At 43.5% G+C, this 226,246-nt stretch overlaps 2 protein-coding genes across 11 annotated transcripts; one reads left to right on the top strand and one right to left on the bottom strand.

The window, feature by feature from the left end:
• Window positions 1–1,083: 1,083 nt before the first annotated feature.
• On the top strand, window positions 1,084–44,993 carry ATP1B3 (ATPase Na+/K+ transporting subunit beta 3). 2 transcript variants are annotated; one of them, XM_040974720.1, is made up of 7 exons: window positions 1,086–1,293; window positions 24,805–24,933; window positions 28,585–28,692; window positions 33,958–34,145; window positions 36,261–36,311; window positions 40,357–40,443; window positions 44,333–44,993. In XM_040974720.1, exons 1-7 carry the CDS (start codon window positions 1,185–1,187, stop codon window positions 44,501–44,503), a joined length of 843 nt encoding a protein of 280 aa, XP_040830654.1. In that variant the 5' UTR covers window positions 1,086–1,184; the 3' UTR covers window positions 44,504–44,993. The 2 variants fall into 2 exon arrangements, with proteins under 2 accessions (XP_040830655.1, XP_040830654.1); XM_040974721.1 differs by lacking the exon at window positions 28,585–28,692 and having other exon boundaries at window positions 1,084–1,293.
• A 38,551-nt stretch (window positions 44,994–83,544) lies between these two features.
• Window positions 83,545–204,924, bottom strand: TFDP2 (transcription factor Dp-2). Of its 9 annotated transcripts, none has more exons than XM_040974724.1 (12): window positions 204,907–204,924; window positions 184,766–184,832; window positions 118,393–118,496; window positions 111,573–111,694; window positions 109,430–109,477; window positions 100,853–101,015; window positions 99,029–99,175; window positions 96,393–96,461; window positions 95,043–95,194; window positions 92,585–92,751; window positions 88,809–88,914; window positions 83,545–88,644 (listed from the first exon to the last, which is right to left on the bottom strand). In XM_040974724.1, exons 1-12 carry the CDS (start codon window positions 204,907–204,909, stop codon window positions 88,461–88,463), a joined length of 1,332 nt encoding a protein of 443 aa, XP_040830658.1. In that variant the 5' UTR covers window positions 204,910–204,924; the 3' UTR covers window positions 83,545–88,460. The 9 variants fall into 9 exon arrangements, with proteins under 9 accessions (XP_040830658.1, XP_040830657.1, XP_040830656.1 ...); XM_040974723.1 differs by lacking the exon at window positions 204,907–204,924 and adding an exon at window positions 196,595–196,693 and having other exon boundaries at window positions 99,029–99,172; XM_040974722.1 differs by lacking the exon at window positions 204,907–204,924 and adding an exon at window positions 196,595–196,675.
• Between the last annotated feature and the right edge of the window lie 21,322 nt (window positions 204,925–226,246).

Raw genomic sequence — 226,246 nt, forward strand, 5'->3', positions numbered from 1 at the left:
TCATTCATAACTTTTGCTTATTAGCACAACTGAGGCGGCCCTCCATTTCTCTCTTCATACCAACTCCTCAGCAAGTGTCTCTGCAGGGTGGGCACCAGCCCCAGCGCTGCGCTCGCCAGCTGCACCTCTGGCGGGGCACCTGTCCGCTGCACCCCCGGCTCCGCCTGCCTGCCTGCCCTCCCGCCCCGAAAACATCCCGGTAGCCACACCAAGCCCAGTGCAGGCTTCCTAGAGACTCGGGGCATCCAAGACCAAGCGCGGGTGGGTCTCTGGGTGACAGGAACTTCAACAAAAGAGTGAGTTCTGTGCAGTTCAAGGGGGAAAAATTCAGACTGCGCTCTATTTAGCTCATTTTGGCCTTTTTAGGACGAAGTGCCCGGGGCTCGAGATTCCCGGGGCTCGAGATTCCCGGCTCCATCCTCCCACGAGGTGAGGCCGATTCTTGGAGTAGCAGCAGCAGCGTGCGGTGCACAGATCCCGGCCCCTCACGAGGTCGCATCGCAGCGTCTCTCAGCAACGTCACAGAGCCACAGAACGCCCGGGCACGGCCTGGAAAAGCGGTTCAGAATGCGGCGGTCAGTCCTCTCCGCGGTGAGGACGGCTCGGCCTGAGCGGGTTTCTCCCCCAGAACAGTTAGTCGGCCCCCGCGCCGCGGCCGCCAGCATCTCCTAGAGAGAGCCTGCCCGTGCGGCAGCGCCCCGGGCCCGCGCCCGCAGCCCGGTCCTCCCCCGGAGGAACCCCGCAGGCCAGGGCCTCCCGCATTGCGCGGACCCTTATAAATATCACTGTGACTGAGTCCTTGAGACTTTTTTTTTTTTCAACGTTGCCCCTCCACCAAACTCCCCGCTTCCTCCGGCCGGGGCCGGGAGCGCCCAGGCTCCTCCGAGCCGGGCCGGGCCGGGCCGGGCCGGGGGCGGGGCATCCTCGGCGCCTCCGGCCGTTCCTCGGCTTCGGATTGGCTGCGGCGCGCGGCGACGTCAGGCTCCCGCGGCCCAAGTGGCCGCCCGGCCCGGCGCGGCGCAGTCGGCCCGGCTGCTCCCGCGTAACGAGGAGGTGTCCGTGACCGTCCCGCCCTCTGCCGCCGCCGTCGCCGGGCTGCGCCGCTCGTGCCGGGACGCGCCTCCGCGCTCCTCGCCGCCTCTTCCCGCGCGGCCGTCGCTCGCCTCGCCGTCCGCGCACACACCATGACGAAGAAAGAGAAGAAGTCCTTCAACCAGAGCCTGGCTGAGTGGAAGCGCTTCATCTACAACCCGACCTCCGGAGAGTTCCTGGGGCGCACCGCCAAGAGCTGGGGTGAGCGGGCGGCGGTTGGGTGGGAGAGGGCCGGCGGGAGGAGCCGGGGGTCCCGGCAGCCGCCGCCGCCGCCCATGTTGAGGCAGGGCGCGGGTGGGCGGCGGAGCGCGCGGTTCCATTCATTTCTCACTTGGGCCAGCCAGCGGACGGAGGGGGCCGCCGTCGGCCCCCCGCAGGCACCGGCTCCTCGGACGGCCCCCGGCCGGGCCGCACCGCAGCACCCCGCGCGGGCTCCTTCCTCCCGGAGCGGGGCGCACGTGCTCCCCGCGGCCTCCGGCTTCCAGCGACTCCGGAAGCCGGGGGGGGGACTCCCTTGGCCAGCCCTGAAACCCCCGGCGTGGGCGACCCGAGTGTCCCCGGGGCCTCCTTTTGTAGCGAAGCGCGCCGGCCCCCGAAGAGGCCGCCGCGGAGGCGCCCGGCACGCCCGGCGCGCCGAGCGGGTGGCTGCAGGGGAAGCCAGCCCTCCTTGCCCCACGCCTGGGGAGAGGAAATTTCCACTCCCGCCGCTATCTTGTGACTTCGTCCACGCTGCCGCCCCGACGCGTCGGGGCAATGCTCGGGCCAGGGCTGAGCGTGTGAGTAGGCTGCGTCGGACGCGTCGCGGTGAATTCATCACAGAAAGTACATTGTACTCAGAGGCACTTGACTGTGGACGGCGGAGAGGCCCTTAAAAACCTTGGTTCCTCCCGCTGACTCGGTCGCAGAGCTTTTCTTCCTGACACATTGGCCACTTGGGGAAGGAGGGGAGGAGTAAATCCTGTCCAAGCAGAACACGGGTGGCTTCCTGTGCCTTTCGGAACATGTGAGTGATGGTTGCGGGGGTCTGGTAGCAGCTTTTCTGTGCTGGCGCTCTTTGTTGTAAAAGACATATTTAAACCTCCCACCAGCCTAGTGCTTCCCTAGGGGGCCTTGGCAGCTCGGAAAAAAAATAACGTATTCGCGTGTAAACAGACTGCTGCCCTCTCTCCTCCCTTTTTTTGAATCTTTTGAGAAAGCTGTTCGTGGGTCCTCGCAGACCTTTTCTTCCGATTGAGAATCAAGTTTAAGAATTGAGAAAGAGAAGTAGGGAGAGAAAGGCAGCAGGGATTCAGAAAAAAAAAAAAAAATGTTGCTCCTGACCGAGTTGGGTTCTTTTCCACCGGTGTTAGGGGCTCCTGTCAGGGAGCTGCGAGGTGGACTGGCGGATTTGGGAGCCCAGCCTCCACTTCAGAGATGAGAAAAATGAGACCCACCCGAGGTTGTGATTTTTGCCTTGTGCAAAATTACATATTCCATAGAGCCAAGAAGAGAACCCGGTTCTTTAATCCTAGTCCAGCGGTTGTATTATTTTACAGATGCCTTGCCTAACTGCATAGTAATCACTCTGGGGTTTTTGTTGTTTTCAAATTGCTGGCTTTTTTTGGGAACCCGCCCGGTTGAGTTGAATGGCAGGAATAATGATAAACGGTGGCAGTGCTTCCTTGTGTATTTCTGGAGTGTACTTTTGTGTGCGTGTGTGTGTGTGTGTGTGTGTGTGTGTGTGTGTGTGTGTGAGAGAGAGAGAGAGAGAGAGAGAGAGAGAGAGAAGACTTATGTGTTTGGGAGAGGCGTTCCTTTTAAAGGCTTTTTCTGCTTTCCAGTTCTGAGTTGCTTTGCTTTGTGTGAGAATGGCATTTTTTGCTATCCACCTTTGTATTATGTGGCCTTGGGGTAGTGATTTTATTAGGTATGTGCATTTCATTGATAACCTTGACGCAAACTGTCCTGAAGCATAGGGCAAAGGGTAAGGGCAAGGAAGAGCAGTGCAAGTCAGGTTGTGATAAGAAGTGTCATTCTTATCAGTGAGTAGTAGATCTCTGTTGTAATAGCAGTAGCCAGGGCATGATAACATAAATGAGAATTCCATGATCCCATCCCAGCATGGGTGTATCCCTTTAACAAGGAGATGTGTGGGAATGGTGAGGGGAAGCTGTGTATCTGGAGTATGGTGGGTTCTGCCTAGACCACAAAACAAGATGAGTGTGGAGAGCCTGTGGGGGTGTGGTTGCCAGGAGATGCTTTCTGCTGATGCCCATAAGGCAGTGCGGGGCTCTGCCCGCAGCCACTCACTTCTCATGCTAGTCTCTGAAGTGCATCACACAGTGTGTCACTACAATGAATGTGAATATATTGTGGGCATCTTAAGGTGAAGACAGATCTGCTGTCTCATAATTTTCGTTAATGAACTTTTTTTTTTTCACCGCACAGCGTACAGTAAATATGCTATGGGGTTTTTGTTGCTGTATATACTATCTCTCCCACCTTTTGTTCCTTTCACCCTTGAAAGTACATTTTTGTGAATTTGTTTCCTTAGTGTATGTTTGTACAGGTGGAATTTTTAGGTCATTCATTCTAAATTTGAAAGTGTGTTGACAGGTGCCTTCCTGGAAGTTTCTGTCAACTTACACTCCCACTAACAGTATAGAGTGGTATTTCATATCATCAAAGCTATTCTTTTACCTATATTATTTAAAATTATTTTAATTGTTGATAATTTTTTCACACTAAAAACCCATCTGTTGTATGTGCAGATCAATTTTTTTGTTAATTATCCTTTCACCTTTTTTGTCTCAAGTGTAGCTGGTGGGTTAAGAGGTTGTATCATTAAAATGCTTCAAACAATTTTTATTCTTCCACACATTGATTCACCCCTCAGATGTCCTCAGCAGCCAGGAATTAGCCAGACTGAATAAAGCTGCTGAAACTCAGTGCAGGTCTTTCCACCTGGATGACCAGGGGCCCAAACACTTGCGCTATATCCTACTACATCCGAAGTTTTGCATGAACAAGAATCTAGACTGGGGAGCAGAGCCGGGATGCAAACCCAAGCACTTTGACATGGGATACAACCTTCCTAAGTCATGTTTGGACCACTGTCAGATGCTTATCATGAATCAGTTAGTATGCTTGTCTCATTTTGATCTGAGATTCCTTTCCAAGAGCATTAGCTACATGAGAAAACACACTGTTTACAGATCCGTTACATTTTATATGAAGTTGAAAGATTGGGTGTGTATCTGGTCCTACTTAAAATAGCTGTATATACAGATGTGAGTACCTGCTTCATTACAATATCTAGCAATTTCAACACACTGACACATCAGTCCTGTCATTTGGCTTTCAAAAGTACCTTTTAAAGCAGACTAGGGGAGTGGTTGGTGGAGGTGAGTCTAGAGCTGGTTTCTCAAGCTCCATAGTAGGTACCTATCAGGAGTAAGTAGTTGCCATTTATGAAAGCACAGGACAAAGAAAATAATGCTAGTTGCTGGTCATGCAGATACTAACAAAGTGCATTCAGTACAATTGGAGTCAAAACTGCATAGTAAAAGAGGCCTAATAAACTGTAAGTAGTGGACCATCTGTTGTAATTACCTTAAATGATATAACAGGAGGATGTCTGTGTGCTCTATTAGGTTTATTTTATCAGAAGAAAGGTACTGTCTTATGAAGCGTATGTGTTTTTTAGGTACAGATTCCTTCATGTAAAAATTCTAAACTGTGGCTCCTAGAAATGGTTGACAGTGGCTAATCTAGCCCTCATTTCCTTGATGGAATAATTGAACCTACAGATCCTTTGATTTTCTTGTATTCACTGAGTTACTTGGATCATCAGACTGAAAGACCAGGCCTGTGGTCTTTGCTTTGGAGTCCATTACTTTCATTAAGGTTATCTGTCAATAAATGCTTTACATTAACATCTGCTTAAAATTAGAGTTACTATGATTTCTAGGCAAAGCCAGGATTCTGGACCAAAGCTATTAGCGTCTACATTGTGCTCAAGTGCCTTTCCTTTTATGATAGGCCCATGAAGTGCCATTGTCCCAGTCACCTGCTCCAGTTTTGGCTCAGGCCTCAGTGGAGGCTGTGCCCTGGAGATCAGGCTCCTTCCATCCCATCTTGGGTGTCTGTGTAGGGGAGAAGACAGGAATATTTATAAAATGTGCACCATTGGAAAAGTAAGCTGATTCGGTGTACTTTGTGTGCAGGCTGAAAATGCAGCTAAGTGGTGGATGTGGCATCAGCAGAGCCCAGTTCATACCCAGCAGAAGAGGGAGAACACTTCCTGTACCGCCCAGGAAGTAGCCCTGGTGTGGAAGGGAGGAAACACATGAGTTAAAGTGTTGTGACAAGCATCGTTGAGGTAGTGGTAGTATATGCTTTTGTGTTTGTTTGTTTCTTTCTTTAAAATTGACTTTACATTTACATCTATGGAATTAAACTAGTTATAGTGAAAGATTTTTTCAAATATAGCCTCCTGGGACCCCTGTTGGGAGTCCAGGTAAAGCTGCCACCTTCTATGTGACACTCCATTTTGATACCACTTTAAGTCCAGGGTATTTCGCTTATGATCCAGCACCCTGGTAATGTACCTGTGAAAGCAGCAAAAAATGGCCACCCTTCTACTTGCAGCTTTTTGGGGAGTGAACCAACAGATGGAAGAACGCTCTCCCTCTCTAATTCTGCCTTTCAATTGAATAATCATTAAAAAAAGGAAAAAACTACTAACTTTTCCATGATTTTGCATCATGTTTGAATAAAGACCATTTAACACTGATTTTGTAATGAAAACTAGACTGTAAATTGGAAAGATAAATTCATTCTTTCCTAATTATACATTCATGCTATTGAAGTTAAGTCACCTATGATCTTTAACCACTTCAGGATAGCCACTGCTAACAGTTTTCTATATGTAGATAAAATTTTAAAATATGAAGTTGTAAGGTAAGCGGATTCCTGACTTTATCATGTACCTTTTATAGAGAATCACTTTTTTCCTGTGCCTTCTTTTCAGAGATTGAAGTGGCCCTGTGTCTGTCCATACTTCCTGCTTACATTTAGGTATTTTGTTGCCTTTAGTTGCTATCGCATTTGGGACTCCCAAAGCTGCCTATCTGGTCATGGACTTCTTCATGTTATTGTAAGCAAGTGCTTCTCAGAAATCTCTGATCAAGTGTTTCATGTGTACCTCTACATGTAATCCACATTGTTCTTCAGGACCTTTATACACAACCACTTTGTCACTTGTCTGCCTTACCTCTTTCTTGTCAACTCTTCATTCCGTGTAGTTCTTTCCTACCCCTTCTGAGCCTCTCTTCCTGTTACTGCCACCTTGTCCTGGTGACTGAAGTGTCAGTTGTGATAGTTTGATATCTGGAAAACATTTTTGAACTACATGTGGCCTTAAGATTGGGTCAAGGTGGGCCTGGCATTATGACTCATTGGCTAAATCCACACCTTGTATGCACTGGGAATAAAATCTTAAAATTATAAAATAAAAATAATGGGATGCTGGTTTGAGTCTTGGCCGCTCACCTCTGAGTGCCCTGATAATGTGCCTGGGAAAGATGCTTCTGGTCCTTGGTTCCTGCCACCCACATGGGAGACCCTGACCATGCTCCTGGCTTCAACCCATCTCTGGCTGTTACAGCCATTTGGTAAGTGACTAAGCAAATAGAAGCTGTCTTTCTCCCTCTTGGTCTCTCCTTCTCTATAATTTGTTATTGTATGACTTTATATTATCATTGTTTCCCATGCACTAGATTTATAGACCTCTTGCTCATGTCTTAATCATGTTCAGTTTTGTAACATCTGTCTTGACATGTAGGTGGAATATAGTGAAAAGCTGAGTGAATGACCAGGATTGGGTGTTCACATATAGTTAGTCCTTAGCAGTATATTTTATGTTTCACAGTTTTTATGGTATTAGTGTTTTATGGTAGAATAATCGCTCCCCCAATATTAGCATTCTTCTTCCCCCACATTTTTTTTCTTTTTATCAAAAGAAGCTTTGTGGTTATTCTACTACTGTTCAACTGAGTCTGACATACTGACTTATACATTCAGTAAGAATAAAAGAACAGGGCCTGGCATGGTAGCCTTGTGGCTTAAGTCCTCAGCTTGTGTGCGCTGGGATCCCATATAGGCTCTAGTTCTAATCCCGGCTGCTCCACTTCCCATCCACCTCCCTTTCTGTGGCCTGGGAAAGCAGTTGAGGACAGTTCAAAGCCTTGGGTCCTCACTCGTGTGGGAGATGGGGAAGACACTCTGGGTGCCTGGCTTTGGATCGGCGCCGTTGCAGCTAGTTGGAGAGTGAATCAACAGATGAAAGATATTCCTCTACTGTATATCTGACTATCCATAAAAGTAAATAAATCTTTTTTTAAAAAAAGGTAAAAGAACAAAGGGTATTAGCCATGTCTCTTGCTCTTTGTTTTATTGCTTTTTTTAACTTCTATTGCTGTTGATGAGAAACTTGTCAAGTTTTTTGGTTTTGTTTTTTAATATTTGATAGTAAAGGGTGCCTAAGTCTCCCATCCACTGGTTCACTGCCCAAGCCAAAGCCATGAGGCCAAGCCCAGTCCGAATCTTAACCAGGCGGGTAGATGGCAGTTAATTATTTGGGCCTCTTAGATGTGCATTAGCAGGATGCTGGAAGTGGATCTGGGAGTTAAAAGCTCAGGCATTGGAGCTGAGTGCTGCAGCAGCTTGGGCCACCATCTGCAGTGCAGTACTGCATCCCATATGGATGCTTGTTTGAGTCCCAGCTGCTAATAGCCTACCATACATTTGTTTCAAGTTTGTTCCTGGGTCATTTATGGACCCGGTTCTTGCTTAAACTTCCTCTTACTGTTCTGTTGGTGCCATGGTAAAGTGTGACTTTGGAACTGACCTTCTTCCAAGGCATGAGGTGTTTTTCTTAAAGTGGTCTTCTGTGTACTCCTCCCATCTCTGTTCCTTGCTTGTTGTCTGTTCTTTCATGTGTTTCCTAAACTTGTATTGCCAGGTGCTGTCTCTGTTCTTGCATTCTCTTCATCCTCCTTATAGTCTTACAAAACAGGCGCAGAGACCGTTCACAGAGATTGTTGATTGACATCTCTCAGATTACTGTTTATTTCCAGTTGCTTCCTGTATGTCTTACCAACCTAAGAAGAGGAGTCTTACGTATCTTTACTACATATACGCTCCACTGAAGTTCTATCTTGCTCTAGTATGAGGAAACTTTGAAAAGTTCATGGGAAAGTGGAATTAAAATTTTTTTAAATATATGCATTCTTACTATCCAGTTTTGAGGACTCCCTATATTTTCAGTTTTTAAAAATAACTTGGAACATCTTTTAAGAGATTATTTTGTCTGGAATTCATTTATTATTGGAAAGGCATATTTACAAAGAAAATGAGAAAAGATTTTCCATCTACTGGTTCACTCCTTAAGTGACCACAATGATCAAGGCTGAGCTTATTGAAGCTGGGAGCCAGGAGCTTCTTCTGGGTTTCCCCAAATGGGTTTAGGGTCCCAGGGTATTTGGCCATCCTCAGCTGCTTTCCCAACTCAAAACAGTCGGATCGAAGTGGAGCAACCAGGGCAAGAATGGCACCCATAGGGCATGCTTATGTTGCAGGTCAGTTTCCTACTTTAAAAAAAAATTTTTTTGTTGTTTTATTTGAAAGTCAGAGTTAGGAGAGAGATCTTTCATCCTCTGGTTCACTCCCTAGGGACTGAAGCCAGGAGCTTTGGGTAGCTGAGTCCAAACATGTAAGTCTTCGCTGGTTTTCCCAGGCATACCAGTAGAGAGCTGGAAGGGAAATGGAGCAGCTTGGATACAGACTGGTGCCCACGTGGGATGCCAGCCTCCACGTGGGCAGTGGCTTCCCCACCATGCCACATCGCAAATGTTGAATGACATCCTTGGAATCTGTGAGCTATACCTCATCCTACAACTAGGGTCAGTTTGCACACTGGTTCCTTTCCCCTTCTGTTAAAAGCATTTGTCGGAGGATACCTAGAATGCTTGTTCTTGCTCTCAGATTCGTAATCCTAGTGAGGTATTTCCAATTCCACGATCTCTAGTGTTCCTAAGCAACCCTGTGTTCTCAGGGTCTGATAGTGGCTTTCTATGTAAACTCTGTGATTAAAAAATTAGGAATCAGACGAAGATCTTTCATAATTTTTTCAGTGTTCCAAATTCAAATGAACCCCAGGCTTTCCAACTTTTATATCTGCTAATTTTTTTCTTAAAGTGTGCTGTTGTCTTGAAAAGAAGGTGGTTTCTTAACTCCAGAAAGATTCAGGAAATCAGCTGCACTGTTGACCTTGCCATCAAATTTTAAGCTGTATATTTGATCATGTTATTCCCTATGCTCCAAAACTGTGTTTGGATCCCCACTGCTTTCAGAAAGCAGGTCTCCAACCTTGTAACCTGTCATTCTCCATCTTCCTCCCTCCCTGTCATATACTTGTTATTGTAGCGGAATCAGCCTATCTGACACTCCATTGTTCTGCAGTGCAGCCATATTACCTCCCACATGTCCTTATTCTGGTCAAGTTCTTACCTATTTCGAAGAACCTTTGGAATGCCAGCTCTGACAAAAGCTACATCTGATTTGCTTAGGTAGGAACTTTGTATCCTGGATTATAAGCGTTGAGATAGATCATTTACATCTGCATTTTGTATTTCTATGGCTTCTAGCACATAGTAAGCACTGAGCTTTTCTTTTTTCTCTTAATGAGCAAATTGCCATTAATAAGTTTCAGCTTCTGATTCACCTGGAGCTTGAGGCATAGGTTGAGAATATTGTGTGTTAATTTTTTTTTTAAGATTTATTTATTTTTATTGGAAAGGCAGATTACACAGAGAGGAGGAGAGACAGAAAGGAAAATCTTCCGTCCGATGGTTCACTCCCCAAGTGGCTGCAATGGCTGGAGCTGAGCCAATCCTAAGCCAGGAGCCAGGAGCTTCTTCGGGTCTCCTACACAGGTGCAGGGTACCAGAGCTTTGGGCCGTCCTTTACTGCTTTCCCAAGTCACAAGCAGGGAGCTGGATGGGAAGCGGGGCTACGGGGATTAGAACCAGCCCCCTTATGGGATCCTGGTGTGTTCAAGGTGAGGACTTCAACTGCTATGCTATCACGCCGGGCCATGTGTTAATTGGTATAGCTCTTATAATTATGGAAGTCCTGTTTGTGGAAATAATTGCACAGTGCGGGCCCAGCGGTGTGGCCTAGCGGCTGGAGTCCTCGCCTTGAGCGCCCAGGGATCCCACGTGGGTACCGATTCTGATCCCGGCAGCTCCGCTTCCCATCCAGATCCCTGCTGTGGCCTGGGAGAGCACTCGAGGACGGCCCAGGGCTTTGGGACCCTGCACCCGCATGGGAGACCTGAAAGAGGTTTCTGGTTCCCGGCTTCGGATCAGCACAGCACCATTGCACTCGCTTGGGGAGTGAATCATCGGACGGAAGATCTTTCTCTCTGTCTCTCCTCCTCTCTGTATATCTGACTCTGTAATAAAATAAATAAATCTTAAAAAAAAAATAATTGCACAGTGCATAAAGGTGTAATTCTGTCCTTTAACTCTCAGTAACTCTGTTCAACTAAGTTTCTTATTGGATTTGTGGATGTCACATGGGCACTCCATGGTCAAAGTAAGCCTTTGGGCATGTTTAGGTTCTTTGTTTCATTTTAGCCATACACTGACAATACAGGCAGGTGGAGGGCTTAGGATATAAACTTAATTCTAGTTCTACATCTCCACTGACAGCTTACTTAAAATTTCTTGGTTTTATTTTCCTCTATGAAAGAGGACAAAAATACATTAAGTAGCTTCAAATGTCACACAGAAATGAAAGAAGAAAACTGTTTACACATAAAATGCTTTAAAATAGGGTGCAGAAACTGTAAAGGAGCTGGCAATAAATATTTTGGACTTTGCAGGCCACAGAGGGACTGTTTCAACTACTTAATTCCACTATTGAAACTGTCCATAGGCAACATAAACAAATGGTCATGGTTAGTGTTTTATTCATCCACACACCACACACGTAGCAGGCAGCAGCTGTGTTCTACTTAGATCACTGTTTCTGAACTTGTGGAGTTTGGGCTTCTGGCTTTGTTCTTTTCATCTAGCAGAAGTGATACCATAGCTTGAGTTTTTAAAATACAAATTATATAATCAGTCATCTTTGAATTATTCCGGAGTAATCATCATTAGCTGTGTACTAATTTTTAAAATGGGTGGCATAGATCTACTTTGGGTAAAGGTCTGACAGTTTATTAAAAAAGCAAATAACCCACCCTATAAGCCAGCAGTTCTACTCCTAGGTGTTTATACAAGAGAAGTGAAAACATATGTCCACAAAAAAAACTGGTACAAAAATGTTCATAGTAGCCCTACTTGTAATAGTTCCAAACTAGAAATAGCCCAGGTTTCCATTAGCTTAAGAATGGGTAAACAAAGTGGTGTAGTTACACAGTAAAATACTATTCAGTGGTAAAAAGAACAATATGGGTGTGGATGTAAGTGGATGTATGGATATGTATCCATAGTTCATTTTGTATATCCAAAGTATGGATCTACAAAGCAATTAAGCTGAATTGGGAAAAAAAGCTTTGCAAAGATAGTACTACAAAAAAATAAACAACTATATGATTTCATTTACATGAAATTCTAAAATAAGCAGTGCTGATCTATGCTGGAACAAAGCTTAGAATGATGTAATAAACCTGCAGGCCCTCACACAAAAGCTGGGTGAGAAGGAGTATAGGGGAACTTTTTTGACGGTAATGTTCATTATCTTGAGGCCAGCACTATGGTGTCGTAAGCCAAGCTTCCACTTGTGGTGGGTGCTGGTTCCGGAGCTGTCTGCTCCACTTCTTATCCCAGCTCTGCTTATCCGGTGAAAGCAGTGGGGGATAGCCCAAAACCTTGGACCTTTGCACCTGTGTGGGAGACCTAGAAGAGCTCGGCTTCTGGCTTCAGACTGGCTTAGTTCCAGCTGTTGCATTCATTTCTCTCTGTGTCTCTTCCTTCTCTTTGTAACTGCCTCTCAAATTTAAAAAAAAAATTTAAAGCAATAAAGTATTTAAAAATTTTTTTGGGTTGGGCCTATTGTGGTAGTGCAGCGGCTAAATCCTTGCCTTGTACTCCTGGGATCCCACATGGGCGCCGATTTGTATCCTGGCTGCTTTCACTTCCGTTCTCGCTCCCTGCTTGTGGCTTGGGAAAACAGGAGTATAGCCCAAACACATGGTGTATTTAACTGTATATAAATTTTTACTCTTAGTCTCAGTGTGTATGAACTGTAATAGCATCCACAACTTGAAATACATCCCAAAAATGAGATAAATATAGCAAAATATTAAATGTAATATTAAGTGGCTTCTGGATGTCCATGAGTATGTTTCATTCAACTTATTGTGTTTATAAATTTTAATTGAATATTGAGGAAAATTAGGAATATATTCATGTTTCTCTTCAACAGTTTCATCATTCCAACAAATGCTTTATCTTTTCCCATTGTCTTTTCAGTGCATTTGTATAAATGTTATCTATATAGAAATACATTTCAAATATGCAAGGATATATAACAGTTCATGCATATCATAAAAAGCGTATATTAAATTTTTTGTACAAAAATCAATTTATTATTCCATTTTTCACAATCCTTTTGAAGTGGCCTCATGTAAGAATAAATAGATTTATCTTTTTCCCAGAACCTGCTTTATTCCATTCACTATGTCTTAGTTTGTGTCCATCTCAGCATATATGGATGTGCTTCATTGTTTTTGAATCGTAGTGTGGAAAGGTTTATCTTTGGATGTTTATATTGTGTCTGGTTTTTCTCAAGAACTGCTGAGATGCGTATGTGCAGCTGTTTCTCTAGGATAAACTGAGAAGTGGAATTAACAGTTTGTAAAGTATTCTGATTTTTATTAATGGATTATCCTCCCAAAATGCTTTCCCAATTTATATTTTCACCAATAGGGATAAGGGAGAGCTGTTCCTTCAATGTTTTGAGCACGGAATTTTAACATTCTTTAATTTTTTCCTCCCAGTTTGATGTGATATCTGTGTATCTGGTTGGTTGAATTTGTTATTTTTCTAGTAACTGCAGCTGAGCAAGTTTTATGTTTTTTCAATTTCCATTTCTTTGAATGCCTGCCATCTTTTGTTTATTCTTTTGTATTATTGTTTTACTGGTAACAATCCATATGTAGCACATTTTGAATGTTAAATCTTTAATATGCTTATAAATATTCTTCATCTCTTGCTCATGTTTTTCCTTTTGTCTCTCTTTTTTCTAATTGCAAAGTCTAATATACAGAGAGGAGGAGAGACAGAGGAAGATCTTTGATCCACTGGTTCACTCCCCAAGAAGCTGCAACAGCTGGAGCTGAAACAATCTGGAGCTAGGAGCCAGGAGCTCTTCCGGGTCTCCCACACGGGTGCAATGCCCTAGGGCTTTGGGCCGTCCTTGACTTCTTTCCCAGGCCAAAAGCAGGGAACTAGATGGGAAGTGGAGTGGCAGGAATTAGAACCAGTGCCCGTATGGGGTCCTGGAGCATGCAAGACAAGGACTTTAGCCACTAGGCTACCACACCAGACCCTGCTCTTATCTCTTAAATCTTATTTTTTAAATCGTGAAGACTTTAGATTAACATCCTAAATTTGTAAAGGCTTTTCCTTATTGATTTAAATTGTCAAATTTGTTACATCAAAAATTCCATTTGATAATACATCCTTTCTGGAGTATTGTGTTTTATGACTCTGTATGCCTATTTCTGTCATTGCACTATGTTATGTAGGTTCTAAATGTTGATTAAACCTCTGTGACCTTTTCTGTCTATCTAATACCTAAGTAGATACCTAATTAGCTACCTAATTTCTGTCTATCTAATTAGGTATCTTAGTAGTTCTAGCCTTATAAAAAGTTATTTAAATGATATTTGGTGGTGGGTCTCAGGACAGAGCATCTCATGCCTGGATCCCAGATGCCAGCCACCATGTGCACATGGTGAGCTGTCCCTGGGCCTGCCTGGGCTCCAGGGGCTGCTCCCTTGGGGTGAGTACACCCGGAGGGAAGTCTCCATGACTGGGCAGGTCTGGGGCCCACCCAGCACCCTCATTGGGCGGTGAATGGGATTGGGGAGGAGCGCGGCCTTGGGCCTGGGAGTTTAAACCACTTGAGCAAGAACCTTGGAGCATGCCTACATGCAGGACCTGGGGAGGGTGGGAAATTGGGTGGGCCTTCTCCCTTAATATACCCCCTTTTAACATGAAGGAAACAGTTTGGAAATGATAGTCTTACCCACTTTCCTATAGCCCTTGTACCTTTTTATCCCAATTAACTATGTAAAGATTGTCAAAAATATAATTGATCTTTTAGTTTGTAATATTTCTCTTACTTTGGAGAAATGCGATGTTTCAGTTTTAGCCCTTGATGTCTAACACCAGCATGTTTTTCTGCCTTAAGTAAGCTGCTTTATCTTTTTAGAATTTTAAAGACGTTTTATTTTTGATTGTCTGAAAATTGGCCTGTTTATGTCTAGATATATAAAGGGTGTTTCCCAGTATCTTTCAGATTTTCAGATATAGAGGCAAGCTTTGTTGTTTGAGTGTGTCTCCACATTATCTGTAGAATACCTAGTGAATCTGTTGATACTTCATTCTGTCCCCAGTGTCTCAACAATTTTCCATATGTTCACCTTGACTTTTTGCCCACTTCTGTAGAAAACTTTGGCTTGGCTTATTTATTAATTATTATTATTATATTGGAATGTCAGATATACAATGAAGAATAGAGACAGAGAGGAAGATCTTCTGTCCGATGAGTCACTCCCCAAGTGGCCGCAATGGCCAGAGCTGTGCCAATCTAAAGCCAGTAGCCTCTTCCAGGTCTCCCACATGAGTGCAGGGTCCCAAGGCATTGGGCCGTCCTCAGCAATTTCCCAGGCCACAAGCAAGGAGCTGGATGGGAAGCGGGGCCACTGGGAGTCAGAACTGTATGGGATCTCGTTTTAACCGCTAGGCTACCTGCCACACCATGCCCCACTTGGTATGGCAAATTGTCCAGGTTAGCCCATCAGCTGCTACATTTTTTATTTTCAAGCAACTTTTATGAGATTATTGCTGTATAAGAAATCACACATATTTATAATATACTTGAGTTTTGTCATCAACTCAACATTTAGAATATATGTCTATGGTTTCTCTCCTTTCAAGAGACGTCCCATGTCCCAGGGGTTTTCTGCCTTTCTACTTACTTGTTCACTTTGCAAATAAAGCTTCTACTCTATCCCCACCCCCCCAAAGGAATATATATCTACTGTACTCATGAAACTTGTACTCTAATCAAGATGATTATATTCATCACCTTCAGAATTTCCTCTTGACTGTTGATGATACATCCCCGGACTGTTGGCAAAAGCAGCTTTTTGACACTTTCGGTAATTTGTAATTGCAAAGATTTTAAGTGCAGAAAATCATTTAATACATAATCTCTTTGGGAGTGGGGAACAGGTGACTTTTCCACTTAGTGTAACTATTTTGAGATTCATCCGTGTTACTGTGTTTCCATAGTTATTTTTTGTTGTTGCCCAATAGTATTCCATTGTGTAATAGACTGACTGTGTTTATTTTAGTTCATCTGCTGGGACATTTATATTGTTCTGTGTTACTTAATGATTACTAATCAAACATGTGGCCATTCATGTAGCCTGCCCTGTGTGAACATGTACTTTGATTTTTCTTGGGTGAATAACTTAAGAGTGGGTAGACTAGATCCTGTGGTTGTTGTGTATATTGCTAACTTTCCCCCCAAAATATTCCCATTTCACCAAAAATGGTTTTTGACATTTGCAGCAGCAGCTGTGAGAATTTCATTTGTTCCATCTAAGCACCATCGCCTGGTGTGGTCAGTCATTAAGCCTAACAGTGTCCCGGGGAGTGTTGGTATAGCTCACTGTGGCATTGATTCTACATTCCCTGGGGACCAGTGTTGGGCATCTTTTTGTAAGCTTGTTCTGCGTTCCTCAGATGTATTTTACTGTAAGAGTGTTTGTATGTTTTCAAATATTATCTTCCAGTCCTGTGCTTTGACTTACTTACCACGTGCCTGAGTTCAGTTCTGCTGATGTTTCACTGATGTACTGTGAGTTTTGGTTTAATTTTGTATTCTGAAATCTGAGTTTTAAAAGTTATCCTTTTCTTCTCTATTTTAATTATGCCTGTTTCTCCTTGTTCTGTAAGCTGCTATCAATTTTTCAGGTATTTTTTGTTTGATCTCAGATGTTTGGTAATAACTAGTGCTGTGTTTCTCCTGGTTGTGTTTATACTCTGTTGTCATGGCACTCAGGGAGTTAGGCAGCACATTTAACCACAAGCTGGTTTGGATATGAAAGTGTTCTTCTCTCACATTTCCTCTAGCATATCACAGACCGCCTATTTCTTCATCTTAAGGATCCTGATCTCACTTGATCCTGATGCTCCTGTTGCTAATTATTTGACCCTGGTGGCACTGTGTATCAGAGGGAGAGGCAGAGTTGTGTTCCCTGGAGGGAAAGAAGGTGCCTTATTCATGCATACGTATGTATCACCTGGAGTGACACAGTGCTTGAATGATGTGTTTCTCAGACAATGGAAAAGACAACACAGCTTAGGACTTTGGGGAGAACAGAGCATATAAGGAACACATGGAAAGTTAATGGTCTACGTATTTTACTGTTGAATTCATCTTAGTTGTTTAGTCCTGTTAAGCCTTTTTATATTACCAGCAGTTCAGTTGGAGGGATACCTGAAGAAACTTCACTTGAGGTGACCCCAGACCTGATTCTTGTGTGTGCATGCCAATACAGGGTCTGGAACAGTCCATCACCCCAGTCAGCTTTGGCACTTGCTGGTGGTTGCAATTGCTGGATCAGATCTGTTTCTGCCCAGCACACACTTGGCCCTCACACAAACCAGTGGGAGCTGCAACCTAGTCGGAGCGACCCACAATAACCCCCACCAGGTCTGCACCCTATCCTGCTTCCTATGCTTGCCAGTATGTACAGCAGGCTGGTCCAGTCTGTCCCACACATCCCATTTAGCTCTCATACATGTCAATGGGCACTGAAACCACCTAGTTCAACCCAACCAGTCCTGCTATTCCAGCCCACACACATGCTGGTGGGTGCCGTTCTGTCTAGCCACTGCTGCCCCAGTCATGGTTTTCATACTCTGCAATGAGAGTGGAAACCCAAGAGGGAGGTACACACTATTTCCCTACTGAGCCCACTCCCACTTCATGCACTCTCCAGGTGGTTCTGCAGTTTAACTTGACAGAATGTACCCCCTGTGCCAGCATCTGCCATCTGATGCGGCAAAGCCCAGCCAAACCTTACCCACTCTGATTTATGCTTGTACTGGTAGGAACAGTCAGCCCAGCCTGTCTTTTTCCTGATCTGGCTCACAGGTGTTGTATCCCTGTCCATTCTGGTCAGCCCCCATCCCAACTCATGCTCTTCAGTGGGAGTGGCTGTCCAGCAGGGTAGCCCTTCACATTCTTCCTACCAGCTTTGCCTCCTCCCTCCCTAGTTCTCATGTGTGCTGGTTTTGGGCACTGCAGCCCAGTCTGGCATGGCCCCCCTCGCCTCGGTATTTGCCAGTGGGTGCTGTAGCTTAGCCTGGCCTAGCCCAGCCCAATAGGCACCCAATCCCAGCCATACTGGTGTGTGTTGTGACGGAACCTGGTGTGAACCACATTCTGTTCTAGTGCTCAGATTCACCAGCAGGTGATATGAACTGGTTCAGCCTAGTTCGCCCCCAACCTATGCCTAATGTATATTGGGGGGTACCGTTCCCTGGCCTGGTCTGGGCTGCTCGCTATTCTGATTTTTGTGCTCATCTGCAGGGACTATGTCCCAACAGAGGAGTTTCCCAAGCTCCTCCATTAGAACCTCTTCCTATACCAGATCTTGCACATACTGGTGGGTCCATGGGCCAGCCCTACTTAGTCCACCTCCACCTCCTGTCCTGGCAGGAACAATGGCCTATCCTTACTGGCCTTCAACCCATTCCGGTTCTTACTGTTGGATGTTTCAGCCTAGCACGATTCATCCATAGCCAGACACATACATGGCTCAGTATGGGCAGAGACCTAGCCTAGTCTGTCCAACATCTACTCTGGTCCTCCAGAGCACCAAATGGTGCTGGAGTCTAGCCCGGCTCTGTGCGCTCAGCCCCAGTCCACACTTGTGCAGCCAAGGGACACTGCAGCCATATCCAGACCAGAACACAGCCCCCACTCTGGCTCCTGCACTCACCAAGGGAACCCCAGCCCAGCTAGGGTGCCTTCTTAGCTCCCCAACCAGGCCTGTTCCCAGCCATAGATTGCGCACATGCCAGTGATTGATTTGACCCAGCCCCTCACAGATTTTAGCCTTTGCCTTAGATGCTGTGGCCTAGCATCCCTGGCTCATGTAAACCTAGCTTGGCATGACCTGTGCTGCAGCCTGATTTCTGGTCTTGCCTGTGAGCTAACATTTGCTCGGCTTCTCAGTCCACCCCATTCCATAACCAACCCACGTATTAGCCAGCCATTGCAGCTACTTTGCCCAGCTTGCTCTACCCTCTTGCCTGGACCATGTGATCATCAATGACAGTTGTGACCCATTAGGGGAGTTTCCCAAGTTCCCCCATTCGACTCACTTCTAGACCCAGATCTCATACATGCCAGTGGGTGTTAGGCCAGTGCTCTGCATAGTCTGCCCTTCCATTTGGCCTTGTATAAGCTGGTGAATGTTGCAGCCCAGCCCACCCCACACCCTGTTTTAGGATGCACATTCGGATGCCGCTGCCTTGACCTGCCCAGACTGTTGCCGATTCCTTTACCTGCCATGAGTGATGGCAGGTTCCATGGTCACACCTAGCTCATCCCATCACCACCCCAACTCTTGAGCTAACCAGTGGGACTGATGTTTCCACAGGGTTTGGCCCACACATCCCCTACAGAATCTGCCCCCAGAAATGGTTCTCTCATGTGTTGGTTGGTGTCATGGCCCTACCTAATGTGAGCCATCCCCTGATCCAACATTCTGTTAGGTACTAGGATCTGGCCCTTTTAGACAAGCCCCCAGCCACAGCTTTCACATGGACTGGTATGTGGTGGTCAGCATTGTTCAGTGATAACAAGTTCTACACAGGACTCAAAAGTGAGCTGGTGCATCAATCTGACCCATACAGATATTCTGGTCTCTCTCCTCCAAACCACCAGGTCTCAGTACTCTCGCTTACCTTCAAGGAGAAGTTACCCTGCTTTTGGGAACCCTGAGGATTGATTCTTCATCCACATGTGCAGTGGTCTCAACATGGACATACCTAGGCAGCAGTTCCATACCTTCATGACCGCAGAGCTTGCCGCCCAGAGGCCAGTAGGCGGAGCCTGATGCCAAAAGGCTCACTGTCTGCCTGGGCTCAGCTCACCACATGGACGCAGGGGCTGTAACCACGGCCGCAAGTGTCCAACCTGGCCCAGGCACTCACAGCAGAAGTTCTGCTTACCCAGACTCTAAGGTCGCACTCCCTGGTCCCATCTCCTGCACGATGTTGGTGATTGGTGGAGCCTAGGCCCGTCATTTTCCCAAGAAATTCTCTCCCAGCGTACTCACCAGGAAGGCAGAAACCTCTTGAGCCCAGGCAGGCCCAGGCCCAGCTCACTGCATGGTCACGATGGCTGTAGCCATGGCCACAGCATTGGGTCCATCCCGGCCCCTGGTGCTCCCAGCAGAGGCAGTGGTTCTAAACTGCTCATACCAAGGCAGATGTGGCACACTAAACAAATTCCATATATACTACCCATGACTAATGCAACGTGTCCCCAGTTAGGTCCCCCTTGTTGGGATAACCCTTCAGCAAACTACACTCATATAACTGACATGCCATTTTACCGCTGGACAAGATCAGTGCAGGGCACTCCTGTTTTTTGTTTTTTGCTGTTGTTTCTCTTGGTCATAGAAAGGAGTTAGGTTTATAAAATTTCACTACCCCTGTTACGGTCTTTCACATTCGTAAGTGAACTAGGTTTTTGTTTTAGATACAGATCACGTACACCTTATCAGGTCATAGACTTAAATCCTCCCCAGTGCCCAGGAACCAGGTATTCAGTGTGAGTCTCCTACATCTTGGACAGGAGCCCAGCTTTTGGGCCCAGGATGCTGGAGTTGGGAAGAGAGAGCTAGAATTGGACCTGGATACCAGTATGGCATGCAGTCATCCTATCCATGTCTTAACCACCTTGTCAAATGTTTGCCCTTAGTTTTTAAAAATGGCTTTCACAAAAGAATCTCATTCAAGCAACAAAAACTCTACAGTGCTGGAAATAACTTATTTACCTGTTCCTGAGGGTCATTGGTACATGGTATCCAATTTTAGACAGGGATATGTGTGGGTTTTTTGTTTTTGTTTTTGTTTTTGTTTTTGTTGGAAAGACAGATTTACAGAGAGAAAACTCTTCTGTCTGCTGGTTGTGAAACTAAGATACAGGATCTTCTGGGCCTTTCATGTGGAAGCAAGGTCCCAAGGCTTTGGGCCATCCCCTACCGCTTTCCTAGACCACAAGCAGGGAGGTGGAGCAGCCGGGACATGAACTCATGCCCACATGGCACTTGCAAGGCAATTTAGCCACCAAGCCACACTAGGCCCTGTGTACATATTTTGTAAATGTCATGTTCGTGTAGTTTTTTCATTTTATAATAGTTACTTAGAAAGCAGATCAGGTTTCAGATTTTTAGTTGACTATATATTTCTTTACATTGAAACTGTAAATTTCAGTTACACTTTTTTCTTTGAAATTTGTGGCTGAAATTTTGCAAATGGTATCGTGATATCATTTTTAAGTTAAAACACTACTAAAGACCAGTGCAAGGTGTAGTAGACTAAACCATGCATGTAGCACTGGCATCCCATAGGTGCTGGTTCTAGTCCCAGCTGCTGCATGTCTGATCCAACTCTGCTTATCACTTGGCAAAGCGCAAAGTGACTCAAGCCCTGTGGCTCCTGCACCCACATGGAAGGCCTTGAATAAGCTCCAGGCTCCTGGCATCAAATCTCTCCTCCTTTCTCTCCTCACTTTGCAGTTCTGCCTTCCAAATAAAAATAAATTGATCTTTAATGCTCCCACTTTGGTATAGGAGTCAAGCAGTTGGGCCATTTTCTACTGCTTTCTCGGGCACATTAATTAACAGGGAGCTGGATCAAGAGTGGAATAGTGCGCCCAGTGTAGCTAAAGTCATCATCTTGCATGTGCCAGAATCCCATATGGGCACTGGTTGGTGTTACGGCGGCCCCACTTGCCATCCAGCTCCCTGCTTGTGGCCTGGGAAAGCAGTCAAGGATGGTCCAAAGCCTTGGGACCCTGCAGCCAAGTGCTAGACCCAAATGAGGCTCCTGGTTTCAGATGGGTTTGGCTCTGGCCATTGCAACCACTTCAGGAGTGAACCAGCAAATGAAGATCTTCCTCTCTGTCTCTCCTTCTCTCTGTGTATCTGACTTTCCAATAACATTATTTAAATCTTAAACAAAATAGCTAGGACTCAAACTGTTGAACATATGGGGTAGTGGTGTTGTAGGCAGCAGTTTTACTGCTAGACCAAAGTACCAGCCTCCCAAACATCTCCAGTGTAATAGTTATTGCATGAGTCTAAAAATACTGTGACCACTGTGTTAGCTTTGTGTTACTACAGTGAAATGAAGTGTCTAAGACAATCTACATATGGAAGAGAGACTCTTTTTTAACTCTACAATGGTGCAGCCCTGTTGGTTTGACAATTGGCGAGAGCACAGATGACAATGATAGAGCAGTGTGTGGAGATAGGGTCGTGTGACAAGGCAAAACCTAAGCTTCACCCCACCCCACCCCAGCCTTTATAACAGTCCTCTTATGAGAATTTACTTTGAAACGCATGTCCTTTTCCTCCCATCCCCCAGTGACCTAAGGGTCTCTCATATAGCCTACCTCCTAAACACTAGTTGGATTAAGTTTCCACTCTCAGTTCATTGATATATGATTTTGAAGTTTACAGTTCTGCATGAGTTCTGGACGCACATCAAATTCAAACCATAGCAGCTCCACCTGGCTGTTATGCTCTTTGTTTTGCAGTTTTTGCAAGTGAACTTTACTATCAAGTAGCCATGTGTAGAAAGTATAGAGCATGATCTACAATGTAAAGGATTTTATCCATTTAAGTTCCTTAAAATCTAGATTTGAAAGCAAGCTTTTCTGTATCTCATTGAAATTCTGTATCTCATTGAAGGTGGCCTATGGACTTGCCATGTGTTTCATTTTGGTTGTGGCAAATGGATTACTCCTTTGATACTGGTCTTCCCTTTCTTTTTCTGCAACAGGGTCACAGAATGTGATAGGGAAGTGATGCTGCCTGAAGGTGACATCCTGTCCTCCTCTCTTCCTTCTGTCCTCTCGCTCTCTGTCTGGGCCTCCTGGTAATTGGGGAGACAGGTGGAATGCTAATCTACATTGAAATGAAATTGTTCTAAGGGATTGTTGGTATGTGTGTGTGTGTGTGTGTGTGTGTGTTGGGGAGTGGGGTGACGGGAGGGGTCCTGGCCTGCAATGGACAAATAAGTTGTCTGGCTTTTGGCACAATGTGTTTTGCGGTCTGCTTGGTGTCTTTTGAAAATTAGAAGAAAATGAAGCCATTCACCACAGGGAAATACTGAATATATCCAGAAATATTATTCAGAACTCTAGGGGCACCCTGAAGTCAAATCCTTTTGGGGCAGCAGGATTCCATATATTCTAACTTAGGAACCCTTGCCCTAGTCCCTCCGCTTGAACTAGTCAAACACACACAAGTGGGTTATGAGGGCTAGAAAATAAAGTTGATGTGATTTTAGCTCTTTGAATTTAAGTATTATTTATTATTGCTTTATCTGGAGATTTAATATTCTTCGCTTTTAAGTGTAAATCAAGGTTTTAAAGCAATATATACGAATATTGTTTTTGTGTGAATAGTAATGCATTGTGAATATATACTATGTATTTATTCATTTACCAGTGGAGAAACAATTTATTTAAGATTAATTTTTTAATTTATTTTAAAGGTAGAGTGATAGAGCCCCTTCATCCTCTGCTTTGTTCTCCAGATGGCTGCAATAGCCAGGGTTGGTTCAGGCTGACACCAAGATCCAGAAGCTCCATCCAGGACTCGTGCATGGGTGGCAGGTGCCTAAATATTTTGGGCATCATCAGCTACTTTGCCAGGTGTATTGACAAGCGGAATGAGAGACAGAAGAGCTGAGATTCAAGCCAGCACTGTCCTCTAGGATGCTGGTATCTCAGGCCAGGATTTAACCTGCAATGCCATAACACCAGCCCTTGTGATGTTTTTGTGATGAACACTTCTGATATTAGAACTTTGAATATAGACATTTGAACAGAATGATTTACTTTAGATACTCCCAAAATAAATTTGTCCAGGATGGATATAACTTAGTGTTTCCGGATTGTGAAGGATGAGATCAGGCCCTTGATGCTGAACTGTGTGTGCCAGATCTTGCTTTGTGCTTAGCAGAGAGATACAAAGTTCCACTGAGTGATGGGCTTGTATCTGGTCTTGTTTGCTTTTCAGTTTTGCATGAGTCCTTGCACTGGATCAGTGTTTCCTAAACTTTATGGAGCACCAGTTTCATGATTGTGCCTTCTTAGCATATTTCTCATTATTACTTAATTTAACTCACTTTTATAATCATTTGTGCCAAAATGATTATTGTCTGAAATATGCGTTTAATGTGCCAACTCTTTTCTGTTGGCTTGTCAGTATTGGGAATTATGTCTCACCTGAAATCATCCTTTTTTTCTTTTTAGAGAACATCAAAATCATTTTGGGAAACACCTTGCTGCTGTGTGCTGATTTTTTTTTTTTTTTTTTTAAAGATTCACTTGCTTGAGAAGCCAGCATTCTAGCCCCCTGCTATAAGCCTGGGAAAAGCAACAGAGAATGATGGCCCAGGCACTTGGGCTCTTGCTACTCATGGAGAAACCTTGAAGAAGCTACTGGCTCCTGGCTCCATACTGGATGTTATAGCCATCTAGGGAATAAGCCAGTGGATGAGAGATTTCTCTGTCTCTGTAATACATCTTTGTTAAAAGATTAAATTAAATTAAATTAATTAATTAATTTGAAAGGAAAAGAGACAGAGATAGAAACATCTTCCATCCCATCCACTGGTTCACTCTGAAAATGGCCTCGGTGGCTAAGGCTGACCAGGCCAAAGCCAGGAGCCTAGAACTGCGTCTCTGTCTTCCACACGGATGGTGGGAGCTCAGTTGCTTGTTCCACCTACCGCTGCTTTCACAGGCTCATTAGCAGGGAGCTAGATGGGAATGGAGCAGCCAGGACTCAATCTGACGCTCAGATGTGGGATGCAGGCATCACTGGTAGCAGGTTAACCCACTGTGCTACCGTGCCATGTTCTTTCCTGGGGTTTTAGAGCTCTGATTGAACCAGAATATAAGCAGCAGAAGCTACTTTGAAGTACCAGAGGAAGGCTGGTCTTGGGGTGGACTTTGTGCTGAAAGACAACTTGCTTGGGCGAGTTGAAGAATCTTGAATATGGCGACATTTGGCTGTTTGCATGGCAAAGCTTGGGATCCTAGCCTTAAAATATTGACTTGGTTTGTTTATTCTGCTTAAACATCCCATACATTTTGTTTTTTTTACAGGTTTGATCTTGCTCTTCTACCTAGTTTTTTATGTGTTTCTGGCTGCACTCTTCACATTTACGATGTGGGTTATGCTTCAGACTCTGAATGACGAGGTCCCAAAATACCGTGATCAGATTCCTAGTCCAGGTAATTATGTTGTTGTTACAGCTTTTTTTTTTAATGATTCATATTATCTTAGCCATAAATTGTTTGCTAAAACAGGTGGAAGGTAAATGTTGGGTAATGTAAACATTTTGATTTTTGCTTAATATTTGCATATTGACTTAAAGACATTTTACTTTCAAAAAGCTGATAAATCGTGACTCCTTTGTCAGGAGTCCACAGAGAAGAATATTGAGAATTCTAGTGAAAGAAACCAAGTTTGATGGAATAATGAATGACTTTTATGAATGCTGTGTGTAAGTTTTGCTTTCTAAATTCTTATTTATTTAAAAGGGCAGGGGATGGATCTGGTGCAATAGCCTAGTGACTAAATCCTCTCCTTGCTTGCGCCAGGATCCCACATGGGTAGCAATTTGTGTCCTGGCTGATCCGCTTGCCATCCAGCTCTCTGCTTGTGGCCTGAGAAAACAGGATAATCCAAGGCCTTGGGACCCTGTACCTATGTAGGAGACCTGAAGGAAGCTCCTGGCTCTTGGCTCCTGGCTTCAGATCCGATCAGCTGTGCATGTTGAGCCACTTGGGAGTAGTCAGAGGATGGAAGATCTTTTTCTCTGTCTTTCCTTCTCTGTAAAACATCTGACTTTCCAATAAAAATAAAAAAGTCAAAGGAGAGAGAGAGACATTTGCCATTTTCCTGGTGCCAGCATTATTGCATAGCAGCTAAAGCTGGCACCAATGACACTGGCATCCCATAAAGGTGTCAGTTTGTATCCTGGCTGCTCCACTTCTAATCCAGCTCTCTGCTAGTAGGCTGAGAAAAGCAGCAGAAGCAAAGTGTTTGGACCCGTGTACTCAGATGAAACTCCTGGCACAACTCTGACAAGATCTTCTGTCTGTTGCCATGGTGGTTGAAGCCAGTAGCCACATGGCTGATCGAGGGCCCGTGTACTTGGGTAATCTGCTGCTTTTCAAGGTACATAAGCAGCAAACTGGATCAGGAGCAGATCAGCCAGGAATTGTATGGATAGAATGTTGGCATTCCATGGGACAAATTAATGTGGTACATGACAACACTGGCCCTGTTTTCATATTTGAGAGGTAAAGGAAAAGAGAGAAAACTCCCATCTGCTGATTTACTCTTGATGTCTACAACAGCTTAAGCCAAGTGCTTGGAACTCAATCCAGTCTCTGTTACAGGTGGTAGGGGCACAGTCACTTTAACCTTTACCACTACTACTGACACGTTTTAGAGGGAAAAACAGTGAGTAGAAGTGCAGTGTGTATAATCCCCCCAGATGGAAGCAGCTGCTAGAGATGCTGTACAAGGGAACATTCTGTTTAGGGAAGAGGGATCTGATAGCAGGCATCCAGCAGAGGGTCAGTTTCATTTTCTGTTTGCTCTGTTAAGTCTCTCAGTGTTACTCAAAATTTATTGCTTTATTCGAAATGTAGAGTGAAAGAGGGAGAGACAGAACTTCCCATCTGGTGACTTTCCAGATGCCCACAACAGTCAGAGCTATGCCACGCTGAAACCAGAGATTTCATCTAGACCATCATCTGCTGCCTCTAAGGTGCATTAGCAGGAAGCTCAATAGAAAACAGAGTAGCAGGAGATCAAACCAGCCCTCTGCTGTGGGCTGCAGGCGTCCCACGCAGGGACAAGACCCACCCCTAATAATTACGAGTTGTGTGACTTTGTTATGATTGAACACACTCTGGTGTATTTCAGAAATACTGAAATCTGTTTATTATTACATTACATTTATAAGCAGTAAAACCTACCCAACATTTTAAAATACATGGCTTTAAACTATTTTCTAAAATTATTTTTAAAAATAATAAAAATAAATAAAATTAGTAACTAGGTAGGGGACAGATGTTTGCTATAGTGGTTAAGATGCTCTCATCCCTTGTCACAGAACCTTGGTTTGATCCCTGGCTGCAGCTCCCTGTTATTGAGGTCCCTGAGAGGCAGCTCTTATGGCTCAAATAGTTGTATTGCTGAGACCCAGGTAGGAGACCTGAAATCCCAGTTCCCAACCTGGTGTCAGCACCCGTTCCCTCTCCCACCCATTGGCCATGTGGACATTTGAGCAATGAGTTGATACATGGCTTTATCTGTTTCCCTACCTGTTAAACAAATAAAGTTTGAAAATTGTTTACCAAAAATATGTTACAGTACTTAAAAGTGCTTCACATGTGCACCTGTGTGTATGTAATGCACAATAAATACATGTGGGAAATGTAAGTATTTTAAACTATAAAGCTGAATTAATAATCAAATATCTTTTCAACAAGAAAAACAAAGTTGGGAGCTTTTCCTTCTACAGAAATATGCTTGCACTTTTTACAAGTTCAATATTGTTAACTTGGCCTAAATAAATGTTTGTCAATTCTTGGTGTGGAATTAATTGTTGAATGTTATACTCCAAGTTCCTTAGTCATATTTTAATTACAAAGGTGACAGGTACTTTGATGTCCTAAAGATTTTCTTTACATATTAATAGTAACTAGCACAGTCTGGGGACAGGCATTTGACCTAGCAGTTGGGATGCCTGCATCCCATGCCAGAAAGTATATTTTGAGTGCCTGTCTCTGATACCTTTTTTAAAAATATATTTATTTTATTTATTTGCAAGGCTGGGACAGGGTTAGGCTGAGGTCAGGAGTCTGGGACTCCATCTGATTTCCCACATGGATGGCAGGAGCCTAAGTACTCAGAGCATTATCCACTGCTTTACCTGACACATTGGGAGTAGAGTAACCAGGACCTGACCCAGCACTGCAATATGAGATGCTAGTGTTCACAGTGGCTAGTTAACTTGCTATGCCACAAAGGTGGCTCACTTCCAGTTCCTGACTCCACCTTTCTGCTATTGTACAACCTAGAAGGTAGCAGTAATGACTTAAATGAGTGTCTGTTACCTTCATGAAAGACCTGCTGAGTTTCTTGCTGCTGACTGACTACAGGCTGGGGCCATTGAAGGCATATGCTAAGTGAACCAGCTGATGGGAGCGTGTTCTCTCTCAAATAAATAAGTAAAATAGTTATATGTCAAAAGAATTTTTAATGGGAAAACCTAAAAATATTGGATGAAGGAAAATGAAAGTAAATGGTCAGAGTAGGAACAGGTGTTAAGTGGCATGGTAGATAAGCCACTGCCTGTGATATTGGCATCCATTCTGGGTTCTGGCTCATCCCTCTGCTTCACTTCCTATCCTGCTTCTTACTGATGTGCCAGGGAAGGCAGTGAAAGATGGCTCTCAAGTCCTGGGATATAGGAGCCAAGAAGCCCCTGACTCCTAGCTTGTTCTGGCTGTTTGGAGAATGAAACAGCAAATGGAAAAGCTTTCTGTAAATCTGTTGCAAATAAATAAATCTTTAAAAATAAAAAAGAACCAGTTTTGTAAAGTTACATATTTTAAAGTAATAAACCTAAGAACTCACTTTAGCAAATTAGTTTCAGGGGAGATTTCAACTGATCACGTCTGAAATGAATTTGAAGATTTACTGTTTAATTTTTGATGTCTTCATAACAAGGTAGACGTGGGTAGTTATTGATACTTTGAGCATTCCTGTAAACGTTTTCCATATAATTTACTGACAACTGCTTTTTTAAGAAAGAAGGCAATTTGATATAGGTTGTTTCCTCTTTGTCTTTGATTTCATTATAGGACTTACAGTTTATCCAAAACCATTGAGTGCATTGGAGTACACATTCAGTGCGTCTGATCCAGAATCCTACAGAGAGTACGTTGAAGACCTTAAGAGTTTTCTAAAGCGTAAGTATATTTTCTTAGATAAAAGGTTTTAGTTAGCATGTGAACTCTAGTGCCAAATTCTGATATACTTTTTAGAATGGCATTCATAGCATCTGTTGTGCCTTTTTTATCTCCTCCTGTTGAACACAGACCACTGAGAGGATGTGCATCTACATTAGTATTTGTAGTAATTACATTATAGTAATTAGTCTGACTTAGAAATATTTGGGCCTAAGCCTAATTAGTAGTTGATTGATTTTTCTATTCTAATTCTACAGTAACTACACTAAGGGTTCACTGGACACAATATTTGTGTGTGCTTTCAAAAACAAACAAAAAAAAAGATTTATTGAAGAAAATAGGTGTTACGTAAAAAGTCATGCCTGTGTTTGTATACTAGTGTAGGAGACAGAATTTTATCATTTAAAAAATAGGTCTGTGTCTTATTTAAAATCTGTGAGTTGTTTTTCAGTTTTTAATCTTCAGTACCCACTCTATCCTGCTTTTTCCTATTTTGCTTGTTCTGCTCATTTGTGGAAATAATATTAACACTCACATGAGTAATCACTACAGGCCTGGCATGTTGCTTCTTTATCACCTCATCTTAGTCACATAACCATAATTCCTGCCAGAACTAGTAGGACTCCATTGCCAAAATCATTAAGACACTGCCGCCTGTCCATCAAACTTGCTCATTTAGCTTTTGTCATATATTATTCTACCCTGATACACTTAGAATTTACTGATTTTTTTTAAAAATTTACTTGTTTATTTGAAAGGCAGAGAGACAGGGATGGGAGCACGCTTCAAGCAGTTCCTTCCTTTCCCAAATGCCTGCAGTTGGGCCAGGCTAAAGTCAGGAGTTCCACTGGGTCTCCCAAAATGAGCATTAGCAGAAAGCTCAATTGGTAGTGGTTGGGAAAGATATACTCTGTTATATAATACAGGCATCCCAGGTGGTAACTTAACTTGCTGTACCACAGTGCTGACTCCAAATGGCCACCATGCCCTCAGCTGGGCCAGTCCAAAGCCAGGAGCCAGGAGCTTCTTCTAGGTCTGCCACATGTGTGCAGGGGCTCATGGACTTGAGCCATCTTTTGCCGCTTTCCAAGGCCATTAGCAAGGAAAGGGATAGGAAACACAGCAGCTGGGGTTTGAACTGGCACCCTTGTGTTAAGCTAGCACTGTAAGCAGTGGCTTTACCTGCTGTAGCACAGAGCCGGCCCCAATGTTTTTTGCTTTGTTTTTTTATTTGTTTTGAGGGCTGTTTTATGGCAAACACTTGTCTAGGTTTCAGCAATGAACAAAAGAATGATTCTGTCTGTGTGGAGCTTATGGTCTAGTGGTGTGTTAGATGATGATACATGCTCTGCAAGAGGGAGATAAAGGAGAGTTGGGGAGGGTTCCAGTTTTCAGCAGGATGTCTGCAAGCCCTCACTGAAAGGAAACCCTTGGGAAGAACCTGAAGGTAAAATGGGATCTAGGAAACACAGAGCTCAGGGGGCAGACAGCACATGGTCACTGAGGCTTATGTTTGTCGTGTTCAGTGTGGGTCAAGGAAGCAGACGTTGGGTGCTATGAGCCGAAGGAGAGATGCAGAAGATGAAGGGCAGAAAGTTAGAGCAGGCTCGATTGTGTCGATTCTAAGAGGCCTTTATCAAGTTCTCTGCCTTTTCTGTCAAGCAAGATGGGGTATTCTGTGGACCAGAACAGTTTTAGGAGGGGTGTGCAGAGAAATCTTAAATACCTTAGGAGTAACTAGTCTTTGTGTCCTATTTAGTAAGGTATATGTGAGTCCAAGCTGACTGTTTCCTCTCTTCTAAGCTTTTCCTACTGGTCTCTGTCTATCTGATCTAATTTTGGGAGGGGGAGGCTCCAGAGCGACCCTCATTGCAAGAGGGTGGGGAGCCAAAGTTGGAACCAAGTAAGGACAAGAGAAAGCTCCTCTCCCGATTCCCGAAGGAAGTTTACTGTTCTGTTTTTGAGGACCACTCAGGGCTCCTGGCTGTTTTTCTGATGACATTAGATCCTGTGAGGAAGGATCTGGACTTCTTCCATCCCATGTGGGAGATCTGATAGGTAATGGATGACCAGTTTTCGGCCTACGAGGGCACTCCAAGTCCCCGTGGTCTCCTTGGCAGTTGGGATATAGTCCTTGGTGCCCGTACTGATAGTCCTTGGTGAGGATCCGGGAGTCTCCAGGATTGGGATACAAGCCTCCTCCTGTCCTCTTCCTCCACTCTGTGGTACCCCCCTGCTCTGTGCATGTGACCTCCTATTAAGAGGCTGTCAGGGGCCCAGAGCCATGGCCTAGCGGCTAAAATCCTCACCTCGAACACACCGGGACCATATGGGCACCAGTTCTAATCCCGGCAGCTCCACTTCCCATCCAGCTCCCTGCTTGTGGCCTGGGAAAATAGTTGACGATGGCCTAAAGCCTTGGGACCCTGCACCTGCTTGGGAGACCAAGAAGAGGTTCCTGGTTCCCAGTTTCAGATCGGCGCAGCACCGGCCGCTGTGGTCACTTGAAGAGTGAATCGTCAGATGGAAGATCTTCCCCTCTGTCTCTCCTTCTCTCTGTATATTTGACCTGTAATAAAAAATAAATAAATCTTTAAAAAAAAAAAAAGAGGTTGTCAGGATCACTCTTGGATCCCACTGTATGTCTTTATGGTTTTTGCTAATGTCTAATGCAGATTCGAGTTTGCTTGTCTGAAAGTTACCTGTTAACGGTCTTGATAGGTTATACTTAACATCTTCCTCACACTCTGAGAAGTTGGAAGATTTTTCTGCTCTGCCGACACATTGCAGAATAACATAGGGTATTAAAAACATATCAGTCTTTTCAGTTTTTTGATTTACATTACAGGCAATCTGTCTCTCATTGATTGTTGCTTCATTGGTTACATCACTATATCTTATTGCATGTGATACAGGTTGTTTGATAGTATTACAATTTATAGTACTATTCAATAAGATAACTTCATGCTTTTAAGGTTTTTGGTTTGTTTTTAGTTGTGTTTTTTTTTCCTGTCTGTGAATATTATATCTTGTAATTATGGCTTTCATATCTAACCCTTTAACTGGCTGGCACTGTTCTCTCTTATTTGTAAACTGTCATTTGAGGTAGCCTCTTGAAGTTCTTTCCTGGAAGATTCCTTTCTAGAGTCTTACCATTGTGCTGATGACTGTGTAGCTTTCAGCTGGCGGCTTTTACCCTGGAGACCTCATTGCTTTCCGTGGTTGGAACCACTCTCTTGGCTCCTGCCTCCTTCTGTCCTTGATGGAATGCATTCTGAAGCAACTTTTGAAGGCATGAAATGTAGGCCTTGAATCTTTCCACTTCCAAGTTTTGCATAGAATTTTAATTTCTTTTATTTTTGCTGTTATGCAAGGTTTTGGGGGTTTTGTTTGTTTCAATTTTCTGTATCTCTTGAGTGTTCTAAAATTTTCTGTCTGGGTTTTAGTCTCTACTCTTTAGTTGGAATTTGACTAAATCTTTTGGGGATGGACCAAGTTTTTCAGTTTAGGGGGAATTATCTTCTATTACTATATTTTTTTTTCAGTTGAAATTTTTGGTTCTGTCTGTCTAGAACTATTGTTTTAGTTGGTTGTTGGACCTCTTGTTTTTCTTTTCTGTTTTTGCTTTCTTAAACTTTGTGAAAGATTTTCAACTTTGAGGGGTTTTTTTTTGTTTTAGGATTTATTTAAAAGATGGAGTAATGGAGTAAGTGGGAAAGACAGAGAGAAATCTGCAGCAGCTAGACTGGCTCGGACTGGAATCAGCAACCAGGAAATGCTCCAGTCTCCTGTGGTGCTTGGGTCCACCATGTGTTGCCTCCCAGGTGCATTACAGGAAGCTGGGTCAGGCAACGCTCGTTGATTCTTAGGAACTCCTTTTTCTTGTTTAAAATATAAAAATATTTTGTTCAAACTATCTCTGCTTTAGGGTGATTTCTTTTCTGGTTATTTTGTTTTTCTTATTTTAGGCTTTTCTGAGACGAATGAGATTCTTGGGTTAGTCTGGGAGTGGTAACCTTTCTTTCCATCATGCCTCATGGAGGGAGTCCATAGCACACCCTTTGACATCCCACTTTTTTTTTAATATATAATTTCTATTGTTTTTTGATACAATTTAGTTGGCAGTGGGCTCTCCCCTCCCTTCCCCTCTGTTCTCCTCTCTAGAATCGTAATGTGTGTCCATCGTGAATATTTCCAAGTCTATCGTGCTTCCACTGGAGTATCTCCCAGCCATGTAGAAGAATAACTTTTCACTGTAGGTTAATTCTTGTATCCTGGGACCCTAATATAGGTACAGTGATGATTATGGGTTGTACCAATAACAGTTATATGTGAACACTGACAGTCACAGGTGGTTATAAACAATCCACCTCTTGTGGATGACATCCCACTTCTTGCTCTTTGGAAGAATCCTGCAACCCTCAGACTGTGCAGTCTGGTGGCTGCCTCCATCTGGATGCTTCCTCCAGCTTACACATACATAACAAACCTCAGCTTTAGCTGTATACCATTCCCACTGAATGCAGGCTGTGCAGGCATCCTATGTCATTACGCTCCTTTTTCAACTTGCTTTCCCACTAGCCTCTGTGTCCCATAGGCAGCAGCAAAGCCTTTTTATGTGCTCGCCATTATATCTTTTTGGGTCATTCACACAGGAAGCATTCAGATGATATTGTGGGTTGGGCTGCTATTAAGAGATTTGATTTATAGTCCAGTTTGTACGGTTGTTGAAATGCCATAAACTAGAACACTAGCTAAATGTTAAAAGCTAAAGGAACATGGCCTGGCGTGGTAGCCTAGTGGTTAAAGTCCTTGCCTTGCCCTCTCCAGGATCCTATATGGGAGCTACTTCCAGTCCCAGTGGCCCCGCTTACCATCCAGCTCCCTGCTTGTGGCCTGGGAAAATAGTTGACGATGGCCCAAAACCTTGGGATCCTGCACCCGTGTGGGAAACCTGGAGGAGGCTCTGGGCTCCTGGCTTTGGATGGGTGCAGCATCAGCCATTGCACTCACTTGGGGAGTGAATCATTGGACGAAAGATCTTCCTCTATGTCTTCCTCCTCTCTGTATATCTGACTTTCCAATAAAAATAAATAAATCTTAAAAAGCTAAAGGAACAAATTTAAAATTCTTTTCCCCAAGTTGTAAAGTAATTGGCATTACTTGGTTTATCTTTGAAGAGCATTGTTCAGAGGATGATGTATGTTGGTGGTTGTGTTTAATATGTGTTTGGGCTGACCTCACACACACATGTTTCCTTTTTAGCATATACTTTAGAAGAACAGAAGAATCTCACGGACTGTCATGTTGGCGGAGTACTCTTTGAACAGAATGGTCCAACTTACACTGCTTGTCAGTTTCCTGTTTCCTTACTTGAAGCATGCAGTGGTCTGAATGACCCTTCCTTTGGTTATGCCCAAGGAAACCCTTGTATTCTTGTGAAAATGAACAGAGTACGTACATCTTTTGCTTCTGCTGCTGCTGCTTTTTTCTAATAGCTTGTTGAGCTGACAACTGTTAGATTATTTTGATTTGCGTTATTGTCTTATTAAATGTTTTATTGGATAGCTTAATGGTGATATTTATTGATATTTGGGGAAGAGTTAATAGAAAAAAGATTAGTTCCTGGATTAATCATGGATTGTGGAATCAAAGTAACTTTATACCTTTTGCATACATATATCTAGACTGATGTTTCAGGGGGCAAGTGTTTAATTTTTTCTGAATATTAGGAAAGCATAGTTTTGTAGTAAATTGTACATGTAGTTAAGTAGTGAAATACAAATAAAATCATGTTCTAGTGGGTTCAGTGGAATGTTGTGGTTCCAGCAAAATTGGCAGCATTTTGCTGCTTCTCAGAAAGTCTGGAGTTGTGTAGCTCTTAGCAAAGTGAGACTCATGTTCCATGTGACAGTAATAATGGACTAAGGTCATTTGCACAGTCCCTTTGGTAAAGGGACTCTTAACCCCTAGAATGTGCTGCACTCTCAGTGTGTAGTTGTGGATCTGTGCCACAAAGCAGTTTTCCTTGAAGAGTAAAGTCATTCCTGGTCACTGAAGTAGGGCAGTTTCTTAAACTGATGTATACCTCCTAAGATTATGCGTTGATATACAAAGGAGGCTTCAAAAAGCTCATAGTAAAATGACTAAAAGATATTTGATACCAGATATTCAAATCCATGCATATTTTTATAAGATCACTATCAGTAAGCTAACTGGTACTGTCACTAATAAAAATAAGGTTTGAATCTTTTGAAATTGGCGCTGCTAAATAAGCATTTTCTGGGTAGAGAATCAACTATGTCCGAATTGTCCGGAGTAAACAGTGGCCCAGCCTCTGCTTCTGTTTTTTTGGAAGGCTGGGAACAATGACAGTCTGCACCTTGTCCCATAGCAGCTGGAGCACTTCTAAAACACTGCCTGGTATGGGTCCAGAGCTCAGCAAATATCAGTGGGATTTAGACTTGATTCAGCAATTCAGAATGGAGCCAAAAGCAGTGTGAAACTATATAATCTAGTTTGTAAGATGAAATTTTACTTTGATGCCTTTGGTAGTCCCAACTTGCCAGAGGAATCCACAACATCTAGGTTGTTGAAAATCTCACAGGACCAACCTTGTAAGGTTTCCCTTCTCATGACAGTGCTTTCCAGTGACTAGATTCAGGCTGCACTTGCAGTTTGGCGTGTGACCGTACTGGCCTAGACAGCCTCGGTCATAAAGGGTGAATTGTGAGGTGTGTGTGCCTAGCCTAGCAGACAGTTGGATTCCAGCACAGTCCCAAAGTCACTCTACTGGTGAGGCTGGTTATTACCATCAGTATTGTTAGGTTGTAAGCACTATTTCTTTTTGGAAAGAGTATTTACATGTTAAAAACATGCAGCATGTAAACTGTATTATGAATTTGGAATGGCCAGAAAGTCCTCTCACAGAATAGATCAGGGGCAGGGAACATTGTTCCCATGGATGCCATGAAAGGGCCCTGAAGGTGACCACAGGTAGGACTCAAAGCTCGATAAGCCTATAGCGGGATAATTTTTAAGTTGATAATTCTGTGTGACCTGTGATGATGTTATAAATGTCCACGTGGACTTTGGTAGAAAACATGCCCTATTCCTGAAATAAATGAGTAATATCTGTTTACTGTATTCGTGAAAGTAGCCTCGTTACATGGGACTGGTTGGTGCTTTGAAAGTATAAGAACACAATTCTTCTTAGCATATTTCTTTTGTGTGGTGGGTAGCTGTGAAATATGGCAAGGCTGGGTAAGAGCCTTGTAACCGGGATTGTGACCATCATATTCATAAAGAGCAATTTATACCTCTACCATTTTTATGTAGTTTAAACTATTTGTTCATGTAAACAGGTTTAAGAATTTCTATTAGTACTTTAATAGTTTTTTAGTAATTATACTAAAAGTTCATTTTAATTCTCAAAAAAAAAAAAAAAGAAAGGGAGAGTAACAGAATTGGTGTTAACTTCAACCCTCTATCCCTTGTCCCTGGTAACAAAGTGGGAGTTCCTCAGTGCCTGTGGTATTTAAAGTAACCATTGTTGTTTTCCATCTTAGATCATTGGATTAAAGCCCCAAGGAACACCAAGGATAGAATGTATTCCAAAGGTTGGTATAATTTTTTTTTGTCATTTCATTAAAGCTTTCATGTTTCTTAAAAATCAAATGAGGTTGCCTGTTTTCTTTCTTTTTTTTTTTTTTCAACATCCTCACTAGTGCCATTCTTAGTCAAAAATCCCACCAGATATTTTTATTGGAAAGTCAGATTTATAGAGAGAAGAAGAGACAGAGGGAAAGCTCTTCCATGCACTGATTCACTCCTCAAGTGGCTGCAATGACCAGAGCTGAGCTGATCTGATGCCAGGAGATGCATCTGGGCCTCTCACAGGGGTGCAGAGTCCCAAGACTTTGGGCATCCTTTACTGCTTTCCCAGGCCACAAGCAGGGAGCTGGAAGGGAAGTGGAACAGCCAGGATACAAAATGTTGCACATATGGCATCCTGGTACATCAAAGGCCAAGGACTTTAGCCAGTAGGCTACTGTGCCATCCTACCTCTGCCCCAACTATCTTGAAAACAACCCATTCTGTTTCCTGTTGATCATCCAAAATATGTCTTCCCTTTGTCTTTACACATGTTGCCTTTTCATACTCAACTGCCATATTTCATCAATTTTTTTTTAGAGTTTATTTATCTGAAAGATATCAATTCCTAACATTGATTTTCGTGTTCTCATATCAGTAACACTAAAGTTAAGATTAATCTTATAATTGAAGGTGTGTTAATGCTGATGTGCATTTTTTTTCTTTAATAGTTCATGGAGATGATAATGTGGCAAGCTATCAGTGCCATCTGAGATTAATGAAATATGGTACTTTTTCCTTAAGGTAGAATCAGTCATTGTCTTTCTCCCCTGTGAAGGCCTACTTTACGATTATTTTCAAGTGCTGTGCAGTTTTCATATCATAACTTCTTTTGTTTTCTCTCCATGCTGCAAATGCAACTAAGACAAATATGTAAAAGATGGGTAAGAGTTCTGAGGAGTTTATCGTTGTGTTAAAAATTAACTCCAACTTATGACAGATGTGCATTACTTAAGATGTTGCATTAAAGTTACGTTTAGATTGAAACAGTGTTGAGTGGCAGTGTAATTCATAACCTCAAATGAACTTTTTTTGAGGGGCGGGGCAACTTCTTACACATTGGCTCATAGATTTGGTCATGTTTCAGAATGACGTGTGCCTACCAGGTGCCCAGTCCTCAAAAGTTTACTGTTGCCACTGATGCTGCAGGACCTATACTCTGAAAACGCCTGCTTTGTAAAACATCCTTAACTAATTTTTAAAGAATATATTTTCAGTGTTTAGAATGAACAGCCTGTAAGTTTATGATTTCTTGTGTTGAACTGTGACTATACACAATTCACTTTACTTAAGCTAGTCAGCTCAGTGGCAACCTTAGAACCAGAATATTAATTAAAAACACATGCCACCTTAAGTTAACAGATGGACAAATTCTGATAAGAATCTTGTGAACATATACCGTCAGCTCTTAAGACAAAGTGAGATTATGACCACGGGTACACGTAGAAGCAGCACGGTACAGTTCTTCATGATCTGGGACTTGATTGCAAATCTTCTTGGTAGAAATTGTTCCTGAGGAGTGAGGCTGTTTGTGCCAGGGTACCTGTACACAGCACACTCTTCCTTTGCAGGTGAGGTGGCTGCTTAAGGCTTAAAATGGTGGGACTAGGATGCCACAGTCACCAGAAAGGAGCATACTTGCACAGTCAGGCCAAAAGGACAAGGCCTTTATACTCATTCTCTCAGGGGAGCCTTGGGACTAGTATTAGCTCCAATTCTCTCTTTCATGAGGGTTCTAAATACATGTTTCTCTTTATATGATAGATTGTTTACTTCTAGGATAGTTGGGGAAATGTTCATGAAAATCTAGGTCCAATGCTTTGGGTTTCAGTTTGCTATCCTTGCTTTGAAGAAATGTGTGTAAGGTACATAAAATAATCCAAATAAGTAGAGTTGTTGAGTTATCTAGTTGTGATATTCTATTTGAATTTTGTAACACAAAATTACGTTTTACTCCTAGGCTAGCTATAAATGAGGAGCCAGGTATTACCCATGTTTTAGAGATGTGACCGTGTGGAACAGATGGAAGCATTTAAATTATTATTACACTATTGTCTGTGTCAAGTGGTCTTTTAGTTCTTTGGTTGACACATTCATCTTTATTGTGTGTGTGCTTTGTCTTACACTTGTTAAGTCTATCTGCTATAGTAGCAGAAAATATAAATATAAAAACATTAATGACAGGACATGTTTCTGAAATTTACACTGGAAATAACATTTGCTATTTTTCAGTGTGCATGCTTCATTTAAGAAAAACTAGAATTGAAAGAAAAAAAATACTACCCAGAGATGATCACAGATTAGCACAGCTTGTGTTTATGCGCAAGTTCTTTATGGGTAATTGTGTAAAAGAAACAAAATATTTTCAGCAGAACTTGGTGACTGCTGATTCTATCAGAGTGCCTGGTTTTGATTAATGCCGGTAACAGTCTGGCTGCGGACTTTCCGGTTTGTGTTAATATGAAACACACATCCTAGAAGGCACGAGTATTTGGCTTCCTGACACCCATATGAGAAGCCTGGGTTGTGTTTCTGGCTCTGAACTTTGGCCCGGGGAGCTCTCTATCAGTCTGTCTGACTCTTGAGTAATTAAAATTTTGAAGGTAAATAAATTTTTTTTAAAGACGGCAACCTTCCTAGAAGAAGATTGGCTCAGACTGTCGCCTGGTGACCTTTGAGTGCATGGCCCCTCTTCTGGAATAGACTGATCCCTTTGGGTTGGTTGGGCCTCAATGAGGTTGAGTGAAATGTCTGGCAACAGGAAGTGCCCAGTGAACTATAACTTGAAGGTTTTTAGTTGGGAGAATAGCTCCACGTTTTTGTGAAGCTCATATACTAAGGTAAAATAGGTTCAACATAAGCAATACCACAGTGGCTGATTTTTTTCTCCAGTATTAAGTACTGCTTCAATTTTAAGCCTTTCTTTGCCTACCTAGGGAATACAAATATAGGGTGATGTTTTAGTAGTAGGTAAAAACGGCTCCTCTTGACCTTGTTACCTGTTCTGGGCAGTGACCCTGTCTTTCTGCGATCGCCCTTCCCATGGACATGTGCGTTCGGCCTCCTAGTGATGACAGAGAAGCAGCAGAGGAGGGCTCTTCCAGAGAGCAGTTTCTTGGCTTTTCTCTGCTGTTCTCTGTTTCCAAAGAGAGTTGTTCAAATCTAACATTGAAGGGTTTAGGAACATCCTAGTGTAACTTGTGCTTAGTAAACCTACTGCTGTTCCTACTCTCTGTGGTGTGCTTCTCATGTACAAGTTGATGTGCTAAAGTTGGTGCTAAATACATTCCATGAAATGTTCATAAATACATATCTTTCAGTAAGAATACTAGACATGAGTAATAGCATGAGTAAATTGAATTGCAGATTGTGATCAAATTTTGGCACAATTTTTGGGTTTTTTTTTTTTGTTGTTGTTGTTGTTAATATGGAATTTCAGAAAACTTGTAGTACTGGTTTGTATGCCCTTGTAAATTTACTCATGGAAAATATTGAAATATTGAAAATATTGAAGGGTTTGGTTTGGAACACCCTACGTTTTCTGCCAGTAGTTCCTGTCAGTATGATTATGAGCTGACTTCCACACCTGAATGCTGCTTTCTGGACTGGCAACTCGTGGTGGCCATACTTTCTTACAGCAAACAATTTTTATTCATTTCTCCAAAATAGCAGTCCCAAGAGTACTGTATTCCTGCTGTTGGGTGGATAAGCTGTGAGGTGTTGGGAAGCAGATTTTAGACAGGACACGAGAACGACCTGTTGCATCTTAAAAGGGACTCTTAAAGAAAAGTCTGGGTCATATCAGGAAATGAAAGAAGAATCAGTATGGCTTATGGTTAATACTTATTATTAAGACGAGCAAGTCTCCAGTCAGAAATACTGGGAAATAATACAGGTGGAATAGTGGTGTCGTTCTCTCCCATACCGTTCATACTCTGCTCCTTTAATTAGGTAAACGTTTTTAATCCTTTTTTGTGACCTAAAACAAGCTTCTTTTGCTTTCACTTCTAGGAAGAAAATGTAGCAGCCATATCAACTTATCCTAATAATGGAACTATAGACTTAAAATATTTTCCTTACTATGGAAAAAAATTACATGTAAGTATTTAAGGGTTATTATTATTTTTTTAAGATTTATTTATTGCAAAGTCAGATCAGAGAGGAGGAGAGACAGAGAGGAAGATCTTCCGTCCGATGATTGCCGATCCGAAGCCAGGATCCAGGAACTTCTCCCAGGTATCCCACACGGGTGCATGGTCCCAAAGCTTTGGGCCTTCCTCGAGTGCTTTCCCAGGCCACAAATAGGGAGCTGGATGGGAAGTGGAGCTGCCGGGATTAGAACCGGCACCCATATGGGATCCCGGTGCATTCAAGGCAAGAACTTTAGCCACTAGGCCACTGTGCCTGGCCCTAGGGGTTATTATTATGTGATACTTGCTCTTGGCTGTTTGGGTTTTAAAAAACAAATGATGTCACATCTGTGATTCAGAACACAAAACCCAAGCACAGTTTGGCCAAGCAGTAAAGACACATCCCATCTCAGCACCTGGATTTGATTCCCAGCTCCACTCCAGACTTCCCTGCTAATAATCATGGGAAGCAAAAGGTTTTGGCCACAGAGTTGGGTCCCCACCATTCACATGGGGTCCTGGAGTGGGTTGCCAACTTCTGGTTTTAGTCTCCATCCCAAGGCCACTGGCACCAACTTGGGACCTGACACTGCTGTGAGCATGTGTTCTCCCTCCCTGCCTCACAGCCTCCCAAATTGAGAGGCAATAAACACACACTTTTAAAAGCCCTACCAGACAAATGAAAGGATAATAACTTTCAAAATACCATCTTCATTATAAAAGTAGTATGTGCTTATTTAGTAAAACTAGGGAACTAAAAAATTTTTTTAATCTGAAATTACTTCTCTTTTAAGTGTATTTACTTTTCCTGAACCATTACGACTCATTTTTGTATTTGGTTTGTTTCTGTTTGTTTTTTAAGGATTTATTTTTATTGGAAAGTCAGAATTATAGAGAGAAGTAAAGATCTTCCATCCGCTGTTTCACTCCCCAAGTGGCTTAAACATCTGGGGCTGGGCTGATGCAAAGCTGGGTGCCTCCTCCAGGTTTCCCCTATGGATGCAGAGTCCCAAGGACCTGGCCGTCCCTGACCACTTTCCCAGGCCACAAGTAGGGAGCTAGATGGGAAGTGGGGCAGCTGGGACATGCACTGGCACTCACATGGGGTCCTGGCACGTGCAAGGCAAGGACCCCCAGCTACTAGGTTACCGTGCTGGGCCCAGGACTGTTTTTTGTAAGATTTTTTTCTTTTCTTTTCTTTTTTTTTTTTTAATTGGAAAGGCAGATTTACAGAGAGCAGGAAATACACAAAGATCTTCCAAATGCTGGTTTACTCCCCAAATGGCCATAATGGCCAGAGCTGAGCTGATCCAAAGCCAGGAGCTTGTTCTGGGTTTTTTGCAAGGGTTCAGGGTCCCAAGGCTTTGAGACAATCCTCTATTTCTTTCCCATGTCATAAGCAGGAAACTGGATGGAAAGTGGAGCATCTAGAACAAGCACTGATACCCATGTGGGCTCCTGATACTTGAAGGTAGAGGATTAGCCAGTTGAACTTTTGCATCAGGCTCAACATGATGCTTCTTTAAAATCAATGCTTGAATGTGTATTTTCTGAATATAAAGATACTGACTTAATGTGATTGTAATTTATTATTAGTGTATTTTGACCATATTGGATTGTTCCAGTTGTTTCAATAGTATTTTTTTGTTTGTTTTTATTTGAAAGATTCAGAGAGAAAAAGAGATCTTATATCATCTGGCTCACTTCCCAAATCGTCGCAGTGGCTGGAACGGGGCTGATCCAGAGCCTCCTCTGGTCTCCTGCATGGGTGTAAAGGCCCAAGCATTAGGGCCATCCTTCATTGCCATCCCAGGCATGTGAATAGGGTGCTGGATCAGAAGTGAAGTAACCAACACTTGAACCCATATGCTAACTACAATAGGTGGAGGCCCATCCCACTATACTGCAACACTGACCTGAGTGATAACAGTGAAAGTAAAAGTGTTGTCTTAGTCCATAATGCCATACTGTTGCTTCCTTAGAAATCTATAACCAACAGTAGTTCTTCAGTCATGGCCTTATACTTTTTTTAAAAAAGATTTATTTATTTGGGCTGGACACAATAATCAGTGGCTAAATCCTTGCCCTGTAAGTGCTGGGATCTCCTGTGGGTGCCATTTTGTGCTCTAGCTAAATGCACTTCCCATCCAGCTCCCTGCTTGTGGCCTGGAAAAGCAGTAGAAGATGGCCCAAAGTCTTGGGGTTCTGTGCCCACAAGGGAGATCCGGAGGAGACTCCTGGCTCTTGGCTTCAGATCAGCTTGGGTCCGACCATTCAGTGGTTTGGGGAGTGAACCAGTGGAAAGATTTTTCTCTTTGTATTTTCATAAATCTGACCTGCCTTTCCAGTTTGACGCCATGCCCTTCCTGCTAAAGTCCTCGCCTTGAAAGCACTAGGATCCCATATGGGCACCAATTCTAATCCCTTTAGCCCCACTTCCCATCCAGCTCCCTGCTTGTGGCCTGGGAAAGCAAGTGGGAACAGCCCGAAGTCTTGGGACCTTGCACCTGCATGGGAGACCTGGAAGAAGCTCCTGCTCCTGGCTTCAGATGGCTGAGCTCCAGCCATTGGCGGCCACTTGGGGAGTAAATCAGACAGAAAATCTTCCTTTCTGTCTCTCCTCCTCTCTGTGTATCTGACTTTGCAAGAAAAGTAAATAAAAAGGAAAAAAGAGGGTTATTGTTAAATTGCAGACTTGCAGACACGGAGCTGTATCTGCTGGTTTATTCCCCCAGTGGCTGGAGCTGGGCCAGGCGAAAGCCAGAAACCTAGAATTCTATCCAGGTCTCTCACATTGGGACAAGAGTTGGACCGTCTTGGACAAGTCTTGGACTGTCTTCCACTGCTTTTCCAGGAGATTTGGCAGGGAGCTAGATCAAAAGTGAAGCAGCTTGGGCCTGGTGTAGTGGCTCTGTGGCTAAATCCTCACCTTGCGTGTGCCCGGATCCCATATGGGCTCCGGTTCATGTCAGCTACTGTACTTCCATTCCAGCTCCCTGCTTTTGGCACGATTATAAAATTCTAAAAAAATAAGGAAACAGCTTTTCTTTTTAAGACTTTTTTTTATTGGAAAGGCAGATTTACAGAGAGAAAGATTTTCCATTCCCTGGTTCACTCCCCAAGTAGCTGCAGCAACCACAGCTGAGCTGATCAAAGTCAGGAGCCAGGAACCTCCTCCAGGTCTCCCATGAGGTTGCAGGATCCCAAGGCTTTGGGCCGTCCTGGACTGCTTTCCCAGGCCACAAGCTGGGAGCTGGATGTGAAGTGGATCAGCCAGAACACGAACCAGTGTCCATAGATCCTGGCATTTGCAAGGCGAGGATTTAGCCAGTAGGTCACTTTGTTGGGCCCAGAAAGCACAGCCTTTGGTATGCATTTCAAAGCAGTGCCTAGATGAAAATTCAACACTTTTATCAGTAAGAATCAAAGTATGACTTTGAAAAAAACCAAATAGGGCCCAGTGTGTTAGCCTATTGGCTAAATCCTTGCCTTGCATACACCAGGATCCCATATGGGTGCCAGTTTTTGCCCTGGTTGCTCCACTTCCCACCCAGCTCCCTGTTTGTGTCCTGGGAAAGCAGTCAATGATGGCCTAACTGCCTCAGGACCCTGCATCTACATGGGAGATCCAGAAGAAACTCCGGGCTCCTGGCTTTGAATCAGCTTAGCTGTGACCGTTGCAACTAGTTGGGGAGTGAGCCAGTGGGTGGAAGTTCTTTCTGTATCTCCTTCTTTCTTAGTCTGCCTTTCAAATAAAAAATAAATCTCTAACAATAATAATAATAATCTTTCTGGTAGAAAAAAGTACAGAAGGCTACTCTGAGATTTCAAATAATGTGTTTTCTTTTATTTACCAGGTGGGCTATCTGCAGCCACTCGTTGCTGCCCAAGTCATTTTTCCTGCTAACAGTACCAAGCAAGAAGTAACGGTTGAGTGCAAAATTGATGGATCACCCAACCTAAAAAGTCAGGATGATCGTGACAAGTTTCTGGGACGAGTTGCCTTCAAAGTCACAGCACATGCATAGTATGAGTAGGATTTCGCCACAGAGTACATGTTGTGTTTGTCTTCATTTTTTTATCAGCTGGACTTGCCGTTGTAGAATTCCGAGACTGCCAGAGAAAGGTGGTGCGTGGTACATGTACTGGGGTAACGTAATCATGTGCTTCCAGATCACAGTGCTCAGTGTCCTCCAAAGTAACTGCCTGTTGCCTCTGCTGCCCTGGGACCCAGTGTACAGCTGTCAGCCAGGGACTGGAGCACACCTGACTCCCAGCATGTAGGATGAGGGACCTCTCCTCAAGTGGTTTCATTGCCAAGTGTCTAAAGCTTCATGTACTGTGCTATGTAAATACTTTATGGATTTAACACTGGTTAACTCATATTCTGATGCCAACAATTTTAGGAATAAAATGGTACCTGGCCAACATCAAGTGACTTGATAGCTGCAAGAAATGTAGTGTGGGGAAAGTTCTGTTTGTGAACAATAAAAAGTAAATAAAAGTGGATTTGAAAAATGTTATCCTGGATTTTTTTGTAAAATCAGTTTTGCCTGCTGAATTAATCTGGATATTTTTGATTAACAACACAAAATTTTTGTTGCGAAACATTTTGAGGTTTTTGTTTGTTTTTTTCTTAACTAAAGGAATCATTTTAGTATAGGAGCTTTCATGAAGTATTTCAGACCATAAATAATGTGTGGGATTTTTATATTAGCCAGCATGAATCTTCATGTAATGTTTTATGAAATTACATTTATAAGATTTAAATTGTACAGTAGTTTGTGGAATATGTTACTGCTTTTATTAAGCAAGCTGTGGACTCTAACAAAAAAGATACAAATGGTGAAATGTAAGCACTTGGAAATTCTTCAGAACTTCAAACCTCGCAGTAGAGTTGAAGTGTTTTGGTTAGTGTGAAAGGGTATCCGTCCACTCTTTCGATCTTAGTTCTTGTGTGGCTATTTATCATATCTGAGATCCTTTCTCTTTGGGAAAGAAATGCTTTCTGTACGATCTGGTTCTTGTTAGAGCCTAATTTTTTGTTACTTTCCTCCTTGAAAAAAAAAAAGCAAAGCAGATATTCTTGAGGTTTCTCTGCATTGGTGCAACTCAGGACAGCTGGGAACCAGAATCGCTTTGTAGCAGAGAGCTCCAGGTGGCCTGTCGGCCGGGCCTATCGCCTGGGGTTAGCTGCTGCTCTTGAGGCAGCTGGCACCAAGACCCTAGAAGGCTCCATTCGGCAGCTTGTGGTGCTAACAGATTAGCATTGCTTGTTTGCAGATGAAGGAAGTTTACTTTTTGTTGTTAATAAAGCAGACATGAGGGTTTATTCTCTTTCCATTCTCTGGAGTGTAACACGAGGATAAAAGAATGTAGTGATGTAAGAGGCGTAGCGTGGCTTGCAGCTCGTGCATCGCTTGGCTTGGCTCAGCATGAACAGAGCCTTCACAGCTGTTGACTTGTTGAAAAGAGCTGTGGGGCAGGGTTGGGGTCTAATTGTGAAAGCTTCATCTGGGTCTCTTGTGGATGCAGGACCCACACACTTGGACTGTCCTTGCTGAATTTCCCAGGCCATTAGGAAGTTGTATCACAAGTGGAACAACCAGGACTTGAACCATTGTGCAACACTGCCAGCTCCTGGAATTTCTCTCCTCATGAGTTTAGGTAATAGCAGACAAGGGGACTAGCATTGTGGTATAACAAGTTAAGCTCTCACTTACATAGTCCAAGCATTCCATAGCAGAGTTCTAAATAGAAACAGTCCCAAGTCCCGGCTGCTTTACTTGCCATTCAGCTTCCTGTTCATGCGCGCGAGAAGGCAGCAGATGATGGCCCAAATGCTTGGCCCCCTGCACCCATATGCAAGACCAGTGGAGATCCTGGCTCTTGGTTTTGGCCTGGTCCAGCACTAGTTAGTGTAAGCATTTGGGGAATGAACTGGCAGATGGAAGATCTCTTTCCAAATCCAAGAGCTTCATCCATGTCTCCCATATGGGCTAGCTCTACTACTTCCCCAAGCCACAAATAGGGAGCTGGATGGGAAGTGCAACAACCAGGATTAGAACCATTGCCCATATGGGATCCCAGTGCATGCCAGGTAAGGGTTTAGCCGCTAGGCCATTGTATCAGGCCCACTATTTTCAGCATTCACCTTGTGTCCCTGCCCACCAGATGGCCTGGAAGAAACTGGGGTGGTATGGGTAGAGAGGGCTTTTTTCAGAAACGGGGTGCTCATGTGGAAGGTGTTCTTCATGCTCTCTGTGATAGGTATGATCCTGGCCCCCATGATCTAGGGTTACATTACATGACAAATCAGTTTTTCATGATCAAACTAAGGTGATCAGTTGACCTTCAAATGGGGAGAATCTGGAATTATCCGGGGAACCTCTGTGCAATCTTGGGAGCCTGCAATACAAGTGCGAGCTGAGCTTGGGGGGTGGAGTTCTATGAGTTAATGAGGAAGGTCTTTTTTTCTTTATATTTTTCACAATCTATGTAGTTAATTAGGGTAGAAACGTACAAGGGCTATAGGAAAGTGGGTAAAACTATTATTTCCATATTGTTTCCTTCATATGTCTGAGGTAAAGGGGATATTGAGGGAGAAGCCCCACCCAATTTCCCACCCACCCCAGGTACCGAATATGGGCCATGCTCTGAGATACTTGCTCAAGTGGTTTTGATAGTTCATCAGTTATGGATCGCTGCCAATCTCGCCACTCCAAGCACGATGAGGTCATATGGCTGAGGTGGTTGGTTGATCTTCTGTCTTGTCTTGGTTAGGGTTACCCACCATTTCGATTGGGGAGATCCCCAAAGAAACTTTGAGGTGTTGCCAGACCAGATTCTTGTTTGTACCATCAAGTACAGGGCCTGGCACAGTCCGTCAGCTGGTGGTTGCAATTGCTGAGTTGGTTCTGTTTTCAGCCTGACTTCTACTAGAACCAATGGGTGTTGCAGTCCAGCCTGGTTCTGCCCAGCAGATACTCGGCACTCACATAAACCAGTGGGAGCTGCAACCCAGTCAGACAGACCCACAATAACCCTCACCAGGTCCGCCCCCTACCCTGGTTTGCCAGTATGTATAGCAAACTAGTCCAGTCTACCCCACATCCGATTTGGCTCTCATACATGTCGGTGGGTATTGAAGCTTAGTTCCATCTAACCAGCTCAACTATACAGCCCTCACGGATGTTGTTGAGTGCCTCTCTGTCTAGCCACCCAGCCCCATCCTAGTTTTTGTGCCAACCCGTGGGAGTGGTAACCCAAGAGGGAGGAGCCCACTATTTCCTTCCCAGGTCTCTCACTCCTGTGGTATGCACTCTCCAGGTGGTTCTGTGGTTTGACTTGACAGCTCAGGCTCTCCAGTGGGAGTAGCTGTCCAGCAAGGGAACCACCCCTTATTCCCCTGCATACTCTGCCCCCTCCTTCCTGGTTCTCACACATGCTGGATGCGCGCTGCAGTCCCATTCAGTATAGGCAACCTCACCCTGGCATTCCATATTGTGGACTGGTTTTTGTCGCGACCCAACCTGGACTGACCCACACTCTGTTCTGGTGCTCGAATTTGCCAGTGGATGACATGAACAGATTCAGCCTGGTCTAACCCCGACCCCCCCATGCCAAATGTATGCCAGTGGGAAACTCCATGGCCTGTTCTGGGCTGTTTCCTATCATGTTTCTTGTGCTTTCCTGCAGGGACTGTGTCCTGCCAGAGGAGTTGCCCAGGCTCCTCCATCAGAACCCCTCCCAATGCCAGATTTTGCACATACCAGTGGGTCCATGAGCCAGCCCTACTCAGTTCATCTCCTGTCCTAGTAGGAACAGTGGCTTTTCCTGAGTGGCCTTCAACCCAAACTGGTTCTTGCTGTTGAATGGTTCAGCCCAGCCATGGCTCGTCCATACCCACATACGGCTCACACATGGTTCAGTGGGGGTTGAGACCTAGCCTAGTTCATCCCACATCTTACCCTGATCCTCCAAGACACCAGACGGTGTTGGAGTCTGGCCCGGCTTGGTGCGTCCAGACCCAGTCCACACTTGTACCAAGGGAGACTACAACTGTTTCCTGATCAGAACGCAGCCCCCATGAGGAAGGTCTTTAACCAATCATCCCCCTCTCAAGATTTGTTTATTTGAAGGGTAGACTTAGAATCGCTGATAAATTCACCGAATGATGGCAACAGCCAGAGCTGGCTTTGTCAAGCCAGTAGCTTTCTCCTGGTTTCACATGTGGGTGGAGGGGCCCAAGGCCTTGGACCATCATCCACTGCTTTCCAAGGCACATTAGCAGGCAGTTACTAACTTGACACCTATATGGAATGCCAGCATTATAGGCAAAAGCTTTGCCTACTACACCACCAACTGGCTCTAGTATTGTAATTTATTGTTATTTATATGTTTGTTTGGTTGAAAAGTGGAGTTCCATATGCTCATCACTCTCCAGATAGCCACAGTGGCTGGGAATTCACAGCAGATAGCAGTTCAAGTCCTTGGGCCCCTGATGTGCATGTGATAGATCCAAATGGAGCTCCTGACTTCAGTCTGGGTCGAGGCCCATCTATTTCAGGCATAAAAGATGCAATGATTTTAACTAGCCTGTGAAATGAGTGGTCCTCTGAGAAAGTGTCAAGTCCCCTTGTTTCCTCATCCTTCTCAGGGTTTTGCCTGTCCATCCCCCCAATCCCACAGTTGCCTCGCCTGCCCCCCTTTGCACCACTCCCTGTGTGCAGACACCTTCCTGTGCTGGGGCCATTAGCTGTGTCATGTACACTGAGGAGAAGGGAGGGCAGCTCAACTGCAGACCGTTCTGTCCTGGAGACCTCCCCTTCCCAAAAGTGCCTCCTTTGTGCACTCCTAACACTCAAAACACAGGCATCTGCCACTGGTTGTCCTTGTGGCCTTGGTCACTGCTCCGGTTCATTAGGGTTAGGGTTAGCAATTCGTTTAGGGTTAGGGTACAGTTCAGGGTTACGGTTAAGGTTAGGATTAGAGTTCAGATTAGGGTTAGGGTTCGGGATAGGGTTAGGTTTGGGGTTTGTGTTAGGATTAGGTTTAGGGTTACTGTTAAGATTAAGGGTAGTGTTAGGATTAGGTTTAGGGTTCCAGTTAGGGTTAGGTCTCAAATTTGGTTAAGTGTTAGGTTAGTGGTTAGGCTTCTGGTTTGGGTTGACTTAGGGTTAGGTTTATGAATCAAGTTAGGGTTGGGGCTAATGTTAGGGTTAGGGTTCCAATTAGATTAGGGTTAGTATTATGTTTATGGTTCGGGTTAGGGTTAGAATTCAGGTTTGGGATACCGTTAAGGGTTAGGAATAGGATCAGGGTGATAGTTAGGGTTAGGATTTGGGTCATGGTTAGGGTAGTGTATTATCTAGGGTTAGGATCCTGGTTGAGTCTTAAGGTTACACTTAGGGGTAATGTTAGGGTTAGATTTAGGGTTCACATTTGTGTTAGGGTTAGTGATAGGATTAGGGCCAGGGTTAGGCTTAGGGTTACTGTGCTTGTTAGGGTTCCATTTAGGATTAGAGTTAGGGTTATGTTTATGGTTAGGGTTACAGATAGTGTTTCTGTAAGGATTAGGGTTGTGGTTAGGCTGAGGGTTTGCATTAGGGTCAGGGTTTGGATAGGTTACAGTTAGACTTAGGATTCATATTAGTGTTAGGGTTCTGGTTAGGGTTAGGTTTAGGCTTCTGTTTAGGGTTTGGGTTAGGGTTACATTAATGTATGGTTAGCATTCTGTTTAGGTTTTTGGTATTTTATTGAGGATTATTGTCATGTTTAGAATTATAGTTAGGTTGGGCCTAGCGCGGTGGCGCAAGTGGTTAAAGGTCCTCGCCTTGCATGCCCGGGATCCCATATGGGCGCCGGTTCTAATCCCGGCAGCCCCGCTTCCCTTCCAGCTCCCTGCCTGTGGCCTGGGAAAGCAGTCGAGGACGGCCCAAAGCTTTGGGACCCTGCAGCCGTGTGGGAGACCCGGAAGAGGCTCCTGGCTTCGGATCGACATAGTATCGGCCCATTGCGCTCACTTGGTGAGTGAATCATCGGACGGAAGATCTTCCTCTCTGTCTCTCCTCTCTGTATATCCGCCTTTCCAATGAAAAAATAATAAAAATAAATCTTAAAATAAAAAAAATTATAGTTAGGTTAACGTTAGGATTAGAGTTAGCGTTTCTAATTCAGTTCCATTTATGGTAAGTATTAGGGTTAGAGTTCCAGTTTTGGGTAGGATTAGGGTTTCCGTTATGGTTAGTATTAGGTTTAAGTTTAGGGCTAGGTTTACTGTTTTGGTTAGGGATAGGTTCTATAAAGATTAGGTTTATTGGGCCTGGCGTGGTGGCGCAAGTGGTTAAGGTCCTTGCCTTGCACGCCCCGGGATCCCATATGGGCGCCAGTTCTAATCCCGGCGGCCCCTCTTCCCTTCCAGCTCCCTGCTTGTGGCCTGGGAAAGCAGTTGAGGACGGCCCAAAGCCTTGGGACCCTGCACCCGCATGGGAGACCTGGAAGAGTCTCCTGGCTTCGGATCAGCATAGTATCGGCCGTTGTGCTCAATTGGGGAGTGAATCATTGGATGGAAGATCTTCCTCTCTGTCTCTCCTCTCTGTATATCCGCCTTCCCAATAAAAATAAAAATAAATCTTTAAAAAAAAAAAGATCAGGCTTATGGTTTGGGTTAGTGTTAGGATTAGATTTAGGTTTAGGGTTTAATTTTGTGTTTGCATTAGGATTAGCGTTAGGGTTAGGATTTGGCTTCCATTTATGGTTATGGTTAGGGTAAGCATTAGAGTTAGCTTTAGGGATAATGTTAGGGTTAGTGTTAGGATTAAGTTAGGGTTAAGATTAGGGTGAACGTTCTGGTTAGGTTTCTGTTTAGGATTACGTTTAGGGTTAGTGTTAGAATTACTACTCATGGTAGGTTTAGGGTTTGGTTTTTTAGGGTTAGGTTTAGTTTGAGGGTAAGGGCTAGCTTCCCTAATAGGGTTACAATTAGGGTTAGGGTTAGTTTAGTGTTACTGTTAGGGTTTCGTTTAGAGTTAGGGTTTATATTAGCGTTAGTTTTAGGGTTCCAATTAAGGTTAGGGTCAGGGTTTAAGGTTTGGATTTCGGTTAATGTTTTGGTTAGGGTTACTGTTGGGTCTCAGGTTTACGTTTAGGGATAGTGTTAGGCGTGGTTTAGGATTTCATTTACATTTGGGTTTATTGTTACGATTATGGTAAGGATTAGGATTAGGGTTAGACTTAGGGTTAGCGTTATGTTTATGGTTAGGGTGAGTGTGAAGTTTAAGGTTATGTTTATGATCAGGGTTATGGTTAGGGTTATTGCTAGGGTTAGCTTTCCAGATAGAGTTAGGTTTAGGTTTATGGTTATGATTAAGATCAGTGTTAGGGTTAGGGTTTTTTACTGTTCCGGTTAGGATTAGTTTTATGGTTAGTGTTAGGGTTATTGTTAGCTTTCTAGATAGTGTTGGGTTTAGGGTTATGGTGATGATTATGGTTAGGGATAGGATTAGTGCTAGGTTTCCAGTTAGGGTTTGGGTTTTATTACTGTTCTGGTTAGGATTAGTTTTAGGGTTAGTGTTCTGATTAGGGTTAGGATTAGGATTGTATCTAGGGTTAGAGTTACTGTTCCTGTTAGGGTTAGGCTTCCATTTAAAATTAGGCTTAGAGTTAATGTTCTGAATAGGGTTCCAGTTAGAGTTAGGGTTAGGGTTAAATTTAGGGTCAGGTTTACTGTTCTGGTTAAGGTTAAGGTTAGGGTCTGATAAGGATTAAATTTAGGGTTTCTGTTAGGGTTAGAGTTAGGGGTCTGGTTCAGGTTAGAGTTAGGGTTAAAACTTCCATTTAGGCTTAGGTTTAAGGTGAGTGTTAGGGTTAAGTTATGGTTAAAATTACGGTTAAAGTTTCAAGTAGAGTTTTGTTTAGGGTTACAGTTTGGGTAGGGTTGGTGTTGCTGCTCTGAGGTTTAGATTTTTCATGGTTAGGGTATGGTTAGTGTTAGGGTTTCATTTAGAGTTATGGTTAGGGTTTTGACTATGGTTAGGGTAGGATTTAGGTAGGGTTTGGGCTAGCTTTTAGGTTAGGGTTTCAGTTATAATTAGGGTTAGTGTTTCGATTGGGGTTAGAGTTAGGTTTCTGATCAGGATGAGGGTTTGGTTTAGGTTTAGCATTAGTGTTAGTTTTGGTGTTAGGGTTTCATTTGCATTTAGGTTTAGCTTTGCAATTATAATAAGAGTTAGGTTAGGGTTAGGTCCCAGTTAGAGTTAGTGTTAGGATTAGTGACAGGATTAGGGTTAGGGTTATGTTTAGGGTTACCGTTAGGATTAGGATTCCATTTAGGGTTAAGATAGGGTTTGTTTTAATTTATGTTTAGGGTTATTGTTCTGATTAGGGTTAGGGTTTCTGTTCCTGTCAGGTTTAGGCTTCCATTTAGGGTTAGTGTTACGGTAAGGGTTTGGGTTATGTTTAGCATTGGGTTATGATTCCATTTAGGTTTTGGAATTAGAGTGAGGATTCAAGTTATGTTTAGAGTATGTTTAGGATTTGTGTTAGATTTCGGGTTAGGTTTACTGTTCTGATTAGTGTTAGTGTCTGATAAGAATTATGTTTAGAGTTTCGTATGGGTGGATGTTAGGGTCAGGCCCCCATTTAGGGATAGTGTGAGTGTTAGCGTTAGGTTAGTGTTGGTGTTATGATTAGAATTAGGGTTTAGTTAGGCTTCTACCATTAGGATGAGTGTTAGTGTTTGGTTTATAGTTAGTTTTATGGTTAGGTTTACTGCTCCAGGCATTTTTTGTACTAAGTTGGTTAGGGTAAGGGTTAGGTTTAGTGTAAGTCTTATGGTTAGCCTTCCAGGTAGGGTACATTTAGGGTTAGGATTAGGATTACTGTTAGGGTTTCATTAGGATTAGGGCTAGGGTTAGGTTTCTGATTATGGTTAGGGTTAGCTTTAAGTTTTTGATTAGGGTTACAGTTATGTTTATGGTCAAGTTTTCAGTTAGGGTAAGCATTAGTTTTAGGGTTAGGGTTAGAGTTAGTGTCAATGTTAGAGTTAATATTAGGGTTATTATTCCAACTAGTGTTAGGTTTAGATTTAGGCTTTTGTTAGGGTTATGGTTAGGGGGAGAGTTATGGGTACATTTAGAATTAGGGTAAGATTAGGATTATGATTATGTTAGGGTTGGGATTAGGGTTAGCATTGTGGACAGTTCTCCATTTAGGGTTAGGATTTGAGTCTGGTTGGGGTTCCACTTAAGTGTTAGATTAGGGTTATGATTAGCATTAACATTCCAAATAGGTTTCGTTTAGGGTTATTGTTAAGGTTAGGGTTCCAGTTGAGGTTCTGGTTAGGTTTAGGGATAAGGTTTCTATTCTGATATGGTTAGGGTTAAGATTCTTGTTATGATTTGGTTTACAGTTTGAGGGGTTTTTTTAGGTTTAGATTTAGGGTTAGGGTTGCGGTTAGGATTAGGATATGCTTAGGGGGTTCTGATTGGTGTTAGGCTTCCGTTTAGGTTTAAGATTAGGTTGAGAGTTAGGGTTATGATTAGTTTTTGGAATTAGGTTTAGAATTATGTTTTTTTATTTTTTGTCTGTTTGTTTTTAAGATTTAGGGTTAGGGTTAGTGTTATCATTCTGAATAGGCTTCCGTTTTTGGGTAAGAGTAGGTTTTGGGTTTGGTTAGGGTTAGGGTTACATTTCTGATTAGGTTTAGTGTTAAGCTTACTGTTCTGGTTAGGGTTGGCTTAGGGTTAGGGTCCAATAAGGATTATGTTTAGGGCTTTGATTAGTGTTAGGGTTAGGTTTCTGGTATGTGTTAGGTTTAGGTTAGCATTAGGGTTAGTGTTATGGTTATGCCTCCATTTAGATTAAGGATTTAATTTAGTTTTAGGGTTAGGGTATGATTTTTGTTAGGGTTAAGTTAGGGTAAGATTAGGGTTAAGCATTCTGGTATGGTCCTGTTTATTATTACGGTTATGGTTATGATTAGGGTTACTGTTCCAGGTAGATTTAAGGTTAGGTTTGGTTAGGATTAGAGTTGTTTGAGGTTTAGGGTTCTGTTTAGGGCTTGGGGTAGTGTTAGGATTAGGGATAGGGTTAGGGTTTGGTTTAGTTAAGTGTCATGGTTAGGTTAGTGTTGGGGTTAGTGCTAGGGTTTTCTTACGATTAGATTTAGAGTTCCGTTTAAGGTTTAGTTTATTATTAGGGTTAGGGTTTCATTCAGTGTTAGGGTTAGGGTTAGCATTCAAAATAGGTTTTGGCTTAGGTTAGGGTTAGGCTTATGGTTTGGTTTAGGGTTAGTGTTAGTGTTTGGTTTTAGGCATATTTTTGCTATAAGGGTTAGGGTTCCATTTAGGGTTTGGGTTCTGTTTAAGGTTAGCATTAGGGTATCATTCAGGCTCCAATTAGTGTTAGGGTTCAGGTTCCAGTTAGGGTTAGGTTTAGGATTAGTGTTCCTATTAGAGTTAATGATCTGGTAACGGTTCTATTTAGTCTTAGGGTTAGCATTAGGGTTCTTGTTCTGTTTACAGTTAACAGATTCCAGTTATGGGTCTGTTTAGTGTTAGGGTTCCAGTTAGAGTTAGTGTTAGAGTTAGGATTAAGGATAGGGTTAGGGCTAGGGTTCTGTTTAGGGTTAGTGTTAAGATTAGGGTCGATTAGGGTAGGTTTACGGTTCTGATTTGGTTTAAGGTTAGTGTGAGGTTTAGAGTTTTGCTCAGTGTTAGACTGCATTTTAGAGTACTCCTTCTGGTTTGGGTTAGGTTTAGTGTTCTGGTTCTTTTTAGGGTTAGGGTTAGGGTTCCAGTTGGAGTTCAGTTAGGGTTAAGGCTGGGGTTAGTGTTAGTTGTAGGGTTAGGGTTCCAGTTAAGGTTAGATTTAAAGAGTTAGGATCGGGGTTTGGATTAGGTTTAGTGTCAGGTTTAGCGACCCAGGTAGGGTTTCATTTAGAGTTAAGGTTAGAGTTAGAGTCAGGGTTAAGGTTTGAGTTCTGGTTAGGGTTAGGTTTAGGGTTAGCATAAGAGTTAGGCTTTGAGATAGATAGAGAACAACAAGGAAAGCTTAGAACCAGACAGGAAATGGTCATCATGGATTCACATATACCTTACTAGGTAGAACACAAAGATTAATTACTACTCACTAGGGTGTTGAAGATTTCTCTGCACACTCCTCCTAGAACTGTTCTGCATCTCAACTGTTGACATATGCCTTGTTGGAATTTTAAGCCAGTTTAGACTATCCTAAATCTATCAAGTTCAGTAAAAATTAAGCTGCAACACTATAAACTGCTAAATACTAAAATGAAAAGAGACACGAGACAGCTGAATAGTACCCTATAGCCATTTTAAGGTGTATAGCAGCCAGTTCTGTACATAAACTAAAATTGATATGTCAATGAGGTAGTCACAGGATGTGGTTAAGAACTTGCATTTTTTTTTTGACATATTGGTTACTCAATACCATGTCAATTAATTCCATAATGTTGTAAATTGTTGTCGATGCTGTGTTGGGACTTTACTTTTAATTGATCGGGATGATATTCTGCCAGCTCTACCTTCAGACCGGAGATGGTCTCCCCAAGAAACCGTTGAATTTATCTGGACAATAAGATGCTGGACTCTATGCTTGGTGTATACTTGCAATGAAAGAAGCTTGACTGAATTTGAACTGTAATGCTGCAACAAGGTGGAGGAATTCACCATGGTGGGGAGTGCATGGGGAGGAGTTGGGGGAATCCCAGAGCCTGTGAAACTGTGTCACATAATGCAATATAATTAACAACAATAATATTTTTTTAAAAAAGAGGCTTTGGCTTAGGGTTAGGGTAGGCTTGGGTTTATGGCTAGGGTTAGGGTTAGGCTTTTGATTTGGTTTACGGTTAGTGTGACAGTACTCTGGTTACAGTTAGGGTTAGTGATTGCATTCCAGTTAGGGTTCCATTTAGACTTCCATTTAGGGTTGAGGTAGGGTTAGGTGTTAGGGCTCGGGTTAGGCTTAGTTGTAGGGTTAGGGGTTTGTTTTGGGGTTAGGGTTAGTGTTCCAGTTAGAGTTAGGGTTAATGTTAGTGTTACTGTCTGTTAAACATTAGGGTTATGCTTCCACATAGGGTTAGGGTTGTATCTAGGGTTAGGGTTATAGTTCCTGGTAGGGTTAGGATTATTGTTAGGCTTAAGGTTCCAGTTAGAGTTAGGGTTAGATTTAGAGTTGTGTTTAGAGTTTTGGTTATTATTATTTATAGGGTTAGCATTATGTTTAGGGTTAGTTTAGGGCTAGGGTTGGGGTTATGCTTCCATTTTGTTTTGAGGTCGTGTAAGTGTTAGGGGTAGGTTTAGGGTTAGGTTTCTGGTTCTGGTTTAGTGTTATGTTTTGTTTAGGCTTTCATTTATGGTTAGGTTTTGGATTCCAGTTAGTGTTGGGCTTAGTGTTACATTTAGGGTAGGGATAGGGTTAGAGTTAGGGCTAAGATTACAGCTATGTTTATGTTTCCAATTTATTTTAGAGTTAGGGTTTTCCTTAGGGTTAGGATTAAGTGTAGTGTTCTTATTTGGGTTAAGGTTAGGGTTCTGGTTTGGGTTAAGGTAAGGGTTCGGTTTAGAGTTAGTGTTACTCTTTTTGGTTAGGGTTAGTGTTTTGATTAGGGTTAGGGATAGTGTTAAGTTTAATGTTATGTTTAGTGTCAGGGCTAGGGTTCTGCTTAGGATTAATTTTAGGGTTAGGGTTAGGTTTCCATTTAGGGTTAAGTTTATGGTTAGTATGAGCTTTCTGTTACAGTTATAGGGTTTGGTTTAGGGTTAAGATTCCGGTTAGTTTTTAGTTTAAGGTTAGGGTTAAGGTTAGGATTAGATTTAACATTTTGGATAGCGTTAAAGTTAGGGTTAGAGTTAGGATCAGAGTTCCAGTGAGAGTTAGGGTTACGTTTAGTGTTAGCTTTATGGTTTTTCTTAGGGTAAGCATTAGTGTTAGGTTTATGGTAAAAGTTAAAGACAGACTTAGGGCTAACATTTGGGTTATGGTTAGGACCTGGGTTAGGGTTACAGTTAGGCTTCTGGTTTTGTTTAGGGTTAGTGTGGGGTTTATGTTCTCATTTAAGTTTAGGATATCATTAGAGTTTCTTGTCCCAGTTAGGATAATCTTTCTGGTTAGCATTTCCATTGAGGTTAACTTAGGTTTCCAGTTATGGTTAGCATTATTGTTAGGGTTAAGGGTGAGTGTTAGGGATAGGTTTAGTGTTAGGTCTAGGATTAGGGCTAGGGTTAGGTTTCAGATTTGATGTAAGGTTATGGTTATGGTTCCATTTACGTTTAGGGTTTTGTTATCGTTAGTGTCAGTGTTTGGGTTCCAGTTTGGGTTAGGGTTATGGTTACAGTTAGGGTTTCATTTAGTTAGGGTTGAGGTTAGTGTTAGATTCAGGGTTTGGGTTAAGATGAACATTCCGGTTACAGTTAGAGGCCGCGTTTGGCTTAGGGGTAGGCTTAGGATTTTAGCTAGGTTTCAGTTTAGGGTTAGACTTAGGATTCAAGTTTTGGTTAGGGTTAGGATTATGGCTAGGATTAGGGTTAGACTTCTGGTTTTTTTATTGTTTGTTTTTGTATTTTCAGGGTTAGGGTGAGGGTAAGCGTTCCCTTTACATTTAGGGTTGGGTTTAGAGTTGCTTTTTTTTTTTTTTTTTTCCAGGTTAGGGTTAGGGCTAGTGTCATAGTTAGGGTTAGGGTTTATGTTAAGTTAGGGTATGATTAGTGCTAGGGTTAGTGTTCTGGTTACTGTTAGGGTAAGGATTAGTGTTAGTGTGAGGGTTAGGGTTCAGTACTTTTTAGGATTTAGTTTAGGGTTATGGTAAGGTTACAGTTAGGGTTAGATTTATTGTTAGGGTGGTGTTAAGGTTGGGGTTAGGGTTCTGTTAAAGATTTATTTTTTTTTTATTACAAAGTCAGATATACAGAAAGGAGAGACTGAGAGGAAGATCTTCCATCCGATGATTCACTCCCCAAGTGACCGCAATGGCCAATGTTGCACCAATCTGAAGCCAGGAACCAGCAACCTCTTCTGGGTCTCCCACACGGGTGCAGGGTCCCAAGGCTTTTGGGTCATCCTCGACTACATCCTCCCCAGGCCACAAGCAGGGAGCTGGATCGGAAGTGGAGCTGCTGAGATTAGAACCAGTGCCCATATGGGATTCCAGCATGTTCAAGGTGAGGACTTTAGCTGCTAGGCCTTCTCTAGGCCTGGGGTTAGGATTCTGGTTCATGCCAGTTAGTGTTAGGTTTAGGTTAGGGTTAGTGACCCAATTATGGTTGCATTAACTTTAGGATTAGTTTGGGTTTAGGGTTCTGGGTAAAGTTAGGGTTAGGCTTAGGGTTAAGGTTAAGTTTTAGTGTAGCATAATAGTTGGGTTTAGGTTTAGGGTTAGTGTTAGGGTTATGGTTAGGCTTTCCATTTGTTTTATGTTTGATTTTAGGATTAAATTTCCGTTTAATATTAGTATTACTGTTAGGCTTTTTGTTACAGTTAGGTGTGTACAGTTAGGGTTCTGGTTAGGGTTACCGTTGGGGTTCTGGTTCTGGTTAAGGTTAGGGTAGTGCCGGAGTCCAGCTCCTGCCGAGTTCGGAGCTCGGTAGGGGTGCGTGGAGTCGGCGATAAAGGAAGACACAGACACAGACACTTGGTGCATTCTCACAACAGCTCAGGAAAAAGCTGTCCTTTTCATTTACTCAAAACCCTTCTCAAGCTTCTGCACAAGCAACTATTCTATTTTTTTTCTTTTCAAAATTAAGGGGGCATGTACAGACATTTGGTCACTCCGTCTGCACTTCAAGGCTAAGCAGGTGCTCCTAAAGATAATTTTGCAAAAATACTGTATTCATATTCTTCAAAGCAAGCTGTTGATTATTCTTCAACAGTAACCATGGAGCAACAGCCAGGACTCCAAGGCCAAGGCACATGCGATTATCTGCTAATCAGTAGTACTTTCCACCACATTTCTACTTCTACAATTTACCCATCATTTAATGGGAAAATAGGTTATAAGGGAAAAAAACCTAAAATCTAAAATAGAAACTTCAAATGTTAAATTTCCCTACAACTATAGACCCCACAACCGCATAAACAGTAAGACAATAATTAAAAGCATTTTTCTTTAATAAAAGCATCCTTAATTCCTCTAGCTAAAAATTATAAAAGTGGCTAAAACAATTACATTTTCTATGTTCCAAAAAAAATTGCAAAGACAGGCCAGCCTTTGAGATAACAATAACTATATTTATTGCCATAGCAGTTTCAGCTCTCACTCCCATCACTTGCATTAATATTTAGGATATTTTCAAGCCCCTTCCCAGAAGGTGTGCTACATGTCTGGGCCAAATTCTAAGACAATGGTTAAGTACCCAATAAGGTGTCCAAAAATGGCATGGGCTTAATTGTGCTCCTGTGTGTAAATTGTCAAAGGCCCACTCACCAAGACATTATCAGTGACATTAACTCTCAAGCTCACATTGGTTGCAAAAACCTGCAAAAACTGTCTCACAGGGGCGAACAACAATGCCTCAAAAGAATACAGAATTCTTAGTGGGGTGCTTGAGTGTCCATGCAGCCAGGGGGTGAAACAGCGTCAGGGTGGTCAAAGAGAAATACGCCGGGCCCTGCCAAACAGCTGGAAGCTCCCGCGGGCCCTGCCAAACAGGGGAGCTGTTCTCTTCACACCTTCGTGCCATCCACACCTACCGCAGGGACCCCAGCAGGGTAGGTTCCAGTTGGGGGTTCAGTTAGTGTTAGGGCTTTGGTTAGGGTTAGGGTTAGGGTTCCAATCAAGGTTCTGTTTAGGGTTAGGATTGGGCTTGTTTGGGATTAGTTTAGGGTTGGGGTTAGGGTCAGGGTTGGAGTTAGGTTTGGGTTAGTTTATTATTCTTGTAAGAATTAGGGTCAGGATTAGGCTTCTGTTCAGCATTAGAGTTTAGGATTAGGGTTGCAATTAATTTATGGTTAAGGTTAGGGTTAAGGTTATGGTTAGGTTTTGGTTTAGGCCTCTGTTAAGGTTTAAGGTTAGTGATAGTGTTCAAGTTAGGGGTAAGCATCCATTTAGTGTTAGGCTTAGGTTTAGATCTGGGCTCAGTGTTAGGGTTAGTGTTTTGGTTAGGGTGAAGGTAATGTTTATTGTTCTGATATGAGTTAGGGTTAGTGTTAAGCTTTTGTATAGGGTTGGGGCTATGGTTAGGGTTAGGGTTAGTGTTACTGTTCTTGTAAGCGTTTCAGTTAGGATTGGACTCCATTTAGGATTAGGTTTTGGGTGTGTAGGGTTAGCGTTATGGTGTGAGTTATGCTTCCATTTATTTAGGATTAGAGTTAGAGTTACTGTTCTGGTAAGGTCTGGATTTGGTTTAGGGTGGGGTTTATGCTTAAAATTAGAGTTGAGGTTAGTGTTAGGGTTAGTGTTTTGGCTAGGTTTACTGTTCCAGTAAATGATAGGATTCGTGTTAAGCTCTCATTTAGTGCTAGGGTTAGGGCTAGGGTTAATGTTAGGGTTAGGGTTATCGTTACTGTTTCAGTAAGGTTTGGGGTTAGGTTTAGACTTCCATTTAGGGTTATGGTTCCGTTTAGGTTTAGGTATAATGTTATAATTAAGTTAAGGCTAGTGTTAGGGTTATGTTTAGGTTAGGTTTAGGGATAGGGTTAGAATTACTCTTCCACTAAGACCTTTGGTTAGGGTTAGGGTTAGGGTTAAGGTTATGCTTAGGGTTAGTGTTAAGATTATTGTTCTGGAAGAGGCTAGAGTTAGGGTTATGCTTATGTATAACGCTAAGGTTAGAGTTAGGGTTCATTTTAGGGTTATGGTTACTCTTCCACTAAGATCTTTGATTAGGGTTTTGTTTAGGGCAGGGTTAAAATTAGGGTTGAAGTTAAGGTTAGGGTTAGGGTTATATTTCCAAAAAGTTTTAGAATTCATGTTAATCTTCCGTTTAGGGTTAGGTTTAAGGGTAGGATTAGGTTTAGGCTTATTACTCTGGTAAGGGTTAAGGTTATAATTAAGTTATCATTAGGGTTAGTTTTAAGGTTAAGGTTCGGGTTAGTGTTAGGGATAGGGTTAGGTATACTGTTAGGTTTAAGGTTAAAGTTATGGTTCCTGTTAAGGTTATGGTTAGGGTTACTGTTCCTATAATCGTTAGATTTAGGGTTAAACTTCCGTTTAGGGTTAGTGTTAGGGTGAGGGTGATGGTTAGGATTAGTGTTAGGGTTAGGTGTAGGGTTAGGGATAGGGTTAAGGTTTATGTTGGGTTAGGGTTAGGGCTAGGGTTAGCACTCTGGTTATTATTAGGTATAGGGTTTGTGTTATGTTTAAGGTAAGGTCTAGGTTTAGTGGTTTCATTAGGGTTAAGGTAGGTTTACTGTTATGGTATACGTTAGCATTAGTGATAAGCTTCTGATTAGGGTTTGGGTTAGGGTTACTGGTCTGTTAAATTTTAGGTTTAGGCTCCTGTTTAGGGTTAGAGTTAAGCTTTCAATTAGTAATAATGTTATGGTTAGGGTTAATGGTCTTGTAAGGGTTAGTGTTAGGGTTAAGTTCTGTTTAGGATTAATGGCACTCTTATGGTAAGGATTAACGTTAGGGTTAGGGTTAAGCTTCCATTTTGTGTTAAGGTTAGTGTTTGGTTAGTGTTAAGGTTAGAATTAGGTATAGGTTTCTGCTTATGGCTAGAGTTAGCATTATTTTTAGGATTAAGTTTATAATTAAGTTAGGGTTAGGGTTAAGCTTCCATTTAGTATTAGTGTTAGGGTTTTAGTTACTGTTCCAGTAAGTGTTAGGGTTAGGGTTTCTGTTGGGGTTATTTTTCTAGTTAGGTTTCGGGTTGCAGTTAAGGTTCCATTAGGGTTATGGTTATGGTTAGGGTTAAGGTTAATTTTAGGGTTAGGGTTAGGTTTATGGTTAGGGTTGAGTTTAGGGTTAGGATTCGTGTTTTGTTAAGTTTTAGGGTTAGGATTAAGGTTGGGGCTTGTTTGGGTTTATGGTTAAATTTAGGGATAGGGTTAGGGTAACTCCTTTGGTAAGGGTTTGGGTTACCTTTCAGGTTATGGGTAGGATTACTGTTCCAGTAAGGTTTAGGTTGAGGGTTAGGGTTACATTTAAGCTTCTATTTAATGTTAGTGTCAGGGTTACTGTTCTGGTACAGGTTAGGGTTAGGGTTAAGCTTCCATTTAGATTTTGGGTTAAGGTTAGGTTTTGGGTTAATATTCTGGTAATAGTTAGGGTTAGGCTTCCATTTAGTATTAGGTTTAGGTTTTAATGTTAGTGCTAGGCATAGGTTTATAATTAAGTTAAGGTTAGGATTAGCATTGGTGTTGGGTTTAGGTGTACGGTTAGAGTTGGGGTTCCTGTTAGGGTTAGTGTTGTTGTTTGGATTAGGTTTAGTGTTAGGGTTACTGAACCAGTAAGGGATAAGATTAGTGTTAAGCTTCTGTTTAGGGTTAGTGTTAATACTAAGGTTAAGTTTATTGTTCTGGTAATGTTTAGGGTTTAGACTCCATTTCGGGTTAGGGAGAGCGTTCTGATTAGGGTAAGGGTTACTGTTCCGCTATGGATTAAGTTAGATTTAGGCTTTCATTAAAGATCAGGGTTAGGGTTAGGTTTAGAGTTAGGGTTTAGGGTTATAATTGAGTCAGGATTAGGATTGTGTTAGGGTTAGCTTTAGGGTTAGGGTAATGGCACCATTTATTGTTAGGGTTACAGTTATGATTATTGTTTCAGTAAGGTTTAAGGTTAAGTTTAAGGTTATGGTAGGGTTTCTGTTAGGATTATGGCTATGGTAATTGTTCTGGTAATGGTTAGGGTTAGGTTAAGCTTCCAATTAGTGTTAGGGTTATGGTTATGGTTACTGTTTTGGTAAGCTTGGGGTTGGTACTAGGGTTAAAGTTACTGTTCTAAGGCTTAGGGTTAGTGTTAGGCTTCCATTTAATTTTAGGTTTAGGGTTGTGTTTAGGATTATGGTTCGGGTTACTGTTCAGGTAAGGGTTAGGGTTATTTAGGTTTCCGTTTGGGTTAAGGTTAGGTTTGCAATTTAACGTTAGGGTTAGGGTTAAGGTTAAAATTACTGTTCAGGTTAGGGCTTCATTAAGGCATACTGTTAGGGTTACTCTTTCTTTCAGTGTTTAGTTTCAGGGTGTGAGTTACTGTTTCAGAAAGGATTAGGGTTAGATTTAGTTTCCATTTAGTTATATAGTTTTATAATTAGAATTAATGTTAGGGTTACTGTTCTGGTAAGGGTTAGGTTTAGGATTAGGTTTATAATTAATCACTTCTCGGCCTTTTGGCTAAGATCAATTGTAGAATTAGGGTTATAATTAAGTTAGGGTTAGATTTAACATTAAGCTGAGGGTTACATTTGCAGTTCATGTTAGGGTTAAGTTTAGGGTTATGGTTACTGTTTTGGTATTGTTAGGCTTAGGGTTATTTCATAATATTTCATTAGGGGTTAGGTTTAGAATTAAGGTTAGGAGTAGGGTTAATGTTCTGGTAAGATTTAGGTTTAGGTTTAGGCTTCCATTTAAGGTTAGGGTTAGGGTTAGGGTTAGGGTTAGGGTTAGGGTTAGGGTTAGGTTAGGGTTAGGGTTAGGGTTAGGGTTAGGGTTAGGGTTAGGGTTAGGGTTAGGGTTAGGGTTAGGGTTAGGGTTAGGGTTATTCTTCTGGGAAGCATCAGCCTGAGGGTTAGGGTTAGGGCTATCTTTCCATTTAGTGTTAGGCTTAGTGTTAGGGTTAGGCTTTTTGTTCTAGTGAGGGTTAGCCCTAGTGTTGATTTAAGTTTCCTGTTAGGGTTAATGTTATAGTTACTGTCCCAGTAAGCTTTAGGTTTAATGCTGTATTTATGAGTTAGGGTTAGGGTTAGGGTTAGGGGTTAGGGTTAGGGTTAGTGTTAGGGGTTAGGGTTAGGGTTAGAGTTAGGGGTTAGGGTTAGGGTTAGGGTTAGTGTTAGGGTTAGGTTAGGGTTAGGTTTAGCGTTAGGGTTAGGGTTAGGTTTAGGGGTTAGGGTTAGGGTTAGGGTTAGGGTTATGTTACGGTTAGGGTTAGGGTTAGGGTTAGGGCTAGGGGTTACGGTTAGGGTTAGGATTAGGGTTAGGGTTAGTGTTAGGGTTATTCTTCTGGGAAGCATCAGCCTGAGGGTTAGGGTTAGGGTTAGGTTTAGGGTTAGGGTTAGGGGTTAGGGTTAGTGTTAGGGGTTAGGGTTAGGGTTAGAGTTAGGGGTTAGGGTTAGGGTTAGGTTAGGGTTAGGTTTAGCGTTAGGGTTAGGGTTAGGGGTTAGGGTTTGGGTTAGGGTTATGGTTAGGGTTAGGGTTAGGCTTAGGGTTTAGGGTTAAGGTTAGGGTTAGGGTTAGTGTTAGGGTTAGGGTTATTCTTCTGGGAAGCATCAGCCTGCGGGTTAGGGTTAGGGCTATCTTTCCATTTAGTGTTAGGGTTAGTGTTAGGGTTAGGTTTATTGTTCTAGTCAGGTTTACACTAGTGTTAAGTTTCCTGTTAGGGTTAATGTTATAGTTACTGTCCCAGTAAGCTTTAGGTTTAATGCTGTATTTATAAGTCGGGTTAAGGTTAGTGTTTGAGTTATTATTCTGGTAAAGTTTAGGGTTAGATTTTGCTTTCCAGGTTGAGGTTATGGTTAGGACTATGTTTAGTATTAGAATTATAATTGAATTCGTGTTAAATTATGGTTAGGTTTAGCATTAGGGTTATTGTTCCAGTAAGGATTAGGGTTAGTGTTAGGGTTAACGTTAGGTTTAGGCTTCATGTTAATTCTAGGGTTATGTTTCGGTTTATGGTTAGGCTTATGGTTAAGCTTCTTTTAGCATTAGGGTTATGGTTAGGAGTAGGGGTAGCATTACAGCACCATTAAGTTAGGATTAGGGTTAGGGTTACTATTCCAGTAAGGGTTAGGGTTAATTTTTTTTTTTTTTTTTTAGGTTTAGGTGTCATGTTAGGGATATGGTTCCAGTTATAATTAGGGCTTAATGTTAGGCTTAAGTTTAATGTTAGTCTTCATATTAGGGTTATAGTTACATATAGGCTAGCGTTAGGTTAGGGTTAATATTAGGGTTAAGCTCATGTTTAGGGTTAGTGTTAGGTTTACTATCCTGAATATAGTTATGGCTTGGTTTAGGCTTCAATTTTGGGTTAGTGTTAGGTTGAGATTTATGGTTATAATTAAGTTTGTGTTAGGGTTAGGGACAAGTTTAGCATTAGTATGAGGTTTAGGGTTATGACACCCTTGTGGGTTAGGGTTAGAGCTACTGTTTCTGTGAGGGTTAGTGTTAAGATTAGCATTAGGGTTGTTGTTCCAGTAAGAGTTAGGATTAGGTTTAAGCTTATATTTAAGGTTAGGATTAGTGTTCAGGTTAGTGTTAAGGTTATACTTCCATTTAAGGTTAGGGTTAGCATTATGGCACCCTTGTTGATTAGGGTTAGAGTTAAGGTTGATTAGGGTTAGAGTCAAGGTTATTATTAGGGTTAGGGTTATTGTTCTGGTAAATTTTATTGTCAGGGTTAAGCTTCCATTTAGAGTTAGTGTTCAGGTTATGGTTAGGATAAGTGTTTCCCCTCCTCCCCCCTTTTTTTTAACTTTTCTTTTAATTGATTACATTGCTTTATGTGACACAGCTTTATAGGCACTGGGATTCCTCCCTCCCCTCCCCATAACCACCCCCCCCGGTGGATTTTTGTTGCATTACCACCGTTCAAATTCAGCTGAGATTCCCTCCTTGCAAGCATCTACAAAGCATAGAGACAAGCATCTTATTGTCCAGACAAGTCCAACAGTTTCTTGGGGAGACTGTCTCTGGTCTGGAGGTAGAGCCGACAGAGTATCACAGGATAAGTGTTAAGGTTCAACTTCCTTTTAAGATTGGGTTAGGGTTACTTTTAGGATTAAGCTTTGGGTTACTGTTCTGGTAAATGTTAGGGTTACTGTTAGACTTCCATTTAGTTAGGGTCTGGCTTAGGTTTAGTTGTAGTTTAGAATTAATTTAGTGTTAGGGTTAATGTCAAGGTTAAGGTTATTGTTAGGGCTCCGTTACAATTTAGGTTGGAATTATGGTACTATTAGTGTTAGGTTTAGAATTAGCATAGGGTTAGTATTAGGTTTATATTTAGTGTAGGGTTAGGATTATTATTCAGGTAATAGGGTTTTGGTTAAGTTTCCATTTAAGGTTAGGTTTACGTATATGGTTAGGGTTATTGTTAGGGTTAGTATAGGGTTAGGGTTAGGATTAACCTTCCCTTTAGAGTTAGGGTTAAGGTTACTATTCCAATAAGGAATAACACTAGGGTTTAATTTAGGTTTCCTTTTTAGAATTAGTGTTAGTGTTACTGCTCCAGTAAGGTTTAGGTTTAGTGTTTCATTTAGGGTTAGGGTAAAGGTTACTGTTCTGAGTTACTGTTCTGGTAATGCTTAGATTTAGGTTTTGCCTTCCAAATTGAGTTAGGGTTATGACAGTGTGTAGGGTTAGAGTTATGATTAAATTAGTGTTAAGTTTAGGTTTAGCATTGGGGTAACACTAAATAGAAGCCTAAACCTAACCCTAACCTTTATAAGAAAAAAAAAACAGGGCCCGGCGCGGTGGCGCAAGTGGTTAAGTCCTCGCCTTGCACGCCCGGGATCCCATATGGGCGCCGGTTCTAATCCCAGCAGCCCCGCTTCCCTTCCAGCTCCCTGCCTGTGGCCTGGGAAAGCAGTCGAGGACGGCCCAAAGCTTTGGGACCCTGCACCCGCATGGGAGACCCGGAAGAGGCTCCTGGCTTCGGATCGGAATAGTATCGGCCCGTTGCGGCTCACTTGGGGAGTGAATCATCGGACGGAAGATCTTCCTCTCTGTCTCTCCTCTCTGTATATCCGCCTTTCCAATAAAAAATAATAAAAAATAAATCTTAAAAAAAAAGAAAAAAAAAACAAACCTAAACCTAACATTAACACTAACCCTAACCTAAATGGCAGCATAACTCTAACCATAATCCTTATGGAACAGTAACCGTAACCCTAACCCTAACCTCAAACCTAACCCTTACCAGAAAGGTAAAACTAAACCTCATTATAACCCTAACCCTAACACTTACACTAAAGCTAACCCTAACCCTAACAAAACTATTACCCCTAACACCAACCCCAACTTTAACCTAACACTAAACCTTTCCATTACCCTAACCCTAATCCTAACCCTATTCGGTGCCAGAACCCTAACAAAAACCTAACCAGAACCATTATTGGCACAGTAAACCTAACTTTTGCCAGAATAATAATGTTAACCCCTGTGAAACCTAACCCTAACCCTAACATGAACCCTAACCATAACCATAATGATAACCTCTTACTGGAACAGTAACCCTAACCTTAACCTTGAATAACCTGATCCTAACCCTAACCCTAACCTTAATGCTAACCCTAACCTAACAATAACACCAACACTAAAACCTAATGGAGCTCTAACCCTAACACTAACCATAGACCTAACAATAACCCTAACTGGAACCCTAGCCCTAACACTTGTCGGAACAGTAACCCTAAACCTAGCCCTAACCTAGACCTAAGACAAACATTAATCTTAATTCTATTCCTAAACAAAACCTTAACAGAGCCCTAACCCTAAAACTATGCCAATCCATAACACAACCCTAACCCTAACTTAATTGTAATCCTAAACTTTTGCCTAAATGTAACTCTAATCCTAATGCAAAATGGAAACCTAACCCTTATTCTAACTTACAAGAACAATAACGACAATACTAACACTAACCCTAAATTTGAACCCTAACCCTAAACACGAATGGAAGCACAAAATAACACTAACCGTTACCAGAACAGCAACTATAAACCCTAACCCTAAACAGAAACTTAAACAAAGCCCTACGCTTAGCAGAACAGTGAGCCTAACTCTAATCTTAACTTTAAGCTTAAACCTAAACCTAACAAAATCCAAGCCCTAACCCTAAACTTACATCTAACCCTTAACAAAACACCAACCCTAACATAACCATAACCCTAACCCTAAACAGAAGCTTAACCCTAAACCTAACCCATGACATTGACCATAACAATCACCAAACCATAACCCTAAATATAACCCTAAGTGAAAGCTTAACCCTAACCCTAATACTTACTAAGAACAGTAACCCTAACCATAACACTAATCCTAAAACTAAAAACAATACCTAACCCTTACCAAAACAGTAACCCTAGCACTAACACTAACCCTCACCCTAACCCTAAACATAAACATGAACAGGCCCTAACCCTAATATTAACACTAACCCTAAAAATAACCGTAATCCTAAATCTTACTGAAACAGTAACCTTAAACCTAAACAGTGTTGTAACCCTAACCCTAACCCAAACCCACAGCCATAAAAGTGACACTTACCCTAAACCCAAATGAAAGCTGAAACCTAACCCTAACCCTCACCAAAACAAAAATACTAACCCAATTATTAACCCTAACACTTAACCTAAATGGAAGTTTAACTGTAACCCTAACCCTTACCAGAACAGGAACCATGAGACTTACACTATACCTAACCTTAAACCTAACCATTGCCAGAAAAGTAACCCTAAACATAATCATACCCCTAACCCTAACATTTGCATTAACACAAACCCCAACACTACTCCTAACCCTAACCCTAACCCTAACCCTAACCAAAACACTAACAACAAATCTAACCCTAAACCTAAACCTTGTGGTAAACCTAATCTTAAACCGAACCCTAACCCTTAATGGAAAAATAATCCTAACCTGAATCCTAACTCTAACCCTAAATGATGCCATAACCCTAAACCTAACCTTAACACTAATCCTAACACGAACTCTAACTTAATTATAACCCCAACTATAAACCTAACCCTAAACCTTAATGGAGCCCTAACCCTAACATTAACCCTAACTCTACCTTAACCCCAACACTAAACGGTGCTCTTACCCTAACCCTAAATGGATCCCTAACACTAACCCTTATTGGAACAGTAACACTAAGCCCAGTCATAAACCTAACTCTAACCAAAACACTAACCCTAACCCTATAAATAAACATTAATTGAGCACTACCTTAAACTGATCCCTAACCCTAAAACTATCCCTCAGTTAAATGTAATCCAAAACTTAATCCTAAACCCTAACCCTAACTTTATTCCTAACGCCAACCCTAAGAGAAGCTTAAACCTAGCCCTAACCCTTACTGGAACAGTATCCCTAACCCTAACAATAACCCTCACCCTTACACTAACCACAACTGTAACAGTATGCCAAACCTAAACCTAACCCTACCTATCCCTAACCCTAACCCCAAACATACCTGTAAACCTAACCTTAAATGGAAGGCTAATCCTAACCATACCCTTACCAGAACAGTAACCCTAACCCTAAACCTAACCTTAATGCTAACACTAACCCTAACAGTTACCCATACCCTAATCAGAAACCTAACCTTAATGCTAACCATACAGAAACAGTAACCCTAACCCTATAACTAAATGGTGCTATTAAAATAAACATAACAGTAACCTTAATCCTATACAGTGCTGTAACCCTAACACTAACACTAAACAAAGCCATAAACCTAAATTAATCCTAACTCTAACCTGAACCCTAACATTAACCCTTACCCTATATCTCTAAACCTAAACCTAACTTAATTATACTCCTAAGCCTAACACTAAACTTAACCCTAACTCTAGCCATGAACCTAATCCTTACCAGAAGCCTAAACCTAGCTCTAACCCTTACCAGAACAAAAACCCTAATCCTAAGATTAAACCTAATGCTAAACAGAAACTTAATTCTAACCCTAACCCTTACAGAACAAAAACTCTAACCCTAACTTCAAACCTAAACATTATCAGAGAAGTAACCCTAAACCTTATCAATACCCCATTCACCAACACACTAACCTTAACCCTACTAAAACACTAAACCTGAAACTAACACCAACTTTATCCTTAATTCTAATTCCAGCATTAAACTTTGCCATTAGCCTAACCCTAACCCCAACCCTAATTCTAATGCTAACCATAACACCAACCCTAAACTAAGACTAATTTAATTATAACCCTAACCTTAACTTCAACCCCAAGTTTAACACTAACCCTGATCTTAACTCTAACCTTTTCTGGAACAGTAACCTTACCCCTAACACTAACTCTCACCATAACCCTAATTCTAACCCTAAATGGTGCTTTAACCCTAACCCTAATCAAACACTAACACTAACTTTAACACCAAGCCTAAAACAAACCCTAACTATATCATAATCCTAACCCTAACACTTACACAAACCATAACCCTAACACTAACCCCAACTCTATCCATATCACTAACACTAAACCTTGCTGTTACCCTAACCCCAACATTATTCCTAACCCTAAATGGTGCTGAAACACAAACAATAAACTTGACCCTAACCCTAAACCTAATTTTAACTGGGTAACCAAAACCAAAGCATATAACTAATTATTACCCTAACCCTATCAGGAACCCTAATCCTAACTCTAACATTTACCAAAAAAGCAACCCTAAACATAATCATAAAATAACCATAATGATCTAATTAACTCCAATCCTAAGCCTAACCAAAACACTAACCCTAACACACACAAACTTTAACCCTAACCATAACCCTAACATTAAACCTTGCTGTTACCCTAATACTTTCTCTACTCCGAACCCAAAATGGTGCCATAACACTAACCCTGATCTTAACCCTAACTCAAATCTTTATGGAACAGTAACCCTAATCAACACCAGAACAATAAAGCTAACCGTAACTCTAACCCTAAACCTTACATAATCCCTGACCATAACACTAACACATACTGGAACAGTAATCCTAACCTGAACCCTAACCCTCACAATAGCCCTAAACATTAGCACTAACCCTAACTTAATTATAAACCTTGACCCTAAGCATAACCCTAATCCTTACCTGAGAGAAACCCTAACCCTAAAGCTAAACTTGGCAGTTACCTAAACCTAACCTTAAACGAAGACATACCCTTAGACTTATTGGAACAGTAACCCTAAGCCTAACACAAACTGAAACTCTAACCTTAATCAGAAACCTAACCAAACCCCTAATGCTTACAAAAACAGTAACGCTAACCCTAATCCTAACACCAAGCAGTGCTGTTAAACCAAACCTAACCCCAACCCTCACCCCATATATTGCCATAACCCTAAACATAAACCTAACCTTAAATTGACTGTTACCCCAACCCTAACCCTAACTCTTACCCTAACCCTAATGCTAATGCTAACCCTAATATGAACCCTAACCTTAATATTAACCCTAATCCTAAATTGATTATAATCCTAAACCTAATCCTAAATCAAAGCCTAACCCTAGCCATGAACCTAATCCTTACCCTAACCCTAAACAGAAGCCTAAACCTAACTCTAACCTTAAACGCTGCTGTCACCCTAAGCATAACCTTAACATTAAACTGAGCCCTAACCCTAACCATTATCGGAATAATAGCACTAACCCTAACCAAAACAATAACCCTAACACTAACCCTAAATATAAACATTAACGGAACTCTAACCCTGAACAGATCCTGAACCCTAACCCTAACCTTAACTTAACTGTAATTCTAAACTTAACCCTAGACATAACCCTAACTCTAACACAAAACGGTAAACTAACCCTTACACTAAAGCTTACCTGAACAATAACCCTAACACTAACCTTAACCCTAACCTTAATCCCAACTATAAACATAAATGGAAACTTGATCCCAGCCATAAAAATTACCAGAACAGTAACCATAATCCAAAGTGTAACCCTATACATACGCTGGCCTTAACTATAACTATAACCATATTCCTAACCCTAACTATAAACCCATCCCTAACTCTAACTAAACCTAACTGCAACCCAAACCCTAAACGAAAGCCTAAATCTAACACTAATCCTTACCAGAACAGTAAACATAACCCTAACACTAACTTTATTTTATTTTTTGATAATCTTAAATAGTTGATTAGGGTACAAAGGGTCAAGGGCTACAGGAAAGTAGGTAAGACCATAGTTTCCACACTAATATTATCATTTTTCCCCTATATCTGGAGTCAGGGGATAAACAAAGGGAAAATCCCTACCCATCCCATGTCCTTGAGCATTCTCTGAGGGTCCTGCTCAAACGATTTTGATAATTGAACTGTTCTAAATTGCTGCCAATCTTGCCATTATTTCAAGTGTGATAACATCACTTCAGAATCCACTGGCTGACATAGTCTTCTTGGTTGAGGTTCTGAGATCAGCAGTTTAGTTGGAGGGATCTCCAAAGAAACTCCCTCTGAAGTGATAGCAGATGTGATTCTTGTGTGTGCTTGCCAGTACAAGGTCCAGCACTATCCATCACCCCTATTAGCTTATGCACATGCTGGTCATTGCAATTGCTGGGTAATTTCTGTTTCCAGACCTGTCATACACACAGACCAATAGTTGTTGCAGTCCAATCCAATCCTGCTCACTTCATACTCGGCCCTCACGCAAACCAGTGGGAGCTGAAGCCTAGTTGGGGCGACTCCCCATAACTCCCACCACGCCTGCTCCCTACCCTGGTTCCCCATGCTTGCCAATATCTACCGCAGACTTGTTCAGTTTGTCCCACATCGTATTTAGCTCTCATACATGTCAATGGGCGTTGAATCCTAGTTCAACCCAACCAACCCTGCTGTCCAGCCCACACACATACTGGCGAGTGCCTTTGTGTCTAGCCACTGCTGTCCTATCCTGGTTTTCATGTTCTCCAGTGGGAGTGGTAACCCAAGTGGGAGGTGCCCACTATTTCCCTACTAGGCCACTCCCACTCCAGGATTATGCACTCTCCAGGTGGTTCTGGAGTTTTAACTTGACAGATTGAGTCTCCAGTGCCAGCCTCTGCCATCTGATGCGGCAAAGCCCAACTAACCTTCACACGCTCTAATTTTTGCCTGCACCAATCAGAACAGTCAGACCAACCTGGTTTTTCCCTGATCTAGCTCACTTGAGGCCCACAGGTATTGTAGTCCTGCCTGGTCTGGTCTGCCCACATCCTAACTCATGCTCTCCAGTGGGCATGGTTGTCCAGCAGGAGCCAATGTTCTCCCTGCCGGCTTTGGCTCCTCTCTCCCTGGTTCTCACGTGTGCTGTTTGGGCGCTGCGGCCACATCTGGTATGGCTCACCTCACCTTCGCATTCCATGGTCTGGTTTTTGTCGTGACCAAACCTGGCCCGACCCACACTCTATTCTGGTGCTCAGATTTGCCAATGGTTGATGTGAACTGGTTCAGCCTGATCCATCCCCGATCTATGCCAAATGTATACTGGTGGGTACCTTTCCCTGGCCTGGTCTGGATTGCTCCCTATCATGGTTCTTGTGCTAACCTGCAGGAACTGTGTCCTGCAGTTTCCCAAGCTCCTCCATTAGAACCTCTCCCTATGCCATATCTTGCACATACTGGTGGGTCCATGGGCCAGCCCTACTTAGTTTACCTTCTGTCCTGGTAGGAACAATGGCCTTTCCTTGCTGGCCTTCAGTCCATTCTGGTTCTTACTGTTGGATGTTTCAGCCCAGCACAATTCATCCATACCCAGACACAGCTCACACATGGCTCAGTATGGGCAGAGACCTAGCCTAGTCCATCCAACATCTACCCAGGTTCTCCAGCGTCTAGCTCAGCTAGGTGTACCCAGCCCCAGTCCACACTTGTGCCAAGGGAGATTGCAGCCATATCCAGACCAGAACGCAGCCCCCACTTCAGCCCCTGCACACTCCTGTGGGAACCCCAACCCAGCAAGGGTGTACCCACAGCTCCCCAACTGAGCCTATTCCCAGCCATAGATTACGTGCGTGCTAGTGGTTGTTCTGACCCAGTTGGCTTAGCCCCTCACCTGTCTCAGCCTTTGCCTTAGATGCTGTGGCCTAGTATCCCTGGCTCATGCAGACCAATCAGTGTAAGAGCCTAGTTCGGCATGACATGTGTTCCATCCTGATTTCTGATCTTCCTTGTGAGTTGAGATTTGTTTAGCCCTGCCCACCTCACATCTTATTTTAGGATGCTACTGCCTTGATCTGCCCGACTGTTGTCAGGTCCTTTACCCGTAAGTGGTGGTAGGTTCCATGGTCACACCTAGCTCAGTCCATCACCACCTTAGCTCATGAGCTAACCAGCGGGACTTGTATTTCCACAGGGTTTGCCCCACACTTCTCCCACAGAATCTACCCCTGTACCTGGTTCTCTCACATGCTGGTTAGTGTCTTGACCCTGTCAAGTGTGACCCATCCCCTGTTCCACCAGTCAGTCAAGTACTGGTACCTAGCCCTTCCAGACAGGCCCACATCCATAGCTCATGAGGACTGGCGAGTGGCAGTTAGTGATGCTCTATGCCAACAGCCCATCTCAGGAATCAGTCTGGCCCAATAGATCTTGTGGACTCTCTCCTCCAACCCACCAGGTCTCAGTCCCCACACTTGCCAGCAAGTTCCATCACACCGTTGCTGGGAATCACCCAGAATTCATCCCTCACCTACACTCACACTGGCAGCAATTACATTTCCTAAAAATCCCAGAGCTTGCCATCAAGAGGTCAGCAGGCAGAACCTGGCACCACTTGGTGTGCTGGCTACCCAAACCTAGGACTCATCACCGCCTGGTGGCAGTGACTTTGGCTTGAGTCCTCAGCATTGGGTCCGGCCTGGCTGGAGCATCTCCCACAGCCACCATACTGCAAGGGGCTCCTTTTGCCCCAACCCCATGGCCGAACACTGCCCAAACTCTTCATGCTATAAGATGATAGCAACAGGGCAGAGCCATGTCCTTAATCCAGTTCTCAAGTTTCCCTCATGGTGCACTTACCCTGAGGGAAGAGATTTCTTGGACCTGAGGAAGCCTAGGACTCGGTCACTGCCTAGCGGCAGTGACTTTGGCCTGAGTGCCCAGCATTGGGTTGGGCCTGGCTGGGGCACCGCCCACAGTTGCCATACTGCAGGGAGCTGCTTTTGCCCCAACCCCACGGCCTAACCCTAACTTTAAATGTAACTGTAACCATAATCTAATCCTAACCCCAAACCTAAACCTAACTCTAATCCTAACTTTAACACTAACACTAACTGACACTTACCCTAACCCTAACAGGACCCTAAACCTAAACCAAACATTAACCCTAACCCTAACCCTAATTAATTTTACCCCTAAGGCGAAACCTAAAACACACCCTAACCATAGCCATAAACCTAATCCTTACCCTAACCCTAAATGGAAGCCTTTTACCTAACCCTAATCATTACCAGAACAAAAATCCTAACCCTAACCCTAACCCTAACATTAACCAAAACTTAATTGCAACCCTAACCCAAGCCTAGCCCTAACTCTAAACAGAACTCCAAACCTAACCATTATTGTAACAGTAAACCTAGCCCTAACCCTTACACTAACCCTAACCATACCAGTATCCCTAATTCTAACCCTAAACCTATCTCTAACACCAACTCTAAACCTAACTACAACCATAACCTTAAATGGAGTCTACCTAACCCTCTTATCAGAAAAGTGACCCCTAAACATTACACTAATCTTAACATAAACCCTAATACTAATCCTAACTTCATTATAGCCCTAATACTAACCAAACATGAACACTAAAACTAACCCCAACACTAAACTTTACCGTAACATTAGTGGAAAAGTAATCCTAACCATAACCCTAACCCTAAAACTAATCCTGAAGCTAACCCTAACACTAACACTAAACCTTGCCTTTAACATAATCCTAACCTTAATATAACCCTAACCATAATGCTAACCTTTAGACTATCTCTAACAACTAACCCTAAACTTAACCCTAACCTCTACTGAAACAGTAACCTAACCCTAAACTAACCCTACCCATAACCTTAAATTTAACCCTAATCGGTGCTGTAACCATAATCTTAACCCTAAAGCTACCAAATAACCATAACCCTAACTTTAATGCTAACACTAAAACTAACCTTAATTTAATCATAAAACTAACCCAAACACTTACACAAACCCTAATCCTAAACCTAACCAAACACTAACCCTAACTCTATCCCTATCATAACACTAAGCACTGCTGTTTTCCTAATAACCCTAACCCTAAACTTAACACTAACCCCAACACTAACCCTGATTTGAATATAAATCTAGCCCTAACATCAACCATAACCCTGATTTGGTTATAAACCTAACCCTAAAAATAACCACAACCCTAACACTAAACCTAGCCATTACCCTAAACCTAACCCTATCCCTAACCCTAAATGGTGCAGTAACCAAACGCTAAATCTAACCCTAACACAAGCCCTTAATGGAACAATAACCCTAACCCTAACATTAACACCTACCCCCAACTCTAACCCTAACCATAACAGTAAACATTGCCCTTATTCTAACTAACCCTAACTCTAAACGGTGCTATTACCAAAAAAACCAACCCTTAATCTAACCTTTACTGGAACAGTAACCCTAACCTAACCCTACAACTAAACCTAACTCTAACCCTAAACCTAACTCTAAGTTTTACTCTAGCCCTATTCCTTAATGGAACAGTAATCATAATTCTAACCTTATCCCTATCCCTAAATCTATACAGAGCCGTATACCATAAACCTAACCCTAACAGTAACCCTAAACCTAAGCCTAAGTCTAACTGGAACCCTAACCCAAATCCTAAACCTAAACACAATGCTAACCATTACTGGAACAGTAACCCTAAACCTAACCTAACACAGAACAGTGCTGTTAAACTAAACCTAACCCTAAGCATAACCCTATAAAGAGCACTAATCATACCCCTAACCTTAAATGGTAACTTAACTCTAACCCAAACCCTTACCAAAACAGTAACCAAAACACTATACCTAACCCTAACCTCAAACCGAACCCTTACCAGAAAAGTAACACTAAACCTAATGATAACACTAGCCCTAACCAAACACTAACCTTCCACTAACCACCAACTCTAACGCTAACCCTTACATTAACCTTGCCATAACTCTACCACTAAACCTAGCAAAAACACTAAGTCTAGGGCCCAGCAGCATGGCCTAGCAGCTAAAGTCCTTGCCTTGAACATGCCAGGATCCCATATGGGTGCCAGTTCTAATCCCGGCAGCTCCACTTCCCATCCAGCTTCCTGCTTGTGGCCTGGGAAGGCAGTTGAGGACAGCCCAAAGCCTTGGGACCCTGCACCTGTGTGGGATACCTGGAAGAAGTTCCTGGATCCTGGATTCGGATTGGCATAGCATTGGTCGTTGTGCTCATCTGGGGAGTGAATCATCGGACGGAAGATCTTCCTCTCTGTCTCTTCTCCTCTCTGTATATCTGACTTTCCAATAAATAAATAAATCTTAAAAAAAAAAACACTAACACTAACCCTAAACTAATTATAAGCCTAACCCTATCCCTAACATGAACCCTAACCTTAACCCTAACCCTAACATTAACTCAAACACTAAGTGGTGCTGTTACCATTATCCCAAACTTAACCCTAACCAAAACCATAATCAAACCCTAACACTAAGAATTATTGGAACAATACGCCGAACCCTACCTCTAACCCCATCCTGAATCAAACCACAAACCTTAACCTTAACTGTAAACATAAACATTAATGGAGCCCAAACTCTAACCATAAGCCAATCTTTAGCCCTAACCCTAACTGTAACTTAATTGTAATTCTAAACATAACCCTAAACTTAACCCTAACCTAAACATGAAATTGAAGCTTAACACAGACCCTAATGCTTACGAGACAATAACCCTAACCCTAGCCCTAATCTTAATCCTAACCCTAACTCTAAATGGAAGCTTAAACCTAGCCCTAACTCTGACCAGAGCAATAACCCTAAACCTAACCCTTAACCCTTACACTAACCCTAACCGTAACCAAATCCCTAACCCTAACAATAATGCTAAAACTATCCCTAACCCTAACTCTAAACGTAACCTAACCCTAACCATTACAAAACAGTAATCATAAATCTAACCCTAATACTAACTCTGACCCTAAATGTTGCCCTCACCCTAACTTTAACACTAGTCCTAAAAGGAACCCCATATCTAATCCTAAACCTAAACATAACCCTAACCCTAACAGGAACAGTAATCCTAACCCTAAACCTAATTCTAACCCAATCTTAACACTAACACTAACCAGAACCTGAACCCTAACCCTAAATGGAATCCTAACTCTCAACCTAGTACTAATACTAGCACTAACCCTAACCTTAAACCTACATAAAATCATAACTGGAATGCTAACACTAAACCTAATCCTAACATTAATCCAAATTTAACTCTAAATAGAACCCTAACTGAAATGCTAACTCTAATACTAACTCTACCCCTAACACTAAACAAAAATCAAAATCTAATGAAAACTCTAAGCCTAACAGGAACTATAACTGTAATCCTATGCCTAACCAAAACTCGAACCTAACCCTAATTCTAATCCTAACCCAAACCTTAGGCTTTACACTAATCCTAACCCTAACCCAAACAATAAACAGAGCTTAACTCTAACCCTTAGGGAACAGTAACCCTAACCCTAATTGGAACACTTACCGTAACCTTAACCCTAACCAAACCTTAGCCATAAATCTAACCCTAACACAAACTCTAACCCTAAAATTAAATGGAACTCTAACCCTAATCCCCAAACCCAAAATTTTACCCTAATCTGAATTGTAACCCTAAACCTAACACTAACCCTAATGCTATTCAGAAGCCCTAATCATATACAGACCCTAACTGCAATGCTAATCCATAACCCTTAACCAAATCCTAACTGGAACCCCAACCCTATTCCTAATTGGAATCCTAGCCTTAACCCTAACCATTCACTAATCCTAACCCTATCCAAAAAACTGAAACCTAACCCTATCATTAACCCTAACCCTCAATGGAACCCTAAGTGGAATGCTAACCCTAACCCATAACCTAATCCTCACCATAACCCTAACCCTAACCCCCAACCCAACCCTAACTCTAACTAATCCTAACCCTGACATGAGGCACCACTCTACTAACAGAGGGTAGATTCCACTACCCTTAATGCTAACCCTAACCAAACCCTAACCATACACCTAAAGCTAACAATAATACAAATCTTAACCCTAGTTGTACCCTAACCAAAACCCTAACACTAATCCTTACACTAACACTAATCCTAACCCTAAACCCTTAAACCTAACCTTAAAACTGTCTCTAATTCTAACCATAACTCTAACCCAACCCTCATTCTAACCCTAAAAATCTGACACGAGGCACACTATGCCAGCAATGGTGGAAGTCTGGAAACTCTAAACCTAACCTTAAATCTAAACATAACCTTAATCCTAAAGATAACCATAACAGTAACCCTAATGCTAACCCTAACCCAAGCCTAAATCTAGCATGAACACTAACCCTAATCATAAACCTAACCCTAGCTTGACACAAGGAACTATGCCAACAGTGGTAGGAGTCCAGGAACCCTAATTATAACCCTAACTCTGACATGAGGCACCAACTGCCAGTAGTGGTGAGAGTCTTAATGCTAACTCTAACCCTAACCTAACGCTAACTCTAACCAGAACAATAAACCTAACACTAACCCTAACCCCATCCCTGATATAAGGAAACACAATGCCAGCAGTGGTGGGAGTCTGGTAACCCTAACCATAAGCCTAACCGAACCCTAAGAATAACCCAAACCTTAACAAAATGTAACAATATGCAAGCAGTGGTTGCAAACAAGGAACCCTATCCATAACCATAAGATTACCCTACACTAAATCTAACCCTAACCCTAACCTTAACCCAACTCCAATTCTAACCATAACCCCAACCCTGACATGAGGCACCACTATGTGACAGTGGTTGGAATCCAGAAACCTTAATCATAACCCTAAAAATAACCCTAAACTTAACCCTAACATTAACCCAAACTTAACCCTAACACTGACCATAAACCCAAACTAACCTTTCTATAAACCCTAACCTTAATCCTAATGCTAACCTTATCCATAACCTAACATTAACCCTAACTGTAATCCTAACTCTAACCCTAAACAATAACACTAAACCTGATCCTAAGTTTACTCCTAACCCTATACCTAACATCAACACTAACCCTAACCCTGACATGAAGTGCTAATATGCTAGCAGTGGTGGGAGTCTTGAAACCTTAACCCTTATCATAACCAAGCCTAACCCTAACCCAACTCTAACGGTAAATCACCGAAACACTAAACACTGACTGAACCCCAATCCTAACTCAGAGGCACAACTATGCCAGCAGTGGTGGGAATCTAGAAACCCTAACAATAACCCTAATTCAAACCCTACCCTTAACACTAACCCTAACCCTCATCCCAACATGAAGCATCTCATTGCTAGCAGTGGTGAGAGTCCAGAAACCTTAACCCTAATCCTAACCATAACCAAGCCCTAACCTTAACCCTACTCAAGCACTAACCCTATTCCTAATCCTGACCTAACCCTAACTCAAACACAAGGCACAACTACGCCAGCAGTGGTGGCAGTCCAGGAACCATTACGCTAGCCCTAACTCTAACCCTAACCCTAGCCCCAGGCCTAGCCCTAACCTTCAACCCTAACCCTAACTGTAATCCTAACCTAACTAACCCTGAAACTAGATACTACTATGCCAACAGTGGTGGGAGTCTGGGAACCATGACATTAACACTCACCCTAACCCTAACTCCTATCCCCAGCCCAAATTCTAACCCTAACCCTATCCCTAAACCTGACAAGTGGCGCCACCATGCCAGCAGTGATGGGAGTCCGGTAACCGTAACCCGACCTAACTCTGCCTTCCTGAGGGTGTTCTTTCTGTGCTTTATCATTTGCCAAGGGCTGGACTTTTGGTCCACTGGGTAAGATGCCTACCCCCCACATGGAGATATGTCGGCTCAATTCTCTGCTTCTGACTCCAGCTCCCTGCATATGCAAACCAAGGAAGCAGCAGGTGATGTCTCACAAATGACAGTCCTTTACGCCCACACAGCAGACATGGACTGAGTTTCTGGCTGCTGCTTTGGCTTGGTTGTGCCCAGTTCCAGCCACTGGGGAGTAAGCCAGCAGTTGGGAGCATTACCTATCTCTTAAAAAGAAAAATAGCAGTGGATGCAGACCCTGATGCACATGGAGAATATGGCAATCCATTTGGTACTGTAACAGAGGAAGAACAGAGCGGACTGGACAACTACCCCCAGCAAACGAGGACAGCAAAAATCTGGGTGAATGGAGACTCTAGGTCGACTATGGCAGCCAAGTGGACATTGGGAGGGTTGCCTCACCCTAGGATCAGTAAAATTGACGGCATTTCAGAACTATCCAAGCCACTTGGTCAGAACCCTTGGGACCCTGGGTTTATATCTGGTGGCAGGTCCCCATCCCTGGGTACTGGGACATTTGCAAGGCTGGGTGTGGCTTCCCCCTTTTATCTCTCCCTTTTCCTCAGAGACAAGAAGAAACAGAAAATTTAGAAACAATAATTTTACTCACTTTTCCCTAACCCTCAATCCTTCTCACCCTGATCAACCATGTAATCATCAAAAATATACATTTAAAAAAATAGCAATGTGTTGGGCCCTGTGGGATGGCCTGGTGGCTAAAGTCCTCACCTTGAACATGCTGGGATCCCATATGGTTGCCAGTTCTAATCCTGGCAGCCCCACTTCCCATCCAACCCCCTGCTTATAGCCTAGGGAATCAATGGAAGTTGGCCCAATTCCTTGGGACCCTGTACCCGGTAGGAGATCCAGAGGAAGCTCCTGGCTTCAGATAGGCTCAGCTCTGGTCATTGTGGCCATTTGGAGAGTAAACCAGCAGAGATCTTTGTCTCTCCTTTCTGTAAATCTGTCTTTGAAATACATAAATCTTTTTTCTCTCTCTCTCTCACACACACACAGCCTTAATTTTATCTGAAAAGGGAGAATCCACTGGTTCACTCCCCAAATGCTCACAGCTAGGCCTGGGCCAAGCCAAATCAGCAGCCAGGAATTTGGTCGCAGTACCCCATGTAGATGGCAAGAACCCAACTACTTGAGCCAGCGCCTGCCGCATTAACAGGAAGCTGGAGCTGGAAGTGGCATGAGGGCTCAACACAGATGTTGAGATACCGGATGCAGGCACATGCCTCCTGGCCAGAGGGCTACTTCCATGTGTCCTTGCACACCTTATGTGGTGCCATGAAGGAACAGAGCAACATGGCCAGCTCAGGCTGCCCACCACCACCCTTACCTGGTCTGCGGAATTCCAGGTATTAGCATTCAAGCACGTGCTCATGTGACTGCCTGTTAGGATGTGTAGACAGGGCTGACTCCCCCGGGATGTTGTAATGCCTTTGGCACTTTGTCACTGTCCCCGTGCCCAGCTTGTCGAAAGAGGCCACAGCTCCAGGCAGGGTTCCTGTCATTCCTCTGAACCAGGACCCATGGCTCCTGAGACCAGGTGACATTCTGTACTCATTGCTGAGCTGTTCTGATGCTGGCCTGGTCTGAGGCAAGATCATACAGCATCTTAAGTTTATATTCGGGGCAAGTTTCTGCAACTGTCAAGGCACAACAATTCTTTGTGCTGTTAGCATCCACAGTAGTCTCTGGAAAATCATGGGTTGATACTTAAAAAATGCTCTTGGAAAAAAAATGGAATTATAAGTATTGAATGGGAATTTCTGGGTTGCAAATTTTCCCCCAACAATAACACGGCAAATGTTTACTATGAAACAACTGTGCATGGGTTTCAAAATCTTCTGCAGCAAAATGCATGCTCTCCAGTCCATTTTCCCCCACCAGCTTTGTGCAGGATCCCCCAGAGCTAACAGATTCAGCAGCGTTAACTATCTAACAGATATGCCCAGCATGCATGCGGTAGGTGGCACATGAGACAGGGAGGGGAAGTGGGACAGCATGGCTGGAACTGAGCCAGGATGAAGGGGGTGCAGCTTCTGGAAGGCTGGGTGGGGACAGGGGAGGGTGGGGATGGCTCTCAGTCCTTCATGAGTGGACACCCCAGTATCTGCCCCCGCAGCCCACTAAGAACGAGACCAATGTTATTTTAAATCCTTTACTCTTCTCTAAAGTACATCTCCTTCAAATCACAGAATAGTTCAATACATTTTTGTGTTTTTTTAAGCATAACTTACACTCAGACTCACTTAAGGCCTTTTCTTTCCTTCTAATTTTACAGGCTGGACAGTGCTCACACTGTCAAGAGACAAAACCACCCCTCAGCTAATGTCATGGTTGTCCAGGGCTTCTGATCTGCCAGAGTACCTGGCAGTCCTAGGGCAAAGGCTGACACCACCAGTAAAGCCCACTGCGGGTGTGTACTCTGAAACACCCCACATTGGAAACACTGCGCGTGGTTAGGTTCTTGTCCCTTATCTACTGAAAGCAAAGTTGGAAAACCCAGGAGTAATTAAGTATACAGAAACTGTCATATAAAATTTCCATATAAAAATAATAGTACTTATTTATAAAGTTTGAAATTCTACAAAATAATGTGACACATTGATTAGGAACTGCAAGACGCCAGGCAAGTCCAACAGGCTCTTCGTACCTTCTTCCCACATGGCTTACAACACTCAGTACCGACCTGCAGAACAAGCAGAATTGTATTTCTGGAAATAAAACCTCAATGTACAGAGTCAGGACAGAGTGTCTTTAAACAAAAATATGAGTGAACTGATGGGCTCAAAGATGGTCCTTCTGTGTCCGGAGGGCAAGGAAGGTGATAGGGGGACTGGGAGGAGGTCAGACATGTGGCCCCTGGGGGCAGCCAGTCACTGGGTGATCAGCAGGCAGCTATTATTCATGGCACTGAGAGATGGACATGACTGGAAGAAGAGAACTCTGTGGGCTCACAGAAGCTTCCAATCCACAACAGGCTATGCCAAGCCCTGGCTGGCACAGGAGGAGTGTGACTAGGCTGTTAGTGATGATGGCCGGTGTGAGCAGGAGGTATGCCTGCAGTGTGCAGAGGGCCACCACCTAGCAACACACGACAGTAGGCATTTCACGGGCTGGGTTAACAGTCAGGCTGGCCCCAAGGGGTCAACTGGTCACTCAGCCTCTGAGGCCCCCACTGACCAGCCGGCAGGAAGTGGTTCTTGGGGGTAGAGGTATGGGATTCCCTCCACAGAGGGGAAACCTGCCTCGGGACTTAAGTCTCAGGCCACTATTTACACCACAGCCTGGGCATGGGAGAGGAGTCCCAATTCCACTCCTCAGTGGTGTTGACTCTGGTGGGCGAGGGGGGAGGGTTGAGAAACATGGCCTTCCCCAGGGGACATAGCCCTGGGCCCTACACTTGAATGAATGTGGGCGGGCGTGGGGTGGGTACAAGTCTGTTTTGGCTATGCTGGCCTCCAAGGAGGCCATAGTCAGGGAGGACCAAAGCCCAATGCCCTGGAGCTGCAAAGGGAGGACGGCACTGAATGCAGCACAGGAAGCCACTTTGTGTGAGATAAGATGCATGGCAATATGCCATGTCATCTTCCATTTGAATGTGGCGAGGAACACTGTACATTACTTAAGTCTTCACCCAGTTGGGGACCCAGAGACACGGCCACAATAGGGGAGATTAGCGTCTACCATTTCTCCCTTAGCATATATACCGGGAAGTTGGATCTCCAAGATGGTTAAGGGGGCTGTTTTCCTGAGCAAAGCGGTAGCTGGGATGGACATTCATTTTTTCTCAAAGGTAAAACCTTGAGCAACACCCACCCACACAGGGTGCCCTTGTGTGGGTCAGCATTTGGCTTGAGTGCAAGCATGGGGAATACTGTGGTGCTGGGAGATGTATTTTTGAGCGTCACTGCCCATGTGGTCAGGCTCCTGGATAGCACTGTGGGTTTGAAAAGGTTCACCTTCACAGTCCTCAGTACCTGGGGTGCAGTGGTGCAGAATGCTAGAACTACTTGGGTAGCTGTTTCCTTAGCTTCACTCAAGCTAGCTCAAATGTTGACTATCTTTGACTAGAGCCAAACCGGACCCTTAGCCAGGAACCTAGAAGTTAAATAAAAACACCATTCACAGCTTACAGTATTGCTGTGTAAGCTTGACAAGGCAATGAAATGAACCATGAGAACTGACAGGGTTTATTGGAGTCTTGCTAGTAACCAAGCTTGGTGTTTTCAAATCTTCAAAACTCTTTAACAGACTTCAAAATCAACACCTGCCCCTGCAACAGTGGGCTCCAGGGACTTGGCAGCAATTTCCGGCACAATTATAAGGGACAGACTGGCCTTTTTAGACTGTCTTTGCACCAAGCCAAGACCCAAGGTCATAGGACCTTCACAGACCAAAGCAGCTTTGCCCCATGCCCCTTCACACTGGCAATTCCCACAACTTGGGGCAACCGAAATGCCATTGCAGAGCACCTGTTTCTCCAGGTGAGTTGGACAAGGGCGCGCCCCTCACTGTTCTACCCAATGCACAGCCCCAGCCCTGGCAGGCTTCATAGCACTCACTCAGGCAGGCGGTGTTTGCACCTGTGGTGCACACCCTGCCTACTCAATGCTCTCTGGGAAGGCAGCCCAGATCTACGGTCTGTGTCACAGACTTGTTGCACATGGACAGGCTGTTTTGCCAGGAAGGGAGGGAGTCAGGTATTTAAAGGGCCCCTGAAAACGCAGACAGGTCCCTCTAGTCACGTGTGGTCAGGACAGGCAGTGGTACCACAAGGGCGCTGGGCAGGCAGGAGGCCGAGTGGGTGGTTTGGAAAGCACAGGGATCTGGATGTGCTGCTGACCGTAGCTTCGTCCAAGGCAAGGACCATGAGCCCTGGGAGCTGATACCAGCACGGATCCGCCTCTCTAAACCTTCCCTGGGGTTTGCACCAGGTGGGGTTTCCTTGCTGGCAGCCCCCTCATAACCCTAAGGGTGGAGGTGCAGTGTGTGAGCACTTGCACGGGGGGTGGAACCCCTGAGCTGCAAGCTTCTGGTGGCCCTGACCAGATGCCCATGCTGGGTGCCATGCTGCTGCACTTCAGCAGCTGAGCTAATTGACAGAGACAGAGGGTACCCCCTGAGAACCCCAGTAAGAGCTCTGCCAGTGCTGTGTGCGCGCGCCCATGTGGTAGTATCATTACAGCTATTGCCCCAAGGGCCTCACAGTTCAGAAACAGGGTCACAGCTCAATGTTTCATGGCCAGGAAAAGGACAAACGACACTGTGGCTCTTGGACCCCGGTAAGCATGGGGATGGGAAAGCCTGCGGTTAGTGGCATCGTGCTGGGCTAGAACGCAGCAGTCAGAAGCAGTCGGTTGCCAGGCGGCCCAGTGCTGCAGATGGTGCTGGGGTAGGCTGGAAATCCCAGCCTAGACGGGCCACTGACTGCAGCTGCCCTCCTCCAGGCTGCGCATGGACACTGAGTCTGCACTAAGCCTCCTTTCCACCAGAATGAAATTTTGTCTCCAGCGTGCCAGTTAAGTGTACACAGCCTCAATACAGAACATTACCAGCTCCCACCTGCACATCCCTGGGGGTACAATGGCAGAACTCCAGAAAGATACAGCAGGGGTAGAGTCTACGCTCACCCCTGGCTTTCAGGCAAGAGCCCATCTGCGTCAAGCTTGGTGCTGGGCCCATGTACACACCCACACCATCTCCAGGAAATCCCTGACTCCAGTTCAAGTCTGAGAGGTCATCTTCCCACCATCGGCTGCCCCTTCCCAAGGCATTCACATGAAGTCGTGTCTGCACCAGGACCTGGCAGCAGCCTTCCCCACATCCCTCTGCTAGGCCGAGCAGGGAGCCAGGAGCACAGCAACACCAGTACCCCTTGGTGTCTTTGGCTAACAGCACACTTTGCCTCACTCACACTACCTCCCTGCCAGTGCCCCAGAGGGCTCAGCATTATTCGCCCAAACACCAGGTGGCTTCCCAATGCAATTTAACCAGGACTGAATCTAGTAAGAGCACTGCGATGAATGACATGGGGGGGGGGCTAGGGGGAGAAAGTCACATGTACAAGAAAACATGGCTGTTCATATTCTTGAAATTGACTTTAAGACAAAGGTAATGACATTTTGTTCATTCTCACAAACTGCACACTGGCTGAAACCTCACAGTTACTGCAGGGGACCACAGGCAAGCGATCCGCTCATGGATGTGTTTCTTTAGTTTTGTCTTAAATGAAGCGTTTGTAGGAGCGGAACAGCTCTGACTGAAAACCACAGAGAGGGCTTCTCGCCCCGGCAAACTCTGGCTTCAGAATGCTGGCAGAAGGCAGTCTGGCAGTATGTAATACACATGGAGATTCTAGTCCTATTTTGGCTGCAGAAGTAGCCCTAGTTCAACTCTATGCACCAACGCATTGGCTAATCATGGTCAATTGCTCCCACTATAAATTATGCTAAATGTCACGTAAGTACTGAAGCAGCAGCACGCACTCCGTTCTAGAAGCTGTTCTAAGGCTGCAGAGGTGTGAAGCACCTCAACAAGATTCTCCCCAGCCCAGCAGTCAAACCTGTGTGCCTGAGGCCACGGGGACTGTTGTCTGCACCCCAGCCGGAACCACCCCCAGCCCTTCTGCTGTGGGTGGGTCATGGAGAAAGAAGCAAAAAAAAAAAAAAAAAAAAAGAGGTGGCAGCAATGGCTCCCAGGAGCAGCTCAGCTCGGAGAATGATTCCCAAGGCCAGGAGTCGGAGAGGGGGCATAAAAAAGTCCCTCCCTGAAGTCAGGTGCTCACTACACCAGCCAGTTCTGCAGGGTCTGCCCCTGCATGGGTGGCCTGCCTGTGCCGACAGTCATCGCTTTGGGCTGTGGGTTGCAGACCTAGCCGTCAGTCACGCTGTTCCATCATCCTGGCCTTGGTGTGATTCACTTATGGTGTTTCTTGAGTTGTAGCCGCACACACGGTGCAAACAAAGGCAAAGGCTGAAGCAATCATCTTAAAAAATAGGAGCTCACACTGAAAACACACACAGGAGCGTCGCAGGTCAAAGCCCAGGCTCTTCTGCCTTTATTCAGGTGAGGAGGAGTCTTCCTCGTCGTCTTCATCATCATCATCATTGAATGAGCAGGGGGTCTCCCCTCGGGACTCGGAGCAGTGAGAGGCAGCGCTGTTGGACTGGTGACTGTGGGGGCCCAGCAGCTGCCCAGTTGCCAAGGCCACTTCGGCGTCCAAGCACAAGACCTGGCTCACACTGGCAAATAATCAGAAACACACATGTTTATGAAGGGTGTGTGTGTATGGTGGGGAGGAGGGTAGGCAGGGGTGGTGCCATACAGGAAGGGGATGGCACCTGCAAGGGCTGCCACGGGGAAGCCTTCTTGGGGTGGACTGTCATAACTGTAACAAAATGCTTACCTTGACTGTGGTAAGGTGGCCCCAGGGGTCAGGTCTAGAGTGGACACAGACTGGGTGGAGTTCAGCAGCAGTCCCTGATTTACCCAAGAAGGGCCTGTGGAGATGTCTGAGGGAAGAACAGAAGAATATGAGGGTGCTGGAGTAACCATGATGGGGAGAGGAGCAGGGGGAGGGCCTTCTGAATGTCAGGGACCATCCCGCCCCGCTCAAAAGAACCTCATCCCTCTGCAAGGATAAAAAAAAAATGTCCCAAACAAAACAGGAATAATGGGATAGGAGGGCAGCTATCACTGGGAAAGAGAATTTGGATGGAAATCATGACAGACAGGGCCTCCAATGAGCAGTGCCAGGGACGCCCTGGTCCCTCTGCAGGCCTCACTCATTAAGCAAATGCCCAGACCGTGACACTAATGGCTGCTGCGGCCAAAGGGAAAAACCCAACTCCTCCGAAGCCCCTTGGGTGGGGAGGACCCCTGCCGGGGCTGGGGGCACCCCCAGGGCCTTTGGAGAAGCGCTGCTATGCTGAGTCATCACGGATCTATTCTCCCAGCAAGCTTTCTCCTAGTGTTCTCCTGCTTTATAATGCAGGCAAGTTCTTATTGAAAAGGTCATGTTTTTCATCAGGGAGCTTTTCAGTACAGTCATATTTTTAATGAGGGTGACACAAACATGAGGCTTTTGTCTACAGCAAACATACTAAGTGTATCCTTACAATCCTATTTCCTACAGAAATTGTTCTTTTCCTACCGATCTATTTCTACTGTAATTTTCCTTAGTATTTACTTCCCAATCTATAGGATCAGCTTCAAGAAGGCAGTAGCTGGAACACAGCAGATCTGAAGTAGCCCTAGTTCTTGAATTCAAGAGTTTCTAGAAACAGTGACATTCAGAAATACGTAAAAAACCTTTAGTGAACGTAATTATGAGGTCAAGCAATATTATGAAAAATGTAATTTTCCCAAGTAACATTTTATTGCTCTTGATTTAAATATTTTTGTGATTACTGTACCAAAAGAAATGATACTCTGAGGCCATCCCCATATGGGTAAAGATCAGACTTGGTGACTTCAGGAATTTTAGTGTCACCTTTGAACCTTTCTCTTCATAGTCGAAGGCAACTGGGGTGGGGAGAGTAGTTAAAAAAGCCTTCCATTAAAAGAGGAGGAGCAGATTTGAAGCACTTAAAAAATAACAAGCCTACACAAGAAGATGAAATTACAAGAGAGCTTGGTGCTGAATATTAATTCGTAACTCTGGAATCTTCCTGGCAGAGCACTGTTATTCACTTGTGTGTGATCACAACACATTCCCTTTTCTTCTTACAATGGACATGAAAGGGCCCCACACTTCTTAAGAGCCACACAATCGCTCTCACATTCCTGCCCCAGTCATTCTGCCTCTCTGACAGAGAGCGCATGCTTCTGGCTTTGACGGACCCAGGAGCTCTGTGTCCCAGGCGAGGTCATGTGGAGATCAAACCACAGGGCCTGTGCCGAACCTTTTCACTGGGAATCAGCTCAAGTAAACTGCTAGTGATTTACTGAGTCAGCCCTTTTCTTCAGATTCCGCTGGACTTCCACACCAGCTGGGCTGCCGGGACCCAGCAGGCCCCATGCCAGGGAGCGTGGGGAGAAGGAGTGAGGTGGTGCCAGGTTGGCTAAGGGGCAAGGCAGGACACGGGTCACATTTGCAGGAGGTTTGCAGCACCAATTTCAGAATGAAATCAGAGACTCTGGTCTCTGATTAACAAACTCTGATGTGCTAAACGAAGGGCCAAAGCCACTGGACAAAATAAAAACCACCTTCCTGCTCACAGTTCATATAACTTACAACTAATAGATATTTTAAAGAAGTGATGTAAAACTCTAGGTGGTAATGCTTACCTATGAAGAAGGAAATAGGAGGAAACAAATGCAAAAAAATGTTTAATAAGCTCTAATTATATTTGTAAAATAATATTGTCAGGAACTAGGACAGTTATGAAGATACCTGATTTAATGAAAAGTATCTGGGTAACAGAATACCCAAACACAGTGTTTCTACTTTCAACCTTTTTCATACTTCTACAAAGTAACTCCAAAAGAGGATGCTGATCTGAACAGACAGATCTCCAAAGACATTCCACTGGACACCAAACACAGGAGAAGATGCTCCGCACCCTATGTCAGCAGGCCAAGGCCAATCAAAGCGTAGCAAGATACATCATGTCCACCAGGATGCTCAAAGAGACACGCCAAGGAACTGCTGGAAAGTATAGGAAGAAACTGGAACCTCCAAATAATGCTTGCAGGATTATAAAATGGAAAACAGTAAGACATTTTCCAGGCATATGCCCACAGAACTGAAAATTGTTCACACAAATACGTCTGCAGCAACATCACTCAAACTAACCCAGACTGGGAACAATCCCAATGTCTGCCAGCTGATGAATGAGTGTATAAACAAACTGTGGGTCCTACACCCAATGGAATGCTATTTGGCAATGTAAAAAAAAAAAAAAAAAACGAAGACTTGACTGATAGCTGATGCAGCAAGAATGAATCTTGAAAACACCCAAGTGAATGCAGCCAACCATCCAGAGAAGACCAGACTGTATGACTGCACCACATGAAATCCACAACGGTAGAAAACACAGCACTGGCTGCCAAGGGGTGACTGCTTCCCGCTGGGGGCATCTCTGGAGAGCGACACCATTCTAGAATAAGACAATGGTGCTGGTTGCATAACCTGAAAACAGTCCTGGGGTGTACACTTTAAAATGGTGTATTTTATACGTTGTGAATTAAATCTACTTAACAAAAATGGCAGTGATATAACTTCAGATCTACCTGTGAAGATACAATACTTTCTGAAGGTATAACCTGGTAAAATATCAAAGTGAAATTCTAATATTGTTCAGCCAAGCTGAAGATGCACCCAACAATTTCAACTTACACATTTGCACATGGGCGGGCACCAGAATACGCACACAGGAATATTCAAAACAGCAAGTTTTAGATTAACCTTAAGAAATTACCACCAAATGAAAGGTTTGCTTTCAATAACATGAACATGTAAACTGTGCTTTTATTCATACATGATAGTATTATATGCAAGTAAAACTGTGAATTGCAGCTACATGGAATTATTTGGATGGATCTTATTTAAAGAACATCATGTTGGGTGAAGCAATCAAATCCCCAAAGAATGTATCTATGACTCCATTCATATAAAGGTAAGGAGCAGGCAAAACCTAGTAACAAACTGTTTTCAATTTTCCAATGTGTATTTCTTAAAGAAAAGCACACAGCGTTGTACACAAATATGAATTCATATTCACCTTGTTCTGTCCTGCTTTTCTGACACTGAAACTTTACCATGTTGCTCTGGAGGTGTGCAGAGGACACTAAGACTTTTTAAAAACTCCTTCATCAGGCATTTACAAAACACGCTTCTCTAACCAGGCTCAAGGTTAGCAACTGAGAATAACAGATAAAGATATCTGCAGAGAGCCAAATTTAGTAATGAGTCAGCCAATTTAGATTTACAGAACACACGTTCTATGAGTACAGGTGGACGTTCCCAAAGCTATGAAAACAATCTATTTATTTGAGTTTTGGGGGTGGGAGGGGCACAGTAAAATCCTAAATGTATTACCTAAGCTGTTAAAGGTTTCTCTTGGGTGACCCAAGAACAATCTTCTAGAACACTAGTTTTCTAAGGGGGGGGGGGGTCAGGTTTAAGTAGCCATGGCTTTGCAATGAGGGAGCAGGTGTGCAAACCTCAGGCTGACTTACCTGTGACATAGCCTTCTAGAGCCTTCGGCACCAGAGATTTTGCAAGTTTCAGGTCCTCCAGGGAGCATTTGCCGGACTCCAGGCCGAAGGACATGCCCATCCGCTTCAGCACTTCTATGTCATCGTGAATCTCAAAGGTGTTGTCAAAATTAAAGAGGTATTCAAACCTACACAGGGAACACAGGTGGTGACTGGGCTGCTGCTGCTGCTCTTTCAGGGCTGAGCGGTTCTGGAACCGCTACTTTGTAAACAAGACAATGAGGGCCTGCAGTTCAGCTACAGGGTCAAAAACTGTTAGCCTTTGGGGACAGTGAGTCATTGTGCTGCGTGTTCTTAGCAACCACTTCCCAGTTAAAATAACTTGCCTGAGACACAAACTTTATAGTCCTAAAGCTGTTGCAGGCAGGGGATGAAATTTGTTCCAAATGTAGTACTTTTCAAAGTGATCCACAGCTTTGCCACAACAGTCCTTTTATGTTAACAAATGATATTTAGACTGTGAGTTGGCTTGTTAGTTTTGAGGAAAAAAAAATTTTTTTTAATGTTTATACCATTTTCAAAAGTCAAGTGTTAGGCAGAGCACCTTCTAGCATTTTATGTATCTATTTATCTATGACAAGGGGCAAGAAAGAGAATGCTCACACCCACTGGTTTGCCCCCAACAGTACCTAAAAGTGGCTGCAGTGGGCAGGGACCCAACTCCTTCAGCCTTGACCTGCTGCTGCTCAGCGCCTGCATAAGCAAGGTGCTGCCATGAGCAGTCGGGGCCAGGAGCCAAATTCCCGTGCTTTCACAGGCAGTGTTCTTACAGGCACTCAATCCCAGGGTGCTCAGCATACCTCCTCAACCCAGCGGGGACTGCAGGAGAGGCAGTGTCAGCTCCAGCAGTCCTTGTCCACCTGTACCCACAGGGAAGGGAACCAGTGGAAGGAAGATCTCATTTCTCTCTCTCTCAAACTTGCCTTTCAAATAAATAAGTTTTAAGGAGAAAAAAAAAAACCTGAAAAATCAGCCTCCTACAGATTTGTTTAATTTTGAGTCTCACCTGTAGCTGCCTTGAAAAAAAGAGGCCAGGCCGAATTATTTCCCAGGCCTTATGTGGCCAATGGGCCACATCCAGCCAGGAGTGACTACGGTGCTGCAGATTAGTGGGAAAAGCCTGGGGGATGCTGCAGCTCCCAGGCAGCCACAGTACTGGGTGCCCTGAAATAGCCATGGCGCCCACCCATACCTCAGATGCAGAGGCTGCCCTTTTCATTCTAGAAGGATCCCAGCCTGGAAGACCAATTGCTTGCCAGCCTCTTGTAGCAGCAGCTCACATTCAGGCAGACCCTTTCTAGGCACAGTCAAGTTCAGCCACACAGCCTGGCCAGATGGAACAGACGCTCTGCTATTCCTTCTCTGCGTTCTTGAGAGCAGGGCTTTGGAGCAGGAAGCATGGGAGGCCCCAGTCACACGTGGGTCTAGGCATGCCTTTACCTCTCTCCTGGAACAGGGCGTAGCCTGAGTCTTTCCATGAGGAGCAAAATAAATGACAGATAAAATCTGCATTTTGAAAAGTCCTTCTTCATACTTGCTATGAGGAGTGTTAATATCATACTGATCTTAGAAGGGGGCTAGCACAATGCCTTAGCAAGCTAATCTTCTACCTGCAAGTACTGGCATCCCATATGGGCGCTGGTTCGAGTCCTGGCTGCTCCACTTCCAAAGCAGAAGAAGATGGCCAAAAAGTCTTGGGCCCCTGCACCCACATGGGAAAAGAGGCTTTGGATTGGTTCAGCTTTCACTGTTGGGGCCACTGGGGAATGAACCAGTGGACAGAAGAGCTCTCTGCCTCTCTCTGTAAATCTGCCTTTCCAGTAAAAATAAAGAAGTATATTTTAAAAAGTACAAAACAAAACCTAAAGCTAGAAAGAAAGAAAGAAAGAAAGAAAGAAAGAAAGAAAGAAAGAAAGAAAGAAAGAAAGAAAAAGAAAGAAAGAAAGAAAAAGAAAGAAAGGAAGAAAGAAAGAAAGAAAAAGAAAAGAAGGAAGGAAGGAACAGAGCACGCCCAAGTCCATTCATTCATAAACAGAAACACACAGTGATATGACAAAGAACAAAAACAGCTGTTTGAATGCCACAAGCTGATCTAAGACATGTCCATTGTGAACAACCCTGGAAAATCAGCATGAGATAAACCTGAACGTACCTTGCTGCAGTGCCTCAGCAGTGCTCCAATCCACTGCACAAAGTTCACCATAGCTTAGACCCAAGCCTGGCCAGGACAGGGGACTGTGGGGAGTGAGCAACGGCTCAGCCTCCAGGAAGAGGGTCCCTGTGCTGGAGGAGGTGATCCACACATGCCCCAGACAAAGCAGCAGCGAGGGCTGCAGCTGGTGCCCTTCTGGGCACATGCGCGAGAGCATGCTCAGAGCAGGCCAGCCCTGCACATTCACACCCCGTGCCCTCTGCTCACTTGTCACTGGAGATGCTGCAGTCTATGACGGTCTTCCGGCTTGTGTTGATGATTATGAATGGCAGCTGAATGGTGGAATTTTGAGCCGGAGGGCCCTGGTTCTGTTGTTCGTTGCGCCGATTTCTTTGCACCAGGTTTTTGAAAGCGATTTGCTGTCATGATCAATGAGAGAGAGTACTGTAAAGTACTGTGGATGAAGGAGGCAGATTTTAAATGCATCTTAGGAAGCACAATGAATGGGGCTCACACTGTGGCATTGCGTGTAAAGCTGCCACCTGTGGCACCAGCACACTGCTTTGCTGGCTATCCCACATGTACAGTCCCTGGCTCAGTGGCTGCCACCCCCTGCTCAGGCCTTCCTTCCTTCCCACTCTCACATCATGCATTGATCTTCGGCATGGCTGTCTTCTACCTTTCTCACGGGAAAATGAGTAAGATGTAACAAAGCAAAACAAAACCTCAAATGGACAAATTCAGAAAGTGAAAAATACTTAGAATATTGAAGACCATAACACACCACAATCAACACATAAAGTGAGAAAAACTTTGGCAATGATATTTGGTAACTTGTTACTAATTTTTAAAAAGATTTGTTAACTATTTTTATTGGAAAAGCAGTTGTACAGAGAGAAGGAGACGCAGATCTTCTATCCGCTGATTCACTCCCCAAGTACCCATGATGGCTGCAGCTGAGCCAATCTGAAGCCAGGAGCCCAGAGTTTCTACCAGGTCTCCCACATGGACACAGGGTCCCAAAGCTTTGGGCCATCCTCGAATGCTTTCCCAAGCCACAGACAGGCAGCTGGATGGGAGGTAGAGCAGCCAGGATACAAACTGTTGCCATATGGGATCTCAGAACATTCAAGGCAAGGACTTTCAGCCACTAGGCTACCACACTGGGCTCTCTATTACTCTTTTAAGATTCATCCAAATTCCAGGCAGTCATCCAAGAAGCAGAAGTACAGGGATCCCATTAGTTGACAGACTTTCCTTAGACAACATGACATTTTAAGTTTTGTTATTTCTATAAATCTTTATGAATTCCAAGTATTACAAGTGGATTTGATTATTCTACTTTTGAAAGCCCATAAAATTCAACCACCCTTGCTTTCTGATATTCTAAACCAGGGCTAAGATAAACACAAAAATACCTCTCACAGTTTCTGTTGTAAGTAAGGGGTGCAGTGTTGCTCACAGAGCCACACACAGGGCAAGGGAGCCACGGGACCCCCTAAAGGCACAGCCTGGGCCCCCTCCCGACACTATCATAAATACCCCATTTAGGGAACACATTCACTCTCAAGGCAAGCGGAAGACCGGCAGGGACAGACAGGACCCTGGCACGCTTACCTGGAGGAGCAGCTCTTGCAGCTGGGCCCGCTTCTGCTTGATCCGCTCTATTCGCCTCTGCTTCTCTATCTGCACAGGGCAAAGAACAACACAGACATGCGGGCATTGTAAAGCACGGTTCACTTGTCCTGTCTCTCTTCTGAGACGGCAGGGATTTCCATTAGAGAAATGCAACCTTTTCCTTTTTGGGGAAACACGGATTTGGGGTGAAAAAGCAGGCAGCACAGAATTAAGGCCACCGTCACCAGATATGAAATTCAACCATTTCATGAGCACTTGCCGTTATTACAAGTTCCAATCAAAGAACTCCAATTTAGCTTTTATCTCCTCTGCCGTTAGCACATCACTAAGCATTTCACACACATTAACTCATTTGCACAAAGACCTCTAGGTTGGTTCTGATCCATTCCACATATGAAGGACTGAGCAGCTGCCCAAGCTCCCACAGCTCAGGCCCAGCATCAGCCACCTTGTTCCAGAGAATCCCTACTGATGTTTGGCTACCTCACGGCTTCCAGGATGAGGCCAGGCCTCATGGAAGATGACAGGCGGCCACCCGCACACAGCTGCTAACAGCCAGCATTATCTACTCTATCGAAAGCCTGTGCTGCAGAAAGAAACCTGTTCAACAGACGGATTTCCCAGCTGTAAACAATGGCTATTTTCCTCTCCATTTGATAATTACAACAGATCTGAGGGCCTGATTCTCCTAAACGTCAAGTTTTTCCCTTGAGCAAAACTCAATGGCATGGGTTCAGTAAAATCTATAGGAGGCCTTTGGCTTAGAGTGAGCTCCGGAACTGGGCAAGAGACCATGTCACAGTAGAGTCACTGGTGGTGACATTTCACATGACAGCTAGAACCCAAGCCCAGGATGCGACCCTCCAGGAAATCAGGAGAGAGGTGACAGCTGAGTCTCCACCCAGACCCAGTAAGAGAGGCCCCTGGGTTGCAGCTCTTACAAGGGGAAGTCATTTGAAGTGACCGGCCCTCTTTGCGCTTTCACTTCCTCACGTGTTTCTTGAGCCTTGTTCTGCCCAGCCAGTGACACAGCTCTTCTGCGTGACAGAATGGGGTGTTGCCCAGGTCTAGAATTCCTCCTCCCTGAAAACCCAGTTAAAAGCTGAACTAAATCTGTTCTGTCTTTGGAGGTATCAAATGACATACCTTTTCTTGGACCTACCCCACCCTGATGATTTTTTATTTTGTTCCCAGGTCTTTTGGGGAATTTCTGTTCATGGTGCCACTAACCACTTCCACGCCAGCTATTTCAGCACTGCATTAACACCTGAGGTCTTCTATACTTGGAAAGTGGTGGAGAGTTCCTCCAGGCCATGTTGTACCCACTCCACCTTTCACCTCACTGTCTCCTCCTTAACTCAGATTGTCCCCATTCTCCTACCTGTCCTTTTCTTTCCCAGCAAAACATGTCCCATCAGCCTTGCTCTCTGTACTTTATCCACAGCTTCCCAACATTTCTAGCGTCAGAAACCACCGAAATTGAACCTCTCTCCCTGCCCATTCTCCCCTAGAGACAGCACTGAGCAGGTGTCAGAGGGCTCGTGCTAGCCCACCCAGGGCCTGTGGCTGCCCAGCCACACCTGAACTCATACCTCTCCTTTGTGATGGGCTTGGGGAGGACTCTCCTGCAGAGCACCCCTTGAACCCAGCCCCACAGCCCCCCTCCCAGAGCATCTGGGCCCACTTCCTTCCTGGAGTAGCTGCCTTTCCCCCCACCCCTTCAGCCACAGGCAAAAGAAACATCTGGAGGGTGTCCCCTGTGACTGAGCTCAGAGCAGATGGGGTGGACACTAACCCATCTTTGCTAAGTTTATCAGCAAATTGAAAACAGTGTTCAAAATCTACTACATCAGGAGGAATAAAAACAAGAATATGAATAACATTAGCTCACTACTTTTGATGAAAAAGTCTGGTTCGTGCCTCCAAGCCACAAGTGACAAGTTGATTTTTTGCTTTCTTGGAGTGAAAAGGGAATGAGAAAAACAAATCAACTGACCTCAATTAGCTCTAAAAGCTGTGTTTCACTTTAGTGTACTCTACCCATGATCATAAACTCATTGAGAAAAACCATGCTAGGGAACGTGCTCACTTAGGGATGAATTTCTACAGAGCGCACAATTCACAGAACTAAGAATATTTTGTACTTCTTACTCCAAAATTAATGGGAGTTGAACACTCTATTTTATTGTAAAGACACAAATGAAATACCATTCTGTTGATACTAACTCTAGCACCCACAGCAAAAGGCTTTCAGAGCTACCGAACATAAGAAATAAACACGTAGCTTGATCCTTCTCTTCTGAGCCATGCAGCAAATAGTTCCTAAGATGTAATTTTTACAGCATGGTTCATCAAATATGTACCAGTAGAGGACCCAGAATTAACATGAAATCAAATTCTCGAAGAAACAGTAAAAACCATGTTAAGTCATTTAACTTTTCTATCACTCCATTTCATCACTTACAAAACGAACCCCATAAAGCACTGCTGCTGTTCCTTCGATTTTAAAATTCTACAATGAGAGTGTGTCAGAAAAACAATGTAATACCCAAGAATAAATTAAAGCGCCTCCAGTGAAAACCAGCACGGATGGCCACCCCATGGCCCCTGCTCACCTCCAGATTCTGACACTCCTGGGCAGAGTTGGTGGGCAGGCCAAGCCACTTGATTTCTTTTTTTTCTTTTGAAATGATGTTCATTGCCATTAATACATTTAAAGCATCGTACACTCTTCGCCTGATGTTTTTCTGATCATAAGCCTGCTAAAAGACATTCTCCTTGAGTGATCAATGATGAAGGCTAAGATCCAGTCACACAACATCAGTCAGTATATTCAGTTAAGAATATTCTGGTATCTCCACAGTGCTGAAAGAGCTCAAACCTAAGGAGCATGTAACTGGCAGATCTGCGTTAAGAAAAAAAAATTACAGGGATTTCTTTCAATAGAAGAAAGACCCTGAAGATGGAAAGTTGGTGGAGCAGAACAAAGACCACCTGGCAATGTTAAGCATGAAGGTCAATCTTAACTGTTACTGCAGAAACCAGAGCGAGGCAAGGTGGCAGCAACACTGGGCCTGCGAGTAAAGATCGCTAGCAATTCCCAACTGTTGGAAGAATTCCAGTGAGGCTAGGAAGGAGGAAAGAAGGCATGGTGCATGTGCCTTCTGCTCCAGTTCCCTTCCAGCTCTGTGCTTGTGGTCTGGAAAACAGCAGGATGGTTTAAGACCTTTGGACCCTCCACTCATGTGTGAGACTTGGAAGAAGCTCCTGGCTTCCGATCAGCTCAGTTCTGGTTGTTGTGGCCCCTGGGGAGTGAACTAGCAGATGGAAGGTGTTTCTCTGTCTCTCCTTTGCTCTGTATATCTGCCTTTCCAATAAAGCAAGTCTTCAGAAAAAAGAAAGAAAACTATCTGAGATGGTGCTCCAGAGAGCAGAACTGGCCCATTAACTGCTTATAGCCTGAAAGAATGAGGACTTGCAGGGAAACCAACTGAACGTAGCACCAGGCCTATGCCTTAGTTTAGCTGATCTTTTAAAACTGGTTTCGCTCACAAGATCTTCATAATGAAAAATGGTGCTGATGGATGAAGGTACTTCAAAAAGTCTGTGGAAAACTAGAATTGCAGGGTTAGGTTTATCTCGATGCAAATGCAAATCCCTGCATATGACAGGCCTTTAAAACTTCAGACTGGAGTAAGTGGCAGTTCCTAGGAGATCTCGATTGAGTTCCCAGCCCCTCCCTTCAACTTGGGAGTGAAACAGCAGACAGAAGCTCTCTGTCTCTCAAGCAAGTAAAAACATTCAAAATGAATTCATGGAAGGCCCAGACTTAATCATTACCTTGTAACTGCCGGGATCCCAAATGGGTACCAGTTTGGGTCCCGACTACTCTACTTTCCTTCCAGCTCCCTGTTTATGGACTAGGAAAGCAGTGGAGGACCCAGGGTCTTAGAACTTTGCACCCTTATGCAACAAGGTGGAGGAATCCACCATGGGGGGAGGGGTATGGAAGGGGTGGGGGGGATCCCCAGCGCCTATAAAACTGTACTACATAATATAATGTAAGCAACAATAAAAAAAAAAAAAAAAAAAAAAAAAAAAGAACTTTGCACCCATGTGGGAGACCAGGAGGAGGCTCCTGGCTCTGGATCGGCTCAGCTCCTGCCATTGCAGCCACTTGTAGAGTGAACCAGCGGATGGAGGATCTTTTTGTCTCTGCTTCTCTCTGTATATCTGACTTTCTAATAAAAATATATACTAAACAGAAAATGAAACTCAGCAATAACAAAACAATCTCCCCATATATAGCACGAAACCTTCAAGGTCAAGTTGAGGACAGCTTGCTCATTTGCTCCTCAAATTGAATGACACAGGCAACTCAGAAAAATAAACTGTAGCATCACTCACCATCATCAAGGTCAGGTTCATTATCTACTTACCGAATCAGCTGCCAAATGGTTATTTGAGTTGGTGAACTCTGACACCAGTTCGTCAGCTACCTCATTGTATGACGTTGTACCTTTCCGCTGAACTTTCTCACATACTTTCATAGAAAAATGTCTCAAGCCTTTTCCATTTTTATCTCCTTTTTTGCTCCGTTTACTGGGGAAAAAATTGTATTTTATTAGACTCATTACGTCCTTTACAAAATTCTACAAGGTAATCAAGACAGAAATTGGTCAGAATTTAAATGGAGAGTGAAGTTTTTTTATTTATTTGAAAAGGCAGACAGTAAGAGAGAGGGAATGAGGGAGTGATGGAGGGAAAGAGACCTTCCATTCACTGTTTCTCTCCCCACAAATGCCCGAAACATCCAGTGCTGAGCCAAGCCAAAGCCAGGCACCAGGAATTCCATCATGGTCTCCAACGTAGGTGGCAGGAACTCGAGCACTTGGGCCATCCAGGGAATGCACATTACAGAGGCAAGGGCAGGCCTCGATCTCAGGCACTGTAAGCATTTAAGAATGTGGCCATCCCAAGCGGTGGTACAACCTGCACACCACAATGCCTGTGCTTTGAAACTTGTATTTACTTAACACTTCCCATGGCACTGGGAATGAATCCAAAGAGGAGAGACAACGCACCTGTCCTGACAGAGCTTATGCACTAGGGAATTACTCACCATCTTTTTCAATCTCTATATTGCAGTTCCCCAACCCCCCCACCAAAACTTCAATTATCACTATCTTGTTTTATTCATCTAGTCCATTTTTGATTCTACTCAGTTTTTAATCAGGTGTCATTGGCATTAATATTGTGCTTAAGTCTTTAAGTTTGGCTAACATCTAAGTCTACACGCAGATAATTCAATCACTGAGATCTTCTGGGGGGTTTGGTTTGGTTCGGTTTAGTTCTCATATTAGCTAAGTGCTGACTATCTGCTTCAATATCTGTAACAGAGACCACAACTACAAACACTAATTAAGGTAAAAATCCCTTCACTCAGTATGAGTCCTAGAGGATGATGGAGGGACGAAAGAGACACATCCTGACAGGTAATGCCCTGTTACAGTGATTAAGTTTTCCATGGGAAGTGGGCAGAGAGGAGACCAGCTGAAAGAGTCACAGACAACAACTAGCAGTCAATTGAAGGGATTCAATTCCAGGTCAGGAAGCCCCGTGCCCAACCTACTACTCAGGTCAGGTGAAGAAGCCTCTCCAAGGCAGAAATCAGCAGCCAGTACATGCAGAGGAAACAGAGGCTAAAAATGAAGTGCTTCTATGCCAGTTTTTGTTGAACATTCTGTGCAATGAAGGTCCTCACAGCCAGACCTGAATGGCAGCAACGAACGTGACTTTCATCAGGTTCTGTTAGCACAATCTTATTTAGTGAGAAATCGCTGAGTTTTTACTGTGTTAACAGGTGCATTAAAAAACAATTACTCACATGGACCCACTGGTATGCACGAAACCTGGCACTTGGAGGGGTTCTGATGGAGGAGCCTCCTCTGGCAGGACACAAACCTTGCAGGTCAACACAAGAAGCATGGAAGGCAACAGCCAAGAGGTCATGGAAAGTGTCCCACTGGCATGCATTTGGCATGGTTCGGGGCAGCCCAGGCTGAATCTGTCCATGTCATCTACTGGTAAATCCAAGCACCAGAACAGAGTATGGGTCGAACCAGGTCCGGTTGTGACAAAAGAAATACACAATTTGGAACGCCAAGGTGAGGTAGCCTGAGGCAGATGCAACCGCAACCCACAACCAGCACACGTGAGAATCAGGAAGGGAGGAGGCAGAGCTGGCAGGGGAATAAGGGATGGTTCCCTAGCTGAACAGCAACTTACACTGAGGAGTGTGAGCTGGGTAGGGGGTAGACCAGACCAGGCAGGGACACAGCACCTGCGCACCTCATGTGGACCTGACTGGGTGAAAACCAGGCTGGGCTGACTATTCCCACTGGTGCAGGGCTGTTGGGGCTTGGTCGTAGCATCAGCTGGCAGAAGCTGGTACAGGGGGCTAGTCATGTTGAGTTGAACCACAGGGCCAACTGGAGAGGGCACAACCGGAGTGGGAACAACCTGGGAGGGAAATAGTGGGCTCCTCCCTCTTGGGTCATCACCTTCCACAGGAGGGCATGGGAACTAGGACAGGGGCTGGGGTGGCTAGAAAGACACTCAGCAACATCCGTTAGGGCTGGTAGGATGAGATGGTTAGATGGAATTAGGTCGCAACACCCACTGGCAAGTATATGAGCAGAGGGGAATGTGGGACAGACTAGACTAGTCTGCCATACATACTGGCCAGCCAGGGTAGGGGGTGGGCCTGGTTGGGGTTACTGTGAACCGCCTTGACTGGGTTGCAGCTCCTACTGGTTTTTGTGAGGGCCAAGAGTGTCCAGGGCTGAACCAGGTCAGACTGTAACACCCATTGGTTCCAGTGGAGGACACGGATGGAGACAACCGACCCAGCAACTGCAACCACCAGCTGATTGGGGCGATGGACTGTGCCGGGTCCTATGCTTGCTAAAACACGCAGGAATCTGGACTGGAAATACCTCAAAATTTCTTTGAGGATCTCCCCAGTCAAGACACTGGACTCAGAGTCCTAACCAGGAAAAGAGAACAAGTCAATCAACAACCTCAGCTATCTGTGAGCAGCAAAACGCTGGGCAAATGGAGACTCTAGAAGGGATTGTGTCAATCAATGGATTCTTCAACGACCACACCGTGCTTGGAGTGGCAAGACTGGTAACGATCCATGAATGGTGAACTACTGGAACCACTTGATCGAGTATCTCAGAGCATGCCCCACATCTGAGACTTAGGGTGGGTGGGAAACCGGGTGGGGCTTCTTCCTCTATATCCCCTTTTACCTCAGATACATGAAGGAAGTGGTATGGAAGTGATGGTCTTGCCCACTTCCCTGTAACCCTTGAACCTTTTTATTACCCTAATTAAATATGTAAGGATTGTCATAATAAAAAAATTAAAAAAAACAATTACTCACAGACTGTCCCAAAGGATGAGAGGAGAAAAGGATAACTACCTACTTTCATTTCCAGAAGTCCACTTGCCATATCACCACACTGGCACCAGGGCATCTGGATTTTTGATATAGTGAGGAGAAGAAGGACAGAATCCACGTATATGAAGCTTACTGATTGAATGTCCCCTGCTACATACTCAACAGTCCTGAATAACATTCCTACAGATGTGCTCAAGAAGGCCTGTGTTTGTTGCAGATGCTCTCCCTAATTTCTCTCCATTTCCTAAGAGCTGTACTTTTCTATGATAGAGTACATCCATTTATTCTCTTCTCTCCCTCTTAGTTCTCACATTATAGAAAAAAAAAATAATCAGACTCTACATGCCTGTAAGAGGAAGAACTCATGACTACTTACACACAAGGCAGTCAGCACCCAAAGTCTACCTCTATGTCACCCTGCCCTTGGAGGATGGTGAATTCACACACAAATGGCCAGTGACGCATTAGTTCACAAAATTAGTACAAGTGACAAGGCAAATAAACAGACATTTGTTAAAATGAGAAGTACATTAGTTATTTAAGGAGAAATGGTGTTCTGTAGGGGGTTTTATATTCACGCTAAAAACTGAGAAATGGCTTCAAGTAAACAAATGTCCCAACAAAGTGGTTACATTTTTTTTTTTTAAACCAAAAACAAAGTTCTTGTTTGTCATCTGCTTGTATGTCTGTTTCTCAAAGGCAGCAATAAAATAACTGTAGGGTGGTTTGGGGTAATTATTTGGCTATTGCTCTCTCTTAGTCATCCATGGATAATGTCTAAGGAAAATGCTGAATATATAACAGCTATTACATGCTAATGGTCACACTCGAGGACGGCCCAAAGCCTTGGGACCCTGAACCCATGTGGGAAACTCCGAAAAGGCTCCAGGCTCCTGGCTTTGGATTGGCGCAGCTCCAGCCACTGTAGCTGCTTGGGGAGTGACTCAAAGGATGGAACATCTTCCTCTTTGCCTCTCCTCTTCTCTATGTATCTGACTTTTCAATGAAAATTAATAAAATCTTAAAAAAAAAGTTAGAAACAAAATTAGGGCCAGTGTCAGGGTGCAGTAGGCTAAGATGCCATCAGTGATCAGGCGTCCCATACATTACTTACATCCTGTCTACTCTGATTCTGATCCAATTCCCCAGCGGAGGATCCCGAGTACTTGGGGGTCCCTGGCACCCATATGAGAGACCAGGATGGAGTTCCCAGCTCCTGGCCCTGCCGCTGCGACCATTTGGAGACTAACCCAGTAGAGGGAAGATCAATCTCTCTTTCTATGTCACTCTATCTTCCAAATAAGTATATATGCTTTTTTTTTTTTTAAAGTTTTACAACTAGTTTTCTTTCTCATGAATGGATTATAAACTTGAAGAAAAGGCTTTGAAGAGCAACCTTGGTTAAACTGTACCAACATGACATGCCCAGACATGAGATGCCGTGACAGTTTGAAAGTAGATGAACGTTAAGTTCTTTTCTGGCAGAGAGCGGTATTGTGGCACGGTGACTTAAGCTACCGTAAAGTGGCGTTCCTGGATGCCAGTCAACAGTTTGGACTACACACAAACCACTCACCCTGTTGGGGTAACAGCACTAAGACAGTGCTCAATGTCCAAGTGCTATAAAGGTACCCAAACCTCTACTTGTACACTTACTTCACCATGGAGGGGGGACAAATGGTTCAGACTAACTACAGTTCACAGATCACACTTGTGTGTTACTTTTTAGGTCTGTTCTCTTTCTGTCTCACCTTTTTCTGCAGTTAGGATATCAAATGAAAAAAAAATTAGGGGCTGACAACATGGTATAGTAAGCTAAACCTCCACCGTAAATGGGAACTGGTCCCATTTATGGCCTGGGAAAGCAGCAGAGAACATCCCAAGTCCTCGGGGCCCTGTACCCAGGTGGGAGACCCAGAAGAAGCTCTTGGCTCCTATTGTGGCTATTTGGGGAGTGAACCAGCAGATCTCCCTGTCTCTCCTCTCTGTAAATCTTTCAAATAAAAATAAACCTTTAAAACACATTAATTAAATGTATAAGTTATATTATTAATTTTACTTATATGCATACATAATTTTATTTAAATGTAAAAAGGGATATAAAGCTTGATAGGGTTGACATTACTGCACTAAGAACTGTTCCACAATGATTATGAATTAGCCTAAGACTATTAAAGAGGGGAAGAAAAACACAGGAAGAGCCTCTACAACCTGGGCAAGCAAACTTTCCTTTCCTGCCTTTAAGTAGCCCACTGCCACACTCTAGTTACTTCAAAGACCAACTGTTCAGTTACCTGGCTGCTGTCTTCAATCTCTCCTTGAGGTTTTTTTTAATGTAAGATTTTATTAACACAAACATGTGTTTTAAATGCATCTTCTGGTTATTACTATAAAACCCACTTCAAGGATATCTAACACTGCAAATTTTATCATTACAGCTTTCTTGGTGTTTTAACTTTTATTTCTTTTTTAAAATATTTATTTTTATTGAAAAGGCAGAGAAGGAGAGATAGAGAGAAAGATCTTCCATCCTCTGGTTCATTCCCCAAGTGACCACGTTGGTCAGAGCTGAGCCAATCCAAAGCCAAGAGCCAGGAGCTTCGTTCAGGTTTCCCACGCAGGTGCAGGGCCCCAAGGCTTTGGACTGTCCTTGAATGCTTTCCCACGTTACAAGCAGGGAGCTGGATGAGATGTGGAACAGCCAGGATCCCAGAGCATGCAAGGCAATCATTTTAACCACTAGGCTATCACATCGAGCCCTATTTTTATTTTTTTCTTAGATTTATCTATTTATTTTGAAAGTTAAAATTACAGAGAGAGATAAATAGGGAGAAAGATCCACAGTCAATCTACTGGTTCACTCCCCAGATGTCTCCAATGGCCAGCACTGAGTTTGGTCCAGCACTGGTCATGAGTTTCACCTGGGTCTCCAACATGGGTACAGGGGCCCAAGCACCAGAGCCATCCTCCACTGCTGCCTATGAGATGCTGGCATTGCAGGAGGTAGCTTTAACCACTATGCCACAAATGTTGACTCCACTTTTGCTAGCTCTATTAAAATCATTTAGCTCATTTGTACTCTTTGTGAATGCTTCAACAATATCTTGAGATTTATTCATGCTTATCATGTGACTATCACTGACTCAATCCACTATATGAACTCATGGTTATACACCTATTTTCTCTGTGGGCAGACATCTGATTTACTGCAAGTTGGAGGCTCTCATCAATAGTCCTTCTATAAACTTACTTACATAAAAACTTTTCTACATTTCTGGTAAGTGTGTATGAATTTGTTATTTGATAGATACTTGGGAACAGACTCAAAGAGTCACAGGGTATGGGCTCATTTTCTCTATGCTCTTGAAATAAAGAAGATGAAACAAAAGAATGAGAAGGAAACATCTTTTAACAAATAAAAACCAAACTGAGATCAAAAGGCAAGATAAAACCACTAATAGTTGGAAAAGCATGTTATCTGTTACTAATAATTTCATTTGAGCATTTAAACCAAAAGAATAGAAGAAAATACAGTTCTTTTCCAGGGGAAGGTGAGGTGCAATTTTATTGCTTATGGAACTTTACTATCGCACACACTGGGTCACACCACCCAGGTCAATGACCACTCTCATGCTGATGGAAAGACCTACAAGATAATAGTATCCTTATGTGAATAACAAGAAAACCTCTTAAACTTCTTGAACTTGGCATGTCTAAGAGCTCTTCTAACTATTGTAAATGCAGACTATGTCCGTACTCACCCAGCTGTTCCTGGAGCACAGACTCAAGAGACAGCCTTGATGTACTTTTTTCCTCCCAATCCATCAAAATCTCTGTTCTATGTTTAAAAGCTATACACTTCCTCCACGGCCCAGCCAATGGCAGCTACAAGAGCTTTCAATGTGATTTTCTTGCTTCTCATCTTGTCTGCTTATAATCCATCATTCACCCAGCAGCCAGTACAAATTAAGAGTGCTCATACCTCCATTTACCCTCAGAACAAAAACCAACTTCCCCACGACAACCACAGGCCTTCTTGATCTGACCCCTGACTCTCTGTTCTCACCTCTTAGCACTCTGCCATCCTCACCATCTCCAGCAATCTGTTTCCCCTAGTACATCCACCTGCTTCCTCATTTGGGAGTTCTGCCCATACCACTCCTTCTGCCTAGACTCCCTGGCTCTCCAGCCTTACCCCACATACTCCCTCACTACCCTACCCTCAGATATTACCGTACTACTTTACCTCCACATACTACCTTACTGCCATGCATTCACATATTATCTTACTCCCTCATCCCCACACACTACCTTACCACCTTACCCCCACATAACACCTTACTGCCTCACATACTCGGCTTTGCATTAAGAGGCCCCCTCCTTTTCAAGCCAGCTATTACTGTTCTGATGGTCACTTACCTATCACCCCCATTTTCTTGCACAGCATCTATTATTGCAATCTAAAATTACCTGTTTATTACCTCTACTCCATTATAACTTCTCTAAGGGCTGAGTTTTGTCCATCTTGTTTATTATTTCCAATGACTAATAACTTGATAAGCAGTCCCAGAAGCACTGCACAGACTCTAATCATACTGATTTTGGTTAGCATATTATAGTTTACTACACTTTAAATTATATCTGTTAAGTATCTGTTATTCATTTATTGTACATAAGCTGAGCTTTAGCTGTAAACACAGAACACATTGACATTAAATGAGTATAAGAGCAGAATGACCTACCACTGTGCTAATTAGAAAATGCAGAAGACATAAAACTGTCTTAACAACAGGAAACAGACTAAACATCATTTACAAGAAGGAATGACAAGCTCAAGAATAAAAACAAAATCCAGAAAGCATAGTTAGAAAAATTTTCATTTTAAATAGTGGCAATATAGGCAGGTGCCTAGCCCGTGCTTAAGGTGCCACTTGGGAAGTTTGTGTTCCATACTGGAGTGTCTGGTTCAAGTCCCAGCTCCACTTTTTGATTCCAGCTTTCTACTACGTACATTCCAAGAATCATGAAGTGATGCTCAAGGAGCTTGGTCCTTGCCCCACTCCTGGGTGCACGTACTGAGTTCCTAGCTCCTACACTTGACCTGATCTAGAGTTCCAGCTTTTGGAGGTATGTGGGGAGTGAACCAGTGGGTGGGTGGAGAATCTCCTTTTGCTTTCAAATAAATGAGAATTTAAGATAATGATAATCTCAGACAGCTCAATTTTCTCTTGGAATGTGAGTCTTATTTTAAAATATGCCTCATGAACATGCCACCTATTGTGATGGTTTGCATGAAACATTAAACTTAAGTTCAAATCATGACCCTAAGTTGTTTGCTCTTAATCCCAGGGTTTCTGACTGTGGCCATTTATATTTTATTTTATAGACCACAAACGATTCTGATGTACAACCAGAATGAGAATACTGCCTGAATATTCTAAAGGTGATACCACACTTGAAAGATAATTAGGAAACAAGGGTTTACCATAGTCTAGATGTCTTCAATAAAAGACATTCATCCCAACCCAAATGCTGCACCTGTACTCACCTTTCTGAAAAATCAGAGTCGATAAATTCTCTAGCCCGTTTCCTATCACTAAAAAAAAAAGACAGCATAAAAACACTTACATAAACACAATTTTATTATGACTTGCCTAATTCTACACTGAATACATCCAAAGAAAAAAAATGAACAAATATACAAGTTATATACATAAAATTTAATTTTACCATGGGAATAAGATACTTTGACACAAAAATCATAGGCTGAAATGAGCTTAATAAATATTTAGGGAGGAGAACATTGCATGTCTACAAATAAGAAGAGGAAATGTTTATTTGTTCTGTAATAACTGACAATAAAAACACTAGACAAACAGTCTTGTCACCCCAATATAAAACACAGCTGGAGCTGAAAACATACAAATCTTGATTATCTCCAAAGCGGGTTAACACTCCTAGGAAGGGCGTGGCTTTCATGTTATAATCTTCCTGGCCACGCAGAAATCCAGGGTCACCTTTAGACATATGAGAATTTTCACAAGGATTGAATAAGGGTCATGGGGTTCCAGGTGATCCTGTCATTTCATCTTATTTGATATGTACACATAGAAACTTCTTCTGTCTTTAATATACATGTGTATTTAAATATACGTGTATATAATATGTATTACCATGAATATGATTGAAAGCACTTGCATGAATTCATTTAATAACCTATGGAAGACTCTGTTAACATGTACTGCCTGGTGGCTAAAAACTCACTTTATGAGAGAACCATGAACGCAGACAACCTTGTATCAATGACTTCTACACTCAGGACTTCTAAGAAGGGATGAGTATTTAGCCTTACTGTTTATGACCCCAGTTAAGACACCTGGAATCTACACTGGAGTACCCACGTTTGATAGCCAGCTTTAGCTCTTGAGTCTACATTACTACTAAAGAAATCCCTGGAAGACAGTAGTGACAGCTCAAGGGCTGTATTCCTGCCACCCATATGAGAGATCTGGATGAACCATCAGGCTTCCAGTTTGGGCCCAGCCTCATCCCAGCTGTTGCAGGGAGTGAGCCAGTATGTGAGAACTTGCTATCTCTCTCTTCCACTCTCTGCCTCATAAACACACACACACATAAACAAACAAGACCAAAGAAGCGGACTTCTAAAATGACAAAATGAGGCTTCGAGTAATTTATCCAAAGTGCTTCTTTTATGGAAGCATGAAATATTAAAATAAGGAGTGAGAAATGCTAGGTAAAGGTACTCCACAGAAAGAAGTGAAACATAAATAGCTGATGCGGAAAGTGGCAAATGAGAAACGCAGAACAGACATTTACTTAATTGGCCAATGTTTAAAAACAATCAAGGGATGTGGCTGGCATTGTGGTTCACCAGGTGAAGCTGTTGCTTGTGAGGTAGGAATCCTACACTAAAGTGCCAATTCAAACCCTGCCTACTCTGATTCTGATCCAGCTCCCTGCTAATACATCAGGGAAGGCAATGAAAGATAGCTCAAGTACTTGGGTCCCTGACACCCATGGGAAACCAGATGGAGCTCCTGGCTTTTGGCTTGAGTCAGTCCCAGCCCTGGATGTTGTAGCTATTTGGGGAGTGAACCAGCAGGTGGAAGATCTTTCTCCCACTGTTTCTCCTTCTTTGTTGTTCTGCCTTTCAAAGAAATAAAATCAGCATTAAAAAATAAAGGACAAACCTAATTAAAAATGTAAAAATACTGTCTTCTCTAGTTCCTTTATCTTTACAGAAAAATAAGAATTCATAAGGAAAATGCTGAGAATGGCTAACACTTAACATATAACTACTTAGGCATGTTAAAATAACATACAAGACAGTTTTTATATCTCCAAAGCAGATAAGTACTGCAGTCGTAAGAAGCAGTCTCGTTTCAGAGTTGAGAAGGCAGGAGATTCAGTTACAAGTTACTGTACTGGTTACTGGTTTTCCTGTTTACAAATGGTTGCTCCAGAGATGATTTATATCTAAGACGTAAAGTGAAATAAAACAGGTGATTTTAAAGGAAGCACATTTTGTTAAAGCAACTAAACTCATAATTAAAAAAAAAACAAAAGAACAGAAGACAAGAGAAGTTAGGAGGAAAAAAAAAAGCTCAGAATTTTAAACTTTTTTTTTTTTCATTTTAAGGTTCTAAAAAACAGTACCTGGCCACTCTTACCTGGGGACCCAGCCAGTAGCTTCAGCGATGTGTGTCTGAGTGACCATGGCTGGGGCAGGGGTGTATGGATGCCCAATCAGAACACTTCCTGAACTGGCTAGTCTCTGTGGTGTGCTTATAATCTGTAAAGCGACGGACAAAGAAAACACTCTTAATGATTAAAAGGAGGCAACAGGCAGCAAAGACCCTACAATGCTGTCCCAGAGGTGTTTTAAAGCCCATCACCTAAAACAGGAGCACTTCCGTTAATTGTGTTTATTTATATCCTTAAAACAATGTCCTTAGTATTGGCACGAGGTCACAATGTAGGTTTTAGCAAGTAAGTAATGATTTTCAAGGAGTCAGTGACAATGTTTGAACATCAAACAATGAAAACTTTGACAGAGATGAACTGCAGCGGGATTTCAGTTCCTACTGCTGGAGTACCATGAAAAGGGCGTGAGTCCTCACAGTTCATTCTACACTCAGACATTACAATTTGCATTATTAAGTAGGTGCAATTTTATCTTTCTGTAAAATTTTATTCATATTTTATCTGAAATGCAAAGAGAGATTGAGATCCATTGGCTGATTTATTCCTTAAATGCCTGCATAACTGGAAGTGGATTAAGTCAAAGTCAAGAACCTGGAACTCAATCTGGATCTCCTGTGGCCCAGAGCTGGCATCGGCAGGAAGGTGGAATTGGAAATGGAGCCAAGACCTAAATCCAGGCACTCCTGGGATGCAGGTACCCAAACATAGTCTTCACCACCGTGTCAAATGCCTTAAAATAATTTGCATCATTGAACATACTCCTAAAAGACATTTTTATTTATTTTACTTATTTGAAAGGACAAGTGGGAGAGACAGATAGACAAGTAATCTTCCACCCACTGGTTTACTCCCCAAACACTAACAATAGCTGGGGCTGTCCCAGGCCAGATTTAACTTAGGTGTTCCAAGCGGATGACAGGGACCCAACTCCTTGCGCCGTTACCTGCTGCTTCCCAGGTGTGTAGCAGCTGCCAGCTGCAATCAGCAGTGGTGCTGGAAGTGGAACTCAGGCATCTCAGGCAGTGGCTGCACTGCTATGCCCAACATCTGCCCCTTAAAAGCATGTTAAGGCTATAAGACATCCTATTTTGAGTGAATTTACCATTCCCTATTTATATGTACATATAAACTCACAGAACTTTAATTACTATCATAATTAGTGCTGTAACAAATATTTTTCTGCAGTGACCTTGGACTTAAGTTCTATGTAGTAAGGCAAGACTCGAGAAAGGGAACCAATAGAACCAAGAATATGGACTTTTTCCTCAAGGTTTATTCATATGTGTTATCAAGCTTGTTTCTCCAGGTCTCGTAAATTTCCACTGGTGGAAAGAACATGTTTTCTTTATTCCCACCCGCCCCCCAAAAGATGTTGTAATACCAAAAAGACGGCTACATGGCAGTAGCTCTTAAGATATTATCACCACCCCAACTCTTCCCAAAAGCGTTTTGCTTTAGTGAACCAAATCAGACTGGTGATGTGACTGACGAAGCAGGTATGTCTTTCCTTCTCTGTGTAGATTTGCCTTTCCAGTAAATATAAATAATAAAAAAAAGAAATATCATATTGTATCAGTGTACAAGCCTCCTTCCCATGCATCTCTGAATTAAACACAAACATTTGGTTTCTCTGCAACAGATCAGTCAGGCTATGAAAGCCAGGGAACAGCTGGGCTCCACCAGAAGACTTGCTGCCTTCAGTCAGCATGCTGATGTTCTACTGCCACCTACAGTCAGAAAAGCCAAGAAAGCAGATTCTGCAGAGCAAAAGGAATCTACCAAAGGTGTTTTATGAAAGGCATCCATTACTTGGACAACATTCGTGTTTCATAAACAGCATGTGGTCTTTTTTTTTAAACTTCCTGAAATAAAATGGCCATGAAATTCTTAGCAATCAAAATGTGTACCTATGTATGACAACCTCCAAGGTCGTCTGCAAAACTCTTAGATAAACTATCATCCATTCCAACACAAAACTAGCTTTTATGACCACCGTGAAACCTTGCAGCTACAGGCTTTTCAAAGCTCCACACCCCTCCAATGTCCACATGATTGCCAGCAGAATATGGGTGAGGCTTTACCCATGAGCTACCCGACCACTAAGATGCTCCAAAGTCATGGATAGGGAACTGAGGGCAAGAGGACAGTGTCTGAAAGAAGAGGGAGAGACCTGAAAAAGGGCTCTAACAGGGCATCGCCCACTTAGTAGCTCTAAGAATCCGCCTTGACCAAGGGATGGACAAAAACCAAAAATTACTGTTCACTGGTCCCAAGGCTGGAGGTCCAAAACCAAGCCACAGGCCTATCCATCTTCTGGCAAGGGTGTGGTGTTCTCCCCAGTCCCCACAGCTCTGATGTGACAGCAGAGATGTTGGGGTACAGGGCTGCTTCCGCTCACTACCACTCAGGAGCAAAGGGCTCACACCTTCTCACCTCCTCTTCTGACTACTACAACAGGGGTTACGGTTGAATGGGAAGGGGAGACAGGGGGTGGGTGGAGAGACACTTTCAGATAATAGCACTTTGCCCCAAGCCCTCCAGAACGCCTAGCCGTCTCGCATAGAAACATGCCTTCTATTTCACATTCAGCAGTTGCGTAAGTCTTCACCCCTTCCAGACCCCCCCTCAAAACTACCTAAGTTGTCTCTCACAGAAACATGCCTTCTATTTCACATTCAGCAGTTGCGTAAGTCTTTGTTCCTTCCGGCACCAACCCCAAAATCTGAAGTCCAGAAGCCTCACAGATGAGATTCAAAGATATGATTCTTCCTGAGTCAGGTTCCCCTCCAGCAGTGCCTCCTGCAAACACTGGTGGGGCAGGCACAGGAGAGACACCCCCAGCCCACAAGGGAGAAACAGGAAAGAAAAATGGGGATAACAAGGCGTCACCAAATCCACACCCAACAGGGTCAACCCTGAATTCACACAGGTGGAAGTCCTCTGTGTTTCCACAAGTCTGGAGTCCTGTCAGTGGCCAGACCCCCATGGCTGCCCTGGGCATTGCTGCCACAGCTAAGGACTTCCTGCAGACAGCCCCCTCCTTCCGTCGTGCTGTCTGCAGTTCAGCCTCAGCTCCCAGGGCACCCTGTGAAACTTAACTTTAAGCAGGGAGGGTCTAGACACACAGCTCACACACTCTGCACAGAAATGCCAAGGTAGGGTGTGTGTGTGTGTGTGTGTGTGTGTGTGTGTGTGTGTGTGTGTGTGTGTGTGTGTGTGTGTGTGTGTGTGTGTGTGTTTTAAGATTTATTTATTTGAAAGTCAGAGTTACAGAGGGAGAAAAAGAGAGACTGAGATCTTCCATCCTGCTGGTTCATTCCCCAAGTGGCTGCTATGGCGAGGGCTGGGCCAGACTGAAGCCATGAGCTTTCTCTGGCCTTGCCACAGGGTGGCAGGGGTCCAAGAATTTGGGTCAACCTCCATTGCTTTTCCCATGCCATTAGCAGGGAGCTGGATCAGCACTGGTGCCTATATGGGATGCTGGCATTCCAGGCCGTGGCTTTAGCCACTATTTCACCATGCTGGCTGTGAGATGGCCAGATTTTAACTCGGTGCTGTCTGGAGGAGTGTCTTCTATGCCCTGAACTGCACCTGGGCCCACTGGAGTCACACCTGGAACGACTAAGAATACTGTGTCAGAACAAACTTGAGGCAGTGCAGGGCACTGGTCTCTGACATGCCTTCCAGCTCATTCTTCACTGTCTGGGTTAACAGCACTAGGCTCTCGCTCATCCATTGCAATCTTCTTATCAAAAAGTTGCTTGACCTGTGCTTTGTCCCAGACGTGCATCCCCACACAAATCGGTCAGGCTGAGAATTTCACAAGCCTTTTAAGTCCTGCCTTCCTTTAGACTGCAGGTTCCACTTCATCTGTGTATTTCTCCTTGAATTTTATTACAAGCAGTCAAGAGAAGCCGAGTATGGCAGGCACCGTGGCACGGCATTTGAAATTGCTATTTGTGCAGCATTCCATATCACAGCGCCAATTCCAGTCCTGGGAGCTTTGCTTCTGATCCAGCTCCTGCTAATTCCTTAGGAGGCTCAAGCACTCAGGCCTCTGCCACACCGGAGAGAGGACAGAGCTCTGGCTCGGTCAAGGCTGGAGCAGCCATGTGGGGAATCAAAGATCACCCTACTGATACTTCTCCATGACTCTTTCAAATAAATAAAATGAAATCTTCTTTAAAAGTTTCAAAACAGAGAGCCAACCCATACCCTCAAACATTGGTTAGAGATTTCTTCCATGGAATATTCTATCTCATTGCTTATAAATTCCTTCTTTCCCAAAATAGTGCCTCACAAACATAATTCTGTCAAGGTCACAATCACTCTGTGGCAACAATGGTCTTGCCTGCCCCTTGCTTCCCTGAGATCCCATGGCTTTCACGACTCACATTTCCACCAACATTCTGATGGTGACCACCTGAGCTCATTTTTAAATAAATAGGGGTTTTCTCTCTACTTCCACTGGGCCCACAGCAAGGTGTGTGTGCTGTGGCCTGTTCCTCCATGCTCTCAGCCAGTTTCTGCCCATTTCTTAGCCTCGGAGCCACTTTTACAGCTATCTGTGTGTGCCACAGCACCCCACTTCTGCCTTTTTCCCCCCTTGGAACATTTATCCTTTTATTCGAAAGACAGAGTAAAAGGGCGGTGGGATGGGGAAGGAGAGCCAAGAGCTTCCTCCAGGTCTCCCATCCAGGAGCAGGGTCCCAAGGCCCTGGGTCATCCTTTGCTACTTTCCCAGGCCATAACCAGAGAGCTTGATCAGTAGAGCAGGGACATGAATCAGCACCCACACAGGATGCTGGAGCCACATAGCAGCTTTATCCACTATACCACAGCGCTGACCCCAGCACCCCACTTCTGGGTTCTAAGTTTTGTTTTAGTCTGCTGCAAAAAAAAAAAAAATACCGTAGACAAGCTCATTCATAAAAAACATAAATTTAGCTCTTTCAGTACTGAAGGATGGGAAGTACATCAAGGCAGTACCATGGTTCTTGGAGAGGCACATGAAGACCACTGGGGTCTACAGCAAACACGAAACCAAAAACTGTTCCTTGTCCAAGAACTCAGAATTTAAAAATTACCTGTGGGGATGGGCAGGTGCTAAAGCATAAAATCTTACCGTGTCACCACTCCACTTCTAATCCACCTCCCTGATTGTGCCTGGGAAAGCAGTGGAGGAAGGCTCAAGGCCTTGGGACCCAGCACCCATGTGAGAGACTCGGAACAAGCTCCTGGCTTCAGATTAGCTCAGCTGCAGCCACTGCGATCACTTGAGGAGTGAACCAGCGGCTGGCAGATCTCTCTCTGTAACTCTACCTTTCAAATTAAAAAAAAAAATTGTTTGACACAGGAAAACAAAGTCTTGAGCTGGTCTAGTCTAAGGCAAAGCTCTTGTTCCAACTTTTACTTGGCTAAGCCTGAGGTTTACGCTCAGGATCATAGGAGGGTACGTTATGATTGCCTTGTCTGGGCCACAGCAGACATATGGGGAGTGAACCAGCAGATGGAAGATTCTCTCCAGCTCATTGATGTAAATAAACAAATCTTAAAAAAAAAAAAAAGAAACACTGTAAGGGCCAGTCTCCTAGAAGTCTGAGAGTGTTTCGTCTTTCTGTTTATAAAATCACATTCCAAGTTACAGATTTTTCCTTCAGGTGCCTAGGTCTCGTGTACCCACCCACAGAGCGGGACACAACTGCTTAGCAAATGTTTTAAACTCTGGGCCCGGTGCAGTAGCCTAGTAGCTAAAGTCCTCGCCTTGCATCTGCCAGGATCCCATTTGGGCACCAGTTTGTGCCCCAGTAACCTCGCTTCCCATCCAGCTTCCTGCTTGTGGCCTGGGAAAGCAGTCAAGGACTTGCTTCCATGTGGGAGACCTGGAAGAGGCTCCTGGCTCCTGGCTTCAGATCATATCAGCTTCAGCTGTTGTACCCACTTGGGGAGTGAATCAATGGATGAAAGATCTTCCTCTCTATCTCTCCTTCTGTCTGTCTGACTTTCCAATAATACTAAATAAACCTTTAAAAATAAATAATAAATAAAACAAATCAAAAATAAATCTTAAAAAAAAGGGCAATAAAAAATGTTTAAAACTACCTGAAAATGACCTTGAAAGAGAACATCTACTTGTGGTTCAGGCTCTATGAGGTTGGGATTACATTCTTCATATATTTAGCAATAAATTGCATTGTATCTTCAGCTTAAATTACATAGACGACTGAGGCGTTTCGACTCACCAAGGAAACCTATCTAGAAGGTCTGAAGATTTCCTAAAAGCGACAGTTATGCTTTCAGAGAACATTACCTAGTTCCTATTTTGTGCCCATTATTCCTACTGCTTAAGATGCACATGACCTGCCAGACTGACTCCTCTGCAATGGTCCTGTAACGGGAGGCGTTTACAGTCAACAGTTCCAATGCAGATTAACTGTTGGCAAAGTAGAGTTTAGGGAAGTAAAGGTTGTTCTAGAAGAAAAAGGAGGGAAACATAAAACACAACAGATTCCAAATCAATGCAAACATCCAATACAAAGAGAGGAAAAACACATGGATTTAATACATCCACAGGCCAGATTTACAAGTGCCAAAATTAAACAGTGGAAAACACAATGCCCTTTTTTTTCAGACACCAACAGTTACAATCAGAGAAAAACAAGCTTTTAATAACAAAAATGATAAAATTACTGATAATATTTAACCAAACATCATTGATGCAATTATCCCGCACATTAGCCCTGGCCCAAGTGAAGTTTCACTTCTGAGATTCAATATTTTTCTTACCATTTGGGGTCCAACATTCACATTTATTGGTCCTAGAGTTTTTGGTAAAATCTTTGTTGGTGAGTTGGTGCTGGAAACTGGAAATGCAACAAATGAAAGATTACCTGCAATGACACAAAAGAATAAGTCAGTGTTCCATCGCACAGGGCCACTAGCTGTCTACAGGCCGCTGGCCCTCACTCACTCGCTTTGCTAATTTACGATGACCTTAAGAAGTATGTCAGAAACAAGAAACTTTACCAAAAAGCTACACTAATTACTGCCTTGTCGAATACTGTTTGTTCTGCTGCATATGCAATCTTATTTATATCATACTGGAATTCCATCAAAAAATAAATACTTCCAATCTAACAAAATCTATTGACCTTTCAGCTGGTCTTTAGAGAAAAAGCAATCTAAGGTGGTTTATATTGTGATTTATAGCAGGATTCAAAATAAAATCAGATCTTTAATACACATTAAGGCACAACATGAAGTACAACATGCAGTCCAACAAAGGCCTCCTTGCAGTCGTTGGAAATTTTTTGGAATCTAGAGTATTCAAGAAAAAGGCACGATGCTCACTAGTTGTAATACTGGAAACAGTGGCTCTGTGCAGTGTTCTCAAATTAAGAGAGTAAACTGCTTCCCAAAATATCTACCCCCTACCCCATCCAATTAAAAGACAACCAGCTCTGTTCTAAACTACAGTATCAATTAGTACCTTCTCTGGACAAACTGCAGCATTCAAAAGCTAACATAGCAATCAAACAGAACCAAGGAGATCACCCTTTGTTACACACGAAGGGGAGGCCAGTACAGAAACCTTCAAGAACGCCAACACAAGAAAGCAGGGTTGGAGAGGCCACGTCTGCCCAGGCTCGACCCTGCACTTTACTCTCTCACGGTTTTATCACGCCCCGGGAACTCCTCTGTTCTCACTACTGAGAGATGACTGAGGCCTCTGCCTCCACCCCATTTAGAAACAACATCCATTAAAGCCTTGAGCTGCCTGCATCTTACCGGGTGCTCCTGGCTCTGGATTCTTCATGCTGCGGGCACTTGTCTCATTTCTAACAATGCAGATGGTCAGATCTGGTATGATGGTGCATAATCCCTCCCGGGGAAGCCAGAGGCAATGCCAGCACCAGGTGCAGGGAGGGCTTGGGCTCCAGAGCCTTCCAAGGTCACCCAGATGGCTGCACAGGGCAGCCAAGGACGAGCACTTCTGCTTTCATTGGACGTCCTGCCCCAGAATGCTTTCCTGGACACTTTACACCGGCAGCAAACCCGTCTTTCCTCTGACAAACCTGTTTTGGACACTCCTAACTTCCGGGCTTCGGATGCTCCGCATTTCTTCCCAAATGCCTCCGAAACTCTCTAGACTGGTGATAACAGCTCCTGTCTGAAGGCCTCACCCTTCCTAGCTTTGGTTTTAGCTAACTCCCTCCACACAAACTCCACAACTCCAAATAGGTGACTACTTTCCAGGCCCAGAAAGACCCCCAGATGCAACTGCCTACCTCTGCTGTACAGTCCCACCCCACCCCATCCCCCTTTGGCTGCAAATGTTCTTTAGTCAGGCTGAAAGCCAGACAACCTCCAGAATGGGTTCTGAGAGACAGCTGGGTGCAGGCCTAATTCAGAGCCTAGCATACACGCAGGAAACACGTGACCTCACATAAAACACATGAACTTATTTATTCTTATTAGAAAGTCAGATAATCAGAAAGCAGGAGAGACAGTGAGGAAAGAGCTTCCATCCATTCATTCACTCCCCAAGTGGCTGCAATGGCCAGAGTTGCACTGATCTAAAGCCAGGAGCACAGAGCCTCTTCCGGGTCTCCCACATGAGTGCAGGGTCCCAAGGCTTTTAGTCATCCTTGACTGCTTTCCCAGGCCACAGGCAGGGAGCTGGATGGGAATAAGGGCCACCGGAATTAGAACGGGCACCCATATGGGATCCCTGCATGTGCAAGGCAAGGACTTTAGCTGCTAGGCTACTGCACCAGGCCCTGTGGCCTCTTTTGACACAGGAAGGAAATGAGTTTGGGGGAGACTGACTAATGTGTGCATCATCTCAGATGCAGCCCCAAGATGGGTGGTATGTGTCACTTGCTCTGAAGGAGCTGGCCCTGCATCTGGTTGCTCTGCGTTCTGGAGCTAGCTCTCCGGTTTCTCCCACAATCTCTTCTTATTTGCAGACAGTCCTGCTCTAAGTGATCTTTCTCGGCTTTGTATCTCAGCACCCATCAAGGCTGGGACACAAGACAGGTGCGGGAAACTATAAAAAACACGTTTAGCTGGGGCCGGAGTTTCTGTTTCCAAAGCTCAACAGCAAACTCCCCATAATGCAGCCAAACCATCATCCTGAGCGATTTTTTTTTCTTCCACCAAAGACCTCTTCTCACACTGATCGGAAATCAATCTGAATGTCAAATCCTTTATTTTATTTTAAAAACATGACCAGCCAACCGGAAGTATGAAATAATTCCTAACCCTATAAGTCTGCAACTGTTCCTCCCACTCATATAAAATGTGTATAATGGACTTAAAGTTCACGGAAAACAGAATTAAAAGATAAGTTTCGGGACCAGCACAGAGGCACAGTGCATGAAGTCACTGCCTGAAGTGCTGACATGCCATATGGGCACTGGTTCAAGTCGTAGCTGTGTCAGTTCTATCCAGCTCCCTGTCAACGCATGTGGGAAATGAGAAGGATGACCCAAAATTGGCCTGCACCCACCTGAGAACCCTTTGTAACTCTACCTCTCAAATAAAAAGGTAAATCTTAAACTAATGTTTATTTCACTATTTAGAAACATTGAAATTTATGCCCAATTTTTCCATAATACATATTTTGCATGAACTTTTGAAGATCCCCAATTGCTAAAAAAAATTAAGACTACAAGGGGGCTGGCATTATATTGGGTTAAGTACTGCCTGCAGCACTAGCATCTCAAAATTGGCAATGCTTTGAGTTACTGTTGCTGCATTTTTTTTCTCAATTAAAAAATTTTTTATTGGAAAGGCAAATTTACAGAGAAAAGGAGAGACAGAGACAAAGGTCTCCCAAATGCTGGTTCTTTCCCAAGATGACCACAATGGCCAGAGTTAAGCTTGGCCAATTAAAAACCAGAAGCTTCTTCCGGGTCTCCCACGTGAGTGAAACTGCAGTCCCAAGGCTTTGGGCTGTCCTCTGCTGCTGTCCTAGGATACAAGCAGGGAGCTACATGGAAAGTGGAGCAGCCAGGACACCAATCAGCACTCAAATAGCATCCCAGCAATTGAAGGGAGAGGATTAGCCAATTCAGACATTATGCTGGGTCCCCTAACACCTCCAATTCACTGCCCTAATGACCCAACCCACATGGGAAACCCAGAAGAATCTCCTGGCTCTGGCCTGACCTAGTCCCAGCCAGTGCAGTCATTCAGGAGAGTTGGACCAATGGGTGGAAGCTATCTCTCTGTGTTTCCTTCCCTCCTTTTATAACTCTTTCAAATAAATAATCCGTAAAAAATTATGAGAACTATTTGTTCACTGATCTCTATAAGAATCCACAAAATGGGCACGGCACTGTGGCCTAGCGGCTAAAGTCCTCGCCTTGAAGGTGCCAGGATCCCATAAAGGCGTCAGTTCTAATCCTGGCAGCTCCACTTCCCATCCAGCTCCCTGCTTGTGGCCTGGGAAAACAGTCGAGGACAGTCCAGGGCCTTGGGACCCTGTACCCACGTGTGGGATACCTGGAAGAAGTTCCTGGCTCCTGGCTACGGATCGGTGCAGCATCAGCCATTGCAGTTGGGGAGTGAATCATCAGACGGAAGATCATCCTCTCTATCTCTCCTCCTCTCTGTATATCTGACTTTGCAATAAAAATAAAATAAATCTTAAAAAAAAAAAGAATCCACGAACTGAACAATGATGCATGTACATGGCTCTGCACAAAAGCTTTTAACTAAGAGGCACTACCACAGAAGCAGTGACCATGCCATACGTAATGCAAGAAAGAACAGGGCATTTGGGCAGGTGTTGGCTGGTGCTGCAGGAGCAGGTTACTCTGTAAAATTATTTTAAGAACACAAAAGATGATACTTACAACTAGGGAAGAGATTAAGTCTAATCTTTTTTTTTAAAGATTTATTTTTATTATTATTATTTTTTTTATTGGAAAGGCGGATATACAGAGAGGAGAGACAGAGAAGAAGATCTTCCGTCCGATGATTCACTCCCTAAGTGAACGCAACGGGCCGATGCTATGCCAATCCGAAGCCAGGAGACTCTTCCGGGTCTCCCACGCGGGTGCAGTGTTCCAAAGCTTTGGGCCATCCTCGACTGCTTTCCCGGGCCACAGGCAGGGAGCCGGAAGGGAAGATAGAACCGGCGCCCATATGGGATCTCTGTGCATGCAAGGCGAGGACTTCTTTCTTTTTTTTTTTTTTTACCCTTTATTATTTATCATTTTATGATACACTTCCATAGGCTCCTGGGATTTCCTTAACCCCTCCCCAGTCCCCCCACATCCCGACCTAGTTCTTCTATACCATTACTAAAGTATAGTTCTTCATACACAGTCATATGTCCATCATTGCAGGCATGGCCAATGGCAGAGAGTCCAGCATCTTATTCTCAAGATATATTTAACAGTTTCATTGGGAGTCCCTCTTTGTCTGGAAGCAGAGATGCATACTGCATTGTATCCTCACATCTGGATATGTTAGTCTCCATTTCATAGTTATTGTACATCCCCTTAAATGAAAAGCCACAAAACAAAATCAACAGAAAGAAAAAAAAATTAACAACACCACAAAGTTAAAAAAACATGCTACTACTGATAGATTAATGTGTCTCTGAAGAAATGAAAAAGAAAATCAAGAACCTTATTGAAGAAAATGATGCTACTCTATGATCTATGAGTCACTGAATAATTTAATCACAAGCAGCTGTTTTGAAGAGATGAATCTAACAAAAACATCAGAATCTATGAGATACAGCTTCTGCTGATTTTTGTTGGTGAAATGTGTCTCTTCTAAACAACAAATAGACTGGTTTTGTTTTTAAATCCAGTCTACTAATCTATGACGTTTGATTGAGCTTAAGCCAATTACTTTCAGGGTTAATACATATGGGTAGTACTTTGGTCCTGTCATTTTAGCAATGGGTTGTTCACTGATTTAGTCTTCTGTTGTCATTTTATTGGGATGTTCTTCACATTTGCGTTTGGTTTTGGTGGGTGCTATTCCTCTTTTCAAGAGAACAGTCTGAAGTATCATTTGTAGGACAGGTTTGAAAGAGGCATAGTCTTTTAACTTTTCTTCACTGTGGAAGATTTTTATTTCATTTTCAAAGACAAAACAAACCTTTGCTGGATATGTTATCTTGGGACGACAATTTTTTTTCTTTTAGACTCTGCAATATGTCACTTCATTCTCTTCTTGACTGTAGTTTCCTGTGAGAGGTATCCTGTGAGTTTAATTGGCATTCCTTTATATGTCAGTCAATTTTTTTCACATGCACATTTAAGGATGTTTTCCTTATGTTTGATTGACGAGAGCTTGATTATCACGTGTCTTGGTGAAGATCTCTTTTGATCAGGCCTGATGGGAGATCTTTGCTTCCCCCTGGTGACAGGAAATATCTTCCAATTCTGAGATTCTTTTTTCTGCCTCCTCCATTCTATTTTGGAGACTCTCCACTGTACTTTTCATTTGCTCTACTGTGTTCTTAATTTCTGATATATCAGTCTTGATTTGCCTTATTGTTGCTTTTTCTTGTGTAATATATTCCTTAATTCTTCAAACTCTTCCATGTGCTTCTCATTGCTGATCACAAACTTTAAAATGAGTTTTCTGTATTCTGTATCGCCCATTTTCTCAATGTCTTCCTCAGTTAACTCTGAGGTTGGCAAAGGGTTTTGCTCCTTTGCAGGGGAATCTTCAGTTATATTCATTGTGCCTCTGACTTTTCTTTTGCTCTTGGCCATTGTACTTCTGGTCATCAGCTTTTTCTCCTTGGTGCAGGTTTCTAAGCTATGTCACCCATAGGTCTACAGTTCAATGTTACTTATTGCCATTGGTACACAGCTCTTTGTTTGCAGTCAATTGTGCCATTCCCTCCAGCAAGTTCCAGGTCTGGGTTCTTACGTTACATTTCTACCATGGTCTCCATAGCCCCAGCTCCTGGCTCACCACTCTGCACCTCCTGTGATACCATGTTGAAGCTGCATCGTTGTCTGTACAACTTTCCTCCCACTTCTGGTTGGAGCAGATCCCAGGATTAGGGAGACACCAGGTGTCCTATATAGTTAGGTTGTTAGTGGTGATGATCTTGTTGGAATCTGTTGGCCGTTAGGCTGGGGTGCCATATAGACCTATTTTGACCTGTATGATGCCACAGTTGGTATTATTTTCCTGTGGGACCAGTGCAATCCATTGAACTCAGTGAATTCTTGTGAGCTCAGCACATGCGCAGTTCACGTTATCCCCTGCAGTCCTAAACTTTTGCCACAGTGTACAAAATGGCACTTGATGTGTTCCTACTAGAGTTCTTGATCTTCTGGCTGTCAGATCTGAGGGCTACCCAGACCTGTCTTGGGTGGAACCTGTAGAATGCCTTGTTGCTACAGTTAACTGAATCAAAAACGAGTTCACTCCAAGCTCAGTTTATGCTCAGTCCTTTCCCTTGCCTTTGCCTCCTTAGGCAAAATGGTGCCCAGTTCAGCTCTAGGGGGCTGACTGGGCTGTGAAATCCACCCAGTTCTCTCACTGTCTGTCTGGGATCTGCTGCTCTGTCTCCACTCCTGGTCAAATCAAATGGACCAGCAGAACGGACAGTTCTTTGTCTAGGTTCACCTCCCTAGCTCCCAGTGAAAATCCCTTCCCACCTGGTTGCTGGTGGAGTTCCAGCTGCTGGTGGAGTTCAGACTGCCGTTTGCTGAATGCTGCTGGAGTATCAGTCACCGCAACACCACACCATTTTGTCTGCTGCTTTCCTGTACCTGACAGTCTCCAGGTATCCCTCCGCTGTGCTGTCCTCTCCTATTTCCTGGAATGTGTCTTCTGCTTCATCCTGACTGTTTGTCTGTTTAAACATGTCCTTACCCTATTCCACCACTTTGATTCTCTAAGGCAAGGACTTTAACCGCTACCGCTACCACGCCAGGCCGGATTAAGACTAATCTTAAAGCTAACATTCAAGAAAAACTGAGACTATAAAACTTTGATCAAAACAAAAAGGAAAGCAGCACAACCAGAGCTGCCATGCCGGTTAAAAACCAAAGAATTTGGAGAAACCAACCAATCTGAAAACAGATGTTAAAGTAAATCTGGAACAGTAATGGCAAAGAACAGCCAGGACAATTATGGGGGGAGGGGAAGGCCGGGGAAGGGAGAGAGGAGAGTAACTGGGAAAAGGGAAACCACCAGATTTCAACATTACAGTTAGTCACTGAACTAATGTGGAAGTGGCCAAGAAGCAGATGGGGAAACTGACAGGGTGCTGGCATCTGGTCCACAGCTCAGGTGCCCACATCCGCACTGGAGGCTGTGTTCACTTCTCCACTCAGCTCGGACCTGGCGGAGGGAGTCCCTGGGAACCAGCTTGTTGCTATCCTTGTGGAAGAATGGAACTATGTTCCCAGCTCATAGCCCCAAATCCCAACCATGTCGGGCATCTGGGCAGAGAAGCAGCAGATGGAAGCTGCCTGCCCTGTCTCAACTAAATGATAAAAACACACAAATAAAAGAACAGTAGCTGGAGAGATGTACCCAAGTAATGAACTACTTTGCTTTTTAATGACAGGGAGGAAAAGCGAGAAGGCTATATAACCTACAAGCACTTTACCAACAGACATGAAATTGACCAGGTCACTTTCTTAATGAAGGTTTAATTGACATACAGTAGTACTGTCTTTTGGTTTACCCCAGAGTTCTGAAAGTTTAACACTCATCCCAACTGAGTTTAGGTCATTCTCCAATTAATATTTAGGGTTATGGGTTAATTGTCTTGTGAGGTACGACCCTGTATATCTGGGGTATAAAACTATCTCTTCTTCATCTTCTTTTTTTAAAAGATCTTATTTATTTTATTGGAAAGGCAAATTTACAGAGAAGGAGAAATGGAGAGAAAGCTCTGCTGTCCACCGATTCACTCCCCAGGTAGCTGCAATGACCAGAGAGCTAAGCCACTCTGAATCCAGGAGCCAGGAGCAGGGTTCCCAGGTCTTGGGCCATCCTGTGCTACCTTCCCAGGCCACAAGCAGGGAGTGGGATGGGAAGGGGAGCAGCTGGGACACGAACTGGTACCCATTTGGGATCCTAGGCGTGCAAGATGAAAAATATCTAACTTCTGTTTTTGAATCTTGCACTTCCTGGGATCTCAGAGGTGCGCCCCTTCACACTGCCACTTTCCAAGGCAGACTTCCCATTAACTGACAATGACACACTTAATCAGGAGTCTACATCTTGGTTCAGCACCTTTGGCTGACTCAGTCTCTCTCTCCCAACAGCTTTGTAAATTACAAAGCCCATGGCACTCAGGTTCACAAGATGGTTTTTCAAATCATAGAGAAGTTTAAAACAAGGTAAAAGCTGCCTCTTTACTGATCACCAGAATAAAGCACTACTAAATTCATGGTTGACCTTGCCAGGCCTTTCGTGAATTATGTAAAATACATGTGTGAATGTAGTTTTCCAGGTAATTGTAATGAGCTTTTTTTTCCCCTTGGCAAATGCATGCTTAGACGTTTAGGGACTGTATATTATTCCATACTATCCATGTGACCAAAAAGTAGTTAAAAGGCTTAAAAACTATTTACAGGCTTTTGCTATAATCTGCTATGTCTGACAGCCTAGGGATGTGGGTAATTGTTCTCTGCATCATTTTTACCAGAGGAAGTGCTGGTCAGGAGGAAGGCCCACCCTTAGCTGCAACTCTGTTGCAGAGTTGCAAAGGGATATTAAAATGTGCATAATTATTTTAAAAGCTCTAAGCTAAAATTCTGAGCTAAAATTGTGTACCCCAACGCATCATTCTTTCACTCCTAACCCACAATCCAACATGTCATTGGGAGCTGGAAAGATTTTCCAGCACCCCTTCCACCAATACCTACATAAGCTCCAGGAGTACCTACAACAATGCCACTGGCTCTGTGTTGCTCCTCCTCACTCTGTAACTCTGTCTTTAAAATAAATAAATCTTTAAAAATAATAATAACTTGAAAGGCAGTGAAAGAAAACGTGCTTCCATCTGCTGATTGACTTCCAAAATGCTGGACAGGGCTGAAGTTGGGAGCGAGGAACTTGATCTAAGTCTGCGTGGCTGAGACTGACCCACTTGGGCCATCACCTGCTGCCTCTTGGGGACTGAGTTACTAGGAAGCTGCACCCACACCCACATATTTCAACATGGGATGTGGGCACCTTAACCATTAGGCCAAACACCCGCCACCAAATATTTTTAATATGCACCACTGTGCCACATCCTCATCAATTTAGGGCATTACGAGACTTCTTAATCTTTGCATCTAGTATGTGAAAAAGTTTCTTTTTGCAAAAAGTTAGTATTCAATTATTAAAATCAAGTATCTCTATGATTATTGATATTGCTTCATGTACTGCACTTATTTTTACATTGGGGCTTTAGCCTTTTTTTAAACTGACTTACAAGGGGAAGTGAATAAATTTTTCTGGTAAAATTTAAGAAGAATCCAATTACCTGTATGTTACAAATTTGTTTACCAACTTGTAATTTACCTTTTTAAAGTATACTGGATCTTTGATGACAAAAGACATTCTGATTTTTAGTAAAATCTATCAATATTTCCACTTAAAATTTTTAAGTTCCATAATATGGTTAGAAAGGTTTTCCTCATTTCTAAATTAACAAACTACTGCATTTCGTCCTTCTAACGCTTTTATAGTCTTAATTTTTATATTTAAAATATTTTTCTTTCTGGAATTTATTTTTGTGTAAGCTAAAATGTGGAAATGTAAAGTTTCTTTTATCCAAAGGAACCATGTTATCCCAGGATAATTTCATAAGTAATCACCATTACCCCACTGGCTTGAAATGCCCACTCCGGTAATGACCAAAATGTCATATATAAGCTTTAGTTTCTGTTTTTCAACTTTTGAAAGATTTTTAAAGAAGCAGTCAGTTGGTTCAGGCAGGCACTAACATTACACACTGGAGTAGTGCTGTGGTTCTTGATCCAGTTCACCACTAATGGAGACCTTTGCTGAGAAGCTTGGGGTCTGACTCCTCCACGTCCAAAACCAGCTTCCTGCCAATGCACAGACAGCAGGACATGATTGTTCAACTGTTTAGGCCATGCCAGCCATGCAGAAGACCCAGATGCAATCCCAGGCTCCTTGCTATCACCTGGCACAGCAACAGCTGCAGTGGCATTTACAAAGTGAATCTACAAACAGAAGATCACTCTCCTTCTGCCTTTTAAATAAAATTAAATAAACTTCAAAATGTCAATCTCTAGATCAGTGTGTAAAACAGCAGCTTAAGCTGCCACCTATAATACCAGCATCCCACAGTGGTACCAGTGTAAGCCCTGGATGTTCTACTCCCAATGCAGCTACATGTTAACATGCCTGGGAAGGCAGAAGATGGCAGAAATCACTGTGCCCCTGGCTCCCTATGTGAATGACGTGGATAGTTTCAGGCTCCTAGCTTCAACCTGGCTCAATCCCCAGCCCCTGCAGCCATGCAGCCCTTCTTGGAGTTAATTAGCAGATGGAAGATCTTTTCCCTCACCACATTTCTCTCCAACTCTGGCCTTTCAATTACAATCATCATTTAAATATATATACATATGGGAGAATCAAGATGGCGGCATAGGGTAAGGACATGTTTAAACAGAGAAACGTTACCCAGTGTCAACTAGAGAGGGCACATTCCAGGAAACAGGAAAAGACAGAACAAAGCAGAGGGGTACCTGGAGACTGACGACACAGGAAAGCAGCAGACACAGCAGTGTGGTGTGGTGTTGCAGCGACTGATACTCCAGCTGCATTCAGTGATCTGAACTCCACCAGCAATCAAAACTCTATCAGCAACCGGATGGGAAGGGGCACTCACCCCGAGCTCAGGAGGTAAACCCAGACAAAGAACTACTCATTCTGCTGGTCTGTTTAATTTGACCAGGAGCAGAGACCAAGTAGCAGATTTCAGATGGGCAGTTCAGGAACAGGGTGGATATACTATCCAGTCTGCCCCCTAAAGCAGTATCAGCCAACATTTTGTTTAAGGAAGCAAAGGCTAAGGGGCAATGCTACAAATGCACTGATCTGGCAGTGAACTCATTTCTGACTCAGTGAACTGCAAACAACATGGCACCCTAGAGGTTCCACCCAGGATAGGTCTGGGTAGCACCAGAAAGAAAGGCAGAAGAAAGAATCTCAATATGAGAAGATATTTCCTGTCACCATGAGGAAAACAAACAAAAGAGCTGGGTCAAGCTAAAAAAAAAAAGTATTCAAGAATTGAAAGATATTATTAAAAGGCCAAATATAAGAGTTATGGGAGTCCCAGAAGGTGCAGAAAGAAAAACTGAGATTAAAGGTGTGTTAAATAATAAGGGAAATTTCCCGTAATTTAGAGAAAGAATTGGGAAACAACATCCAGGAGGGGCACCGAACTCCCAACAGGATGGACCAAAAGCAATCTTCACCAAGACACATGATACTCAAGCTCTCTCCAATTAAACATAAGGTAAAGATCCTTAGATGTGCTAGTGAAAAAAAATCAATTTGACATATAAAAGAATTTCAATTAAATTCACAGGAGATCTCTCACAGGAAAACTCTACAGCAAGAAGAGAATGAAGTGACATATTCTAGATTCTAAAACAAACAAACAAAAAACTGTTGGCCCAGGATAAAGTGCTCAGCAAAACTTTCCTTTGTCTTTGAAAAGGAAATAAAATTCTTTCACATTAAAGAAAAGTTAAAAAAAAATTTACCTCTTCCAAACCTACGCTACAAATGATACTTCAAGATGTTCTCTTGACAGAGAAGAGGAACAGCACCAAACAAAACCAAAGGCAAATGTGAAGAACATCCCAGTAAAACAACAGAAAAGAATAAATCAATAAACTAAAATGACAGGATCAAATTACCACCTACACATATTAACCCTGAATTTAAATGGCTTAAACTCATCAATCAAATGTAGACTGGATTAAAAAACAAAACCCATCTATTTGTTGCTTACAGGAGACATATCTCACCAACAAAGATCAGCGGAAACTATACCTCATGGATGTTGATTTTTTTTTCAGTTTCATCTCTTCAAAGCACTTTGTTATTGAATTCTTCAATGACTCATATAGATCATGCAGAAGCATTATTTTCTTCAAGAAGGTTGATTTTCTTTTTCATTTCTTCAGCGACCCATTAGTCATCCAGAAGCATATTATTTAACTTCATGGTGTTGGTTTTCTTCCTGTTGGTGACTTTGTTTTGTGACTTTTCATTTAACGGGATGTATAGTAATTGTGTAATGGAGACTATCATATCTAGATGTGAGAATACAATGCAGTATGCATCTCTACTTTCAGACTAAAGATGGGACTCCCAGTAAAACTGTTTACTATATATCTTGACAATAAGAAACTGGACTCTGCCGTTGTCCATGCCTGCAATGATGGACATGACTGTTTATAAAGAACTATATTACAATAATAATACAGGGGAACTCAGTGAGCAGGAAGGAAATTGGCGAAGGGATAAGGGAAGTCCCAGGACCTACGGAACTGTATCATAAAATGATGATGATAATAAATACTACTACTAAGTAAAATTTTAAAAAAGAAAAATATAGACAAATATATAAATCTCACAGCTCTAAATACATCGATGACTCCTATCTATCAATGAGTCAATCTATCTAATTCTCTAGATTAAACCTCTTCCTGTACTTCAATCCAGGAATACGTCCGTACACAGCTACTTCTATCTCAATTTTAACATCTGATACTCACAAACTCAATATATACAAAACCACCCACCTTTTCATTGCAATAAAAGTTACTTCTATTCTACAATTACACAGACCAAAAAAAAAGTTGGTGCCAAAGCCTTTCTATCATTTCCCACATTCATGTTCTGATGGCTCTCTATAAACAGACCTTAGATACAACCACCTCTCACCATTATGGCCCAAGGCATCCTATCGCACTTCAATTATTGCAATAATTTCTCTGATTCATCCATGGTTTCTGCCCATTCCACCTACTAACTCTTTTTCCATGCTGTTCAATGAAGACGAATTTCAAATTTATTTAAATTTAAGGTTTTTCAATTTTTTAAAAGACTTATTTTTATTGGAAAGTCACATATACAGAGAGGAGAGACAGAGAAGATCTTGTATTCATTGACTCACTCCCCAAGTGGTCGCAACAGATGGAGCTGCGCAATTTGAAATCACGAGCCAGGAGCCTCTTCCAGGACTCCTATGTGGGTGCAGGGTCCCAAGGCTTTGGGCAGTCCTGCACTGCTTTCCCAGGCCACAAGCAGGGAGCTGGATGGGAAGTGGAGTGGCCGGGATTAGAACTGGCACCCATATGGGATCCTGGCATGTGCAAGGCAACAACACCAGGCCCTAATTTTTTTTTTTTTTTTAATTTAAAAGGAAGTCAGAGAGGAGAGAGGCCTTCCACTTCTACCCACTGAACAATAATGTTTTGGATAAATGAATGCTTTCAACAAATGTTTAGGTTAAATAAAATCTGCCATTAAATTTTATGTTTCTTTTTAAAAATGTGGCTAGTACGAGATTCAGAATTACATAAGCAGCTCCCACCATATTGCTGAAGAGCACTGCTTCACTGCACAGAGCAGTGGGGTGATTCCTCCAAAGCTCAAAGCCTTTCTGCTCTCCACATCGCTGTCAGTTCTGCCACCTGAGGCCTTCCACTCTGACTTTGTCACTTGTCAACTGCCTACGTACAGGTCTCCTGGCCATTATTCCAACTCCAAGCAAGTTCCCACTTGGGAGGACTGTTTTTCACAAAATGCCTTTAAAAGCTTTTTTTTTGTAGTTTTAAAGAATTATTATTTCATTTTTCCTCCAAAAGGAGATTTACAAAGAGAAGGAGAGACAGAGAGAAGGATTCCCCGACAACTGGTTCACTCCCCAAGTAGCCACAACAGCAGGAGCTGAACCGAATCCGAAGCCAGGAACCAGGAACATTTTCCAGTTCTCCCACACAGGTGCAGAGTTCCCAAGCCACAAGCAGTGAACTAGATGAGAAGTGGAACAGCCAGGACACGAACTGGTGCCCGTATGTGGTCCTGGGCGTGGAAGGCAAGGATTCAGCCACTGATCTAAACCTCTCTTTGCCCAGAGGCCTATGTATCTTATTCCGATTTCCTTGCATTTCTGTTTGGTCATCACAGCAATAGGGATAGGTGACCATTCCATCTCAGCACCTGCTAATGCACGTGGCTTTATTTTTCATCTCTGAATGATGTACTGATTAGTACTTACAGCCCACTCATGCCAGGGGTTCTGTCTTCCTCGCTGCTCTCTTCCCAGCACCCAGCAGTGTCCCTGGCATCTCCTAGAGCTCAATAAATACTTGTTGGATGAATGAAGCAATAAATACAGGGATGTCTGCATTACACAAGCTCATGAGATACAGGGGCATGATGTAAACAAAGTCCCTTCCTGTCCCCAACAACCAACTTGCCGTTTCCTTCCTTAGTGACAACAGGGCCAGAAATGCAGACATATACAGAAACATTTTTTCTTTACACCTCTGTATCAGTTTCCATGGAAGCTTTCTCCCCCACTTAACAATACTGTATATCTAACCTTGATGTCATTTCCTTTTTTAAAAGATTTTATTTATTTTTATTGCAAAGTCAGAGATATACAGAGAGGAGGAGAGACAGAGAGGAAGAGCGTCCGTCCAATGATTCACTCCCCAAGTGACTAGAACGGCCAGTGCTGTGCAGACCCCAAGACAGGAGCCAGGAGCTCTTTCGGGTCTCCCACATGGGTGTAGGGTCCCAAGGTTTTGGGCCACCCTCGACTGCTTTCCTAGGCCACAAGAAGGGAGCTGGATGGGAACTGGAGCCGGATGGGATTAGAACTGGCGCCCACATGGGATCCCGGTGCGTTCAAGGCAAGGACTTCAGCTGCTAGGCCACAGCGCCAGGCCTCTTGATGTCTTTTCTTATGTGTACATGCAGTGCTGCCTTCTGTTCCTTTTCATGGTACTATCAGTTTATTTATTAAGTCTCTCAGTAGCAGGAGACTCTCTAGTGTTACAAATACTAGGGCAATACTTACATACATAACTTTACATCCATTAACTGTACCAAGGGGTTGCACCAATTTTCCTTTCTTTTAGAAATGTATTACAGCACCCATTTCCACATACCTTCACCAAGTCAGTGTTATTACATGTTATTTTTTTCCCTACAATGTGTATGCTTCCAAAAAAGTAGTATTTTATCTTGTTTTTATTGTATTATTAAGGGGCTGGCATTCTGGCAAAGCAGGTGAGTCGGTTAAGCCGCTTCCTGCAACCCTGACATGCACAGGGGTGCTGGCCTGTGTGCTGGCTGTTCCGTTTCTGATCCAGCTCCTCCGCCTGTTGTCCCAAGCAGGATATTGTTAGGCACATGTTCTGCTTAAAAGTCACCTAAATCTGCTAGCTTCCTTGCTGAGAATTACGTCCACTTTTTTAACTTGGTTGTTGGTTGTTTAGTTATTTTTATTGAAAAGTCAGATAGTGAGGAGGAGACACAGAGAGGAAGACCTCCCATCCATTGATTCACTCCCAAGCAGCTGCATTAGCCAGAGCTGCATTGATCTGAAGCCAGGAGCTAGAAGCCTCTTCCAGGTCTCCCACATGGGTGCAGGGGCACAATGCTTTGGGTTGTGTTTATTTGAGCATCTCATGGGGGATCCAATTTAAGACTGCCTGTTTTACTTGTGACCCAGCTCCCTGCTAAAGGATCTGGGAAAAGAGCCAAAGGTGGTCCTAGGTTCTTGGGATGATGACGTAGACGAGGATCTGGATCTCAGCTTTGTTCTGGCCCAGTCTCAGTTTGGAGAGTGAATCAGTGAATGAAGGACATGTCTTCCTCTCATTCTGTAACTCAGCCTTTCTGGTAAATAATTAGACTTTAGAAACATCAAACCCACAGATTCCAACATGGGAGGCAGAACCCTTAACTGTTAGGTCAAAGGCAGGCCTTACAGAGACTTTTATTGATAGAACCTTTTTAAATATTGAAGAAATCATTCTTTGTTAAACCTTTTATAAATATATTTCCCAATTTTGACAGATATTGTGTTTTCTATTCTTTGCCCATTTCAAAAGAATGTATCATGCTGATAAACCTTTTCTGACATTTTTGTCAAACTTCAAAAGCCCTGCACACTTAAATATCAAGGTGAAGGAGCACACTGCAGCTGCAAGCTGACGGATTCACCTTTGACTCCGACCTGGAGGTGCACATTACACATTATGTACCTGTCTGGCTTCTCCGACAGGTTTTGCACTTCTAGGTCAGTCTGCTGTTCTTACAAGTCATCATTTGTTAGTGTTTGCACGAAGACGGCATTGAAACCATCAAGTTTTCTTTCAACACTTCAATCCATGGTGGCACAGGAGGCTTCGACACCCCATATGGGTGCCAGTTCAAGTCCCATCTAACTTCCTGCTTAGAGCCTAGGAAAGCAGTAGATATGGCCCAAGGTCTTGGGCCCCTGCACCAAGCATCGAAAGATGCTGCTGGCTTTCGATTGCCTCAGCTCTGACTATTGTGGCCATGTAGGGGTGAACAGTATATGCAAGATCACTTTATCGCCATCTCTCCTCTCTAACAATCAGGCTTTTCAAATAAAAATAAATAACTCTTTAAAAAACAAAACATTCCCCTTCATCTATGCTGACATGACATACAACCTTGGGTTTGCCAATTTGGTTCAATTTCCTGATTTTCTATTCTGTTTTACCAGCCTGTTTATGTCAGTACCATAAGGTTTTATTTCATTCATCATTAGCATTTCCACCAGAGAATAACCAGAGTCAGAAAAATACAGGCAGTTAAGCTGCTGCCTGAGAAACCCACAGCACATACTGGAGTGCCTGGGATTAAGCCCTATCTCCACTTCCAATCCAAGCTGGCTGCTAATGTGCACCCTGAGAGGCAGCGGATTTGGGCTCATGTAGTACTTGGGTCCCTAACCCAAGTGGGAAACTCATATGGAGTTCCTGGCTAAAGGTTTGTAGAGATTCAGGTACTACAGGCATCTGTGATATGAGCCAGTTTAGCAACAAAAGGTGCATACTGGGTGTCATGGGTAAGCTGCTGCTTGGGGTGCCCACCTCCCTGCCAGAGTCCAGTCTGAGTCCCAGCTACTCTGAGCTTCTGATCCAGCTTCCTGCTAAGGCATCTGGGCTAACCACCCAGGAGACCAAGACAGAGTTCCTGGCTCTTGGCTTCCATTTCACTAGCTCTAGGCTGCTGTGGTCATTTGGGGAGGGCCCCAGCAGATGAAATCCAATCACTCTGTCTTTCCAATAAACAAGTGCTAAGGTTAAAAACTTCAACTATTAACAACTATTATGCAAAAGACTATCAGTATCAAACACAGTACTGAAAAGGCCAAGTCACAACACGTAATTTTTAGAAAAGGAAATCTGGGGGCCTGGCACAAGAGTTTAGTGCCTGAAACCTTGCCTTCCATGTGCCAGGATCCCATGTGGGCACCGGTTTGTGTCCCAGCTACTCCACTTCCCTTCCAGCTCCCTGCTTCTGGCCTGGGAAAGCAGTGGAGGAGGGCCCAAGGTTTTGGGATCCTGTACCTATGCAGGAGACCACAGGGTCTCCCGGCTTCATATCAGCTCAACTCCAACCATGGCAGCTACTCGGGGAGTGAATCAGTGGATGGGAGCTCTTTCTCTCTGTATATCTGCTTTTACAAGAAAAATAAATAAAACTCTAAGATTTATGTATTTAAAAAGCACAATGAGGGAAAAGGAGTAAGAGGGGAGAGGAGAAAAAGGGGACAGAGACAACCTTGCACTGGCTGGTCATCTATGAATAGCCACAAAGTCCGGGACTGGATCAGGCTGAAGCCAGCAGTCAGGAACTGCATGTGAGTAGCAGGGGCCCAAGCGCTTGGCCATTTTCCACTGCCTTCCCAGAAGCACCAGCAGGCAGCTGGATCAGAAGTGAAGTAGCTGGGACTTAAACCCAACCAGTGTTCACGGGAGGTGCACATTACAGGCAGTAGCCTATCCCAGCGCACCGCAATGCAAACCTTTTGTTTTGCATAATGAAGATTCTACATTTTTTAGGCCTGGCACGGTAGTCTAGTGTGATCAAGTCCTTATCTTGAATGCTCAGATCCCAGATGGGCACCAGTTCGTGCCCCGGCTGCTCCACTTCCTATCCAGCTCCCTGCTTGTGGCCTGGGAAAGCAGCAGAGGAAAACCCAAAGTCTTGGGACCCCACACCTGTGTGGGAGACCCTGAAGAATCTTCTGGCTCTGGATTGGCTCAGCACCAACAGTTGCAACTACTTGGGGAATGAACCAGTGGACAGAGGATCTTTTGCTTTCTCCTTCAATCTGTAAATCTGACTTTCTAATAAAAATATTTTTTTAAATGATTCTATATTTTGTTCTTACCTATTAGAGGCAGAGGGATATACGAGGAAAGGGATATACCTCTCAACCACTGGTTCACTCAACTTTCCACAACAGCCAAGGCTGAGCCAAGCCAAAACCAGGAACACCGTTCATGTCTCTCACATGCGTGGGAGAAGCATACATGCTTAAGCCACTATTCTTTGCCTTCCAGTACCATCAGTAGGAAGCTGGATTGAAAGCACAGTAGCTGGGACTTCAGCCAGCTCTACAATCCGTAAGCAGGGGCCCAGGCTGTGGCTTATTCTGCTGCACTACAATACCTGCCCTGACATTCTATAATCTTACGACATATTTTAAATTTTAACCAGTCATACATCTACAAAGCAATGTAAGTTACCACCATAAAAATCAGATCAGAGAGAAAGGATACAAATAGCTCAGGAGACATTTATCACCTTTGACTGTAAAGTCACTCAAGCTCTGTAAGTCAACAGTGTTATTGTTGTAAATGAGACACATGCCAACAATGTGTAATTAATTTGAAAATGTAGCCACTCTCATTGGACATGTACTTAATATGTGAGATTAAGATAGTGAATATCCTTCTACAACCTGCACTTCTGATATAGGGAGCAAAGAAAGGTAAGAAGCTTTGTTGTGATTCCAACTTCTTCTATATCTCTTCTATATCTCTGTATAAACATTTAGATATCCTTCTAAAAAAATGGGCCCATTATGGTAGGCTAGTAGCTAAAGTCTTCACCTTGCACTCACTGGGATCCCATATGGGCACCGGTTCTAATTCCCTGGCTGCTCCACTTCCCACCCAGCTCCCTGTATGTGGCCTGGGAAAGCAGTCGAGGACAGCCCAAGGCCTTCAGAAACTGCACTCATGTGGCAGACGTGGAGGGGAATTTGGGTTCCTGGCTTCAAAATGGTGCAGCTCTGGCCAGTGCGGCCATTGGGGAGTGAATCAGCACTCTCTTTTCCTCTGTGTGTGTCTGACTTTGCAATAAAAATCAACACATCTTTAAAAAAGAAACAGCTACAACGTACATGAACAATTTGCCCATGAACCACAGCTATGTCCCATTTTGTTGCCTCTGCACTCAATCATATTCACCCAAGATTAGATCCAAAGGCAATCAGCACTACTAAACTTTATACCAAATGGTCAGAGTGCCACTGCAAGTACAATGGATGAGAAGGAGATCATTAAAGTCTCCAGCATTGGGCCTGGCATGATAGTTCAATGATAAATCTTTTCCTTGTAAGTGGCGAGATACCATGTGTGGATGGGGAAGTGGAGCAGACAGGATAGGAACCTGTGTCCTTTAGGTACCCTGGCACTGCAAGATGAGGATTTAGCCACTCGCTGTGCTGGGTCCTTTTTAAATTGTCAGCCCCAACACATTTGTTTTAACTATGGGATTGATCCTGTTGCTTTTTCCCTGGTTGCTTTGTCTCGAGTTAAACATATGATTTTGACCTTTTCCTATTGACCTTCCCTAGTCAAGAAAACCTTTTAAATCTTAACCTTCTCATTTGTCTTCTGTCTGCTTCATTAAAATGGAGTTTTGGGGACAATTTACCTTCTGATTTGCAATGGATTGAGTTAAAAGGGCGCTATTCAACAATGCTCTCCCAGCTGGTCACAGCAGCTCTCTCTAAATGTGCCTGTTTACGAGATGTGCTGTGATGTGTAGCTCTTGCTCACTCACACCCAAAGAATCAGATACTGGGTGGGGGGGACCCGTTCCTCTAACAGGTACCTTATATAACTGCTATGAAAAGCAGGCAGACTGCTTCAAGTCCCCCTTCTCTCTGTCCAACTTAAAGAATGTGAGTCTGGCACAGTGACCTAGCAGCTAAAGTCCTCACATTGAATGTGCTTGGCTCCCATATCGGCACCAGTTCTAATCCCAGCAACCCCTCTTCCCTGCTTCCCTTTCCCCTGCTTGTAGCCTGGGAAAGCAGTTGAGGAGAGCCCAAAGTCTTGGGACCCTGCACCCTCTTGGGAGATCCCAAAGAAGTTTCCGGCTCCTGGCTTCAGATTGGCTCAGTTCCAACCACTGCGGCCACTTGTGGAGTGAATCATCGGACAGAAGATCTTCCTCTCTGTCTCTCCTCCTCTCTGTATATCTGCCTTTTCAAATAAATCTTAAAAAAAAAATGGTGGTTTGAAAACACAGTCACAAAAAACAAAAAAATGAGTAGACTCCGCTTCAGTGCACTTAAACTTATTTTCAATTCATAGAATGGTAACCTTCTTTCAACTCATAGATGGTAATAATTTTAAAAGGAGTAAACATAAAATAAAATTTTTTAAATTTATCTTCATAAATAAAGAAATAAGTGAAACCAGAAAGGACTGGGGACCCCTTATTTCTTTACCTTTCTGTTGCTAAAATATCATGTTTGAGTGATGCTTAGCCTATTTTCAACACTACTAAAGCCAATATCCCACCAGATGGCACGGAGACACTGTTTACAGGCCTCGTAAGACAGAATGAATAGACAGCAGCTCGGTTTATCTTTTAGCAACAGCCACTGAATGGCTGGAGCAGATCAAGGCAGCTGGGTGCGACCACAAGGACCGTCATTTATGAATATTAAAATACCCAAGAGTACTTACTTGGAAACCATACTCACTACTCCTTTATGACAGTAGCCAGTGCCAACAAATCATTTTGAATTTACAGTTTTAAGTGAGATATTTTGCTAGAATTTATAAAAGGCAAATACATGGAGATCTTGACTTAAAAAAGCTGAATTCTCAGGTTAAATTTGTAATGTTAAGGAGACAAACACCAACAGATCAACGGCCACCTATGAACTATAGTTTCAAAGCAGCTCTTCTTAGCAAATAAAAGAGATTGTTGGACTGCATCATCCCATACTGAGTATCTCATCCAATGTTGCTAGTTACAGAGAGAGAGAGAGAGAGAGAGAGAAAAAGAGAGAGAGAGAGCTCCCATCCACAGACTGGTTCACTCTCCAAATGTCCAAAATGGTCTGGACTGAGCTGAGGCTGAAAACAGGAGTTAAGAACTCAATCTACACCTCTTATGTAGTCGCAAGGACTGAATCACTACAGCTAACCTGCATATCCCCAGGGGGTCCACACTGGCACTACCCTGGACCCAAGGAGCTAGACACTCCGATATGGAAAGCAGGTAGCTTAACTGCCAGGGCAAAACTCTGCCACTCCTGATCCCATTTTATTTCAGTAGCATTATTCCACTTGGAGGCTATTAATGAAGCTACATTTAAATAAGAATGCAAAGAGCAAGAGACCCTAAAGTTAGACATCAATGTCAACAATGCCCTTTTGTGTTTCAAAACTCATTTGTTAAAAGACTTCTGCAAACCCATGAAATCTATCCAGCACACACCAAGTGCACAGTCCTTTTGTCAGAGAAGTAGTCAAGAGGGTTGCCAAGTTCTCAAAAAGAAGCAGAGGGCCAAAAAAACCAAAGTCCCAGCGTCAAGGCCTTTAATTTGAAGAGTTTCTAACAAACAATTCATTTGGAAATGAGGTGTTCCTGGATCCATTAGCAAAACAGTTACCCCATAATATACCCAAAGCAAAGTGACTACACTGCTTCCTTCTTCTAAACAATGGTTTTCTTTTTTGGGAAAAAAAAAAAAAAAACACAGGCATCAGGTACAGCTTCCCTCTTACCGTGTTTTGGGGTACAAGCAAGATCACTCCAGACATGCCTAAAGGTTTATTAAGGAGTCTTTGTTAACCAAACTTGGTGATAACAGGGCCCACTAGAAATAGCAAATCATAAGACCATACAGCAATTCAGTCAATAGTAACCCCAAGAGGAACAAATGGTCTTTACCTTGAAGACCATCCATTAAACTGAAGAACTATGTCCCAGCTTCCCCACAATAGAAGTTATCCTAAAAGACATGCAACAGATAACCTGGACACACTTACAAAGCTGCAGACATTCACTTTTCCCTGGCTTCTCTGCCCACATTCCACTACTGCTAGGCCATCCCTCTCCTGGAACTCCCGGGAGCACTCAAATTAGAAATACAAAACATCTTAGCATGAACATCTTCACTGTCTTGCCCAAGCAGTGAGCAGAGGATAAGGAATACAGACATGCAGGGGCCATGCTCAAGGGATACCTGTCTTCAGAGTCTGTCCACGGGAAGCCAGAGAGCAAGCAGGTACTGGGGAGGCTAAGAATCAAGAATGCCAGAGCAATGAAAGCACAGGACCAAGAGCCCCTCCTTGATGAGCCTTTGTAGAGGCTTGTAAGGAGAGTGGTTACACAACAATGCAGTACCACCCCCTCTGAGATTCCAGGTGATGATAGGTGAGAGTCACAGGTGGGCGGGAGGGAATACCTAGGTGGTGGTGGTGGGGGCAGTGGCTTCTACAAGACCCTGGACTAGCTGCCTAACTCACCACAACAGCCACCCAGAGATGGAAAATTTCTAGGTAGCAGTTAGCTACTTCTATTTGTGTGTGTGTGTGTGTGTGTGTGTGTGTGTGTGCACAGAGAACTTGTAAACCAGCCATTCCAGGTATTCTGACTTGGGGAACAACAGGTAAGGCTCAGACTCTCTCAGTTCCCTAGAATCACCCTAAGGACTTCAAACAGAAGCAGCCCAGGTACCTTGCTCCTGAAGGTCAGCATATATTCTGCTTTCTTATTTATATGAAAAGCAGAGTGACAGAAAAGGGGAGAGACATATCTTCCACTAGCTTTTCACTCCCCAAGTGCCTGTAACTGCCAGGGCTGGGCCGGGCAGAAGCTAGGAGCAGAAACTCCAGGCTGGGTTTCCAGGTGAGTGGCAGGAACTCAATTTCTTGAGTTCTGCTGTCTCCGAGGTGTGTTAGCAGGAAGTTAGTTAGAAACTGAAGTAGCTAGGACTTGAACCAGTCACTCCCCAACATGGGGAAGGGCATCCTGAGCTGCAACTTCACCTGCAGCACAACATCTATCCTTCTGTATGCATTCTTAAATAATGAAATCAATTCTACAGCAAAGCTTTTACTAGAAATTAAGGCTAACAGGGCCCGTTATGGTAGGCTAGTGGTTAAAGTTCTCACCTTGCACGTGCTGGGATCCCATATGGGTTCTTGTTCTATTCCCTGGCTGCTCCACTTCCCACCCAGCTCCCTGCTTGTGGCCTGGGAAAGCAGTAGAGGACAGCCCAAGGCCTTGGGAACCTCCACTTACACTTGGGGAACCTGGCTCCTGGCTTCGGATCAGCTCAGCTGCAGCCTTTGCAGCCACTGCGGAATGAATCAGCGGACAGAAGAACTTCCTATCTGTTATGCATCCTGTATATATCATCTATATCTATCTGACCGCCCAATAAAAATATCTTAAAAAAATTAAGGCTGTGGCCCAGCGCCATGGCCTAGTGGCTAAATCCTTGCCTTGAACACACAGGGATCCCATATGGGTGCCAGTTCTAATTCCGGCAGCCCTGTTTCCCATCCAGCTCCAGTTTGTGGCCTGGGAAAGCAGTCAAAGACGGCCCAAGGCTTTGGGACCCTACACCCTTGTGGGAGACTTTGCAGAGCATCTAGGCTCCTGAATTTGGATTGGCACAGCACCAGCCATTGCGGTCACTTGGGGAGTAAATCATCAGAAGGAAGATCTTCCTCTCTGTCTCTCTTCCTCTCTGCATATCTGACTTTGCAATAAAAATAAATCTTTTTAAAAAATTAAGGCTAATTAAGGTATTATCTCTATATGACAGATGGATTAGGACATTTTTTCCCAGACATTAGCAACCAATTTCATATATTTTTCATATTAAAGCACAGTATAACAGAAATTGGTTCATCACAGAGAGTATAATAAAAGCCAAGATTTTTTTTCTTTTCCAGAATGTCAGCACACACTCAACAGTTCCATGCCAAATTATATTTACAGCTATAATGGTAATTCACCTTCAAACAATTTAACCAATTTGTCCTGAATTTGACTGGAAAGGTTCACAGGCTCAAGCTGATTCCATGTAATTATTTCTGAAGTCACTTGCTATTACGTTTACATGTACTCCTCAACGACAAACATTTTTGATAATAACCGTCTAAGTCCTCTGCTATCACAGTTACATTTTTGTGGGGTCATTAACTTTTTCCAAAGCTATCCAGTCCATCAGAATTCACATACTTTGATCAAAACTGCCCAAAGTTCTTCAGGCAAACCTAAATTCCATTTCTATACCATGTGAGCTATTTTACTTATCTTATTTATCTTAGAGAGGGGAAGAAAGTTCCCTAATTGCTAGGTAGTACTGTTCCTTAAAACAGTAAGATGTACAGAAGTCAATTTTTGAATCATATCTTCATCTTAATTAAAACAACCATGTGATAAACTTCAAGCTCTGCATTTGGTCCTAATTCTCTGAACAAAACAGAATCCTCGGGGAAGCTTTGCAATTCTCAAGTTAAGAGACATTTTAAAGAATCCCCTTGAATGTTTATCTTTTCCAGTCTTCTTTTGAGATCAATCACATATTTAGGGAACAGAATGCTGTTTACTCCAAATATGAATTCAGTTTACAGAGTTGTTTAGCTATTGTAAATCGCTACTGAAATATTTCAGAGGTGCCTAAAAAATGAAAAAACACTGCTCAGCACTAGTTTTGCTAGAATCAACTTTAAGAAGTTAGGTGGAAACAAGTATAAAGGTGCAATAAGCACGAGCACGAAACTTTTGTGTTACTCGAAAAGGAAAGGTTTACGCTTTACTCAGTATAAATTCCGCAAATTCACAAACTATTGTTTCGTTTTGTCGGCTTTCATTCCATGCATACTACTTCCAAACTCTTCCTTCCTATCTTTCCAACACACACACAAAATTCATCCTCTTCCCATTAGCAACCACTCTAGGCTCAGTATCTTTCTTTTAGCGGTAAACTGTAACACATTTCAATTAAACCAGAAATCTTTCTTCTACATTCCTAATGAAAAGGTTTCTGTAAGCCTAATGCTTCTCTCTGCAGATGCAACAGATGTTACATATTTTAACTTCACTTTAAGCCTTTGTACCTATTGTGCAATTCTAAACTTTTGCAACCTAACTTATTTCCAACATATTTTCGGTGGCTTAAATTTAGAAAAAAAAAATTTTTTTATGGTTCCATGATCCAATTTCCCCCATAACTTGAATAAACTTTATAAAATTAACTTTCTAACATGTTCATTAATTGCACATAAGTTCTGATGATTTTTCTAAAAGGACTCTCTCTTTAAAAGATCTCAACTCTATCCTGATTCTCAACTTCTGAATATAAAAGATTAAACTTTAAATGACTCCTACATACCCCCTGATTAAGTCAGATTTATGGCCTCCTACCCTTCCAAGCTACTGTTGAGTTCTGAATGAAACAACCTCAATTGTAACAGAAGCAACATCTGTTGCTTTTTTTTTTTTTCTTCAGGAGGGCTTTCCTTACTGAAAGAAAGGCTCTCTGCCTGACCTCCCCCATCTCCCCCTCCCTCCCAACCCACCCACCCACTCACGCTAAGTTCCTTGAAACTTTTAAGTAAATGAATTAAACTTTTACAGCATCTATTAAAATACCATAGTTTATCTAGCAGGATTCACTTCCTTGTTAAAATTCAAAGAGTGACAAATGTTACATACATTAAAAAGAAAAAAAAAGACCACAAGACATGTGCTTGGAAGGATATAAACTCTAAAAAACTTCAAGGGTTTACTTGAAATGATCAACTCAATGGAGTTGTCACACATTCCAGGCTTGCTCAGGCTCTGCTTAGAGATTTTCTTCTCAGCCTCCAGCCTCATATAGCATCTTTGCATGCTCTATTTTCTTTGCCAGTCCACAGCTAAGGCTAACATAATGGCAGTCGCTACCCCAAGAGGCAGACACCAAATGGTGCCACCCACACTCTCACACTGTGCCTCATAATAAACCCTAAAGCAGTGGAATGCACCGGCCCCTTTATGAGCAAACAATGCGTGAGCTTCATTAGAATACAGCTGACATTTTCAAAGCACAAATACATGTAAGAAAAATGTACCAAGAACAAAAAGAGAATGAAACAGCGATAAAAGCTGAAATATTTTTCAAGTGTCAGACTGATTCCCAAAGATCCTGAGGAAGCATTTCTTGCTGTTGACAATTTAAAAGTTTTGATAAATGGGGAGAGAAAAAAAAAATGTTTGGTTAAGGGCAAAGCTTTTTTCATTAACTAATGCTAGGGGGTAAAATGAAAGTAAAAACTACCCATCAGAATTGCTTTCACAAGTAATAAGCATGAACTGCCTTTAAAATTATTAATTTCCTTGCGGCTTCTTCAGTTCCTGAGGAGAACTGGACTTCAGAATTATTTTCACGCTGTAACTAATTTCTATATATAAGGAACTGAGTGATAAACTAAGCTAACTCTCCCCTCCCCCCGCCCCCACCCCAACCCCCATACACTGTAGTTTTCCCTGCCTGAAACAAGCAAGGGCGTCTTGCAACCAGCGTGCTCCGGGGTGTTTATCCACATAACACCGCTGCCGCTTAACGGCTACAAAATAAACACCGTGAAAAACTCGCGCAGAGGTAGGAAACAAACTGATCTCTCTTACCTGGTCTACCGGAGCATGCCTCTCACTGCAGTACCAACAACACTCCAGTCTTTGTTACCATTCAGTGGAAACTTGAGACTGTGTCAGACAGAAGCAATCGAGCTCAGAAAAGCTCAGTTTCAAAGACTTCCCGGTAAAACTAAAGAGATGCTCAAGAAAACTCTGGAGCTACCTGGCTTTCAGAAGACTTTTGAATATGGTCCACTGTAACAGAGGCATGTGAAAGAAACGGAAAGTGTAGGTCTCAAGAGATCACGGGGCTGTTCTGATTAGAACGTTTTTATTAAATTGAAAGGTGGCTTTAAGTTTTTTTTTTTTTTTAAATGCTTACAGTTAAAAAGCGGTGACATGACAAAATGCCCCAAGTCCAAACTAGCATTTTTCCACACAGCATCTGAATTTCAATTAGCTTAAAAATAAGATTAAACTTACTCGTGAAACCTGCACAATGCGAATTATACATGTCAGGGAACTTGCCGGCTCCAAAGCAGTCACAAAGCAGGCGGTCTCAATGCATCTTGAAAGCAGAGCCCAAGTGCTGTGAGTTCCAGAGGGGGAAAAAAAGAAGAAACTCTTGAAAAACTGGTCGGGCTTTTTGAACCTGTAATAACTGTCCAGGCTCTTGTGGGAGGAAAAACAGTTGTGGTCCTGCCCCCTGAGATAGGAGGCTATGCTTCAATGCCAGAGTGAGTGACAGGCCCGTTTCTGATATCAACAAAAAGCAGCTTAGTTGTGCTCTCTTTTTTCCCTCCCATGTTCCCACGTAGTTGAATGTACTAAGAATTTTCAGGTTAGTCAGCCCCTTTAAATCTAGGGTTAAGTACTTTCCCCCCATTTCTCAAGAGGAAACTCAATGATGTTATCCTCGGTTTTACTTTTTAAATGATTCATTAAAATGCATACCTAATCATCTTAACTCAGTTTTCCTAGGCAAAAAGTTGAACAAAGGATGACCTCTTAAATTCCTTTCCAAATCTATTGTCTGCAGTATCAGGTAACCACATGACTAATGATCACCATTAGTGCATTTTTTTCCTATCCTGATAATACGGCACAAGTAAAACAAAAAGTAGGTAATTAAAGCAACTGACAGGATAACAGCTTCAACTAGGCCAGATGGAAACACTGATTACCAATGCATACATCTACTTTTATATAAACTTAAAATAATACTATTTTAATCAAGAATAGCTTTACTTAAAAATTTACTATAAACCAAACCCTATTCAGGCCCTGGAGGGGTATACAGAAGTGAACCCATCAGATGGCAGCCCAACAAGCCCTGGCTTCTGTGAGCTCATCAATGGAGCTTGGAGCCCTGCGTCAGCTCTTCCGACAGTCACCACCTGCTCTGAGACAGTCTCCTTTCCGAGTGGGTCTCGATGACAGCTCTGAGAACATTTTGCACTTTGATTAGAGTTTGTATCTTTCAGGTCTAAAACTGTGCCTGTTAGACATGCAAATCCATACTGAACATAACAGATCACAAAACTTATTCGTGCTTCCCCTTTGCTAACACATTTCACATGTACATAGTAACCAGCCAACAACGCTACACGAGAGGCTGTAGACTGAACTGTAAACCCTGGTTTAAACAAAACTGAAAATACAACTTAGGTGCCTCTATATACCTTTAAATTCTAAAACCTTTTTTTACTATCAGCCACAAGGTCACTATAATATCTGAGTAAAGGAATCAGTTAACATTCTATGAGCTCAAGTATCTGGATAGATTTCAGGTGTTTTCAATAATGAAGAAGAAACTTGGAATTCCACAGGGTTTGGTAGGCCTTGTGCCTTACAATCTTACATGCCTGTATCTACTGACATAGTTGGGAATAATTTTAAGCTCTCCATCCTGCTTCCTACCACTCTGCTGGATGAACCTGATTTACAGAAAATTCAGTTCATATCTCTAACCTAGCAGATCAGTCAGAAGTGCCTGCCTGTGTCCCCTGAGGCCAGGAGCTGAAAGAAGTGGTCACATCTACTCTGCCACAGGATTAAAACCAAAGGGAACAAAGTTTCCAGCTACTCAGGTATATTCACCAGACCTTGAAACAGCAGAACAATCTCCTCTTCCTGTCCCACAGAGGTGGACCATGATTACAAACTCAAACATACACTCCCTAGGACCTATTTTAAAAGCAAACCTACTAAAAGCAACCCAACTTCAGGGGCATAAGTGATGACCGAGCTCAAGTTTGGAGGCATGTAAAATTCTTCAGCTTTCTGACAAGTACTACACCTAAAGCAGAGGAATTCAGCTGGTTGAGACGCCTCCACTTCCTGGATGTTTCACTTCCAATGCAGCATCCTGCTCGTGTGCCTGGCAGGGCAGCAGAGGATGACCCAAGTGCTTGGTTCCTGCACCAACATGGGAGACTAGAAGAATCTGGGCCAAGTCCTTAAGGACATTTGGGGAGTCAACCAGTGGACAGGAAGACCTTTTTTTCTCTGTTAACTCTGCTTTTAATATAAATACAATAAATCTTTGAGGGGGGAAAAAAAAACTGGGCCCAATACAATGGCTCAACTGCTAGTCACTGGCAAGAGCAAGCATCCCATATGGGTGCCGGTTTGTGTCCAGCTGCTTTACTTCCCAGCTAGCTCCCCCCCCCCCTTTTTTTTTTTTGCCTGGGAAAGCAGCTGAGGCTTTCCGAAAGCCTTCAGCCTCTGTGCCAGTGTGGGCAATCCAGAGGAAGCTCATGGCTCCCGTCTTGGATAGGCTCAGCTCTGGCTGTTGTGGTCAATTAGGGAAAGATTTATCTAGGTCTCTACCTCTATGTAAATCTGACTTTAAAAAAAAAGATTTATTTATTTATTGGAAGGTCAGATATACAGAGAGGAGGAGAGACAGAGAGGAAGATCTTCCATCCAATGATTCACTCCTCAAGTGACTGCAATGGCCGATGCTACACTGATCTGAAGCCAGGATCCAGGGACTTCTTCCAGGTATCCCACTCAGGTGCAGGGTCCCAAGACTTTGGGACGTCCTTGACTGCTTTCCCAGGCCACAGGCAGGGAGCTGGATGGGAACTGGAGCTGCCGGGATTAGAACTGGCACCCATATGGGATCCCGGCACATTTAAGGTGAGGACTTTAGCTGCTAGGCCACGGTGCCGGGCCCGAAAAATAAATAAATCTTAACAAGCAAAAGAAAAAAAAAACCTGACATAATTTTCGCTGTTTAGAATCCTTCAATACTTCCTTTCTCAAAAACTTAAGGCATAGCATATAAAAACTTACTTAGAACTGTCTCTTACAACTAAACAGGTCTGTCTACATTGGGAATTCAACAATACCCTGGGGCAGCGAGTCTCATTTGACTGCCTTCCTCTTTCAGCGGCAGCTTCATTCCTTCCTCCTGTCCAACAGTACCCAGAAATCATCCATAGGCCTCATGATTCACATAAAAAACAAAGGAGGCTTACCAACATGAAATAACTTGCACTCCACGTTTGTCCAATGGCAGATCTAGGATTCTAATCCCGCTCTTGCTTCCTCCAACTGCACGCACTACAGGGCCAGTATGATCAGGGACAATGACCATCAATATGAATTCAGTGAGAGAGGATGCAGAGTGTGTGAACTCCTGCTGTCATTCAAGGAATGGCCATGACCTCAGCCTCCTTCACCTGGTAATCTGGTATTCGTTTTTCAAAACCCATAGAAAAATTTACTCCTCAATCAAGATATTCCCAGTCCTTAGGCCTGACTCTTTAGCACCTGGGACATCTGCTTCACAGCAGAGTCATAGTTGAAGTTCTGGCTGTTCTGCTTTCCATTCTGTTAATATGCCTGCTAAGTAGCACTGGATGGATTGGGCACTTGAATTCCCTTCATCCACATGGGAGACTTATATGGAATTTCTGGCCCCTGGCTTCACCTTGGTCCGGTCAGGGGTGTTATAGCCACTGGCGGGGTGAACCAGCAGACAGAAGATACCTCTCTCTCCCCTTCTCTGTCATTTTGCTTTTTAAATTAATACATTTTTATAAAAATTCACAATTTTCTACAGTGGGCCTGACCCTATTTTAATAAATGTTTATATTACAATACTGCACTCCTTCTGTAACTACACGCGTATCACTGCCTAAAGCCCCAGGGCACCTCCGTAGTGAGTCTGGGCTCTCCGTTCCTTCTATTTCATTCCTTAGTTCCTGTCTGTAGTACAAGCATTCTTCAATGAATTCACATTAAAACACAGATTTTGAAAGAAAAGATATGCAACTTCCAAAACTTTCTGCATGAAAATAAACACCTTTTGACTTATTTTCCACTAATTTTTGAAGTGTCATTGAACACTACCAATTTGATTATATATATTAAAAAATGAATAAGAAAGGCCAGTCACTTGACCAAACACCTTTAGTAGTATTAAAATAATTTCACTGCTAGACGCACTGTTAAAAGAATTCCACTGACTGCGAAAGATACTACTATTCTTGATTTTCTTTCAATAAGTAGACCAAGGTGAAACTTTTTTCCTAAATATTTATTTATTTTTATTGGAAATGCATTTTTACAGAGAGAGAAATGGAAAGAGACAAAAATCGTCCATCTTGTGGTTCATTCCCTAAGTGGCTAAAACAACTAGAGCTGAGCTGATCTGTAGCCAGAAGCCAGGAGCTTCTTCCAGGTTTCCCACATGGGTGCAGGGTCCATGGCTTTGGGCCATCCTCTACTGCTTTCCTAGGCCACAAACAGGGAGCTGGATGGGAAGTGGGGCAGCTGGAATAAGAACTGGTGCTGATGTGAAATCCTGGCATGAGCAAGGTGAGGCTTTAGCCACTGGGCTACTGCGCCGGGCCCAATAAATAAAATTTTTTTGTAAAGATGTATTCCTTGGTTTTGAAAGCTGATAGTGCAACAAAGCAAATATTTAAGCAAACAAATACAAAAGCATCGAGTTAACTTCTATAAAAGGAATAAGTGGGCATGAAGGAGCTGGAAAGGGGCATTCTTCGGACACTCTTTTAGAACACTTAGCCCAGGAAGATGCTATTTGAAGGAAGTGACGTTTAGGCAGGGAAGATGAAGAGGTTTTGCCAAGATCAGAGCGAGCAGGAGCAATTCAGGCACAAGAGCAGAACTGCACCCATCCCGCCCCAAACGGAAGGTAAAGCTAACAACCCGAAACTGGGAAAAGCAAAACAAAAACAGAACAAAACAAAACAAAAAAGAAAACACAGTTGAATGATTTCAGTCATTTACAAGCTACACAAGGACCCCATTTGCAATTTATTATTATTATTATGCAATTATTATCTCGCTACTGCAAAGAATGCGGGGAAAGAAAATTACTGATGCTGCTCTGATGATATAACTAACATGGAACAATGTAATTATTGGGCATGAATAAATGATGTTTAAATGACATCACAGATTAATTTCTATCATACAACTGTTTTTTTCTCAACAAATGCATATTTACAATCTCCATATGCTGAGACAGTAAACACATAATAGAAAATTCACTCAAATTTTCAGTTCTTTCTCATGACAAACTCCAGTTTTTGCTGAATGAAAGACTAGAAATAATCCAAAGGTTTTGACATACACGGTGTATTTTCAATTTACAGCCCTAAGTGTTAGCATTGACTTACGCGCTCATCAATATATATGAAGGGTGATTTGAAAAGAAGGTAAAAACAAGTAGAATGCAAAAAGTGGATATGAACTGACATCAACTTTTCACATTTTTGTTAACAAAAGTCATGGTTACAACAAATATTTTTGCTAATTTGATAGAGGAAAAAGATTGTTTTTAAAATTTTTTAAATATAATGTCCAAGACACGACACATGCTACTTCCTAAAAATTGCAAAATACACAGAAAAGAAAGCATACAGGAAAACATACAAACCATCTAAAACCACTCCAAAATATTTACAATTATTGTTGTGCTTACAACTGTCTCACTTTTTCTGAAAGTAAAAGTCATCCTACATAATGGTCCCTCAAAAAGTTCATGAAAATGTTTATCACGAAAAACAAAATGCACAGCTTTCAAAGTATTGATGTATAAACACCACAGAAAGGCATACTGTGATTAGAACTATGAATAATTTTTCATTGGTCATTCCAGGAGTGGATGGACAGCCCCCACTTAACCCACTCTCTCATGGAACCGGCTCAATCTTCACATTGCAAGTGCTGGCATCCCATGTGGATACTGATTCATGTCCAGGCTGCTCCACTTCCCACCCAGCTCCCTGCTTGTGGCCTGGCCTGGGAAAGCAGTCGAGGATGGCCCAAAGCCGTGGGACCCTGCACACGCGTGGGAGACCTGGAAGAAGTTCCTGCTTCCAGATCAGCTCAGCTCTGGTTGTTGTGGCCACTTGGGGACTGAATCATCAGATGGAAGATCTTCCTCTCTGTCACTCCTCCTCTCTGTATATCCAACTTTACAAAAAGATAAATAAAGCTTTAAAATATTAAGATCTAAAGCTATAAAACTATACAGAAAAACATACAAGAAAACCTCAGTAATTTAGCTGGGGCAAAAATTTCTAAAAATAGGACACAAAGAGGAAAAAAAAAAGTATCTAATTGAAAGACAAAGAGACAGATGAGGAAACAGACAGATATAGAGAAATAAAAGCTTCCATCTATTGGTTCTCTCATCCAATGTCTGTAACAGCTGAGGCTGGTCAGGCTGAAACCAAGAGCCTGGAACTCACTTCAGGTCTCCCATAGGACAGCTACGCCTAAGTGCTTGAGCCACCTGCTCTCTCTCACAATAAGCTAGTGCCTGGAAGCCGGGAGCAGAAGCAAAGCTGCACCTCAAACCCAGGCACTCCATATGGGGTATGGGCATCCCAAGCAACGTCTTAAGAGCAGTGCCAAACACCCCCCCCCAAAGTCCTTAAATCATACAGTGCACATCAAAATATGAAACACACCTGCTCTTCAAATTTTACAGTTAGGAAAACAAAGAAAAAATACAGTTTGGGAGAAAATATTTGAAAAACAAGTATCTGATAAAGGACTTGAATCCAGTATAAAATCTAGAATAAACTCCCAGCTCCCCATTCTGGCCCAGCCCAATCCCAGCTGCTGTGAGCCCGAGGAGTGAGGTGCAGAATGGAAGGTCTCTGTCTGTCTCTGCCTTTCACATAGAAAAGCAAAAACCCACACAAACTCACTGCATTAGCTAAAATGAAAAAGGCTGACCAGGAAAATGCTGATGAAGACACAAAGCAGCTAGTACTCGCACGCTGCAGGTGAGAATACCAAATAAAACTTGATTGTTGATTTCTTGTAAGATTAAGCAGACATTCTTTGACCCAAGAATCCTATTTCTAGGTGTTTACCTTAGAGAAATCAAAACTTTTGTCAATACACAGACTTGTATTTGAATGCTTATGGCAACCATATTCATAATGGTTCACAAAGTGGACACAATGCAAATGTTCACCAACTCAGGAACGGATAACAAATCGTGGTACCTCATACAATGGAGCAATGCCCAGCAATAAGACACACACAACAGAACAAATAAACTTACAAGTATCACGCTAAGTACAAGGCCACTTCAAATATTTCATAGAGCAGAAAACTGAGAGATGTAGGGAATGTGCTATACCTGGAGATTAAGATGCCAGGTAAGGAGGCCGGCATGGTGGCTTAGCAAACTAAACCCCCACCTGTGGTACCAGCATCCCATACAGGCATCAGTTCTAGTCTCAGCTCCTTCACTTTCCATCCTGCTCCCTGCTTATGCACTAGGAAGGCAACAGAGGATGGCCCAAGTCCTTGGGTCCCAGCACTTCTGGGGGAGACCTGAAAGAAGCTGCTGGCTTCAGAAAAGCTCAGCTTCAGTCATTACAGCCACCTGGGGGAGTGAAACAGCAGATGGAAGATCTCTGTATTTCCTTCTCTCTGCAACTCTGCCTTTCAAATAAAAATAAATACGTATTTTAAAAAGAAGTGCCGGGCTCTGGGATGTGGCCTAGCAGCTAAGGTCCTTGCCTGGAACGCCCCGGGATCCCATATGGGCCCCGGTTCTAATCCCGGCAGCTCCACTTCCCATCCAGCTCCCTGCTTGTGGCCTGGGAAAGCAGTCAAGGACGGCCCAAGGCTTTGGGACCCTGCACCCGTGTGGGAGACCCAGAAGAAGTTCCTGGATCCTGGCTTCGGATCAGCACAGCACTGGCCATTGCGCCCACTTGGGGAGTGAATCATCGGATGGAAGATCTTCCTCTCTCTCTCCTCCTCTCTGTATATCTGACTTTGCAATAAAATAAATAAATCTTAAAAAAAAAAAAAAAAGAAGTGCCAATGAGAAAACCTCTGGTCCCACACCGAAGTACCTGGGCTTCTGATTCTAGCTCCTTCGTAAGGCAGACCAAGACACTGGTGAGTTCTCCAGTAACTGGATCCTACCACCCATAAGGGAGATTGTGAGCAAGTTCCCAGTTCCCAGGCAGCACCCCCCCCCCCACACACACACACTGGCTATTGCAGAAGTCCGGGCAGTGGTCCAGCAGAGAGCAGGCTTCCTTCTTGCTCTCAGCTTCGAGGTCTCAGTCACACACTGCCTCTCAAATGAAAAAAGAAAAACAAAAGCGCGTGTTGGGAGCCCATGTTGTAGAACAGCAATTACGCTCCTGTTAGTGACACCAGATTCCCATGCTAGAAGCAAGGGTTTGAGTCCGGGCTGCTTTGCTTCCTAGCCGGCTTCCTGCTAATGTACCTGGGCAAAAAGCAGAAAATAGGCCAACTCTGCGGGCCCCTCCCACCAGCAGGACTCAGGGCTTCTGTCTGGCCCAATCCAGGCCAGACTTCTCTATTATTCTGCTTTTCTTTCTTTTTTAAGATTTATTTATTCATTGCAAAGTCAGATATACAGAGAGGAGCAGAGACAGAGAGGAAGATCTTCTGTCCAAAGATTCACTCCCCAAGTGAGCGCAACGGCCGATGCTACGCCGGTCCAAAGCCAGGATCCAGGAACTTCCTCCGGGTCTCCCACGCAGGTGCAGGGTCCCAAAGCCTTGGGCCGTCCTCAACTGCTTTCCCAGGCCACAAGCAGGGTGCTGGATGGGAAGCGGGACCACCAGGATTAGAACCAGTACCCATTTGCGATTCCGGCACATGCAAGGCAAGGACTTTAGCAGCTAGGCCACAGAGCCTGGCCCTCTAATTCCATTTCATATAGACATTTAGAAGCTCCCCTGTACAAAAATCCAGACATAAATGACATTAATAAAATACCAAAATATGTGTTAGTGAGCCATGGAGGAAGCATATAGTCCAGCCCTGGTCCAGCTTTCATGGGATCACAGTCCTGGCTAGCAATTTGTCTATAATCTCCAAAAGAGCCCTAAGACCAACTTGGACTAAGGAAGATCACTCCTGGAGTTCTAACCCAGAGAAATAGAAGGTGAGATAATTCTGGATGTAGCCTGTTAAGTCCTCATGTCTAACGCAGGGGTGCACTGTTGGGCTCCTTCATTAGCTGGGAGGAGCCACAACCAAGTGTGACCTCAGCAAGAATGAGGCTCTGTCAGTCGACCCAGCCTCCCACCAGCAGGAGTTCTGAATGGTGCATTTTCACAGGCGCCATCCATCGGCTTAGAAAAAAGTTTATTAGCTATAGCATACGCTTTCTGAAACAAAATAATGTTTCTTTTTAAAGAAAACTTTAAAAACACATCTAGGAGGTCAGCTTATCACTTGAGAAAACTGTGTGAAAATGGAAATACAAACAAGTAACAAAGCAAACTGGCAGAGCTAAAGAAACTCCAAAGTTCTGGTTCTTAGCTTGATTTCCTGTGGTTGAGGGCTTGAAGTTGCTCCATCAACCAAGAAAATAATTTGTTCCTAGATGGGCTGTCTCTCATTCAAGAAAGGAGCTGGAGCGTGTTTCACCAGTTATTCTAGACTTCGGAGCACACTAAGGGAAAAACTGAAGTGTTGTGAATTCTGTAAGTTATTTTATTTCAACAGCCAATTCAAAAAGTGACTGTACTTCCAACTATTCAAAGTGAACAGAGAAAAAAAAAACAAAAAGAGAGACATTTCCCTCTTGCTCTAAAAATATAGGATGTGGGGCCAGGGCAGTAGTATAGCAAGCTAATCCTTTACCTGCAATAGTCAACACCCCATGTGGGCACTGGATCATGTCCTGATTGCTCCACTTCCCATCCAGCTTCCTGCTTATGGCCTGGAAAAGCAGTCAAGGATTTCTCAAGGCCTTGAGTCTCTGCACCCACACAGGAGGACAGGAAGAAATTCCTGGATCCCAGCTTTTGATCTGCTTAGCTCTGGCCACTGTGGCCGTTTGGGGAGTGAACCAGCAAACAGAAGATCTCTCTGTGTGCAATCTGTCGCTAAAACAAAAATAATTAGGACCTTGCGTGGCAGTGAAAGCCCTCGCCTTCCAAGTGCCAGGATTCTATACGGGCACTGGTTTGTATCCTGGCTGCTCCACTTCTCTTCTAGCTCCCTGCTTGTGGCCTGGGGAAAGCAGTGGAGGACTGCCCAAAGGTTGGGGACCCTGCACCCACGTGGGAGACCCAGAAGAAGCTCCTGGTCCTGGCTTTGGATCAGCTCAGCTCCGGACTTCGCAGCCACTGGGGAGTAAATCATCAGATGGAAGCTCTTTCTGTGTCTCCTTCTCTCTGTAAATCTGACTTTTTAAAAAAAACTTTAAATAAATAAATAAATCTTTCTAAAAAATAAAAATACAGATAAACTGAAAAGGAATAAGAACTATAGAACTATAGAACCAGGACAATACCACAAGTTTTCCTCTTCCACTTCAGCTCCCAGATCTAATTCCTTGTCTTTATGAAGTATTCCATCCAAGTCAACTACAGTTGATGCTATTAAGACCTATTTTCCCTAGGACAGTGCACCACCAGCTGAGTATATGCTTTATGTTGGAAACTTGTGGCCTATGTCCCAGAAATATCAGATGTAATTTTTTCCCTTGAAAAAGTTACAATTACCTTAGAAGACCATCAACTCATATTTTGTAAAACTAAGATAAGAATATTGCTTTAAATGGATAACATGGCCCAGCACGCTGACCTGCTATATGCAACAGCAGCACCCTGTACAGTTGGGTCAGTTTCAGTCCTGACTACTCAGCTTCAGATCCAGTTCCCTGCTAATGTGCAGAAGCAGAAGATGGCTCTAGTACTTCAGTTCCTGTCTCCTATGTGAGTCAACAGGACAAACTCCTGCTGCAGGCCTAGTCCAGCTCTAGCTGCTGTGGCTATGTGGAGAGTGAACCAACATCTGTAAGATTTTTCTCTCTCTGCCTTTCAAGTAAGTAAGTCTTTAAAAATAAACAAAAGCAAGGATTATATTTTCGGCAGAGTATTATCCAATGATCTAAGTACAGCATGATCCAGCATGTTTGAGTATTCTATTTTTAAAATATCCAAGTCATTCCAAAGGTATCTTAGCTGGGGTCAGTGCCCTGGTGTATTATGCTAAGCCTCTGCCTGCAATGCCAGCACCCCATATGGACACTGGTTCAAGTCCAGGCTGCTCTACTTCCCATTGAGCTCCCTGCTAATGTGTCTGGGAAAGCAGCAGGCCTGGTGACGCTGCACCCACCTAGGAGACCAGGATGAGGCTCCAGACTCCTGGTTTCAGGCTGGTTCACCTATGGCCACTGTGGCCATTTGCAGAGTGAAATCAGCAGATGGAAAGTCTCTCTTCCTCTTGTTTATCTCTCCTTTTTCTGTAAATATGCCTTTCAAATAAATACAAGTAAAATATTTTTTAAAAAAAGTACAATTATCTTGGCAAAGTAGGTTTAGATATGGAAAGGACACAATAATCATGACAAAAAAAATCTAGACTACTTTTGAGTACTTTAAGTATCCCACAACAGTTTTTACTCACAATACTTGTGACCCCTGTGAGTCAGTTCTTCTAAATCAACCAATTCTCTCAATCTTCAGATACCAACTAGGTATCCAATTTCAGCAATTCCATTCAATTTGACAGTAGCAACTCAGAGCCAGCTCACACTCCACAAATGAGTGACTTAAGCTCACAATGAAAATAATGACACCCACTTCTCCCTAACCCTAGATCCTTCCCACACTGACTATATAAACACCATTTAAAATAATTTAAAAAAAATTAAAACATAAATACTGACCAGTAAATAAGCACCATTTTCTGAAGGATTGGTTATATGGTCCAACTAAACATCACACTATAAAATTTCATAATCCATGGAAAAGACTTGAGAAAAACCAAAACCATTCAACATAAAGCTTTTTAATAATGGACAAAGGTCCACTGCTCCCAATCTCTCTACCGGTTTCTTTCCTCATGCTTGGAATTTATTTTATCTCTGTCCCTTAAAACACCATTTATCTGTTTTCTCTTAGTCCAAGAACAGTGCAATATATAAAATTTCTTGTTAATCTGGTAAATATTAATACAAAGAGAACACCTTTTTTCATTGTAATGGGCACTTGAATAATTAGATATTTCCCATTCAAGTACCACAAAAACTCACTAAAATGTGTAGTATCTAGTTTCTTTTTTTTTTTAAGATTTATTTATTTTTATTGCAAAGTCAGATATACAGAGAGGAGGAGGGACAGAGAGGAAGATCTTCCGTCCATTGATTAATTCCCCAAGCGGCTGCAATGGCTGGAGCTGAGCCGATCTGAAGCCAGGACCCAGAAGCCTCTTCCATGTCTCCCACATATGGGTATAGGGTCCCAAGGCCTTGGGCCATCCTCTGCTGTTTTCCCACACCACAAGCAGGAAGCTGGATGGAAAGTGGGGCCGCTGGGATTAGAACCAGGGCCCACATGGGATCCCAGCACTTGCAAGGCAAGGGCTTTACCTGCTAGGCTTTGAAGCCGTGCCCAGGTAGTTTCTATTTTCTTTCTTTTTTCTTTTTTTTATTTTAAAGATTTATTTTTATTATTTTTTTATTGGAAAGGCAGATATACAGAGAGGAGAGACAGAGAGGAAGATCTTCTGTCCGATGATTCACTCCCCAAGTAAGCGCAATGGCCGATACTATGCCGATCAGAAGCCAGGAGCCTCTTCCGGGTCTCCCACGCGGGTGCAGGGTCCCAAAGCTTTGGGCTGTCCTCGACTGCTTTCCCGGGCCACAGGCAGGGAGCTGGAAGGGAAGTGGGGCCACCGGGATAGAACTGGCGTCCATATGGGATCCCGGGCGTGCAAGGCGAGGACCTCAACCACTGTGCCACCGCGCTGGGCCCGGTAGTTTCTATTTTCTAGTTACTCCACAATTCTACCTCACTACTTTCTTGCAATACTTTGCAATAGTATCTTTTTATTTTTAACATTTATTTTATTTTTATTGGAAAGTAAGATATACAGAGAGGAAGAGAGACAGAGAAGAAGATCCTCTGTCCATTGATTCACTCCCCAAGCAGCCACAACAGCCAGAGCTGCATCAATCTGAAGCCAGGAGCCCAGAGCCTCCTTCGGGTCTCCCACGTGGATGCAGGGTCCCAAGGCTTTGGGCCATCCTCTGCTGCTTTCCCGTGCCACAAGCAGGGAGCTAGAAAGAAAGCAGGGATGCCAGGATTAGAACCACTGTTCATTTGGGATCCTGTAGAAGAACCTTAAGAATCTTTGCTATTGTAGTAGACATAGCCAGTTCAATCTCCCCTGAAGCCACCAGGAGCAATTAATATGGAGATGAATGAGCAGGAAACTTCCTGGTTCACAGATTTAGACAAAGAACCTCCTAGAGGAACAAGCCTTGTTTGGGGGAACTGTACCTTGCTGTTGAAATGTAAATGGATCAAGCCCCTCCTCCCTGGATGCCTAATGACAACCTTCTTTTAGAAGTCTGGTGCTCTCTGGAAAGGGAACTGACCCAGAAACTGCAGCAACCAATATGTGCATAAGCTGACTGGGGCAACGGATGATGCCGGACCCTGTTTTGGCATGCACACACAAGAATCAGGTCTTGGATCATCTCAGAGGAAGTTTCTTTGATTAACCCTCCAACTGAACTGCCAATCTCAGAACCCCAACCCTGAGGGACTATGTTAGCCAGTGGATTCTGAATAGGTTTCATCACGGTTGGAACGGTGAGACTGGCAGCAATTCAGAACTGTTGAATTATCAAAACTGCTTGAGCAGGACCCTCAGAGCGTGACTGGGATGGGTGGGAGGCTGGGTGGGGCTTTTCCCTTTGTTTCTCCCCTGACCGCAGATACAGGGAAAAAAATGATGATACTAGTGTGGAAACAATGGTCTTACCCACTTTCCTGTAGCCCTTGACCCTTTGTACCCTAATCAACTACGTAAGATTATTAAGAAAATAAAAAGAAAGAAACCTGAAAAAAAAAAAGTCTGGTGCTGTTAATAAATGGCTATTCACCATCAGTCAGTAGTCCAAGCATGTTATTATCGTCTCCCTACACCAATTCCTTCCCTGCAGGACAGCGAACAGGATCCCAGTGAGTGCAAGGTGAGGACTTTAAGCCACTAGGCTATCAAGCCCGGCCCTGCAGTGGTATGTTAAAAATTCAACTTTGCAAATTTCATGCACAGTAACCTCTTGTCCAGATGTCACATTTTAAACTAAAGATCTAAAATTGGAGTTGAGATAAGTGGAAGAGTCTGAACAAACCTGTAAAAAGGAAAATAACAATGGGATGTCATGGTCTTACCTATTCAACAAATACATAATAATCCGCAGCAGTGACTGTGTCAACATCCAGGGACAGGCCATCCCAAATGCAGTTTGTTTTGGGAGTTGGGGGAATGCGGTTTTTTTTTTTTTGGCCAACAACTTGTCTGCCATATAACACCCAAAGCCTCCACCTATGGCATCACACATGGAGACCAGTTTGAGTCTTGGCTAACCCACTTCGAATCCAGCTCCCTGCTAACGGCCTAAGAAAGTAGCAGAACACGCAATCCTTGGGCCCCTGAGGTTACATGGGAGCTCCTGGCTCAAGGTCAGCTCAGCTCCAGCCATCAATGGCATTTGGGGAACAAACCAGTGGACGGGAGATCTCTTTCTCCTTTCTCTAAATAAAAGGAAACCTAAAAAAAAAATCGGTGGGCTAATTTCATTATGTAATTATAAACTCATTTAAATTCAGTATGAATGTGTACATAAATAGCTTTTAGATTATTTTCTGCAGTCCACCTTGATCTGAAGTCTCAGACAAAAATAAGAATTAAGTAAGTTCTGATACATGAGTAAGATGGAAAAAAGCTAAGATGTTAAAAACATTTCAAAGTCATTAAACACGTAAAGTAATAAAAATAAATCTGGGCCTGGTGCAATAGTGTAGTAGTTAAAGTCCTCACCTTGCACACACTGGGACCCCATATGGGCACCGGTTCTAATCCCGGCAGCCCCACTTCCCAACCAGCTCCCTGCTTGTAAATGGGAAAGCGGTTGAGAATCACCCAAAGTCTTGGGACCCTGCACCCACATGGGAGACCTGGAGGAAGTTCCTGACTCCTGGCTTCGGATTGACTCAGCTCCAGCTGTTGCGGTCACTTGGGGAGTGAAACATCAGACAGAAGATCTTCTCTGTCTTTCCTCCTCTGTATGTCTGCTTTTCCAATAAAAATAAATAAATCTTTAAAAATAAACATAAGTCTGTGTATTCCTTGCTACAACAGCCATCAGCCTGGCTACCAACTTAACTTCTCTGCAAAAAAACTTCAATTTGTCTACTGAAGGATTTTAACATAAAAACATAGTTTAAATTTAATGTGGAAATAAACAGCAAAACAACATTCACTTAAATCAAGTCTTATTAGATGTCAGAATGTGTCATGTTGATTTTTGAGTCTTGCATTAATTAATTTAGTTATTTTTTGTATATTTTGAAAAATGCACTCAGAAGGACCAACATGACTCAACTGCCTAATCCTCCACCTGCAAGTGCCAGCATTGCCTACGGGTACTGAGTACTGGTTCGTGTCCCTGATGCTCCACTTATCATCCAGCTCCCTGTTTATGGTCTGGGAAAGCAGCAGATGATGGCCCAAGGCCTTGGGATCTGAACCTGTGTGAACTCTCCCAGAAGAAGCTCCTGGCTTTACACTATTCAGCTCTAGCCTTTGCAGTTGTTTGGGGAGTAAACCAGTAAATGTCCCTCCTTCTCTCTGTAAATCTGCCTTTGCAACAAAAATACATAAATTTTTTTGAAAATTTACTGAAAGTCACACGTGCACACGGGCACACACACACACACACACACACACAGCATTATCTTCTACCGACTGTTTACCCCTCAAATGTCCACAACAGCCAGGGTTGGGCCAGGATGAAGTCAGGATTCCAGAACTGTATTCAGGTCTTCTTAAAAAGAACAGAAACTCAACATATAAGCCATCACCTGTTGCCTCCCAAGAGATACATCAGAAAGAAACAACTTGAAAAGCAGACTAGGGCCCAGCGCAGGAGCTCAGCAACTAAAGTCCTCGCGTTGCATGCACCAGGATCCCACATGGATGCCGGTTCTAATCCCAACAGCCCCACTTCCCATCCAGCTCTCTGCTTGTTACCAGGAAAAGCAGTTAAGGATGCCCAAAGTCTGCACCTACATAGGAGACCTGGAAGAGCTCTTGGCTCCTGGCTTTGGATCAGCGCAGCTCTGGCTGTTGCAGTCACTTGGGGAGTGAATCAGCAAATTGAAGATTTTCCTTCCTCTCTGTCTCTCCTCCTCTCTATATAAATCTGACTTTGCAATTCAAACAAAATAAATGAAAATAAATCTTTTTTTCATTTTTTATTATATTTTTGATAATCACATTAAAAATAAATCTTTAAAAAATCGCTTTCATTAATCAGGGAGACAAAAAAGAAATCACCTTAAAAAAAAAACTATTGGGCCCGGCGCGGTGGCGCAAGTGGTTAAAGGTCCTCGCCTTGCACGCCCGGGATCCCATATGGGCGCCGGTTCTAATCCCGGCAGCCCCGCTTCCCTTCCAGCTCCCTGCCTGTGGCCTGGGAAAGCAGTCGAGGATGGCCCAAAGCTTTGGGACCCTGCACCTGCGTGGGAGACCCGGAAGAGGCTCCTGGCTTCGGATCAGCATAGTATCGGCCCGTTGCGCTCACTTGGGGAGTGAATCATCGGACAGAAGATCTTCCTCTCTGTCTCTCCTCTCTGTATATCCGCCTTTCCAATGAAAAAATAATAAAAATAAATCTTTAAAAAAAAAAAAACTATTGCCATAAAGGTTACTTTGCTGACTTGGAAGACTGAGGTCCTTATAACAGAAACGTTTCCAGTCTCATCAATTTGCCTGAGAGACATGATTTCCATGACCGCAATGTCAAACAGGCTGCCAATGACACTTTAAGTTCTCAAACAGTTTGAAATAAAGATACGTAAACAAAGACGCTGCAGAGGGGAATAGTAAGAGAGTTCCTTTCTTGGGGTCCTCACGGTGGCACAGAGGGGGAAGCTCCATGCATGCTTCTCATAATCCAGCTCCCTCCAACGTACCACAAAGTTCCAAACTGCTGCCTTCCGCCTGGCGCCACCCTGACTGCTGTGGACACTTGAGCAACAAACCGGCGGTAAAATGAAAATAAAACTGGGCCCCACTCGATGGCCTAGCAGCTGAAGTCCTCACCTTGCACACGCAGGGATCCCAGATGGGCGCCAGTTCATATGCCGGCAGCCCCGCTTCCCATCCAGCTCCCTGCTCGTGGCCTTGAAAACTGCTTTCCCAGGCCATAAGCAGGATGGGAAGTGGAGAAGCTGTAACATGAATCACTGCCCGTAAGGGATGCTGATGCTTGCAGGTGGAGGCTAAGCCAAATGATCCATCATGCCAGTCTCTACAGAAAATACATAGTTAAAAAAATTTTTTAAAATTTATTTATTTATTTTTAAAGATTTATTTTTATTGCAAAGTCAGATATACAGAGAGGAGCAGAGACAGAGAGGAAGATCTTCTGTCCGATGATTCACTCCCCAAGTGACCGTAACAGCTGGCACTGTGCCAATCCAAAGCCAGGAGCCATGAACTTCCTCCAGGTCTCCCATGTGGGTGCAGGGTCCCAAGGCTTTGGGCCATCCTCTGCTGCGTTCCCATTTACAAGCAGGGAGCTGGATGGGAACTAGGGCTGCCAAGATTAGAATTAGTACCCATATGGGAAGCCAGCGCATTTAAGATGAGGACTTTAGCTGCTAGGCCACCACACCGGGCCCCAGATTCATTTATTTTATTGGGAAATCAGATATACAGAGAGAAGAAGAGACAGAAAAGATGATGTTCCATCTGATGATTCACTCCTCAAATGGCCACAAAGGCAGGAGCTGTGCTGATCCAAAGCCAGAACCCAGGAGCATACTCAGAATCTCCCACATGGGTGCAGGGTCCCAAAGCTTTAGGCTGTCCTCTACTGCCTTCCCAGGCCACAAGCAGGGAGCTGAACAGGAAGCAGGGCTGCTGAGATTAGAACCATCGCCGAAACAGGATCCTGGCATGTGCAAGGTGAGGAATTCAGTCGCAAGGCTACCGTGCTGGACCCAAAAAATATTTTTAACAAATAGCACAAACTAGGTTGAAATGTCAGAATAAGAAGTGGAATTTCCCCAGAGTAATAAACATCTGGAAACAACTGACACTGCAAACTTTAGTAAATACTGCCTTAGAACGGTTCAACAGTGTTATGACAAGTGGATGGATACTTTGTGCTTACAGACAGATTTGGCAACTCAATGAAAATATTTAAGACAGTTTCTGGAGCCAAATTCCAATTGGCAATGAAAATTATCTTCTTCAATTGCTGCTGTGATTAGCTGGTAACAATAGCTGTTCCAACAGCAAGCGAGATGGCTAGCAATGTTGAGGGTGCAGTTCACAGGTGTGCAAAAGTTTTGTTTAGTGAGAAGAAAATAGTTCATACAGGAAAATACATGTTAGAAAACCACATTTTAGAAGATTTTAAATGTTTTTAAAGATTTATTTCTTTTTATTGGAAAGTCAGATGTACAGACAGTAGAGAGGGAGAGAGAGACAGAGAGAGAGGAAGACCTTCCGTCTAATGATTCACTCCGAAGTGACCACAACGGCCGATGCTGCACCGATCTGAAGTCAGGAGCCTGGAACCTCCTCCAGGTCTCTCACAAGTGTGCAGGTTCACAAGATTTTGGGCAGCTCTCAAGTGCTTTCCCAGGGAAAGCAGGGAGCTGGATGGGAAGTGGATCTGCTGGGACTAGAACCAGCGCGCATATGCGATCCCGGCGTGTTTAGGGCTGCTAGGCCACCTGCCGGGCCAACTTTAAATATTGTTTTAAAATTTTATTTTTATTTATTTGAAAGGTGGAGTTGCAGAGTGAGAGAAGACACAGATCTTCCATCCACTGGTTTGCTCTTCAAACCAGGACTGGGCCAGGTCAAAGCCAGGAGCAACAGCCCAGTGTGGTAGCCTAGTGGCTAAAGTCCTCACTAACATACGCTGGGATCCCATACGGGCCCTGGTTCTAATCTCAGCAGCTCTGCTTCCTACCCAGCTCCCTGCTTGTGGCCTGGGAAGGCAGTAGAAGACAGCCTGCACCCCTCTGGGAAGCCTGGAAGAAGCTCCTGGCACCAGAATGGCAGAGCTCTGGCTGTGGTGGGCACTTGGGAAATGAATCAGTAGATGGAAAATCTTCTTCTCTGTATAATCTGACTTTCCAAGTAAAATAAATAAATCTTAAAAAAAAAAAAAAAGAAAAGAAAAGAGCCAGGTCTCCCCCGTGGATGCAGGTTCCCAGGGACCAGGGCCATCCTATGCTGCTTTCACATGAGCATGGAGCTGAATCAGAAAAGGAGCAGGAGGACTAGAAATGGCACCTATATGTGGTGCCAGCATTGCAGGAAGCAACTTAAACCAGCAACCCAAAATGCCCAACCCCCAAAAGATTGTAATGCCAACAGTATCCTAGTACCCCACGTGAAGCAGAAGCTGATCACTACAAAGGAATTCTGAGAGAACACCGAAGCAACCTGCATGCACCCTTTCCTTCAAAAAGAACACCCCACTCATCACCCTTTTTCTAACAAACACTGTTTCAAGCATTAAAAAAAGTCATACGTTTGATAATTATGCAACCTATGTGAACTATTAGAATACAGAATAAAAAATTTAAATCATCTCACTGTAAAACAAACCAGCAAAGTTGCATAATTCTTTCTAACCGCAATCTGTTACAAAAGTGTTACAGGAAGACAAAAACGGTGTAACTGGTCTTTTAAAAACACTCCCCCTTTTTAAAAATCAGAAGCAAACTAGCTTTTTACATCTAAAAGTTAATTGTCATTTAATTCAAATAGTTACAACAAACAACTGTTATTTAAACATTTATCTTAAACACAGGAAAACTACAAACAAAAAGGATCTGACCACACTGGCCCTCCAGAAAAAGCCACCTGCTGGAATGAAGGCTCAGTAAGCAACACTATTTGCAGGAGATATTTGTCTGTTTTCAGATCATTAAGATATTTAAAAATAACCTGAAACCAAAAGAGTCAAAAGGCAAAGCCAATGCCATTCACTGACTGCATTTAGGAAAGTACAATCTCGTACTAAGTCCAGTACACTGAGAGCGGCCAAGTTCACCCTAATATGACTTCATTGCAGAAGTCTGCCAAAGAACTTTCATAGAAATAGCAAACAAATGCGGCATACACTTGCCATTGAGAGAAATATAAAACAAAGCAGAAGCTCACTAGCTATTTCCAGGTTTAAATTTATGAAATAAACTCCTGCCACCCAAACCTATGTGGGGAAAAGAGCAGCCTGTTTCAAACATGAAACTAACGTGTGAGGAACTGTATTGCCCTTAGAGATGTACTGATTTTGAAGAGAGGGAAAGTAGAACAGATGATCTAGTTGCTGCTTCACTCCCCATATGGTTGCAAAGGTGGGGGCTGGGCCAGGCTTCAGCCAGAAGCCAAAAGCTACTTCCCATAGGGATGCAGGTGCCCAACCATTTGGGTCATCTTGCACTGCTCTCCCAGGCACATAAGCAGGGAGCTAGAAGGGAAGTGAAGTAGTAGCTGGGACATGAAGAAGCACACTGATACAGAATGCCAGCATTGTAGGCATCAGCTTATCTCACTCCATCACAATGCCACGTTTAACATTTTGAAAACAGAAGTCTACAGACTTTCTCTCCTTTCACAATCTTTCCAATTCCTTTTAAACATTATCTCAATCTAATCAAGAAAAATGAAGTTCTCGTATTTTCTCTGCAGCAATCACTTTCATTATCCATAAAACAGAGTCATTCCAGTCACACTTTTGGTAGAACTCTGAATTCCTTCTCTTCCCACTGCTGTTTTCTATTTAAGATTTATTTATTTTTATTGCAAGTCAGACATATAGAGAGGAAGAGAGACAGAGAGAAATATCTTCCTTTTTAAAGATTTTTATTTATTTTTATTGCAAAGTCAGATATACAGAGAGGAGGAGAGACACAGAGGAAGATTTTACATCTAATGATTCACTCCCCAAGAGAGCGTAATGGCCGGTGCTATGCCGATCTAAAGCCTGGAGCCTGGAACCTCCTCCAGGTCTCCCACATGGGTACAAGATCCAAAGGCTTTGGGCCATCCTTGACTGCTTTCCCAGGCCACTATCAGGGAGCTGGATGGGAGTGGAGCTGCCAGGATTCGTGTAACCACACCCTCAGAAGTCCCTACAAAGGCTCATCAGGAGGGGCTCTTGGTCCTGTGCTTTCATTGCTCTGGCATTCTTGATTCTTGGCCTCCCCAGTACCTGCTTGCTCTCTGGCTTCCCGTGGACAGACTCTGAAGACAGGTATCCCTTGAGCATGGCCCCTGCATGTCTGTATTCCTTATCCTCTGCTCACTGCTTGGGCAAGACAGTGAAGATGTTCATGCTAAGATGTTTTGTATTTCTAATTTGAGTGCTCCCGGGAGTTCCAGGAGAGGGATGGCCTAGCAGTAGTGGAATGTGGGCAGAGAAGCCAGGGAAAAGTGATTTAATGTTCGCAGCTTTGTAAGTGTGTCCAGGTTATCTGTTGCATGTCTTTTAGGATAACTTATATTGTGGGGAAGCTGGGACATAGGTCTTCAATTTAATGGATGGTCTTCAAGCTAATGACCATTTGCTCCTCTTGGGGTTACTATTGACTGGATTGCTGTATGGACTTATGATTTGCTATTTCTAGTGGACCCTGTTAATAAAGACTCCTTAATAAACCTTAGACTTGTTTGGCGTGATCTTGCTTGCATCCTACAACAATTCCTACCAACAGCAAAAAAGAAATATTCCTCACTAAATGCCTGTTTCAAAGAATCAGGTAAACAAATACTGTTATTAAAAAAAAAGTCTAAGGATGTTTCAGAAAAGGATTTTTTTTTTTTTTTGCTTTTCTTTATTTAAATAATTACTGGGAGATCACGGAAGGCTGCAGACTTAAGAACTAGATATTACTGTCAATGTGGTGGGACAATTTGAATAGTTTTTTTTTTTAGGATTTATTTCATTATTTTTTATTGCAAAGGCAGATCTACACAGAGAAGGAAATACAGAGTGAGATCTTCCGTTTGCTGGTTCACTCCCCAAGTGGCTGCAATTGCTGCAGCTAAGAGAATCCTAAGCCAGGAGCCCAGAGCCTCTTCCAGGTTTCCCACATGGGTCCAGGGTCCCAAGGATTTTGGCCATCCTCGACTGCTTTTCCAGGCCACAGGCAGGGAGCTGGATAAGATGTAGAGTAGTCGGGATTAGAATCGGCATCCCTATGGTATGCCAACACATGCAAGGTGAGAACTTTGGCCACTTGGCTACCAGGACAGGCCCAGGGTTGTGTGTTTGTTTGTTTTTTTAAGGATTTATTTATTTACTTATTTGAATGTAACGAGACAGATCTTCCATTTCTCTTCAGATGGCTGCACAGGGCTGGACCAAATGAGACCCAGGAGCCAGAAGCCAAGAGCTTCTTCCTGGTCTCCCACGTGAGTGTAAGCACAAAGTTCAACCTCCCTTGCTTTCCCAAGCAAGGATAGATTTGGAAGTGAAACAGCCAGGACTGTCCACATCAGCAGTCTTATCTGCTAGGCGACATGTCCTTCTCCACCGCCCCCAGCCCATGGAAGGAAAATTCTCAAAAGTTCAGCATTTACTAAGTGTAATTACACCGGACACCAAGCTAGACTTAGAGGCCAAAAGAGTTTAAAAAGACCTTGACGTGAAGAAGATCAAAGGATTCAAAGGTGGTACCAAGAAGGTAGAAGAACAAGGCAGCACAGGGATCCCAATGCCTGCCGGACTCCTACAGAGTCACCCCAAGCCTGGCCATCACTGAGGGCATACTAAGGAAGTTGCAGCTGGAAGGACATCTTTCTATAAGGCTGTTGAAGACACCGAGGAAGAGATGTTGGAAACCTCTCGTGGAGACAGCAGGATTAATAAGATAGTTTCCGACTTCCCAGAGTGTACAATGGGATGGGGAGACCCATAATTAAAATACAGTGTTTTCCATAAAACAGGGCTTAAATGCTTACTGTCAGAGGCACAGGGCCAAACAAATGGAAGCTGAGATCTCAGGGGATGGAAGAATTGGGAAAATGTGTGTTAGTTATTTAAAATAGTTAAAGTTCTAGTTCATACAATATTATGATATTGTTATGCGCAGCTATATCCTGCAACTGGTTCTTTACCATGAGCTGAAAACACCAGACGCAACCAGATATCTTAGGAGGTTTATTCCAGTGGGCAGGAACTGGGCAGGAACGGGACAGGGTGGTGGGGATCAGGGGTGGGAGGGGAGATGGAGGCACCTGCGGCCCCTTATGTTCAGGTAGGCCCACAGGGCGTGGGGGACGGGATTGGGAGGGATTGAGGGCAGGCCCTAGGGGACTGGTGCCTGCAGGTGATTGCCCAGGGATGATTGGTGAGTGGGTGGGGTTGGGAGATTGGGGGTGGGATTCCAAAGTGAAATGCCGGTTTACATCAGATTGGTGGATGGCTAGACCTGCGCGAATCCAGGTCCCAGGGTGGGATATTAAAATAACTCCTTACAATGTGCACCGGGGCAGAGTGGGCAGAGCAGAGGCAGGTAAGTCCAACATTCCAAAGTGCAAAGAAGGACACCCAGGAAGGCTGCAAGAGGGAAGAGGAACTAGGAGACTAGCAGGAGTCCAACAGGGCAGGAGAAAAGGTGTGTCCGAGATAAGACAGACAAAAACAAGAACACTCCAGCCAGGACCCTTCTGACTGCAGCTTGGGCTTGACAGCAACAGGAACTATTAAAAGGTTTATTTAATACGGAGAGGCTTGTTTCAGATTTTTCAGAAAATATATGCGAAATCAACCTAGAAACAAAGACAATGGTTCTAGAAAGATGGTTTACAGTAGTCTGGCCTAAAGGAGCAGGAGACAGAAAATGGGTGGGTGATGAAGGGATTTCCAAATGGAATCAACTAAGAGGAGAGAGGAGAAAGCAGCCAGATAGTACCTCAGTTTTGGGTCAGGGCCACGAACAGGTGGCAGCAATGTTCAGCAAGAGGAGGAAGAGAGGAAAGCTGATGTTAAAAGGGTGAAACAATGCCTTTAGGACTGGGTATGCAGCGCACAGTGAAGATGCTGCGTGGGGGACATGCATCCCACAGCTGAATGCCTGGGTGTGAGTCCCGGCCCTGCTCCAGGTTCCAGCTTCCTATGAACACACTCCCTAGGTGGTGGTTCAAGCCCTTGGATCCCAGCACCCTCAGAGGACAGAAGGACGGAGCTCCTGTTCCAGCCAGGAATGTTGTGGATATCTGGGAAGCGAACCAAAGAATAAAAGACCTGTCTCTGCCTTTCAAAGAAATAAACACTTAATGAGAAAAAGGTTAAATATATAATTGCCACACAACCCAGCAACTTCACTCTCACTTTAGGACTGGGTATGCAGCGCACAGTGAAGATGCTGCGTGGGGGACATGCATCCCACAGCTGAACTGAGGGCAGGGGCTCAAAAAGACATGACATCACTGCTCATAGTGAAAAAGTAGAATAACCCATTACACCTCCCAGTATATCCAGTAACAGACATGTGAATAACTGAAATGTGACAAATACAAATACAAATAATGAAATGCTGTGTGAGGAGTCAGATGGCATAAGTAGGCAGCTAGGGCTTCCTTGGCCCCCGAGTTTTTTTTTTTTAAATACAAAAACTGTACGACTCTCCCTTGTCTTAACTTCCCCAGAGCATGTTTTTCTATTTTTATTATTATTGTTATTGTTTTTTATTGCAAAGGCGGATATACAGAGAGGAGAGACAGAGAGGAAGATCTTCCATCCGATGATTCACACTCCCCAAGTGAGCGCAACGGCCGATGCTATGCCGACCCGAAGCCAGGAGCCTCTTCCGGGTCTCCCACGCGAGTGTAGGGTCCCAAAGCCTTGGGCCGTCCTCGACTGCTTTCCCGGGCCACAGGCAGGGAGCTGGAAGGGAAGCGGGGCTGCCGGGATAGAACCGGCGCCCATATGGGATCCCGGGCATGCAAGATGAGGACCTTAACCACTTGCGCCACAGCGCCGGGCCCCAGAGCATGTTTTTCAAGGACTCTGTCTTGTTGAGGAAGGACAGAGAGGTGCAGAATTAACAGAAACTCACCATCTCAGAGTTGTCCAAAAGCAAGGAGAAGTGACCCACCTAACTAATTTCATCTCTGGGCCACTGTCAAAGAGATGGTACCTGAGTGATCAGCTTATCATGAGAATGGGATGAGGAAGTTAGCCCACGCCACCCTCCTGAGTCTGTTTTTTCTAGAGCCAGATGCCATGGAGAAGATTCTTTCCTTTGTCCTTGGGGTAACTCCCCTGGGATGGTGCATAAAAAACACCAGCTTCACCATTCATTCAGATTTTCCTTCCCTTCCTCCTCCTGCCACTATGGCAGGAGATCTGGGCTTTTTTTTTCCCTCAGGACACATGGAACCCCATCTTGCCACAGTGGCAGGAACCCTTTCTCTCCCTTTCTTCCGAAATAAATCCTGCTTTGCAAGCTATAGTTTGTCGACATGAAAGTTCTTTCCTGCAAGACAAGGATCGAGGTTGCTGCCGTGTTTTTGCGTCCAAGGTCCTACAACAATACTTCTCAGCCATGAGAAAGGAAGCCCTAGTTAATACTACAACATTAATAGGACTTTAAAACATCATGCCAAATCAGCCAGGAACAAAATGACAAATCCTGGAAGAGCTCACTTACGTCAAGCCCTTAGAACAGGTCAAACCATACAGACAGAAAGTAGAACACAGTTTACCTTAGGCTAGGATAGAGAGGAAGGCAGATTTATTGCTCAGTGGGATGACAATGGAGAAATATGGAGGTATAGAAGTGGCAATGTTTACACAAGACTGAGAACAGATTTAATGCCAATGGTGGGCACACCTAAAGATAGTTGAAATAAATACAATGGGTCCAGCGTGGTAGCTCAGCAGCTAAAGTCCTTGCCTTGCATGTGCCAGGATCCCACATGGGTGCGGGCTCTAATTCCAGCAACCCTGCTTCCCTTCCAGCTCCCTGCTTGTGGCCTGGGAAAGCAGTCGAGGACAGCCCAAAACTTTGGGACCTGTACCAGGGAAACCTGGAAGAGGCACTGGGATCCTGGCTTCAGATCGGCTCAGCTCCGACAGTGGAAGCCGCTTGGTAAGTGAATCAACAGATGGTGGATCTTCCTCTGTCTCTCCCCTTTCTGTATATCTGACTTTGCAATACAAAAAAAAAGCTTAAAAATATATATATTGTAATTCATATCTCACAATAAGCTAGTTATTAGTAGCCATATTTGTATTATTTTATTACATTATGAATGTTACAATACTACTTTTTAGAATATCTATTTATCTGAATGTCTTCTATCTGGTGGTTCAATCCCCAACAGCTCAGACTTAGCCAGGTGGAAGCCAGGAGCCATCTGTGTCTCCCACTTGTGTGGCAGGAACTCCAGCACGTGGGCCATTCCAAAACTATGGATTCCCGGAAGCATTAGAAGGGAGCTGCATGGGAAGAAGAGTAGCTGGTCTCCATTCAGGTATTCTGATATGGATGCATATGTCTCAAGTGATAGGCAGCTTAACCTACTGTGTCACAGTGCCTACCCCTCTGTAAGAATTTTAGAATCAGGTTGCCAGCTTTTGAAAAACTAACAAAAACAGCTGGGATCCTGATTTGAACTCTGTCGAGCCTAAAGATCACTTCAGAAAGTAGCAGCCTCTAAACATGTTGTTTTTGGTGCTATCTTTATAATTCTTTGCCTTTTATTTCACAAAATCCCATCTGCTGGTTCACTTCACAAATGCCTGCAATGCCTGGGACTCAGTAGGACTGAAGCTGGGAGACAAAGCAGGGAGCTGAGACTACAATCCAGGATTCTAGCGTGAGTGGTAGAGGCCCAAGTGCTTCGGCCATCACCTGTTATCTCCAGGCATCTGCTGGAATTGAGAGCTGCAGCCAGGTACAAAACCCAGGTACTCCAAAAGAGGACACCGGCACCCTAACTGCTAGACCAAACTCTGTGCAAGAAGCGGTTTTATTATTTTTGTTTCAAAGTTCTATTTTATTTTGACAGGCAGAGTTATACAGAGCAAAGCAGAAACAGATAATCTTCCATCCATGGGTTTACTGCCCAAATGGCTGCAACAAGTGATGCTGGCCTATTCTGACGTCAGGAGCCAGGGACTTCTTCTTGGACATGGGTACAGGGTCCCAAGTACTTCAACCATTCTCTGCTATCTTCGCAGGCCATCAGCAAGGAGCAGGGTCAGAAGCAGAGCAGCCAAGGACTCCAATCAGTGCCATATGGGATGCTGGTACCACATTATACATACAGCCTATCACACTTCTGTGCTGGACCCAGCTGTTTTAAATTAATCATTTTCATTGTTCATCTTCAGATTTTCTTTGACTAGCTGAAGAAATACAGTTGGATTTTTGTATATTGCTCAAATACCCCACAACCTTGTTAATAACCTCCTTTATTAGTTCTAATAGTTTTGTTGTGGATTTCTTAACGACTGTGTATGCTAGATCATGTCATCAACAAGCAGGGCAAGCCTGACTGCTTCCCAATCTGGATGTTCTCTGCCTTGCCTCGTTGTCATGTTTTAGTTTTCACATGGGTGAGCTGAGAATGTCTGAAAACTAACAGGAAGGAAACTGGTAGCAAGGCAGTCATCAATAGGGCAGGTCCCTCAGATGAAAATGAAGAGCATTCAGAAGCTAGACAGAGCAAGCAAACTTCCACATTTTTATTGCAGCACAGGTAAGGAGATGGTGGCATACAGGCAATGCCTTCAATATTCTCTGAAATACTATTACCTGTGATTAATCCAAGGACAGTACAGGAGTCTGAACCTGGACGCTGGCATGAAAGGGAGGGGGCCAACAGTGGGCAGCATGAAGTTTCTCCCTTGCTCTGTTCCTCTCAGACAGGAGACAAAGCAAGGGCAATGACTGCAGGGCTCCTGCTTAGGTTTGTACCAACAACTCTACTGGAAGGGGAGCAGGGAGCTATGTGTGCACATCTCAGAGACTCCCTTTTCAAAACAGGCTAGTTCCACCTTGGTTCCTGCCCATGGGGCAGTTGCTAGGGGAAATTTTTAGTGAATTTTTTTCATTTAATTGAAAATACAAGCTCCTGAAAAAAATTCAAAGCAAAATGACAAAAGTACAAAGAAAGGGATATAATAAAACTGAAGTATTTTATTGCATTCATTTTTCACTCAGCTTATTTATAAGGTTATGTCACATATTATTTCTAATATTTTCCAATTTGAAAAACCTTTTTTGCAATCTTTATTAAAACTCTATATATTTTGTTTTTAAGATTTATTTATTTCTATTGGAAAGACAGATTTACAACAAGAAGGAGAGACAGAGAAGATCTTTGTTCACACACTGGTTTACTCCCCAAGTAGCCACAATGGCCACAGCTGAGCTGATCTGAAGGCAAGAACCAGGAGCTTCTTCCAGTTCTCATGTGAGTGCAGGGTCCTAAGGCTTTGGGCCATCTTTGACTGCTTTCTCAGGCCATAAGCAGGGAGTTGGATGGGAAGTGGAGCAGCCAAATACAAAACAGCACCCCTACAGGATCCTGGCATATGCAAGGCAAGGACTTTAGCCACTAGACTACTGGTCAAGCCCAACTCTGTCAAACTAGACTACAGAAGCACCTGGAGAGTGCAAGTTCTGAAACTGGGAGTGGGTCCAATAGGATAACTTGGACACCTCTCTGACAAGCTGCAACTCCTACTAGAGACTATGAGAAACAGGACTGGTGGTAGGCCTGGCTAGTCCAGTTTTACAACATATTGTAACAACCTTTTAAACTAATGCCTCATATATTAATTTTTGATTATTATTTTCGATGGTTTTTACATAGTTGATCAGAGTGGGACAGATCAAGAGTCAGGGGAAAGTGGGTGCGACCATTGTTTCGAAAATACCTTTCTTGGGCCTGGCGCTGTGGCCTAGTAGCTAAAGTCCTTGCCTTGGGTGCGCCAGGATCCCATATGGGCACCAGTTCTAGTCCCAGTGGCTCCACTTCCTGTCCAGCTCCCTGCTTCTGGCCTGGGAAAGCAGTTGAGGATGGCCCAATGCTTTGGGATCCTGCACCCGTGTGGGAGACCTAGAAGAAAGTTCCTGGTTCCTGACTTCTGATGGGCGCAGCACAGGCCATTGCGCTCACTTGGGGAGTGAATCAACGGATGGAGGATCTTCCTCTGTCTCTCCTTTCTGCACATCTGCCTTTCCAATAAAAAAAAAATACATTTCTCCTCCTCCCAAATCTGAGGGAAGTGGGGAGACAAGTGGAGAAGCCACACCCATTTCCCAACACCCCAATACCCAGGGATGGGGAACAGCCACCCAACATCAACCCAGGGTCCCTGATGTGGACCATGCTCCGAAGAATCTACATAAGTAGTTTCAATAGTTCTTAAAGGCTGTCAATCTTGCCGATCCAATGATAAGAAAAACCATCCAAGGTTTACTGGCTGACACTGTCTACCTTAGAGTCTTCTTTCACCCAAATAATTGCTGTCATCGCTTGGTTTGTGTAGTTGTCCAATTTCTTCTGCTCTCCTTCCTCTGCTATGGCACCAGATGTCCTCTGCAGATCCCAATGGGCTGCCCTGTCCTCCATGAGCATCTGGGCATGCTATCCACTGCTCTGTCTTAGCCACTGAGGAGACCCAGTTCTGACACATGCACTCTATGGTCAGAACACTGATTCTGCAGTTCTCCTACATGGTTGGAGTTCTGAGCTTAGTGGTTCAGTTGGGGGAGCAGGGGAACCCCAGAAGAACCTTGTCTGAGGCGCTTCCAGACCTGATTCCTGTGTGTGCTTGCCAGCACAGGGTCTGGCTCAGCCTGTCACGATGCCCCCTTACCAGGCTAACACCCCTGCCCCTGGATATAATCCAGTGTAAATATGTAACATTTGAAGAATAACATATGATTTCTTTTTTTTACTTTCTTACCTAATTAAAATAATGTTAAACTTTTGCAACCATTACAAAAACTGCACAAAGAGCAATATAATAAAAAGTCATCATCTTGGCTGACTGAGGAAAATAAGGTCAGGATAATGTTACTTCAAAATAATTTTTTTTTTATTTTACTAATCACAACCTCATTTCTAAACAAACAGCCGTCGAGGTCCTAAGGTTCCACCCATAGACTCAACTCATGGTGAGTAGAAGCAGTACCGAGACCTATGATGCTATAGCTGTACCGGACAGAAGATTTTCTTCCTGTCATTATTTTCTAAACAACAGAGCAAAACAAGTATTTTACCTAAGTAATCTAGAGCTGAATTACACGCAAATAGTATGCCTGTTTTTTTTTTAAAGGATCTGGTATCCACAGTGATCCCGAAACCAATCCCCATGCATATGGAAGGACAACTATATCAGATCCCTTGCAATATATTTAAGGCTCCAGGTAAAACATCATCACACGATTGGGAAGTTTCCACCATCATGCCACATACGATGCTCTTGTCCACAACAGACTATGTATACAAAACTGTGTCCCTTAGATTACAATGCAGCTAAAACACTCCCAGCACCTAGTGATTCCTTGCATGTTTGCAGTAATGCAGCAGGGTAAGGATCCTATAGTGCCAGTCATGTACTCTACAGCACCTATGAACATGGACAGTATATAACATTTGATTATAAATGACTTATTGATTCATCCATTTACTGCACTTTTATAATTTAGAGTGTATTCCCTTTATTTGAGAGGCAGAGTTCCCATCTGTTGATTCCCTTCCAAAACGCCCACATAGGCACAGGCTGGGCCAGGCTGAGGCCAATCTAGGTCTCCCTGGTTGGCAGCAGGGATCCAAGTGCTTGAGCACCTGTCACCTGCTGCCTCCCTGGCTCTGCAATAGCAAGCAGCAGGAATCAGAAGCTGAGCTGGACTCAAACCCAGGCACTACAATGTGGGATGCAGGTGTTCCAAGCCAGCACCTTACCTGTTAGCTCAAACGCACACCCCATACAACCTATATCACTTTGCTCTATCTACTATAAAACAGTATGTTCATGTGTCTTGTGCTCGCAACTTCTCTTAATCACATCATTTTTCTTGCAACTGATATGGTGCTTTGTTCATTATGGTTCTAACAAGACTATCTCCCCCATACACACATTATAGCTGAGCTGTCTCCCACCTGCCCCCTGCTTCCCCTACACACATAACATTATAGCTTAGTTGTTTCCCCACCGCACACACACTTTATAACTTAGCTGTCTATTAGGCTATACCACCTGCATTTCCCTAACTATACTTGATTTCACACAACACATTTCTCAGAACAGCTTTGTCATTAAAGAGCTCATGACTGTACTTTTTTTCTGCCTGCCTCAAACATCCAACATTTATCCCTCCTTATCGTGAGCTACATTTAAAAACTTAGCAATTACATGATAGGCCATTCAGTGGAAACACTACCATTTTACTCATCCTTTCCCCACTGCCAGACACTTACCTCAGCCTCACTTTACTATCGACAAATGGGACCACAATAAATGTCCTGTTTTAACTACTTTCTGTTTTTTCTTCTGATCCTAACATTTACCTCCTAGGTGATCAACCCTATTGCAGAAAACACCTAGCAATACTGGGTAAAATATCTCTGTCAAACACTATCTTGAAGCAAGAGGGAGAGGGGTCAGTAATGGGAAACTTGGCCAGCTGGGTGAGTTTGTCACTCTGATACAGAAAGAATTAGTTCCAAATTCTGTGTATAAACTGCCAAATTTGCTAAAAAAAAAAAAAAAAAAAAATCCTGAACCACAGATAACACATATATGGCACAGGCTCTAAGTCATCCAGCCAAAGCTGAGAGTTTTCAAAAACTAAACAAGGATCTGAGATGTCACCCACCACAAGAAAAAAAGTTCAGAGCCAGAGGTCAATGAAGCTATTGTCTACTAAAATCAATCAAAAATGCTGGAAGGGGCCCAGTGCAATAGCCTAGTGGCTGAAGTCTTCGTCTTAACGATGCACCACGATCCCATATGGGCACTGGTTCTAATCCCAGCAATCTGGCTTCTCAATCAGCTCCCTGCTTGTGACCTAGCAAGGCAGTCAGGGACAACACAAAACCTTGGGAACCTGCACCCACGTGCAAGACCTGGAGGAGGCTCCTGGCTCTTGGCTCCTGGCTTCAGATCGGCACAGCTCTGGCCATTGTAGCCATTTGGGGAGTGAATCAACAGACGGAAGATCTTCCTCTTTGTCTCTCCTCTCTCTGTATATCTGCCTTTCCAATAAAAATAACAAAAATAAATCTTAAAAAAAGCTAGAAAAGTCTAAACAAATCCAGAATCATTATCACATATCTGTTTAAATATAAAATCTAAAAGAACCAAATATGTGCCTTCGGAGGCCAAGAGCTCTGAGGTCATCCACTCCCATTTGAATCTCCCACATGGGATGGAAGAAGCCCAAATATTTCCTTGCAGGATCCATCGTCATCAGAACAACAGCCAAGAGCCCTGAGCATTCTGCAAAAATAGAAGAACAGTAAACTCCCTTCGGGACTCAGGAGAGGAGCTTTCTCTGGTCCTTACTTACTTCTAACTTTGGATCCCCACCTTCTCCTGCAAGACAATCAGGGTCGCCCCAGAGCACCCCCCCCCAAAAAAAACAACAACAATTAGAATAGATAGACAGAGAACAACAAAGAAAGCTTACAACCAGACAGGAAACAGTCAGCGGGACTCACATATATCTTACTACATTGGACATGAAAATAAGCTACTCCTCACTGGGGTATTGAAGATTTCTCTGCACACCCCTCCTAAAACTGTTCTGTGCCTCAACTGTTGACATATGCCTTGTTAGAGTTATAAGCCAGTTTGGACTATCCTAAAATCTACCAAGTTCAGTAAAAATTAGCTTTCAATACAATAAACTGCTAAATACAAAAATGAAAATAGACATGAGACAGCTGAATAGTATCCTATAGCCATTTTAAGGTGGATAGAAGCCGGTTGTATATAAACTAAAATTGAAATGTCAATGAAGTAGTCACAGGATGTGGTTAAGAACTTGCATTTTCTAACATATTGGTCACTCAATACCATGTCAGTTAACTCCATAATGTTTTAAAGTGTCAATGTTATGAGTGGCTTGTCATTGGAGGGGATGACATTCTGCCAGCTCGGCTTTCAGACCAGGGATGGTCTCCCCAAGAAACTGTTGAATTTATCTGGACAATAAGATGCTGGACTCTATGCATGGTACACGCTTGCAATGAAGAATTCATGACTGGATTTGAACTGTAATACTGCAAAAAGGTGGAGTAATCCATCATGGGGAGAGGGTTCAGGGAGGGGTTGGGGGACCTCAGAGCCTATGAAATGATGTCATAAAATGAAATGCAATAAAAAAAGTACCAAATATGAATCTAGAATTGAAAAATACAAGATCTGGAAAAAACCTAAATGGACAAGATTGATAGCAGAATAATGGGAAAGAGAGGGGGGAAAAACAGGTTTACTTGAAGACAAAGAAAAACTGTGACAACACAAAAGACGCAATGTGAGAAGAAAATCAACTTCAGGACTCAGAGGGCAGTAGCAAAAGGTCTAACACACATGTAATCGGAGTCCCCCAAAGAAAGGAGCAGAGAGGCAGGGCAGACAGCTGCAGATAGAACACCACAAAGTTTCTCAAATTTGCTAAAAGACATACTATAAGTTCAGTGAACCACAAAAGGAATATAGAAATAAAGAGTGATAGGATAAAAGTAATAAAATAATAGTGCTAAGCAATTATAAAAAACCAACTAGACCTCTCACAAACGCGAAAATTTAGAAAATTATGTCTATCTTTTTATGTTAAAAAGTAGGATTCTGGGCCCGGCACGATGGCATAGTGGCTAAAGTCCTCGCCTTGAACACGTCGGTATTCCATATGGGACCCTGCATCTGCGTGGGAGACCCCAAAGAAGTTCCTGGCTCCTGGCTTCAGCTTGGCATAGCTTCGGCCGTTGCACTCACTTGGGGAGTGAATCATCGGATAGAAGATCTTCCTCTCTGTCTCTCCTCCTCTCTGTATATCTAACTTTCCAATAAATAAATAAATCTTTAAAAAGTAGGATTCTGCTACAAATACTGAAAAACTTAATATGCAGCTCAAGGAAATCAACACTTTTCAAAATGTAAATACCAGTGAGGCTGAGGCACAGCAGGAAGAAGCAGGGTGTCAATTACCCGGATGAAAACAAGCCAGGGGTAAGAAGATCATGGGGGATGGTGCAAGGGCAGAGTTGGGAAAGTTACTTCAGCTTCAATAGGAAGTTGCTTATAACCTTTGAAGCAGGGCAGCAACCCAGGGACTGCACCCCTGGGTGTTTACCTTAATAAAACGGATTGCAAGAAACAAAAACTACAAGTGACTTCAGACATCAAGAACATATACACAGCACATATAAAATACCAAAAAGTTTAGAAAACAAAACTAAAAGGAAAGCTTATTTTGTTGCAAAGAATGTTTGAAATCCATATATATCACGCTTTTTCATAATATGCAATTTTTCATGAACTTCTTGAAGACCCTTCAAATATATGGACTTCAATGTTCTTGCACCAAAATAGAATTTCAAATTTATTTTTCCATTAATTTTTGAAGTATCCATGTGTAATATGATATACATGGGTGTGTGTATAAAATCAATCAATAAATACATAACAGTAAGAAAATGTGACATGTTTTAAAAAATGATGATTCATAACCAATGAGACAGCACAAAACTCTAAGAATGGCACTGAGGAAGACTGGCAAAACATGAAAACCAGGTATTTTGCTTTTGGATTTTTATTTTTTTTTCTTGATTCAATAAAGACAAACAAAAACCAGAACCAGGGCCAGCACTGTACTGCAGGGTGGTAAGCCACTGTCTCCTGCCATAGCGTCCCTCATGAACAACAGTCTGAGTTTGAATTGTTCCACTTTTCTTTTTTAAGATTTATTTGTTTTTATTGCAAAATCAGATATACAGAGAGAAGAGACAGAGAGGAAGATCTTCCATCTGATGATTCACCCCTCAAGTGACCGCAAATGGCCGGTGCTGTGCTGATCAGAAGCCAGGAGCCAGGAACTTCTTCCAGGTCTTGCAGGTGGGTACAGAGTCCCAAAGCTTTGGGCCATCCTCAACTGCTTTCCCAGGCCACAAGCAGGGAGCTGGATGGGAAGTGGAGCTGCTGGGATTAGAACAGGTACCCATATGGGATCTCGGCGTGTGCAAGGTGACGGCTTAAACGACTACACGCCAGGCCCACTTCTAATCCAGCTGCCTGCTAATGCATTTGGGAAAGCAGAAGATGGTCTAAGTAACTTGGCCGCTGTGCGCATGCAGAAGACCCAGATGGAATTCTGGACTCCTGACTTTGACCACTACAGCCATGTGAGAGAGTGAATCAGCAAATGGAAAATCTCTCTCTCTCTCCCTTCCCCGCTTTCCCTTTCTCTGTAACTCTGCCTTTCAAATAAATCTTTAATTTTTTTTTTATTTGAAAAGCTCATTTACAGAGAGAAGCAGAGACAGAGAGGGATCTTCCATCCGCCGCTTCACTCCCTTTACTGGCGGCAATGACCAGTGCTGAATTGATCTGAGGTTTCAGCTTCTTTCTTTTCCCAGGCCTTTAGCAGAGAGTTTGATCAGAAGTGGAGTAGCCAGGATTAGAACAGCATTATGTGGGATGCCAGCACTGCAAGGATTAGCCTGTTGAACCACCACACCAGCCCCAAAATATATCTTACAGGAAAAAAAAAATAGATAATTGTATATATATATGAGCCTTGTGACTTTGAAACATAAACATATAAATAATAAAAAATCAATAAACATGTATAACAATGACATACAAAAAAAGAAAACAATGCTAGCATGGCAGAGTTTTTCCATTAATCAGAATTTTCTACAATACCATTACTACATCATTTCAATTAAGAAAAATATTTTTCAGCATCTCACTTCCAATACAACTCCCACCTTGTGCCTGTATTAAATACTAACTGAATTTCATCAAGTAGAAGACATCTTTTCCAGACCCTGTGGATTCACTTAACCCAGAGAGCCTTCTGCTGCCACCAGCTGTTAAGCTCATGGAAGGGCAACAGTTTCTCATAAACCAGTGTCTATTTCTAAATGAGATCTGTCCAGACCATGTGCATCTTGTCCATGCGGTATACACAGTTAAAGCAGTGCACGTTTTGCTTTGTGATGAAACTTGGCCAATATTAACAGGTCCACGTTCTTAACTGGCTTGCTCCCCCTCATCTGCCTGGGCTACATCGCCCACACCCATGTTCCCTGACCCGTCCTGCCCTTTGTCTCAAACCTTGCCAAGGCTTTTCCTGCCACCCTCTCCCTTTATGCCTTGTCATCTTCTCCTTTTCTAGTTTCAAGAGCACTAAGCTCCACTACCCATGAAGATATTCTTATCTAACAAGTGGGTGACCTGCTGAACCCAAAATAACATTCTATTAGAGTCAAGATTAGAGATTCCCAACCCAATGTATGAACAGCTATATTGGAGGGCACCAGGACACTGATCTCCTCCACCCTGAAAAAGCCAGAAGCCTTGGGCAGCTGACCTCTGACCTTGGCTGTGTGCCACATATCCTACCAATGTTACTATTTTCCATGGATGGTATCACTTGGGAAAACAGGGAATGAAGGTTAAAAGTTTATATTAGGAACTTGTACTCTGGGAAAAGCTGTCACCTGCAATGCCAGCACCCTATATTGGCATCATTCCATATCCTGGCTGCTCCACTTCTGATCCAGCTCCATCAGGAGATGGTCCGAGTGTCTGGAACCTGCACACATGTGGGAGATCCAGAACAAGCTTCTGGTTTGCTATTGCAGCCATTTGGGGAGTGAACAGGCAAGCAAAGACCTCTCCCTCTCCCTCTCTCTCTAATTCCTATGTTCAAATAAATACATAAACAAATATTTTTTTGGTCAGAAGTCTACCTCGGGCCCGGCGCGATGGCGCAATGGTTAAGGTCCTTGCCTTGCACGCCCGGGATCCCATATGGGCACTGGTTCTAATCCCAGCGGCCCCACTTCCCATCCAGCTCCCTGCCTGTGGCCTGGGAAAGCAGTTGAGGACGGCCCAAAGCTTTGGGACCCTGCACCCGCGTGGGAGACCCGGAAGAGGCTCCTGGCTTCGGACCAGCATAGCATAGACCATTGCGCTCACTTGAGGAGTGAATGATCAGACAGAAGATCTTCCTCTCTGTCTCTCCTCTCTGTATATCTGCCTTTCCAATAAAAATAAAATAAATCAGGCTAGACATTTTTATACTAAGATACAGACTTCTCTAGGCTTCTCTTCAAAGCAAAGCCGCCACTTTTTAAATTTTGTTTTGTTTTAAAAAGACAGGATATTCTTTTTCTAAGATTTATGATTATTTTATTTATTGGAAAATCATATTTACATATAGAAGGAAAGACAGAGAAAAACCTTCTGTCTGCTGGTTCACAATCCAAAGCCAGGAGCCTCTTCGAGATCCCTGGCACAGGTGCAGGGTCTCAAGGCTGTGGGCCATCTTCCAGTATCCTCTGGGGCCACAAGTAGAGAACTGGATGGGAAGTGGAGCAACCAGGACATGAATCAGCACCTATATGGGGTGTCAGCACTTGAAGGTAGAGAATTAAGCTGCTGAGCCACAGTGCCAGCCCCACAGCTGCCACCTTAAACGTAAAGCCCTCAAGGAAGCTGATGTTTTTCTTGTAGTTGTTTGTATTTAATGGCTTGAATTTTGTTCCTTTACTAGAAAGGAATAATAAAAATCCCATGCAACTTAAATAATTCAGTGTTACTCAGAGAATACTGTTTTACTCACACTGCCCTCCTTCCTCTAGTAGATTATTTGGAAAGCAATTTCAGTTTCCTTTCATTTCATCCATAGATACTTCAACAGGTGTCTCTGCAACTGAACAATGATCAAAGACACATGAAAAGACACTACTGGTTCCTGACCAGCTTCTTGTGATGCTGCCTCACATTTTTGATGCTAGGATTTCCTCTATATTAGGCACAAGGGATTGCATTCTCTCTCTTCTCTCTCTCTCTGTCTCTCTCAGTCCCTTACATGTTAAACTACTCAAAGTAAAACTCTCAAGAAAATCAAGCACAGAAGAGCCTGAATTCTTTCAATCTTAATGGGATCACTGTTCCAGGACATCTCAGGGGCCCAGCACGATGGCTCAGTGATTAAATCCTCGCCTTTCATGCACCAGGATCCCATATGGGCACCAGTTAATGCCCTGGCTGCCCCACTTCCCATCCAATTCCCTACTTATGTCCTGGGAAAGCAGCAGTAGAAGATGGCCCAAAGCCTTGGGACCCTGCATCTATATGGGAAACCCAAAAGAAGCTCTTGCTTCCTGGCTTCAGATTAGCTCAGCTCTGGCTGTTGCAGCCACTTGGGGAGTAAACCAGTGGACGGAAGATCTTTCTCTTTCTCATTGTTTCTGGAAATTTGCCTTTCCAATAAAAATAAACATATATATTTAAAGACGGACACAAAAGCCTCCACTTCTCAGTGGTAACTGACTTGCTTTCAACACAGGACTTGGTGTGGGACAGCTCAGTAACATAACAGCTGAACAGGAAGTAACTCACAAAGCTACTTATGCTGCAAAAGACATGTTATGAAACTAGCTTCATTCACACACGTTTATTAATGATTCTTACCTTTTGCTGGACTGAGATTCTGATCTACAAATCCTCTTTGTTCTGCATTTGTGGAAATCAAACCAACCTAAACAAAACAGTTTAAAACATTAAAAATAGGACCTTATGTACTATGTGATCATTTTGATCATTTCATCATCTATTTTTGCCCACACTGAAGCCTTTATTAAACATTTATATAGCCACATGAAAAATAATTTTATTAACCACAGGATTTTTCCACGTTGCCACCAATGTTTAAAAGGGGAAGAATATGAGTTGTCCAGATCAAGATAAAAATCCATTTTATAGCTTTTCTTAGGAGAATAATTGAGACCTACTGATTTTAGCTATTTTTTAAAGAAGTAATATGACGGTTAAGTTATCCAGAGGCTTGCCAAACACTCCATCTTTACTGCTGCACTTAAGCTTTTCTGTTTCCTACACTCAGACGTGAAGGGATCAAAGACCACCACCATCAGTACAACAATGCAGGAGCAAAGCACACTGCCCTAGGTCCAGCTGCTTGGGTTCATGTGTGGGCCCATCAGGCTACCAAAGCCTGGGTCAATCACCCGGAAACCCGAGGGGGAGCCAGTGCTTATCAACCTCAGGTTAGAAGGCTGAACCAGATCATTCACGTTCAGAATCTGCTGCTCAAGCCATGTGGACCTTCATCACTGTTACTACCGTATGTGAGGTAGTAATAAAGCTCTTTATGGTTTAACTAATGTTAATGTCCACTGTCCTACTTGGCACCCCAGAGTTCAATAACCAAACACACTTGTTGAAATTTGTCGGAGGGACCAAAGCTGTGCTGTATCAGGTAAAGCTGCCATCAGTGATGTCAGCGAATCATTTGGGTGCCAGTTGCACTTTCAGCTGCTCTGCTTCTAATCCAGCTCCCTGCCGATGGCCCAGGAAAAGCAACCAAAGATGGTCCAAGTGCTTGGGTCCTGTCACCAATGCGGGAGATCTGAGTGGATTCCTGGCTCCTGCCTTTAGCCTGACATAGCCTTTGCTGTTGCAGCTGCTTGGAGAGTGAAGCAGTGGATCAAAGATCTATGTCTCTTTCTTTCTCTCTATAATTCTGACTTGAAAAAAAAAAAAACTATTGCTTTTTTAAAATTGTTATTGAGGCTGGAGACAGAAAAAACATTTCCATTTTTGAAAACTTACCACAAAGCAAGCAACCGATAAATAGCTCAATTATTACTACTGAATCATTGATTTAAGCATTGATGATTTGTAACCCTGAAACATTACAAATTTATAACATTAAGCAAACTTGTAGTATTAAAATCTCATAGTCTAACACTGCAAACATTTTTAAGCAGCTATCACGATGAAAGATTTCCAAGTAGCTTTATTATCACTGATTTAGAGAAAGTGCACATATTTTTAGTGTACAACATGATGCGATGCTTTAACATATGTACTTACTGTGAAACGGTTACTACAATGCAGGTAATTGGCGTATCCACTACCTCTACCTGCACTAACTGGAGATGCCTGCATCTCACATCAGAATGCCGACGTCCAAAGCCTGCCTCTAGCCCCCGACTCCCTCTCCCTGCTGAGGTGGGCCCTGGGGAGCAGCAGCGATGCCTCCAGGAACTATGTTCCTGTCACTCCCGTGGGACCTGCGCAAGTTCCCATCTCTTGGCTTCAGCCCTGCTCAGCCCCAGGTATTGTGGACATTTGAGGAATGGAGTCATTGGGATCTCTTTTTTTTCTGTCACTGAAATAGAGATAATTTAAAAAATAAACTGTACTCTCAGAAAGTCACAAGAATTCAATATCATTACCGTGCTGTGTATCAGATCTCCAGCAATCAGAAAGGGTTTCAAAACTTTGCAACTGTACACTGCCCCCCTTTTTTTCTAATGATTCACTGTGTCAACATTATTTAAGGGTACCTTATGGAAAATGGAATTAAAAGATAAGTTTATTTTGGAGCAAAATTTAAAAAAAAAATGCTTTTAACACTGGAAAGGCAGTTACACAGAGAGAAGGAGAGACAGAAATATCTTCCATCTGCTGCTTCATTCCCTAAGTGGCCACATCAGCCAGAGCTGGTATCATCCAAAGCTAGAGCCAGGAGCTCCTTCAGGGTCCCCCATGTGGGCGCAGGGTCCCAAAGCTTTGGGCCACCCGGTACTGCCCTCCCAGGCCACAAGCAGGGAGCTGAATGGGAAGTGCAGCAGCTGGGACATGAATCAATGGTTCCTACACAGGATCCTGGTAGATATAAAGTGAGGATTTAGCCACTAGGCTATTGCACTGTGCCCTGCAGCAAAAGTTTTGAAACCCCTGCATATCTTCTTCGTAGATTCATACGTAACTTCACAATTTCATTAAGTAAGATTCAATTATTTCATTATTTAGTAATTTAAATATACTATTCACTTAGTGTTTTCTTCGTGGTCAAAAGGTATGCAAGCAGAAATATTTGTACATACAGTTTACATCATACAAAGTAATTCTGCTGCAAATCTATGTCTGGCATTAAATATCAAATTTTCATAGCAGCAGATATGTCTAAGCTACCCAGAGAGCAGCTTTTGAATTCAAAAGACAACAGTGCCCATACTGAACTTGCTCTAGCCTCTTCAAAGTGCTCAGTTACAAGCAAAGTTGAATCCAGGCAGTGAAATTTTCTTTTCTTTTTTTTTTCTTTTAACTATTTTTTATTGCAAATTCAGATATACAGAGAGGAGGAAAGACAGCAAGGAAGATCCTCTGTCCGTTAATTCACTCCCCAAGTGGCCACAATGGCCAGAGCTACACAGATCCAAAGCCAGGAGCCAGGAGCTCGGAGCCTCTTCTGGGTCTCCCTCATGGGTGTAGGGTCCCAAGGTTTTGGGCTATCCTTGACTGCTTTCCAAGTCAAGGAGCTGGAGGAGACACAGGGCTGCTGGGATGAGAACCAGCACCCATATGGGATCCTGGTGTGTGCAAGGCAAGAACTCCAGCCTCCAGACTACCATACCGGGCCTGCAGCAAAATTTTCAACAAACAACTATACATGAAACAGTTTCCCAGAGTTGCTTCCTGACACGAACGTTATTAAATTTGTTGAAAATTAGTGGGTCGGGCACACGGAGCAGAAATCTGCTTTATTGGCCAATCTTGGCCGATCAGGGGAAACAGCCCCACTCGCATTTGCTTTTTAAGCAGCCAGCACCATCGTTATTCCGCAGACAGCCAGTGTGCCGTTTGGGCTCCGGGCTTTGGCCGCTGGCCACCTACCAATGAGCTCTAGGGAACTGGGGGTGACGCAATACTGCCTAGGAACATCCATGGATATGGACACCGTATGTGAAAGTGAGGAATGAATCCTGAGGGACACCTAACAACAAGGCCACTGTACTGGCTTATAAGTGAGGAGACTAAAATCTGGGAGTATAGAGGGGAGAGATTGGAAGATCTGTATGGGTCAGACTTATCCATCAGCCCACATGGGAGTCCTGAGATGGGCTTGTTAGTGCAGAGCATCACTGACTACCAGATACCATGCTACACAAAAGCTATGGCTGGGGGCTTGTCTAACATACCTAGAGCCAAGTACCTGTTTGAGTGCAAGAACAGGGGACAGGTCACATCAGGCAGGGCCATGACAATAACCAGCACAAGAGAGAACCAAGCCAAGGGGTAGATTCTGTGAGGGATAAGTGGGCAATACCCTATGGAAATACAAGTCCCATTGGTTGCGTCAAGAGTAGGGGTGATGACTGGCTGAACTAGGAGTGAACATGGAACCTGCCAACAATCACGGGTCCTGGAACTGAGAACAGTCTGGGCAGGTCAAGGCAGTAGCACCTGTATATGCATCCTAAAACAGGGTGTAGTGCTGGCTGACCTGCAACATTCACCAGTTCATACAAAGGCCAAGATGGAGGGGCAGGCTATGTTGGAAAAGGGCCTAACACCTGCTGGAGCATGTAAGATCTGGGTCTGGGAGTGGACTGAGTGGGGAAACTGGGAAACTCACCTACTAGGTTATAGTTCCCACTGGCGAGCATGTGTTCCAGGCCCAGGAGTCAGGCAAGCTGAGCCAAGGTAGTCCCACCCATTGCCAAGCATGTGGGTTGGCTTTGGAAGGGGGCGGACTGGGCAGGGCAGAGCAGATCTTAGCCCACTGGTGAGTGCAGAAACCAGACTGGAGTGCAGGTCAGGCAGGGCTAGGGTATCACACCTACTGGCTCACATGAGTCGGGATGGGAATACATTGAGCAGGGCCAGGTTGCAGCACCCACCAGAGAGCTGGGACTGAGGGCAGGCTAGGTCAGGCCAGGCTACAACATTCCGAAGGCAAAAGCTAAGACAGGTGGTGGGGATGCCAGACCGAGTCAGAGCAACCACTGGTACACGTGAAATCTGTGGAGGGAAGTAAGCCTGGCTAGGGAGCAAAGGGGACACTCTAATCAGGTTGTGATCCCCATTGGAGAGCTCTTGGGCCAGGGTGAAGGCTGCTCTCCAATAGCCAGAATAGGTAAGAGTCAGTGAGTAAAGGCAACTGTTCCTGCTAGGTGGACTAAGTAGGGCTGGCCCATGGACCCACCGGTACATGCGAGATTTGGCATTGGGAGAGATCTGGATGAAAGAGCCAGGAATTCCTATGTTGGGACATATTTTTGGCAGGTGAATGCAAGAACCAAGACGGGGAAAGCAACCCAGACCAGGGCAAAATATGGTACCCACCAGCAAACATTTGGTACAGGTTGGGAGCAGGCCATACTGGGTCAGTCCATATCACCAACTGGCAAATCTGAGGGCCAGAATGGAGTGTGGGTCGGGGTGCAATACCAGCCAGTCCACATGAGGCTGGGATTGGGACCTGGCAGGGCTGGCCTAGGCTATAGCCCATACCAGTGTGAGTTGGAATTGGGGATGGGCCTGGCCAGGCTACAGCACCCACTGGCAAATGCTGAGGTGAGGAGACTGTGCCAGACTGGGCCACAGCACCCAAACAGCACAGGCGAAACACAGGGGTGGGTGGGGATGGCCCCAGTGACAGGGGCTGTGAAGGCCCCCTTGCTGGGCCACTACTCCCACTGGTGAGCATGAGAGCTGGGATGCGGGCGGATAAAGCCAGGCAGGGCCACATCTGATGGCCTACATGTGAACAGGATCAGGGAAAAGCCAGGCTAAGCTGACTGTACCTTCTGCTACATGAATAAGCCAGTGTCAGTGTGGATTGATTGGGCTTTGCTGCAGCATCAGCTGGCAGCTGCTGGCACAGGGACCAAATTCTGTCAGGCATAGGCATGGCCTAGACAGATGGCGGTACCCGCTGGCACCAGTGTGGATTGGAGAGTGGGGCTGGTTGGGACAAACTGGGCTTCAACACCCATCAACATGTATGAGAGCTGAATGGGATGTGGGACAGACCAGACCAGCCTGCTGTACATACTGGCAAGCACAGGAACCAGGATAGGGGCAGGCCTGGTGGGGGTTTTTGTGGGCCACTCCGACTAGGCTGCAGCTCCCACTGGTTTACGTGAAGGCTGAGTATGAGGTGGGCAGGATTGGGCTGGGCTCCAACACCCATCGGTGTTTTGTAAAACACAAGCTTGGAGACAGAACTGATCCAGCAATTGCAACTACCAGTGTGTGATTTGGGTGACACATGGTGCCAGACCCTGTATTGGCAAACACACATGCACACACACACACACACACACACACACACACACACACACACACACAAGTCAGGTCTAGGATGGCCTCAGAGGTTTCTTGGGCATTTCCCAAGAAATGCTGGACTGAACTGCTGGACTCAGAACCCTAACCATGGAGAGAATTGCAGGTTCCATGGGCTGACCGTGGGAGTGGATTTGTCAGAGCTGGGCCTCCTCAGTGGCTCAGACAGAACAAAGGACAGCATATCCAAATGCACATGAAGAATAATGCAGTACATTGGAGCCTCCAGAGGACACCTGGTACCGTGGCAGAGGACAAAGGATAGAACAAATTGATCAACTACCCCAGCCAGTCGTTGGCAGTGAAGAGCTGGGCAAGACAGAGACACTAAGGTGGAATATAGCAGCCAGTGGATTCAGGAGAGATTTCATTGTGATTGGAGTGGTGGGATCGTCAGCAGTTCAGGACTGTTGAACTATCAAAACCTCTTGAGAAATTCATGGCATTGTAAATTTCTATTTTTCTTCCTGTTGTTGATTTTGTGTTGTGGCTTTTCATTTAAGAGGGATGTGCGGTGACTGTGTAATGCAGACTATCATGTCCAGATGTGAGGATGCCGTGCAGTGTGCGTCTCTACTTCCAGATCAAAGATGGACCACTAATGAAATTATTAGCTGTATCTTTGACAATGGGAGGCTGGACTCTCTGCCATTGTCCATGCCTGCAATGATGAACATGTGACTGTTCATGAAGAGCTATATGATAGTAAAAATACAGCAAAATTTGGTCAGGGGAAGGGGTTTTGGAGAGGGGGCAGGGTAAATATAAACAAACAAATAAATAAATAAGGCAAACAATAAAATAAGCAAATTTGTTGAAAACTTAGTGAAGAGTTTAGTGTGGCATTATTAACATATTCGCCCACCTCACATCTGCTGTACTCTTCCTCTATAAAAAGAGAAAAGCATTTCCTCTGTTGCAATGAAAGCAAGGGTTGCAAAAATAGCCTTCAATATAGGTTATGCTTACTTCAACAGGACTATGTAAGACATGGATTCTGATAACTTTAAAAGGATCCGTTTAGACAGCTCCGTTAGTATAGAACAACAGCAAAAACCTCAACTAAAACCACAGTCACAGTAGAGTTCACAGTTACTGGGTTACTGTTATGCTTAAATACCTGCCCGTGATATGCAACTTCTGCAGATGAAAGAGCAACTAATTTGGAAACTTTTTAAGCAGTTGTACACCTGCACTAAAAGAATCAACAAATTATATTCTAACTGTATGCTCATTTTAGTCTCCTAAATAGAAAAGTATTTGTATAACATATATAAGTTATGTAAATACTACTAAAGCTACTTAATTAAAATTCCAAAATTCATATTTATTTCTGCTTTCATAAATACTCTGTGGCTTATATGACTCAGAAAGAAATTAAGAGTAGATAAAGTTGGGCAGAAAAAGTATTTTCGTATTAGCTATTTTTTCCAACTACATCTTTTCAAACAGTACCTATATTGTACTGAGCAAGAGAAAAAAATGCCCTCATATTTCACACTATTTTTACATTTTTTGCCTAATTGGAGAGTGAACAGGTGGGTTCAAATCTCTGTTTCTCTCCTTCTCCCTGTAACATTTTCTTTCTTTCTCGTTTGAAAGATTGTATTTTTATTGCAAAGGCAGATTTACAAAGAAAAAACAGAAAGATTCTCCATCTGCTGGTTCACTCCCCAAATGTCTGCAAGAGCTCGAGCTCAGCTGATCCTAAGCCAAGAGCCAGGAACTTCTTCCAGGTCTCACATGAGGGTACAGCATCCTAAGGCTTTGAGCCATCCTCCACTGCTCTCCCAGGACAAAAGCAGGGAGATAAATAAGAAGTGGAACACATGGGATACTGGCACTGCAGGTGACAGCTTAATGTGAAACACCACAACACAGTCAAGTATGTGTGCTAAACGCAGAGCACACATGGGCTGTTGTTCGAGGCAATGATTTCCAGTAAAAGAAAAATGCACATGACCAAAAGACACACAGGGTTGCTACTTTAGCCTAACATTTGTTCTTAAATGGAAAGTCGGATTTAAAGAGAGGAGATAGAGATCCTCCACCCAATGGTTCACTTCCCAAGTGGCTGCAACAGCCAGAGCTGAGCTGAACTGAACCCAGGAGCCAGGAGCTTCCCCACTTGAGCTTAGGGTCCCAATGCTTTGGGCATCCTTGACTGACCTCCCAGGCCACAAGCACAAAGCTGAAAGGAAAGATTTTTAGCCTAACTTTTAATCAGAAAAGATGTAATAAATTCCCCATCACTTTTTGTTGGCTAGATTATCAAAGAAAATGGACTGGAGTTGGGGCACAGCAAGCTAACTGCAGCTTGGATGCCAGAACCCCACAGCAGAGGACCAGTTTGGGGCACTGCTGCTACACCTCTGAACCAGCTTTCAGCTCCTGTGGTACGGAAAGCACAAGTTGCACTTCCACTCATACAGAAAAGCCAGACGGTGTTCCAGGCTCCTGGCTTTCACCTGGACCCACCTTGGCTGATGTAACTCTTGCGGAATGGACCAGAAAATGGAAAATCTCTCTTCCTCTCTTCTTCACTCTACCCTTCAAATAAATTTAGAAATTCGCAGAAGTATCAAGGTAAGAAAAGATATTCACAGAGATTAAGAGAAATTAAGATAAATAAGAGGATACAAAACAGTTTGATTTTATTTATATTTAAAACACACACACACACAGGGATGGGCATTTGTGGTATAGAACCACAATGCTTGGGATACGCACATGCCATATCAGATACTGGTTCAAGTCCCAGATGTTCCATGCTTACAATTCAGTTTCCTGTTAACACACCTGGGTGGCAGTAGACAATGGTTCAAGTGTTCAGGTTCTTGCCACCCATGTGGAAACTCAGATGAAATTCTTGGCTCCTGCCTTCAGCCTGGTCCTATCCTGACTATTGAAAATATTTGGACAGCGAACCAACAGTCACAGAAAAATCTTTCTCTCCTGTCTTTCTCTGTTACTCTCTTTCAAATAAATAAACAAATCATTAAAATTAAGTATATGCTGTCTATGAAACTATACATTTGTGTATATACAAGCTGTCTTCCTAGGCAAAAGCTGCTGATAATTTTTAGGCCTTTTCCCCCATTTTCTAATCTTCATGTAATTGAGTATCATAGCATATATATTTTTTAATTTCACTGACAAGCCAAAGATTATCTCTCAATTTTTATTTCAAATTCGTTATTGTGTACTGAGGGAGTCCCTCTTAGAATGCACTGGTTTGTTGGTCTAGAAGAATATCACTAAATGTTACTGACCTCAAGTACAGTGAATTCAGTGCCAGCTGTTCCTCTCTTCCTTTTGTCAGTCCACCCTGCCTCCTGTGCTGTTCTGCTACAACCGTTCAGAGGCTCAACTGTGCCAGGACAGGAGAAGAGGGTTCATGAACCCAGCCTGGCAACCTACAGCATCCCTCTTCCTACTCACAGTGTCTATAAAGGGGGGCCAACCAGGCTCCTCCTGAGCCCCTCCATGGAATCTGAAACACAAATACTAGAAAGGAAGTTCTTTCTTTGTCTGAAGTAAAGTATGATAAAGCCCATGTAGGCCACTGTGTCTCTGCACGGAGTGCCAAAGATGAAAAGTGGGGGATGGAGCCCCAACACTATCACTCGATCCCCTAAATCCAGATATGTTTGAAGTCAAGAGTACTCTAGACCTCCCAGTCAGGTGGCTTCAGACATCGCACTTCTGTGCCTTGATTTCTATCACTTGTAATCATAAGGGGCTTACTAAGGCAAGGACAATGCAAAACTAACTCCTTACACACACACACACACCCACACACACACACAAGGTTTTTCTACAAGAAATACAAAGAAAGAAGCAGAAATTACAAGTTTGAGTGATTTCAATTTACCTTTTATAAGCCTCCATGAGAGGGTAACCCCCTTTCACCTCCAGGAGGAGTCACTTCTCGGCCCCATGGCACTTTACTGAAACCCACCCTGAACCCTTCCTTCCCTGGCCTGCAGGATGAGCAAGGCAATGCTGCTTCCCCTAGTTCCAGCCACTCCTTCACAATCTCTGCTGTTCCTTGTTTTCACATTCATGTGTGAGAATTCTCATGCTCCAACCTTGGTCCTTATGTGTTCTGCATCCCTGCACTAACTATTTAGTTCCACTGCTTCAAAAGGATTATAATATGAAATCACTCCAACATTCCGACCTCTGACGCCAAGCATTTCCCTGAGCTCAGAGTCATCAGTCAAACTCCCCATCCAGAAACTCCACGTGGCCACGTGGTTTGAGCTGGCCATCACACACTGCAGCTCCCCAAGGGTGTCTTTGCAGCACAGTACAGCAGCATCACGGATCTGGTGACACAAGCCAAATAATAACAGGGATCCTTGTACCTCTCTCCTGCCCCCAAATCCTAATTTTCCAGGAAATCCTGCTGGCTGCCTCCAAAATGATAAGAAAACAAGATCCCTGTTTGCTTAGGGCTACTGAAGCACGTAAAACGTCTGGAACTGTAAGCCGACACCAATCAACAGAGTCATAGCAACAGGAGGCGGGTTAGTTTGTGCTACTCCTTAGGTGTAGGATGGATGACATTTAGGACTTCTTGTCAATTCACAAGAAGCTGTCATCTCTCCTCACACTGCAGCCAGGCCCTGAAGGAAGTTGACATGGTTCCTGGTCACAGCCTAACCACCTCACCGGTGTACAACAGACACAGACAATACCAGAGTTTTCCCCCAGGGATCGCCACATATGCTGAGAGCTGCCATGTTCTACCATGCTGGCTGGGGAACTGAGGAAGACAATTTGCCAAGAAGGGGAAAGAAGAATAATCAGGCGGATACATGACAGCAAGCAGAGACAGACAAGAGATGAAACCAAACACTGCTTCAAGTCCTGCGTGCCCATCTACTACATTCCTACTCCTGAATTCCTTGAATCATCTTGCAGACTTCAAACTGAATTCTCTCTCTTTTTATAATTATCAAAGACTCCTACATAATAAGCTAATGGTAAACACAAGTAATATTTTCCTGCAAGTTGTGCTATTAAGTTTATGGCATTATCGCTTCGCCACAACTGGAAACAGAGACATCAACAAAGGATGATATAGATACTGTAACTAAAAGGATTTTAGAAATAGCAGCCCTAAGCAGAGGGCAAAAAACAGAACAACTTCTCCAAAGCTACCATCTGACATTGCACAAGTGTTTTTCCCAGAGGAAAAACTAAGCTAAAAATATAGCAATGACTTTTCTCAACAGGACTAAGTAACTCCAGCAAGCACTAAAACCCTTGGACACAGCAATTACGCAGCTCTGAGTTAGGAGCAACTTGGCAGCATTTATGAGAATGCTACCATGCTCATTAGGGTACTGAGTTCAGTGGTATCAAAGTTAATTATCTCATATTCTGCTCTAAAAATGATAAAGTCATGCCAACTGAAATGAACTTATCAGAACAGTGAGAAAATATGCACAGACAGCTCACTTTAAATATTTTTTTACATTAAAAAAATTACAGGGAGATCAGCACAATGACCCCAATTAGATAACCCTCTGCCTTGAAGCACTTGCATCCCGTATGGATACCGATTCCTGTCCTGGCTGTTCCATTTCCCATCCAGCTTCCTGCTTGTGGGCTAGGAAAGCAGAGATGGCCCAAGAACTGGGACCCAGCATCCACACCCAGATTCCTGGCTTCCAATCAGCTTAGCTCCGGCTTTGTGCTCATTTGGGGAGTGAACCAGCAGATGGAAGATCTTTGTCTCTCCTTCTGTCTGTAAATCTCCCTTTCCAAAGAAAACAAACACATCTTTAAAGAAAAAAGTTACAGGGGCTGGCATGTGTGGCTCAGCAACCTAATCCTCCGCCTGCTAGCTCCAGCATCCACACGGGCGCTTGTTTGTATGCCAGCTATTCCTCTGGGATCCAGCTCCCTGCTTGCGACCTGGGTAGGCAGTGGAGGATGGCTCAGATCCTTGAGTTCCTACACCTAAGTGGGAGACCTGGAGACTGCTCATTTTGGATTGAATGGGCTCAGCTCCAATCATTTTGGACATTTGGGAAATGGGCCAGCTGATGAAGGATCTCTCTCAGTCTCTCCTTTCTGTCAGCTTTGCAAATAAAGATGAATAAATCTTTATAAACATTTACAAATACTTACATTTTTTGTCATCATGTCAAACTGTATTCTATTTAAAATTCTGCAAAGCCATTAAAAAACAAACAAAAAACACTTCGTCTTCAACACTTCTTTAAAAGTACATCCTGTTAAAGAGAAAAAGAGGGAGCAGTGATGTAACACTTGTGTCCTTTTACTACGTGACAGGCACTGTTCTCTAAGGAGACCGTCTCAGCAGATCCGCACACAGCACCGGAAATCTGCACCAGCTAATGCCTGTCTCAGAGATTAAAACCTAGAGCTAGCAGAGAGGGAGCAACCTACCACGTCAGTTCTGCTCAGCAGTGATGGAGTAGACTCCATGCTGCTCTAGACCATCCAGGAGATGTAGCATCTGGACACTATGGGGCATGACTGACCAGGACAGGACAGGAAATGTGCAAGATCCGACCAAGTAAGGGAGGTCTCAAAAAATGATAGGGACAATTTGGGAGTTCATAGGAAGCAGCAAAAAGGTCACCTGAGTGCATAATTTGGAGCATGGGGGCACCACAGTACACAGTGACAGCGAAAAATGATAAGCTCAGGGACTACAACCATTATACAGGATTTCTGGGGACACTGTGGGGGAAGGGAACACTCCTCTCTGCAATAGAGTAAAAGAAATGCAAAGTTCCCCAAACCTGCATCCTAAGAACTTAGAAGGAAAGAATCACCAACAGATGGGGAAATTAAACTGTGACAGTGAATTGCAAAACAGGATATCAAAATACCCTTGGAATATCTCCCAATCACATATCTGTTAATTGAAACTTTCCAATGGAGACACTTAGAACATGTTACTTCAGCCAAGTGTCCAAAGACATCAAATGACCACCAATAACAGAGCAACCAACACCTCACATCTATATACACTGAGATGGACAGAACTTGACTTCTGAGGTGCTGCTCCCCAAAACACAAAATCTAAATCTAATGAGGCAATATTGGAGAAATCCAAACTTAAGGGCTTTGTGCAAACTAATGGTCTGTACCCTGTAAAAACAGCAGTGTTATGAAAAGAAGTTAGAAAAACATTTCAGATTTTCAAAAAAACAAAAACAAAACACAGAAATAGTACCTAGGGTAATGGTTCAATCAAACAAATCCACCACGTATAAGCACTGGCATTCCATATGTGTCCCGGTTCATGTCCCAGCTGTTCTATTTCCCATCTAGTTCTCTGCTTGTGGCCTGGGAAAGCAGTTACAGGATGACACAAAGCCTTGAGAACCTGCACCTGTATGGGAGATCTGGAAGAAGCTCCTGGCTTTGGATTGTCTCAGCTCCAGCTACTACAGCCACTTGAGGAGTGAATGAGTAGATGAAGGTCTTTGTCTGACTCTCTCTTCTCTTTGTAAATCTGCCTCTCCAATAAAAATAAATAAATCTAAAAAACAAAAGCTACAAACAGATAAAAACTATATTCAGTGTGTGGTTCAGACTAGACACTGGGCCAGAAAAAAGTAAAGAAAAACCAGAGATAACAAGGTGCCCAGACTTGGGGTCAGCCTTGTGACACAAAGCCTTAGGCTACCACCTGCACTACCCGCATCCCATATGGATGCTGTTCAAGTCCTGGCTACTCCATTTCTGATCCAGCTGCCGCCCACTGCACCCAGGAAAGGAGTGGAAGATAAACCAACTACTTCGGCTACTGTACTCACACGGGAGAACCGGATGAGGCTCCTGGCTACAGTCCAGCTCAGGGCAGGGGACATTTGGGAAATAGACCAGTAGATAGAAAATCTCCTTCTCTGCAACTGTGCCTTAACAAGAACAAAAATATTAGGTACTGTGTCTTCTGATTTTGATTAATAAACGAAAATTTTTATGCGAGTGTCTTTAAGAAAAAAAAGCACTCAAATACTTCGGAATAGAGGGTGAAATGGCAGCAACTTGCTGACAGAACATATGTGACAGACTATGTGGGGGTTCTTCAACACGTTCATTGAAAATGATATCAAAAGATGTTTATTTTAAAGCAAAACAATTGAAATCCAAGCATATAAGGGTCTTCACAAGTTCATGAACCCTGTGAATTATGGAAAAAAAACTATTCAAGAATTTCAAACACATTTCCCACCAACATCCACTTACCCATAATCCTATTTTCCCAGCAACTTTTTTTTAGATTTATTTGTTTTTTTTTATTGGAAAGTCAAATATACAAAAGAAAAAGAGAGAAAGAGGAAGATCTTCTCTCTGCTGATTTTACTCCCCAAGCAGCTGCAATTGCCAGGGCTGAGCTCATGTGAAACACCGGGATTATAACCAGCGTCCATATGGGATCCCAGAGCATGCAAAGCAAGGACTTTAGCCACTAGGTTGCCACACCGGGCCCTCCCAACAACTTTTGGAAGGATTGCAGACAAGTGGCCTTCAATGTCTGTGGACTCTACATTCACAATTCAACCAATAGTGGATGGAAAACATATATTTAAAAACTGTATATACATAGGAGGCCATGTACGGACTTTCTTCCCTGTCATTATTCCTTAAACCGAACAATATAGCAACCATGTACAGCAGTTAGCCTGTATTAGGCAAGACAAGTAATGGAGAAATGATTTACAACATGCAAAAGAAAGTGCCTCCTTCAAAAGTTCTTTGGTTTCTGAGGCTTTTCTCTGCCACTAAAATTGTGTCATAACTTTAATACGACACTGAGGATGAATGAGAAAAGTTAATTCTGAAAAGATCCTAAGTAACGGGGACTCAGAGAAATGGGCTTTAAATATTTGCCTTGTAAGCTAGACACTGAATCTATACGTGAAGTTCTGTGGAAGAAAATCAAGCAATTTTTACTTATCAATGCAACATATAGTTGATCATTTTTTGATGATGACGAAAATGGACATGGTGTTCCGTGGCAGTTCAGATTCTGCTCAGGATGCTCCCCTCCCAGAGAACTTGGGTTCAAGTCTGGGCTCCAGTACCCACTCCAGCTCGCTCTACTATACCAGGGGAGGCAGCAGTGAGGGTGCGAGCAGTAGGGAGGGTGCGAGCAGCTGTATCCCTGCCACCCACAGGGCAGACTGGCTGGTGCTCCTGATCCCCAGGGTCAGCCTGGCCCACGTCTGGCTGCTACGTGTGGGCATGTGGGACGTGAACCAATGAATGGGCAATCTCACTCTATCAGTCTCCCTGCCTTTTAACTTAATTTAAAAATAATTTTAAACAAAACATAAATTTATAATCCAAGTAAGATCTGAACCACAACTAAAACTTTAGTTTTTCTATTGTAGCTACAGTATCTACTGTGACTTAATTTGATCTGCTTCACACTTACCAATTATTTCTCATGTCTTACTTATTGACACAACTTTAAATAGGAGAAAGATAATAAAGCATAAATTCCTGACAGCCCATTTATCAAACTGTCTCACATATTCAAACTAGGGCTAGTTACAAATATTACATTTGAAGCTAATTACTTTAAGTAAACTTGGCCTAACACATCCATGTAGAACTTTTTTAAAAAAAGATTTATTTATTTTTATTGGAAAGGCAGGTACACAGAGAGGAGGAAAGACAGAGAGGAAGATCTTTCATCTGTTGGCTCACTCCCCAAGTGGCCGCAACGGCTGGAGCTGAGCAAATCCTAAGCCAGGAGCCAGGAATTTCTTCCAGGTCTCCCACACAGGTGCAGGGTCCGAAAGCTTTAGACTGTGTTTAACTGCTTTCCCAGGCCACAAGCAGGGAGCTGGATGGGAAGCAGGGCCACCTGGTTTAGAACCAGTGACCATATGGGATCCGGACACTTCGAAGGCCAGGACTTTAACTGCTACACTATTGCGCTGTGCCCTATGTAGAACTCTTTAAAGAAAAAAGATTTATTCATTTTTATTGAAAAGGTAGATTTCAGAGTCACAATGCCGGTCCGATACAGAATTTTTTTTTAAGATCTATTTATTTTCACTGGAGTGGCAGATCCACAGAAGGATCTTCCATGGAGGCGGTGAATGATGTGGAGGAGGCAGGTGGCAGGAAGGTCTCCAAGAAAAAGCTCAAGTTCTCATGCAAGGAGGAGTCTGGCAGCAGTGGCCCCAAGCCGCTGGCAGCAAGAACAGCGCCAAGAAAATGAACAAGCTCGACAAGGCCTCCCAGAAAGAGTAACTAGCATGGTACACCCCAAGGCAGTCCTTCCCAATTAAAAACAAATAAACAAACAAAAAGGAATAAAGAAACGGAGGAAAGAATCACAGAGCACTGGCTCACCCCAGGCCCCCCAAGTTGTCACAATGGCCAGAGCTGAGTCAATTCAAAGCCAGGAGCTTTCCACCCCCAAACCCACCCCTCCCAAACCACCCTGCCCAGTCTCCCAAGTGAGTGCAGTAGCTCAAGGCCCCGGGCCATTCTCCATTGCTCCCCCAAGTAGGGAGCTGGATGAGAAGTGGAGCAGCCAGACATGGACCAGTGCCCACATGAGGTCCCAATATATGCAGGGTGAGGACTTTAGCCATCGGACTATCACACCAGGTCCAATACAAATACTTATTAAGATAAAATATTTAGAATTAAAGGACAAGGAAAAATGAAATTTATGAAGAGCACCTGAATTAGGGGCACACTAACACAGGCCAAGTATTTGTTATCTGAAACGCCACAACTGTTTGGACTTTGGAATATTTGCACACGTGCGATGTGGTAACTTGGGGGTTCACACTAATGCCTGAACACGTAATTCGTTTATGTTTCATATACGTGTAGACACAGGCTAAGCATAATGACATACAGTAATTTTTGTGCAGCTGTCTTTTCTATTGGTAATAGCATGTTAGAACTCGAAAACTCAAGATTTTCAGATTAGGGACATTCAACTTTAATTTTTCTGTTGTTCCTTATTGAGCTACCAATCTAAAAACTTTTACCAGTGAGAATTCAGAGAAGATAAAAAGAAGCAAAAGCACAAATGAACGAAACAGGAAAAACCCTCCGTAAATTAGTAATGTGTCCTACTCTTATCAGGCGTCTACTAAATAAAGCAGCAACGTGGTAGAGTGGGCAGAGCGTATGCAGAACTGGCGCAGTCTCAGCCCCGGCACTAGCTGTGTGATCATGACCACGCTGCAGAGCTTGAGGGTCCTCCTCTGAAAAGCTGGCTGCTTGGCGTCTCAGAGCCGTGCTGGAGTAAGTCAGACACAGTTTGCTAAGGTGAGCATCACCAGCTCTATCAAGTCATGGTGTCAATTGCAGTTTACAAGTGTTCTGAACAGTTTGAGCATCAAGAAGCTCCAATCTTCAGTCCTTTCACCTTATAAACTTTCACAAACCTTTTCTATAGCCAAGGCAGATACCATGTTCCTCTTCCAACTTAGAATCTGAAGGTGGCAATGTTCCCAACTGAAACTCCTACATTCTTTGCCTTCCTCCTTCCAGAAGGGCTGACCCTAGGACACAGGACATCATGCTGTCGAGGGAAACAGAAGCAGACACTGCTGGCACGTCTGTGAGGGGAAGCTGATGTGCCTATCTTTTCCTCTGCAGCATTTCTTGCCTGCAGTCCAGGGGTCACAGTCATGGCTGGGGTTGCCTGACCCTGTGGGTAATATGCTTCATTCCTGAATTCCATGTTCAATACGACACTGTATTTATTTCCTAAGGCCTGGGCTACCGAGTGACATTCTGTTATTTGTGCAAATAAAAAGAAATTAAAAGAGTATTCCTACTTCCTCATGCTACTGTGAGTACCAATAAAAATGCCAGAGGCACAGTAATGGTAGACAAAAGGCAACACTGCTGGGCAGGTAGTCTCTTCCTATTCTCACCAGAGCTTGGCACAAGCTGGTGGTCTAAATGTCACCTACAAGGCAAGTGCTTGACACACAGCCAGTGGAGCTGGCTTCTTGCTGCCTCTGTGCCTGGAATTCTTCATCTGCAGGAAGCCACCAAACACGCCTGTGAGGAGCAGGCGTCAGTGCATGTGAGATCTGAGCACTGTGCATGCCACAGGCAAGCACTCAGCGCTACCTGGAGAACAACCAGTTTACCCACTTCCCATGACAGACAAGCCTTCCTCCTTGGGAATAAGCAACCAACAGTCCTACACATAGTAGAAGTCAAAGTACCACGACAGAAATCCAATTTGAAAATAGAAAAAATTAAAATATTAAATTTTGGCTAAAAAAAACTCTTCTGAAATTAATAAGCAACAGCTTTGTTCATCTTTTTACTCATCCTACAAATTATGAATAGCCAGTATGTACAAGGCATTAATACACCAGAGAATGGCTAGAAGAGACTACACTCAACAAACCTTCAAATGGATTTTCATGCAATAAAATTACATTAAGATAAACATGATTTAAAAATAGGATTTTGAGGCCCAGTGCAATGGCCTAGTGGCTGAAGTCCTCAACTTGAACATACCGGGCTCCTAATTCCAGCAACCCTGTTTCCCATCCAGCTCCCTGCTTGTGGCCTGGGAAAGCAGTCGAGGACGGCCCAAAGCCTTGGGACCCTGCATCCATGGGAGTCTTGGAAGAGCTCCTGGCTTCTAATCGGCACAGCTCCAGCCACTGCGGTCACTTGGGGAGTGAATCATCAGACGGAAGATCTTCCTCTCTGTCTCTCTTCCTCTCTCTCTCTATATATATATCTGACTTTGCAATAAAAATAAATAAACCTTTTTTAAAAAACCAGGATTTAGTCTAACCATTACGAAGCTGGTTAAGACTCCCACACCCCATATCAGAATGTTTGGTTTTAGCTCCTAACTCTAGCTCCTAGGTCTAGATTCTTGCCAACGTGCAGTATGGGGGCAAAAGAGGGCAGCTCCGGCCATAGGGCCCCTGCTACCCACAGGGGAGCCAGGGAATGAGTTCCTAGCATTGGCTCAGCCCAATCCCAGCACTGCAGACATTTGGAGTGACCCACTAGACAAGGACACTCTCTGTCCCCACAGCTTGAAAAATTTACAAGTGGGATGGCTCAGCTGTTAAAATACACCTTGGGAAACTTGCATTTCATGTGAGTTCAAGTCCCAGCTCTGCTGCACATTCCAGCTTCCTGCCAATGATGCTCACTCAGAGAGGCAGCATTAGCAGGAAGTACTCCAATACTTGGGACATCCGCCACATCCCTAATCCCCATGTTCCCATGTGTGGGAGTCCTGCCTAGATTTAGACTCTCCTGACTTTGGCAAGCGCAGAGTGGACCAGCGAATAGGACATGTCTTTCACTCTCTTTAAATTTAATGCATTAAAAAAGAACTTTCTAGGGCCTGGCGGCGCGGCCTAGCAGCTAAAGTCCTCACCTTGAACACCCCGGGATCCCATATGGGCGCTGGTTCTAATCCCGGCAGCTCCACTTCCCATCCAGCTCCCTGCCTGTGGCCCCGGAAAGCAGTTGAGGACGGCCCAAGGCTTTGGGACCCTGCACCCGCGTGGGAGACCTGGAAGAAGTTCCTGGATCCTGGCTTCAGATCGGCATAGCATCAGCCGTTGCGCTACTTGGGGAGTGAATCATCGGACGGAAGATCTTCCTCTCTGTCTCTCCTCCTCTCTGAATATCTGCCTTTCCAATAAATAAATAAATCTTTAAAAAAAAAACTTTCTAAAGGAATTATGACAGAAAACTCCTCTGATCAATGGACAAGACATGTACTCTCTTGCCTTAGAGAAAGTCTCTGATCTTTTAGTTAAAATACACTTCTTTCTACGTATTTTAAAGTCTTTGTTGTTATTTTATATTGCCTTTTTTTTAAAGATTTATTTTTATTATTTTTGTAATGGAAAGGCAGATATACAGAGAGGAGAGACAGAGAGGAAGATCTTCCGTCCGATGATTCACTTTCCAAGTGAGCACAACGGACGATGCTATGTCGATCTGAAGCCAGGAGACTCTTCTGGGTCTCCCACGTGGGTGCAGGGTCCCAAAGCTTTGGGCCGTCCTGGACTGCTTTCCCGGGCCACAGGCAGGGAGCTGAAAGGGAAGCGGGGCTGCCGGGATAGAACCAGTACCCATATGGGATCCCGGGCGTGCAAGGTGAGGACCTTAACCACTTGTGCCACCGCGCCGGGCCCTATATTGCCTTTTAACTGGAAACTTTTTGAAATATGTAACTTAAGCCCTTGAGGTACGTATAAAGCAAATAAACGTGTCAACGAATGTTTAATAAAGCTGCCATTACTGACAGCGCCAATGTTTGACAGAGGTGAGCCAGTCCCATGCGCCGATGTGTTATACTTTATTCAGTCACGACAACTGCCCACTTCTGCCCCATATCAAGCCCTTCTGTTATAATCGGATTTCTTCTTCCAGCTTCATGAATACATTATGTCAAACTCAAAAAGTCAATCTTTTGGCCTCACCATCTGTCCTGATCACTCGTCAGTTTCAGACAATGCAGCTCCCACAGATGGTCTCCAAATGCAAGCCCCATTCCCATTCCAGTCACAACCTGGCAGCTCTGGCCACAAAGCCTGAATCAGGACACAGGAAGAAAGACAAAGTAACTGCAGATCAGTCTGTGAAGCGAAGCAGTAACATCCCGAGATCACAGTCTGCAGACTTTCTAACACTGCCCAAAAAACTGAACTGCAGCAAAGACAGCTTATTTAAACAGCAGACATTTTAAATTTTAAATATATGCTCATGATTCAGAGTTAATAAACTACACAAAATGCAAAGCAAAAATGCTATCAGCCATAACCTCACCTGTCAGAGGCAACTATAATAATTCAAGGGGTAACTTTCTTCGCTATTCTGTTTTTTTACCCTAAATTTTGCAGGGTAATACTGGGAAGATATTTTCTTGGAGAGTGCCAGTATGCAATTTTTCCTTAGATGACTAGCACACTAACGTATCCTCATCAATGCTTTACATATAAATAACATATAATTCATATCACAACTTTATCAGGCAAATGCTATTACTGCTCTCAATTTACAAAAGGTTAGTTTCAGGGATGGTGAATAATTTGCCAAGTTAGCCAACTGTACAAATGACAGTGCTAGAATATGAACCTGGGATCTGAGATCAGCATATACATTCTTATCTATCAAAATAATTTACAAAATATGTCTGACCTAAAACACAATAAACATACCCTAAAAATACCATAACAAAATGATCATCCCTTATCTGAAAATATGAAATTTCCTTTTATCTCCAATATGATGCTACAAATGGAAAACTTCACACCTGACCTCATGACAGATCACGGTCAAAACACAGGTATACTAAAAGTACTATATAAAAGTTACCTTCAGGGGCCTGGAGCTATAGCGTAGTGGTTAAAGTCCTCACCTTGAACACACCTGGATCCCATATGGGCACCAGTTCCAATCCTGACAGTCCTGTTTCCCATCCAGCTCCCTGCTTGTGGTCTGTCAAGGACAGCGCAAAGCCTTGGGACCCTGCACCCCCTTGGAAAACCCAGAGGAAGAGCCTGGCTCCTGGCTTCGGATTGGCTCAGTTCCAGCCATTGTGGCAACTTGTGGAGTGAATCATTAGATGGAAGATCTTCCTGTCTCTGCTCCTCTCTGTATATCTGCCTTTCCAATAAAAATAAATAGATCTTTTTTATATAAAAGTTCCCTTTAGCATAACGTGTATGAGTATGATGAGACTTGGGTCCCATCATCAAAACACCTCATTACTCATACATGCAAAAAACTAAAATTCAGGGGCTAGCACAACAGCTGGAATGGCTAATCCTCTCCCTTGCAGTGCCAGCATTTGTGCCCCAGCTGTTCCACTTCTCATCCAGCTCCGATTATAGCCTGGAAAAGCAGTGGACGATGGCTCAAATCCTTGGGACCCTGCACCAGTGTGGGAGGCCCAGAAGCAGCTCCTGGCTTCGGATGAGTTTGGCACTAGTCCTTGTGGCCATTTGGGAGTGAACCAGTAGACGTCTCTCCTCTGTGTAAATCTGCCTTTCTGATAAAAATGAGTGAATCGTTATTCAAACAAATCTGATATCCAAAATAGTTCTGGACATTCTACCTGCACATATAATTACTATTATAATGACTTACATACTTTTACACTCCTAAAAATAGTCTCATAGGACAGATCATATATCCTTGCATTGAGTTCCCCTTTCAATTCTTGTTTTTCACATCTTAATCATTGGAATTATTTTAATTTGTTGAGTAGTAAATAGCTAACTGCTTCATTTTTTTTTGACACCTACCTAAATATTCCTTTATGCCTTACACTATAATTTACTATGTCAGTCCCTACTGATACACATTCAGATTCCACACTTTCCTCACCTAACATCAGTAACCCCGTGTTACTGCCTTATACGCTTTATATGGTTCAGCATGATGTGGCCCCTGCCTACCTCCCTAGTTCTGCACTCAGCCACCTTCCCAGCCTCCTCTTTGACCCAGGCCCACCGGCGTCCTGCCAGTTCCTTGGAAATACGCTCCTCCAGCAAAGGGCCCATGCCCTGCTGCTCCCTGTGACACTTTTCGTCTGGTACCGTTCTCTTCCTTTAGGCCTTTTCTCGAATCTAACTTTCGCAGTGAACACCATCAGGTTTCTGCCACCCACATCAGGCAAAGGGGTCCCTACCACCTTCTCCTTTCTCAGTATACATCCGGTGAGCATTATACGTTTATCTGTGTGATTGCCAGAGCTTGGTCTGTCTCTAAAGCATAAATTCCATGAGGTCTGCACTCCTGTTTAATTTGTTCACTATCACATAGTTATAGCCGGTTTACTGTTAGAGCTCAAACACTTATTTATTAATTTTTAAGAGATTTTTTAATTTTCATTTTTCTTTAGATTTACTTATTTCCTTATTTGCAAGGCAGATTAACAAATAGGGAGAGACACAAAGAGAGATTGACCATTCGCTGGTTCACTCCCCATATGACCTCAATGTCACTAAATTCATCCAAAGCCAGAAGCAGATCTCCCATGTGGGTGCAGAGTCCAAGGACCTGACCCAACCTCCCGCTGCTTTCCCAGCAGGGAGCTGAAATGGAAGTGGAGTAGCTGGAGCACAAACCAGTGCCCAAACAGTATGCTGGCGCTGCAAGCAAATTACCATTTTTATTAAATGAATTGTATACTATTTGGAATTCTTCTTAGGTCAGATTTATACAGAAAGAAAAATCTTCCATCTGCTAGTTCATTCCCCAAGTGGCTGCAACAGCTAGAGCTGAGCCGATCCAAAGCCAGCAGCCAGGAGATTCCTCAGGTCTCCCATGTGAGAGCAGGGTCCCAAAGCTTTGGGATGTTCTCTACTGCTTTCCCAGGCCATTAGCAGGGATGGCAAGTGTCAAGACAGGAACCAGCACCCATGTGGAATCCAGGCACTTGCAAGGAAAGGATTTAGCCACTAGGCCATCACACTGAGCCCTTTGTATTATATTTATGTCATTCATTTCTGTCATTTAATACTGTATGATAAATACCCCCCCCTTAATGTAACTTGGCAACAGAAAATTTTAAAATATGTAAATACTACCACAGTCACATATCTGAAATGTCAATAAGCTACACAGCAGAATTTTGTGTCATTTTCCGACTATGAATAAATAGTATTTTAAAACCAGTGTTATATTCGGGGTCATTAATTTTAAAATACTCATAGGAAAAAATTCATAATAAACGTTTAATTTAGCTATTTTTAACATGAAAAGAATAGTAGGCAAAGCAAATTATTGATTTATTATAATTTATAAATTTATAACTTATTTATAAATTTATATATAATTTATGATTTATAAAGGCAGAGCAACAGAGATAGGAAGAGAAGTGGGGAGGGGAGAGACAGAGGGACCTTCCATCCACTGGCTGACTCCCTTGGCGGCCATGACAACCAGCGCTGGGCCAGGCTGAAGCCAGAAGGCAGAAATTCCAGCTGATCTCCCATTTGGATGGCAGTGGCCCAAACACATGGGTAACCTTCTGCTGCTTTCCCAGGTGAATTAGTGGTGAGCTGGATTAGAAGCAGAGCAGCCTGGGTACGGTGTGGTAGCCTAATGGCTAAGTCCTCAGCTTGCACCCAACGGGATCCTATGCATCCAATAGGGATCCTTCCATCCAGAGCCCTGCTTGTGGCCTGGGAAAGCACTGGAGAAAGGCCCAAAGCCTTGGGACTCCGCACCCATATGGGAGACTTGGAAGGAGCTCCTGGCTCCTGACTTCAGATCAACTCAGCTCCGGCTGCTGCGGCACGTGGGGAGTGAGTTAGCAGACATAAGATCTTTCTCTCTGTTTCTCCTTTTCTTTATAAATCTGCCTTTCCAATAAAAATAAAGCTTAAAACAGAAGAAGCTGAAGCAGTAGCATAGCAGCCAAGATTCGAATTGGTGCTCATGTAACAGTGTCAAAAGCAGTGGTTTAATGTGTCACACCACAGTGCCAGCCTGCAGAACCAATGTTTCAAAAAGGCTTTCAGAATCACCGACATTTTACACTTTAAAAAGCAGGTATTGCCCAGTGATTTGGAGCGCTTGGGTCCTGTACCCAGGTGAGACCCAAAAGAAGTTCCTGACTACAGCATGGCCCAGCCCTGTCAAGGCCATTTGATGAGCAAACCAACAGATGGAAGAGATCTGTCTCTGTAACTGCCTTTCAAAGACACACAAATAAATCAATAAAGTGCAGAGGCAGGCTTCTATTGAGGTGCTTGACCTCAAGTTCCAATTCCACTCCCAATTTCCTGCCAATACAGCGCTCGAGAGGCAAGGAGTGATGGCTCAAGGAGCGGGGTCCCTGTCACCGGTATAGTATATGGAGCTGTGATGAGCCCCAGCCCCCAACGCTGCAGGTATCTGGATAATGAACCAGCGGATGGCAGCTCTGTTTCTCTGCCCCTTCATGTTTCAAATAAATTCTTTTTTAAAAGAAAAGGTTATTTTTATATTCATTTCCAACTTTTAATTTTTTCAAAATACTTGTTTTGTATGCTCAAAATGTAGAGTTGCAGAGACATAGAGGGAGAGACAGAGAGGTCTTCCATCTGCTGGTTCACTCCCCAAATGACACCAACAGCCAGCATCTGGGCAGGCTGAGCCAGGTTCTTCCACACCTCCCATATGCGAGAAGGGGCCTAAATGCTTGAGAATCTTCCTCAGCTTTCCCAGGTGCATTAACAAGAAGACAGGCTAAAAAATAAAGCAACTGGGGCTCAAATGGGTATCTACTGGGCATGATGGCATCACAAGCAGTGGTATAACCTGTTAGATTCGCCGCTCACCAAATGTTAGATTCGCCAACCACCAGGGAAAGAACAACTCAGCCAAATATATGAAAAGAATTTAGATGGCCTTTATATCAGGGAACCATGGTCACGGGCTTCCCTTCCCCATGCAGCAGAAAGGACACACGTGAAGGAGTGAGCTGCAGAGGAGGAAGAGATGGGAAAGGGCTTTTAAAACTCTCCTTGACACAGAAGCCGAGACGGGGGGTCGCCTCGGCCCTTATTGGTGGCGGGATACGGGTCTGTGCCCCTCATTGGTGCAACGGTGGTCTCACTGCCTCAGGGGCCCGCAAGAATTCCGCTAACCATTCTGGGTTTGGTTGGAGGCAAACTCCACCCTTCTCCAGCCTCTGTGGTAGCCATCATAACCCACTACGTCACAACACCAAATTTTAATTCTTAAAATTGGAGCAATAAAAGATTTATGTGAACTCTTACCCAGATGATAAAAACCAGTTAGCACTACAAGCAATCAATAACATGACACAGATAATAGTGAAATATTACAAAATATTTCCTCGCTTACTGGTTGGATACATATCTATTGACTGGACCTTCAGCTGTTTTAAAGGTATCACTGAGCATCAAGTGCTGAGCACTGAACTTACTATGGAAACAATGGCAGATCTCCCCTTCGCAGGGACAGTTAGCCGTGAAGGCACATGCTGAGCCAAGAGCTGCACAAATAATCACAAAAAAACACAGAAACTAGTAAAATCAGAAAAGTTGCAGCTGAGTTCACCAAAATGCACACAAAACCAACTGAAATCTGAGTGACTCACCATCAAAGAGAAGGGTACGGAGGAGAGGCCAGGACAAGGAGAGTGTGTGGTGGTTCCTGGGCAAACATGGCACACCAAGTCACAGAACAAAGCCTAAAGAAAGACTAAAGCAGATGCTGCAACATCTGAGCCACAGCTACCAAGGTGCAAATGTCTGTGTGTTCCAACGCTTTAATACCATCAATACCAGCTGCATTCCATTTTTTCAGTAAACGAAATACTCGCTCAGCTGAGTATACTAAGTTTGGCTGTATTTACCATCTGCAGTCCATTCATCTACCAATCCAACCTTTTCACCCACCAGAACAAAAGCAGCTCTTATTACTAAAGTTTTATTATTATTGAAAAGGCAGATTTACAGAGAGGAGGAGAGACAGAGGAAGAGGTCGTCCACCTGCTGGTTCACTCCTTATATGGTTGCAATGGCCAGAGCTGAGCCGATCCAAGCCAGGAGCCAGGAGCTTCTTCCAGGTCTCCTATGCAGGTGTAGGGTTCCAAGACTTTGGGCCATCCCCCACTGCTTTCCCAGGCAACAAGCATGGAGCTGGATGGGAAGCGGAGCAGCTGCCACACAAACCGGCACCCAAATGGGACGCAGGCACTTATAGGTGGAGGATGAGCCTGCTGAGCCACAGCATCAGCCACAGAACAAAGCTTCTAAGGTCAGAGATAAAAAAGAATTGTTGCTGGTGCTCAAATTGGCTTTCACAAAACTCATCAGTAAATTAGTAAATCTGACTGATTTTATTTAACATAAAGTTTATAGCAAACTTGCTTATCTTACTCTCAGGCCAGAAGCCAGTAATACTCAGCGGAAAGGAGTGACAACAAGGAGCCAAACATCAGGCAGGGGTACAAATGAGCACACGCAGCTCCACTTCACCCAGTCAGTTCATGGAAGCAGAACTCACCCCACTTTACCTGGCAAAACCACAAGATGGCTGGCCTGAACTGACATGATTCTACAGTAAAACCCTAAGATGGCCTTCGTTTCAAACACATGTAACAGATTACCAATATTTATCATTTATTCTCGATTAGTGCAAACAAAAGTCTCAAAGATAAAACCTACTTCTGCTCCTTTGCAAGAAAGAAACATTAGACGGGAGCACTCAGATATAAAACAAAGTTCCACTTCAGGATCTTGCCAAGAACCTAACAGACAGGCTCTTTTAGGAAGCAGCACATTCCAGATTTAAAACTGTTAGTTCCCAACGAAGAACAACTGTGTGCATTAGAGCACCTGTTACACATATGCTGCTCTGCAAAGCCTCCTTTCCGGATCAGCTCCCATTCCCATTAGTAACGCAAACATCACGAGTCAGCCCTACTTCACCCATCAAAACAGGCTGCACATGCCTTGAAAGTATGGTTTTTAGGGCCTGGCACAGTGGTCTAGTGGCTAAAGTCCTTGCCTTGCATGCACCAGGATCCCATGTGGGCGCCAGTTCATATCCTGGTGGTCCTGCTTCCCATCCACCTCCACGCTTGTGGCCTGCGAGGGCACTTGAGGACAGCCCAAAATGGTGGAATCCTGCACCCATTTGGAAGACCAGGAAGAGGTTCTTGGCTCCTGGTTTCAGATCAGTGAGCTCCCGCCATTGCGTCTGCTTGGAGAGTGAATCAACACACGGAAGATCTTCCTCTCTGTATCTCCTCCTTTGTATATCTGACTTTCCAATAAAAATAAAATACATCTAAAATGAATTAAAAAGAAAGTATGACTTTTTTTATTAAAGTGCACAAAACAAAATACTGCATACAGATTATGAGTACTAGAAATGGCTCTACTTAATCATAGTCCACGGAAAAGACAAAGGGACAAGCTAAAGGAAGGAATCCATAAAGGAAAATGTTGCCACAGGGTTGGTGCACTTATGTAGCAAGCTAATCCTCCACTTATGGTGCCAGCATCCGATACGGGCACTGATTAAAGTACTTGCTGTTCCACCTTTTGGTTACACCTCATTTTAGCATATGCTAAAACCAAAGCTAATGGGGTACTATGTGTTTTGCTAATATAATCACTATGTGAGAGCCAATCAAGATAGTCTGGTTATCTTATTTTTTTCAACATTTATGTATTTGTATTGAAAAGTCAGATATAAAGAGAGGAGAAGAGAAATCTTCGACCCGTTGATTCACTTTCCAAGTGGCCGATATGACACCAGGAGCCCAGAGCCTCTTCCAGATCTCCTACATGGGTGAGTGCACAGTCCTAAAGCCCCAGGCCATCCTAGACTGCTTCCCATGCCACAAGCAGAGAGCTGAATAGGAAGTAGGGATGCCAGGATTAGAACATGCATACGGCATCCCAGGATATGCAAGGCAAGGAATTGCCAATAGACTACCTTGTCGGGCCTGCTGCTCCACTTGTGATCCAGCTCCCTGCTTGAGCATCTTCAGGGTTTCCCCACACAAGTGCAGGGTCACAGGGCTTTGTCTGATTCTCGACTACTTTCCCAGACCAAAAGCAGGGGTCTGGATGGGAAGCAGGACTGCCGGGATGTGAACTGGTACCCATATGGGATCCCTACACATGCAAGGTGATGACTTTAACCAGTAGGATACTGTGTCAAGCCCAACAATTTTTTAAAGTTTACTTATTTCCCCTGCCCTCTCTCCAAATCCCCTTCCCCTGACCAAATTTCGCTATATTTTTGCTATCATATAGCTCTTCATAAACAGTCACATGTTCATCATTGCAGGCATGGACAATGGCAGAGAGTCCAGCCTCCCATTGTCAAAGATACAGCTAATAATTTCATTAGGGGTCCATCTTTGATCTGGAAGTAGAGACGCACACTGCACTGCATCTTCACATCTGGACATGACAGTCTGCATTACACAGTCACCACACATCCCTCTTAAATGAAAAGCCACAACACAAAATCAACAACAGGAAGAAAAATACAAATTTACAATGCCATGAATTTCTCAAGAGGTTTTGATAGTTCAACAGTCCTGAACTGCTGACGATCCCACCACTCCAATCACAATGAAATCTCTCCTGAATCCGCTGGCTGCTATATTCCACCTTAGTGTCTCTGTCTGCCTAGCTCTTCACTGCCAACGACTGGCTTGGGTAGTTAATCAATTTGTTCTATCCTCTGTCCTCTGCCACGGTACCAGGTGTCCTCTGGAGGCTCCAATGTACTGCATTATTCTTCATGTGCATTTGGATATGCTGTCCTTTGTTCTGTCTGAGCCACTGAGGAGGCCCAGCTCTGACACATCCACTCCCACGGTCAGCCCATGGAACCTGCAATTCTCTCCATGGTTAGGGTTCTGAGTCCAGCAGTTCAGTTGGTAGGGAAATGCCCAAGAAACCTCTGAGGCCATCCTAGACCTGACTTGTATGTGTGTGTGTGTGTGTGTGTGTGTGTGTGTGTGTGCCAATACAGGGTCCGGCACCATGTGTCACCCAAATCACACACTGGTAGTTGCAATTGCTGGGTCAGTTCTGTCTCCAGCCTCGTGTTTTACAAAACACTGATGGGTGTTGGAGCCCAGCCCAATCCTGCCCACCTCTTACTCAGCCTTCACGTAAACCAGTGGGAGCTGCAGCCTAGTCGGAGTGGCCCACAAAAACTTCCACCAGGCCTGCCCCTATCCTGGTTCCTGTGCTTGCCAGTATGTACAGCAGGCTGGTCTGGTCTGTCCCACATCCCATTCAGCTCTCATACATGTTGATGGGTGTTGAAGCCCAGTTTGTCCCAATCAGCCCCACTCTCCAATCCACACTGGTGCCAGCGGGTACCGCCATCTGTCTAGGCCATGCCTGTGCCTGACAGAATTTGGTTCCTGTGCCAGCAGCTGCCAGCTGATGCTGCAGCAAAGCCCAATCAATCCACACTGACACTGGCTTATTCATGTAGCAGAAGGTACAGTCAGCTTAGCCTGGCTTTTCCCTGATCCTGTTCACATGTAGGCCATCAGATGTGGCCCTGCCTGGCTTTATCCGCCCCCATCCCAGCTCTCATGCTCACCAGTGGGAGTAGTGGCCCAGCAAGGGGGCCTTCACAGCCCCTCACTGGGGCCATCCCCACCACCCCCCGTGTTTCGCCTGTGCTGTTTGGGTGCTGTGGCCCAATCTGGCACAGTCCCCTCACCTCAGCATTTGCCAGTGGGTGCTGTAGCCTGACCAGGCCCATCCCCAATTCCAACTCACACTGGTATGGGCTATAGCCTAGGCCAGCCCTGCCAGGTCCCAATCCCAGCCTCATGTGGACTGGCTGGTATTGCACCCTGACCGGCCTGACCCACACTCCATTCTGGCCCTCAGATTTGCCAGTTGGTGATATGGACTGACCCACTATGGCCTGCTCCCAACCTGCACCAAATGTATGCCAGTGGATACCATATTTTGCAGGCCCAACAATTTTTTTAAAAAGATTTATTTACTTGGACGATAGAGCAGTTCAGTAAACATTCCCATGTGCTCACTGTATGTACTTTCCTGTGAATACTTAAGTGGAAAGAAACACGGACTTCAGCCTCGTTCAATGGTACCATGACTGACTTTTTCACTTCACTTCACAAAACCCCTTAAGTTTTACCTCTTTGTGGTGACACTAGAGAGCTGCATTTTGATTGTGGTGGTGGCGGTATGAATCAATACATGTGGAAGTATGCTGCAGACCTGCACAGGGAGCATGATGCAAGTGCCAGCACAGAGGGCAAGGCAAGCTGTGCTTACAACGTCACCTTCCCCAACCACAGCACCGATTTCTGTCCTGGCTGTTCTGTTTCTCATCCAGCTTCCTGCTAATGCATCCTGGAAGGCAGCCAATGGTGGCTGAAGAGCTTGCACCCCTGCCAGCCATGTGGGAGACCAGGTTGGAGTTTCCTAGTCAGCCTGTCCAGCTCTGGCTACCGCAGGTATATGCTACCGCAGGCCTTTTAAATATAAATAAAGAAAAACAGAAACAAAAATGGGCTGGGGTGTCTGCTCAACTGGCTAGTCCTCCACCTCCAAGAGCCAAGATACCTTATGAGCACTGGTTTGAGTCCTGGCTGCTCCACTTCCCATCCAGTTCCCTTTATGTGGCCTGGGAAAGCAGTAGAGGATGGCCCCAAGCCTTGGGACCCTGGACCCATGTGGGAGACCCATGTGGGAGACCCCTGACTCCTGGATTTGGGTTGTTCAATTTCAGCCGCTAAGGCCATCAGGGGAGTGAACCAGTGGCTGAAAGTGTAAATCTGCTTTTTCAATGAAAATAAACGATTCTTAAAAAAAAACTAATATCAATAGCCATGACTATTAAAAGAAAAAAAAAGGAAGCACAAACATGGTGGAAGATTCTCCTCCCCAAGTTGCTCTGCCTTTCAAGTGCATGATCACAAAACACTTCTTTTAAATACAGGGGTTCTAAAACTGGCGAAAATCAAGTAAGACTGTCTGGTTAATTGTACCGTACCAGTGTCAATTTCCTGGCTTTGATAATGAACTATAATCATGTAAGATGTTACCACTTGGTTGATGAGTATTAGTAGCTCTACATTCTAGTTTTGCAACTTCTTGTGAGTCTGTAATTACAGTACAAACTAGAAAAGAAACTTTATAACTTCTTTTTAATTTGATTTGCTTAGTAGTTCATACTCTTTTTTTTTTTAAGAATTATTTTACTTTTTTATTGGAAAGGCAGATATACAGAGACGAGGAGAGACAGAGAGGAAAATCTTCCGTTCGATGGTTTGCTCCCCAAGTGGCCGCAACAGCTGCAGCTGAGCCAATCCAAAGCCAGGAGATTCTTCCAGGTCTCCCACACAAGTGCAGGGTCCAAAAGCTTTGGGCCATCCTCAAATGCTTCCCAGGCCACAGGCAGGGAGCTGGATAAAAAGTGGAGCCACCAGATTAGAACTGGCACCAAATGGGATCCTGGCATGTTCAAGGTGAGGACTTTAACCACTAGGCCACCGTGCTGGGCCCAGTTCATACTCTAACATGTCTGAGAAGCCAGAGAGTATGAAAGGTATCTGGTGCAATGTCATTCTCCTAATGCTGTCTTGTCCTCCCAGCCTCCATTTCTCTGTTTCCGGTCCATCCCATTGATGCCCTCCATGGAAAGCTACAGTCTGTATTTACACACTACCTGGAGTTTCTTCCAACACTGTAAACAATACAAGAATATCCTATTTTCCATTTTATATTGTTTTGCACCTTGCTTTGATATGTTTCGTTTTTTTTTTTTTTTTTTTTTTGAAAAGCAGAGTCACAGAGAAAAGAGGGAGAGACAGGGAGAAGGAGAGCTCTTCCTTCCACTGGTTCACTTCCCAAATGGCCTCAGTGGCCACAGCTGGCATGAAGCCAAGATCCAGGAGCTTCTCCCAGTTCTCCCATGTGGATGCAGGGGCCCATATACGTGGGTCATCTTTTGCTGCTTTCCCAGACCATTAGCAGGAAGCTGGGATCAGAAGCAAAGCTGCTGGAACCCATGTAGGAGGCTGGCAGCACAGGTGGAGGCTGAGCCTGCAAGGCATCAGCTTTACTTACTAGCCACAATGCCAACCCCTTGATATCCAAGTTTCAAGATCTTGCCATAACAGAACAAACAGAATGGCCTCATTCTTTTTCACAACTTCCTAATTTTCTGTTAAAAATTTTTTTAGAAGAAAAAAGTCATAAAGCTGTAACAGCATGCATGTGTATCGTTGCTAAAGGAAGAAAATAAGAAATTTGAATTCTAAACTGCCTTTTAAAAGCAAGGGTGTAAAATTTCATTTTCAATGAGTTTCAGTAGACATTTAATAAAGAACCTCTCAAACGATGTATGTTAGAGAATGGAAATTACTCTAAGCTCAATAAGGAACAATAAAAGTTAAATAAATATATGCAAATAAGCATAATCTGTATAAAAAATATTGAGATGAATTTCAGAAAATGAATAAAGAAGGAAAAACTAGGAAGAAATACAGCCAGAAATACAGGAAACAACAGAAGGGATCATCTGGATCAGAATTAAAGGTGGCCTCCCTATTGCCTAGAAAATACTGTCTTAAATTAAATATGCTCCTTAAAAATTCTAACCCAACCAGAAATAGTATAAAAGAATAACCAAAATCAGGCAGGAGAGAATATTAGTAGTAAAGAAATGGCAGTAAAGAGCAATGGTAGAAATAAACAGATTACTTAAATTCAACAGAATATTCTGTAGAAATTCATTGAGGGGCCTGGTGGCGTGGCCTAGCAGCTAAAGTCCTCGCCTTGCATGCCCGGGATCCCATATGGGTGCCAGTTCTAATCCTGGCAGCTCCACTTCCCATCCAGCTCCCTGCTTGTGGCCCGGGAAAGCAGTCAAGGACAGCCCAAAGCTTTGTGACCCTGCACCCGCATGGGATATCCGGAAGAAGTTCCTGGTTTCTGGCTTTGGATTGGCATAGCACCGGCTGTTGGACTCACTTGGGGACTGGATCATCAGATTGAAGATCTTCCTCTCTGTATATCTGACTTTCCAATAAATAAATAAAATCTTTAACAAACAAACAAAAAATTTCATTGAGGATTCACACTGGCTACGGGTGAATGGCCTAGTGTTTAAGGAACCTATGTTCCATACACAAGTCCCTGGGCTCACCCTAGCTCTAGCTCCTGACTTCAGCTTTCTGCTAACACAGATACTGAGCTGCCTCACATAATTGGGGTTCCTGCCACCCACAACGCAGACTGGTATTGTTCTCCTCCTCCAGGCTTCCTCCTCTTCCTATCTCCAGGATGTGGCCATTTAGGGATGAACCAGTTTGTGTGCCATTGACACAATAATTTTTTTTTTTAAGATTTATTTTTATTATTTTTTTATTGGAAAGGCAGATATACAGAGAGGAGAGACAGAGAGGAAGATCTTCCGTCCGATGATTCACTCCCCAAGTGAGCACAATGGTCGATGCTATGCTGGTCCGAAGCCAGGAGCCTCTTCCAGGTCTCCCATGCAGGTGCAGGGTCCCAAAATCTTGGGCCGTCCTCGACTGCTTTCCCGGGCCACAGGCAGGGAGCTGGAAGGGAAGCGGGGCTGCCGGGACAGAACCGGCGCCCATATGGGATCCCAGGGATGCAAGGCGAGAACCTTAACCACTTGCGCCACCGCGCCCGGCCCGACATAATAATCTTAAAAGACACCAAGTTAAAAATCAACACAAGGGCCCAGCGTATATCCCAGCAGTCCCGCTTCCCATCCACCTCCCTGCTTGTGGCCTGGGAAAGCAGTTGAGCACAGCCCCCAGTCTTGGAACCCTACACCTCTGTGGGCAATCTAGAGGAGGCTCCTAGCTCCTGGCTTCAGATTGGCACAGCTCTGGCCATTGCAGCCACTTGCAGAGTGAATTAGCAGATGGAAGATCTTACTCTCTCTTCCTCTGTGTGTCTGACTTTCCAATAAAAATAAATAAATCTTTCAAAATATCAACACAAAACAATAAAACCAAACTAATATTTATAGGAAACTTAGCTGAAGTATGCCCACAGAAAATAATAGAATTTAAAAGGAAAACTGATGTGACTCTGAATATAGCAAATGGTCTTTATCTCGTAAGAGCATTATCCAGGACTGCAAGGATACAATGGCTAAAGGCTCCACTAGGCAGCAGGGCCTACCATCAGACACAGACTGCATACGCCAAAATGCTCTGTGAAGTGATCCAGAGCTGAAAATTCCCACTGCCCAGGAAGCACTGCACTGGCAGGCAAGGAAGAGCATAGCACACACAATTACACCTGTGCCTGACCACCACCACCCAGACTGACACAGTTGCTTACCGTGCCAGGCTGCTTCGACAAGTTCAAGAAAAAAATGAACTCAATGTGTGGGGCAAAAAAAAAAGGCCTCCAAAGCTCATGAAAATGTATTTTATGGTAAAACTGCATGGATTTCCAAACGTTTCATGCCCAAGTAAACCTGTCTTTCCATGCCATTTCTCCACGAAGCTTTCAAGCATCATCATACCATTTTATACATGTAGATGCATTCTTTCTTTTTTTAAAGATTTATTTATTTTTACTGGAAAGACAGATTTATAGAGAGGAGACAGAGAGAAAGATCTTCCATCTGCTAGTTCACTCCCTGAGTTGGCCACAATAGCCGACAGCTGAGCCAATCTGAACCCAGGAGCCAAGAGCTTCTTCCAGGTCTCCCAAGTAGCTGCAGGGTCCCAAGGCCTTGTACTGTCCTTGGCTGCCTGCCTAGACCACAAGCAAGGAGTTGGATGGGAAGTGGAGCAGCTAAGACAAGAACTGGTGCCCACCTGGGATCACAGCACATTCAAGACAAGGACTCCAGGCTAGGACACTAGGTTACCTCAACTCCAACTTTCATAGGCATTTGGGGGGAAAAAAAACAGCAAATCAATCTTCTCTCTCTGCATCCCAAATAAAACAAAATTAAAACTTTAATAAATAACATACATAGAAATCCATTGCCAAAATGTAAAATTACAAATTGTCCTCTCCAGTAGTCTCTTCCAATCAATGCTTCATTTGATGAGGTTGTTATAAGCACCATAACCAGATTAACAGTAGGACTGCTATGTAAAATCAAGGTGAATTTAAGTTATAATTCGTAACAAAACCAATAAACACTTGGAGGATAAAATGGTAGACAAGTCCAATAGCAACAAAGATGACTTATTCAGGATAAACTGTATGAGAAAGACATAAGGTCTAAACACAAGTCTACATAACAGCCTGGATACAACTGTTCACAGCAGCATTACTATCGTGGCATATACATACAATGGAAAAACTTGGCAATATAAAGGTTAAAAATTGATAGCGTACTACAGTAGCAGACTTTAAAAAGCATTACACCAGGTGACAGAAGCATTCAAAAATGTCATATATCGTGTGATTACACTACAGCATGATATTCAGAACAGACAAATTCACAGCAGTAGGAAGCTGACTAGTAAAAAACAGGATGAGGAGTGCCTGCTGATGGACACGCAAGTTCCCTTTAGAGTGATGAAAATGTGAAATCAGTTGTGATGGTTGCACAAATTCAAGAATACACTAAAATTACTGAACTGTGAACTTCAAGTAAGTAAATTTTGTGTTAAGTGAATTACAACCCAATAGAGTCGTTTTTAAAAAATGAAACTGGGGCAGTTCTTGTGGCACAACAGGTTGAGTTGCCACTTGAAATGTCCAGATTTCCCTACTGGTTGGCTTCCAGGCCTGCTGACCCTGCTTCCAATCCAGAAGTCTTTCCAATGCAAACACGGGATTTCGGGTACATGAACAAAGACGGCAGTGAGGCAGAGGAGAAAGAACAGAACTCAATCCAAATACATGAGGCCATATAGTTCATGAAATGTGGCATCAGCAATCACTGGGTGAAATCAGGCTCCTTTCTGATAACTTTCTAATTACAGGAAGATACACGTAACATAAAATTGACCTTCACCATTCTTAAGTGTCCACTGCAATGGTCTTAAGCGCGTTCATGTTGTGTAACCAATCTCCAGAACTTTTTCATCTTGCAAAATGGAAACTGTGACCCATTATCCAAAAGTATTCCCTTCTCTCATCTACTGGTAACCACTATCCTCTTTATGAATTAGAGTACCCTCAATATCTCCTATCAGTAAAAATAAACAGTATGTTTGTTTGTTTTCCTTGTGACTGGTTTATCCCATTTTAGCATAATGTCCTGAAGGCTTAACCATGCTATAGTATGTGTCACAATGACAGTCTTTCTCATAGCTGAGTAAGTCTATATATGCTGTATTTTTTATTATCCACTCATCAGTTGATATAACTCATGGGTATTTTAAACATCTGGGCCTCCCACATGGGTGGCAGGCACCCAAAAACCTGAGCCATCTTCTACTGCCTTCCCAGGTACATTAGGAAGAGGCTGGATCAGAAGCAAAGCAGCTGGAACTCAAAGCTGGCACTCCTGTATGAGATTCAGGTGTCCCAGAGAACTGCTTAAGGAACTATGCCACACATCTGCACCTCTATTAACTTTCTGAGGAACAACCATACTATTCCCAACAGTAGGACAGAAGCATTTTAATTTTACTATATCATCCCAGAACTTAATTTTCTGATTTTTTTTGACAATATTCATTCTAATAGGTGTAAGGTGGTTTTGATCTGTATTTTCCTAATGCTTGGTGGTTCTAGGTTTATCTTGGGTTTTGTGTGTGTGTCTGCTTATCAACCACTAGTGTATTTTCTTTTAAGAAAAAGCATTTTGCCTATTTTTAAATCAAAATATTAACAATATTGTCCTCAAACTCATGAAGACAATGTCTTTCCATTTGTTTCTTGACTTAATCCCCAGATGGCTGCAACTGCCAGGGCTGGGACAGGTCAACGGCAGGAGCCAGGAGCTTCCTCCAGGTGTCCCATGTGGGTGGCAGGGGCCCCAAGCACTAGGGCCATCCTTCACTGCTTTCCCACACACATTAGTAGGGAGCTAGAGAAGAAATGGAAAGCCAGGACTTAACTGGAGCTCATGTGGAATGACAGCACCACGGGCAGAGGATTAGGCCCTAAGTTGGCTTCTCTTTTATGACCTATATCATGTTGACATAGCCGCTCTCTAATTCTACTCAACGCTTATATCGTATAAGGGTGTTGAATTTGGTCAGCATCTTTATATCAACTTAAAATGTGCATTTGTAAAATAAATATTGCTGAAGACTCATGTGGAAAATGACAGAAGTAGATCTGTACCTAACACTACAGACAAGAATAAATTCTTAAAGCAACAGGATGCCAACATAAAAAAACAAAAAACCTGGGCACACACACCAACTCATCCAAACAAACAAGCAGCACACCACCAAGGATGAAGCCCGTCAGTATGATTAAGGACAATCAACTGAATGCCCTGTGGGTCCTGAAGAGCATCTTGAAGTAGAAAAACTGGCGAGATTCAAATGAAGTCAAGCTATCAACCATCACAGTGCTCATGATACCTGTCCTAAACTGAAGCCAGATACCAGCGTGGGAGGACATGGAGCGGAAGACAGAACTCAGCTCCTGACACCACTTCTGCAGCTCTCCCAGGGCCCTGGAGTTCCCACAGCTCAACCCCTCCTGGGGTGCCCATTCTCAGCGACTGCTCCCGAGCACGCCCAGGCGGCAGGGACTTCGGACCCGGACTGAGCTCCCCAGCTCCTCAACCCGGCCCTGCCCTGTCCACGGCAGGCGAGAGATGGTTCCTGTCTCTCTCTGTGCAGCTCTCAAACAAATAAACAAATCTTGCAACGAATTTAAAATACAACTTTTTAATGGAATTAGAGCAGTAACTATAGAATTTAGAGCTATAAACATGAAAACAACAAAAAAGCTGACACAACTGCAGGTGACTTTCCTGCCAGCCTTTGGCACAGCTCCCCAGGGGAGGGGGCTCACGACTAGACAAGAACGCTGGGAAGCACACCAGGGGTGATTTCTGGATCAAGCAATGGGTTACACAGGTGCGTTTCGTGAGAATTCATGCTCCATAAGCGTGACATACACATTTTTTTAAATCTATCATGCTCCCAAAAATGCTTTTTTTTTTTTTCTTTTCCAAGGCCTAGTCTTATTTCTAGAGATTAGGACAAAAACATGAGAAATTTTTCCTTCTGAAAATTTTAAAATTGAAAACAGCCAAATATTATTACAAGAGGACATGAGCAAGCCAAACCTGGGACCTCAGGCCTGGGAGAAGTCAGAAAGCACAGTGGGTTCTTACTTCACTCCTTCGCATCCATTATCCCATCCTCCCCAGCAGGATGGGCATTCACACACACCAGGTGCTCAGGGGAAGTGATGCTTAAAAAGGAGGGCCTCCACAGGAGCTATCAGATACAACAGAGGTAAGGTCCTAGAAAACAATCTGTGAGAACTTCCTGTTCTAGAGCAAAATCTTACCAAAAGCTGACTTAAGTTGGAAACACATTAAGTAAGTACATTTCATCATCAAAGCTGTTTTATTTGGTGTACTGCCATCAGAACTCTAAAACAAAACTAGGTAATGGGTGGAGAGGTATTCTACCCATCTTCAGGTAATTAACAGGATAAAAAAATACACCCAAATAGGCAGGTGCCAATCGAGGCTCTGTGCAACAGTGTGTGTGTGGGGAGGGATCTTCCACTCGCACCTACAGCCAAAGGCAGAAAGGGAAAAGGCTACTGTTCTGTGATTTTTCTGGGTTTTTTGTTTTGCTGACAGGAGCTCGTCCCATCATTCTTGGTTAATGGCCGTCCATTCAGTTCCCTGACACACTCCTGTTCCTAGCAGCAGCACACAGCCCATCATCCTTGACTACGAAGGACAAGGGTTTTTCAGATGTGGCACCATCCTGTATCTAACAGACACTGCCCCCATGACCGCTCTTTTGTGACTATTTTTCATGCTTTTTGGAAAACTTTACTTCTTTCTCCTTTCAGATTTTAGGCCACTTCATGAAAGTCTGATTTCCTTTGAACCACTTATTTAATTTTTAAAGAAATCAAGAAGGATCGAACATACAGATCTTACAGAACGATGTATTTTTGTTCTAAAGAAGTTGGTTCATAGGTATACATCTTACCTAAATCTGTACTCGTTTCTGTTCACAGTAAGCCTGTCAGTTGAACAGATCCATACAACTGGCAGCCATGACTAAAACAGATGATAAAAATACAACTGTACTTAACACGGTGCATACAAAATTGCACAGAAATGGTCTGTTATGAAATTACTGTACAGGGATGCTACTGAAAGGAAGAATAATAAAAAACAAAGGCTAATTTTCAAGTCCTTTACTTACATTTGCAACTGAATGTATTCACAATACTCAAAGGAAAAAAAAAAAAACCAAACAGGAAATAACCTGGGATGATTCAACCAAAAAAACAGCAGTAAGGACCCTTCTGGCTTCTTCGAGCTACATCACCCACTCTGCTTTTCCTCATATTTACCAAGTTTGGGGGCTGAAATTATGTCCTTTCCTTTTGTCAACCCAGGCAGTACCTCACCCAGGGCCCACAACACAGCAAACAGGCCACAGCACCCGCTGAGTGACTCACAGCAGCAGTGAATCAGGGCAGTCATCGGCTCTCCTAGCCTACTGTTTGGCTGTGAATGCCTACCATCCTTAAGAGTAATAAGGAAGGGCTTGGATTTGCAAGAACAGGAAAGAAAGAATAAGGGAGTTGGCAAGCTTGCAGGATTAAAACTCTAAATAGATCATTAGAGATGATTACAAAAGGGAAGAATTGATTTTGAAGATATTTATTTATTTTTAAAAATAAAGATGATGGGCCTAGTGTGGTAGTCTAGCAGCTAAAAGTCCTCACCTTGCAAGCGCCAGGATGCCATTCGGGCACCAGTTCTAATCTCAGCAGCCCTGCTTCCCATCAGCTCCCTGCTTGACCCTGCACCCATGTGGGAGACCCGGAAGAAGCTCCTGGCTTTGGATCGGCATGCCTCTGGCCACTGCGGCCACTTGGGGAGTGAATCATTAGACGGAAGATCTTCCTCTCTTTCTCTCCTCTGTATATCTGATTTTCCAATAAAAATAAAATATAAAATTAAAAAATAAAATAAAGATGACTCTGGCTGCCATGCATAAGTACTGGAGACAGCAAAAGCCTGAAAGGAGGAGGGTCCTAAAGGCCCCAGCCACTGCGGGCTTGTAGTGGGGCTCAGTGCCTGGGAGAGGGATGCTTCTCAGTGGATGGGCGAGAGATGCTTCTCTCCACAGTCTTAAAAATAAATAAGCAAACTTTTTTTTAATTTCTTTTTTTTTTTTAAGATCTTCCATCTATTGATTCATTCCCCATGTGGCTGCAATGGCCAGAGCTGAGCCAATTCAAAGCCAGGAGCCAGGAGTTTCTTCCAAGTCTCCCATATGGGTGCAGGGTCCAAGGCTTGGGCTATCCTCAACTGCATTCCCAGGCCACAAGTAGGGAGCTGGATGGGAAGCGGAGCACCCAAGACAGGAACCAATGCCCATATGGGATCTTGGTGCACACAGGCAAAGACTTTAGCCACTATGCTATCATGCTGGGCCCTCTAAGCAAAATTTTTAAAAAATGAAATTCAGTAAAGACAAACTTAAAGTCTGACCAAAACATATTCTATTAAAGAATCAGGGAGAGCATAACTTCAAAAGTTGGCAGGACCTGGACAAGAAACAGTTCATGAATTCAGCTGACTACAAAACCAGTATCAAGAGGCAACATGCATATGGCACTAAGATGCCAGGGATAATTCTGAAAGCTTTACACATATACATCAATCGCTTCAACAACCACATGAGAGAAGAACTATTATTAACCTCACTTAACAGATGAGGAAACTAAGATTTATAGCGTTTGCATAATATATTCAAAGCCACCCAGCTAATAAACTGTATAATGTAAATGCAGGAAAGCTAGCACAACAGTTAATGTGAATTAACAGCAAGAAAGATGTGGTTGTGGAATCAGCAGGCCTATTCTTAAACATTCTTTAAAACAAGCAAGGTAGGCCAGTACAGTGATTCAACAGGCTAATCCTCTGCGTTCAGCACTGGGATTCCATGTGGGCACCGGCTCATGTCCCTCTGGCCCCACTTCCCATTCGGCTCCCTGCCTGTGGCCTGGGAAAGCAGTCAAGGATGGCCCAAAGCGTTGGGACCCTGCACCCACATGGAGAATTGGAAGAAGCTCCAGGCTCCTGGCTTTGGGTCAGCTCAGCTCCGGCCGTTACAGCCACATGGGGAGTGAATCAGCAGATGGAGATCTC

Source organism: Ochotona curzoniae, unplaced genomic scaffold, assembly GCF_017591425.1.
Source record: "Ochotona curzoniae isolate NIBS_2020 unplaced genomic scaffold, NIBS_Ocur_1.0 contig_2599, whole genome shotgun sequence".
NCBI lineage: Eukaryota > Metazoa > Chordata > Mammalia > Lagomorpha > Ochotonidae > Ochotona > Ochotona curzoniae.

Bases quoted from the DNA above. Each gene is read 5' to 3' on its own strand.
- ATP1B3 (XM_040974720.1), top strand. From the start codon at position 1,185: ATGACGAAGAAAGAGAAGAAGTCCTTCAACCAGAGCCTGGCTGAGTGG. The intron at 1,294-24,804 runs GTGAGCGGGCGG...TTTTTTTTACAG, and splicing joins GCGCACCGCCAAGAGCTGGG to GTTTGATCTTGCTCTTCTAC. The intron at 40,444-44,332 runs GTAAGTATTTAA...TTTATTTACCAG, and splicing joins ACTATGGAAAAAAATTACAT to GTGGGCTATCTGCAGCCACT.
- TFDP2 (XM_040974722.1), bottom strand. The intron at 95,195-96,392 runs GTAAGCGTGCCA...TGATCATGACAG, and splicing joins TGCAAGAGCTGCTCCTCCAG to CAAATCGCTTTCAAAAACCT. The intron at 88,915-92,584 runs GTAAGTCAGCCT...TTCTTCCCTCAG, and splicing joins TCTAGAAGGCTATGTCACAG to ACATCTCCACAGGCCCTTCT.